The following is a 288,358-nucleotide window of genomic DNA, read 5'->3' on the forward strand; positions in this document are numbered from 1 at the left end:
ATAATAAAGACTCCTTCCACTGTCCAAGATGTCAAAATGAAAGAAGGCCAAGAGGAGGAAGGTGGCTCCGGACCCTGCTGTTGGGAAGAAGCAGGAGGCCGAGAAAGGTGTGAATCCCGTTTGAGAAAAGGCCTAAGAATTTTGGCATTGGACAGGACATCCAGCCTAAAAGGGACCTCACCCCCTTTGTCAAATGGCCAGGCTGTATCAGTTTGCAGTGGCAAAGAGCTATCCTCTATAACCTGCTAAAAATGCCTCCTGTGATTAACCAGTTTACCCAGGCCTTGGAGCACCAAACAACTATACAACTGCTTAAACTGGCCGAGTACAGACCAGAGGCAAAGCAAGAGAAGAAGCAGAGGCTGCTGGCCCAGGCTAAGAAGAAAGCTGCTGGCAAAGGGGACATCCCCACTAAGAGACCACCTTTTAGCAGGAGTTAACACTATCACTACGCTGGTGGAGAACAAGAAGACTCAGCTGGTCGTGACTGCAAATGACTTGGATCCCATGGAGCTGGTTGTCTTCCTGCCTACTCTGTGTCACAAAATGGGGGTCTCTGACTGCATTATCAAGGGGAAGGCAAGACTGGGACACTTAGTCCACAGGAAGACCTGCACCACTGTTGCCTTCACACACGTTAACTCGGAAGACAAAGGAGCTTTGGCTCAGCTGGTGGAAGCTATCAGGACCAATTACAATGAGAAATATAATGAGAGTCACCATCACGGGGAAGGCAATGTGCTGGGTCCCACATCTGTGGTTTACATTGCCATGCTGGAAAAGGCAAAGGCTAAAGAACTTGCCACCAAACTGGATTAAATGTATGCTGCTGAGTTTTCTGTATGTGAAAATAATTAAAAATAATACAAACTCTCACAAAATAATAATGAAAAAGCTTTGAAATATTGGGAGAATTACCAAAACCTGACAGAGACATGAAGTGAGCACAGGCTGTTGGAAAAATGGTGCCAATAGACTTGCTTGACACAGGGTTGCCAGAAACCCTCAATTTGTAAAAAATGCAGTATCTGTGAAGCACAATAAAGTGAAGTACAAAAAATGATGTATGCCTCTACAATACAAAGAATTAACACTAATGTAAACTACAGACTTCAGTTAAAAATAATGTATTAACATCGTTTTATCAGTTGTAACAAACGTACCACTAATGAAAGATATTAATAATAGGAGGAACTAGAACGTTGAGCGGATATATGGGAACTTGGTTCTTTCCACTCAATTTTCTGTAAACCTAAAACTGCTCAAAAAATAAAGTCAATTAGTTTTTTTTTAAAGGCAACTTTGAATTTAATTTGCTCTGAAGTTCTGCTTGCTGCTTTACTTCTAGATAGAAAATACTTCAATTTAATAGTAGAAAGCATCCATGTTGCTTTTTCTGTGAAAATCTAATTTTTTTTTTTAATCAGAGAGGTTATCATTCTTTTTTTGAAAGTGTGATGAATTTTATAACAGATTATGCACTGGTATGTAGATATAAATTGATAGCAGAAACAGTACTACTTACTTTTCCTATATTCATCATCAAAATTCCTATTCTTTTAAAATTTTGACTGCTTGTGTGGTTACCACACTCTCAGATTAATTTGTCCCAGCATGTAAAGACTCCCATGCTAAAAGTAAGTATTTTGGAAAATATCATTTCTACTTTTTCTCTTCTAAGGCCTGTGTGAAACATATTTCTTCTAGAAAATGTTCTCTGATACTATACTTTACTAAATTACTGCCTAATGTTCTGAATTGTGCTCACTCTTCTCTCTGACTTCTCTTTGCAGCCAATAATAGCAGAAGCTCTTAACTTTATGCTAGACACTGTATGTGCTAAGCATTTTATTTACACTAATTTGATTTTGAGGATAATCCTTCCTGGTAGGTAGTGTGATTTCTAGTTTATGAAACTAAAGAAGCCAGGATTATGAATTAGGTCTTATTGAACACAAAAGGCTTCTGCTTTCAAGGACTTTGCTATATGTGTTTTGTTTGCACTGAACCCTCACAGCATCTCTACTATTTTGTAAGTGTTAAGCTCTTGCCTGTGTGCATGTTGTATAACCACAAGGAAATGGTAAACTCGGAAGGGAAAGCACCATAAGTCCTATTTCTTTATCATCTGCTACTCCCAGTGCCTGCTGAATTCTTAGTCTAGTACTTTGTCCTGAAAATGCTGATGACCAACTCCAAAACTGATTTTTTCATTTTTTTAAATTACGGGCTCATCAAATTCAGAAAGACTGACTGGGCGCAGTGGCTTATGCCTGTAATCCCAGTACTTTGGGAGGCCAAGGCAGGCGGATCACTTGAGGTCAGGAGTTCAAGACCAGCCTGGCCAACATGGTGAAACCCCATTTCTACTAAAAATGCAACAAAACATAACAAAACAAAACAAATTAGCCAGGCATGGCAGCGCGTGCCGGTAGTCCTAGCTACTCTGGAGGCTAAGGCAGGAGAATCACTTGAACTAGGGAGGCAGAGGCTGCAGTGAGCCAAGATCGCACCACTGCACTCCAGCCTCCGTAACAGAGCAAGACTTTGTCTCAAAAAAAAAAAAAAAAAAAAAAAGAAATTCAGAAGACTACTGCTTTCCACTGAAATATTTTTATTCAGTAAATTCAAAAACTCAAGCACCAGTGCTTTCTTAAAATACAAAAATTCAGTAAGATAAGAGAATGTCTTAAAGTGTTTTTGATTTGCAAAGTTTTTCTAATATCTATAATCTCTTTTAATTTTCACAATGCAACCATATAGAATTTTCATTTTAAAATGAAAATTATTATGCAAATATCCAAGTAACAAACCTGTACTTGTACTTGCTAAATCTATAAAAATAAAAATAAATACAATAAAAATTCTGAAACTCAGAGAAGTGAAGTGACTTGTTTGCACTTGGTAGTAATTAGGTGAATTCATACTCCAGCCTAAGTCCTCTGATTCCAGAGAGCAGATTACTCAATTATTCACAGTTTGTATGTCTGAGTGTGTATTTATTTAAAAGTTTTTATTACAGCCAAATTATCATCCAGAAAGGTTGCTACCAGTTGATAGACAATGTAATGAAATGGTTAGAACATTGACTCTAGAGCCACTTATTAGCTGTGAGACCTCAGTATAAGTTACTAAACCATATTGTGCCTCAGTTCAACTGTAAAATGTGGATGACAATATAGCACCTAATCATAGGGTTACTGTGAGGATTAAATGAATTAATATATGGAAAACACTGAGAAGAGCGTTTGGCACAGAAGTGCCAAACATTGCCAACATTTGTGATTCTATCAGAAAGCCATTATTAGTAACAATCTAAAGGGTCAAAAATGCCACTGACTTTTTGCCTTATTTTGCATTTTCCTAATTACTACTAAGGTGAGCACCATTTTGTGTTGTTGTTGTTTGGTATGATCTCTTTTGTGAATGGTCAGCCCATATCTTTTGCTCATTCTGTAAACTTTTTTTGGTCTCTTCATTTTGATTTGTAGGAGCTTTATCTATTCTTGGGCTGGGTGCAGCAGTTCACATCTGTAATCCCAGTACTCTGGGAAGCCAAGGTGAGAGGATCACTTGAGCCCAGGAATTTGAGACAAGCCTGAGCAATATAGGAAGACTCCTTCTCTACAGAGGCTGGATGTGGTGTTGCACACCTGTGGTCCTAGCTACTCAGGAGGCTGAGGTTGGAGGATACCTTGAGCTGGTAAGGTGGAGACTGCAGTGAACCATGATTGCACCACTGCACTCCAGATTGGACTATAGAGTGAGAGTTTGTCTCAAAAACAAAACAAAACATATTTTGGATATGAACCCTTTGTAATACATATATAGCAATCTTTTGCTTTGTCACTTATTTTTAACTTTGTTCAAGTTGTCTTTTTTTGTAGCAGTTTAAAACTTTTATGAACTCAACTTGTCAAGCTTTTCTTTTAAAAACTTTTGATTTGTAACATATATTTTATATTTACTTCTAATACTTACATAGTTTTGGTTTTTATATGTGGGTATTTTATACCCTAAAAATTAATTTTTGTGTATGGAGGGAGGGATCTCCCTCTTTCCCTCCCAAATGAGTAGGCATCATCACATGAGTAATTTGGAGTTTGATAATCTGTTCAAGCTTTATCACTTGTAATACTCACCCCTCAAATCTTCTCTCTGGTTTCCCCTCTTACCTCTTTCTAAAAGATAGGGATATTTTAATATCCTGATGATATTTTCTATCATCAGAGACTGAGAGTGACAGAGAGAGAGAGAGCTGGTCTGCCTTCCTTTTTTTTTTTTTTATAAGGGCACTAATCTCATTATGAGGGCCACATACACATGATCTCATTATGAGGGCCACATCCACATGACTTCATCTAATGCTAATTATCTCCCAAGGGCCCCATCTTGAAATATTATCATATTGGAGGTTAGGGCATTAACATATGAATTTGGGGGTGGGGGACACAAATATTCAGTCCCTAAATTCCATCCTTTGTCCCCCAAAATATATGTCTGTCTTCCACAAAATACATTTATTCCATCCCAATAGCATCAAAAGACTTAACTAATTCCAGCATCAACTCTAAAGTCTAAAGTTCAAAGTCTCATCTAAATATCATCTAAATAAAATATGGATGAAACTGGAGGTATGATATATACTGAGGCATAATTCATCTCCAGCTGTGAACCTGTAAAATAAAAAAAGTTATATGCTTTCAAAAAATAACACGGTAGAACAGGCATAAGATAAACATTTCCATTGAAAAATGGTTATTTCAGAAGAAAGAAAGGAATGACAAGTCCCAAGCAAATCCAAGACCTGGCAAGGCAAATTTCATTAGATCTTAAGGCATGAGGATAATCCTCTTTTGCTTGATGCTCTGCTCTCTGGATGCACTGTGGTGGCTGCATTGCTCCTTGGTTCCAGGTCAGGGTCCCACCCCAACAGCTTTAGGCAGAGGCCGTTTGGCTGGTTGAAACTAAGGTAGTGGCCTTGATCACCTTCTTAATCACCTTCAGGTTCATTGTTGCCTCTTCTTGATGAATAGTGCATGTTTGCAGACAAACGGCACTATCATCCCATCCTATCAAATCCAAGAGGTCTAAAAGCCTTCCTTTATTTCATCCCATCTCCATCCCCTTCAGCTCAAACTTGCAGTGTTTCTCTTTGTATAATTCCATAAACTCTTTAACAAGTGATAGCCAAAGCATACCTCTGGTATGCTTTTCACAGTATGCTTTCTTATTTTTGCAATATGGTCAGCTGAGAACTTCCTAAATCTTCAAGTTTTGGGTTTTCTTGTGTGTAACAATTCCTTCTTTAATTCCTCTCTCTCCATTCATGTTTCACTATAAACAATCAGGAAGAACTAAGCCACTCGTTCAACACTTTGCTTATAAATATCCTTAGCTAAATATCTACTTTCATTGCAAGCAAGTTCTACCTTCCACAAAACACTAGTATACAATTTAGTCAAGTTTTTGTCACTTTATAACAAGGGTTGCCTTTCCTCTAGTACTGATAACAGGTTATTCACTTCCATCTGAGACCTCACAAGAATCACTAATGCCCATATTTCTAACATGTGCCTCAAAACTCTTCCAGCCTCTACCCAGTACACAGTTCCAAAGCCACTTGCACAAATATGTTTAGATATTTGTTACAGTAGTACCCCACTTTTTGGTACCTAAATCTGTTTTAGTCTGCTTGGGCTGCCATAGCAAATACCTTAGATTGGGTGGTTTAACAGTGGAAATTTGTTTCTCATAATTCTGGAGGCTGGAAAATGCAAGATCAAAGTGCTGGCCTATTCATTTCCTAGTGAGGGCTTGCTTTCTGCCTTGCAAATGGCCACCTTCTCACTGTGTCCTTACATACCTTTTTGTGCATGTGTAGGGAGACAGAGACAGAGAGAGGGAGAACAAGCTCTCTAGTGTCCGTTTTTACAAAGGCACTAATGCCATCATGAGGGCCTCATCCTCATGGCCTCATCTAACCCTAATTATCTCCCAAGAACCGTGTCCCTTCATACTATCACACTGGGTGTTAGGACTTCAACATATTAATTGGGGGGTGTGGGGACACAAACATTTAGTCCATAACAGTTACTATTACAGGGCATCAGGTCACATGTTGCTCATGGCTTTCCAACTCAGACAGCCTTAGGACTGGTCTGAGTTTCCAAGGAGAGAACAAAGGTCTTCTTGACCCTTCAAAGCAACATTGTGCAGTCTGGAGAATTTGTCATCATCTGCCACCTTGAAATTAAGCCTATGAGAAAGCAAAAGCTTTCTCATAGAGCATCTGTTGTACGCAGTAGCACTTTGTGGATTTGGGAATACCAGTAACTTGGCTCTACTTTCCAGCAAGAATGGCATACAGTGTAGTACCCATTGTGGCTGGGAGAGTAAGGAGCATTGTAGCCATTCTTCTTCATGGTTACCAAGTGGATATCCCTCTCAAAGTCCATCTCCTTCAGTGTCTGATGCGTGCCACATTCTGGAGATAGCACCAGAGACCTCACCTACAGGGCCCGGGCACTGCCATCCTGGCCTTGGCCTCTATCTCAGGCTTAGGCCCCAGCCTGTCAAGACATGACATTTTTAAAGCACTCCACCCACCCACCAGTAAAAACAAAACAAAATAATGTGGTGTTTAGATTAATTAGGAAATTAAAAGAATTAGAGAATATTATTATTGATGCATGGTGTTGCCAAATAAAAACATCAAATATGCATTAATGAGGACTACAAGAAGCTGTGACAGCAATCAAAAATAATAATCCATCGTGGTTCACATGTTTGCATACTATTCTATGTAAACTCATAGAATTTTATTTATATTTAAATTTATAATTTTATTTATATTATATTTATTTATATTTGGACTTTTTCCGAGTCTAATATCTCACTCCAGAATATGATAGATATTTAGTGTGGTGAAACTTTCCTTTTGTGTGTGTGTGTGTGTGTGTGTGTGTGTTACTCTGAATTGCTTCACAGATTTAAAATAAGCAGGATCAAAATAAAACCTATGGGCACATCTACATACCCTGGATGTGCAGTAAAACCTGCTGCCGCTTAATTGATAAAACTGTGTTCCAAGAGTATCTAGTGTTTCCTTAACTAATATTCATGTTAGTTAACGTTTGGGCTTGAAGAAGTTGCCATTTATTCATCCTTTTGTTCAGTAAACAGTTATAGAACACCCTCTTTGGGCTACTGCTTTATAGCAAGCACTGGACACCAAGTAGGGAACAGGATGCAGAATCTGTACTTTGCTAGAGATTAGAGTCAAGTGAGTGGAGTTTACTGCCAAGTAGGACAGAAAAAATAATACATTGAGAAGACATGAATTTAATAAAGAACAAGAATTATGAAAGTGATCCAAGTGGAGGTAAGTTTAAACAGGAGGGTCAAACTGTTACAAGGGTAGGGAAATTGTGAAAATAGCATGGAAATTTCAGGTATGGGGATGGCAAATACAGTGCTTAGAAACAAACTATATATATATATATATATATATTTAGAGATGGGGTTTCACCATGTTAGTCAGGCTGGTCTCAAACTTCTGACCTTGTGATCCACCTGCCTCAGCCTCCCAAAGTGCTGGGATTACAGGCATGAGTCACTGCACCCAGCCTTGCAAACTATACTTTCATTTCAATTTTGAAACTACACTAGTCTATGGATTCCTTATCAAGTTAGTAAGAGTAGAAAGGAATTGATATTTGTGGAAGTGTTTTAGAGAAATGCAAGTGTATATGGCACATGACACCATTATAGTAGGTAATCAAGCAGACATGAGCAAGGCAGGAGAAGGCACCACCTGCCCCACCAGGAATGTCAGGCGACCATCAGGTGATGGTCAGGTGGTGGTTAAACTGACTCTAAAATAATAATTGGTTGCAGCCAGCAACAGGGAAAGGCAGAGTCCCAACAGACAGAAACAACTGAAACTGATAATCCACAGCTTCCCGATAAGATCTCAGGAGTCGGGTGAGTGACCTCATGCATACGCACTAAGAGGCAAAATGACAGAGTTTAACTGGTTATGACCTTATAGGAACACTCAACTGGTAAGAGAAAAATGCCTCAATGAGCACATGCACAATGTCAGGAAGCACACTGCACGTGGCCCCTCCCAAGTGCTGGCAACCCACTGCACATGTGGACAGCCACTCCAAAAAAAGAATTGGGGAGAAGAGATAACAGAAGACACCGGAAGAATATCAATGTATAAAACCCCAAGTCAATGGTCAAACTATTCTCATGAATCTCTCAAGTCGCTGGTTTGGCCCTCTTCCAAGTGTACTTTACTTTTGTTCCTGCACTGAAACTTTTTTTGTGTGTGTGTATTTTTTTTTGTATTTTAGTAGAAACAGGGTTTCACCGTGTTGCCCAGGCTGATCTTGAACTCCTGAGCTCAGGCAGTCCACCCACCTTGGCCTCCCAAAGTGCTAGGATTACAAGCGTGAGCCAACGCGCCTGGTACTGCTCTGAAACTTTTTAATAAACTTTCACTCCCGCTCTAAAACTTGCCTTAGTTTCTCACTCTGCCTTATGCCCCTCGGTTGAATTCTTTCTTCCAAGGAGACAAGAATTGAGGTCGCTGCAGACCCATGAGGATTTTTCACTATTAACAACACTACTAGTATTTTGATTTTATACAGTCACTAGTTTTTCTTTTTTTTAAACCAAATACTCAGATAAATATTTCCAAAATCTTGATGATAGAAAATGAATTCACAGGTAACTTGATAGTTGTTCTGGTATACAGATGCTAATGTGTGGGATGAATTAAGGAGAGGACAGGTTGGAGACAGGCACCTCCTGGGAAGATAACGCATTAGTTCTGGCAACAGCTTGAGGTTTGAGTTAATAGTTCTTTTTATGTCCTACAAAAATAAAATTTATATCTTTATATTTTAATACTGAATAACCAAAATATGTAAGTACTATTAAAAACCATAGTTTTATGTTCTTTCTAAAATTCTAACTTATATTTTATCATAGTACAATACTTTTCATACATAGTTTTCTAAGTTTAAAATATTACTAACAACTATACTTTGGACATTTATAAGGTTAAAAAGTTACAATAAGCTAACATTAATTTATTGAAGAAAAATTTTTATTAATTTACGGTAGCCTAAGAATACAATGTTTATAAAGTCTGCAGTATTGTGCAGTAATGTCCTAGGCCTTCACATTCACTCACCGCCCACTGACTCACCCAGAGCAACTCACTTATAGTTCTGCAAGCTCCATTCATGGTAAGTGCCCTACACAAGTGTACCATTTTTTATCTTTTATACCATATTTTTGCTGTACATTTTCTATGGTTAGATGTGTTTAGATATACAAATGCTTACCATTTTGTTACAATTACCTGCAGCATTCAGTATAGTGACATGCTATATACACCACACAACCTAGATGTGTAGTAGGCTGCATGGTCTATGTTGGTGTAAGTACATGCTGTAATGTTTGTACAATGACAAAATCACCTGAAGATGCATTTTTTAGAATGTATCCCCATCATTAAGTGACACATGACTGTGTATACACATACACATACACACACAAGTATAGGTGTGTACATTAATTTATTTTTTCTTTGTTTTAAAGACAGGGTCTCACTCTGTCACCCAGGGTGGAATGTGGAATGCAGTGGCACAGTTACAGCTCACAGCAACCTCAAATACTTGGGCTCAAGCAATTTTCCCTCCTCAGTCTCCTATGTAGCTGGGACTACATGTGCACCCCACCCTGCCCAGTTAATTTTTTATAAAATTTTTGTAGTGGTGCAGTGGCTCATGCCTGTAGTCCCAGTACTTTGGGAGGTTAAGGCAGGTGGATTGCTTAAGCTCAGGAGTTCGAGACCAGCCTGGGCAACATGGCAAAATCCTGTCTCTCCAAACAAACAAACAAACAAACAACAAAATGGATGCCTGTGGTGATATATGACTGTAGTCCCAGGTACTCTGGAGGCTGAGGTGAGAAGATGGCTTGATCCTGGGAGATAAAAGCTGCAATGAACAGAGATTGGGCCACTGCACTGCAGCTTGGGTGACAGAGCAAGATGAAGGAAGAGAGGACAGGAGGAAAGGTGGGAGGGAGGAAGGGACGGGGAGAATAGGAGTGCTGGTCTCCCTATGATGCCCAGGCTGGTCTCAAACTCCTGGTCTTAAACAATCCTCTCACCTCATCCTCACTAAGTGCTGGGATTACAGGCATGAGTGACTGCACCCAGCCTTAACTTATTAAAAAAAATGACTTACAAAAAGTTGTAAAATAGAACACACAGTTCCCATATGCCCAGGGGCCCTTATATAACAATTTATGTAAGTATGCCATAATTATCAAACCAGAATATTAGCATTTGTTTACAAAATGTCCTTGTTCTGTTCCAGGGAACCCAATCTAGGATCTCCCTTTGCATTTAGCTGTCATGTCCTCTTAGTTTTCTATCTGTGACTGTTTCTTTGTCTTTCAAGACCTTGGCACTTTTAAGAGTACCAATCATTTATCTTGTGGAATGTCTGTTAGTTTGAGTTTTTCTGATGTTTTCTCAAGATTTGTTTGAGGTTATGGATTTTTTGCAAGAATATCAGAGAAGTGATGTTGTACCCTTCAAAGTGCATCCTATTAAGAGGCACAGGATGCTCATATGTCTTATCACCAATGATATTAACTTTGATTTCATACCTGAGATGTTGTCTGCCAGGTTTCTCCACTAGAAAATTATTTTTTTGGTCTGGGCTCATTGAAATATCTTAGGGAAAATATGTTGACAGTATGATAATCTTTTTTCTCATAATACTTTCATCCACTAATTTTAACATTTGTCAATTATTTCTTGTCTATAACAATTATTACTGGGATGTTCACCTAATAGTGATTTTCTATTTCCATCATACCTTCTATATTTATTAATTGGTATACTCTTATTCAAAGAAATAGCTACCCTTTCTCCCTCATTTATTTATTTCTTCCATGATTTATTTATATCAGTATGGGCTCATGGATATTAATTTGTTTTATTGGTTATAAGGCATTAGAAAATAATAAGAAAGCAAAGAAGGAGGGAAAGGGAGAGTGAAGAAAGACAATGCTAGTCTTTCCTCAGACAAGCCGATGAAAGTAGTTTTAAATATGGGATCATTTATACACTAAAACACTTAAATTGATTTAGTAATTTACAAATGGAAATGGAATTTAGACTGATCCCTTTTGTACATTCATTAGTGAGTTTTCTGAAGTTGTGAACTGTCTCCTTGCCTTCCTACTACCAATTCTTAGTTCCTTGGATACCTGGCTTTTCCTTTCTTTTTTTTTTTTTTTTTGGAGGCAAGAGTCTCACTCTGTCGCCTAGGCTGGAGTTCAGTAGTGCAATCTTGGCTCACTGCAACCTCTGCCTCCTGGGTTCAAGCTATTCTCCTGCCTCAGCCTCCCGAGTAGCTGGAACTACTACGCCCAGCTAATATATATATATATATATATATATATATACACATTTTTTGTATTTTTAGTAGAGACGGGGTTTCACCGTGTTGGCCAGGCTGGTCTCGGTCTCCTGACCTCGTGATCTGCCTGCCTTGGCCTCCCAAAGAGTTGGATTTCAGGCATGAGCCACCACACCCAGCCAGATACCTGGCTTTTCTTTCCCCTGTCCTATTCAAACTCTTCTCTCACAGTTACAATTAGCTTTGCTGATGTGATAGATCCACTGATTCCTTCCCTGTCTTCATTCCTTTGGGTTCGTCTAGTACCTTGATGCTCTTGTTCTGCCTTTATTTTTGTCATGTTACTTCCAACCCAAGTGTTCTTTCTACCATATGCTTTCTGTTTCCTATCAGACGAGTTTTCCTTTCTTCCCACTCAACTTGCCTGTTTCTGCTAATATCCTAGTATCTAATATCCTGTTTCTGCTAATATCCTAATATCTCAATTGCCTAGATTTAGGAATTTTTTTAAAACCACTCATAAATTCGTAATCCGATTGGAAGGACTTCAAGAGGCCCTTTAGTTCACATTTCCCCCTCATCCTTCCTAGTTGATGCTTTCATCTTTTTGATGATATCTTCAGGGAGTGTTTTTCTAGCCTATGACTGAGCATTTTCAATGGCAGGAAATTTAATACCTTAACCTCCTATCATTCTTCTCCTGTGTTGCGAATTCCTATTCATTTTTCCTTTTAGAATGTCTTTCATTTATAAGTTCTACTTCTCCATTTTTACCATATTCACTATTAAGATGCCTAGTTCAGGTCGAGCATGGTGGCTCATTTCTGTAATCCCAGCACTTTAGGAGATGGAGGGCAGATCCCTTGAGGTCAGGAGTTTGAGACCACCCTGGCCAACATGGAGAACCCCATCTCTACTAAAAATACTAAAATTATCTGGGTATGGTGGCATGCACCTGTAATCCCAGCTACCCGAGAGGCTGAGGCAGGAGAATTGCTTGATCCTGGGAGGTGGAGGTTGCAGTGAGCTGAGATTGTGCTACTGCACTTCAGTCTGGGAGACAGAGTGAGACTCCGTCTCAAAAAAAAAAAAAAAGAAAGAAAAGGGGCCAGGCGCGGTGGCTCAAGCCTGTAATCCCAGCACTTTGGGAGGCCGAGACGGGCGGATCACGAGGTCAGGAGATCGAGACCATCCTGGCTAACCCGGTGAAACCCCGTCTCTACTAAAAAATACAAAAAAACTAGCCAGGTGAGGTGGCGGGCGCCTGTAGTCCCAGCTACTGGGGAGGCTGAGGCAGGAGAATGGCGTTAACCTGGGAGGCGGAGGTTGCAATGAGCTGAGATCCAGCCACTGCACTCCAGCCTGGGCTACAGAGCGAGACTCCATCTCAAAAAAAAAAAAAAAAAAAGAAAAGTGTCCCCAATCCATATCATAGACTTGGACTAGATTCATAATCCTTTTTAAAATCTTATTTTACTTTACACATTTAAAAACTCCTGCCTTTATCTTATCACTCTTCCACTCACAAAGTTTAAAGCATTTCCTGTATTTTCTATTAGTCTAAACTCCTGTACTATGAACACTGTACCTACCCCCTGACTTCTCATTGACATCAAAAAAACACCTTTTGTTGTGGTGGTGGTGGTGGTGGTGGTGGTACGTGCATAAGCAAGTGTGTTTAGGTGCTGCCATGATCTTGTTGTTAATTTATTGTCCATCAACATCTTACTGTGTCCATATCTTTTTTTAATCCCTATTGTTAACATCGCATTTAGAAACAAGTCCTTTAAAGAGTCATTTGGGCCAAAAAGGGAGTTTAACAACAATTTTTCTATCAGAAATGGTTTTTCACTTTGCACGACTGCAAAAATTAGAGGAGTAGCTTAGCATTATAAAATCAATACAAATGTCATCAGTTTCTCCTGGTTGGGAAGGCTTCCTTGGTAGAGCCTACTGTGAAATAACTGGTCTCAGAATCAATCAAGGAGATGAAAGCAGAGTTTTACTTTGAGTTAGATAAAGCATCTTAGACAGGTAACATGCATATTTTTGCTTAAAAAGCATCAATTCTACCAAATGGGTATCTGCATAGGGAATATTGAGGTATCTAGATGTTAGGACTTTGTTACTCTACTGTAGCTTAAAAAAAAATTTTTTTGAGGGGAGGTAAATCTAAGCACATGTTCAGTGAAGAAGTTAGGGAAATATATATTATCCCCAACTTAAAAGACAACTTTATATTTTTAATTGATAGAGGTTTTTGGAAATAGAATACAGATGAAAAATTTAGGGCTTTATTAATCTTTTGACTCAGGGTATCCAGAACCATGAGAATTTGAAAAGTATCCATGTGGCGGTAACAAGAAAAGAAAATGGTTAGGACAAAAAAAAAAAAAACAAAAAAAACAAAAAAGGCAGGAACTCCAATCAACAGATAGGGGGAAAGAATGGTGGTATTGATTAATAAATAAAAGATGAAGGGGTGGTAAATGGTGAAATGTTCTCTCTTAAAAATGGCTCATAAAATTATCTTTCAGTGATTCAGTTCTATAATATTCTTAAAAAAATTAAAAAAAAAACAACAACACACACACACAGAATGAAGTTCTAATGAATGACTACCCCAAACTGCCTATCAGGTTTGGTCCTTCACAGTTAAGAACAAAACATACTCCTCTTACAAATTTGGCTTGAGATTTTGGCTCAGAACCAGCATGACTTAATAGTTGTAATTTGCATTTGAATGCAATTAACTGGGCCAGTACTTTGAGGGTAATCAAGCTGCCTGCAATACACATATGCTGCAAACTCAATAAATGTCCAAAGCACTGGAGGGGAGGCTTTATTCTTTGAATTTCCCTTATACAAGGAACTCAGGTCCACGTCCTTAAATTCAGTTAGATTTCAAACTCTGATCTTAAATGTGAATGATGAAATCTAAATTTTATCTAATTGTTTATTCTTAATGAATAAAAGTTGAGCTTCTTGTCTTTTTTTTCTTAGAATTTCACTGCTTTTCAGAAGTGATTTATATTATTTAAAAAATTTCAACTAGTATAAGAAGATGCAAAGAAGGAAAATAAATTTCCTCAAACCCTTATATCCAACCCAGAAATAACTCCCACCCTATTCAAAATAAATAAAAATAAAAAGAGAAAATATGTATATAGTTAAAAGTTTGATTTTTTAGTAATGTTATGAGTCATTAAAATGAGTTTATAAAATGTTAAACCGCTTTTATTATAAGATAAATTACTACTATTAGAATTTAAGATCATCTCATTATTTCAGCACATATTCTTCACAGGCAAACACTTGTTGTACCACAGGCTGAGATTTTTTTCTAAGTCCCAAAAATAAAATGATAGTGAAACTAACAGTGAAGGACAAATAACTCAGAAAAGGGAGTCAAGATACCTGAATTTTAATTTATCTCTACCATTAACTTACAGTGGTGGTGGTGGTGGTGGTGTGTGTTGGGAAGTAGGTGGAACTGGTGTGGTAGTGAATTCTCCTCTCCACAAAATTAATAAACTTAATTTCATTAAGTTTATTAATAAAGTTTATTAAGTTTATTAATTTTATTAAGTTTATTAATAAAGGCTGAGGCGGGAGGATCACTGAACCTGGGATATTGAGGCTTCAGTGAGCCGTCATCATGCCACTGGATTCTAGCCTGGGCGATAAAGCCAGAACCTGTCATAAATAAACAAACAAACAAACAAATAAATGTACCCACCTTCTAGGTTGTTGAGAGAATTAAGTGAAATAACACTTGTTGGGCACTTAGCTCCATGCACTGGCATGATGAAAGAGCCCTATGCATGTAAATGCTTTTCATTGTTAGTGGGGAAAATGTACACACACACACACACACACACACACACACACACACACACACACAGACTCATAAATAATCACTGAAGGAAAACTGATATTTCTGATTGTGGCATTAAGGGTTAGCTTTCTAAAGATTTTTCCAAAAATATTTCTGAAGGGATGGTTGTCTAGGCATGCTTTTCCAAAGCCAGCTGTTTGCATATAAAATTATAATCAGATCTTTTTCTTTTCATCTTTCTGCTAGCAGCCAAAAGGAAGAGTCAAATAACTTTTAATGACTGATTAGAATGTGGAAACTAGAAAACACAGGGTAGATGGCCTAGAGGGAGAAAACCAGTGAGATAGTTACACTAATGCATGCTGTAGCTTCTTTTCAACTGCCTCTTTTTGGCTGCCTTACAGTAGGTGCTGTAATGAATCTTTCTTCCAAATGTACATAAGACAGGTGCAGCTGCAGCATCAGTACCTGCTTTAAAAAACAATGTATTTATACAAATATTTAATTTTTTATTTATTTTGAGATGGAATTTTGCTCTTGTTGCCCAGGTTGGAGTGCAATGGCGTGATCTCGGCTCACTGCAATCCCTGCCTCCCAGGTTCAAGCAGTTCTCCTGCCTCAGTCTCCCAAGTAGCTGGGATTACAGGCATGTGCCACCACGCCTGGCTATTTTTTGTATTTTTAGTAGACATGGGGTTTCTCCGTGTTGGTCAGGCTGGTCTCAAACTCCCGACCTCAGGTGATCCACCTGCCTCGGCCTCCCAAACTGCTGGGATTATAGGCTTAAGCCAGCATGCTGGGCAAAAATATTTATTATAAAACTAGTTTTGATGTGCCCTTACTGGGAGCTGGTGCTGTGATTTACATATGATAAACAAAGCTCTTTAAACCCCTAAACAATTCAATAAGCTTGGAAGTACATTACTTATAAAAAACTGAGACTAGAAAGGGCTCATATTTGTCCAAAGACATATAGTCATTCAGCTAATATTTAATGACCCCTAATATGTGTCAGACATTAAATTACATGTCAGACTGTTGAGGGAACTACAGAAATATCTGTGAATAAAGCAGAAATGATCCCTGCTATCTTGGATCCCATATTCAAATGCAGGGAGGCAGACAATAAACAAAAAATAAGACAATATCAGCTAGTGATAAGGGCTACGAAGAAATAAGAGACTGATATGATAGTAAGTAACTGGGTGTACAGGGTCAGAGATCAGCGCAGTTACACAGAACCTTCTGTTCAGAAGGGCCACACTCTTGGTTTAATAATGTTCTGCTGTCATTGTCTTGAAATTCGTAATTTTATCTTTGGACTTGTGTTTTATAAGTGTGGTTTGATAAGGCACTGTGACATATGAATAAGCAGAAGACATATGTGCAACATGCATGTCCTCTGTTCCTTGCCATGCCATTCTTATGTAGCATTTGTGATCCCTCATGAGCATGGAATTCTGGTTGAATCACTACCCTGGGGAGTTCAGTGAGATTCAAAGCCAGTGTGCAATAAATGTTCTATGTCTTCCATGGAGGAAGCAGGGATACCTATATGTTTAGAAGCCATGATTCTCTCAAACCAGAACTTGCTTCTGATGAAAGAAAAGCTTCAGTCGAATTAAATTTAAAGGAGTTTAATTGGCAATGAACAATTTGCGAATCTATCAGCCCCCAGAATCACAGCAGATTAACAGAGACTGCGGGGGTGCCTCGTGTTCAGAACAAATTTATAGACAAAAAAGGTAAAGTGATGTACAGGAATCGGAAGTGAGGTACAGAAACAGTGAGATTGGTTATTACTCGGTGTTTGCCTTATTTGAATGCAGTTTGCACATTCTGCAGTCTATGAGTGGTTGAAGTATGGCTGCTGGGATTGGCCAACACTCAGCTATTGTTACAGGTGCATACTACCAAGTTAGGTTTTAAATTTTGTCTATTAAGCTAGGTTACAGTTCATCAACAAGGACTCAAACATAGAAGTACAGAGTCCTTCTCAGGCCATAGTTTACTTTAACACTTCCAATGCAAAAAGAAGGCAATGACATTCTGAAAGATGACCAAAGAACTCAGTCTTATTCTTTTCTTCTTTCATAACTTCCTGTAGCAGCCAGCCATTAACTCCAAAAGTGATGATGTAATGGATTAATCCTTTCTCATGCTGCTATGAAGAAATACCCAAGACTGGGTAGTTTACAAAGGAAAGAGGTTTGACTCACAGGTTTGCATGGTTGGTGAGGCCTCAGGAAACTTACAATCATGGCAGAAGGCACCTCATCACAGGGTAGCAAGAGAGAGTGAGTGCCTTACAAAACCATCAGATCTCATGAGAACTCACTATCAGAAAGCATGGTGGAAACTGCCCCTGCAATTCAACTATCTCCACCTGGTCCTGTTCTTGATGCATGGGGATTATTACAAACAAGGTAAGATTTGAGTGGGCACACAGAGCCAAACCATGTCAGTAAAAGGAAAGGAAAGATGGGACAGAGTAGTTTCCTTTCTTTTCAGTTCTTCCTTACATAATCTGTAAGCCAAAGGTAGGAAATGTTAGTAGCATATGTGTGTATGAAATAAAAACAGTTGAGTTAGTTTTGTGCAATGTTTCAACTGTTAAGAATAAATACAAAAGGATGTATGAACTATGAAATAAGTTGTATAATTTTTATAATCCCATGTAAGAGTTAAATACTCTTCTATTGATACTTAAAACCAGCATTGTACACTATAAAGACGAACGGAAAAAGTCATGGAAATAATCTAAAACTTTAACTTTTCTTTATGGAGAATGACATTAAATAGCAAAAAAAAAAAAAAAAAAAAAAAAAAAAAAAAAAAAAAAGCACCACGACATGAAGGAGCTTAAAGGAAGGGGAAAAGCTTTCTATTTTTGTACCTTTCATACCATTTTTATCCTCCTTTTCTTACAAGATCCCTCACAACTTCATTTTGCCCCACGTGGTGCAAATCAGGTAGCTGGTCTTTGTGGGGGTGCTATTTTAGATTGGGTGATCAGGAGAGCCCTCTGAGAAAATAGCATTTAAACTGATAACCTAGAAATTAAAAAAAGAAAAAAAAAAAGCCAACCATGGGAAGGTCTGGGGAAAGAACATTCCAGGGAGAGGGTATAGCTAGTGCAAAGACCCTAAGGCAGGAAAGAACTTCATGAGTTCCAGAAATAGAAAGAAGACCAGTCTTACCAAAAAGTAGTTGTTAAGGTATAGAGCGGCAAAATGCGAGGTCAGAGTTGGGGGCAGGGACAGGGTGTGAAGGTCTTAAAAAGTCTAGAATAGTTTATTCCATTTGGGTTAGTAGCCATTGGAAGGTTTCAGGCAGAGAAATGACATAAATGACTTACGTTTTAAAGGACATTATTCTGGCCATGCATGGTGGGTCACACCTGTAATCACAGTACTTTGAGACACCAAGGCAGGCAGATCACCTGAGGTCAGGAGTTCGAGATCAGCCTGGCCAACATGGCAAAACCCCGTCTCTAGTAAAAATACAAAAATTAGCCAGGCATGGTGATACGTGCCTATTATCCCAGCTATTTGAGAGGCTGAGGCAGGAGAATCACTTGAACCCAGGAGGCAGAGGTTGCAGTGAGCCAAGATCACCCCACTGTACTTCAGCCTGGGTAACAGTGAGACTCTGTCTCAAAAAAAAAAAAAAAAAAAAAAAGACATTATTCCTGCAATGTGAAGGCAAGAGTGGACTCAGGGAGACCATCCCGAGCAGTTTATATCTGAAGAATTCCTTACCCTTCCAGGTAAAATTCATCATATTTCTCTTGTAATTTCTGTTATTCCACTTACGTATTTTCAAATATATCTTCCTGTGCTAGACAGTAAACTCCTTGTAAGTACTGACATTGTCTTATTCTTCTCTAAATCACTGTTGTCCCTCACTTTGTTTGCATATAATCACTTAAAATATTTATTGAGTCAATGATTGGAATAGGACTTAAACCACTCTTGCAGTAAAAGCTCTGCCCTTGGAACTTTTTTGAAATTAAGATTATTTAGAGGCGTCAAAAGGAAAGGTGCCATAGTAGCTATACATGAATTTGAACTAAATACAAAATAGTATGTTAATTTTACAACTTTAGAGATTTGGGGAAAAATTACTGACTAGGTCATTAATGAGAATTTGAAATTCTACACTGACTCTTCCTGAAACCGTATGCAATATGAACCCAAAGCCACAGCTATTATTGGTGCTAATATTTTGTCCAGAAATTCCAGCCTGGTGTCTTGGGACTATAGTTGGCCTGAGACATATTTTGACTGATTTGCTGCATATGTAAATATTGTGCTGAATTAGTTGTTGGTGTTTAAAACTAAGGAGTTTTTGCATAAAGATCTGTTTTTCTCTTTTTCTTGAGAAGCAACAGACATACAATAAACAAAAATCTTGGCTGCATTGGATTTGCATTTCATCAAGGCAATATTCAGCCAGAGTTGAGGATGGCCACTGCCTTTGGAAGGGGCCTGTGATAGTTCTCACCTTTATTATAGTAGTCACCTTGCTCCACTCTTCTGAGCTACCTGCCTGGCTCCTGTAAGCATTTGTGTTTGTGACTCCCCTTACTGAGACATATATGTACACACTATTGTTATTTTAAATGAGAACTTTTTTTTGGCCAGGTGAGGCAGCTCATGTCTGTAATCTCAGCACTTTTGGAAGCTGAGGTGGGAGGATCACTTGAGGTCAGGAGTTTGAGACCAGCCTGGTAAACATGGTGAAATCACATCTCTACTAAAAATACAAAAATTACCTGGATGTGTTGGCACACGCCTGAAATCCCAGCTACTCTGGAGGCTGAGGCACAAGAATCACTTGAACCCCGGAGGAAGATGTCGCAGTGAGCTGAGATCACACCATTGCATTCCAGCCTGGGTGACAGAGCGAGACTCTGTCTCAAAAAATAAAATAGGTTGGGCACGGTGGCTTATGCCTGTAATCCCAGCACTTTGGGAGACCGAGGCGTGTGGATCACAAGGTCAGGAGTTCGAGACCAGCCTGGCCAATATGGTGAAACCCTGTCTCTACTAAAAATACAAAAATTAGTTGGGCATGGTGGTGCATGCCTGTAGTCCCATCTACTCAGGAGGCTGAGGCAGAAGAATTGCTTGAACCCGGGAGGCAGAGGTTGCAGTGAGCTGAGATCACACCACTGCACTCCAGCCTGGCGACAGAGCAAGACTTTGTCTCAAAATAAAATAAAATAAAAATAACTTTTTTTTTTTTTTTAAGAGGGTCTTGAATTATACAAATTTCTCTTTAGTTTTCTTGCTAAATGTGCTGGGCCATTCTTGCTTTCCTTGCAGCTTTCATCAACAAAAGCAGCAAGGTGGCCAGTCCAGATCCACCCAGATATGGGCTTGCCAGGGCAGGGTGAAATGCAGCTCCGATTTTTTGATGGATAAATTTTGAGGCTAGGGAAGGCCCTCCAAAGAGTAGCCAGAGGAGAGCTTTCCCACCAATTTGATCTATAGAAGGATACTCAGCATCTCTGCCCTCTTTACCTCCCAGTTACATGTCTGTTAAGATTTAGGGTAGTGAGATTAAGGGACAGAATAAATGTAAAACTATCTATAATTATATACCCCATCTGCCTTCCTATGTGTTTAAATCATCAAACACTTCTTGTTTTTCCCAAAGTGTTGCAGCCTTCTCTGAGCCACGCTGCTGTATCACTGCTGAACAAGGTGATTAGGTGTGTGATTGTAGATTGTAGGCATTTGAGGTAGTGCCTTTATTTGGATAGCGCCATTTAATCTATGATACTATTTTGTATGAAGCCACATGTTTGTTTATAGAGATGTATGGAGCAGTCCACAAAAGATACTCTGTGGCAAAGCTAATAAAGGCTGTTTCCACAGAGCTATCTGAAGGCATGTGGAAGCACAATAGTGACAAACAGAAACCACAATGGGTCAATGTTGAGAGAATCCTGGGATTGGGAGGTGCTTTTTAAAGGCCAGAAGGGAAAGAAAATCAGTTTGGAAGGATTTACTACACAGCAGGTCTTGGTGGATATATTCAGTTCTGGGAACACTTGGCAGTACCAGGGTGCAGTTCATTTACCAGTGTACAAATGATTGAACAGAAACGCATTCAGGAGTCTCGAGTAAATCATTTCCGTATCTCACCCGAGCTGGTAAACTGGCGATGGACTGTACAACAGCCCAGCTGTCCAGAGACAGTGGACAAACCCGGGAGTCCGTTTAGCATGAATGATCGACTCCGGGGAGGGAGGAGGGAGAGCGTTCAGCTGGGGGCTAGGGAAGGGGTCAAAGTCCAGGCTGCAGACAGGACAATAAGGCTATGCGTGGGACACAAAGCCGAACCAGAGCAGCAGCTGGCTGGCTCCCGGCGCGCCGCAGAATCAAGCTTCGATTTGAGAAGGGACCTGGCAGCAGAGCGTGCACAGGCTGCTTCCTTCTCCCAGAAAAGCCTGGAAGGGCGCACAGGCTGGTCGCCCTCGGGCGAGGGCAGCCGGCCGCAGGCATCCTTCCCCTTCTCCTCCCTGCCCAGCAGCGCCAGGCAGTGTCCCGCCGAGGGCAGGGCGGGGCGCAGGCTGGGGGAGGGCGAGGTGGGGCCCAGCCGCGCGGCCGCGGCTGACGCAGTGCGGGGCGAGGAGCCGGGAGAGCCCCGGCGGGCGTGGAGTCCCCAGGCCGGCCGCTGGGAGGCCGCGTCCCCACCGGAGGGGGCAGGGCGCACTCACCCGGCCTCCCCGAGGCCGCCGGCGGCCTGTTGGCTTCTCCACCGGCGCGGTCACCGTTCAAGCGCGCTCCGTCCCCGCCCCAGATCCTGGGGGGTGAGCGGGGGAGAAGGGGCGGGCGCCTGCGAGCCGTGAATCACCTCCTCCTCTTGCTGCCTCAGCACCGCCGCCACCTTTCCATTCAGTCGCCCAACATGGCTGGAGCGCGGCGGAGGTGAGCCGGCCGCCCGCAGACGCCCCAGCCTACTACGCCCGTGTCCCGCGGCCCCGGCGGCGCCTCAGCTCTGCTGTGCGGAGGCCCAACGGCCCTGTAGCCGCCCGCCGCCAGCATGTTGGGCGCCCCGGATGAGAGCTCCGTGCGGGTGGCTGTCAGGTGAGGACGGGCTGCCGGCGGCGGGCGGCGGGTTGAGGGCGCGGCAAGGACCTGGCTGTGGCCCGGGGCACCGGCTGCCGGGGTGGAGCGACCTGAGGGGCGTCCCGGCCGGGGTCTGCGGCTGAGGAAACTGAGGCAGTGGGTCCCCGCCGGCCTGGCACGCGCGGCCGGGTGCTGGCAGGGAGACTGCGCCGCCCTCACGCCGTCTGTGTTTGCAGGTGGCTGGCGGCTGCTCGGCGCCCGGTCCCTGGGGGGCGTCTTGACTTCTCCGGGGGAAAAGCCCTCGTCACTCTCCTCCGTCCCCTCGCCGGATCAGTCGCCTCAGGTCTGGCCGCCTTGGGCTATCGCCTGTCCGGGAGGAGCTGCCTCTGCGCGGGGCTGTGGTGTTCTTTTTTATTAGTTCTAGAATGTCTGTCATACGTGTCCATGCAGCTCCGGCCTTCCCAGGCAGGAGACAAAGCATCTGACTGTCAGCGCCGGCGACCACAGGGCCCGCCGCGCGCCCACTCGGGTTCTGATGTCTGTGCAAATGGGACACCTTTTTCAGCATCACGGGAATCTAGATATGCCCTGGCGTGTGGGTAGAAGAGACAGATCTGGCCTCTTGGGTGTTTGAATGGAAGTGGAATTTAAGGTAAAATCCACCGGGAAGAGGTCTACAGAAAGAAGAAAACTCTTTAGCCAGAGAAGGGTGAAAGGGGTGACTGTGTGAAACATACTGACGTTAGGCAGGGTGGATGCAATGTAATCGTAACGTTACACAGGCCAGGGTGTGAGTGGAAATACTAGGTACATCAAAATTATATTTCTGCCAATGACAGGCACGAGTATTCGATGTAATTTAGGCTGGTTTGATACTTATCAAGAAGGAAAGCTCTGATAGTTGCTCATGGAAAATTGCAACATCATCACACTGTGTGAAAAATTAATGAAGCATTCATTCTAGAGTAAGTGCGTGACTTTCACAGCTCTGAGAGTCTACTGTTAATTCTCTTCCTTTATTTATGCTTTAAGGATTATAAAAATAATGTACACTCCAAGAAATTAGAAATTATTAACAATCTCCCAGTCTTGTAGTCTTTCCAGAAAATTATTTTAAAAATTCTCCCCTCTAAGCATTTCTATAGTTACTATTTTAGTGACACATCTTGGGTTGGGCATAGTAATGGCTGTTTTGTATACTTTGTATCTTTAATTAACTTGAATAAAATGAGTTTTTAATTTTTTTTTTTTTTTTTCCACCCAGGGAGGTGACAGTTTTATGACTGGTTAGAATCACCTGTTAGAAGGCTTTTGAAGTTTTAATTAGGCCTTGGTTATTCTAGGGCTACTTATCCAATTGTTAGATTAGTCTGTTTCTCCTATTCACTGCTACTACCTCTCTTTTAGCCCTTTAATACCAGTTAATGACTTCACCGGGGTGGAGAAAGGGGAAGGAAAAAGACAAAAAACCCAATAAGGGGCAATTTTGTTAGGAGAGCTGATCAAGGTGAAGAAGGTGCATACAGTATTAGTGAAAACAATTTGTCTGTTTTTAGAAATTTGAGATTTTTATGTGTGAATTCTCTGGACTATCACAAGGCAGTTTGTTGACCATTCTGTTAAATCCGATGCTTCTTTGCCTGTAGAGACATGGATGACCCTAAACTGATGTTGACTGATAAATAACTTGTATTTTGTTTTGATGTGCATGTTAGGACTTTTTAGGTGAATGACTGTGGGTTTGATTTTTGGAGAAAGTCTTTATAAAAACTTAAATATAACTTAGTAAGCCACATTGCAAAGATTCAATTTGTTGAATTCAGGATTCCTTCTTCCTTTCCTTTCCCCTTTCCTTTCCCCTTTCCTTTCCCCTTTCCTTTCCTTTCCCTCTCCTCTTTCTTTTTTTGAGACAGGGTTTTGCTGTATCACACAGGCTAGAGTGTCATGGCGCCATCATAACTCACTGCAACCTCAACCTCTTGGGCTCAAGCAATCCTCTCATCTCAGCCTACTGAGTAGCTGGGATTACAGGCATGTGCCACCTTGCTTGGCTAATTTTTATACATTTTTATAGATATGGGGCTTCCCTATGTTGCCCAGGATGGTCTTGAACTCCTGGGCTCAAGCCGTCCCTCCCAAATTGCTGGGATTACAGGCATTAGCCACTGCACCTGGCTAAATCGGGGATTTCTTTCATTAAATATATTGTTCTCTGAACAGAGCTACCCTGTAAACTTACTTTATATAGGATAAAAATAGCTTATGCTCATATAGCACTTTAGTATTTATAAAGTGTTTGGACTTATATTGTTCCTTTATAACCATTATTTATTGAAGATATATCCTCATCTCTGTTATCCTGATTTCTGGGCTAAAAGTAGTGATAATAGTTTGACTTAAACTGTGTGCCAGGATTAGTGCTGTGTTAAGATGTTTTATCTCATGTAAAGTCTTGTTTATTCCTCATAACAATCTGTGACTTAGGTCCTGTTATTATTATGGCCATTTACAGATGACGCACAGAAAGATTAAGTAAACCATCCAAAGTTAAATCGGTAGCAAATGAGAGAGCCAGAGTTCCGACCCAGATAGCTTGACTCAATAGACCAAGTTCTTAACCATTAACCCTGCAGAGGTGAGAGGCAAGAACATCACTTTGCAAAGTTTCGCTTAGGTTTGGGTCAGTTGCCTGTTCTTGATTTTGTGTTAGTTCGGTTACAAATGAATGACTTTCACAGGTTATTCATATTTTGATATTGCCAGGAAAGATACAGCTAAGACAGGACCTGAACTTAACTAAAATATTTCCTCAAATTATTTAATCTTTCCAGCATCCTGTTACCCTGCCCTTCAGTTTGTGACAGCTTTCCTCAGCAGAATAAATAAATCAATACAAAATTGTATGTCTATACACAAAATCAACAAAAACATTTGACCTGCTTTTTTCCTTTAAGGAATAATATAATTGTGGAAATGCATCCTAGAGGTGCTTATGTTTTGTTAGAGGCTTATCAGTATGTTAAAGCTGATGACTCTATTGTAGGTTTCTCAAGATAAGTGAATGGGTTATATAAAGCTTTGGGAGAAAGATGTTAAACAGAAAGTTTCTCATTTAGGGAGAACAATTTTTACTCAGTTTCCAAAAATACCTTTTGGCAGTATATTTGAGATGTTCTGTGGTGTTTCTTTCATTGAGATAGATATGGATTTGGATAATAGCCCTTGCTATCCAACCCCATGTGGCTATTAAGTGCTTGAATTATGATTAATGCTACTGAGAAACTAAATTTTAAATTTTATTTAATTTAAATGAGTTAAAATTTAAATTTAAAAATTGGTCCTTCATCTAGTTATTAGAAACTTTTGAGTATGTTTCGAACAACTTGGATCTACTTTTTCAACAGTAAAGTTTTGAAATCGAAATAGTGGTACAAGTATTTCTGATGAAAATTTAGTGTACATATTGACTAGAACTGTAAGTGTAATATATATACATTGGCTTTCAAAGACTCACTCCGAAGAAACGAATGTAAATATTTCAATTTTTATATTGACTATATGTTGAAATGATAACACTTTGCTTACATTGAGTTAAGTAAAATATAATTAAAATTAGTTTTCACATTATATGTGTCTATTGGATACTACTGTACTATAACTTAAAAATGTGAGGAATACATTTAGAATAAAACTTTTCACAGACATCCCATCATGGACTAATCACATCCTTAGATTAAGAAAATACCAAAATATTGGGTGTCTGGTTTTAGAGTGGATATGCATGTACGCACAGAAGTATATGTGTATATATATGTGAGATGTAAGATGTGATTCAACAGCAACACTTCTTTTCCTCAGAGTGCATGGGTGTAGGAAGTTATGGATTTTAGACTCAATAATCAGGTAGCTGATTTCCTAGGAAATGTGGTAAGTTGAATGGATGGCTTAGATAGATGTCGCCAACAAAAATGAACAATAAAGTACAAGGTAGAATCTATTCTTATTATCTAAGTATATTGAATTGAATCGAATAGTTAACTCAAAATGATAAAGTTAAACATTTCACATTCCAGATCTAATACATTGTGAGATGATGTGTCTCTTTCTCTTCCATATCTCTGCTGACACAATAACTTTGAAATGTTTTTCCTTTTCAATAACTTTAGCTTGCAATATATGTCAAGAGTTTAGTGAAAATGGGAGATACAGAAAGCACCTTTGTGTTTTTGTGTTATTCACTGTATGTAGAAACTAAAATTTCCTTTCCTGGCTTTATCAGAGAACTGTACCTATCCTTGGCAGTGAGTTTGTATTAGTGTGTAATGTGGTCTAATTTGTGTTTCAGTTTGCTGGGTTTTCAACTTACCAAAGCACTCTAAGGAGTGGCGTTGCTCAGCAGGCTTAGGGGCTATTTGGACATTCAGAAGCTCAGTTTTAGGTCTGTCACTAGCACTTATTTGCAATGTGACCTCACTATACTTTTCTTTTCCCCAATGCTTGTTTGTCAACCTAAAGATATTAAGAGTTGTAAGAACTTTTCATGTGCAGTCTGTTAAATATGATTTTAGTTGTTGTTAGTCAAACTGCAGGCACTAACAATGCCTCTATATTAACAGGAAGGAACTATTTTAATATTTCAAGCTTGACTTTCCTAATAATATAATTTCTTTAGATATCCTTATTACAGAAGAAGAAACATGTAGGCTGTAATGGTCTCTTTGTCCCATTCTGGTTATAATACAAATGAACAATATTTTATTTGCTCTACATTAAAATCCTATGAGAGAGCCTGGGCAGCTATTATTATCTCTGTTTTATAGAGGAGAAAAATGTGTCTCAAGGTTTATTCGCCACTAAGTAACAGAATTGGAACTCAGACTCAGGTTTCTGATATCTATTGCTGTGCTCTGAAACACATTTCCAAATGTTTTTAAAACATTTTACTTATTATTTTTAATGTAATAAGGATCTTTTAAGTTGAAACTCAAATATACATGTGAGGTAAATTATTCGAAACAGTTTAATGTTAAAAAAATATGGGAGCAAATGAGTAAGACCTCTGAGAAACATTTATTTTATGGAAATAGATGGTTATTTGGTGTTTGGTTATTTATTCCTTTCATCCTTAATGCAACAAATCTTTAAGTGCCTATTACATGCCAGACACTTTCCCACCACAACAAACATGACATATGTTGTCCTTGCTTTCATGGAGCTTAGATCTAGCAGTACAATGCTTTTTAAACACATGAAATATGTGGGAATGAACACACAACAGAATCAATAGCACATACCAGAAATGAAAGATAATTGTTAGATTTGAGTTTTTGTTTCTCTCTTTATTTTTCTCAATGACATTTTTTAGTTCATACATTTCTCACAGACAATGATTTAAAAAAAAATTGTGCCCCACTTCCAAACATATTTCATACAAAATTCCCATGCATTAGGAGGATATTACTTATATCATGCCCTACTTATATGTCTTTGCGTTTGGATGAGGAAATAATGGAAATGAAAGAGTAGACTGAAAAGCCAGCATATAATGCAAGTAGAAAGTCAATGAAATAATTTCATTTACAAAATGTGAGTTGATAGTCGTTTTTCAGATATGGTTTATTAAGTGGTGGACCTGTTTGTTATTTGGGACTCAATGGAACTTCAGGTTTCATGTCTAATTATTACTACCCCTTGAGCTCTTGCCATCTTACCTGCTAATTGGTTAATATTTTGATGCATAATTATGGGGTAGTGAGTGATGCACTAGAAATTCCAGTTTGGTGAAACCATGAAAGCAGAAATTATCTTAGCAGTTAATACTGTAATATGCCCAATCTTCCGATTCTCATCTCTTTCTCCTTAAATAAATTGACTTGGAATATGCATTATTGTAAGTGTTTTTCCCCAAGACATGCTCAAAGATGAGTCTTGGACTTATAAATAATTGCTTTCTGTCAAAGTCACGTGTGGTCTGACATAATCTGAGTTTCAGATTAGGAAGAAAAACATATCAATAAAAATGTATGGCAGATAATAGTATTTGTTTACTGTATATCATTAGGACAATTTTATTCAAAATAAAACAAAGTTGTTTGTTGTTATTTTCACTGCTTCTCTTTGGAAAGGGGATTTGTGGATTCAAATTGGTTTCCCAATGGATTAACTATTTAATCTTCTCAGAGTGTTAAAATAGTTTTCCTGTAGCCCAGGCATTATGTGAAGCAAATGACAGCCAAGCCAAAGGGACAGTTTTCATGATACCATACAATTATTATAAGATCTTTATGAAGGTTTCAGAATAATTTTTGAGATTATCTTGTTCTATTTTTTTTTTTGAAATTATTAAAAATTTTTAAACCTGGCATTGTGGTGTGTACCTGTAGCCCCTGCCACTTGGGAGGCTGAGGTGGTAAGATTGCTTGGGGCTAGAAATTCAAGGCTGCAGTGTGCTATGATCACTCCTGTCAATAACCACGGCACTCCAGCCTGGGTAACAGTGAAACCCTGTCTGAAAAAAAAAAAAAAAAGAAAAATATTATATAGTAAACTCTTATAATTATTGACAAAATAGGTCTTAAAGTTAAAAGAGATCTTGAAGGGACTAATTGGTTGAGGCCCCTTTTTCGAGATAGTTGAGATGTTAGAGGCCCAGAAATGTTAAAAGGAATTGATTGAGGTCACATGACTAGTAGCTCAAGTCTTCTTGATTAGTGCTGTGGATTTTCTAGGACTTCATATTTTGCTAACATACATCCAAGAAAGAATTTTTATTTTAAAATAACCTACAATTTTAATCCCTTAAGCATTCCTTTAATTTTAGTTTGACATTTAGATAAGGTCGCTCACTGTCAACCCCTTATTTTGACTTTAGAAGCACCTCAGTAGTAGGAACTTGATCAGTGATTCTAACAAAGATCTCTCAGAAGTAAAGGGAGAGGAACCCCAGGGGTAGAAACCCAGGTCTAAATTTTGAGGTTTCTGGTATATTAAAATATAAATAAATGCCAGAACTGAGTTATAAAAAAAATAGACTTTTTAACATTTGCATGTAGCATATTAATGCTTTCACAACAACCACAGAAATACAATTCGTATGTGGTCTAACTTGAAAATAATTTTAGCCATGTAAATAGAAGTTCCTTTGTGAATTCTAGGCCTGGGACGTGTGGCTTCCCTCCCACTTTGGTTCTTAATACTTTACTCCAACAGACTAAAGGATTATGGCACATTGCAGTAATAACAACCTCACTAAAGGGAAGGTGGCTGGAGTGTGGGATGGGGGTGGGGTGGAGTGAGGCATATTTTTTGGGATCTGGAATGGAAGATGGAGGCAGAAATCTGAGCAGTTTAAAAAGACCTCCTTTTGAGTGTTACTTCACTAATTAGGTGGTTCTTAACTAGACCCATTTCAGAAGGAAATACGGAATACATTTTGATTGTAATGGAGGTCTGTCACCCCAAAAGCATCCTAAATCCCACATCTACACAAAGCTTTTCTAGACTGGTGTCATGCAGAAAAATTTCTGCCATTTGGGGTCTTAGACCTGCCATATATGATTCTTCTCTCTCTCTCTCTGAAATTCCAATAGGAAATGGCTTGAAGTGTTCAAAACCTCAAAGAATATTTAAGCACTATTACAATAGAACATTTGAAGGACATTGGATTATTGACTTGAGACAAGTAGATATCTGAGTGCTCAGATTGTAATAAAGGTCATTCAGGATTTAACCCCCTGGTCAGTCTACTTGGGCACATCCATCTGCTTCTTCAGTAAGAGGAAAGAACCAAGAAAAATGTTCAAACTTAGTTGTGGAATGGTGGGGATCATGGACCCACCCAGAGGCTAAAAAAATCAAGGACAGCTCAAGGTTTATTCCCCATATTTTGGGTATCTTAGTGTGTAGTAAGATGTTAGCTTTTGAGATTAGATTTGAATTATTCTCAACTTTGAAGAGTTGTGTCTGTCACATAGGCCTGATAAGATCATAGATCTCTCAATATGATGAAGGAATTACATTTTTTTCAGAATAGATATCCTCATTATTTGATACAACTACTAAGTCAGCTAGGAGTTGTTCTAAATAAGTCTTTATCTTTCAGCAAATGGGAACAAGAGACCTTGGAGAGTCAAGCTGTAGTTTATTATGATGTGGCATATTGATCACATGGTACTAATGAGGCACAGGGCATATCTAGCCTCAATTGTATTCCTTCTTATTTACTTTTTTGGATCAAAATTCATTCATATAATACATAATTAATGAGTGTTCATTGTGTTCTGGAATCACGTAAGCTGGAAGCATTAAAGTAATTGAATGCAATGTGCTATAATAGAATGAGCATTGCATGGTTAGAAAACTGTTTTGGTTTAGACTCTTACCCCTGATAAAGTTGGTTTTCCCTTGGTAATTCTCCCCTACCCCAGTGGATTTGGGAAAGGATCAAGAGACAACCGTGTGAAAGCACTTGAAAAAATGGCTTTTATACAAACATAGGTAGTAATATTATTAGATAAAGTTGGTAAAACCAACTGTTATGGTTTGAATGTGTCCCTCCAAAAAATCATGTGTCGGAAACTTAATCCCCTATGCAACAATGTTGGGAAGTGAAGCCTAAGAAGAAGTGATTAGTTCATGAGGGCTCTGCCCTCATTAATGGATTAATGTCATTATTGAGGGAGTAGTTTCATTTTCTTGAGAGTTGCTTTGTTATGAAAGAGTTTAGTCCCCTGTTGCTCTCTCCTGCATGCTCTCTTTCCTTCTGCCTTCTGCCTTAGGATGAGGCAGCAAGAAAGACCTTGCCAGATGCAGGCCTCTTGACCTTGGAGTTCCCAGCCTCCAGAACTGTAAGAAATACATCTCTGTTCATTTTAAATAACCCAGTCTATGGTATTTTGTTATAGTACCACAAAATGGACTAGGACACCAATGATGGGTATGTTCGTTATATTCCAAACTCTAGCAATTGGATTATTCTCTGATGTATAACCTGTAACTTGAATTTGCGACGTGCTTCTAAGGTATCTGTATCTGGTATCTGTTCTTTTGCTTTTTGAGTATCTCTTACTTATACCACTATAAGTGATATAACAGTATATATATAAATACTTCCAAGATCCTTATTCTATCTAGTCTCCCCATTTTCTTTTTGCTTTCAATATGTAAATCACATGCCATACTGCTCTACTCTATCAAATTCATCCTTTTATATTTTATTAGAATTCACTCTTTTTATTCTTTCTTTTTCCACAAAGCCTTTTTTTTTTTTTTTTTTTTTTTTGAGACGGAGTCTCGCTCTGTCTCCCAGGCTGGAGTGCAGTGGCCGGATCTCAGCTCACTGCAAGCTCCGCCTCCCGGGTTCACGCCATTCTCCCGCCTCAGCCTCCGGAGTAGCTGGGACTACAGGCGCCCGCCACCTCGCCCGGCTAGTTTTTTGTATTTTTAGTAGAGACGGGGTTTCACCATGTTAGCCAGGATGGTCTCGATCTTCTGACCTCGTGATCCGCCCGTCTCGGCCTCCCAAAGTGCTGGGATTACAGGCTTGAGCCACCGCGCCCGGCCACACAAAGCCTTTTAATTAGTATAGTTCTTAGTGTTTGTAAAGTTACTAGCATATACTTTGTGAGATTAACAGTAGTTTTGAGTTATACTTGTTACTAGTTGCTTAACCTAATGTAAGAGAATGGTAACTCAAGTGGATAGTAAAAATATGAATTTTCCTTCTGAATTAGGTTGCACCAGATTTTTGGAAATATTGCTAATGCTTTCCTTTTACGTCCTTTCATCAACCTTGGCAAGACGTTATTACATTAGGCTGTGGATTAAAGAGCGCTGTAACGGATAAACTGAGTACAAGTAGCAGAAATAATAATATAAAAATTTTAATTATACATTGACTTTTTTGATAAATTTTTTTTTTCTGGGACCTGGAGCTAATGGGGCAATGTGCCTGCAATACTCATTAATAGAACTTGTATAAAGACTTGCCTGAAGGCATTTTAGAAGAACACTGATATTTAGAACCAGAAAGTATATCTTGTAAGCCTGTCTAATGATCTCAAAATCAGTTTATAATTCCATAAGAAAGTTATTTTTATTCAATTTTTTCCCATTATTGAAATAGATTAATCACATTAGAAAAATTATCAGGAAAGATGAGAACAATCAATCATAATTCCCTAATATAATTACTACTAGCATTTTGCTATATTTCTTTTTAGTCTGTTTTTATATATGTACCTACAGTTTTTTGAAATCGTTGTAATCAGTGTGTTGATACTCTTTAGTAGCTTGATATTTACCCCTCTAGCACATAGCATAAGAATTTGTCCATCTTGGTCCTAGTGTGGTGGCTCACACCTATAATCCCGGCACTTTGGGAGGCCGAGGTGGGCAGATCACCTGAGGTCAGGAGTTCAAGACCAGCCTGGCCAACATGGTGAAACCCTATCTCTACTGAAAATACAAAAATTAGCTGAGCATAGCAGCAGGCACCTGTAATCCCAGCTACTTCGGAGGCTGGGGGAAGAGAATCACTTGAACCTGGGAGGCTGAGGTTGCAGTGAGCTGAGATCATACCACTGTACTCCAGCCTGCATGACAGAGTGAGACTCTGTTTAAAAAAAAAAAATAGAATTTGTCTATCTTTATATTAAGGAATGGCATTTTGAGTAACATGCTAAATATTATACACTATCTGCTTTATTTCAGTAACTCAGTACAATATGCATTAAATTCAGTATATCAAACAGTGATTTAATTGACATGACTTTATTGTTTAATAAGGGCATTAATTTCATTTTTTTTTTTTTTTTTTTTTTTTTTTTTGAGACGGAGTCTCGCCCTGTAGCCCAGGCTGGAGTGCAGTGGCCAGATCTCAGCTCACTGCAAGCTCCGCCTCCCGGGTTTAGGCCATTCTCCCGCCTCAGCCTCCGGAGTAGCTGGGACTACAGGCGCCCGCCACCTCGCCCGGCTAGTTTTTTGTATTTTTAGTAGAGACGGGGTTTCACCGTGTTAGCCAGGATGGTCTCGATCTCCTGACCTCGTGATCCGCCCGTCTCGGCCTCCCAAAGTGCTGGGATTACAGGCTTGAGCCACCGCGCCCGGCCCTAATTTCATTTTTATAAGAACTATGCTGTCTCCTTAGATTCTTTATAAAGTTTCATTTCTACTGATGAACACTGACTTTACCAAAGACTGTTTATTGGAATTGATGAGGGTGAATAGTGCTGCTCACCCACAATATATGGGTAAGCATTATGGTACTGAGGATGCTTTCCAGAAAAAGATATATTGATATTTAATTTTAATTTTTCACCTATATTTATGTAAAGACACAATATATTAGGATGGAGTAGATATTTTCCCAGCACATTATTCCAAGCCACTGATGGTAAATCAAACAAACACAAGACCATAACTATTTCATGTTTCTTGAAAATAAGTGAGTTTCTAAGGTGTTTATTTTGCTTGCTTTCACCTCAGTTCAACACAAAACACTTCTCTTTGAGTAGCCTGTTGATCTGTTAGTCTTCACCTGTCCTGTCCTAAAGTGGAGGTTGTCAACTGCTAATTCAACATGACATTGCAGATTTCATTCCTGGTTATTTGACCTGCCATTTAAAGTTCCTTAATTCCAGTGTGACATCTGTGACATTTTCAAGTGTCAATTTAGGCAACACAATATGAGGCTTTTGAATTTTAGTTTGCTAACTTGCCCTTAGATTGACAACAGATTCCATCTGTCCTTGATAATATTCTTATATATTTTGTTACATGAGAGGAATTGGATCTTCTGTTGCCTCTGTAGCAGATTTGGTTTTTGTTTTTGAGTGTTTCTTTAGTTAGCTTTGGCTCTAAATTTTTTATTAACTTCATGTAACCTAATCATAATTTTTCACAAGTGTGTGTTCTATGACATCAGGCTTCCTTTGAATTCCTGTCTTGCTTAACTGTTTTCAGATGAAGTTCTTCATGCCCCAAGTGGACAAACTCAGCCTCTCTTGAGTTTCTGGGTCAGTCCTCAATAAAGCCACAAGTAAATCACAGTAGTAGTTTTGTTCCACCAACCCATTAGTGTGAAATTTTTTGGCTGCTGCTCCAGATTTATTATTAATTATTCCTGTGCTTTTAGGATCATAGCCTTCCCTTTAACCTCCTTTTTCACTTGTCCAAACTTGGCTTCTTCTTGGTTTCCTGATTTAGCTCTCTTTCCCTGTATCTTGAATCCAAACCCACTTGACTAAGTGAAATTATTGAAAGCCCCCTCTCTGTGGAGAGGGAAACTTGTCCCCTTTTGTCCCAACTGGAGTCTCCTTCAACTCATGTGGGCTGCACAGAACTAGGAGCTGCCGCCAGAGTTATTCTCCTTGTGTACATAAGCTGGCACTGATCTGTTCTAGGTCATCTCTGGACATTACTTCACTTCCATGCCATCCAGTCTAGTTGTCCAGCTTTCCACTTTACCCCATTCAACCTGGAGGCCCTAGAATGTTTTGAGACTAAAATCACATAGGATCTAGAAGCTGCAATTTCCATGTATGTCTTAGTCCATTTTCTGTTGCTATAACAGAACACCAACAGGGATGATTTATGCAGAAAATAAATGTATTTAGCTCCTGATTCTGGGTGCTGACATCTGATGAGGGCTTTCTTGCAGCATAGTACCATGGTGAAGGACATCACATGGCAAGAGGGAGGGTGTGTGTCTGCTCAAGTCGTCTTTTTCTTACAAAGCCACTAGTTTCATCATGGGGGCCCTCCTCTACGACCTTATCTAATCTTTATTACCTCCCAAAGGCCCTACCCTCAAACAACATAATGAATTTGGGGATTAAGTTTCTAACACATGAAATTTGGGGACACATTCAAATCATAGCAGTATGGGATTGACATGAAACACACACACACCAACACATAAAATCCACTAAGGAGTTGAATGAATCTGCCCCATGGGGGTATAAAATATATTAATGTTCATAAAAAAATTGATATGTTTCTTTTTTTTTTTTTTGAGACGAAGTCTTGTTCTTATCCCCCAGGCTGGAGTGCAGTGGCTCACTGTAACCTCCAACTCCCGGGTTCAAGAGATTCTCCTGCCTCAGCCTCCCAAGTAGCTGGGATTACATGTGCCTGCCGCCAAGCCTGGATGCTTTTTATATTTTTAGTAGAGACAGGGTTTCACTGTGTTGGCCAGGCTGGTCTTGAACTCTTGACCTCAGGTGATCCACCCACCTCCGCCTTCCAAAGTGTTGGCATTACAGGTGTGAGCCACCACGCCTGGCCCTTAATTTTATTTTCTTTTGCAGCATGACTTATGAAAAAACGCATGGACTTTATTTATTTACATTTTTATTTTTTAAAGTTTTTTTTTTTTTTTTTTAAACAGGGTCTTAGGGTTTTTCTATGTTGACCAGGCTGATCTGAAACTCCTGAGCTCAAGAGATCCTTCTCCCTCAGTTTCCCAAAGTGCCTTGATTATAAGCATAAGCCACTGTGCCCAGCCAAGCACAGACTTTAGAATCACAAATATTTGAGTTCAGAATTTCGGATGGCCACTTAAGTTTTATGCGCCTTAATTTTCTCATGTATAAAATAGGGTCAATCCCTTAATCCCTATCTCAAAGGGTTGTTAAGATTGTTAGAATGTTCTTTAGAAATGTTTGTGAGATGTTAGATTCTTTTTTTTTAGTTTTATCCCTCGTCTTCTTTTTTCTCCTCTTTCTATCTCCTGTTTTCCACTTCCTCTCTCCATCTACCTGAAACTCTATTTTTCCTCTTCTAGGTAGTATCTAATAACTAACCATAATTTCTTTTAAAATCACCTTAAGGTGAGGTTAATTTCTTTGGTGAGTTCCTTTTTATAAAACCCCACTTTCATCTTGGTTGGTTTCTTTATGTGTAAAGTAGAGGTAGTAAGAGTACTAACATAAGAGAATCGTTATGAGAAATAATTGACATAAAGCACTCAGAATAATGTCTGGCACGTAGTAATTCTGAAATGTTAGTTGGATTAACTTCCAGAAATCTATTTCTTTAACAGAGATTCTTTCTGCCTTCACTTGGGCCCCGTTTTTACAATTTATTAAGTCTTTCTTTAATGATGAAGAAAAGACATGATAATAGTGCAGTGATATTTGATAATATGTTACCTTGATATTACCAGTCAAAGCTATCAGCATTGTATTTATATGATAGAATGGATATCTTGATTTATCTTTAATGAATATGTTGAGTTGTGAAAGTCAAGACCGAGATGATTATACCCTTTAGAGCAGTTTGAATAAAATGTTTTTTTAAATCTTTCTTCTCTGTTGGTATGTATATTAATGGAAATTCATTTCTTTTCTGTTTGTCTTTGACATGGGGGATACTTATTTATTTCCAGTTGGTTGGCAGACAAGGTGAGCTCACTGGCATATTAATCCTTAAACCTCTTAAATATATTGCTTAGTATATCATTAACCTGAGCACACCTCTACTTACACCAACAAGGTTTTTACTAAGACCCCATAATTGGTCGCACACACACATACTTTATATTTAAACTATAAGTGACCATCTCGTTTCCATGTGTCATGTTTAATTTGGAGTTATTTTTTTTTTGAGATGGAGTCTCTCTCTGTTGCCAGGCTGGAGTGCAGTGGCACGATCCCGGCTCACTGCAACCTCTGACTCCCCGGTTCAAGTGATTCTCCTGCCTCAGCCTCCCAAGTAGCTACGATTACAGGCACATACCACCACGTCCAGCTGATTTTTGTATTTTTAGTAAAGCCGTGGTTTCACCATGTTGGCCAGGATGGTTTCGATCTCCTGACCTCGTGATCCGCCCACCTTGGCCTCCCAAAGTGCTGGTATTACAGGTGTGAGCCACAGTAATTTGAAGTCATTTTTAAAGATTGACTGAAGTGACAGTTCCTTTGCTAACTTAGCAAAACATTTAATTAATTTTACTTTTCCTTTTTGTAGTTACGAGACAAGTCATATTGCATATTATAAAAATTTTAATTACCATGGTAAAATGAGAAAAAAATCAATTAACAATTATTTGTGACTCTTTTTCTAAGGATCTTACTCAATAATTGGGTCTTGATTGTTGACACAATAATAGCCACTGAAACCTTTGATTAGATAACGAGTTTTGTTTGGGTTGAAAAAGAAGTTTCTAGAGATAAGGTATCAACAAATGAGGTCTGAAACTTAAATGATCCTGAAAACAACCTTCACTTTTTAAGACAAACCTGTTTAGAAAACAAACTTGATTGAATTGTTAAAACACATACCTTTTGAGTCCTTCACAAAAGTTGGTTTACTGTGAAATGAAATACTCTGATGACAGATGGACCTAGAATATTTGTGGTAGACAGTTAAGTGGACTATTGAGGATGACTAAGAAAGCCCTATTTGCTGTCTTTGACAAGGTAGAATCATCCACATACAAGCTATTAGGATAATGAACACAATAGTAGAAATAGACTAAGAATGAATATTCTTCAAAATCATCCCTACCCATACTGCATAACAGATGCTTATATATTTGAATTGTTTTCTGTACCTTGTGATGAGAACCATGTTCTCTGTTTACCTTTAGAAAGAAAAAGATATGGCTGGGCACGGGTGGCTCATGCCTGTAATCCCAGCACTTTGGGAGGCTAAGTCAGCTGGATCATCTGAGGTCAGGAGTTTGAGACCAGCCTGGCCAACATGGTGAAACCCCGTCTCTATTAACAATACAAAAATTAGCCGAGTGTGTTGGTGGGCACCTGTAATCTCAGCTACTCAGGAGGCTGAGACAGGACAATTGCTTGAACCTAGCAAGTGGAGGTTGCAGTGAGCCCAGGTTGTGCTACTGCACTCCAGACTGGGCAACAGAGAGAGACTGTCTCAAACAAACAAAAAAGATGCAATAGCAGTCATCTTTGTGGTTTGTGGTTTTCTTTTCTTTTGGACTATCAGATATGTTTATTTGCACATTGAATAATTTTCTTTTTACTACTGAATATTTCAAAATGAACTTCAATGATGAAAAGTAATGCTGTTGGACTTTGAGTTCAAATCCCTTCTGTTTCACTGACTCCCTTTGAGGTAGTAGCGGTGGAAAAGTAACCCTGTGAAAAATAACGTTACCCCTCTCTATGAGTCAGGTCCTTTTGTGTGTAAAGTAGATAATACTTCTGTTGAGTATATTACAGGCTTTTTGGAAAGTGCAGCTAGTAAAAATGTAAAAAGAAAGCTGTTGCTCCAAGTTCATTGTAGGCACAGCAGAAGTTACTAAAGTATTCCGATATCTAAAGAAACAAAATTTTTAAGGATAATAAGTCCATCCCTGACCATTCCAATTTATTTCAGCTCAGATCCATTCTGAGTTTTACTTTAGTTCAATTCAGTTTATTAGTCACTGAGCCCCACTAGATCAAGTGAACTCAACATAGTTTGATGGGGAAATGCAAGATGATTCAGATAGGGGTTTTGCCCTCAGTCCAGTTGGGAGAGCCTTGCATGTCTACACAAGTCCTGATGGCTCTCCCATGAAACATGCCAAACATGAAGTAGGAACACATTATGTGCAAGCTATTAGTTTGCCCCTCCAGCCACTGTAATCACATTAGCTACTTTCTCAGACAGTAAAATGATTTAATTTTCTTTCTTTCTTTTTTTTTTTTTGTAAACTTAGTCTCACTCTGTCACCCAGGCTGGAATGCAGTGGTGTGATCTCAGCTCACTGTAACCTGTGCCTCCCAGGTTCAGGCGATCCTTGTGCCCCAGCCTCCCAAGTAGCTGGGATTACCAGCACCCACCACCACGCCCAGCTAATTGGTTTTTTTTTTTTTTTTTTTTTTTTTTTTTTTTTGTATTTTTAGTAGAGATGGGATTTTACCATGTCGGCCAGGCTGGTCTCAAACTCCTGGCTTCAATTGATCTGCCCACCTCGGCCTCACAAAGTGCTGGGATTACAGGCGCGAGCCACTATGCCTGGCCTTAATTTCCAAAATAGTAATGTAAATGCTTCTTAATAATCATATAAGTCCCATGACATCTGATCTTTGCGATCTCCTAATCTTTGACATAGCCTCTTTGGTTTATTTGCTTTCTCTTCTCTAATGCTTTTCTAATTTCCATGCTCATTCCATTTTTTAAAATACCTCTCCATGAATTTATTCCTATTGTAATCACATATGTTAAATGCAGATATTTATTGATGACTGTTCACACATACAAGGACATGTGTACACACATACATGCATGTACATGTGTGTATACTCACACATTCACAACATCCTTTTCTCACGCAGTTAGTAAATAACATCCATTTAGAGTGGACAGCTTGGATTTTAATGAAGTAGAAAGCTTCTATGGAAATTTCTTAAAATATTCCAATTCTAAAAATATTTTGAATACAATTTAAAACTCCTTTGTTAACTGCTTATTTTTTTTATATGCTTCCATTTCATCAGTCTTAGTGTCTTGTGGGTACCAGCTTGTTTTGTCTTGGTGGACTGATTACCTGTTTTATCATTCAAAGACCCAAAGACCCAAGGTATGGTAAACATTTATTATTGGTGGAGTTTTGCTGTTGAATCTTGCATAGACTTCTAAATGCCCTTGACAGCTCCTTTTTTTTTTTTTTTTTTTTTTTTTAGTTTCTAATCTTACTTCTGTTAGATGTATCTTTCAGAGTAGTCAGCTCTTGTTATAAGGAAGTGGCAGAAACATGATTTCCTGAGGAAAATGGGCTCTGACATTAGGAGACTTGCTTGAACCTGACTCCTTTCCTAGTTTTTAACCTTGGGTGGATTATTTAATCTGCCTAAGCCTCTGTTGCCTCATCTGTAAAAGGTTATTGATAATATATGCCTCACAAAATTATTCTGTTTTAAGGACGCCTTTCCTAATTCTATCATATTCTCAACACTTATAGCCCTTCAATATATATGAGTATAATTTATGTTATATGACAGTAAGTTTATTCATAGATGGCTTTGTAAACAGTTATCTTTAGTATCTGGGGCTTATGTTGTTTTTTTCTTCCTCCTCCAATTAATTGTGAATTATTCAAAAGCAAGGATAGGCTCTTTTATTTCTTGTTTGTCTTCTGTCTGGATGCTCAATACATCAGCAGGCACATCAGCTCTGGTCTTTAATACCAGAGGTAAAAAATATAATTTACTTCTGGTTATTCTTATGGAGACTTTATTCAGTCTGTCAAAAACCATTTGACTGCCATTGGTGTGCCTGGAAGGGAGTTCTGGGTATTGAGGGTACAGATGTGAGCAAGACAAGAGCTTTAATTCTCAAGGAGAATTTAATCCTTTAATCCTCACCATTGGGTGAGGATAGAGACAATAGATTTTTTTTTTTTTTTAATCCAGGTATTGATATATACTATGGAGAGGATAAAACAATATGCTTGATAGTAGTTGTCCTTGGTTGGGAGGAGTCATTTGAGTTGAGATCTGAATATTGGAAAATGAGCCATGAGAAGACCTAAGAGAACAGCATTCCCAGCAAAAGCAAGTGGAAAAGGGCTGAGAAATAAACTGCCCTGTTAGTGGACTGGTGAGAAGGACAGTATAGCTAGATATAGAAAACAACTGAGGGTGAAGATTGGTAAGATCGGAGAGGTAGGTAGAGAGGTAAGATCATTAAGGGCCTTATAGTTCAGGGTGGAAATTTTAGACTTCACTTTTAGTGAGAAATCTTTAGAGAGCTTCAAGTTGAGATGTGACATGATCTAATGTGCATTTCAGAAACATAACTCTTGTTGCTCAGTACAAGGTGGACTGTATTATAAGAGGTGAAAATGTAGAAGATGAGTGAGAAAGCAGTCATTATGTTCCAGGAGTGACATAAAGGTGGCTTGGGCTAAAAAATAATGGTACAAATGGTGAAAAGTAGATTTGGGGAGATGGAGCTGTTACGACTTGCTGGCAAAGGGTGTGATGAAAAGAGAAGGATCAAGTAGATTCTTAGGCTTGGGGCTTTGAGGTGGAATTTGATTTTTTTGGGAGTGAGATTAATAGTTCTATGTTGTCTGGGTTGAAATTGTTATGCATATTGGACATTCTAATAAAGATGTCAAGTCAGTTATTTAATGTATGAGTTTGGATCACAGGGAAGATGTCTGGTCTGAAGATAAACTTTTGAGAGTCAACAGCATTTAGATGGTTGAAGCCATGGCACTGGATGCATTCATCCATGAAGAGGGAAAATTTAGAGAAGACTTAGGGGAAAGAGATCTGGAACACTCTAACATTTAGAAGCCAAGAAGAGAAGATCTAGTCAAGGATACTGGAGAAGAGCGGTTAGTAGTAGAGAGGTGGGAGAAAGCGGTGAGAGTATGTAGTCCTGAAAGTTGGTTTTAAATGTTGCTGAGAAGTCGAGTAAGATGTGAGCAAAAGTTGGCCATTGCCTTTGGTTGGAGTTAAGTTATTGATGACTCAAATATGAGCTATTGTAGTGGAGTGCTTGATAACAGTAGATTAATGAGAGAATGCTAGGCAAGGAAGCAGAAACAGTGGAATCAAATAATGCATGTAAGTTGTTGGACATGACAGTAGGAAGATGAAGTAGTTCTCTTCTGACTTTTTTTTTTTTTTTTTTTTTTTTTGAGACAGAGTCTTGCTCTGTCCCCCAGGCTGAAGTGCAGTGGCACAATCTCGGTTCACTGCAACCTCCACCTCCCAGGTTCAAGTGATTCTCCTGCCTCAGCCTCCTGAGTAGCTGGGACTACAGACATGCACCACCACGCCCAGCTAATTTTTGTATTTTTTTAGTAGAGACGAGGTTTCACCGTGTTGGCCAGGATGGTCTCGATCTTTTGACCTTGTGATCCACCTGCCTTGGCTTCCCAAAGTGCTGAGATTACACACGTGAGCCACCACTCCCAGCCTAATTTTGTATTTTTAGTAGAGACAGGGTTTCTCCATGTTGGTCAGGCTGTTCTCAAACCCCCAACCTCAGGTGACCCACTCGCGTTGGCCTCCCAAAGTGCTGAGATTACAGGCGTAAGCCACTGCGCCCAGCCCGCATTTTTTTTTTTTTTTAACAAAAATTAGGATGATTTTAAGGAGGGTAAGAAGCTGTGGAATTGTGTTGTTGAATGTAACACCTATGGGGATTTGAAGTTGCCAAGAATGCTGGTAGGACTACTAGTGGCAAGGAGAAGACTGTGGATCTTGAGATCAGTGGATGAGGCAGTGTGTCCAGGTACAGCAATAAAGGGTTTTGAAGGGTAGTAAGATCTACCCTTACATATGCTTCAAAGAATATGGGATCTTTGGGGGAAAAAAGAGAAGAGAGATATTGGAAACTACATTAGGGAGCAAGAAAAAAACTCATCTCCAGGCACTGACTTATATGTGGTGTAGAAGAAAAAATAGCCTTACTTGAGAGCACTTCAGTAGAAGCCATGTCCTCAGGGGATGAGGAAGTTTTAGGTTGACGGTATAGATGACTGTTCTAATAAATAAAAATAGTTTATTTTAATACATTTGTCAAGCACTTACTATGTGCCAAAAGCAAAACTGTTCCCAGCTCTAAACACATATTAACTCATGTGATCCTCATAATAATCCTTTAATATTGGTACTATTATTAGTCTCACTTTATGAATGAGGAAATTGAGAAGTTAAGCAACTTGCCCTTGGTCACAGAGTTGGAAGTGGCAGTGCTAGATTTGATTCACTCCAGTGTTCCAGGCAATAATCACCCTGTACTGCTGATGGCAGATGATGATTTTCAACACACAGTGGAAGTTCTTTAGGAAGGAAATGAAAGATAGACGATGGGGCCAAATTAGAGGATATTTAGAGCAGTGTTGAATGAACGTTTTTATATTGAAGGATGATCTTGGAAGCTTGCACTTCTGATGGAGACTTTGGTGAACAGTAGTTTGATGAACTTTTGGCATATTTCAGATCAAAGAACAACTTGAAAGCCTCAGATGGCTAGTTTTACTAGGGGTGGAGATGTTTTGGTAACTGGGAAAAAGAGGGTAATTAAAGTTTTGAGGTGTCCCATGACACCACTGAGAGGAGGTGGAAGGGTAATTGATGATGTATATTTTCATAGCAGTAGCCTACCATTTGTCTTGTCTTATTGACAGTCTTGGGTGAATATTATATTGACTAGTTGTTTTTCTGGCCCTGAAATTCAAGGATTGTAGTCTTATCATCTGATATTATTTAATACAGCTGCTTTTGGCAGCAAAATTTAGAACAATACTAGTCACACTGAAAGGGGGTTAAAAGACCTTGTGGGAAAAATTTTTTATATTTTTTTCACAAGTCTACTTGCAAAGGTTAACAATTTTTCTCTGATCGTAGAAGTACTGTTTGAAGCTGGGCATGGTGGATCATACCTATAATCATAGCACTTTGAGAGGCCAAGGCAGGTGGATCACTTGAGCTCAGAAGTTTGAGACCAGCCTGGGTAATATAGTGAAATCCTGTCTCTCTAAAAAAACAAAAATACAAAAATTAGCCAAACATGGTGATGCGTACCTGTAATCCCAGCTACTTGGGAGGCTGAGGTTGGAGAATCGCTTGAACTAGGGGAGGTCGAGGCTGCAGTGAGCTGTGATGGTGCCATTGCACTCAAGCCTGGGTGATAAAGTGAGAGTTTGCCTCCCACCACCCCCCAAAAAAGGTACTATTTGTTTATTTTGGAAAATTTATAACAATTTCACCACTCAGGTAAATTTTAAAAATGTTATTTTATTTCTGCCATTTAGATATATTTTTATTTATATATAATATATATTTTATATATTATATATTTATATACATTATATATAAATATATATTATATAATAATTATATATAAATTATATATAATTATAACTATATGTAAATTATATATAATTATATAATATATAATATATAAATTATATCTATTTTATTTATATATTTGTATAAATATATAATTTATAGATATAATTTGTATATTATATTATATAATTAGATATAATTTTTATGTATAAATAAATAAATATATTTTTATTTATTTTGAGATGGAGCCCTGCCCTGTCACCTAGGTTGGAGTGTAGTGGTGCAACCTTGGCTTACTGCAGCCTCCGCCTCCTGGGTTCAAGCAATTCTCCTGCCTCAGCTCCCTGGGTAGCTGGGACTTCAGGCATGCACTATCACACCCGGCTAATTTGTGTATTTTTAGTAGAGACACGGTTTTACCATGTTGGCCAGGCTGGTCTCAAACTCCTGACCCCAGGTTATCCGCCCGCCTTGACCAACCAAAATGCTGGGATTACAGGCTTGAGCCACTGCCCTGGGCCATCTGCCTATCACATTTTTAATACAATCTTATATTACAGTCGTGTTTTGCTTAAACAGGATATGTTCTTAATGACACAGAGAAATGTGTCGTTAGGCGATTTTTTGGTTATGAGAACATAATAGAATATACTTATACAAACCTTGATGGTGTAGCCTATTATACAACTATGGTATATGATAGAGCATATTGCTCCTATGCTACAAACCTCTGTAGCATGTTACTGTACTGAACATTGTACAGTAGGCAGTTGTAACACAATGGTAAGCATTTGTGTGTCTAAACAGATCTGAACATAGAAAATGTATGGTAAAAACGCAGTATTATAATCTTAAGGGACTACTGTTGTATATGTAGTCAGTCATTGACTAAAATATCACTATGTGACAGGTGTCTTTAACCCCAAATCGAATCCTATTGTATGTACAGTTTTCCTTCAGTTTTCACTTCCCTTTTTTTTTAAGGTTTTTTTTTTTTTTTTTTTTTTTTAATAAGAACATTTCCCTAGATCATTAAATTGTTCTTTCAAACCTGATTCCTGAAGACTGTATAACTGTTTTTTTGAGTGGGTTGAATTTGGTGGGTTACAGCTAGGAAATTTGGGTTTATGCTTCAATCAGGATTTGTCTGATTTTTTTTTTTTTTTCTTTTCAGCCTCATGGGTAGATCTCATTACTTTCAGTTTACTTTTAGCTGTAAGAATGGTGTCATTTTCAGAAATTAGAGTACTGCCTAATCTAAACCAAAAACATCCAATTTGCTGTTCTTTTCTTTCCATCTAGCTCCATCCTGACTGAAGATTTAATGTCCTACAGTGGGAAAGGGGGACTCGCCTTACTGCCTCAACTTGCTCTTTCATTCCTCCTTCCATACTCACTTTTCTGTTTCTGGGTCTTCAAAACAGGAAGTGGAGACACATTTGAGGAAGAAGAGCAGATTTTTTTTTTTTTTAATTTGGTGTTCTTCGTAGTTCTTTGCTTGATGTTCTTTATAGTTCTCTCTTGCTTTCATTAGCTGGCCATTACATCCTTGGGTTCTTTGTAAAGCCTCCTGAGGGCAGCTTCCTTGCTGCATCTGTGATGAGATGCATCTGTGATGAGAGTTCTACTCTCTGTCTGATCTCTTGGGAATCCCCTGGCTCCTGTTACCTCTTTACTCTCCTCATATACCCATAGCCTCTTACAGCAAATGTACCTTTGCCCCTGTAGTCAACTTTCCTTAGCAAAATTCCAGTGAAATGGCATATTCTCAGGCCATTCTCATTTTGTCCACTTGGCCAATGAGAAGTATCACAGATCTGTGACTTGTAAACAGCAAAAGTGCAGCTTGCTTGTTGAGTTACTGCCCTCTCATTTTTTTTTTTTTTTTTTTTTTTTTTTACTTTCTATCTTCAGACTTTTCCAGGTGAGAAGCAGATGCCATTTCTCTGTGTTTATATATGCATCTGGACTCCAGAGGACACATCAGATTTTCCCAGAACTCACTCACCTGGCCTCTCCAGGTGGACACTGTGAGATGGGCCTGTCTTCTATGAGATAGACATACTGAGATGGGATGTGCTTGAGTTCTGCAGAATGGAGATGCCAGAATTCTCTTCTTTTAGGTCTTCAATTTCTGAAAGTAAAATCTTAGGCCACCCTCTCATTTTTCTTGACACAGGAGAGATGTTCTACTTCCTTATACTTTGGAGAGGAAGAGAGAAAACAACGTTCTCTATAACTTGGAATTTCTTCAAAATATCCCCACCATGAATCTTTAGCCTTATCTTATATAGGCTGAAGATGAATGATAAGGGGCTTATGGTTGGAGGGCTAGTTTGGCTACCTTTTGGTAAATCATGTGAGACTGTGTCTAGCGACTTTCCTTGAGACTTTTCATTGAAATTATGAGGCAGTAAGAAAAATCCTTTCCCTATCTTGATGTAAATGCGAGTATTGTGTATATACTAATAGTTCAAGTGATTTCGTAGTAAACATTACTGGTCAATGTGGTTCCTTTACATAGGAGCTTCAGTCAACCCTCAATGGAGTAGCAAAAAGGAACTGTTTACACTACAGAAATGGAAATTATAGGACCCAGGGCTGAGCCTTGCATCTTACAGTAACTAGATAAGTTAACTTTAGGCAAATCACATGCTTTCTCTTGGCATCATTTTTAAAATGAGAGAGTTAGACCAAAGGATCTCCTCCAAGATTCCTTGTGTCTCTAAAGTTTATGAATCTGTTTCCAAGGCATTTCTACTGTTAGAACTACACCCTCTAGGAACTTGTCAACAGAGTACTCCTGTAAGTGGAGCTTTCAGAATACAGCCAATACTAAACCATACCCTTCCTTGTCATGCCATTTCATGCCATTCATTCATTTCTTCAACATTTCTTCATTCACTTAACAAATACTATTTTTGCTTGTATGAATCCAGCCATTGGCCCAAATTCACATGCAAGTTAGATACTGTGCCTTTTCCGCTTAAGAGGAAACCAAACCAAACAAACAAAACCACTGTTTGAAAAACTGTAATTGAGCAAATAGCAAATATTAATAAAATAACAAATGTAGATTCTAAGACAGTTCCTGGCACATAGTAGATACTTAGCAAATGTTAATTCCTCCCTGAAACAAAGGACAATTAAACCAGTGGAACATATTCTGGGGGCTGCACTAATTGTATCACATAAATGCTACATTTTTTGGTAATTTGTGGGTATTATTATAACACAATCATATAACATCATCATTTGTCATAGTCATTTAGCAACTTTCTCTTATTGCAAAACCAGACCTTCCTTTAACTTATTAATGGTGAATTCTCGCTGATGCTACTATAGAAGCTTGAGTGGTCACCACTTATAGAGGAACATTCTGAATTAAATGGCTTCCGCTCTTGGTTTCTGTTGAGTCTGTAGTTTTCTAGTACTTCCCAAACACTCTGATGTTTATGTGCTTAGGTAAAGTATCATAATCAGATATTAGGAACAACAGATAATGAACTCACAGAAAATTCTAGGAAGTCCTATATTGTTTTCATATATCAGTTACCCAAGTAACAGGAAAGGTGTTTGCATTTTTGGAGAGGACTCAACAATGTTTGCTATGTTTTCATCACTTAACATATTACTTCATGTATGTGGGTCATTCCTACTGAATTACTAACTGGGCAGGTCTCAAAACTGTTACTAATCATTTCTGTCCAGATATAGATTAGACCTTGCAAAACCAATGTTTTCTGTATGTTTTTCTGTCTATAGCTACTCTTTGCTTTTTTTTTTTTTTTTTTTTTTTTTTTTGAGTCAGGGTCTTATTTTGTCACCCAGGCTAGAATGCAGTGGTGCAATCTCAGCTCACTGCAACTTCTGCCTCTTAGGCTCAAGGGATCCTCCTGCCTTAGCACCATGAATAGCTGAGACTAGAGGCATACACCACCATGCTTGGCTAATGTTTGTATTTTTTGTAGAGATGGAGTTTTGCCATGTTGCCTGGGCTGATCTCCAACTCCTGAGCTCAAGAGGTCCACCTGCCTCAGCCTCCCAAAGTGCTGAGATTTCAGGCATGAGCCACTGCACCCAGCCAATTCTTTGCTTATTTAAATGACAGAATTAGACATTGCCCAGAAATTGGACCAAATTGGATTCCCACTAGTAAAATTTAAGTGGTAGAGCTGCTTGTCATACTGTCATACTTATCATACTGTCTTTTATATTAATAATATATATATTTTCCATTCCCTTTGTTGCTGCCCTAGGTCAGGTTTTAAATTATTCAATGCCTGACCAAGTGTAATAGTGTCATAATGATGTAGACTAGTAAGGTATGAGCATTCCGTGGAACAAATCTTTCCAGGGTGATCTGTCCACAAATTAAGTGTTATTGGCATTGCTTTGTTGGTTGTATAGCCTGTCTAGAACTCAATAGGTAATAAGATGAAGGAAGCCATATCTTTTCCTTATATGCTACATTTGCTAAGTGATACGAAGAAGCCTCACATAACTATTCCTTTACTGGTTAAAAAGTAGCCAGCTAAATACATTTTCATTCCTTGTTATTTCATAACATAATATAAATATAGGAAAATTTGGTAAAATCTAAAAGCTATAATTGTCAGTATGATTGATATTGGAAAATATAATCATGACTGAACAAAATTGTATCCACTTGAGAATTTTCTGTTCTCTTCACGTGATTCTGGCATTATTGTTGTATTCATACTTAATATGTTTCAAGGTTCTTCGCCCCCCCCAATTTAGTACTGCCATATTTTTCTATCATTCTCTCTCATAACACTGTGTCTTCTGATACATTTTAAAAATTTCTTTTTTTTTTTTTTTAATGTACCCCTTGTTGTAGCCAAATCCTGTTGCTTCTTTCTCATTAATGTCTTATATACTGCACTTTTCTTCTGGTCCCACTCCTAGCCATTCACACACATGGTTTTCATGCTAGTTCTGGTGTTTACTATTTAATGGTTGAGTTAATGCTATAGTCTGTTAATGAATGGTAGTAATAGCTAACATTTATACGGCTCCTTGTAGATTAGAGAGTGAATTCTCAAGGTTTTTTTTTTTTTAAGATGGATCTCACTCTGTCACCCAGGCTGGAGTACAGTGGTGCCATCTTGGCTCACTGCAACCCCTGCCTCCCGGGTTCAAGTGATTCTCCTGCCTCAGCCTCCCAAATAACTGGGATTACAGGCACCCACCACCACACCTGGCTAATTTTTGTATTTTTAGTAGAGAAGGGGTTTCACCATATTGGCCAGGCTGGTCTTGAACTCCTGACCTCAGGTGATCTGCCCTTCTTGGCCTCCCAAAGTGTTGGGGTTACAGGCGTGAACCACCATGCCCAGCTGTCAAGTTTTTTTATTTGAGCATTGTAATCAGCTTATTGTTGTTCCCAGTTTAAAGATGACAAACCAGAGACTTTGAGAGTATCAGAATATTAATTAAAAGAGCAATGACTGGAACCAGGTCTTTTGACTTCCCATCACATACTCTTTCTATTATGTCCTTCTGCCATTTCTTACATCTATTCTAATTCTCTATTTCATTGCTATCATATCATTCTTTCCTAAAGTATCCCTTTCAACGCATCTCTACTGGTCTTCTTGTCTTCTTGCCCCTGCATATTGCTACTCTTTGAAGTTAGATTTATCATTACCCCAGAGTTTAGGACGGTGCCTGTTCTTAAACACTGGGCTATCCTGAGCTCCAGTAGCTTAGAAGGTCAACATTGTCTTGCCTTTAGGCATAAACTTTTTTTTCCTTTCTGAATGAATTAAAACTTTATTATTGGCTCTTCAATAGCTTGATTCCAGGAACTGAATTTTGCCCATGCCTTATATCACTATTCCAATAATTTGTCCTCTGGCTTGTTGCTCCCTGTACCTTAGTTACCAGCTTTGTTTACTGGTTAGTTCATCATTAAGCTTTCCCTTGAACTAATATCAACAACCAAATAACACTTGTACCTGAAAGAAGTGGCCCAAGGATGTGATGCCTATATTTAGCGGAAGAGCTTTCTAAGCAGAGGGAATTCAAATACAATAGCCCTGGAGTGGGAAATTCCCCAACATGTTTCAGAAATAGAAGGCAGGCCAACATTGTTGGAATAGAGAGTAGGTGGGGAGAGAGAAAGGTGGGAGGAGTTAAAGTCAAGTCAAAGAGGTAACACAACAAAATGTGAAGCTGAGATGTGAAGCTTGAAGTATCTCCTGCAAATTGGGAGGGACACTAATAAAGTGTCTTTTCTAATGACCTGCCAGGTTACAGAAGCAGAAGATGAGGTCATGGAAAGCTTCTCAGACATGAGGGAACTAAAATCGTTTATGTTTTAAAGAAACATTCTCTACCAGACTTTTAAAAAATTTCCATCCTGATTTTGAATTTAACTATAGGAACAAAACAAAACAAAAAACTGACTTTAAGGAAAGGCTAGGAACTCAGTTCTGTTGAATAGCCTTCCTAAGACAGATTTGCAAGCAATGTTTCTCAGGTACGTTTAGACTAACTTCATTAGGCTTGTCCACAGTGACCTCTAACAGTTACTTGCACTGTTTTGATGGTGTTTTCCCAGTTCTAGTCTGATTTTGCTTGGCTTTTTTTTTTCCTCTAATAAACCCATTCCATTAAAAAAACACCAAAAACAAAACACTTGTAATCACAGAATGTTTAGCACAGACCCTTGTATATAGTAAGTAATCTTCATCATTTTATTAATATCTAGATCCCCAGTATTCAGAACAGTGACTAATTCATGAGTCCTTCAATAAACATTTGTTGATTGACGCTCTAAATTTTTATTATAAATCAAAGTAAATCTTTGTGATTGGTTCTCTGATACCGGCTGACATTATTTTCCTGAGGCCGACTGTATATCTGCTTAGACTTCACTGCCTGTTGCTTAACCTCGTATTCCTAATGTTCTCTGCCTAATGTTCTCTGCTAGACCTACTTGTTTTTACTAGCCTGAATGCATGGATTTCTTTCCATAGTTATGGTGCTTCTGGGACTCTCTAATCGTCAACATATCTATTTGATCTTTAGGTCTTACGTTTAACTGGACGAGATGTTTACCAAGACTGTGTAGAATTCTTTAAGAGTCATTTAAAACTTTAAATTCTTTCTTGAAGATGATTTTCAGACTATGTTTGTAGTACATGGTTGTCAGTCAAATATCAGCTAGATCTTTTGGTAATAAAGTATTATAGACAGTAATGTAATAACCGTTAATGGTTTCATAGTGAGCATTTTTGGTCTGCTTTCTGCAAGCTGCCCTTTTGTCATTGAATAAATTGTGGGGGAGGAGACAGTAAAAAGGACAATTGGGTAAAACATAATCTTTATATGACCATTCCTGATAACAGCAAGACTAATTATGCCTAATTCATTGAATGAAACATCCTAAGTATATAGAATGATTTTGAGTATTTCTGCTAATATATAAAGGAAAAGAAAGAATCAAGTCAGATTTCCAAGCTTTTAAACTAGAGTACATCTGAACCGTTTGTGAAACTGAAACACATGTTTATGCCCATTTTGTGGGTGTAGGTGCAAAACTTTCATTAGCTTCAACAAGTAAATTTTTTAAAATGGTATTTTGTTGATCTTATCTGTCAGGATTGTAGGCCTCAGATATTACATTTTTTATGGGAAAACAACTTTATGAGATAACTATTTACACTTTAATATAGCTTTAATTCCATATGTTACATACGATGGTCTTCTTCTTATGGCAAAAACGAGGAGGTTACCTGAATACATTTTTATTTTATTTTTATTTTTAGAGATAAGTTCTTGTTCTGTCACCTTGGCTGGAGTACAGTGGCACAATCAGTGCACTGCAGCCTCCAACTGCTGGGTTCAAGCAATCTTCCTCTGCTGGGTTATAAGGATCAGTCACTGTGCCTGGCCCTGAGTACGTTTTTGTATTCTATGATATGTGTATCATTTTTTAGTTCTTATTTCACAGTTTTGAAGTAATTTGAATTAGTGAATCCTTGTAGAACTTCAAAATTATTATCTGTCAGAATTAATTTTGTTCTTTTAGAATAAAGAAGTGAGGTATGACAGTAGGCATCTATCTGACACACTTTCTTGTTGTCCCCGAGGAACCTCTTTTAAGTATTTCACCTGGTCAAGGAACTCAAAGGATTAGGTGTTGATGTTTTGTTTAAGTGGAATAGCATTCAATAGGTAGGGGCAGGAGGGAAGAATTGACCAATTGTTTCCAAAATGGGTGTAAGAACCTAGGCATGCAATATTAGCTACTAATTTATCTGTTTAAACTGGAAACAAAGATTTTTAGATACTACAGAGTCAAGATAACAAAATTTTAGTTATTCTTAATGGCACCTTCTCAAGTGCTGTATTCTTTTTTTAATAAAGAAGAAGTTCAGTTAGGTAATTAAAATTAAGTGGATGTTTGACCTGAAAAAATAGACGAGGCATTTCTAAAAGATTTGCTATATTAATGGTTTCAAAACAAAAAAGAAATACACTAAAACAGGTGCTTTCAAATTCAAATTTCAAAATCACTGGGATAGGTCCTCCAGAATGATTGAAGGCTGAATTCATATTTGTTTGTTTTAAATGAGATTTTTAAAAATTTCATAAATGCATGAGAGTTTTTTGGTTCTTTGGTAAACTGTATAACATTTATTAAAATCTAGAAGTAGTTTTAGTGCAGCATTTTAAAGCAAAATTAAGTATCATAATCATCTTTGAGGGCTTGACGTGGGACTTAGGTAGTTCAGAAGTAGGTATTTGTAAAGAGTTACTGCTCTAATTATGGAGATGCATTAGTTATAATAGATATATTGTTAATTAATTTTTTTTCTATTTTTTTGAGACAAGGTCTGGCTCTGTCACCCAGACTGGAGTGCAGTGGCACAACCTCAACTCACTGAAACCTCCATTTTCTAGGTTCAAGCAATCCTCCCACCTCAGCCTTCTGAGTAGCTGGGACTATAGACACATGCCACCATACACGGCTAGTTTTTGTATTTTTGTAGAGACAGGGTTTCACCATGTTGCCCAGGCTGATCTTGAACTCCTGAGCTCAAGAGATCTGCCCACCTTAGCCTTCCAAAGTGCTGAGATGAAAGGCATGAGCCACCACACCTGGGCGCTAATTACTTTTCAACAAATCCTTTCATCCACTTGATGGTAGAGTAGGCATAAACAACCGTTCCGTTTGTTATTCATCATGGGTCATTCTTAGTGACTAGTCAAACGTTTAAATATCTTTTACATCAGTATGTCTAGAAAACAGGCAGGAGAAGCATAAACCTTGATTTTTATGGTCATGTTGCTATGTGGTTGGATTTTACAAGTGTCTATTAAAATACCATTAATCATTGTACTTATTGAGAATATACATTTTTTTTAATCTTAAATTTATTATGTGCTCTTTGGATATTAAAAATGTAGCCCCAGGCAGGGCACTGGGGCTCACGCCCTGGTGTAATCTCAGCACTTTGGGAGGCCAAGGCGGTGGATCACCTGAGGTCAGGAGTTCAAGACCAGCATGGCCAATATGGTAAAAACCCCATCTCTACGAACAAAAATTAGTTGGGTGCAGTGGTGTGCACCTATAGTCCCAGCTATTCAGGAGGCTGAGGCAGGAGAATCACTTAAACCCAGGAGGGGAGGTTGCAGTGAGCTGAGATCATGGCACTGCACTCCAGCCTGGGTGACAGAAGGAGAGTCTTTCAAAAAAAAAAATTAGCAGCAGGCCAGGTACAGTGGCTCATACCTGTAATCCCAGCACTTTGGGAAACTGAAGACGGAGGATCACTTGAGGCCAGGAGTTCAAGATCAGCCTGGGCAACATAGCAAAACCTCATCTCTAAAAATAAAAATAAAATACATGGAAAGTAGCTGGTTGTGGTGGTGCATGCCTGTAGTCCCAGGTTCTTGGGAGACTGAGGCAGGAAGGCCACTTGAGCCTAGGAGATTGATGCTGCAGTGAGCCATGATCACATCACTGCACTCTAGCTGGAGTGACAAAGGAAGACCCTGTCTCTAAAAGAATAAAAAATAAATGTATACTTTTTTTTTTTTTTTGAGACGGTGTCTCACTCTGTCACCCAGGCTGGAGTGCAGTGCCGCAATCTCGGCTCACTGCAAGCTCCACTTACTGGGTTCATGCCATTCTCCTGCCTCAGCCTCCCTAGTAGCTGGGATTACAGGCGCCCACCACCATGCCCGGCTAATTTTTTTGTATTTTTTTAGTAGAGACGGGGTTTCACAGTGTTAGCCAGGATGGTCTCGATCCCCTGACCTCATGATCCACCCACCTCAGCCTCCCAAAGTGCTGGGATTACAGGCGTGAGCCACTGTGCCCGGCCATGTGTTATATTTTTAAATCAATTTGAATGGTATTTATTAAATTGCTTACAATATGCAATATATTGTGGTGGATTAAAGAGAATCACTATAAGGCATAACATTTCAAACTTAAGTATGTATTCCAGTCACCTGTGGATCTTGTTAAAATGCAGATTTTAATTTATTAGGTCTGGGGTGGGGTCTGAGACCCACCATTTCTAACAAACTCCTTGGCTGATGCTCCTGTTTCTGGTCTATGTGTATCAAGGCTATAGATTATACCATTAAACAGTTGGCATTCTTACTAAAGAATTAGTGTTTACCCACATAAAATATTTAAATAAGACTTCAGGATAAGAGGTGGTTGAGAGCTAAAAGAGGCGTGGACAATATCTAGTTTAAAAGTTGAGGGGAAGCTGAGATCATTATGGACAAAAAGCAATTAGGGACTGCTTTATGGCAAAGGCAAGGTTTAAGTTAGGCCTTGAAGAGAGGCAGGAATTGGTGGAAAGGCAAAAGAAAAAACTTTACAGAGAAGGCGAGCAGTGGTAAAGACCAAGATGAATCTGAATGAGGGTGGTGACATTTTAGGACAGGGAGAATCATTCTCTCTCTTTCCCTCCCTCCGTCCATTCCTCCAGGGTATGAGAACTTTGCAGGGGAGAATTTTGCAGGGGACGAGGAAGAGAGAGAGCTTTCTTATTTTCCAGTATATAGAGGTTTTTTTTGTTGTTTTTTTTTTAATTTATTATTATTATTTAGATGTTTCTATTGTTTATTTATAGTTTAATTCCTCTTTAATTTGGTCAGCAAAAAAAAACTTGGTATGATTTCAGTTCTCTAAATTTGTAAGACTTGCTTTATGGCTCAGCATATGGTCTGTTTCAGTAAATGTTACTTGTGTGCTTGAAGAGAATGTGTGTTCTACAGTGGTTGTGTGTAGTGTCTTATAAAAGTCAAATAGGTCAAGATAGTTAATAGTATTGCTTAAATCTTTCATATTGCTTCTAAGTTTTTTTGGTCTGCTTTATTAGTTACTAAGAGTAGTGAGTTAACATTATGCAACTATGATAATGGACTTACCAGTTTCTTATTCTGTTCTGTCAAATTTTGCTTTTTAGATTTGATATTATTAGGTGGAGGTAAATTCAGTTTCGTTATATTTTCTTTTTTTGTGGATCCTTGTATTAGTTTCCTACTGTTGTTATAACAAGTTACCACAAACTTAGTGACTTAACACAAATTTATCTTATAGTTCTGGAGGTCAGAAGTTCAAAATTGGTTTTACTGGGCTAAAACTAAGGTTCTCCAAGGGCTCTAGGGGAGAATGCCTTTCCTTTCCGTTTCTAACTTCTAGTGCTGCAATTCTTGCATTCCTTAGTTCATGGCCCTTCTTGCATCTTGAAAGTCAGCAGAGGGTGAGCGGAGTGCGGTGGCTCACGCCTGTAATCCCAGCACTTTGGGAGGATGAGGTGGGCAGATCACCTGAGGTCAGGAGTTCGAGACCAGACTGGCCAACATGGTGAAACCCTGTCTCTATAAAAATATAAAAATTAGCCAGGCATGATGGTGGGTGCCTGTAATCCCAGCTGCTTGGGAGGTTGAGGTGGGAGAGTCACTTGAACCTGGGAGGCGGAGGTTGCAGGGAGCCAAGATCACGCCATTGTACTCCAGCCTGGGAGACAGAGCGAGACTCTGTCTAAAAAAAAAAAGCCAAAAAAGCCTTCTTCAATTTTTCTCTATTTCCAGCTTCACATCGCCTTTTCTTTTATAAGGACTCTTGTGATTAGATCGGGCCTACAGAGATAATGCAGGATAAGCTCTCCATCTCAAGATCCCTAATGTAGTCATATCTGCAAAGTCACCTTTGTCATATAAATTAACATATTCACAGGCTCCAGGTATCAGGGCATGGCTATTTTGGGGCTGGGATGAGATGATAGACATTATTCTATCACAATTCTGTTATTAAGAAATATTCCTCTCTATCTTTGGCAATATTTAATACTTCTTATTTTATTTATTTATTTATTTATTTATTTATTTATTTATTTATTTATTTATTTATTTATTTTTGAGGCAGAGTCTTGCTCTGTTGCCCAGGCTGGAGTGCAGTGGTGTGATCTTGGCTCACTGAAATCTCTGCCTCCCAGGTTCAAGTGATTCTCCTGCTTCAGCCTTCTGAGTAGCTGGGAATACAGGCACACACCACCACACCCGGCTAATTTTTCTTTTTTGTATTTAGAAGAGACAGGGTTTCACCATGTTAGTCAGGCTGGTCTCAAACTCCTGACTTCATGATCTGCCCGCTTCAGCCTCCCAAACTGCTGGGATTACAGGCATGAGGCACTGCGCCTGGCTAATATTTAATACTTCTTACCATAAACTCTTCTTTTTCTTTCTTTTGTTCTTTTATTCTTTCTTTCATTTTTTTTTTCTTTTTTCGGAGACATGGTCTCGCTTCATCACTCAGGCTGGAGTTTAGTGGTGCAGTCACGGCTCACTGCAGCCTCAGCCTTGCAGGCTCAAGCAATGCTCTCACCTCAGCCTCCTGAGTAGCTATTTTTTTCTGTTTTTTTTTTTTTTTTTTTTTTTTTTCTTTTTTTAGAGACAAGGTCTCACTATATTGCCTAGGCTGGTATTGAACTCCTGGGCTCAAGTGATCCACCTGACTCAGCCTCCCAAGGTGCTGGGATTACAGATGTGAGCCACCACACCTGGCTCTTTCTTATTTGCTTAGGGTTCATTGTGGCTCTTTCTTACTTGCTTAGGGTTCATGGGGATTCTTACATCTCTAAGCTTTTCTTTTGTTAGTTTTGGAAAATTATTGGCCATTATACTTTCAAATACTGCTTTTGGACTAGGTGTGGTGATTCATGCCTGTAATCCCAGCACTTTCAGAGGCCAAGGCAGGAGGATTGCTTGAGACCAGGAGTTAGAGACCAGCCTGGGCAACATAGGGAGACCCTTAAGACGACGACGACGACAACAACAACAACAACAACAACAACAACAACAAAAGATTAGCTGGGCATGGTGGCATGCACCTGTGGTCCCAGCTACTCAATAGGCTGAGGCGGGAGGATCACTTGAGCCCAGAAGGTTGAGGCCTCAGTGAGCCATGATCATGCTACTGTACTCCAGCCTGAGTGACAGAATGGGACCCTGTCTCAAAACAAAAACAAAAACCCAAAAACAAACAAAAGCCCCCACAACTATTGCTTCTGCCACATTCTCTTGTTCTGGGACTCTAATTATACATGTGTTGTATGTTGAGAGCATCCCACTTCTCCTTTATGCTCTGTTCTCTTCTTCTTCTTTCTCTCTGTGCTTCGGATTGGATATTTTCTATTGATCTGTTTTTGAGCTAACCAAACACATCTTTTTTGTCCAGGCTGCTATTAAACCTATTCAATGAGTTCCTGATTTCAGATACTTTATTTTTTTAGTTTGAGAATATGCATTTAACTATAGGTTCAAATTTTCTCTTGAAATTCTGTATCTTTTTATCTGAGGTTCCTCAATCCTGGAACCAGGTTCACAGCAGGAAGTGAGCAACGGTTGAGCCATCATTGCCCACTGAGTTCTGCCTCCTGTCAGATCAGTGGTGGCATTAAATTATCATAGGAGTATGAACCTTATTGCAAACTGCACATGTGAGGGATCTAGGTTGCGTGCTCCTTGAGAATCTAATGCCTGATTATCTGAGGTGTAACAGTTTTATCCCAAAACCATAATCCCTGTCCACTCCAACCCCCCACCAACCATCCCTGGAAAAATTGTCTTTCACGAAACCAGTCCTTGGTGCCAGAAGGTCGGGGACTGCTGTTTTAATAAATTTTTTATATTTTTTTCTCCATTCTTTAATGTAATTGTATGTTTTTTTAAAATCCTCATTAGCTAACTACAGCATGTTGATCATCCGAATATTTTTTTCCATTATCTGTTTTTTTCTCTTGATTGTTTGTCATGCTTTCCTTTCTCTATTCATATGCCTTGATGCTACTGGTTTTATACTAATAATATGCAAAAGGCCAATTGAGAGAGATTTTTGTTTTTTTTGTTTTTTTTTTTGTTTTTTTGTTTTGGAATGGGCATGGGTTAAGAGAGTTTGAGAGTCATTGTGAATAGGAACATGAAGATAGCACCTTGTTGCTTGTGAAGACATTGAGTAGGGGAATATTAAAATGATAATGGGGTTTTCTCTAGGACTTTCTGAGAGATTGAGTAAGCTGTATGATCTTGAGCAAGTTACTTAACCTCTAGAAGCCTTGGTTTTATCTTCTGTAAAATGAAATAACTATAGTATTTCTCTCACAGAGTTACTGGAAGGAATAAATTAATATTTCTGGCAGCATAGTAAGGGTTTGATATATTACTTATTGATGATTGAGAATAGACTATTGGATTTGGTTATATGATTAGTCGTTAATGTCTTTGACAGTGGGTTTTCAGGGATGGGTAGAGACAAAGGCCTGAGTAAAGGAGGTACAAGAGAGAATGAGGAATTCAAAACAGCAAGAATAGGCCATTGTTTTGAGATTGTCAAAAAGAGTATTAGAGAAATCTGGTAGCCAGAGGGAGACATGAAGTTCAAGGATAAGTTTGAAACATTGTAATAATTTTAATTACAATAAACTTCACAGTAATTCTGTATAGTAGTACTATTTTGACCCCCACTGTAAAAATGAGAAATCTCTGGCATAAAGAGAGGAATACAATTCTAAAATGTTTGTGTTCTGAGAATGATCTACTGGGAAGGGAAGAATTGACAATATAGGAACTGGAAAGAATAATTCTAGGAGCAAAATTTCAAATAAGTGGGAAATTATGGAATGCAGTCCACAAGTAGAAAGAGGGACCTTTAACAGGAGCAGGGAGTGTGCATTCATTTAACAATATTGAAAGCAGAGTATATGAGTAGATTTGGAAGAGGGAAGATGAAGTTTTATTCTGATAGTTTGTATTTGCTCACTGAAGTAAGAAACAAGGGAATGAGCTGAGCATGAGTTTGTAGGTATTGTAGAAGCAGCAGTGAATTAGTTATTTTGGAGAGTGGGTTGATTTGAGATTATGAATGAGTCTTTTGATAGTGCTGAGGGCCCATTTGAGTTTGTGGTCACACACGTCAAGTGGAGATTGTGGAGGTAGGAGAGAAAAGGGAGGCAGGAAGCTTGACATCCTTGAGAAAGAACGAAAGATGAATTAATCTGGTGAAGCCAAGAAAGGAAGAAAACAGTTCTTTCCCTTGAAAAGCTTAAAGTATACCTGCCAAGTTAAATGATACACAGGGAAAAGGATACATAAGTATGCAAATGATAAATGCCAAATGACCTAGAACACAGGCTTTGTCCCTTCAGAGGAGGGATTGAACGTTTTGGGTGACATGGAGGGCTTTAGTGGGAGGTAAGCATTGATTGGACATTAAAGTATGTGCAGATACCAAAAGAATAATCATTTAGCAACTCCCTGGTTCCAATACTGTGCTTTCTTTTATTTAGAGCGTTTGAATTGCCTATCCGTTGATTCTGCTTCCTGTGGCATTGGGTGGATAGAGACACCGATGTGTCCCTTTCTGTCTGAAGATAATACAATGTTACAGTTATCCACAAAGGAGGTATAATCACACTGTAATGACCTTGAGATGTTTTCACTTGTACATAATATATCAAATATATTGCTTGAAAATTTGTTAAAACTTAAAAGTATTATTTTGTGTGTGTTTGGCTTTTTTGGAGGAAGTGGTCTGCTGTTAGATAATAGAGTAATACTTTTTTTGTTTGTTTTTTTTCAGGCTCTGTTCTGTTACTTCAAATTTTGGTTGAAATTTACAGATGTGTTTTGAATGTTCTAACCTTTATTTGTCTTGAACATGAAGGGTGGCAAGGAAGGAAATCTGCAAAGACATGCTTTACATATGAGCTAAAAGGGAAATTTGCTTCTACACAAAATAAAATGTTAGTCACACATATAATGATGGGTTTGTAACTGTCCTGTTACTATTTTGTCCACTACTGAGTGACTTTATTATTTTTCTTATTGCATATTTTTTTTTTCTTACAGCCTAGTTAAGAATGACCAACTTCGTGTTTTTAGTCATTTTAGTGAACAGGCAGTCTTCTGTTTCAAACAGAGAAATGTCTGTTAGTAAGAAATTTGCAACAATAATGTAGGGCTTTTTTTAGCGGTTTGTTTTGGAACTTTACATACACTTTTTAAAAGCAGCTGCAAGGAAAAGTGTGCGTAGGTTTTTGTTTCTTAAATGTTAATGTAAGGGATATTTAAAGAACTATGTGAAGCTTTTTAACAGTGCTTTGACTTTTACTAGTTAAATATTTTCTGAACTGTAGTTTTACTGTAAGATGGCAACAATTTTACATAAGACCCTAAATTTGCTTTACATAAACAAAATTTTTCTTACAAATACTTTTTTTTTTTTTTTAATTTTTTTTTTTATTATACTTTAAGTTCTAGGGTACATGTGCATAACGTGCAGGTTTGTTACATATGTATACTTATGCCATGTTGGTGTGCTGCACCCATCAACTCGTCAGCACCCATCAATTCATCATTTATATCATGTATAACTCCCCAATGCAATCCCTCCCTCCTCCCCCCTCCCCCCTCCCCATGATAGGCCCCAGTGCGTGATGTTCCCCTTCCCGAGTCCAAGTGATCTCATTGTTCAGTTCCCACCTATGAGTGAGAACATGCGGTGTTTGGTTTTCTGTTCTTGTGATAGTTTGCTAACAATGATGGTTTCCAGCTGCATCCATGTCCCTACAAAGGATGCAAACTCATCCTTTTTTATGGCTGCATAGTATTCCATGGTGTATATGTGCCACATTTTCTTAATCCAGTCTGTCACAGATGGACATTTGGGTTGATTCCAAGTCTTTGCTATTGTGAATAGTGCCGCAATAAACATACGTGTACATGTGTCTTTGTAGTAGAATAATTTATAATCCTTTGGGTATATACCCAGTAGTGGGATGGCTGGGTCATATGGTACATCTAGTTCTAGATCCTTGAGGAATTGCCATACTGTTTTCCATAATGGTTGAACTAGTTTACAATCCCACCAACAGTGTAAAAGTGTTCCTATTTCTCCACATCCTCTCCAACACCTGTTGTTTCCTGACTTCTTAATGATTGCCATTCTAACTGGTGTGAGATGGTATCTCATTGTGGTTTTGATTTGCATTTCTCTGATGGCCAGTGATGATGAGCATTTTTTCATGTGTCTGTTGGCTGTATGAATATCTTCTTTTGAGAAATGTCTGTTCATATCCTTTGCCCACTTTTTGATGGGGTTGTTTGTTTTTTTCTTGTATATTTGTTTGAGTTCTTTGTAGATTCTGGATATTAGCCCTTTGTCAGATGAGTAGGTTGCAAAAATTTTCTCCCATTCTGTAGGTTGCCTGTTCACTCTGATGGTAGTTTCTTTTGCTGTGCAGAAGCTCTTTAGTTTAATTAGATCCCATTTGTCAATTTTTGCTTTTGCTGCCATTGCTTTTGGTGTTTTAGACATGAAGTCCTTGCCCATGCCTATGTCCTGAATGGTACTACCTAGGTTATCTTCTAGGGTTTTTATGGTATTAGGTCTAACATTTAAGTCTCTAATCCATCTTGAATTAATCTTCGTATAAGGGGTAAGGAAAGGATCCAGTTTCAGCTTTCTACTTATGGCTAGCCAATTTTCCCAGCACCATTTATTAAATAGGGAATCCTTTCCCCATTTCTTGTTTCTCTCAGGTTTGTCAAAGATCAGATGGCTGTAGATGTGCGGTATTATTTCTGAGGACTCTGTTCTGTTCCATTGGTCTATATCTCTGTTTTGGTACCAGTACCATGCTGTTTTGGTTACTGTAGCCTTGTAGTATAGTTTGAAGTCAGGTAGCGTGACGCCTCCAGCTTTGTCCTTTTGACTTAGTATTGTCTTGGCAATGCGGGCTCTTTTTTGGTTCCATATGAACTTTAAAGCAGTTTTTTCCAATTCTGTGAAGAAACTCATTGGTAGCTTGATGGGGATGGCATTGAATCTATAAATAACCTTGGGCAGTATGGCCATTTTCACGATATTGATTCTTCCTATCCATGAGCATGGTATGTTCTTCCATTTGTTTGTGTCCTCTTTGATTTCACTGAGCAGTGGTTTGTAGTTCTCCTTGAAGAGGTCCTTTACATCCCTTGTAAGCTGGATTCCTAGGTATTTTATTCTCTTTGAAGCAATTGTGAATGGAAGTTCATTCCTGATTTGGCTCTCTGCTTGTCTGTTACTGGTGTATAAGAATGCTTGTGATTTTTGCACATTAATTTTGTATCCTGAGACTTTGCTGAAGTTGCTTATCAGCTTAAGGAGATTTTGGGCTGAGACGATGGGGTTTTCTAAATATACAATCATGTCATCTGCAAACAGGGACAATTTGACTTCTTCTTTTCCTAACTGGATACCCTTGATTTCTTTCTCTTGCCTGATTGCCCTAGCCAGAACTTCCAACACTATGTTGAATAGGAGTGGTGAGAGAGGGCATCCCTGTCTTGTGCCAGTTTTCAAAGGGAATTTTTCCAGTTTTTGCCCATTCAGTATGATATTAGCTGTGGGTTTGTCATAAATAGCTCTTATTATTTTGAGGTACGTTCCATCAATACCGAATTTCTTGAGCGTTTTTAGCATGAAGGGCTGTTGAATTTTGTCAAAAGCCTTTTCTGCATCTATTGAGACAATCATGTGGTTCTTGTCTTTGGTTCTGTTTATATGCTGGATTACGTTTATTGATTTGCGAATGTTGAACCAGCCTTGCATCCCAGGGATGAAGCCCACTTGATCATGGTGGATAAGTTTTTTGATGTGCTGCTGAATCCGGTTTGCCAGTATTTTATTGAGAATTTTTGCATCAATGTTCATCAGGGATATTGGTCTAAAATTCTCTTTTTTTGTTGTGTCTCTGCCAGGCTTTGGTATCAGGATGATGTTGGCCTCATAAAATGAGTTAGGGAGGATTCCCTCTTTTTCTATTGATTGGAATAGTTTCAGAAGGAATGGTACCAGCTCCTCCTTGTACCTCTGGTAGAATTCAGCTGTGAATCCATCTGGTCCTGGACTTTTTTTGGTGGGTAGGCTATTAATTGTTGCCTCAATTTCAGAGCCTGCTATTGGTCTATTCAGGGATTCAACTTCTTCCTGGTTTAGCCTTGGGAGAGTGTAAGTGTCCAGGAAATTATCCATTTCTTCTAGATTTTCTAGTTGATTTGCGTAGAGGCGTTTATAGTATTCTCTGATGGTAGTTTGTATTTCTGTGGGGTCAGTGGTGATATCCCCTTTATCATTTTTTATTGCATCTATTTGATTCCTCTCTCTTTTCTTCTTTATTAGCCTTGCTAGCGGTCTGTCAATTTTGTTGATCTTTTCAAAAAACCAACTCCTGGATTCATTGATTTTTTGGAGGGTTTTTTGTGTCTCTATCTCCTTCAGTTTGGCTCTGATCTTAGTTATTTCTTGCCTTCTGCTAGCTTTTGAATGTGTTTGCTCTTGCCTCTCTAGTTCTTTTAATTGTGATGTTCGAGTGTCAATTTTAGATCTTTCCTGCTTTCTCTTGTGGGCATTTAGTGCTATCAATTTCCCTCTACACACTGCTTTAAATGTGTCCCAGAGATTCTGGTATGTTGTATCTTTGTTCTCATTGGTTTCAAAGAACATCTTTATTTCTGCTTTCATTTCGTTATGTACCCAGTAGTCATTCAGGAGCAGGTTGTTGAGTTTCCATGTAGTTGAGCGGTTTTGATTGAGTTTCTTAGTCCTGAGTTCTAGTTTGATTGCACTGTGGTCTGAGAGACAGTTTGTTATAATTTCTGTTCTTTTACACTTGCTGAGGAGTGCTTTACTTCCAATTATGTGGTCAATTTTGGAATAAGTGCGATGTGGTGCTGAGAGGAATGTATATTCTGTTGATTTGGGGTGGAGAGTTCTATAGATGTCTATTAGGTCCGCTTGGTGCAGAGATGAGTTCAATTCCTGGATATCCTTGTTAACTTTCTGTCTCGTTGATCTGTCTAATGTTGACAGCGGAGTGTTGAAGTCTCCCATTATTATTGTATGGGAGTCTAAGTCTCTTTGTAAGTCTCTAAGGACTTGCTTTATGAATCTGGGTGCTCCTGTATTGGGTGCATATATATTTAGGAGAGTTAGCTCTTCCTGTTGAATTGATCCCTTTACCATTATGTAATGGCCTTCTTTGTCTCTTTTGATCTTTGATGGTTTAAAGTCTCTTTTATCAGAGACAAGGATTGCAACCCCTGCTTTTTTTTGTTCTCCATTTGCTTGGTAGATCTTCCTCCATCCCTTTATTTTGAGCCTATGTATGTCTCTGCATGTGAGATGGGTCTCCTGAATACAGCAGACTGATGGGTCTTGACTCTTTATCCAGTTTGCCAGTCTGTGTCTTTTAATTGGAGCATTTAGTCCATTAACATTTAAGGTTAATATTGTTATGTGTGAACTTGATCCTGCCATTATGATATTAACTGGTTATTTTGCTCGTTAGTCGATGCAGTTTCTTCCTAGCCTCGATGGTCTTTACATTTTGGCATGTTTTTGCGATGGCTGGTACCGGTCATTCCTTTCCATGTTTAAGGCTTCCTTCAGGGTCTCTTGTAAGGCAGGCCTGGTGGTGACAAAATCTCTAAGCATTTGCTTATCTGTAAAGGATTTTATTTCTCCTTCACTTATGAAACTTAGTTTGGCTGGATATGAAATTCTGGGTTGAAAATTCTTTTCTTTAAGAACGTTGAATATTGGCCCCCACTCTCTTCTGGCTTGTAGAGTTTCTGCCGAGAGATCTCCTGTTAGTCTGATGGGCTTCCCTTTGTGGGTAACCCGACCTTTCTCTCTGGCTGCCCTTAAGATTTTTTCCTTCATTTCAACTTTGGTGAATCTGGCAATTATGTGTCTTGGAGTTGCTCTTCAGGAGGAGTATCTTTGTGGCGTTCTCTGTATTTCCTGAATTTGAATGTTGGCCTGCCCTACTAGGTTGGGGAAGTTCTCCTGGATGATATCCTGAAGAGTGTTTTCCAACTTGGTTCCATTTTCCCCCTCACTTTCAGGCACCCCAATCAGACGTAGATTTGGTCTTTTTACGCAATCCCATACTTCTTGCAGGCTTTGCTCATTTCTTTTTCTTCTTTTTTCTTTTGGTTTCTCTTCTCGCTTCATTTCATTCATTTGATCTTCAATCGCTGATACTCTTTCTTCCAGTTGATCGAGTCAGTTACTGAAGCTTGTGCATTTGTCACGTATTTCTCGTGTCATGGTTTTCATCTCTGTCATTTCGTTTATGATCTTCTCTGCATTAATTAGTCTAGCTGTCAATTCTTCCACTCTTTTTTCAAGATTTTTAGTTTCTTTGCGCTGGGTACGTAATTCCTCCTTTAGCTCTGATAAGTTTGATGGACTGAAGCCTTCTTCTCTCCTCTCGTCCAAGTCATTCTCTGACCAGCTTTGATCCGTTGCTGGCGATGGGCTGCGCTCCTTTGCAGGGGGAGATGCACTCTTATTTTTTGAATTTCCAGCTTTTCTGTCCTGCTTCTTCCCCATCTTTGTGGTTTTATCTGTCTCTGGTCTTTGATGGTGGTGACGTACTGATGGGGTTTTGGTATAGGCGTCCTTCCTGTTTGATAGTTTTCCTTCTGACAGTCAGAAGGACTGTCTGTTGGTCTGTTGGAGATTGCTTGAGGTCCACTCCAGACCCTGTTTGCCTGGGTATCAGCAGCAGCGGTTGCCGAAGATAGAATATTGCTGAACAGCGAGTGTACCTGTCTGATTCTTCCTTTGGAAGTTTCCTCTCAGGGGTTTACTCCACCCTGTGAGGTGTGGGGTGTCAGACTGCCCCTAGTGGGGGATTTCTCCCAGCTAGGCTACTCAGGGGTCAGGGACACACTGAGCAGGCAGTCTGTCCGTTCTCAGATCTCAACCTCCGCGTTGGGAGATCCACGGCTCTCCCCAAAGCTGTCAGACAGAGTCGTTCGCGTCTGCACCGGCTCCCGCTACTTCCCCTGTTGGTCTTCAGCTGTGCGCTGTCCCCAGAGGTGGAGACTACAGAGACAGGCAGGCTTCCTTGAGCTGCTGTGAGCTCCACCCAGTTCGAGCTTCCCAGCGGCTTTGTTTACCTAGTTAAGCCTCAGCAATGGCGGGCGCCCCTCCCCCAGCCTCGCTGCTGCCTTGCGGATAGATCGCGGCAGACTGCTGTATTAGCAGTGAGGGAGGCTTCGTGGGCGTGGGACCCTCCCGGCCAGGATTGGGATATGTTCTCCTGGTGTGCCTGTATGCTTACAGCGCAGTATTGGGGTGGGAGTTACCCGATTTTCGAGGTGTTGTGTGTCTCAGTTCCCCTGGCTAGGAAAACGGATCCCCTTCCCCCTTGCGCTTCCAGGTGAGGCGGTGCCTCGCCCTGCTTCAGCTCTCGCTGGTCAGGCTGCAGCAACTGACCAGCACCGATTGTCCGGCACTCCCTAGTGAGATGACCCCAGTACCTCAGTTGAAAATGCAGAAATCACCGGTCTTCTGTGTCGCTCGTGCTGGGAGTTGGAGACTGGAGCTGTTCCTATTCGGCCATCTTGCTCCGCCCCACAAATACTTTTTTTAATGTTGCAATTATTTTGGGAAATATACGTTTTTGAGAAATAAGTTGCATTTATTTTTCTAGTTAATCTCTTACTTTAAAAATAGCATTTAATATTAAATTTAAAAAATAAATTATCTCTTTTCTTTTTTTTAATGAGTTTTGCTCTTGTCGCCCAGGCTGGAATGTAATGGCACGATCTTGGCTGACTGCTACCTCTGCCTCCCAGGTCCAAGCGATTCTCCTGCCTCAGCCTCCCAAGTAGCTGGGATTACAGGCGCCTGCCACCACGCCCAGCTAATTTTTGTATTTTTAGTAGAGACCGGGTTTCACCATGTTGGCCAGGCTGTTCTCAATCTCCTGACCTCAGGTGATCCATCTGCCTCAGCCTCCTGAAGTGCTAGGATTACAGGCATGAGCCACAGTGCCTGGCCTTCAAATATATTTTTACCATATGAATAGCTTTAAATTCTCCGTTATACCCTTTAATGGCTATCTACTATATATTTTTTAGTTTAAAAAAAAAAGCCTTAGGAAAATTTACTTTCCATAGACAGAATTTGTTTAACATTGTGCATTTGAAATTTTGTATTAATTCAGCAAGGAATATATACTATTTAGAATAATATTGATACTGGTGAAATAGTATGAAGGTATCACTAATTTTATATTTAATTTGCCAGGACAAAGAACTCTTAAAATTCCACTATTTTCTTGATATAGTATGTATATAAAATTCTGTTTTGGAACATGTTAGGAGTCTCATTTACTATTAACTTGTAGAAAGCATATTTGCATTGATTATGATTATGTGTTTTTACATTGCTACCTATATAATGAAACAGGATGGTAGTACTGCATTGCAAGTAGATGGCATTTATGCTAAATAGTGTTATCTCAAGGGAAAGGAGGATTTTTATATTTAATGGCCCCAAATTCTTACTTTGTATTTCTCAACTGCTTGTGGATGTGTTTTTTAGTTATGAAAAAGAGTAACAACTCAGATTATCTTAAGCACTATTTACAGTAGTGAAATGAATACCCTAAATACGTTACCCTTTCTTATTAAAAAATATTTTTAGAGGAGCTAGAAAATGCAGTAATTATTCCACATTATTTTTATTTCTAATAAAGTTACCATTATTTTCTCGTCTTATTTGTTAATAAGGTCAGTTGGAAAAGGTAGTCTTTCACCATATGTCAGTGGCTCCTACATTTTAGTGTGTCTGAGAATCTCCTGGACCTAGGCATGGCGACGCACGCCTCTTACCTCAGCTACTTGGGAGGCTGAGTCAGGACCATCGCTAGCGTCCGGGAGGCAGTAGTGCACTTGGAAGTAGTAGAGTAGCATGATTGTGTCTGTGGATAGCCCCTGCACTCTAGCCTGGGCAACATAGTGGGACCCTGTCTATAAAATGAATGACTAAAAATAAAAAAGAATCTCCTGGGTACTTGACAAATATGTGGATTCCTAAACCCACTAGAAATTCAGAATTACCAGTCTATGTGATTAACAAGCTCCCAGGTGATTAAGATGCATTTGGTCCTCTAATAAACTTTTGACAGGTAGCAGTTCATTAACATTAATTCAGTTCTCATTCATGTTAACTCAACATTAATTTCAACATTAACTTAATTTTCATTAAGTCTTCAAGGAGTAAGTCTTTGCTACTGAGCTGGGATTGTTTCACTTAAAAACTTACATGAGAGTACTCTAGCTATTTTAATAGCTTTGAAAGTTAAAATAATGAGTTCTCGTGTTTTAGATTATAATAACATATTTGTGTAGAGTTCTATAGTGTAATAGTCACTATTACATCTATTGCCATTTAATCTTCATAAAAAGCCTGTAAGGTAGGTAAAACAGGTATTATTACTTTCATTTCATGCACTGAGAAACAGGCTAATGAAAGTTAAGTAACCTGCCCTAGGTCATGTAGCTAATAAACAGCTGAGATTCACTAGAACATAAGTCTTGACTCCTAGACCCGTGCTCTTTCCATATCAACCCATATTAAGTTATCTAAAATTGAAGCACTGAAAAAGCATGTGCATACATTTAAATATGTATATGTATATGTATCACACTCACATGTATATACACATGTATCATCAGAAATGATTAAACTTTTTCTAATTAAAAACTTAGTATGCTGATTAGATGTTGGCAGTTTTAGGCAGTAAACATGCTTTGTCTTACAAACTGTAGACTGTGAGTTCCATAAGGGCATGTACCGTGTATTGTATATCTTGGTATTCTCATTGCCTAGCCTAGTGTTTTGCATAGAGCCCCCAGGTATTCAAGGGTTTGATGAATGAACAAATGGTTAAATGAATGACCTTTAGGTTTTTTTGTCAAGGGGTGTTTAAAGGTTTTTGATGTGTATTTTTGTCTCAAAGTGGGAAAGGTTCATTATTGAGCTCTTGACTTTTAAGTGGGGATGACACACATTCTTGAATCATGAGTACATGTAGTACCAGTTCTCACAAGCAGATGCCAAATACTGCTTCATGAACCAGCACAACAATCGTATGATGATAGTAATTTCTTCTCTTTCAATGTGTTATGACATATTTTACAGTTTTTAGGTATTTACAGGTAATTTTTTTTTTCAGTCAATGTAATGCAAGGGTGTCTAGCCTTTGGCTTCCCTGGGTCACATTGGAAGAAGAAGAATTGTCTTGTGCCACACATAAAATACACTAACAGTAATGATAGTTGATGAGCTAAAAAAAAAAAAATGCCAAAAAAATTAATAATATTTTAAGAAAGTTTATGAATTTGTGTTGGGCCACATGCAAAGGCGTCCTGGGCCGCACGTGGCCTACAGGCTGCAGGTTGGACAAGTTTGATATAATGTATGTTACTGGGTAAAATTAAATTCTAAGTAGAGGAGAAAGGGGCTCCTCGTATTTTATTATTTAAAAATTATTTATTTATTTGTATAGGTATGTATAATACAAGTGTCTTGCTGTGTTGCCTAGACTGGTCTCATACTCCTGTCCTCAAGCAATCCTCCCACCTCGACCTCCTGAGTAGCTGGAATTACAGGCATGACCCACCAAGCCTAGTGTACTATTTATTGTAGAAATACTTTAGAACCCTTTAGAGGATATCTAAAAAAATGTTTCTAAACCTAACAAACTTTTGAACTACTGTTATGGCTTTCTCCTTGCCTTTCTTTCTAGAAGTACATTGATCCAACTCCTGTTCTATCCAAGTTGTGGTGGTGGTTCAGAAAGATTTTCACTATTCTGTTATCTGTTTAGAAGATATCCTTTTATGTAATATAATTTTTTTGGTGTCTCTTCCTAATTGTATAAAATCTCCTAAGAGGCACAATCACCCTTTTTATCTTAGAGCCAGATTATCCCTTTGCCAATTACCCAGAATGTCCAAATATGCAGTTTTGATAGGCCACTAGTTTTGTTTGATTTTGTTTTTATCAGTATATTTAATTTTTCTGTCTGGTAGGAGTAGGAAGAATGCATGAATGCAGTGTAAGTTAGTCTATGTCTCTGCATACTTGCAACTTGTAACTACTTTGGTAAGGAATTATATTGAATCAGTGGTTCAAAAGAAGTTTTGGATAAGCTGTGGTTTTCATGTATTTCTACAGTTCTCCTTTTTAAAAAATATTGCATATAGTTGTTAAGTGCATTCATTACCAATCCTGAAATCCCGTTTCTAAAAGGCAAATGTCTAGCAAAATACTTTTTCTTGAGAAGATTGGAGAAGAATTTAAGAGGAGGCAACACTAAACACTTCTCATGAAGACATGCCTTCAGTAGATGTTCTGGGCACTGGTTTTGATTCAGTTTTTGGTGCTTACCCAAGCATTCCTCCCATGCACTTTCAAGTTCTTTCTGGCCACACTGTGATTTTGCCTCAGTGAATATCTGTAGAATCATGGGACTTTGGCCTTTACTGTTGTTGATAATATTTTATTGTGAACACCCTTTAATCTTTGGCATACTAAAATTTCATCTAAAGCATCTTTCAGCCTAGAAATGCTTTTTTGTTTTTTCCCCAAATATTGTCTTTTTAAAAGACAAGACAATTGAGTAAAGAATTTACTTTGAGAATTTTGTTTCCTTACTGCTCCGTTTTCCCATTCATTATTTTTGTTGCTTTTGACCTGGAAACAATTTCTTTTTCCTGTATCCTTCTCTAATCTTTTAGCTCTTTTGAAAACTGAAGCTTTCTACTGTTACTATTCCTTGTGAATGTCTGTTTTTCCTTGCTTACTATATACTCTCTGGCCTTTACCTCATTTCCTTTTGGTTCCTAGAGCACTTACGATTCTCTTTTGAGGTACTTATTTTATCTTGCATTTTTAAAGGAACATGTCTGTATTCTCTGAAATGCAGACTCTGTGAGGGTAAACTCTTAGCTTATTTACATTTGTGTCTTATAAGTGTCAAGCATGGGGTTTTTCAATGAGTGGATCTCAATCAATATTCTCTTGGATTAAATTAATCTTCTAGTTTGGCTTCCATGAGTATAATTATATAAAAATCACTTGTCTCCAGGAACCTTTGTAAAACCTGAGCAGAAGACGGTTTTTTCCTTTGGTATAATTGGTCATTTTCTGCTTTAGGTTTTTTTGTCCTGATTTCTGATGCATTATGAGAACGACACATCTTGGCAGTACATGTCTCTCTTTTGTTTTGGTTAGAAATAAGATAGTCACATTCTAGAACTGTAGCCTAAATCAGCGTTTCTCTATTTCTGGACCTAGTGATAGTTCTTAACTCTATCAGCACATTGCTGGAATTAGCAAGAAAGTAGCAGCAGTTAAAGACCCTTCCCTTTCTTTTAATGGCTGCATAGTATTCTATGGTGTATGTGTACCACATTTTCTTTATCATTAAGCTGGAAGCCATTATCCTCAGCAAAGTAATGCAGGAACAGAAAACTAAACACCGTATGTTCTCACTTGTAAGTGAGAGTTGAATGACAAGAACAGATGGATACATGGAGGGGAACAACACACACTGGTCCCTGTCGGGGGTTGGGGTGAGGGGAGGGAGAGCATCAGGAAGAATAGCTAATGAATGCTGGGCTAAATACTTAGGTGATGGGTTGATCTGTGCAGCAAACCACCATGGCACATGTTTACCTTGTAATAATCCAGCACATCCTGCACATGTACCCTGGAACGTAAAAGTTGAAGGAAAAAAAGAAACTCTCCCTTTCTGGTATTTAAAAGATCTTGGACTCTCAGCTTTCCTTCCCATCACCTAAAGTAGAAGCTGAGCGTTAATAACTTTCAGCCATAAGTAAAGAAAATTGTAAACAGTGGAAAATAACTTTAAAGTCTTGGGACTAGGATTTTCACTAAAACCAGGAAGAACTTTTTGTGTAGCATTCTCTCGGCTTTATTTCTGTATTAGTGTTTTCACTTATTAGCAAAGAGCTTTGTGTCAATGTTATATACATGAGGTACAGTGGTAAATGGAATAAATATATAAATGATAAATGATGACAATTTATCCCCCTTCTTTCCCTTTAATTTCAGCAAGATGTAAAATAAAGTAATTGGGGTGGAGTCACATAAATATATATTTTAATTCCTTCAACTTCTAGTAAATAAATGCTTTCTGCCTCTGGTTGTCAGAAGTGTGAAATCCATCTTTTCAGCAGGGCCAGTTATCAGCAGAGAGGATCAGAATTGAAGTGAGTGAGAGGCCCAATCAGGTGGAAGATGCCTAGGGGCCTATCAGAGAGACACAGGGGCAAGTATGCCTGGCCTCAGCTGTAGCTTGCCAATTAACCTGCTGAGCAGCTTTGGGTTTTATTTGTTACTTGGGGAGAGAAGATGTGAATAACCAAATTAAGACCCCTCATGCATACAGAGTGCCTCATATGTCTCATGTTTATGTAATGTATTATGAATGTTAAATGCATCAGATGCCTTATTATATTTACAACTTCATGAATATTAGGTGCTTTTTGCATATGTAGTGCCTCATCAATGTAGATTTCTCTTGGTCCTTCCATTCTGTCTCTCTGTAGGGATAGATACTAGACTAATTAACTACAAATGTCCCAAGGTATCCCTGGGGAATTGGTTCCAGCCCCACCTCCTTGCCCCCTGTGGGTACCTAAATCTGTGGATGCTCAAGTCCCTTACATAAAATGGCATAATATTTGCATATATACTCACACATCCTCACATATACTTTAAATCATCTCTAGGTTACTTATAATAGAAACTACAATATAAATGCTATGTAAATAATTGTTATACTATATTTTCTTTTGATGGAATCCTGCTATAATCTTGGCTAAGTATAGCCTCGATATCCTTGATTCAAGTGATGCTCCAGCCTTAGCCTCCATAGTAACTGGGACTACAGGTGCATGCCACCATGTCCACTTTGTATTTTTTTGTAGAGATGGGGTTTCTATATGTCACCTAGGCTGGTCTTTAACTGTTGTGCTCAAGTGATTCTCCTGCCTCAGCCTTCCAAATAATGGGGAGTACAGGCATGAGTTACCACTCTCAGACATTATACTGTATTTTTAAAATTTGTATTTTCATTGTTTTTGTTATTGTGTTATTATTAATTTTTTTATTTTTGATCCTTGGTTGGTTGAATCCACAGATGTGGAACCTGGGGATATAGAGGGCTGCCTGAATTTCCCTTTATACTCAATGCATCTTATGAATTCTGCCTGTCTCACAAGCTACTTATTTACTGATTACTTTTCTATGCTAACACATCTTAAAAGCGTTACCTAGGTCTTGTAAACTGTATGCTTATTTGTCTTCTATAGCAGAATTACATATTTTCAAAACCAAATTCACATTATAGGGCCTTTGAAGTTGTGGTTCCCTCTCTTTCTGTAACCCTCTTACTCCAGGGATTATTTCTGTCATCTTCTCACTTGGGCTCTTCAAGTACCTTCTATTAATCTCCTTTTTGATCTCCCAGCCTAAAACAATTCTCCTGCCTCAGCCTCCTGAGTAGCTGGGACTACAGGCACATGCCACTATGCCTGTTTAATTTTTAAAATTTTTAGTAGAGAAGAGATCTTGCTGTGTTGCCCAGGCTGGTCTCAAACTCCTGAGCTCAAGTGATCCTCTTGCCTCAGCCTCCCAAAGTGCTGGGATTACAGACATGAACCACCATGCCCAGCCTGTTTTTTGTGTGTTTATATCTTTGTGCATGAGTTCATGTAAAAGAACTTCCTCATGAACTATCATTCAGTACTAAATATGGCCACTTGAAACCAAGATTCAATGACCTTTTTCCCTATGATGGTTTTTAAAATGTAGAGTGTAAATTTCCTAGAACACTCAAGTGCATATTTACCGTAGTGTATACAACATTGTTGTACCATAGATAATAAGAATGTGTCAATTGCTTTGAGTTTGCAGACAGAATTACAGTTAGAACAATCATTTTTAGATGTCAGTTTTACTTGTGGTTATAGAAGAGCCCCTGGGGATACAATTTAAAAGTCTGGCTAAGAATATTGTGTCATATTTGTGTGGGTGGCTGTGGTTGAGGCAGAACTTTGTGAGTCATACTCAAAATCTGAGGAATTTGTTTCTTACTTATCTACCATTGTGTTAAGTCTGTAAGTTCTGCATTCAGCTATTTACATGTTTTTGGATAGTGCCTGTCATTAGACTATTTTTGCCACCACTCAAGTTGCTATGGCCACGTGTGAAGACTCTTTGTAGGCCAGTGGATCCAAATGTTAGTGTTATTATTTGGGGGAATTGGTGAAGATGTCGATCCCAGGGCCCTACTACTCCAACAGTCTGTTTGGCTTCCTTCAGTGAGGCTCAGAAACATGAATTTCACTCATTCAGCAAATGCTTGAGTACCTACAGTATATGCCAGGAACTGTTCTGGGTCATAGGAATATATCAGTACTACTGTCTTGTAGCCTTGGGAGTCACTGCTGGGAAAAGGGCAATCACATATTAAATAAGTTAATTACATAATATGTTAGAAGGTGATAAGTACTGTGGAAAAAAATAGAGTTGATTAAGGTGAATCAGCAGTATGGGGGTTGGTTTCAATGGGGGCTAAGAATGAAGGTGGAAGTGGGAGTGTAGTTTTACCTAGCTCTCAGTATTATTCTGATATGTGTTTCACTATATTTTGAAAAACACTGCTGTAGACATTATAATTTAAAATGATAATTTAGTATGATTTCCCATCAATTGTGGTTCTTGAAGTAAAAAAAAAGTATTGAACACAAACATTATGCTATGCGTTATAAAGAACCACAACAAGTATTTTAGCAGTTTTGTTGGAGTATAATTTATAGACCATAAAATTCACCCAATGCAAGTATATAGTTCAGTAATTTAGTACATTGATGCAGTTGTGTGACCATTATCACAATCCAGTTTTAAAACACTTCTCAAGAAGTTCTGTTGTATTTACTAATGAGTCAGTCTCAGGCAACTACGGATCCTGTTTTCTATCTATGTAATTTTGTCTTTTCTAGAAATTTTTTAAATAAATAAAATCATACACTATTTAGTCTTTTGAGTGTGGTGTGTTTCACTTAGCATCATGTTTTTGAGGTTTATTCACACTGTTGCATATGTCAGTAGTTCATTTCTTTTTATTGCAGAGCAGTATTGGATTGTATGGTTATACTGCACTTTATTCATTCACCAATTGATAAATATTTGCATTATGCCTAGTTTTTGGTTATTTTTGAATAATGCTGCAAATATTTACGTATTTCTCTGTCTATGCAAAGACATTACATATGTCTTCCCCAGTTTTGGGAACTTGGGCAAATTACTTCGTCTCTCCTGGCTTGACTTTTCTTCTCTATAAAATGAGGGAGTTATAGTAAGTATTCTTTCAGGCCCCCTCAATTTCTATTATATAATAATTTAGTGCACAAGTATATATGTGTGTACCCATATAATTACTCTATTTCTTAACCATTTTAATTCATTATTTGAGGAAAACAGTATGCTTCCTGCTTAGGGATGTAAAAATATAACGTTTCATTTAGTAAGAGCAATTGTTGAATTGTTCATTCATTTACTTCCACATTTATTAAGTTTTGACTGTTGCTTTGTGCTGAAGATAAAAGATGGAAATCCTTGGGGACCTTAGGGATCTCATGGTGTAACCTAACCCAGATTTGATTGCTCACTGCTTAAAAACCAAACACAAGAGGTGAGGGTTGAGAAAAAAAGCAGGTTTTAATCAGAGAGCCAGCAAACCAAAAAACATTTAAGTACAATTTTACATTTTAAAATTTACCATAGGGTTTTTAAAGGGCAACTTGGTATGGGATATATGTGGGTGTGGTACAGAGTGGGAGGGTCTCTGTGCCTTGTTCTGATGGCTATCTTAAGTAATCACTGGTCCGGAGGTCAGGTTGACTTTGTCCCGATGGTGGTGGACTAATTGTTTGTGACCCCGCTAAGCGGGAGGATTCCACAGGGGTCCTGTGCCTGGTTTGTTTCAAGATTAGCCGCGGGAATTTTTTAAGAGCCTAATTAGATAAGCATGTATTGCTTGAGTAGGGTGTTTAGAGAGGGAAGGAATGAAGAGGTGAGGCGGAGGGAAGGAAGAAGAAGAAAGTGGGTGATTTTTCTTCCTTTTTTTATTTTTTGAGATGGAGCCTCGCCCTTGTCACCCAGGCTGGAGTTCAGTGGTGCCATCTTGGCTCACTGCAACCTCCACCTCCTGGGTTCAAGCGATTCTCCTGCCTCAGCCTCCCGAGTAGCTGGGTCTACAGGCGCCCGCAACCATGTCTAGCTAATTTTTTATATTTTTAGTAGAGATGGGGTTTCCCCATGTTGGGCAGGCTGGTCTCCAACTCCTGACCTCAGGTGACTCGCCTGCCTTAGCCTCCCAAAGTGCTGGGATTACAGGCGTCAGCCACTGCGCCCGGCTGAAAGTGGGGGATTTTTATAACTGAGGACATAGGTTATGGTTGCATAACAGAAAAGACATAGCTAGACAGATTAATGAAAATGCTATGGAAACATGGCGGTATGGATACGTGGTAGAAGAAGCCTTAACCTTAGGAGATCAGGATTGGCCTCCTAACAGAAGTAATGCTGTGAAGAAGCGGGTGGGTGAGATGAGCGGGATAGGATGGGCATTTCAGGCAGAGGATAGAACAGTTCTAGAGCAATGGAAAGAGAAAGAGCCTGAAGTGTTTGAGGGCAGAAATGAGCCAACCTAGCTTTAAAAATAATGGGGAGCTACTAAGAGATTTAAATAGAAAATTAGAATTTTTACTAAATTTGATGTTTTTGAAAGGTTGCTCTAGCAGGTTTATGGAAAACAGTTTAAAATATATGTATGGTAGTGGACAGGGAAATGGGCTGAGTGGAGGTAGCGAGAACAGTGAGAAGACTGTTGCTATTGTCCAGGTGAGATATGGCTTTGGACTGAGCTAATAGTTGGGATGGTTTGAGAGATTTTACACAGATACAATGAGATCTTCATAATGGATTAGATGTGAGATAGGTAAGAGAGAAGGCTAGGAAGACTGGCATTTCTCATTAATGGAGCTAGGGATTGGTGTGGGAAGAGCAGAGATGCGTAAAGACAGTTTAGTTGTCCTTCGATATATATGGGAGTTTCAGGAACTCTCCCACATCCCTTCTTTAGAAAAGAGATTGGGATGGAAATGAAGATTTCAGAACTGTAACTGTATATAAGGTCACTGTGAGAATCAAAGGCAATGACATCTGAAATTGTCGTGCTAATATTACATAATCACCTGACAAAAAGTGGTAGATCTGGGTTTTCTGACTCCAGTGCGGAAGCTCTTCTACTCAGTGAAATATATTCTTGTGACATTATCATGGAGGGGATATAAGCAGTCCCTGGGGTTGTATTCCAATATCTTTAAGATCTTTTCAAGTCTTGAGATTGGAACTAATGTAAACTATGTAAATCAGTGGCTGGTACATAGCATGTGCTATATCAGTGTTTGTGATTATTCTGTAAATCTACAGCAAAATTGACAAAAATGCAAGCCAATGTTTTATTTATGTCTAATTAGTTATAAATAAGTTTGCCGAAAGCAGTAAGAAAGATTGCTTGGATAGAGCCACATGCAGTTTCTTTAAAGATTTGGTTAATGAAAATGAAGTTTAAATTAGGTGAAATTCAACAGGTTTTCTGCTTCAAAAGGGTAAATAGACAAAAGACTGCAGCATTTGATGTGATGGTGACCTATGTATTGCATACTCTGCAAAACTTGCAGAAGAATTGGCTTAGAAAAAGTGCTGCCTGGCTGCTGCAGAGCTTTGATTAGCATCTGAATAGAGGAATGAAAAAGAGATGAAACCAAGCATTCAAAATGAGGAGGACTAATGGATTTCCTGCAGATTGGTTTAGTAGTATAGATACTTGAGTTCTGGAATATGCCTGACCTGGTCTGGCTGACTACAACACTTAATCTAAGCTGCAATGCTTGTATTGCTATGTTGAGCTCAGTGTTATAAAAGTTAAAAACCTACCTACTTCTATTTATATTTCCTTGTTCTTCATCAACAAAATTGGATGGTTTCTTGTGAGGGTTAAATGACAGTACATGAAATTACATGAAAACCCAATTGTGGCTGTGGGGAAGGGAGACAGATTTGTAAACCCCGGAGCGAGGTTCTGCCTACTTGAGGCTGCTGCTGCTGCTGTGCGGAGACGCCCAATGTGAAGCCACCATCATCATGTCTGACCAGGAGGCAAAACCTTCAACTGAGGGCTTGGGGGATAAGAAGGAAGGTGAATATATTAAACTCAAAGTCATTGGACAGGATAGCAGTGAGATTCACTTCAAAGTGAAAATGACAACACATCTCAAGAAACTCAAAGAATCATACTGTCAAAGACAGGGTGTTCCAGTGAATTCACTCAGGTTTCTCTTTGAGGGTCAGAGAATTGCTGATAATCATACTCCAAAAGAACTGGGAATGGAGGAAGAAGATGTGATTGAAGTATATCAGGAACAAACGGGGGTCATTCAACAGTTTACATATTCCTTTTATTTTTTTTTTCTTTTCCCTCAATCCTTTTTTATTTTTAAAAATATTTCTTTTGTAATGTGGTGTTCAAAACGGAATTGAAAACTGGCACCCCATCTCTTTGAAACATCTGGTAATTTGAATTCTAGTGCTCATTGTTCATTATTGTTTGTTTTCATTGTGCTGATTTTTGGTGATCAAGCCTCAGTCCCCTTCATATTACCCTCTCCTTTTCAAAAATTATGTGTGCACAAAGAGGCCACCTTTTTCAGGACATTGCATTTTCAGGCTTGTGGTGATAAATAAGATCAACCAATGCAAGTGTTCATAATGACTTTCCAATTGGCCCTGATGTTCTAGCATGTGATTGCTTCACTCCTGTTGTAGCATGTTCTAGCATGTGATTGCTTCACTCCTGTCACTCCTTCACTCCTGTCACTACTGTGACTTTCAGTGGGAGATGGAAGTTTTTCAGAGAACTGAACTGTGGAAAAAAGACCTTTCCTTAACTTGAAGCTACTTTTAAAATTTGAGGGTCTGGACCAAAAGAAGAGGAATATCAGGTTGAAGTCAAGATGACAGATAAGGTGAGAGTAATGACTAACTGCAAAGATGGCTTCACTGAAGAAAAGTCATTTTAAGATTTTTAAAAAATCTTGTCAGAAGATCCCAGAAAAGTTCTAATTTTCATTAGCAATTAATAAAGCTATACATGCAGAAATGAATACAACAGAACACTGCTCTTTTTGATTTTATTTGTACTTTTTGGCCTGGGATATGGGTTTTAAATGGACATTGTCTGTACCAACTTCATTAAAATGAACGATATTTGTAAAAGTCATACTAATACTTATTTTATTTTAATTGTATAGAAATGAAAATACCTAAAGTAAGGTTTTCTTGCATAAATACTGGAAATTGCACATGGTACAAATTTTTTCTTCATTACTATACAGTGATGATGTTAATGACTTTAAAGCACTGAAAGTTACTGAAGGGCTTTCTGAATCAAGGATTTAATTAAGGCCACAATACCTTTTTAATACTTAGTGTTCTGTTTTTTTAAAACTTGATATTCCTGTATGGTGCATATATATGATACAGTTACCTAATCATGTTGAATAAATGGGCATGCAAAAAAAAAAAAAAAAAAGAAAACCCAATTGTGATTTTCATGTTATTTCGTGTAATGTTATTACCCTCAGTGCCAGGCACATTGTAAATGTCCAACCTGTGTTAGCTCCCTTTCTCCTCACTCCACTGCAAGCAAAGAAATAGTTAAAAATTTATTCTTGCCGGGCGCGGTGGCTCAAGCCTGTAATCCCAGCACTTTGGGAGGACGAGACGGGCGGATCACGAGGTCAGGAGATCGAGACCATCCTGGCTAACACTGTGAAACCCCGTCTCTACTAAAAAAATACAAAAAAACTAGCCAGGCGAGGTGGCGGGCACCTGTAGTCCCAGCTACTGGGGAGGCTGAGGCAGGAGAATGGCGTGAACCTAGGGAGGCGGAGCTTGCAGTGAGCTGAGATCTGGCCACTGCACTCCAGCCTGGGCGACAGAGCGAGACTCCGTCTCAAAAAAAAAAAAATTATTCTTTTTCTCTTAATACTTTTGGGAAAGCATTAGAAAATTGCCTCAGTTAGTTTATTATTGCCTATCTTAGGCTGGGTTTCCTAGACAGCAGTGCCTAGAAGCTTATGCTCTATCAAGTGGGGAAATAACAGTGTAACAGAAGTGAGGGAAAAATGAAGCAAGGCAGAGAAGACGGAATGACAAATAGAAGGTGACACATAATGGAGCTGCGAACACAGCCAAGTCACCAGGGGTGTCTCTGGACAACCCATATGGAAACATTCATTTGGGATTAGTCCATTGGAGGGAGGAAAGGGAAATAATTTATCTGTGCCTTCTTCCTATCTCTTGTCTTCCGTGGTTAGCATTTGCCTCCTGCCTTGCTGGGTTCTGCTACTCATTCCATAAGCTACTGGGAAGCCAGATCCTGCAACCCCATGGAGCAGCCCTTCATTTGTGTCTAGAATGGTGGGAAGTGCAAGGGTTTTTGTGAGTCTAGTCAGACCAGGTCTGATGCCATACTACTGCAGGTCTTGTGCAGTGCCAGGAGCTCAGCCCTCTCTCCAGGCGAGGCTGAGATAGCTGACAAGGTTAGGAGGTGATGCAGGTGGGGCTGAAGGATCTACAGAAGACCAAAAACTGGGTTCCCTACACAGCAATTTCCTTAGAATGCTATTTATTTCAGAAACGTTTTCTTTTAAAATGTTGGTCCTTGTTTTATGTAAACATCTAGTATGGCTCATTTATAGTATACATTTTCCCACAATCTGAATTTTATTTTATTGTCTTTTTATTTTATTTTATGTATTTATTTTCTTTTCTATTTTATTGTCTTTTTCTTTCAAAGAGACAATAAATTTTTTTAATTGTCTTTTTCTTTTAAAATTTCTTTTAAAATGTTGATCCTTGTTTTATGCAAACATCTAGTATGGCTCATTTATCGTACATATTTTCCCACAATCTGAATTTTATTTTATTGTCTTACCAGTGACAGCCAGTGTAACACATGGTGCTGAATTATCTCAGCCTTTGAACATATGAGTGCACAGTGCTGCAAATACTCTCAGCCTACAAGAACACCAACTACCTCCTTGTCCTGAACTGAAGAAGTTTATCTAACTTGCTTGCACTTCACTTTGGCCTTTCCATTTATTTCACTGCCATTTATTTCACTTTCTGGCAAACATAAGTGGTTGACAAAAGGTATGCAAGGGCTGGGTTTGCCACAAAGAAACAAAGGAATGACCACTGGATTATAAATGAAAATGTTCTTGTGAAACCTCCTTCTAGGAAATGCTGAGCAAACAGAGTAATCTCCCTTATGTGCAGCAAAAAGCACCACACACATCATTGCAGCCTGCGAGGACTGGCTGGTAGTTATACAAACAAGGGTTGGGAGAATGATGGTTGAGGCATGCTGTGGCTGCAGGCAGCATGAAGAGCCAGACATATATTTATATCACAATCTTCTTGTCACTCTTTCTTTCATTCTTCATGTCACACTCTTTTTGTCACTCATTCATGAAAAGCCAGGCAGCACTTTTTCTAAGCTCTGTTAATTAGCTCTAACTAATGATGCTCCCTCTTCACTGGAAATATCCTTTTAATCCCCAGGTCCTGCTGATTTTTCCTTCCACATTTACTGTGTCTTATCCCCTGACTTGTGCTTTTGTGATTATTTCCATCTTTATCAATCTCTTCTTTTAAAAAATTGCAGTTTAAGGCTGGGCGCAGTGGCTCACGCCTGTAATCCCAGCACTTTGGGAGGCTAAGGTGGGTGGATCACGAGGTCAGAAGTTCGAGACCAGCCTGGCCAAACTAAAATTGCAAAAAATTAGCCGGGCGTAATGGCAGGTACCTGTAATCCCAACTACTCAGGAGGCTGGGGCGGAAAATTGCTTGAACCCGGGAGGCAGAGGTGCAGTGAGCTGAGATTTTGTCACTGCACCCCAGCTTGGGTGACAGAGCATGACTCCATCTCAAAGAAAAGAAAAACTGCAGTTTTTAGCATTTGATTTGGCTTTTACTTCATACACTATTGTAGATTTAATATATGTGATTACATATACATGAGTGTGATAGACTTGTTTCTCCAAGTAGATTATAACTCTTTGGAACCAAATTCTTGTTTTTTATTTTTATTTTTTATATTTGAGGCAGGGTCTCCGTATGTTGCCCAGGTTGGTATCAAACTCCTGGACTGAGGCGATTCTTCCATCTCGGCCTCCCAAAGTGCTGGGATTATAGCCGTGAGCCACCACACCCAGCTATGAACCAAATGTCTTAAGCCTCCTCTGTATACACGACTAAATTTAGTGCAGGATGCATAGGAAACACACTATAAAACCCATTTAGATAGATAGTATCGTTTGTCAACTGAACTTTAGCTATCTGAACTCAGGAAGTGAATTTTTTTTTTTTTTTATTGAATCCTTCAGTATCCAAACTTGCTATTTGCTACCTAAAAATTAAGAACCAAATAGATTTGGAATTTCTTGCATTTTGAGCTTGTTATTGAAACTCTGTCTAAGCCCAAGAACCAAATAGATTTGCACAGCATAGGATACTCTCCTTCCATATTTATGTTGTGTTTCAGTGATGGAATCAGCATGTGTTACGCTGAGACTCTCGCTATGGCTCCTTCTATCCTGACTTCAGTATAATAATTACACTCAATTATTTTTATCATAATTACTCAAGTAAAATAATCATACTGTTACCACTATTGTGAGGGCTGTGGCTAGGCAGGAAGTGTGACCTAGAGAATACTCACAGGGTTTGGAATAAGACATGCATTGGCTTGAATTCTGGCTCTCTCTGGCACTTAATTGTCCATATTTTACTTTTGTCACATGTAAACTTACAAAATTAATACCTACTTCTTTGGATTATTGTACAGAGTAAAAATAATGCATGTAAAATGACTGCCATATATGGCAGATGGCAGTGCCATATATGGTAGGCACTTGTTGAATGACATATATTGTTGTTTTTTTCCAACAGTGCTATTAATCATCTTTCAGTTCTGACAAATATATATATGTATTTCCTTCTTTTAGGCAATCAGTCAAGTAGTTTTTGTTTAATATCTTTTGTAGGTTATACATTACAGTGTATATATGACTTTATATATAATACTTTTTTAATATAGTTCGATATAACATAAATGAAGTTTATCCCACAATGTTGTGGTGGAGCAAAGTTTAGATCTTAGGTTTTCATTGTTTTTAATTGTTTTTTCTTTTTGAATAAACTTTAGTCTCCTAAATAAAGACTACCTTCAAGGAAACAAAATCTAACATCCAGTAATTCTGTTTGTCTCTACTTTTCCTCATAAACTTGAATCATTCACCTCTTATTAGCATAAATTGAGTGCTATTGTCTTTTTAAACCAGAATTTTCTCCTTCCATTAACAATTCTTATTTAAATCATTCACTTCCATGAAAATATAATGGGAATGATCTGAATACTCATACTTTGTAAAGGTTTTACAGTGTGTGGATTGCACAAGTGAGAAAAAACCTAGGTGTTTTGTTGTTGTTGTTGTTGTTGCCATTTTGAATAGTTTCCGTAGTCTTACTTCTCTCATTTTCCTAAGAACCTGCCATATGGGAAGCATAGTGCTATATATAGGAGGTTAGGTATATGGGAGAAGAGATACAAAGATCAATCAAAGATGCAAGTAGTGTCCCTAAAACACAATTTGGTTGAAAGTGTGTGTGGGAGACAGACAAATGTACAGAATGATTGGAAGGTGTATAGTGTGTGGGGTAGTACGGGGAGAAGAGGAAGATGTGAACATCTCACATCCCACATTGCCTGACATCCCAGCAGATCTGGAGTAGAGGGATAGGCTGTTGGGTTGACACCATATAAAAATCTTCAAAATATGTAGTCATTAATGGAACCTGAATTAAATTATTGAAATTACTGCAAATTAACATTTTAAAAGATATCCATCTTCATAATAATAGACACTTCAGAAAGAAAATGCCCTGCACTCCAAAAGAGTAATGGATAGGAATCTATTGTACTGCTCCCAGGAGAAGGTGGTCATTTTCTCAGTGGGTCCCCAAATCTTGGCATGCCTTGGAGCTTAATGGAAGAGATATCTGATTATGGTAAATGTGTCTTATCTTTGAAAGTTCTTTTGTGGTTTAAATTGCTCACAAATGTGATTTGGTTTTGGGGTATTACGGACTGGTGGTAGTGGTAAGCAGACTCCATTGAAAATAGATGCATAGGAGCCTATATTTTAATTGCCATCTAGCAATTAAACTTTTAATTTGCCATCTAGGGCATCTAGCAAGTTAATTTGCCATCAATTTAATTTTAATTGCCATCTAGGGCATCTAGCAAGTTCATCATGGTGCACATTATTTATCAGTTTATACCACATGTTGCTCCTTTGAATAAATTTGTGTTATGGATGATTCCATATTGCCCTTTATTGATTTCAAACTCTTAAATGGACAAAGCAAATGTTTGTATATTAGAGATACATAAAAAGCATATGTGAATTGTGAAACATCAAGGACATATACAATATTATTTTATTAACTATTTTTCTTTGTTCTTAGGCTTTCAGGAGACATCAGCATATATATATATATGTGTGTGTATATATATATATATTTATATATATGTATATATATATATATATATTTTTTTTTTTTTTACTGAATAAATATTAAGTAACCAAATACCTGTATTGAATAAATGTTACTCTATATGACAGGTATTTAAATTTAAAGGTTTTTTTTTTTAATAGTGGAAAATTAACTGATGAAAAGTCTCAGTTCTAACAAACTCTAAAACATATGTACTAATACAAAATTTACATATTAAGAAGTGCTACATTAAAATTGGTTAAACAATTCCCAGGTTTTAGAATTCAAGGCATTTTTACCTGTGTTTACAAATTTCTGTTAAATAATACATTTCATTTCAGTGAGATTTCAGTATGTTTAGAGGTTTCCTATTTTTAAAAATAAGTGGTAATTTAGCACTGTATCTGGCAGTAAATGGTTTTGCAAAACACTGATTTTTGCGTAGTGAGTCACAATCTAAATTAACCACAAGTTTAGTTGGAATAGGATTTTTTTTTTTTTTTTTTTTTTTGAGATGGAGTCTCGCTCTGTCGCCCAGGCTGGAGTGCAGTGGCCAAATCTCAGCTCACTGCAAGCTCCGCCTCCCGGGTTTACGCCATTCTCCTGCCTCAGCCTCCAGAGTAGCTGGGACTACAGGCGCCTGCCATCTTGCCTGGCTAGTTTTTTGTATTTTTTAGTAGAGACAGGGTTTCACCATGTTAGCCAGGATGGTCTTGATCTCCTGACCTCGTGATCCGCCCGTCTCGGCCTCCCAAAGTGCTGGGATTATGGGCTTGAGCCACCGCGCCCAGCCTGGAATAGAATTTTAAAGCCATTCTAGAGATATATTTTTACAACAAATTAAAAAGTTTCTTGTCATAGTTTTATAAGCATATGTAAGTTAGAATATAGGCTTAGCTGCCCTGAGATCCAAAACAACAGATGTGTAAATAAGATAGAAATTATTATTGTAGTCCAGGGCTAGTAAGGAATCTGCAGTGTTGGGGACTAAGGCTCCTTCTATCTTGTGGCTTTGCTCTCCCTAGGATATTGATATAATATGTGTGGATGGAGACTGCCATGTTCACAGCCTAGCAGGAAGAGGAACAGGGAGAATGTCTTAGTCCATTCCTGTTGCTATAAAAAAATACCTGAAGATGAGTAATGTATGAAGAAAATAGATTTTTTTGGTTATGGTTCTGCACGCTATAAGAAGGATTTGCTTCTGGTGAGGGCTTCAGACTGCTTCCACTTATGATGGAAGGTGAAGGCGAGCAGCGTTATGCAGAGATTACATGGTGAGAGAGGAAGCAAGAAGGGAGGAGATTCCAGGCTCTTTTTAACAATCAGCTCTTACAGGAACAAATGGAGAACTCACTCACACTGCCTCCGGTCTCCACCATGGAAGGTATTAATCTATTCATGAGGGATCCACCTCCATGACACAAACACCTCCTATTAAACCTCACGTCCAACATTGGGGATCAAACTTCAACCAGAAGTTTGTGGGGGACAAACATGCAAATTCTAGTAGAGGACATGCTCTTTTCTTCAAAAGAACTGACCTGGAAGTAGCACACATCACTTTTCTTGCAGCGTTTTAGTCAGAACTCACTCATATCACACATGTTACCACCTATAGCAAAAGAGGGTACCATGTACCTAGCTAAGACTCCTATTACTGTGGAGGAAAAAGAACATGCATCTAGCAGTTACTGCCATGTGCACTCTCTTTTCCATCCATGGAGCATCTCTACTCCCTCACACATTTCATCCATCTCATAATTTATTGTACTTGGGAGGTGGGAAGTCAGCTCTCTCCCCAAGTTCTGATGTGGATTCTTGTGGTTGGAACATCCAATCTGAGAGCAAATTTGTTTGCCATCTACTAATGGCCCACGTAAGGATCCAATGTACAACGGATACTGTGTCCATTGTATAAGTAGGGGTGAAGTAACACATCCAAAAAATAGCAGTAGAGGAGAAGCAAGATAAGACTTTTCATTTGGAAAAGGGGAAGATAGGAAACCTAGCAGTTACTTAGCAACTGTCAAATCCTGTATGTGGGAATCATGATGATTTTTATCCTGGCAGTAGAAAAAGGTCTTTGTTAGCCTCCTGGCAAGCTTGCCCCACTGTCTTTGTGGAGGAGAAAATCACTTGTTCTCCATGGTTCTGGTTATGCCCTTTGGGAGGTTCTTTATTGTCTGTTGTTCTCCATGGCCAAATTTAAAATGGACATTGGAAAGTGTACTGTTTTCTTGGGGTTAGATAGCTTTCAAAGCTGACTTCCTGCTGGTACCTGTAAGGGGGCCTGAGAGGTTGTCTTTGAGTTGAACAGTCATAGGCTTTTATAGTCTAAGCTTGTGTGTGTGTGTGCACGTGTGTGTGTGTGTAACTACTGCACGCTTTCAAAAACTCATTGAGTTGTCTGCCTATTTGTGCAGATTAACTCCAAATGCAAGTAACCACAGCCAAACTCCAAATGCAAGTAACCACAGCCAAACATAGTTTTTTTTTTTTTTTTTTTCCAACTAAAAATTCTGGATTTAAACTTTTGGACTTTGTGTTCTGCAAATTCCCCAATGTCTTAATCAATGACAGTTACCTCCATGCTTAGGTGAGAAGGTAATAAATACCTTTACCATTTTGATTTCTGGGCAGGCTGCCATTGTCTGGCTAGTAACTGTTAGGGTCCCAGGATTATATCAGTTTAGTCTGTGTCTTCTGAACCTCCTGTTTTAACTGTGTTAGTAAGGAATATAGAAACACCTGACTTTTAAACCCTATAAAGCCCCACGGTAAAGTCAACTTAGGTTTCAAGCTGTATGTGGTGTGGACTTTCCTCAGTAGAGCTGAATTCACTTCCACATCTGCCTGAGACTGCTTTATTTAGGCTGAGTTTATTTCTCTTGAAGGGCTTTGTTGAGAGCAGCAAGAAGAAGCCAATCCATACTAAATGTTTTGGTGTGGCTTAGAAAGAGTCAGTAGCTTTTCATCTTACTGTTTGTTTTGTCAGCAGCTGCCATTCAACTTCCTAGTCAGTGTCACATATTACAGGTTCCATTAGGGTGGCAGCTACTTCTGGTTGTCAAATTCTGTTAGGACATGGGTTGAGCTATTCTAACAAAGATCCAACATTACAAGGGCTTAATAGAAAAGTTTACATTTCTTCCACATTACAACCAGACTATAAGCAGCCCAGAACTGATAAGTACCATTGTGTTGGTATCCTGTGATCTTTCTGTCTTATTGATTCACCATCCCTCAGGTATTACTCCCATTCACATGATCCAGAATAGTGCAGCCCGACTGTTCTACATTCCAGCCAGTGAGAAAAGAAGAAAAAAAGAGGAGGCCCATCCTTTCCATTTAAGGACTCTACTGTTGCCATTGACCAGAAGTTGCCCACATGACCACATCTAGCTGCAAGGAAGCTTAGAATGTGCAGGGTGTCCAGGCAAAGATTTTCTTAATAAGGAAAAAAGAGAGAATGGATTTTGGAGTACCATTAGCAATTTATGCCACAAAACATAGTATACACATTGGAGCTTATAGGACAAGAACAAAAACAAAACCCAGAACAAATAAACAGAAAACCTTTATCACCACCCTGAAAATTAATTATTGGGTTGGATAATTGTACAGTAACCTAGGCATCAATACCTGACTGCATATATATGTATATATGTATTTAAACTGCCTTTATAATAATTTAGTCTGCAATTTGCCTTTCAGAGACCACAATAAAATGCTTAGGTGCATTACATTTGATACAATGTGTTTAAAAATTTATGTCTGCACCTGTGAGTTTTTTTCCCTCATTAATACTTAATGAGGTATAAAGTACAGAGTAGGCTCAAAATAGCATAGTCTCAAGCCTTTCCAGCACAGCTCCCCTAACTACAGTGAGAGAAATGTGTAATGTACTCTCAAACTGGAAATTTCTTTGAGTCTTCAAGTCTTATCTAAAAGATTAGTATAAATTTTGTATTTATATTTATTTTTTAAAATAATAATATATTTAATAATATATTTATTAATAAAATAAAAACATTTGTTTTTAAAATAAGAATATTTAAATTACTTATTAATTTTGCCAAATATAAACTTGGTGCTCCAGGAAGATATACAGTATTTTTTCTGTGTCTTTCACACTGATGCATACCTCTTTGGGTACGGATGAAATGGTTGAGAAATTTGGGTAGTTGGGCTTATAAAACTTATGTGATGTATTTTGTTCATATCCAATAGCATCCAGTGATGAATTAAAAGATGTCTGATATGGGTACTGGTGGCAGGCATTTTAAGGGATACCTCCTTCCTTATTTTCTCTGCCCTTCTGTTCTCAGTGGTTGCTTCCTCAGCCCACTGCCTTCACATAACTGATTCTTCATTCTACCAGTCTCCAATCAAATGTCACAGTTTCTGAGAAAGAACTGTCTTGATTATGGCAGACTGATCCCAAGGTGACTGACACCCCATGATCCCTGTCTCCTGGTTACTTACTTTGCTTGAGTTAAATAGTACCTGTGAATTACTTTGAATTCATAGAAAACAGCAAAGGTGATGGGATATCACTCCTATGATTACATGATATGAGACCAGATTTTAGCAGACTGGAGCAAGAGATTCTCCTGGTAGTTTTCAAGTAGTGAGCTGACACACTATGAGAGGGTCACATGGCTAGGCCATGAGAGCGGCATTTAGGAGCTGAGAGCTAGCCCTTTGCCAGCAAGAAAAAAGGGCCTCAGTCCAGAACTGCAAGGAACTGAATTCTTCCAACAACTTGAATGAGCTTGGGTGAGGATGCTGAATTCCAACTGAGAATGCCACCCAGCTCTTGCATTGATTTTAGTCTGGTAAGACTTTGAGTGGAAGTCCTTGCTGTGCCATGCCTGGACTTCTGACTTACAGACACTGTGAGATAGTAAAATGTGTATTATCTAAGGTTCCAAGTTTATAGTAAGTTGTTTCATGGCAATAGAAAAAATGTAGAGGTTAAGAGTTCTTTGCTGCTTAAGGGGGAAAAAAAGCCCTATGTTCCTATATTCTGCATCCTGCCTCCCTTCTTCGTGGATGTGGCTGCCAACATTTGGAGCAGCCTTGTCTAAGGATGGGGGAGTGGGAGACATGATCCAGAATCAGGGATATAATCCAGAATTGGGTCTACAAGTCTCAGCTTCTGTTGAGCTTTCTTGTCTGAGCTCATGCTGTGAAACACTGATTTAAAAATTGTAGTTGTGTGAAGATATTTGATTTTGCAAACGCTAGAAACCATCTAAGTTATTAGGAATGGCATGTTAATAAAATTCTATCTGTACAGATAATGTTAGGATAGCTCTTTTAAAACAGTAGACTTAATAATCATTATTATGATTTACCTTAATTGAAAAAACTCCATGAGTTAAGAAAAAAAAAAAGCAAAGCATATTTCTTTTGTTGATTTATTGATTTATTTTATATTTGATTTCCTTTTCCTCAAAAATCCCACCTATTCAAGAGTCCTCTGAAATAACATGTTATCTCTTCTTGTCACGACTATACTTTTCTTCCCTCTTCTTACTTGGGCTGATGTCTTCCATCTGTTTTACCTTAAGACTTTGAAACTCAGAATTCAACATCAGCATCGTCACCTAAAATGTATTAGAAATGTAGAATCTCAGCTCCTAGACCACTCAGATCCTTAATATCAAAATCTCTGTTTTTAAAACTATTTACAGTAATTCATGTATACATTAAAGTTTGAAAAGTACTGCTCTAAGCCTCTTCATGGCGTTTTAATAGTATACATTTTTAATTGCAGTTATTTATTTTTTATTTTTTTGAGATGTCTCACTCTGTCACTCAGGCTGGAGTGCAGTGGCACCATTCTAGCTCACTGCAGCCTTGAACTCCTGAGCTCAAGCGATCCTCTCACTTCAGTCTCCACAGTAGCTGGGACTATAGGTGTGACCCACCAAGCCTGGCTCATACAGTTATTTTTGTATTTGCCTCATTTTTTATTATTATATTATAAATTCCCAGTTGTCAGGAGCTTAAGGTTTATTCTTTATTTCTCCTGCAGTGGCTAACATGGTTACCTTACATATAGGGGCATGATAAATTATTTGTTAAATTGAATTGACACAAGGAGGATTTCTTCCTATTTTCTGGAAACAATTTTTATAGTTAGTCTCAAATATCTGTCATTTAGGACATCATTTTTTTGATATAGCAGGAACCTTTATAATGTGCTTACAGACATTAGGCCTTTGCCGGAAGGGGAAAGCTAGTGGCTTAGACAACTCATTATGGTTCAAAAATCTCTAATGATATTTTTATTCAATTCCTAATACTCAAATTGTTCTCTCAGAATGTACAAATGTAGTTTCTAACTCTATTAGTATTCATGCTAATGGATCACATTTATCTATTTCCGTTGACCTTCAATTCAAGAAGAGGATTAAGTGCATTTTGCATGTTTGTCAAAGATACTTTATCCTCTAATGTTTCTCTAGTACATTCATGCATTAAAATGTCTAGAAAAGTGAGCCATCTTTCCTAGATACCTGCTCTTGCCCACTTGCTATGAATTTTTTCACTTCCCTCTGATTTCGTCCTGAAAGTAGTAGACCAAATTAAACTGGCCAGAATTATATGAGAAATGCTGTTTGTATTCTCCATTTTTGATACTTCATGCAGTAATGTAATGCTCCATGGATGACATTCAGCTAGCTTTCTAAAAGGCATACAATCTGTAAAAAAAAAAAAAAAAAAAAAAATGAAGCAAATGTATGCAAGTTTATTAGAAAGGTAATTGCATTGACAGGTAAGTTCACTCCACATGCTGTTTGTGTGTATGTGTGTGTGCATTTAGAAAAATATGGCTTGTTAATTGATTATTTGGGAGGGGGATTTGTTGATTGTTCATTTGGATTTTAAATAAAAAAAATCTGTTTGTATCCTGAGTCTTGTGGAGACTCTTCAGTTTGCCTTAGTAAGCACAACAGTAAGATATCAGAGTTGTTTCATATAGCAAATTCAAGTGCACTATAAAATAGTTTTAAAAATGTGAGTCTGCTGAATCTATTGAAAATGCCCCATTGGAGTGGATTATTTTTTTCTAATTAAATTCATGTGGACCTGATAAATTTAAGACACATACGCAACATTACCCTTTCAAACATGGCTCATGTTTTTATTTTATTGGCAACCAGATTACCTGTAATTGTTCTTAGAATCATCACAATATAAAATTTTCATAATTTTAGAGTTGATGTTTAAGAGAACCTTAGGATCATCTTATTTCATCTTACCATATGCAGGAATTTTCTCTATGGCAATGGTTTTCAGGCATCTTTTTTGAACACCAAATTATCTTTTCTTAATATAAAATCTTACAAATATATAAGAGCTGAATCTTCTGTGCTTTAAGAGAATGATGAAATACAGATTGATTCTCTGTCTCCCCCCTCCTGACCCCACAACTTGGGGTAACTTTTGAAAGAAAGGTAATTTTTCACAAAGTTGGTTGACAAGGCCAGACATCTATTAATTGAAACAATCTCCAAATACATAATTTTAAAAGATGGTTGCTGCTCTGGGTGGAATTCAGTTCCTTGTGCTTATATGACTGAGGTCCCCATTTTCTTGCTTGCTATTGTCTGGGGATTGTACTCAGCTCTTAAACGTAGTCTTCTCTGTAAGTAGTTCACAACATAACTATTTGCTTTCTTCTTGCGGTCCAGCAGAAATGTGTCTAATGCTTCACCTTCTTTAAAAGACTCACTTGCCTAATTAGATCAGGCCCACCCAGGATGATTTCCCTTTAATTAACTCTAACTGTTTAGTAACTAAATTGGAAGTGGTATGTCTTCATAATTGCAGGTTCTACCACACTTCTGGGGCAGGAATTGTATGTGGGTGTGGATCATTGGGGATCACCTTCAAATTCTGCCTACCACATTTTCCTTACAAAAATAAAGTGTTCCTTATAGTCTAATGTCTTGGCTTTGAGCTGTCACTTGTGGTTATTGGGAGATGACAGAATTATGGCTTATTTTAATGTTTGTGGTAGGAGTTTTTTTTTCCTTGATGGTAAAAATTGGTGTCAATAACTTATGTTTGTTACTTTAGGACCAGATTCTTAATCTGCACAATATCATCCATATTTTTAAAATGTTATTTTTATTTCTAGGAAGCAAGATGAAATAAGAAGTCTTTTTTTTTCCTTCCAAGAGTGATTGTAAACACAAATAATATACATCTGGGATCAAGGGTGTATTACTATCATTATAGAGTCATAATGCTAGCTTTCCCCATAATGAAATAGTTTTAATAAAACATATACTATTATGAAGAGTAGAATGAGATCCTTCCCTTTCCCCAAAGAACATATGTAGTTTCATTTAGAAAGAAATTTACGGGAGAGTTTTGAATATCCTTTATATAATTGGTATAGGAATGTAATAAGAAAAAAATAGAAGGTACTAGAAACTTACTAATCTGAGAATGAGAGTTGAAATACCATCTAGTTATTACTTTTATTCTGATAATACATTTTCCCTTTTGCTCCTCCTTTCTTGAATTTTCTCCTGCCCTTCAAGTTTATTTATTTTTTTCTTTTCTTTTTTTTTTTTTTTTTAATACAAGACGGAATCTCAATATGTTGCCCAAGCTAGCTTCAAACTTCTGGACTCAAGTGGTCCTCTCCTCTCAGCCTCCTGAGTAACTGGCACTACAGGCTTGAGCCACCACACTCGGTTTCCTTAAGTTTTAAAAATGAAACTGAAGTGTTAATTAAATCTTTTTTATTATAAGAATTTATAAAAGTAATTCAGTTGACCAACAAAGATGATATTTTATAAACTTCGTGTTATCGTTTATTACATATTTAACAATAAAATCTATTGAAAACTCTAGCTGTATCCAGGAAAGAGACTGGGTCAATGACTTGTTTGTGAAAGGCTGGAGAATTGTAGGGACCTATATTCCAGGTCAATACTGACTTCAGGAATGGGAGTGGAAGGAATGATGACACAGTCCTAGTGCTTTAAAAAAGCATTGGTAGGCCAGGGGTGGTGGCTCACACCTGTAATCTGAGTATTTTGGGAGGCCAAGGCGGGCGGATTGCCTGAGCACAGGAGTTCGAGACCAGCCTGGGCAACACAGTGAAACCCTGTCTCTACTAAAATACAAAAAATTAGCCGGGCATGGTGGTGTGTGCCTGTAGTCCCAGCTACCCGGGAGGCTGAGGCAGGAGAATTGCCTGAACCTGGGAGACAAGGTTACCGTGAGCAGAGACAGCACCACTGCACTCCAGCCTGGGCAACAGAGCGAGACTCCGTCTCTTAAAAAAAAAAAAAAAAAAAGTGTTGTTACCATTTCCTGAGACTAACCCTGATCTGGTCAGGATCTCGACAGGAAACAGATGATATATCGAAACAAGATAATTTAGGAGAGTTTGGAGGAGAACAGGCAGCCTCAGGGGAGGCGACAAGAGATGAGGCAGTGCTCTGGTGTTAGTAACAGAAGGTGGACTGCTATACCACTGGCTATGGTATAAGAAGTGGCTGCCTAATAGGAGCTGTGGCCTTTGGGAGAGGGACAGAGCCCACTGGTGGGACCTGGCAGGGAAGGAATCAGGACAGTAAATATTCTGACCTCCTTCCTCTCCTCCCCTTAATGTCCTACTGATACCTCCCATTGCTGTGCTTCATTGGAAGCCTGAGGGCAACGGAGCTCCTGGTTGACGCCCATGAATGTCGGTCTCCCAGGGTACAGGCTAAGTTGAAGATGGGTGAAGGATCAATCAGAAGGAAGAAACTAAGGAACGTCTGGCAGAGATCTGTAATATGCCTTTTGTGAGCCTTTTGGTAGCATCTTTCATCATGCAGAGACCAAAGTGAGTGTTCATTTTAGAGGATAATGTGTTAGCTGGTATGCCTAATTAGATGGTCTCATAATATTCACAAAACTTCCCTAAATTCTAAAAAGGGTTTTTTTTTTTAATTTTTTAATTTTTTTTTGAGACAGTCTCGCTCTGTTGCTCAGGCTGGAGTGCAGTGGCACGGTCTCGGCTCACGGCAACCTCTGCCTCCTGGGTTCAAGCAATTCTCAAGCGATTGTCCCGAGTAGCTGGGACTACAGGTGCCCGCCACTATGCCCGGCTAATTTTTGTATTTTTAGTAGAGATGGGGTTTCACCATATTGGCCAGACTGGTCACGAACTCCTGACCTTGTGATCCAACTGCCTTGGCCTCCCAAAGTGCTGGGATTACAGGTATGAGTCACCACACCTGGCCAATTTTAACAACTTTTATGCTAGTGCTTCTGCCCCTAAGGACTGTGTCATAACCAGGGAACAAATGCACTTCAAGAAGTTTTGACTTGTTTTCCCCGAACTGACTTTTTCTCCCTTCTCAGTCTTGAAAATTTTAATCACCCTCCAAAACCCAGGTCAAATATAGTTTCCTATATGCAGTTTTTCCTGTTCCTCCCCCATTACCCTCTGGCTGATCTTTATTCCATCTATCCTTTGTATACAATATTTCATTGACCATATGTTTAATTTTCTTATAGTTCCCCTAACCCTGACCATGGTTGCACTCCTCAAGTTTTTGTTTTTATTTAAAACATTTTTTTCCTTACACACTGTTTGACATTTAGTAGGTGCTCCACAGGGCACTGTTGACAAAATGAAATTTTCTGTGGGCCTTGGGTTATCAATAGGCCACCACATACAGCCACCAGCATCAACAGAAATTTCATGAGCACTTTGGAAAGTAGGCACGTGGTTCCTTTTGTCATTTAAAGTACTTCCTTCCCTCACTCCTCAGTTTTGTGGGGGTAGAGGCTTTCTATTTCCCGGAGAAGGGCTAAAGAAAACTCTGGAGTTTCCAGAGGAATTAATTACAGTTATGCATAGGATTGGACTTTTATAAAAATCCAGAATTTGACTTTTTTTTCTTTATTTTGTCAGCCTATGTGCATTATTTCAATGTAGTTCTTTGAACATCTGCTATTCAATGGAGAGAGTGGCACAGTGTTACAACCCTGTGCATGATACTGGTTTCCTCAATTGAGAGAAGTTTTATCAGTGCTCTGTGTCCTTAAATGAACCATGAGATAAAAGGTAGGAGACACTAGAGTGGAAGTCAGAGGAAGATGGCACAATAGCTCATCATCCTATTTTTCCTGCTTGCTTTTTCTGGTTTGCCACTACAGAACTGTCCTTGAGAGAAATAAATCTTTATTTTTCCAAGGGGTGTTGTAAACCAGAGACTGAGTAGTGTAGTCTAGAATTGCAGCCAGAAGCATTAGCTATGTATGCTGTATATTAGGGATTTTAATTGATACTGTATATATTTATGAATATCCGTTTATTAAGAATAAACTTCATAAAGTTTATGAGTCCAGTGGACCACACAGAGATGACACAGTAGAATACAGAGCTAATTATATAGATTAGGATAAGATTTCTGGATTGCTTTCAACAGCTGTTCATCATTAAATGGATTAAAAACAGGTTCTTTTCTTCATCTTTTTCATTCATAACACTGTCTACTCCCTAGTCCCTGGAACACATTACTGTGCTTTATTGCCTTTAGGCTTTTCACTCAATTAATAATCTCTCTAATGGAGTTACTGAGGTGTGTTTCTTCCTTGAATGTCTTGAAGAAATACCTTTCTTCTCATCACCCATCATTGTAATTAAAGATCCATTTGAGGGAGAGGAATTTCTTTTTATGGACTTGAGTTATTTATTATTTATGCAGTGCCTGATCTCTTAGGAAATAGTTCAGCAAGTCCACAAATGGCCTAACAAGTTCTTATGGTGTGTCAGAAACTCATTTCTAGAACAGAAGGTGGAGAGTTAAAGTAGGGCAGATGCTTCCTTATTGTGGTATCTACTAACTGGAATGAACTAGAGGAGGATTTAAAAAGGGACCAGAAACCCCAGGGGCTCAGTTGTGATGACAAAATGATAGCTGTCCTGATTCTAGGGAAATGGAAGGAAGGAATTTAGTAAGATATAATTAACATCAAGAAATGAAATTGAACACCAGTAAGTAGCATCCAACATAATGATCATCCAAAACACCAACAAATGAGATAAAGAAAGGCAAAAGACCTGTACAGAGGACAGATTTATTGGTGTTCTGTAGGAAGGACAAAGGTGTTACCAAGGTGCCAAGTGGGCTAGTTACGGATAAGTGTAGTAAAAGATAGGTGTAAGTAAAAGAACTACACAAAGTGGGAATCAGGTCAGATTATTGAATAAATTGGAGAACTACCACAATCTTGTGGGGATGAGATCAGAATAACTCAAGCCAAAGAGGAGAGACAGTTTACAAAGACATTTAGGTAATGGAAAAATTTGTCACATGTATGAAACCCTTGATTAAGGACAATAGTACTTTCTAATAGGACAACAAATCAGCAATGGCTAGTGGCAAAAAGGAAGACATGTTTTTTGTTATTCCTCTTCTTTTTGTAGGGAGAAATAACTTGACCAATAAATGAGCAAAAGAAAAGCTTATCCCTTGTGATGTTTTTAGTAAAATGGGGAACAGAGGAATAGAAGGGGTGGGAATGTAAGAGAGAGTCTGAAAAGTACTACAAAAACCACATGCATTTAAAAATTTAAGCTTGATGATTTGCATCATTGGACTCAGATTATTCAGTGATGTTGGTGCTAGTCTTATAATTTTGGAAAAAAAAGTATGAGTTCCGGCACACATAAGTTATAAACTATAAGATAGACTTAATTATTTTCCTTAGGTCAGCATTCCTTCAGTAGCTCATCTGTCAACGTTCTGGTCACTAGCATTTAATTCAATTTAATTCAGTATAAGGACAAATTGTACCATAACAATTTAATCCCCAGCTTTAAACAGACTTGTTACTCAGGACCTTAGTTATATTCCTTTCTTGAATGAAATTTCCTTACTGGTTATATATGTCTATAGAAAAAATGATAATAATATTAAATAATAAAAATTCTTATTTTGGCTCCTGTTGTACCCTATACTGATAAAAGTAGAAGGATGATTGGGACTTGACTATTTATTACTATGAAAAGGCTGATTTTGGGATTATGACTTTTTATGAGTGGAGGTGTAAAGATACCCAGATTTATTATCTTTGCGTAACAATATATGTATATATATGCATACATGTATGCAGGAAAGTTCATTGTTGCATTACACTTCTATTGATGATGTAGGAGTTCTATATTTAATTTTCTTTGGGACTGAAGGTATCCAAAGGGTAATTTTAAAAATAGAGCAATAGTTTGGGGAGCCAGAGTAAATCATGCATTTTTTAATACGTTGGAAGGCCCAAGCTGAGATGTTAGGGTGCCTCATGAGGGAAATAACTTAGAGAATTTGCAGGTGGTATTGTAACAACACTTTACAGCTACGTAGGCTGTCATTGTCACATATTAGCTCATTTGTTCAAGATTCTATCTTGTGGATATGGCAATAATATTATATTTAATAGATATTTAATAGACAAGGAAATCAAGGCTGAGAGAGTGACCTGCCAAAGGTCACAGCTAGTATGTATTAAGACCTGTGAAGGAACTGAGTTTTCACTCTGTTTACAAGCTAGCAAGCTAACCCATTACTGTATCATAAATAGTGGCAGAAGACACAAAACTCCCGATTGGAGACTAAGGACTTTTATTACTTGTGGTATAATAAGTAATGTGAGCTTCATGTTGATTTGACCTGATTCTCCATTCCCTCTCAATCCATTGGGGGCAGTGCTGATACACCTATTATATGGGTGCTGTGCAAGCAGGTGGGCATTGAGAAACATTGAGCTTATGGATTAATCACTTTTATAGTAAGCAGAAGCAAGCCAGGTCTGTCGTGAAGACATTACCATATCCTTAAAGTTTGCTTGTTTCCAACACAACCTTGAGAAATGATCCATAAAGAGAGCAGTCTGGGTCTTGCATTCTTGGCATACCCAGCAAGAATGTGCAGGAACTCTAAGGTTGTGGTGAATTGCCTCTTAATAGCAGTATGAGACAGAACTAATGTATAAACTCAGTTTTGCTAAGTTTCATGACTGAAACTCAAGTTGAAAAGGTTAAGCCTTTCTCCCAAAATACTTTATTTAAAAATTTTTGTTTTATTTAGGACATCTCAAAACATGTCCTCTTGGCTTATTTAAATATATTCAGTCACTAAAACCAGTTTTGGTTATTACAAAGGCAAAGAAGAGAAGGCAGGGCCCACTTTTAAGACATTTCCTCTATTTCGTCTCAGAATCTCCCCTAATTTTCACTAGTTCCTTCCACAGCAATGAGCCCATGATAATGTTTTCATAAATGAAGTAGTCCCTTGCCCTGTGTCCACAGCAACATTTGTTATACAATAGGAATCATGAAGAAATAAGGAACAAACAGTAAGAAGTACAGGTGGATAGTGTATGGCAGGGGAAAAAAGTAGTTTATTTCAACCTTTTAAAACCCAGCATAGAGAAACTTTGATTTGATTTTCTTGAAGGATTAATTAAAATAGAATTTAAACTTGGAATTAGTAAAGCCAGGCTCCTTGTTGATTAGAAAATCGACATATAGCATGGTTAAATGCTTGTTCAAGAACAAGTTTCTAGTGACAGAATAAAGTGATATTATATTATTGTAATTATCATATATCTTGCATTAAAATACTCTTTTCTTACCTAATGTAGTTTATAGGGGTAAGTCAGTAAATATTTGTGGATTACTTTGCTTTAGGAATGAATAAGATATATTCTCTGTCTTCAAGGAATCATTTGCTAATGGAGAAATAAGAATTCAATTTTTATCCATAATTGTTTTTCTTTAAGAAGCAGTTTTAAATACATCTAGTTGTAGAACAATATATTTTTAAAAATCTACTTGGCTTTATTATTTCTTAATGTTAGTCAGTTTGATTAACATTAGTTAATCCAAACATTAATGCTGATTATTTCCTAGTGTGGGATTAGATGTATGTGTTTAATGATCTTATTTTTTACATAAAAATACTGAGAAAGAAGATATTTCAAAATATCCAAAGTTGTAAATGTTATATTTCCAATTTTCTCTTTTACAGAAGGATAGGTATATTTTGTCTATATAGAACTTGAAGTAATTGTTTTGAAATTGAGGTTTGTAGCTAGGTTTCAAACTCATCAATTACAAAGCAGGTGAATTGACTTGGGTTGGGTGTTCCTGTGAGAATTACTGACTTGAGTACTAATTTAGGGATTTGGAGATTTTAAAATATTAATTTTTGAAGAGGAATTAAAAAGGTGAACCTGTCCTTAGTCTTTGAAGTATAGTTAGCTTCCAATTAATCTGCATGTGTGGGACACCATCCCCTCCTAGGTACGTCTTTCTCAGACCTGTTGGAAAATTGCCATTGCTTGGATCCAGTGGAAAAGTTTCCACCCATCTTGTTGGCTTTTAAAGCCACTCTCTCTCCTCTACCCATGCAAATGGATGAAATTGGGCATCATCCGTGTTTCAAACAGTATCCTCCTTGCCATTAGCGAGAATAATAACTAGATGAGTAGAGATTAAGAGAATAAGTTAAAGACATTCTGAGTGACATTAGATTCTAAAATTGGCTATCATATCTGCAATTAAAATGGCACCTTGTTTTTCTCTTTGTTATGTTGAAATGAAATTTAAAGTATCTTAATAGCCAAATAAGTTAGCTTGTGGTTATAATCATTTACCTAAAATTAATGGCACACTGATATTAAGTAGTAGCCCAGTACTCGTTTTCATTAGAGAGCTGGGTTTATTATTTTTGTCTTTTTTATTACGTGGGATTTGTTAAGTTTCACAGAGTACTATAGCAACCGTAAAGCTGGTAGAAAAAGCAGAGACCTGGAGTTAATGAGGTAGCTTTCAGGAGAGAGAACAGCCTGAGCGCAGACAGGACTTTATGTTGAAATGCAGAGTTTGTGTGAGCTCCCAAAACGAGATATCAAAAGAAAAATGTTCAGGCAGGTAAAGGAGTTGGGAATTGAAAGAGTGGAAAGAGTGTCTAGGAAAAGGGAATAATGTAGTTGGAGGCATAGAAATAAGAGAGAGCATAACTGGTAGTGAAGCTGCTTAAAATAAACCATCACCATGGCTACCGGTGAAAATCCTTTAATGCAAAGATGTAGCATGGCAAAGCAGAGGGATTTAGAGATGTACTGAAGGGTTTTATGCAGGGTAGTGAGCTGACCAACTTCCTGTTTTACAAATTACTCGTATTACAGTGTGTGGAACAGGTTAGTGAGGGCAAGAGTTGACACAGGAAGACTGGTTAGAAGACTTTTGCAATATTCTAAGTAAGAGATAATGATGGCCTTCATTAGGGTGGTGTTGATGGGGGAGGAAATAACTTGGTGGGCTGATGTATTTCAGAGAGAATAGCTCTTAGATTAGATAGGTGGAATAGGGAAGAGGGAGGAATTGACATGGCATTGAGGTTGTTTCTGACTCTCCTATTTCTGGCGTGGCAACAATCAAGATGGTGATTTTTCCTAAAGAGGCTTGGGGTTTTTGCTGTGTTTTCCTCCACATGACTAAATATAGTGTGGTAGGAGAAGAGGAGTTTGGAAACAAAAAATTATTAATTTAGAGAGCACCACTCATCTAGGTTATGTGGAACCAGAAAGCCAAAGCTGCTACTACCATGGGCTGTTTTTATAGTCTATGTGCATAGCTACAAGAAATTACAAGAAATTCTTTGTTTTATTTGCTATAATAATATTTAATATGTATTACAGTACACAAATATTATTTCCATCTTTCCCTTTTCTAAAATACAGTATCTACAGTTAAGTATTATTGAATCTAAAAGGAATCTTGGAAATTATGGTTTTCCTCCACAGTAGAGGAAACTGGTGCCTTGAGAGAAGACCACATGATATCTATGGAGTGACAAGTAGTAAAACTCGGATCTGCTACTGGCCACTCCATTGCTCTTGCCTCATTACCTGGACAGCTGCACATTGATTAGTACATTCCATTACAGCTAACAAACAAAGCTGAAGAGTTTATTAAAGAAAAATACCAGTATCATAGAGGAGAAAAAATAGTTGCATATTCTTTACTTAACATATTATTTACATAAGATATTTTTGAGGCATACAAAATTCTATTTTAGAAAACCAGGTTTGCAGAAATTCAATCCTTTCTGTCTATTGTCATTCCTGTTCTTCCTATTTTCCTTTTTAGTTTGATGAACTGTAAAGAGTTAGACTTAGGGGATCTGAACTTGGGTTTGGCTTTATCTCTAATAAATAGATGAACTTGTTTTACCTGTATTTTACCTCTATTGACCTGAGGTTTTTTTTTTTTTTTTAAATTTCAGAAAATAAGGTTATGAGACCAGATTCCTTTAAAATCTGTTCCTTGATCATTTTATTTTTTTCTTTTTCATTTTTTTTTTTTTTTTTGGAAATGGATTCTCACTCTGTCGTCCAGGCTGGAGTGCAGTGGTGCTATCTTGGTGGCTCACTGCAACCTTTGCCTCCTGGGTTCAAGCGATTCTTCTGCCTCAGCCTCTCGAGTAGCTGGGATTACCAGCTGCATCACCATGTTGGGCTAATTTTTGTATTTTTAGCAGAGACCGGGTTTCACCGTGTCGGCCAGGCTGGTCTGAAACTCCTGCATCTCAAGCAATCGGCCTCCCAAAGTCCTGGGATTATAGGCGTGTCACCGTACCTGGCCTCATTTTATATTTTTAATCTGTGTTTGTCTTGCCTTTCTTCCTTAAACTGCTTCTCTTTCACCATGGCAAGTAGGGAATCTCTTTAAAAACTTAGGTACAGTAAGCGAGTGGTATATATTCCAGAATATTCTGTCCTGTTTATAGAGCCTACAGAATAGGACTAGATTTTGGTTTGTTCTGTTATGAACATATCTTCATATTTACTTTTCTTCTTTGAAAATAGGTTTTGAAATTTGAGAGAGAAGACAGACAGGAAGGTATTGTATTCAAGTGGATGCGCGAGGATGTGGTGTGGGTGTAGTGCAGTGATCCTCCAAGTGGAGGAAAGGCAACTCATAATAATTCACTGTTTTGGAGAGAAGATATTAGAACTTTCATTTATATTTATTTCTAATTTATTTCTTTTTAAAATTCTGCTTTTATATATACAATCAACTCTCCATATTCAGGGGTTCCACAACTACAGATTCAACTGACTGTGGATTGAAAATATTCAGAAAAAATAATGGATTGTTACATGTGTACTGGACATGTGCAGACTTTCTTTTCTTGTTATTCTCTAAATAATGCAGTATAACAACTATTTATATAGCTTAACATTGTATTAGTATTATAAGTGATCTGGAGATGATTTAAAGTATACAGAAGAATAAGTGTGTAAGTTATATGCAAATACTGCATCATTTTATGTCAGGGACTTGAACATCTGTGGATTTTGTTATCCATGGGGAGTTGTGAAACCAATCTTTCATGGAAACTGAGAGATGACAGTATTTCAGTATATGACAAATCAATATGGTAGAACATGAATATTATTTATAAATGAATATATATATGTTGTGGGAATATGCTTAAACATGTTACTGTGACAGAACATAATCGTCAAATAGGTTCAGAAACCACTGGTGAAGAGTTAGCAAAAAAGACGAGTCAAGAGCATCAAGACGTTAAGATAAATAAATGTCCTTGCTTTTTTATTTTTCCATACTATTACCACTGGAAATAAAGAGAAAAAAAATCTAAAACAATAATAATAGCAAATAGCACTTTGGTAGCAGAATTTATTGGATTGAGTATCTACCTCTTACAGAGTAGAGGAAAAGTATCCACTTGAATAAGTATCTAATTTTAAGATCGATTTTACTCTTGTTCATGATTTTGGGGGATTGTTAAGTAACTCATTGAAATTAAGAAAGTCATCTCATATACTGAAATTGATTCATTATAATTCAATTTATTTAAACTTTTCAACTGAATAAGCATTAGGTAATTACATTAGAGTTTTAAAAAAGATTTGGCCAAGAATTTTTAAGTCCTATTTTTTGAGAGGTTTTTTTTTTTGCATGTATTTTATTTTTTTCTTTTCTGATTATTTCTCACAGAATAAGACCACAGCTTGCCAAAGAGAAGATTGAAGGATGCCATATTTGTACATCTGTCACACCGGGAGAGCCTCAGGTCTTCCTAGGGAAAGATAAGGCTTTTACTTTTGACTATGTATTTGACATTGACTCCCAGCAAGAGCAGATCTACATTCAATGTATAGAAAAACTAATTGAAGGTTGCTTCGAAGGATACAATGCTACAGTTTTTGCTTATGGACAAGTAAGTGCCATATTATTTTCATAGGAGTTGAAACTTGTCAGAAATGTTAATTCAGTTGCGCTTTCATTTTTGTTTCTGAAGGTTATGTTAAGGTTGAACACTAATCTTTCTCTGTTCTTTTGTTTAGACTGGAGCTGGTAAAACATACACAATGGGAACAGGCTTTGATGTTAACATTGTTGAGGAAGAACAGGGTATTATTTCTCGAGCTGTTAAACATCTTTTTAAGAGTATTGAAGAAAAAAAACACATAGCAATTAAAAATGGGCTTCCTCCTCCAGATTTTAAAGTGAATGCCCAATTCTTAGAGGTAATAATCCAATTTTGGCATTAATTTCTTTTAAAGTTTGTTTTTATAGATCGTAAGTGTTCATGATTTTATACTGTTGGCTTCTAGTACAGTGCTTTGAAGATAGTACTCAATAAATGTTGTTTGAGTAAATTAACATTAGATAATAGAAATAAGTTTTCCTTACTTGTAGGAAGTGATGTTTGAGTTTAAGATTATAAACACTTGACCAGTGTCCATAGAATAAAATAACAATTAATATTGCTTATTTAAGAACCACCCCCCCCCCCTTTTTTTTTGGAGATAGAGTCTCATTCTGTCACCCAGGCTGGAGTGTAATGGCACTATTTCGGCTTACTGCAGCCTCTGCCCCTGGGTTCAAGCGATTCTTGTGCCTCAGCCTCCTGAGTAGCTGGGACTACAGGCGTGCGCCACCACACTCGGCCAAAGTTTTGTAATTTTAGTAGAGATGGGGTTTCGCCATGTTGCCCAGGCTGGTCTTGAACTCCTGGCCTCAAGCAATTCACCTGCCTCTGCCTCCCAAAGTGCTGGGATTACAGGTGTGAGTACTTATTTTTATCAATAGATAAATGTTAATTACTGTTGTAATTTAGACAGGCTTACAAAGTGGTAGGAACTTAATGACTAAGGCCAAAAGTAGGGGAAGTATGTGAGAAATCATAGGTCTCAGATTGTAGCACTTATCTGGCTGAAGAAATTATTATCCTTGCGTAGGTAGACAGATATTTTGATATAATGTCCAAAGGTGGTGGTAGCTTTGGATTAATTCAGGCTGTCTAGTGTGATAGAAGGTAAGTAACACTAAGAGGACATCTAGGATTTGAGCCAGTATTGCACTTTGGTGGACAGTGGCATAATTCTGGGTTCTTTGTGCAAAGAGAATTTAGTCTAAATTACCTGATCCGCGAGCTAATCATTTTCATCATTGATGAAACATTTTACTCAGCATTGTGTAGCACAAAATAGAAAAATTAATATCCGTTTTTTTTTTTTTTTTTTCTGCTGGTTTTAATGGACATTCTTTTTTTTTTTTTTTTTTTTTTTTTTTTTTTTTTTTTTTTTTTGAGGCGGAGTCTCGCTCTGTCGCCCGGACTGGAGTGCAGTGGCCAGATCTCAGCTCACTGCAAGCTCCGCCTCCCGAGTTTACGCCATTCTCCTGCCTCAGCCTCCCGAGTAGCTGGGACTACAGGCGCCCGCCACTTCGCCCGGCTAGTTTTTGTATTTTTAGTAGAGACGGGGTTTCACCGTGTTAGCCAGGATGGTCTCGATCTCCTGACCTCGTGATCCGCCCGTCTCGGCCTCCCAAAGTGCTGGGATTACAGGCTTGAGCCACCGCGCCCGGCCGACATTCTTATTTAGTAAAAACCAAAGAGAATATAACTGTGTGTTCCCAAGGAAAGTAAATGATGATAAAAGAAGAAAAGAAACAGTGTTATTCCATCTTCCCTTTCACCCTCTAAAATGATGTTAGGCATTGTAACTTTAAAACATATTGATAGAAAAACAGGTGTGTGTATCCTCTTTTAAGGAGGTATCTGGGTTTCTTCAGCCTCTATTGGTACAGGAACACTAATACTGTTGCTGACCTTGCAAACATGCTAAGTGTTAATTTTTCAACTCGTTAACAAAGGTTTCAGGTCAATAGGAAATATGTTTTTAGCTGAAGTAGTAAAAATTCTTTAAATATTCTGAAGCTTAAGATTTGTCTACATTTGGCACATGTTTCTAAGGTTTGCTTGTATTTGTAAATATTTAATTATCTCTTGCAAAGGATTATTAGATCATTTTAGCTAGTTCTCAACCCATTAGTCATGATTAAGTCACTTACTGTTTTTACTCTTGTAAATAAATCTGGCATTTGCTTATAATTGTTGTAATAATAGCCTCATTCATTTTTATGTGTTATTTTGAAAAAATATGTGTCAGTTTGAAGTACTTTAAAAATCTGTATGAAGGAAAACATTATGTAATATGTTGTTATGACAACTACCCAGACAATTTCTGCTAAAATTAGATTTCTAATATTTTTTTGATAGCTCTATAATGAAGAGGTCCTTGACTTATTTGATACCACTCGTGATATTGATGCAAAAAATAAAAAATCAAGTATAAGAATTCATGAAGATTCAACTGGAGGAATTTATACTGTGGGCGTTACAACACGTACTGTGAATACAGAATCAGAGGTAATATTTGTATTGTAGTTAAAACAGAGCATAGCTGGCTTTGTTTAAATAGTGAGCTTTGCTGGTAGTCTGCTTAAGATCAAGATATGAAATTTATATCCTGAAGCATGACATGGAATTAAAATCTTGTCTTCTTTCCTCACATTTTAAAAATCAGAATATTAGTATAAAAATATCAGGGTTATGATAAAGTCAGCATATTTGTCATAGCATCAAAAGAATCTAAGAAAATTTATGAATAGCTTTCATTCACAGCTAGAGAAAGAGGGTTAGACAATTGATGGTGAAGAATGAGACCACAATACTTTTGTACTTTTTGCTTTAACCTATGTAGAACTGTATCATGGCTCCTAGAGGGAGATTGTTGAGAAAGATTACAGAAAATAGTTTTAACAGAAGATAGAGAAGAGCCTGAATAATTCAAGTTATTGCTCAGTTTGTACCAGAGTGTTCTACTGTAACAGTTTTGGAATGGAAGCTGCAAATGTCAGCAAATGGCAAACAATGGAATCTCAGTGTTTTCTTCTATTTAAAAAATAATACACTATTATACTGAGAAGTTCATCTCAAAAAGTGCCTGTAACTAAACTAGTAATGTGAAATTCCACATCTTTTATATCCCTTAACATGGTGGGTTTTAGCCATTACCTCAGACTTTAGATTGTATAGTATCTTGTTTATTGTTCAAGTAAAGTCCTTTGTTTCTTCCCCTTTTTCAGATGATGCAGTGTTTGAAGTTGGGTGCTTTATCCCGGACAACTGCCAGTACCCAGATGAATGTTCAGAGCTCTCGTTCACATGCCATTTTTACCATTCATGTGTGTCAAACCAGAGTGTGTCCCCAAATTGATGCTGTGAGTTATCAATTCTAATTTCTTAAACTTTCAATTTTTATCTCCCTAAAACCACATGAATTCTGTGAGAATATATTTGAGCCAAATTCAGTTAATTTAGTCATTCCTTTTTCTGATTTCCTCTTCTGATCCTAGTTAAGTTGAAGCTGGTCAGCCATGTAAGATTTTGAAATAAAAAATTATATATATGTCTGAAAAAACAAAAAGGATGCTGTGGCCATGTGTTGGATGTCATCACCTGAGACCCTTTGCTTTTGAGGATTATATGCTGTAGTTTTCCCTTCATTAGCATAAGCAAAGCCTCAGTTGATAATAGTTGAGTTCTGAACATCCAGGCTTTTTCTGCCTTTAAATTTCTAATTGCCAGCAGACATTTTTTGAATATATTATTTATTTGGCTTTCTGCCTATTTATTTGGTTGTGCCTATATGTGTATGTGGGATGAGCTCAAGGTAGAGTAGGAGGATATTTAATGTTACATTAATAAAATATATTCAATTATTTTTCTTAATTTCAGGACAGTGCAACTGATAATAAAATTATTTCTGAATCAGCACAGATGAATGAATTTGAAACCCTGACTGCAAAGTTCCATTTTGTTGATCTCGCAGGGTCAGAAAGATTGAAGCGTACTGGAGCTACAGGCGAGAGGGCAAAAGAAGGCATTTCTATCAACTGTGGACTTGTAAGATTAAGGCTTTGTGCTGAGAATATATCAGAGCTTTTCTATTTTCCTTTTGTCTTTTGTAATTTATAATATCCATATGGAAATCCTTCAGACACTGAACTGAGAAATGAAAATTATAGAACAGTTATTAGTAATGCACTGAATCTCTGATCTCCTCACGCTTTTTTCTCTTTTTTATATTACAGATTTTCTTCATGTGTATAAATTTAGTTGTACTAAAATTTGTATGTGCATAAAATTATAGATATACAAATTATTTGAAAAATTCTTTCCACATTTAACAATATATTGTCAAAATCAATTTATTTATTTATTTTTATCTTTTATTTTTTTTTAAATAGGGTCTTACGGTGTCACCTACTCTGGAGTACAGTGGTACGGTCACGGCTCACTGTAGCCTTGACCTCACGGGCTCAATTGATCTTCCCACTTCAGTTTCCCTAGTAGCTGGGACCACAGGCCAGCACCACCACACCCAGATAATTTTTGTATTTTTTGTAGAGATGGGGTTTTGCCACATTGCCCAGGCTGGTCTCAAACTTCTGGGCTCATGCGGTTCACTCACCTCAGCCTCGCAAAGGGCTGGGATTACAGGCATGAGCCACTGCGCTTGGCCCAAGATTTAATATTAAGCTATTTCATGGGTGAAGACCTTCAAAGTAGCCTTTTGATAATATTTTATGACAGTCATTTTACTGACTTTGGAAATTATAATTGTTTTTGGTAATGATTTTTTAAAAGTGATACTTTTACTAGGTTATATTGAAAATTAACTTTAATACCATGCCACTTAATGGCATTTTGATTGGAAAAGTTGTGATTTAGTTAGCATAAAGCTTCATTATATGGAAGGAAATATTTTAGAGCAAAGTTTTGTGCATTAAAATGTTCTTATTATCTTCATTACAAAACTGGAAATTTGTGCCTGCACAAATGTAATGACATCCCTAAATTTCTGTGACGCCAGTAGCATCAGAGTTGTAACTACCCAATGGATTCTTTTTGCCCGCTGCCCAGATAGAGCTGATTTATCAAGGTGGGGGAATTGTGATAGAGGAAAAGTTTAACGCACACAGAGCCAGCTAAATGGAAGACTGGAGTTTTATTACTCAAATTAGTCTCTCCAAAAATTCAGAGACTGCGGTTTTTAAAGTATAATTTGGTGAATGAGGGGACTAAGAGAGTGGGGAGTGGAGGTGAAATCATAGGGTGTCTCAGTGGGTTCTTCTTGCTGTCTTCTGTTCCTAGGTGGGATTACAGAACTGGTTGAGCTAGATTACCAGTCTGCATGGTGCCAGCTGGTGCATCAGAATGCAGGGTCTGAAAAAATATCCAAACACCAATCTTAGGTTTTACAATACTGATCTTATCCATAGGAGCAATTGGGGAGGTTAGGAATCTCGTGGCCTCTGGCTGCATGACTCTTAAATCATAATTTCTAATAATCTTGTGGCCAATTTGTTAGTTTTACAAAGGCTTGCTGGTCCCCAGGGAACAAGAAGGGTTGTTTCAGGAAAAGGCTGTTATCATCTTTTCAAAATTCTTTAAACTATAAACTAAATTCCTCCTTTAGTTAGCTCAGCATAGGAAGGAACAAGGGCAGTTTAGAGATTAAAGGCAAGATGGAGTGGATTAGGTCGGATCTTCCTCACTGTCATGCTTTTCTCACTGATACGAATTTTGCAAAGGCAGTTTCAGAGTGTGTGGTGTCTGCTTTCCTCCCATTAATCACCCCCCAATATTTGCTTCTATATGATTATGACCCTTCTGTGGGGAAATGATCAACCAAGGCTGATTAGAAAGAGCCAGACCTTCCAACTCCAATACTCATCTTGATGGTCCAACCATGTGGATGAATGTTGTGTAAAACGGCATGCCTGGATTCTGGACTTTGTGTATTGTTTTGCGTTTCTTAGGAGATACAGTCATGGTGGTATTTACATTTATGTTGTCAGGAAAAGACAAAAACCATTGCTTTGTTTTCCTCTTTAGGCTCTTGAAGCATGTTGAGACCTATCTAGTAGAGTTTCAGTATTACCATTGCTTATGACAGTAGCCGCTCTGGAAAGGGGGAATGATGACAAAGTGTGATCCTGTTGCCACTCCCTGCATGGTCTGTTTTTCCTAATAAAGTCATGGTTACATATATATTAGTACTACATATAATACCTTATGTGTATATTAGTACTATAGTACTAAGTACTAATTCTTTGAAATAGAAATAAGATTGACAACTTTAGTTATCCCTAGAATTATCAAAGCATCAGGTTATGTCCCCAGAAAATTGTCCATTCATGTTACAAATTCTTCTCTTCAACTCAATGAAAAATAAAATGTTTAGTTAGTTTAACAGTTTGATGTGAATTTTCATTTTGCAATACAGTTCCCATGGAAAAAGAAAACCTTCTTTAATCACAGCAAAAAAATCAGTATTATTTCTCTGAACAAGGTATTCCTATGCAAGTATATCTATCCTTAGAAATACAATAAGATGGGCTGGGTGCGGTGGCTCACTCCTATTATCCCAGCACTTTGGGAGGCCAAGGTGGGTGGATCACCTGAGGTCAGGAGTTTGAGACCAGCCTGACCAACATGGGAAAACCCCATCTCTACTGAAAATACAAAAATCAGCTAGGCGTGGTGGTGTGTGCCTGTAGTCCCAGCTACTTGGGAGGTTGAGGCAGGAGAATAGCTTGAACCTGGGAGGTGGATGTTGCAGTGAGCTGGGATCACAACACTGCACTCCAGCCTGGGCAACAGAGTGAGACCCCGCCTCAATAAATAAATAAATAAATAAATAAATAAATAAATAAATACAATAATATATGTGTTAACATCCAATTATTTAAAAACTAGTCAAATTACAGAACTCTGTAGTCACTCCTCCTGCGACCCTGCTGTTTTTCCTACTGTCACTGAATTATCACCTACAAGATAAACATTATCCAAAATGTTGCTCACACTAGCCATCAGTAATGCAAACATCTATAACCATGATTACAAATGTAAAACAAAACCAAACACAAATATTCTTAATTATATTATGTCTCTATATTATTCTCTGTAAGCTTTCTTTATTTAAAAATGTTATAATTAATAAATTTGTATCATTTTGCTGTCTTTCGTTCTCTTTCTTTTAGTTGGCGCTTGGCAATGTAATTAGTGCCTTGGGAGACAAGAGCAAGAGGGCCACACATGTCCCCTACAGAGATTCCAAGCTAACAAGACTACTACAGGATTCCCTTGGGGGTAATAGGTATGCGTAGATGATTATCCTTTACTCAGCGTTTTGATTATTCATTATTAAGTAAGCTTGTAAGGTGATTTATAAGAACTACTTTTATTATAAAGCAAACTAATAGGATGAGGAACTAATCCTTATACTGTTAAGAATCTGAAATGTGTGAATAATTTTGTATATTATTTCACATAATCCTTCTAGCATCCCTTGAGGTGTAGGTATTATTATTCTATTTTCTAGATAAGGAAAATGAAATCTAGAGAGGTTAAGTAATTTATTCAAGGTCACTTAGCTTATATATGAAGTCAATAGTATGTAGACTTTCTCTCTTATCATAGCTTCTGCTTTAAGTACTTAGCACAGAGTAGATACCTAATACAATTTTGTTGAAAAAGTAAATACTGTTTTCTAAGTAATTACAAGGTAATTTAAATATTATTGGTACTTCTTTTTTTTTTTTACAAAATCTTCTAAAAATTCAAATTTTTTCTATATGTAGAAAAATCTTCTTAATGTCCACTGAATGAAATACAGAGTGTTGTCTGGTTTTTAACTTTGCCAGTATCACTGACATTCTTCTTTCTCATACCTTGCATCATTCTGATATGTTTTTTCAACTCTTTTTTTTGTGGGGGGAGTGGGTAATATTTTCCCTTCTGTAAACATGTTGGCTTTACAAATGGAAACATTTTTGGCATTTAAATTCAATCATAGCACAATTCAACAAGTTACCAACAACCACAGTGAATCTATTTTACAGTGTTTGCAATAATGTAACATCATATTTACTGAAAAGATTATTAGATGCTATACAAGAAATCTAGTATTTAAACTTACAAGGTTTCTTTTTGAACAACTGTGTTAGTTCGTTCTTGCACTGCCATAAAGACCTGAGACTGGGTAATTTATACAGAAAAGAGGTTTAATTGGCTCACAGTTCTATAGGCTCTACAGAAAGCATGATTCTGGCATCTGCTTGGCTTCTAGGGAGGCCACAGGAAACTTACAGTCATGGTAGAAGGCAAAGGGAGAGTGATCACTTCACAGGACTGGAGCAGGAGGAAGAAGAGGGAGGTGCCACACACTTTTAAACAACCAGATCCTCTGAGAACTCTATCATGAGAATAGTTCCAAGAGGGAAATTTGCCCCAACCTCTAATCACCTCCTGCAAGGCCTCACCTCCAACATTGGGGATTATAATTTGACATGAGATTTGTGCAAGGGCACAGATCCACACTGTATCAACAACTATTATCCAAATAATTTTGGATAGTATTAAATCCTTTTAAGTTTATAATCCATTTGGTTTAGGAATAAAGTTCTGTTTTGGCTTGCCGTGGTGGCTCACACCTGTAATCCCAGCACTTTGGGAGGCCGAGGCTGATAGATCACGAGGTCAGGATATCGAGACCATCCTACCCAACACGGTGAAACCCTGTCTCTACTAAAAATACAAAAAATTAGCCGGGCATAGTGGTGGGCGCCTGTAGTCCCAGCTACTAGGGAGACTGAGTCAGGAGAATGGCATGAATCCAGGAGGCGGAGCTTGCAGAGAGCCGAGATGGCACCACTGCACTCCAGCCTGGGCGACAGAGCAAGACTCCGTCTCAAAGAAAAAAGAAATAAAGTTCTGTTTTGTAGAATACAACATTGTCATTTTAATGTTTCTTCTTTTTATGTAATATTGGCATTTGTCTTAACTCATGTCTCTTCCAGCACATCCTATGTATGAATGCAGTTTTCTTTCCACTATAATGTATTTCTTGCTTGTGTTCTACATTTTCAGTTTAATTTTCAGTATCAAGAGGGGTCTTATTATAACAGAATAAAAATTTTCATTTTTTCAGCCAAGTGTTAATTTTTTCAGGTTTTCTAAATTGTCGCTTTTTCCTATATTTATTTCTTAACTATAAAACAAAGCAGAGATGATAAATGTCCTCCCCTTACAAGTTTAACTCTTGGAAACTTCAATACTTTTGAAAGTTTGCTTGCCTTGCAAGTGGTCTAAAGTCTTTTCACTGTGAGTCTTGAATTTCTGTTGAGTTTTAGGTACAGCTAAATAGTCTCATGTTCCTCACCCATTTCCTTAATGGGTAGTAATCTCTCAAAGGAGATGACCCCTTCTAATTCCTTTCTTCGTGTGCCTCAATTTTTGCTTAAATTTTAGGATTGCGTTCCTAGTGCAAAAGCACTGTACTTTGTGTAAGCCTTGGAGAGCAAAATATCTTCATTTTTTGAAGTTTATACAAATTAATCTTAAAAGAAAAATTAGATATTTTTGAAAATAAGCCCCATATGTTTATGTGCATAATTTAGTGTCTTTTAAAAAAGTTGAGCTGGCTTTTTTACGTTTACAGTGTTTAATAAACATCATAACCAGTTTATGGCAAAAATTCTGGAAAATACAGGGAAGTATAAAGCATGAATAAAAATCAGTTATATTTCTGGCTGGGCACAGTGGCTCACAGCTGTAATCCCAGTACTTTGAGGCCTAGGTGGGTGGATCACCTGAGGTCAGGAGTTCAAGACCAGCCTGGCCGACATGGCAAAACCCCATCTCTACTAACAAAAACACAAAAATTAGCTGGGCATGGTGGTGGGCACCTGTAGTCCCAGCTACTTGGGAGGCTGAGGCAGGAGAATCACTTGAACCCAGAAGATGGAGGTTGCAGTGAGCTGAGATTGTGCCACTACACTCCAGTCTGGGTGACAGAGTGAGACTCCATCTCAAAAAAAAAAAAAAAAAAAAAAAAAAAAATCAGTTATATTTCTAATACCTGGAAGTAACTACTGCTAACATTGTGATGTATTTTCTTCCAGATGTATAGTATAACTTAATTTGTTGGAAATATAAAATGTAATAAAATATTTAAGTGATATAGTTAACTTTAAAACAGAATTGTGGTTTTTGTGTGAACTTTTAAAATAAATAGCTTTAATATTTTCTTTGAGTTTTTCATAAACAGAATCATTGGTGAAATTTATGTATTTTGGATTTTGTTTAATATATGACATTTTCCCTATACAGTTGATCTTTGCCAGTTCCTCTCATTCCTTTAAGCCCTTGATCCCAGCACTTCTCAAAATATTTGTTAAAGGCGAGTCCTTCTCTTCTTTCCAATTTGTGGTAGGTTAATATTGTGCATGACCATACAGAGCTTGCCCCATTTGTGACTCACCATGGGAGTTTGAAAACACTTGAACTGATCTACATTCAATGAGAGGAGGTCATTGATTACAGGAAGTTCCAGTGTTGTGGAAGTTTCTAAAGTGCTTACTTGCAATTTCTGCACTACTTTACACATTTTTTGTAAAGAAATGAGAAATAGGTGTATGTACCTGTGCTTACTCAAGGTGTTATGGATCAAAGAAGGCTAATATAAATTTATTTTCCCCAATTTTACGTAAGTAAAAATAATCTGCAGACCGGTGCTAGACTGGGGCCCACACTTCAAATTTCCCTATTCTCTAATCAGCATCCATAATCCTCACGCTTACTGAATTATGTTATTCTCTTTGTCAAAAGAGAAAACTAAAATGGCATGAATTATTTTAACTTTCTGACCCCCAGTAAATATTATGTACACATGACACACACCACAAACAATTGTTAATGACCTAATATTGGTTCAAATGTTGTGTTATATGTTTAGAAGTACACTGATAAATAAAACTTGATAATCCCTGTCCTTTAGGAATTTAAAGTCTAAGAGTTTTGGGGTCTAGAAAATTTCAATATAATAATAATATAATGAATGCAAAAGAGATATGCAAAAAGTGTGAGGAGGCAGAAAGGGTACAAACTGAGGATTTGGTTCTTGGATTAGGTGATACCTTAGTTGATTGTTGAATAATAGTAACAGTAAGAGTAAGCAAGAGTTGTAGGGAAAAGGTGTGGAATGGGACAAGGGGTACCTACGAGTACTGTGTTGAGATTATTGTGGAAAGAAAAGATTGGAAGCAGGAGACTAGGAGGCTAAGATTATGATTGATAGGCATTGATTTTTCTACCAGGATAAGTAGACTGCTCCTTAATTGCAGTTCCTGCACATTTTTTAGTTAGTTTGTGAGTGTCTATTAGAATCTCCATGTCTGCTTTATTGACAAACATACTAATTGGGGCATACTTAGCATTTCACTATCCTAATCTTTGGTGGCTAAATCAATTTAGCATGACCATATAGTAATGTTTCCCACTTTTCCTGTGTAATCTGGCCAGAAACTGGAACTCTGATCATTCAATCACAAATGACAGTTTATATAATGAAACACAAGAATATACTAAGTACTCGTCTTGTTCCAATGTGATTCGATTTTGTGTACAATTCTTTGCTGACATCAAAAGTCAGCATACAGGTGATTACGAATAAGTTTTTAAAATACTGAAAGAATAAATGAATAATGAAAGAAGTGGTTTTTATTTTCAATATAATATATTGTGGTCAGTTTACTTTTAGAGTTACTGCGTGCACTGCTTTAAATCTTTTTAGCAAAGAGGTAAGAAATAAATGTATGTGTTTATACTTTCTCAAGGTCAAAGGTGAATAATATCAATGTATTTCCCCAAAGTAAACAAAATCTTTTTTTTTAAGATAGTCTTAAAGTACAGGGGCTTTTAAATTTGCTCAATATTTTGGTATCTTGAAGAGAAGATACTATTCAAATGTCAGGCGTTTAAAAATGATCATTTTAGCATTTTAGGTGCTTTTATCTGTAAGCCTAACTATTATTTGTAACTTTCAGCCAAACAATCATGATAGCATGTGTCAGCCCTTCAGACAGAGACTTTATGGAAACGTTAAACACCCTGAAATATGCCAATCGAGCTAGAAATATCAAGAATAAGGTGATGATCAATCAGGACAGAGCTAGTCAGCAAATCAATGCACTTCGTAGTGAAATCACACGACTTCAGGTGGAGCTCATGGAGTACAAAACAGTAAGCTAATGCGTTTGACTGCATTTTGTGATACATCTAAGGCTGGCACTTTCTGAACACAATAATGCCTTACACATACGTGTGTCTGGAATCTCTTTGTTGTCATAATAGTGTCCTCCTTCCTTTTGGAGGTAGGAGTCTCTAGTTTTCCTTGTGGGCAGGGCAGTCTTTAACTATGTTCAGTCTAACCTAACAACTGTTTGTTCAAAAGCTTTCCTACCCATTTTTTTTTTTTTTTTTTTGAGATGGAGTCTCCCTCTATCACCCAGGCTGGAGTGCAGTGGTGTGATCTCAGCTCACTGCAATTCCTCCTCCCAGGTTCAAATGATTCTCCTGCCTCAGCCTCTTGAGTAGCTGGGATTATAAGCACCCGCCACCACACCTGGCTGAGTTTTGTATTTTTAATAGAGATGGAGTTTCACCATGTTGGCCAGGCTGGTCTTGAACTCCTGACCTCAGGGGATCTGTCCACTTTGGTCTCCCAAAGTGCTGGGATTACAAGTATGAGCCACTGCACCTGGCTAATCAATTTCTTTAGTAACAAATACACTGTGGAGTGTTCTGCTAGAGGCGAAAGGATTTCTTTTGCCTTGGGGTTGGTAAGATAAAAGCGCTCTTGGTTGGAGAACGTATAGTTATAGAGTATCCTTAAGCAAAACTCTTGTGTTTTTGACTCCTCAAGCAACAAGGACATTGTTTTCCTTTACTAGGGTAAAAGAATAATTGACGAAGAGGGTGTGGAAAGCATCAATGACATGTTCCATGAGAATGCTATGCTACAGACTGAAAATAATAACCTGCGTGTAAGAATTAAAGCCATGCAAGAGACAGTTGATGCATTGAGGTCCAGAATTACACAGCTTGTTAGTGATCAGGCCAACCATGTTCTTGCCAGAGCAGGTATGCGGGTAGGGTGGGATAAGTGAGGGATTAACTTCTGGAGGGTAGGGAACATTCTTTGTGTTCACTAATTACCTAGCATAGTTGAAATAGAAATGCCAGTCTCTGTGTATACAGTCTGTGGTTTTAAGCTAAATACCTAATTTCAAAAAATAATAAATTCTTATATAAACAAAATATTCCCTTTATAATAATACTATCTTTTGGTCTGCCCATCTAATAAAGGGTAGAAAATTTGCTGCAAGCGTTGTGTTTTAAAAAATTACTGTTTTGTTTCCCGACTTTTTTTTTCTCCTGTTTTGTTGAAGTCTTAATTTAAAGGAAAATTTTTATTTCATATTTTGTCTTTCAGGTGAAGGAAATGAGGAGATTAGTAATATGATTCATAGTTATATAAAAGAAATCGAAGATCTCAGGTATAGTTCATGTTCTGTAACATATAATGCATATGGTTTTTTGGATTTTGCAATGTTATAATATTTCTGTTTGTTGAGCTTATTGTTTGGCAGTTGTCCATGGTGATATTTCAGCCCTTTGGTTAGGTTAACTTTAGGAGACTTGTTACTTACCTTTCCCTTGATGTCATATTCCAAGCTCCTTTTCTCCCCTCTCTTCCCGTATTATTCTCCTACTCTTACTGCTATATCCCAATATTGGGTGCTTACCTAACTTGACATATGAAACAGGCAAAATTTATGTTGCTGAAGTTATCTTTGATGCCTTTCCTTCATATGCCTCTTTCCTCATCACTTGGGAATAGATCAATATCTACACGTCATCTCCAATTTTTTGAATCTCCTGTTCTCTTTTATATCTTTAGCTATTCCTACATGTAAATCATGGCATACCTACTAATTTGCCTGCCTCTCTGTGGTACATCTATTCACATTTCATACAACATGCCACACATACTTGCATATGTCAATACCATGACTGGGGCTGGGGGCAAGCATGACATAAAGAGTTCACACTCTAGGTTGGGCAGCATACATAAATCATCACATGTAGTAAACAGAATGACAGAATTTAGTTAAAGGATGCCCATGCCTGGTGTAGGAATGTGGAGGGGAGTAGACGGGGAATAGGGTTGGGAAAGAAGGTTACGTCAATAATATTTTCAGGTTCCATGGTTTGCTGTGATGACTGAGCTATTTTTTTCTTGAAGGAAAACTCTAGTCAGCTCCATGGCAGAGCATCTAAGTAGTTCAAATCTCACTTCTGCTAACTATTTGTAGAACATAAGCAAATGGGACAGTTACCCTGTCTTGTATTTGTGTTCTCTTTCTCTTCCTCTGGCTATTCTAGAGGTTCTCAAACTGTGGCAAGTACTATCGCCACTGTTTCTGGCTACACAAGGCACACTGGATCTCTTAAATGTTTCAAAAAGCAAAAACAAATGAAAACACATCCTGATGTGGCAATATAGTTATTCAAGTATAATTTTATTCTGTGTGTGTGTGTGTGTGTACATATGTATTATATATGTTTGCATAGTACATATATATATAATTTTTCATGCTTCACGTTTTTGACAGAGACCTTTGGGCACTGCATCCTAGTTCTGCTCAGCAGCCAACCTGGACTTGCAGTTTCTACCACTTGTTGGCAGTACTGTTCCTCGCCTACTGCTAAAACTTTGTTCTCTGACCAGTCTTTCCTGATTTTGTTGACCCCATCTTTACCACTCCTTGAGACACAACTGATAGCTCTGTTTTTTAATTCTTGAAGATCCTCTTCCTGCTCCTAGGCTGCTTCTCTTATCGCTTTTATTTCTTTGGCACTTGCCAATTGTTAAAGCCGATTGCCTATTCCAGTTCTTAGTCTCTCTTTCCTTTCCTCCACTCTGTATTCTAAGGTTGTACCTCGGCTTTTTGTCACTGTTAGGCAAATTGCTTGACTAATGTCCTTATTTCCTAGAAAACTGCCAGAACCACTTCCCCTCCTTCTAGTGGCTAAAAGTAGCATCTGATATCTTCCTTCTTCTAAGTCCTGAGTTAAGACTATTCGTTCCTTAAGCCATTTAGAGAACAGAGATGACTCATGAGCCCTGAGTTCAATCGCTGATCACATCTTTCCTGGTATAGGTTAATACCTTGTTCCAGATCCTCAACTTGTCTCCCTGTAGGCCATACAAAAAGTAGATTCTGTTAATGTACCCTGGAGTTTGTGGAGGTAATCCCTAAAAGGCCTTTATTAGCACTAGGATCAAAGAGTCATTGGATATGCCCCTACCAAATGCAGACTTTTAGCATTAGGTGAAAAACGTAAATTTTAAAATAAAATACCCACATTATTTATTACATAATAATAAAGGAGCCCATTAAAATATAGATCATTATTGTTAGCTGATTTATTATATTTTCATTCATTCTTAGCATTCCTTATTAGGTACCCAGGCTTTGTGCTACAAATTAAAAATATAGAAAAGTGTAATATATTGTTTGTACTTTTCTACTGTTTGATAATCATGAATTTTAACTTTGAGTTTTTATGTGAATTTTCTCTAAAACAATTTTGAAGTCATTTAATTAACCTAGAAGTTTGTACACAGCTATTTAACCATCTAAAAATACTGTAATTATTCTGCTCACATATGGTATCACATTTATACTAAAACAATTTCATTAAAGAATGTGTAGGACCAGGTAGGGTGGACCATGCCTGTAATCCCAACACTTTGGGAGGCTGAGGTGGGAGGATCACTTGAGGCTGGGAGCTTGAGACCAGCCTGGGCAACATAGTGAGACCCCGTCTGTCTCAACTATTTCAAGAGTAGAATGAACAATTTTGGTAGGCAATGAAAAAGCACTGAGCTGACTGTGCCTTCTAGAGCTTAGTGTTGCAAATAATCTAGCATCTTTCTCTGAAATATTTGAACATATGGCAAAGGTGCTTAGTAATAGAGTGTTGAGAGAGATAGGTTGTATTTTCTTCTTATTTTTCCATCTCAATCACTATTGTGCCAAACTAACCTTGAAAATCTATTATATGTAAGTAGATAGTTGTATTTTTGATGGTTTAAATAAAATAGAAATAAGGGAATTGGCCTAGAGGACTCTCTGAATCCTTTTAGTCTCAATAATCTAGGTTCTTTTAGGATTTCATGATTTGATGTCTTCACGTGTTAGGATCAGTGTGTACATTATTCTCCTGTCATTATTAGGACTGCTTGAGCAAACAAAAGAATTTTTTTAATTATCAAACTCAAGTTTCCTTAGAGATACTGTCTTTTCCCATGCTATATTCAGGAGCCAGATGTCTGTCAGCCAGTCTGGGGCAAATTTGACAATTTATTCCTTGCACAGTTTTGGAAATGCTACTATTGTGTGATGAATGAGGAACTGAAACTAAGGGGAGCATGCTGCTTGTGTATTTTTTAAGTTTAAATAATAGGTTTACAAGCAAGGACAACTGATGTCCACTGGCCAGAATTCAAGTAATCTAATTACCACTGACATCTGAATATGTAGAATTCTTTTGAGTATTAAGATTATGGTTGCAAATGTATAATTATTCAATCAGGAAATTTGAAAAAAATTTTAAACATTAGTGTTTGTGAGCATTCTTTTGTGATTATTTTTATTATTTTTTGAGAATTTTATTTAGTTTAAAAATCCTTATCCTGTAGTCATGTTGAAGTGCATTTTGGAAAACTTTTTAACATGCAGACTAACTCATTTAAAATGTTCCTGCCTTATTGCTAGAGCAGTCATATTCATAGAGACAGAAAGTAGAATGATGGGTGCCAGAGCTGAGATAAAAGGGCTGAGGGGGAAGTTAATATTTAATGGGTATAGAGTCTCAGTAAGGGAAGATGAAAAATTTCTGGAGATGGGTGGTGGTGACGGTTGCAGAGCAGTGTAGATTTGCTTAGTGCTACAGAGCTGTACACTTAAGAAGTGGTAGTGTGGTATACTTTATGTTATGTATTTTTATCCACAGAGAAAAATGCTCCCTATTTAAATATATTTTTATTTGCTAGGGCAAAATTATTAGAAAGTGAAGCAGTGAATGAGAACCTTCGAAAAAACTTGACAAGAGCCACAGCAAGAGCGCCATATTTCAGTGGATCATCAACTTTTTCTCCTACTATACTATCCTCAGACAAAGAAACCATTGAAATTATAGACCTAGCAAAGAAAGATTTAGAGAAGTTGAAAAGAAAAGAAAAGAGGAAGAAAAAAAGGTGGGATTATAAAATCACTGCTAAATGAATCTCTATTTCCTTTTCAGGGTATTTTAATTTGCAATTATAAAGAGCATACATAGTTTAATGAGTACCTTAGTATAGGAAATAAATCACTATGTTAGCTGAAACTACAACTGTATTTTTCATGGTTTATCTCTACTTATGTGTAAGAAAAATAGATTTAATTGTAATAATATGGTAATGAATTTTATTTAGACCATGACAATATAAAATTACTATTATAAATCATTTTATTATTTCTTCAAATAGCTGCTTTTGCATTCCATTCATTTTGCTTTTCAGCAAAGCTTGCTGTACCATTACAACTCAGTGTTTTCATTTTTTTCCCCATTTCCTAATGGGGAAAAATTAGTTTAAAGGCTAAACTAATCCATCAGAATGTCATGTAATGTCATTTGGTCTCTTAAATATTTTCTGCAGGGCTTCTAATTTGATTATGTGAAAATTATTTATGCTATTTCAGGCTTTTTGAATCTTCCAACAAGGAGTTACTCAGCTTTTCACCACTGTTCTAGGCTTTCTCTTTCTTGCATCCTGATACTTTGTCCCTCTGAAATCAACTGGGTGCAAAGGAGAGGAAGAAAATGAAAATTTAATCACTTGTAATGTGTAAGTGGTTAAATATTCATAAGTTCTTTACATGTTTGCACACTGATTCTATTGTGCAGTCAGATTACTTACAGAGACTATATTTTGAGCATGCCAGTCAAATTAAATTTAAACATTTTTGGCTAGATATTCAAAAGGAAGCAAAATCATCTGATTTGCCACTTGGTTTGTTACAGGAGGAATGCTTTGTAGAACTGATGTAGACATTTAGACTACCTGCTGCTTTGCTCAGTTTATTTAGAAATGTATTTAGGCAGCCAGGCATTTCTTCCTGGAGCAGCCAGTTGATCAAAGTCATTGGAAGTTTAAATTCTTCAAATTAACTCTGCTTTGTGTTCTTGAGTTTAGAGAGAATAATTAAAACAAGGAATTATACATTATGATTAGTAGGCATTGCATTTGAAATTGCCTTCTTGAGATATTAATGTCCTAGATGTTTTCATGGATCATTGATTATGGCAGCATTAAGAAATGTATAATGATTAGCTCTCCCCTTATGGAGGGCAATTAAAACTGAAATAATGATCACAGGATTATCGAAACTAGTGTTACCCAACTTACTGCTTGAATTAACTTGAGACTTTTGCACATGACTTATCACTGACTTGTAAAATCCTCTTCTGTAGTTGGTCAAAATGTCGAATGGTATGACTTGTTTTTAAAGATCTAGGTCATTTGTATTAATAAATAATAAGTAAGTATAAGCAAAGCTTTTTTTAAGGTCACAACTGATACTGCTTTTTCCTTTTGAGGTAAATTTAGAGATATTTCCTTAATCACTTGTTGAATATGACTAATGAAAAACAAATAAGGATCCCAATAGAAATATAGGCTGTTTTTAACATTTTAATAGTGGTTGTGACTAATTCAGTGATTATGTAGTTGTGATAATTATTACAATAAAAATAATAGATGTTAATACTAATAAGAACTCACCAAACAACTGGATTTAAACATTAAAGCCTAAGTGAAGAAAATAATTCATTTCCTAACAAAAAAACACGTAATTAGAGATAAAATATTTGTGAATGAGCCAGATAAGAAATGAAAGATAGCTTAGAATGAGAAAAACAAATTAATACTTTCTAAAAGTTAATATACCTATAGAGTGCTATATGCAAACATTTTTAAGAGCATTTTCACACATGCTGTAGTGTACCTTTGTACACTGACACCTATATAATTTTATAAAACTGACACCTATATAATTTGTGAATCTAAAAATTTTCTTGTGTACTATACCATATAGCTATAAACATTTTTAGAGCCAATTTATAAATTTTTGTTGCTACATATAAGAATTAATAACATTTAATAGAATATGTCTTACCATACTATAATCAAATTTTTTTTTGAATTAGAAAATGAAAACCAATCCTGTTTTACTTAGTTTGATAAAGCATTTTGTTCATCACACTTGAATCCCAATAACTTTTAACTGTATGTCAATTTCTATTTTTAAAATGTAGCTAAGCCCTCATTTAGCCAAAGGATTCCCTACAAGTTGAAAAAAACCAGCATACAATGTACCTAGAGTTCCAGAAATGTTTAGAAGGACAACAGATTTACTAAAGTGCTCAGTCTTCCACAGGAGCTCCTTGGAAGTGATAGCTCCTGTTTAGATGCATTGATTCTGATTGAGTTGCATTCCATGCTTCATGTTTATCTATTTTATCTGTCAGAGAGAGCATTGCAAAATGTGGGTCTGCCTCAACCTTACACATACAGGAGGTTCAGTTAAAAATTAATTGAAACTTTGGCCTGATTTTTCTCTAGCAAGCATTGTAAATACCTGGTGTCCAAATTTCCCAGCTCACTCACATAAAATGATTTCTGCCCGTTTTATAATATGATAAGAATAATTCAGAAGGGGGCAAGAAAAGGCAAGACGGGGGAAAGAACCTTCTTTCCCTCTCATAGGTGTAGGCCAGTCTTTGGGGGAACAATGGGAATTTCTGCTTTAGCCATTCGTTCTTACTAACCTTCCTGTGTCCCCATGCTACCTTGATCCATTCCTCTCTTATGCGGTCCAGTTCTCATGTAATTCTGCCCTACCCCGAAGTGCTCCCAATTTCAAAATTATCTACTTTCTTCTCTGATCTCCTTAAATTCAAACTCTGGAACAAAGCCGTTTGACTAAAGGAATTCATACCAGTGGAAATGACTGATAACCAACAAGCTTCCTTTGTAGAGGTGTTTGTAATTTTTAAAGAGGATACATTAATCCATACAACAAAACATGTTAGACAGCATAATCTAATGAAAAAAGATAGAGTAGGAAAGAATTTTTTTTTTTTTTTTTTTTTTTACCTTCTTGTGGCTATGAGTTTCTAAAACCTGACTGGGGCTTGCTTAACCTTTGGATTCAGCTATTCTAAGCTGTCCTGGCTTCTACAGCTGCCTCCTTTCCTTGTCACTGAATTCACAAACTCTTTGGAAGCTCTGTGTCTTTTAATTTATTGTTTTGTGTTGTAGATTCTTGGTTGCCGTGGCTACGAGGCCTCTGACAATGTAAGAGTTGATAGGAAGAGTGGTAACTGGATCATTTTAATGCCAGAAGCTGCATTTGTGTTTAAGAAGGATGCCACAAATGCTGTCTTCTGCATCAGTCTTTATCAGAACTATAACTAACTGTATCAGAACTAATATGTAAGGTTTTAAGATTTGCTCTTCTACCTTCTTGTGCTTATTTTCTGTTGAGCTGTAGGTGTGCTTATTTTCCGTTGAGCTGTATCCAGAGGTGTAGATAGTAAGAAAATAACAATTAAACTATGTTGAGTATCTTTCAGTTACACAAATGTTAGAATAGTTGGCAAGAATTGTCATTCTCTTTCTTTAACTGTAGAAGAAACATTGTAGGGGAACTAAGTGAAGTAAAAACTGAACTCCTTTAAGTTACAGAGAGGTGTTAGATTATTAGTTTATTTCTCTGTCCCTCCATTGTCTTTTTGAACCATTGATTGTAATGGTTTTTAAAAAGGCAATTTAGGAGGTGTCTAAAATTTATGTACTTGCTAGCTCATGTCAGCTTTATATTTTAATATAGCTTTCTTGTATAAGCTAACAAAAGTCTCTATATTGAAAATAGAAAATCTGGGTTCTTCATGAGGAAACCACATTCTCTGAGCCATTGTAGCTCATTATCACTAGTATAGGCCTAGAGTAGACATAAAAGTTTTTTGAATTTTTTGTGTATGTGGACGAAGAAAATTTACCATTCACACATTAAATCCCATATTTTTGGATATCTAGCTTTAAATGACTTGCAACATAAAAAACTTCACTCATCGATCAGACTGCACTGATTTGCATTTAGTGGTGTTGGGTTGAAACTCGAGAAACAGATTTCTTAGGCAGTGGCTTTACTTTGCTTTTTCTAATCACTATACTGGACCGTTTGATTACTGTATATTACTTTGTAGACTTTTTCTCAGAAAGATTGCTAGTCTCGTCTGATAATGGCGGCATGTAAGTTAATGCGAAAACAATCACAGACCAGTAAATAAGAATCACATGGGAGCACGTATATTATGAAATTAAAATGAAAAGAACTGGCTTGATAAAATAACTCATACCTCTGATTCAGTCTCTTCATTTTAAAATATTAATGATTCTGAAAAATATTTTCTGAAAAATATTCTGGGCCGAAATGTTCTATATCAAAATTGCCATATACTTAATCAGAGCCTAGCACATCTGTCTTTTTTTCTACATGACAAATATTGGTATACAGTACATTCCACTGAGTAAAGATCTCTAAGTTTTAATATTGAATATTCTTTGTCTTTAAAACCCTGTACACATGGTATTTCTTATATGTTTCTGGTTAAAAAACAATCTTACTAATGGAAAGTACTACAGTTCTCCCCATCTCTCTTTTTTTATTTTTGCCTCTATTGCTTTATAGACATGCCCTTTCAGTAGTTTATAATAATTAGTAAACTCTTTAATCCCAATGTGAAATTTTATTTTCAAGTAATAAAATTACAGTTTTTCCCAGATATCATAACAACCATATTCATTTGCCTGCAATACCATTTCATGTATAACTTTGAAATCAGTTTTTTTTTTTAGATTTAGTGATTTTCATATGTAGTATATTACAACAGAAAGTATGTTTTTAAAAGTAGTATCCTAGAATTTAGTATTAGTGGTATTTTCATATTATGGTATAAAGGCATTACTTGGTGAATTCTTTTAATGATGCCATTAAAAATTCTTCTGTAAACGCTTGAAAGAAAGAATATATTATTGAAAGTGGTCTTTTTTGGGGGAAGCTGAGTAAATTGACCCACTTCAGATTAAAAAAAGGCATCCAAGCATGCCTAATCCTTATCAACTTTTATAAATTGAGACTATACATTTTGCTGCTACATAATTTCAACTGATAGTCTATATACTCTTCTTAGATATATTGCTGCTTGATTTTCTACTTACTTTTTATTCATACAAATGTATTGCCTTTTTACTGTGTATTGTCCTTTGATGATATCTTTTAAAATTTATTTTAAAGTCTTCAAGCTCATGTATCATTTTTACCTTCTTATCACTTTCGCTTTTTACTGTCTGGTTTGTCCTTCATTGGCTTGGCCTTCCAATACTGTGCCTCGTGATTTTGAAGGCTACAGAAACTTGAGGAAAGCAATCGAGAAGAAAGAAGGTTGGAATATTTCCCAGGTTTTTTATTAAAATGTTTAAATACTGAGTTGCCATTCACAAGGAAATGTGTTATAGTATTATAGATTGTTTCAGACTAGATAAGCTGGGGTGCTCCTAAAAGTAATGCTGACTTTATAAAACTAAAAAGAACACTATAATACATTTTTAAGAAAGTACTTTTTAAGAATAAAATCTTCACTAGATACTTGAATTAAAATTCAGGCAGTTTCATGTGATTACAGAATAAACTATGATAATTATGATGATGACTTACCTTTTGTAGGGTAAAAATAGCCCTAAAACCCCTGCCATTTGATTTATTTAAAAAAGAAAAAACAACAGTAATTATTTGTCTTACGGAAACTTGTGAGCAGAATGGAAATTGACATTTTGTTGTAGCACATGCTGAGTCATGGGTGGGCTTCTGTCTCTCTCTTCTTTATTTAATATAATCTTTACTGGAAAAAAAAAAAAACATTAAAATGACAACAAACAAAAGGAAACTGTGGCCTGATTACAAATAAGATTTATAAGACATTCTTAAGGTTGAAATAGAAAAACAATTTTTGCTTTTAAAATGTATTTGAAGTGAACATCAAAAACAGAATAGTTGCTTTTTTCATTGGAAACAAGCAAAATTTAGAATCATATTCTTGATTTGCATTTTACTGATTCAGAATTAGGATTATTTAACCAAGAATCAAGTGGTATTTTCCTTATCAGAACTTTTCTTCATAGATTTTCCTAAACAAGTCTCTAGATTACAGTCAAAATGATTAAGAAAACATACTAGTTTCAAGGTAATATTTAACTGTTTTGGAAGCCCTACTTTAGAAATTCATCTTTTACTTAAGAACTTGAGAACTTATACTATGCAGTTAGTTAAATGAATATATTACTTTAAATATCTTAAAGTTTAAAGTGTTTTTCTTTAAATTATAATGTATATTTTATAATTATATTTAGTATGTTATATAGTATTCTAAAGTTTTTATACTTATATGACATAAGTCCATAGGTTCTTTAAAGTATTCTGTACTTAGGCTATAATTTTAATTTTTTTATCGGTCATACCCTAACTCACCTAAGCAATACATATTTAGGACAACATGTTTATTACTGGAGTTAAATTAAGGTATTAAAATTGTGAAATTTCTTCTATTCTGAAAGGTCAAAATAAAATGCATCATTAAAGTTGTGTGTAGAAGCATTTAATCACCATAAAATATTCAAGTCCTTTAAATGTACTCAGTGAAAGGAGTTTACTTCCATCTTTACATGATCCCTGAAGGATAGCAAAAGCAGAGTGGTTTGGTGGTTACAGAACAATGTCTCAAACATAGTCGTGTGTACAGATCTCCTAGGGATTTTGATAAAATGCAGATTCTGATTCAGTAGGGCCGAGGTGGAGCCTGAGCTTCTGCATAAGTAATAAGCTCCCAGGTGATGGAGATGCTTCCAGTCTGTGAACTGAACTTTGAAATGGTCTGGGAGTCAGGATAACTGGTTTTAGTCCTCTTGAGGGGATTAACTTCTCCAGGCCACAGTTCCCTTTTTGTTTGTCAAATGAAGGGGTTAATTGCTAATTCCAGCTCCCAAGCTTCTAATTCTATATAAAGTACTAATTTAAGTATCTTCCATTGCTACTTAGATACTTATTTTAGGTATCAATTTGCCTCGGTTTACTGAGGAAGACTTGAATATTTGAGGTATAAAAATTATAACTATCAACTTGTATTTTAAAAGCTTAAGCCTTTAAATTAATAATGTAAAGTTATGACTGCTGATTTTTCTGCATCAGAAGTGGCATGAATGACTTACAATATATGAGTTAATGTAGACGTAAAGATAGCATTTGTTTAACTGGGTATCAGTGACTTGGAGTGGGGAGTAGAAGGATATGTTGAGTCAAATGTTTGGAATAAGGTGGTTTTATGGCTGTAAACTTAAGTATAATGCGATTTGATTGGAACTTGAAGTAATACAAGAACAGAGAATAATGAAAACTGTATTCTGTAACAGTCACAGGTGAAAAAGGGAGACTGCCCAGGAGAGGGAACTGGGAAACCTGCTGGAAGATGTCTCCCTAATAAATTGTCCTTTCATAGCCCTACACCTTAGACCTAGACCTCAAGTATAGCACTGTTTGAGTACATGCTGCTGGCCTTTTAATTGATGATGGATGAAAGGGGAATTTCTTTCTAGATTTTCAGCTTAAACTGCATGATGGTGGAAAATCAGCAGTCCTAGTATACTATAAGCAACCTAAGAGAGGCATTTAGTATATCACACAAAATTATTTCTTGTTTATCATAAAAGTTCTTTCTAGGTGGTTCCTAGTTTTCTTCAAGCTCATTTTTTCTCCATGCAAATGATTTAACAGCATTCATGGATCCCTGTTAAAATTTACTTCATTCATTTCCAGTTGAGACTGTTATATTGGTACTCCTACTTGTAATTTCTTCTCTCGCCATATATATGCTGTCTCTCATGCATCTTTATGCATTTTTCAAACTGTACCATTGTACTCCAACCGAGCTAGTACATGAGACACATAGGCATGTTCAAACAGAGGTGCTTATGTGTAGTCACAGGGATTGATTTATTTAACAAACCACTTACTTCACATTCGTTATGTGCCAGGCCTTGGGTACTAGGGATGTAATGTGGAGGCCAACAGACATGATCCCTTCCCTTAGGAAGCTGACTGCCTAGTGAGAAATACAGACACTAAATAAATAATAACATAAACATAAATGACAAACTCTGAAAAGTACTTACAAGGGAAAAGTATTTATATTCATAGTGCTCAGTACAAAAATATCTCTGGGAATAGAAACCTAGAGTTAATCATTAAAGTTATAGTTATAATAGGGCCTAAATGAGATTAAGTTTTTAGCCTAAAAGCTAAAAATCAATCCATATATTAGGGAAATTATTTAATATAGAAGAATATATGAAAAAAAATAGCTGTTATTAAGCTATTCTGATAAAGTTTTTTTTCTAGAGGAATTTTATGCGGAGAATATTGTATTATTTGAGTATTTTATTTATTTGTTTATTTTTAAAATTTATTTTAATTAACTAATTTGTTTATTTTTGAGACAGAGTCTCGCTCTGTCGCCCGGGCTAGAGTGCAGTGGCATGATCTCGCCTCACTGCAACCTCCACCTCCCGGGTTCAAGCGATTCTTCTGCCCCAGCCTCCTTAGAAGCTGGGGTTACAGGTATGCACCACTATACCCGGCTGATTGGTATTTTTAGGAGAGACGGGGTTTCACCATGTTGGCCAGGCTAGACTCAAACGCCTGACCTCGTGATCCACCCGCCTCGGCCTCTCAAAGTGCTTTTTAATGATTTTAAAATGCTACTATAGCACAAAAGGAAATAGTTCATATACAGATTCATTTAAAGTTTACTTTCTTAATGTTATTTAGCTTAATTAAATATGTGAGTCTAGTGATCAGTAGTGTACTTTCTGTGCATAGTTGATTGCTAAACCCACAAAGGATTAGAGTTATTTGGGTATACAAAACTTCTCTCTTTTCCTCAGGACCACCAGGGCTGAATTAATTTAGCTATAATCATTCCCTGATATGTGTGTAGTTATGGTTGTAGGTACTAGGTAACTGAAGAGGAGAGCTTCCACTTATAAGGTGAATCTTGTGGCAGACCCTGAAATGTTCTATTCAATCAAAGGGCAGCCTGAACATTAGACAGTTTTTTGGTATGCAAAGACCCATTGTGTGAGACCATAATGAGAACTGGCCTTGTGCTGTATGGGCTGCCTAAGAAAAAAGAGCCTGTGCCACTACCTGAAGGAGACCTGAACACACTGATGGATGTAGCTAGTGTAGACAAGCTTACTGTGGGCAGATTTAATCTGGAACTTTAAATTTACTCTTAAATGTATTAGGACATCAATAAAAATGTAGTTTTTTATATCTTTATATTAATATGAGATGTTTTTTGTATTCAAATGAGAAAACAAAAATGTTTAATTTCTTTTTAATTTAAGTTGCCTTACATTCCAGTTAATTGACTGCTACTGTGACTAGTTCTTAGGGGTGTCGAGGTCTCGTGCTTTCAGGCATAATCTATTCCTCAGTGTTTTCTGAAAATAAGCTTTTTTCCAGTGATATAAATCATTACACTATTGACTGATTGGCAATTTCCATTTTTCTCTGAAGCATCAGGTAGAATAGCTTTGCTCATTTAAGTGACCAACATTTAAAGTTTGTTTTCACAAATCATTGATGGCTTTTAAAGATCTGAGAGAAAAAAAGTGAATACTTTTCCTTTCTGTTCTAACACCATACCCTTATATTCCTTTTTTTAGTGTGGCTGGTAAAGAGGATAATACAGACACTGATCAAGAGAAGAAAGAAGAAAAGGGTGCTTCAGAAAGAGAAAACAATGAATTAGAAGTGGTAAGTATGAAAGAATGAACTTGTCAGTTTTAGTCACCAGGTCTGGTTGTTCTTGGTTGCTGATAACTTACTAACTTAATTGTAGAAAAGTGAACTGCTTATGATGCATTCTGTTCAATCTGTTTCTTTGAAGATGTTTCTTCAGAAATATGAGCTGTAAAATATTGACAACTCTCAATCTTATGTATTGTGAAAGCATTGTGTTGGGGAGGCAAGGGTAGAATACTATGAGAGATGAAATACTTTTTGGTTTAAGACAAAATTATTATGTAATAACCTTAACATCTTGGAAGGATTTTTATACTGATGAAAAGTGAATTTTTTTATGTTTCTGTATTTTGTACTCCAGCAGCCTCTCTCAATGAGGGAATCAGTTTGTTTTGCCAATATTTTGCTATTAATTTTCACAAATCACATTTTAGGAAGAAAGTCAAGAAGTGAGTGATCATGAGGATGAAGAAGAGGAGGAGGAGGAGGAGGAAGATGACATTGAAGGTGGTGAAAGTTCTGATGAATCAGATTCTGAATCAGATGAAAAAGGTACTTGCCATTTGGTATAAGGGCAAAAATTCATTTTGGGAAGTTGTTTAAACCATGACAGAAAACTCTTAACATTCTCCATTTCATACTTGATGAAAGCAACTTTTGTGACTACTGACCTACATTTGCCTTCCAAGGCTTATGTGCTAAACAAATGAGTTACTTCTCTTGCTGGATGTAGTCATTGTGTGATTTCCATTCTTGCTGAGTATAAATAGCATTGTCCTTGATCAAAGTGAACACTCTTTATCTCATTTACCTTTTGGTTTTTGGTTTATCCAGGAAACTTTTCTAATGACTACTCAGTGAATAAAAATACCTAGTTGATGGTTTTTATGCTCTTGCTTGAAAGCTAGAATTCTGATATTTTGACCTAGTACCAGGATTTTTATTTTCTTCTTTTATAAATAGCCAATTATCAAGCAGACTTGGCAAACATTACTTGTGAAATTGCAATTAAGCAAAAGCTGATTGATGAACTAGAAAACAGCCAGAAAAGACTGCAGACTCTGAAAAAGCAGTATGAAGAGAAGCTAATGATGCTGCAACATAAAATTCGGGACACTCAGCTTGAAAGAGACCAGGTGCTTCAAAACTTAGGTAAGAATTATATTTAATTCAAATGAAAGTTCAAGCTGAATCTTCAAAATGGGTTTTTTATCTTTTCCTGTAGAAGAAAAAAAGATAGAAGCCATATTAAACCTAAAAAAGGTTGTTTGTTTTGTTTTTGCAAGTCTCAGTTTGTGTCTTTTATTTAAAAGTTATATGTAGCTTGTAAATACTTTCTGACCAGATTATATGTTAATTTGTCTCATAATGTTAAATATTGTTATTTATTTTATTTTTTCATACCGATATCTGCCTAGGCTGTTTACTCACTTTATACAAATTTATGGTTGTTTTAATGTTTTGATTTATGTTGGGTACATTTTAACATAACATATTAATGAATAAGCTTCAACAATCATTAAACAGGTTAAGAGTAGATAATAAAGAGAGAATGATTGAAAGACACCCTAGTCTTCTGAGATGTGAGTGTTTGGAAAGTAGCTCTTATCTTTGGATATGGACTGTAAATCTGTGAAATAAAAATCTGTGTCTCACAAAAAACATATAACAATATCCTGTGGTCATTTAGGCTCAGTAGAATCTTACTCAGAAGAAAAAGCAAAAAAAGTTAGGTCTGAATATGAAAAGAAACTCCAAGCCATGAATAAAGAACTGCAGAGGCTTCAAGCAGCTCAAAAAGAACATGCAAGGTTGCTTAAAAATCAGTCTCAGTATGAAAAGCAATTGAAGAAATTGCAGCAGGATGTGATGGAAATGAAAAAAACAAAGGTATTGATTGTTTTTTCCATTAATGTTTGATGTTCAGTATGATTTTGCAATTGGGACAAGAAATAAACAACTATTGTGGTTCTTTCCATATTCGATAAAGGTAACCCAATCTTACAAATGATGTACTTTCCTTTGGCAATTAGAATTTGTTTCTGATAGTCATTCCTCATCAAAGCCTTTCTTCAAGAGTAGCTGAAAATCATGTGCTCATCAGGGCTTCTTAGACATTGATGGATATTTCTTCTCTTACAACTCTTACGCAAGCTTAACAAAAACATAAAATATTTCAAATATGCAAGAAAGCATAGATAATAACGTAACAAACACTGTATCCACAATCTAGTTTAAAATATTAAGCATTACAGATACACAGTACGCCTTCTGTTTATCTCTTCCTGATCATATTCCCCATTCTCCAATAGCTAATAACTGTCTTACATTTAGTGTTTATCATTCCTATACATAGAAAAGCACTAATTTTCTTCCCCTGTCCAAAGAGAGTATGCAAATCCTGATCTGTTATCTGTTTTTGTTGAGGAATCAATTATTCTTTACGTCTATCATGAAAGTCATTGTAGTTTTCTTAAAATAGCAATAAAATAGCAAATATGGAAGTGATTTAGATAGTATAACCATGCATCACTTAATGATGGTACGTTCTGAGAAATGCATTTTTAGGTGATTGTCAAACATGGAGTGTACTTACACAAACCTCGATGGTATAGCCTACTACACACCTAGGCTACATGGTAGAGCCTGTTGCTCCTGGGCTACAAACCTGTACAGCATGTTACTATACTGAATACTCTAGGCAATTTTAACACAATGCTAAATATTTGTGTATCCAAACATATCTAAACATAGAAAAGGTATTGTAAAAAAATACAATATAAAAGATAAAAAAGGTACACTTTTTTTTTTTTTTGAGAGGGAGTCTCACTCTATCGCCTCCCAGGTTCAAGCAGTTCTCCTTTCTCAGCCTCCCAAATAGTTGGGACTACAGGTGCACACCACCATGCCCAGCTAATTTTTGCCTTTTTAGTAGAGACAGGATGTCACCATATTGGTCAGGCTGATCTCAAACTCCTGACCTCAGCTGATCCACCTACCTCAACCTACCAAAGTGCTGGGATTAAAGACATGAGCCACTGTGCCCAGCCAAAAATTGTACACTTTTATAGGCATACCTGATTTTACTGTGATTTGCTTTATTGACCTTTGCCGATATTGCATTTTTTACAAATTGAATGTTTGTGGCAACCCTGCCTTAAGGATGTCTGCTGCTGCTATTTTTCCTACAGCATTTGCTCACTTCGTGTCTCTGTCAGTATTTTCTTTTTAACAATTAAGTTTTTTGATTAAGGCATGCAAACTATTTTTTTACACACGATGCTATTGCACATCCGATAGACTACTATATAGTATAAACCTAACTTTATATACACCGGGAAAGCAAATAAATTTGTGTGACTTGCTTTAATGTGAATTCACCTTTTTGCGGTGCTCTGGAACCAAACTTTCAAGGTCTCCAAGGTGTGCCTGTAAGGTGTGCACTTACCATGAAGGGAGTTCGCAGGACTATAAGTTGCTCTGGGTGAGTCAGTGAGTGAATGGTGAATGAACGTGAAGTCCTAGGACATAGTTATACACTGCTGTGGACTTTATCAATACTGTATACACTTAAGCTACACTAAATTTATTTTAAAAACTCTCTTCAGTGATAAACTAACCTTGGCTTACTGTAATTTTTTTGTATTTATAAATATTTTAAGTTAAAAAAAACTTTTTGACTCTTTTGAAATATCACATAGTTTAAAACACAAAATGCATTTTATAGCCGTACAAAAATATTTTTTCTTTATATCATCATTCTGTAAGCTTTTATCCATTTAAAATTTTTATATTTTTTACTTTTTAAACTTTTTTGTTAAAACTAAAACACAAACACGCACAATAGCCTAGTCCTATGCAGAGTGAGGATTATCAGTATCACCGTCTTCAGCTCCCCATCTTGTCTCACTGGAAGGCCTTCAGGAGCATTAACACATGTAGAGCTGTCATCTCCTATGATAAAAATGCCTTCTTCTTAAATATCTTCTCAAGGGCTTGCCTGAGGCTGCTTTATAGTTACCTTTTTTTCATAAGTCTAAAACAACTATAAAAAGTATAGTATAGTAAATACATAAACCAATAGCATAGTCATTTATTATCTTTATCAGGTATTATGGACTATACATAATTGTGTGGACTATACTTAATATGACTTGCAGCACGGTAGGGTTGTTTATACCAGTACTACTGCAAATGGGCGTAGTGCTTTGTACTGTGACATTATGACATTATTACATCAATAGGCAATAGGAATTTTTTAGCTCCACTATAATCTTATGAAACCACTGTCTTAAATGTGGTTCATTGTTGAGTTAAATGTTGTTATGAGGCACATAACTATCATTAGATTATTATGTTGTGTAGTTGCTAATAACAACAGTAGCTAAAAATTAATAAGTGCTTTATTAAGTTGTTGAGAATTCAAGTGCCAGGTACTATTAATACACTGTGTGGGTGTTAACTGGTTGAGTTCTCACAAAAATCCAATGCTATGGAAATACTATTTCCATTTTATAGATGAGCAAACCAAAGCCTAGAGAGGTAAAGTAATTCGATCAAGGTCACACAGCTACTGATAGTAAGGTAAGTATCAAGATTTCAAGTTGCAGAACAACTGAATATTGAATACAAAAAGTATGGAATACTAAGCAAATAAAAATGTATTAGAAACCGAAATATATGAATCTCACAGAAATAAGAATTGCCCATTTTAAATGTGCAGTAAAACTGCATGTTTCCGTGTTAAGTATTCGGAATTCTAAGAATTTCCATATATGTGCTTGATTTAATGAATGCTGTGACAGAGTAATTTCAATAGATGTATATACCTAATTGATTAGGTTCGCCTAATGAAGCAAATGAAAGAAGAACAAGAGAAAGCCAGACTGACTGAATCTAGAAGAAACAGAGAGATTGCTCAGTTGAAAAAGGATCAACGTAAAAGAGATGTAAGTGGATTTTAACTCTCAGTTATGTAAGAAAATTGTACATTGAAAAAGATGGTTTGATAAATGGAGGAAAAATTTCTGGTAACCCTAACTACTAATTGCAGGTTAAGGACAATAGATAAGCATACATATTATAAAATGTCATTTATTACAATATGTGGATTATGGTAATTCAGTATAAGAGTTCATAAAAAACACTGTAATATTATATATTTTATTTGAGGCTTATTTTCCAGATGATGACATAGAAGTAAATGGCAAGAATGACTGGTTATCTCTAGGATGACCAAGGAACTAGTTGCAGTATTTTGTAAGATAGCAAGTTTAGGATGGTTCTGGAGAATGTTTTATCACTAGAAGTACTTATAAATAATCCTAGAGTAACAACCAGCCCTTATTAGAAGAGGTTTTTCTAAGGACTATCAAAATTTTTGTATCCTTTGACTCAAGATTCTACTTCCATGGATTTAAACGAAGAAAATAATCTAAAATAAGTAAAAATACTATGCATCGAAATCTTCACTTTAGAATTCTTTGTAATTGTGAAAAAAAGTAAAAACCACCAAATCCCTGACAATGGGAGGAATGGTTAAAGGAATTATGGTACATTCCATTTATATTTTGAAACTGTATGCCTATCTGAAAAATGACCACACTTTAAGTGTAAAGCGTGGTCATCTTACAAATAAATGTATGCTTGATTTCAATGAGAGAAAATTCAAAGGATGCATCTCAACATGTTAATTGTAGTTGTGTTAGAGTTATAAGTTATGGTTGACTTTTTTTCTTCTTCTTTTCAAAATTTTGGCAATATGATTATTTCTTTTAGGTGAAAAATTATAGTTATGATTTTTTTTCTTAAAAGAAGAAGCGGGGTGCAGTGGCTCATGCCTATAAGCCCAGCCAGCACTTTGAGAGACTAAAGCGGGAGGATTGCTTGAACCCAGGAGTTCTAGACTAGCCTGAACAATGACACAGCAAGTCTCCCTCTTTGAAAAAGAAGAGGCCTTCACGTTTTCCCTTATTATTGGTTAGGTTTCAGCCGTTATTCCTTTTTACTTGCTCAACTTTTCCTAAATCCTCCCTGGAAAAATATGAGCATAAAGCATATTTTAGAAAATGGAAATCTATTTTGGGATGTAATGAAGAAAGGGGACAGAGAAAAGGGAGAAATGAGGTAGAAAAGTGGATAGTGGATATTTTGGCCAGATGACTCCCCTATTTAGGTTATATTTATTTCTTTTTTTCTCCTACTATGTCAGTGTATTTTAATAATCAGTGTATTTGTCATAGTTAATTCTTGGGCATTTAAAATTGTGTTTTTATCAATTTGTTCCTACTGAAATCAAGTAGAAGCACATTCTAACATATCACCTATTCTTTTTTATTCTGTTATTGTTTTAAAAGTTGAGATATAATTCACATATCCTAAAAATTACCTTTTAAAGTATACAATTCATGTTTTTAGTGTATTCACAAAAGTGTGAATGATCACCACTCTCTAATTACAGAAAATTTTCATTACACCAGGAAGATACACTATACCCACTGGTAGTCACTCAAAATTGCCCCTGGCCCCTGGCAGCCACTAATCTACATTTTGTCTCTGTGGACATTGCATATAAATGGAATCATACCAGATGTGGCCTTTTGTGTCTTGCCTTTTTTTTTTTTTTTTTTCTGAGACAGAGTCTTACTTTGTCACCCAGGCTGGAGTGCAATGCATGATCTTGTCTCACTCCAACCTCTGCCTCCCAGGTTCAAGCCATTCTCCTGCCTCAGCCTCCTGAGCAGCTGGGACTACAGGCATGCACCACCACACCTGACTACTTTTTGTATTTTTAGTAGAGATGGATTTTCATCATGTTGGCCAGACTGGTGTCGAACTCCTGACCTCAAGTGATCCACCCGCCTCGGCCTCCTAAAGGGCTGGGATTACAGGTGTGAGCCACTACGCGCAACTGTGTCTGGTTTCTTTTATTTAACACGATGTTTTCAAGGGTCAGCCATGTTATAACATGTATCAGCACGTCATTCCTTTTTATGGTTGTATAGATAGAATACATTTTCTTTGTCCATACATCAGTTGATAGACGTTTGGGTTCTTTCCATTTTTTGTCTGTTTATTTTATATTTAATGAAAACCTTTGGACAATGGGAATAATTTATTTACAGTGTATGCTACCTATTTCTTTATTACTAGTTCATATAAGATATAGGGAGATCAATATTGAACTCCTAGGATGAACTTTTTGAATCTTTTCCATAACATATGATGCCTATATTCTATTATAAAGACACAATGCTGGCTAATCCCATATAAAGCTAACAGTCATACTCCCTCTCCCTTTTATTTGTTACCTTGTGTACATATTGGCCTCCTTTTAAAATTGTTCCTTGTCATATTCATCTTTGAACCCTTAGAAAGTTCAGGGTGACATTTACATACCATATAAAAATATGAATGAGCTTGAGATTTGATTTTTAATAGGAAGAAATTGAATGTAGTAAGAAGTTTCAAACTATATGATAATTTTAGTTTTTGATAATTCATTAATTTAAAAAACACATTAATTTTGCTTTTATATCAATCATTGTGGTAGGCAATTAAGATGTAGTTGTGATAAGGTGAAGTCATTTTCTCAAGGAATTCCCATCTGATGAGGCAGAAATATACATAAACCTAAAATGAATGATCTGTTTGAATTTGAATGCAAAACACGAGGGATTATTTGTTAAATAACAGGATTTAAGTACTAGAAAGGAAGTTTGTAGTGAACTGTCATTCTTAAACTTTGTCCAAGATCACAGAATTGAATAAATGATAGAACTGGAATTAAGATATAAGTTCTTTCTTTTTTCCTTTTTTTTCTTTCCTTTCTTTTTTTTTTTTTTTTTTTTTTTTATGAGATGGAGTCTTGCTCTGTCCTCCAGGCTGCAGTGCAGTGGTGCAGTCTTGGCTCACCGCAGCCTCCGCCTCCTGGGTTCAAGCGATTCTCCCACCTCAGCCTCCCGAGTAGCTGAGATTACAGGCACGTGCCACCATGCCTGGCTAATTTTGTATTTTTAGTAGAGACAGGGTTTTGCCATGTTGACCGGACTGGTCTCGAACTCCTGACCTCAAGTGATTCTCCCACCTCGACCTCCCAAAATGTTGGGATTACAGGCATGAGCCACCGCTCCCGGCCTCTGAGTTCTTTTTAAGTCCAAATTTTTTTCTTAAATTATATGCCTGTAGAATGGCTTGAAGTAATCCTAATTAGTTATCTTTATTTTGAGAGTACCTGGAAACAAATTAATAGTCAATTATGCATGCAGACATGTTTTATTGTCCATTTACTTTATCCACCATAAGATCCATAGTTATTACAAGGTACTAATCAATATATATTCTTCCTATGTCTACAACAGTTTATAATTATTGTATATATTATAAGATGACTCTATTGAAAATATTCTAAACTTTGTTTCTTCCTATTTGTGCCTCAAACAGCAACTAAAACAAAATATCTAACAAAATTAAATAAGATAACATTTGTAAAGAATTTATAAAAGTACTTGCATGTGGTAAGCACCAAATGTATCAAATTTAAGTATGCAACACAGAGATAACCTTTCATTTTTTTCAAAAAGGGATTAGGTATATCTGTATTTATTTGTGTTTGTTGGAATAAACAGCTGTACCTGTAATAATGTATACAAGGTTGTTGACTCAGATCCTGCTAAGAACTCATAGTTCCCAGGGGTATGGGGATAGGAATAGGAAATATTGTGTCTTTCACTTTAGTATTTCCACTTATTTAATATTATTTTACAGCATCAACTTAGACTTTTGGAAGCCCAAAAAAGAAACCAAGAAGTGGTTCTACGTCGCAAAACGGAAGAGGTACAGTAAGCAAGCTGACCATTTGGAAGAAACATTCTGACTTTGAGATATATGATGTCTTTCTATAGACTAAGAGAATGAGTCAACCTCTGCTGCAATTTCAGGTTACAGCTCTTCGTCGGCAAGTAAGACCCATGTCAGATAAAGTGGCTGGGAAAGTTACTCGGAAGCTGAGTTCATCTGATGCCCCTGCTCAGGACACAAGTTCCAGTGCAGCTGCTGTCGAAACAGATGCATCAAGGACAGGAGTCCAGCAGAAAATGAGAATTCCTGTGGCGAGAGTCCAGGCCTTACCAGCGCCCGCAACAAATGGAACCAGGTCTACATAATTCTGTTCCTGCTGACGTAATCTTCTTGGCCATTAATACGGAATGTTGTACTTAAATGAAAAAATGGCTCATTATTTGGCAGTACACAATCAAATAAGTGCATAAGTAATTATGCTTGTCTGTTTTATATGATTATAGGAAAAAATATCAGAGGAAAGGATTGACTGGCCGAGTGTTTATTTCCAAGACAGCCCGCATGAAGTGGCAGCTCCTTGAGCGCAGAGTCACAGACATCATCATGCAGAAGATGACCATTTCCAACATGGAGGCAGATATGAATAGACTCCTCAAGGTGTGGGAAATAGAAAGTAGATATTCTCCCCCTTAGCTGACTGTTAATTTTACTCTTCCAATTTTGTTTCCTGGGTAAATTTAACACTTACCAAGTTTTTGGGGGGTTTTGATTCTACTGTATATAAATATGTATATAAATAGATGAACATAATTTCTTAAAATCCAACCTGCTTTCTCAATAGCAACGGGAGGAACTGACAAAAAGACGAGAGAAACTTTCAAAAAGAAGGGAGAAGATAGTTAAGGAGAATGGAGAGGGAGATAAAAATGTGGCTAATATCAATGAAGAGATGGAGTCACTGATTGCTAATATAGATTACATCAACGACAGTATTTCTGATTGTCAAGCCAACATAATGCAGATGGAAGAAGCAAAGGTTTGTAATTTTTTGAAAAGTGTAATGGCTTAATGAAAAGTACTTTTGTATTGTTTATTATTCAAAGCACTTTGAGTTTTTACATGAAGGTGTTTTCTATTTATTGGTCTAATCTAATGCTTGGATTTTACATGTATGCCACTTCCTGCTTGCTTTTCAGATTTCTCTGCTGATTGTGTGATAACATTTATTGTTTATGTAACACATGGGTCATTTTTACATCCCACTTTGAATTCTTAGCTGCTTAAAGGTATCTTATCTTTTCAACTAAACCCTATGTTTCTTGGGGTAATGATCATATATTGCACTTATCTGAGCATCTCGTTAGCTAACCCAATACTAGGAAATAAATATATGAAACAATAGGCTCTTACCTTCTGTTTTCAGCTCAAAGTAATGGTCATCGTATTGTGCTGATTTTATATAGGAAGAAGGTGAGACATTGGATGTTACTGCAGTCATTAATGCCTGCACCCTTACAGAAGCTCGATACCTGCTAGATCACTTCCTGTCAATGGGCATTAATAAGGTAAGATATAACCACACTATTACTGAAAACCTAAGTTTTGACTAATTCACTGTAGTTTTATTTATCTTTCTGTAGTAACCCTTCGCTTTGTAATAAGGAAGAAGATTATTCATAATTGGAAAGTATTTCTTTTACCCTTCTTTAGAGTCAGGAAGAGTGAGAAATATTTAGATCAATTTCATTAGCATGTCATCTATTATGTTTGTTTATTAGAGCAGATAAACAGCTTAAGAAATAATTCCCCTTTTGCTTTAACAAAGGAAAAATCAGAAAAATATTTCTCAGTATGCAAACAAATTTGATATCATAACTAATTTAACATTGATTCTTTACAGATCAAAAGTGAATCAGAAAAGAAAAAATAATTTAATCATTCTCTTATTTTGAATGTAAAGTCTCTAATTTGTCACCTGTAAGAAAACCCTGCCCAAATGTTGAAGACGATAATGGTTTCTGACTCACTTTTTTTTTCCATGTTGGGACTGTTAGACTCTTTCTGTTCTTACGCCATCTCACTTAATTTTCACAATGTGCCAAGAGGTAATTATTATTGATCTCATTTTGCATATGAGGAAACTGAGAATCCAGAAGATAACATCTTGGACAGGTGAACTTGTCCATGATCACTAAGCCAGTTAGTGGAGGAGCTGGGATGACTCAAGGTCTGTCTGATGTCAAGCCCATATATCATATTCATTTGCTGTTTGATACAGATCTTTGTGTAGTAGATCCTGTTTAATATGACCTAAGATAATTTTTTGTTGTGTTTCAGGGTCTTCAGGCCGCCCAGAAAGAGGCTCAAATTAAAGTACTGGAAGGTCGACTCAAACAAACAGAAATAACCAGTGCTACCCAAAACCAGCTCTTATTCCATATGTTGAAAGAGAAGGCAGAATTAAATCCTGAGCTAGATGCTTTACTAGGCCATGCTTTACAAGGTAATTTGTATTCGATTTTAGTTAAATGAATTTGCATGGTAGCTTTGCTTTTTCAACATGGTATAGTATATCCCTTTCCCCTATGGCTTGACTGAATAGATGCTATATTTACTCATGCTTTTAATAATTATTCTTTCTTTAATTTGCATGTGTACATTTTGGCAAGGTAATTGTTGTCATTCCAAGAAATGATTACCAACTTAAAATGGCTTACTTAACCTTATTAAGCAATTAGTTTTTATGGGCAAAGAAGACCAATCAAGTTTTCGTATTGGTTATCTAAATTACTTAAAATATTAACCAAGTTTCATTACTTTACTCTGTGTATCTCACTGCCTTAAAAATAAATTTATAAGTGTTTGCTATGGCATCTATTCTACATGTAAATGGTACATAATCTTGTTTTATGTGGGAGTTTTTAACATTGAATCTGTTTTGATTGGAGTATTGCTTTTTGTTTCCTTTTTGCTGTTATTTACACAGATCTAGATAGCGTACCATTAGGTAAGTATGTTTAGCTTTCTGTGTATCCTACAGCTGCATGAATTACTAATTGTTCATGTACACTAATTGTGGTACATCTTATTTTAAAGATTTTTATTGGCGGTCAAGTGGTTTTTGCATGATCTTTTTTGAAATGTATCCATGGCCACAAACACACTAAGTCTTTTATCTTTATTAAACATTCTTGATTTTAAAATTCCTAGATGTTTAAAGAAGTATGCTTTTGTTAGTTGTCTCTTTTATTATTTAAGTTCCAGTTGTGGCTCCAGTTTCATAAACCCCCTGTCTTCTTTCTCTTTCTTATAGAAAAACATAATATATATGTTCTGTTAAAATTTTTAAATATATCTATTAACGTGCATCTATTGTTTTAACCTCATAAATAACTTTCTTCTGTATATATCTTTGTGTGTGTGTGTGTGTGTGTATATATATATATATATGTATATTCTTATCTGTTTTATTTTTGTAAATTTAGGCACACACTTTTAAATATTGTAAACTGAACAAAACTATCCAAAGGATTTTATCAGAACAAGTTGAAACAATATTGGTCAGGCTGTTCAAGTACCTGGCATTATAACTAGCCTTTTTCCATTCCATATGTTATCAAGCATGTTTCTTTGCCTCCTCCTTCCTCTGTCCCTCTCACTCTTCCTCTCCCTCTCTCTCTTCCTTCTCCTCCCCAGTCCGTCCTCCTCTTCTTTTTTCCCTCCTCCTCTTCTTTCTCTTCCTCCTTCTTCTTCCTCTCCTCCTCCTCTTCTTCTTTATCTTTCTCCTCCTTCTTCATCTTTCTCCTCCTTCTTTTTCTCCTTCTCCTTCTCTTTGTTCTTCTTAGTGGCTCAATTCATAGTAATATATGCTCTCTTTTAACTCGAAAGATAAATTATTTGATGTTTTTATGTGCAGAAGAATATTAAATTGGTAATTTGATGAGCAGTGTTACTGTTTTCCAACTTTCAAACAAATTTCAATTTTCTGGAGCTTAAAGAAGGGTCAGAAGCAGAGAGTAGGAACTCATTCAGCTAATGTAACCTATGACTCATGGTAGAAATTTGCCCTAGGAACCGGGGCTCTTCTAGACGAAAGGAGCTAAATAAAAAGCATGAGATGAGAAAACAATGAAATTTAAATCCACAGAAGCTAGAAAGTCATAGGTACATTGCTTTAAAAATCATTTAGTTGTTCTCCAGTTTTATCACAATCATTGGGCTGTATGCTGGGATTCAAAGATGAGTGAGATGCTGATCTTGTCCCTTATGGACTTGATGCCCTGCTGAGGAGGAGAGACTATGAATGGATTATGATATATTGCAGTGAAGGCAATGATTGAGATCTGTAGATTTATGGGAGCACAGAGTAGGACCACCTGACAAGAATGGAGGAGTTAATGAAGGCTTTCTGGACGAGGTGACATTTAAGCTAAAATATAAGTGAAGAAAAAGAGTTAGCCAGGAAAAGACAAGGTTGAATTGGGGCCAGAGAGTCGCTCCAGGCACAGGGGCAGCAAAAGCTAAGGCATCGGAATTTAGCCACACTTTTGTGTACCTGAGGCCTACAAACAGGTTGATGCTCCAGAGCAGCAAGTTCATGACATGGAATGATGAAACTTAGGGCTAGAGGATGAACCAGGGCCAGCGCCCCATGCTCACAGGGTTGTACTTTTGTAGCTTTTAAAGAACATCCTGATTTTTCTGTATCTGTGTTGGGATCCCAAAGGTCACCACTATCATCAGAGATTTGCTAGAAGACTCACAGGGCTTAGCATATGGTTGTATTCATGACTTAAGATTTATGATATCAATGTTCATAAGGGGAAAAGACACAGATGGCCTCTGGAGGAATCCATGTCCGGGCATTTGTATCTCTCTCCCTCTCACGAGAGATCACACAGAGTACTTTCTTTCCCCAGAACAAAAAACGCAGCAATATTGGTGCAATGTTTATATCCAGGAAAGTCCAGGAGATGCTCAGTGCCCAAGGGTTTTACTGGGGATGGTGAGTGACATATGTACCTTCTGTTGGTCTAGACTTCCAGAAGGAAAGCAAGTGTTCAGCATAAGCCATGTTATTTGCAGTTTCTAATGTACAGTGAGCCACTTTTATTGGTTAATAGTTGAGACCCTCTGAGAGCTGTTTTCATATGTCAGCCAAAGTCCAGTTTTCCAAACAGACCTTTCTAAGTACAGCAGTCTCAGGGGCTGCAATGTTAAATTTTTAAATATATAATTAGTATATGGAAACTACACACACACACACACACACACACACACACACACACACACATATGTTTTTAAAAGAATAACTTTAAAGGAAGACTTTTAAAAATCCAGCTATTTGGTTAACTTCCAGTGAAGTGAGACAGTGAAACTTTATAATGATATAGATTAACTTTAGGGTATTTGGGAGTTTTGTTTTGTCTTTGGCTTTAAAGCTACTGTGATAAGAAAAGAAGCTAATTTTGGGCTAGAGTTGTGTTCTCAGAGTTGAGAGTACAACAGTGAGTTGTTGGTGTGTCCTGCTGCCCAGATAACTATAATACTTCAGACCAAACTTGGTACTGAAGAGGGTCTGAGTTGGTGACCCTCTGGGTGGGATCCTCTGGGCTCTGGCCAGACTGGTTCTGTGAAGACACCATTATCTGTAACTAAGGCGTACAGGCATAAGCAGGAGTTAAGAGCTTTTTACGAAGCACTTGCATGATGTTTAACATTTAATTCTGTCACACTCTGCAAGATAAATACTAGCAAATCTTAGCCTGCTGTTAAAACACATGGGAAAACAGAGGCTAGGCTTGTCATTTCTTCATAACATAATTTTCTATATTCTTTACTAATTCAGTACCTTAGAACTCAATTATCCTTTCTGTGAAGCAAGTCCTTGAGCCTTCCTCTAATGAGATACATATTGTCTTCAAAATCACCATTTTTTTCACTTCAGAAAATAAACCCCTTTGAGTGAGTCCTAGATATGATTCTATTTTAGATAATAGTACCAAGTCTTACTGAACAATGAGAAAGGAAGGGAACATTTGTGGAGAGAAATGAATCAATTGACTAATGGTGCCGTAGTCTACCTGTATTATATAAAATTTAAAATTAAAAGGGGATGAACTGTATATATTGTTCTTTAATGTATATGTCGCCCATAATTTTGTCTTTAGATTTATGGAATGATTTTTATAATAAAATACATACATTAAAACAGCCTACACCGATGTTAGGGGCTCGCTGGCATTTTAAGTCGTTTACTTTCTGTGACTGTTTTATTTACTGACTTCCTAACAGTTTTATATGTTTAATTCTTCTCCCTTTTCACTAGTTGGCTGCAGTTGTTCTGAAATAGCAGTGGTTTCTTTGTATTAGTTTACAGAGCTGTTGCATGCAAACCTATTGGTTTTGTCTTCTGTGTTCATGTGAATGAGCTGCATGCTGATATGTGTGTTCTGAACACCCTCATACACATCTTCTCTCTTTCTATATGAAGGCAAAAATACAGAAATTAAAAAAGGAAAAATATCTAAGTACATTGGCATAACTGATAAAGTATAACAACTATATTTATACTTCATGTAGTATTCTTGGTTGGCTTAGTACATTAGAGGAGGCCCATGTAGTGTTTACTTTATATTTTTAAACAGTAGATTCTTGTATGTTTGGATGGTACAGGATACATACATGATTCTGCAATAGTCATATGTACCCATTTCATTCAGAAGGCTGTTATTCTTCTATACTATACCATTCAAAGTCATGGTTTTCCTATTTGAACATGTTTTACTCATTCTAGAACACACAATCAAAGGAGAGTTTTTAGAAATACTTTTCTACAATTCTGTCTATTTAGATTCAGTTACTAAAACCATCGTGCCCATATTGAGATTTTGAGCTGTTGTTTATTACAGCATATGGATTCCAGTCACCAAACTGTGACATAGGGACAATGCTTACATTTTAAACATTTTTTTGTAGAAAACGTAGAGGATAGTACTGATGAGGATGCACCTTTAAACAGCCCAGGATCAGAAGGAAGGTAAGAAGGCCTTTAGAAACAATAGAGTTGACTTATTTACATAATATTTTAAATACTTTTATCTCGTTGTATCAAATAATTACTATAAAACAAATAATTTTCAATCTAATGGCCTAGTGAATAGCACTTAGAAACAGTAAATAGAAACCAAGGTAAGTTATGCTTAACCATCATACATTTTAAAATGAAAATATTGAAATATTTAAGAAACATAAATGAATTATTTTTATTTTTATTTTTTTAATTATTTTTAAATTAATTCATTTTGACTTTAAATATTTTCTTTCTGTATTCCCCATAGGCATATAAATTTTTTGTAGTCATTGATATAGAGGAGCTATAGCTTTCTGTAATAATTTTCTATTTAATCTTGTGCTTAATTATTTGCATATAGCACACTGTCTTCAGATCTCATGAAGCTTTGTGGTGAAGTGAAACCTAAGAGCAAGGTAAGAAGAACTGAAAGTATCAGGTAAACGTTTTACACCATTATTTGTTATTGCTATTAAACACATAGGTTCAGATTTGACTCTTAATAGATAAGCAAGAGGGCCTGGTTTTACTGAAGCTCTTCTTTATTTAGTTTTTTTTTTTTTTTATCATATTTCCCTTTAAGTGGTAACTGAAAAAATTTATATTAAAAAATTTCTCTGGCCAGGTACGGTGGCTGACACCTGTAATTCTAGCATTTTGGGAGGCTGAGGCAGGTGGATCACGAGGTCAGCAGATCGAGACCATCCTGGCTAACACGGTGAAAACCCATCTCTACTAAAAATACAAAAAAAAAAAAAAAAAAAAAAAAAAAGGCCGTGTGTGGTGGTGGGTGCCTGTAGTCCCAACTATTCAGGAGGCTGAAGCAGGAGAATCTCTTGAACCCGGGAGGTGAAGCTTGCAGTGAACTGAGATTGCACAACTGCCCTCCAGTCTGGGCAACAGAGCAAGACTCTGTCTCAAAAAAAAAAAAAAATTCTCCTTGGTGGAAATTGGGCTTTACTGTATTCTTATATTTTTCCCACTGGATAACACAGTTATGGATGGTGATTCTTAAGCTGCTGATTAACTAAATTGTAGACTGTGTAGTGCCATACAATTTCATTAGATTGGCAGGAGATTTCTTAAATTTTAGCATTCTAGTGTGTTCTTAAGTATTTCTTATTTAACTGTGCCTTGATGTGGTTTTAATAATAATCCAGTCCGTAATTATTATGTGTTAAAAACTTATGAAGCTATAATGCATATTTATATGGTTTTTAAAAAATGATATAAATTATACATGCAGTTAAATGTGTGAGCTACCTAATGGTACATATCAGGTTGAATGCGGTAGCATTTGATAGTGGGTGATTTGACTAACAATCCTACAATGTTTGAAAACAAAGAATTCTTGCGGTGCTTATTGAATATTGTTGAGTGAATGGATTGAATCAGGACCTGAAATAATAATACTGTGCAATGGATAGTGTATATTTAAGGCCCACAGTGGTTAATCAGGTAATGCAAATGACTAATTTAGCTGGATATACAATAACAAATGGGTCATCATTATGACTACCTGGAGAGTACATGTCCCATCTAAAAGGAAATAGCCACCATCAAGTTTTGCTCATTTTTACCATGTGGGAATATGAGCCTAAGTCTACCAGATCCTTTGTTTTTTCAAGAGAATTCTTAAATACGAATTTTTACATAAATTTCTCGGATTATTAAAACACTGGTCAAGCCAATCAAAAAACATCTCCAGGCTCTTACACATGGTCTTTGAGCTATTGGCTTGGCAGCATGTAGTTTGTGTTTTATTGTTCTAAGTGTCTAAACAGAAGTTAACGAAACTCAAAGAAAACATTCTGCTATGGTTTGGATCTAATCCTAAGCAAAGGAGAGAATCTCTTAAGATAAATTTTATCTTTTGGGCCCTGAGAAAGCCTATTTAATTATGCCACTGTGGGACATTAGAGAGAGATGTGAAGTGGTGGCCTAAAGGTCATCTCCTAAAAGAACCACCTGGGTTAAGAATTCCCAAGAAAAATTTCATCTCTGCTCTAGGCTCTTGGCTGTGGAGAGAATTAAGAGTGTAAAAAATGGCTATAGGGCTTTCTCTTTTTAAACATTTTCTGAAGTGCTACCTGGTACTCCGTTTGAACTGCTAAGATGCCTGAAAAGCATCTCATATCATTTCTTTTTCATTTATTGAAAAATGAAGTTGATTATATATTTTAAATTTGTGCGTACCAGCACTGTGTTAAGAGCTGGGGCTATACAGCTGAAAAAACAGGTTTGCTGCTTTCTAGAGGCTTATAATCTGGTAAACCACTTGATTATCTATCTGCTCAGTGACATCAACAACTAACTGAGCAATAACCGGATAGTCACTTGGTTTTCAAGAGTAAGGAAAGGAATGCTTATAGTGAGTTTAGATTCTAGGAAAATAACCTTTACTTGCCTCAGCAGGCGGCCCAAAGCTGATACTGGCTGGTGTTGTCCAGTGGGCAGATTAAACATCTGTTTAAGGTATCATGGGAAGAGGCTTACAATAACTGAAAAAACTTGTATTAGAAAAAGAAATTAAGCATGGGAAAAAACAGGATTTAGTTGAGCTTCCCTGCAATTATCTTTTGGTTTAATGTCTTTCTTCCTTTATTTTTTTTGTTAAATTATATTTTGAGGGAGCTGGCCGCAAGTGGCAGGAGAGCACAGTAATGTTGGAGGCAGACAGCCTGGCTTTGCATCTGGCTTTGTCACTTACTAGCTGTATGACCTTGGGCAAATTACTTAGCTTTTTTGCGCCTCAGTTTCCTCGATTGGGAATTGAGATAATGATATTACTCCTGCTAATATAATAATGTGTGTGGAACAGTGCCTGGCATGTAAGTACAATACAAATGTTGGCTATCATTTTGGCCTCTAAAGGTTTTGTCCAGCTATAGCTCTGGCTTGTCACTATCTCACATGCTATGTTTGGCACACCTTCTAGGAAAAGACACGCTAAATGTTTTTACCTATTTCAAACTCATATAAATCTCTGTTCCCTAATCATCTTCTATGCAAGAGTTTTCTCCTGATTGCTTTTCCTTCCATTCTTTGACTAGGCCCGAAGGAGAACCACCACTCAGATGGAATTGCTGTATGCAGATAGCAGTGAACTAGCTTCAGATACTAGTACAGGAGATGCCTCCTTGCCTGGCCCTCTTACACCTGTTGCAGAAGGGCAAGAGATTGGAATGAATACAGAGACAAGTTGTACTTCTGCTAGGGAAAAAGAGCTCTCTCCCCCACCTGGCTTACCTTCTAAGATAGGCAGCATGTAAGTTTGGCCCAGCTACACTAACTTCTTTTCTTTTGGCTTTTTTTTTTTAAAAAAGTATGCATGTTGCTAATTTCTTATTTCTATTATTTAAAATTTATGTAAATTTGATCTCTGGTTTTTGAAATAATTTGTTAGGTGTTGTCTCCCCTAATTTATTGGAGAGTTGAAATAATTTGAAAGGTCCTTTGTTGAATTGCTTTGTCTTGTTGCCAAGTTTTAGGATCATTCTTAAGAGTTATAATTTTTATAACATCTGAGTTATGAATTACAGACAATGCTTATATAGAAACACCTAAATTAAAGTTATACCTATAAAACTGTTATGTAACTATTATGTATCAACAGAAAGTTTAGACTCTTAAATTTTCTCTAAATTACCTATATCCTAGTTTTGAGAGACCTGTCAGGATAGTAAATCTTTGCTGACTCTTTTTAAAGAAAAAAGAAAATACCAATTACAAATTTAATACATTTTGAACTTTCCTAATTTTTTACCTTGAAGCATATTGTTTATCTGGGATGAGTGACGCCCCAAAAAATATTTGTATTGATATTATTAAAGATTTGAAGGAGGAAATATTCTCTTTCTTATGATAATCTGAACAAAAAACCTTCTATTCAAAATAAATCTTGCATAGACTATTTTTAATTATTATCTTGAGGACAAAGAAAGATTTTCCCACATGGTCCTGTGTGTGTGCCTATGTGTGTGTGTGCATATGTGTACCATGTGTGCATGCGTGTGTTTTGATAGTTATATTAATATTAGATTAGTCATTCACTGGTAAAGATTGTTAACGTCATTTTTCAAACTAATCCTCACATGTGATCTAGCAGATGATTTATGGAATGAATACATCTCTGCACTGAAGAATATCCCCCCCCACAAAAGTGGCACACACTATATGATCAGTGAATAATACGAAATAACAAACTTTCCACACTTGAATAGCCGTTTCTCATAATATTCTTCATTTTATGAGGATATTTCCATTGTTTTCCATTCAGTAATCCCATCTGCTACCTTTTGTTCCAGAATTAATTTTAATGATGACAGAACTTTCTTGCATGTGCTTGAGGTAGCCTATGTAATTAACTGTTGGATCTGCTGTTAGAGATTGCTAACCAGTATAGTTTATGGCTTCATTGCTTTTGTGATAAGAGTAGAAGAAATGCTTTTGGTTAAGGTAGTGATATGGAACTCAGGTCAGATTTTAGGAACTAGCATGTGTTAGGTGTTTAACCTGTCAGATGAGTGAGACTTTGGAACTTCAAGACTAAATCTAAGGCCTGGAATCCAGATTCAGGTAATCTCTTCTATTTGTCTTTTTACATTTTAAAAATGTATCATTTATGACAGGTTGTAAAAAGTATCTTTTGGCCTCTGCCTCTAGATAACTTAGTTTGTAGTTTTCGTAAATTCACATGCTTATACTCATATATTTGTAATTCTTTATACATTGTGAGAGTTTGGTCACTCACTTAGTGCAGTAACTCTTCTAAGCCATTACTGCATAACTTTTACTCAAGTGATCCTTGTAATTTAAATGATGCAGGATTGCTAAAATGTGATTTCCTGATTAGAAAAATCAAGCACACAAAATTTAATTATGTTTAGTTTTTGCTTTTAAATAGGAATCATGTAAACCCATTCTGGAAGTCTTGCTGTCTAATTCCTCAGTGGTTTTTTTTCCCCCAGACTTTTTCTTTTTTTTAGGTGGAGTCTTGCTCTGTCGCCCAGGCTGGAGTGCAGTGGTGTGATCTTGGCTCACTGCAGTCTCGCCTCCTGGCTTCAAGCGATTCTCCTGCCTCAGCCTCCCAAGTAGCTGGGATTACAGGCGCCCACCACCACACTCAGCTAATTTTTGTATTTTTAGTAGAGACAGAGTTTCACCATGTTGTCCAGCTGGTCTTGAACTCATGACCTCAAGTGACCCATCCACCTCAGCCTCCCAAAGTGTTGGGATTACAGGTGTGAGCCACCATTCCTGGCCCAGATATTTTTTTTTTTTTTTTTTTTTCAGTTAAAATTCATTACCACCATATACAAAAATTATTTTCTTGAATTTTTAATTACAAGCAGACATTTGGCATTTAAAATATTTAAGGCAAGAATACTTTATTACTAAAATATACATAGATACAAATTAAATACTAGCTAAGTAAAATAATTATGTATTTTTGTGTGTGTATGATTACCTATAGAACTATTTTGTGATTGTGTCTCAATATTAATTCATTAAATCTCATTGTTTCTTAAATTCTGATATGCTAATATTTTTGTTCTTACAAAACTATAAAGATAATTTTTCTTCATCTGAAATAATTACCAGTGAAATTAAAACACATCCAAAATATTTGTTGTAGCTATTTGGCAGCATATCATTGATATTTATATTCAAAGATGATAAGTTGTTATATATTTAATAAGATCACCAGTTTAAAAATTATGGTTGTTGAGCTTCCATCAACTAAAAATAACTCATGTAATATTTTCCTATGTTAGTTTTATTTTTTGTTCTCAAGTAATTATCTTTCTCAGGTTCCAATTATTAACCTATTACAAATTTTAGATTGACTGTCTACCAAAGTTGTATGTGCAAATTTAGAATTAGGTAATTAAAGAATCTTATTTTACTTTAGTTCCAGGCAGTCATCTCTACCAGAAAAAAAAATTCCAGAGCCTTCTCCTGTAACAAGGAGAAAGGCATATGAGAAAGCAGAAAAATCAAAGGCCAAGGAACAAAAGCAGTAAGTGACTAATGTTTTTTACCTGCTGGACTGTATTAAATGCCTGCTGCACTTACTGCTAAAGACAATCATGAAATTATTTTCCAGATTTAGGCTGGCACTGTGGTTATGACTATTTGACTAATCAAGACAGTCAAGTCAGCTTTTGGCTTGACTCGGTGGTCTAATATTCTTGGTCATATACATACTTGTAAAAATATTTGAGCACTTGTCCCTGAACATGTCCAGTTACTTATTTTCCAGTTATTTGTGTATATCATTTTAAGAGTTAATATATACTTGAGGTAAGGCTTATTAAGTCTATATTTCAAATAGTCTTCTATTAATAGAAAAATTTATAATTAATTTTGACCATCATTGCAATGTCAGCTAAAACTGACCTTGACCCTACCTCTTTACAGTGGCTGACAGAAAAACTAATAAATCATAGGGTGTGTTGTTGTGCCATTTTCTTGCTGCTCTCTCATGTTTACATTGTTGGTATTATCCTCAGTGTTTTTTTGTGTGTTTTGTGAGGGTTAGTTTACTTAGCAGTACATAATGTAATCTGATGATCCACTTAACTGGGCATTTAAAAATTGCAGCATGACAGCATGCAGAAGTTGATTGGATTAGAATCAGTGTTACCCTGCCACCCCTCCCTCAGTTTGCCTGTTCTGCATGTGACAGGTAGATCTCAGACATGTCCTTGAGGGAAAGCATTTATGTGAATTTACATTTAAATATTAGCAAAGTAAATTACTTTAATTTCTTATAAAAAAATAAATGCGAATATATTTAAAGGGAAGTGTTCATTTATTTTCCATGCCTAAATGGACAATTCTATACCACCCACTACCCTGTGCCAAGATGCACACTCTCTTTTTTGACCACGAGTTTAACTGACTTGAATGTCATAGAAATTATCCTTCTTATCACCCCTGCTTCCTGTACTTAAAGACGTAGTTTGCCTGTTTGTACTGAATTGAATCTCTCAAGAATAATTGGGAAATGGGGATGGAGCGCATAAGTGATTTAAAAATAGATGAATGAATCAACTGAATAAGCAAACTTCTCATAAGCTCTCTGGGTCTCTTTCCTCGTCTGTAAAGTGAGAAACTTGCTCTTGATTCTAAAATTGTATGATTTTAAATGTGGCTTGCTTTATTTTATACTGACTTCTGATTTCAGCAGACATAATCTTCTCTTTAGTGCCATCTTGTGGCCAATGTGACAAAATCCAGTGAAAAGAAATTTTAAAAATTGTTCAGAATGCATTTTACCTTACCAAAAAGGAAGAAAGGAAAGAAGGAGTTCTCTAATAAAAAGAGTTTTTTAAAGAGCATGTTTCTTATAACTTTTCTAACAAATCATAACAATTAAAGCCACCTACTTTATGTTCTTTTTTTCTTGTAGCTCAGATTCTGGAACTTCAGAGGCTAGTCTTTCACCTCCTTCTTCCCCACCAAGCCGGCCCCGTAATGAACTGAATGTTTTTAATCGTCTTACTGTTTCTCAGGGAAACACATCAGTTCAGCAGGATAAGTAAGTCATTATGGAAAAGAGCCCCAATTATTTATATAATATTCTGAACCTGTCAATACAGTCTGTAGCAAACATGTAGTCATCTCTGTGTAGGCGATGGAGCCTGACTTGTGAACTCTTGCCGTATTTTATGCATCTTTCCAATGGGAAAGGAGCCATGCAGCCAAAATTAGAGAAAATTATTTTCCTGCTGAACATTATTCCCTGTTGTAGATTTGTATTGCTATTCCTTCAGCACTTGTCTTGCCTTTTCTTTTACAAGTAAATTAGAACTGAAAAATCTTTGAGACCACTTGATGTTTAAATTTTTGGAGATTCTTTAGCTTCTATGAGCCCACAAAAGCCTCTAATTTAGATAGCCTGAGTTGGAAAGAGGCAAATTACTTTACTTCTGGGGGATATAACAGTTTACAAAGACCATTGTTACATGTGCAACATGTTATTGTCATCTGATTGTTCTAGACAAGTTCACCACAAAATTTCAGTAATTGTGTTCTTGGAATAAAAAAATCACCTTTACGGATGGAGAGAGTAGGACTGGGAGCAGGGTGGAGAAGTTGAAGGGATGTGGAAAATGTAATTGTCATCAAATTTGAAATGACAAAGTATCCACACATTGAGCCAGAATCTCTCTTGCAAGAATGCTGTACTAACAATACTGCCATAAGGTATTTATTAACTCTGACTTGTCTGCTTGGACTTGGAATGATAATGATTGTTTTTCTGCTATTACCACCCTGTATGTATCAATAATCTCTAAAATTTATAGGATGCCATTTAAGATCTGTCTGGCATGTTTAGATCATTTTAAATGGCTCTATAAACTTAGAGAATCATGCCATAATTTTTAGAGAATTATAAATATGCTTAATTTATGGATAATTCTTTTATTTATAGATCCTTCATTAGATTTTAATATGGTTTAATTAGTGGAAGATATGTTCTTTAAATTGATATAGGTAGGTAAATATTTTCCTGTGTTATTAAACAAAATACTCTTTAACATTGTAAGTTATTTCTGTCATTAATTGAGAAAAGTTGAACATTAGGAATAGTTTTGGGAAGTCAAGTTTCACTAGGTATATTAAGAGTTGCTAAATTTGTGTCTACCTTGCCTTCACAGTCAAAACATTTTCTGTCAATCTTTTGATAATCCTGACAACCTAATCACAGTTCCATATTTTTTACTGAAATACTTTATGAGCTACCAATAATTTGACTCTGTTGTCATCTCTATAAACTAAAATGTAGAATAACTGACTACTCTACACTTTCAAAAACTTGCCTACCTCCTTACATTACTTTCTCTGGGGCTGCTTTTTGAGACTACCATATCCCACTAGCAAGATGCAGATCCCGCACGTTGTTTCTAGTTACATTCTATGCCAACACTCACCATATCCTCATTCTCCTCAAGCCTGTTGTACAGTCTAAATAGATTTTCATAATAACCAGACTCACTGCAGTCTTGGAGGCCTCAAGGTAGGGCTAACAAGAGTGACTTGTCTATTTTAAAAGCCCACTAAAGTACCCCAGCTATTATTAAGATGCTCCCTAGTCATAGGAACTCAGTGTTTTTGAAATAAGCTAAAACCAAAGGTTGTTAAATTTTGAGTGACTTGCTTTCTATGCAAAAACACAATCTATTTGTGTAACTTCAACATTAGCGTCTGTATCTAAAGTAATCATTATCAAGATGAATGAAATTGATGAACTGTTATTGAAACGGGAAAATTTTTCCGGGACTAGCCAAATTAATGGAGCAAACCTTCAAGTGCTATATCTCATGTACTTGATATTTTTCTTCTCCAAGGCCTAAATTTTAGAAGTGAGGATAGATTTTGTATATCAGTATTAGAAAATTTTAGTCCCCAAAGTCTTGCTAGAAGACATAAATATCAAACTCTTTACGTGACTTAGCTATACCTTAAATATGCTAATATCCAGTGCAAATAGAAAAGCAGGGCACTATGAAGGAAATGTTTGCTATATATCTGTTATTCATGCTGTTGATTTTGTGTCCAAAGTCAGTGTCCTTACCTGTTGACATCTGTATTCTTTCTCTCATAATTCTAACTCTTTCACTATAGGTCTGATGAAAGTGACTCCTCTCTGTCGGAGGTCCACAGGTACTTTCTTTCCTGCCTTTCCTACATTCTGGAATTTCATTGATGTTCTAAAATGCCTTCCTAGAAATTCTAAGCAAGTCTCTTTTTTGTTGCATGCATCACTTGTAAATCATATAAATGCACTAATATTTCTAAACATGATAATTTTAATACATTTTGTGATCATACCTTTTAGATAAAGTAGTGGTTTTTTTTTTTGTATAATAGTTTAAAAATTGTGATACCTGTTTTCTGTCTGTAATCTAAATCTTTTCTTTAAAAGAAATCAAGTTTTGTGAATATTGATGTCAAGAAGGTTTCTTATTCTCAATGATTAAGCACTTCTAATGCCTCAAAGTGTGTGAGGTAGATAAGGTATTTTTTCTTGTGGGTTTAGCAATTTTAAGTAAAAAGATTATATGATTAAAAATAAAAGTATGCTAGAGAAAAAAAGGATACTGTTGTACCAAAAATTAAAAAGAATAAGAAATAAACACTAAGGAAGCATTTTTAAAAATGAATATTTTTAAGAATAGGTGCAGCTTTAAAAATAACTGGTATTTTTTTTCTCATGTTATGGATTTTTCTGGGGGTCCTTAACTTCTCTTTCCCTTTCTCTCTGTCTCATTCCCTTTCACCATTATCATTTTATGTCCTCCCTCTTTGCACTTGTTTTCCTTGTTTTACGGCCATTTTGCTGATCATCAGCAGATCGTCCAGAAGGTAGGCAGGGGAAGGGAGAGGAAATTAATTTCATTTCCAGTATCAAAAGACCTTACAGGTTTGCATGGGACAAAAATAAGTGTTTGTTTATTTTTTTCTCCTTCAGATCAAGTCTGTTGTACAAATTTGCCATATTTAACCTTAAACTCTTTTAAAGTTGATTTTATATTTCAAAATGTGAATAGATTAATTTGAATAGAGAAATAAATACCATGGCTGTATGTTTCTAATATCTATAAGTTTCTGTTATCTTTGGTAGTTTATATAAAATATTAATCCTAATATTCTGAATATTTAAGAACATTTTAAAGTATCTAATTAATAAAACACTATGTTTAATATTGAGATTCTTTTTTCTCAAAAGACTGAATAGCCAATGACATAAAAATACATAAGAATCAAAAAAAGACATCCTGATCTCCAGGAAATAACTGTGCAATACATAAGTCACTGGGGCAAATATTTACTGAGTATTTTATGATAGTATAACCTTTGATATGACAGAATTGTGTTGGATGTTACATTTAATATTAATGTAACATAAGGGAAACATTTAATAGATTATTAGGATAAAGCTTGTAATCTGAAGGAAATAAACCTTTGGAGACACAGTATTACATATCTGAGGGTACAGTTTAGTTTTTTCTTAAGATTTGTCATTAAATGCACATTGAAAATAGCTCTTAGGCTGTTAACATGAATTGTTTTCTTACAACCAGCTTTTTGACCTATACATACATATATATTTTCTGTTTGAGAATTAACAGTAGCAACCTACTATTCTTTAAAATCATACCTTTTCAATATTTGAAGCCATATTTTTAAATTTGATGGCTTCAGTTCGTATCTGTGAACCTTAAGGCATCAAAATTTCAAAATGGCAGATTCAGACTTTTGAATGGGTCTTGCTCCAGTTTCAGTTTTAGTCTGGTTAAATTGTTAGATTATAAATTACTGAGCATCAGTTTCAGTAATCTCAAATTGACACATGTATGCAAATCATGGCATCAGATTTCATAATTATATATCCAAAGATAATAATTCCTTGTGTCGTTTATAGGGATAAGACACTCCTATCACTTTTGTGATCATTATAACCAGACCCTAAAAACAAATGTTTTTTCTCCCCAACTCTAAATTTACCTCCTTTAAATTTCCATTCGTTAGTCTTCATCAGCCCTTTTTTCCCTTACCAGAATTAATTTTACGTATCTTTTTGTTTATATATGACAGCTCTTAAAATATTCAGCGCTTTTAAATTATGCTATTGTATCCTCTCTCCAGTAAATGTCATTTTATCAGCTCAATAGTTTCATCATCTGTTCCTTATGTAATATAGTCTACAGATCCTTCATTCTGCTTCTACTGTTTTATAAAGGCTCCACTTTTTCAATGTTCTTCTTAAAATGGGACATCTAAAACTACACCTCATTCCATATATGGCCTACATAGAATGCAGTAAGTCTATCACTATCTTTCTCCTGAAATATTTATTTCTATTAAACAAATCATTGATAGTGAGTAGGCATATAAAATAAATGAATTTTGTTTTAGTGATTTTGTTCAGGCAATATAATGTCCAGCTCCTTAATATATCCCTTTAATAAGCATGCCACTTCTCCCTAGGGCTAGGGAAAGATTGACTAGATACTAAAGATCTTCCAGATCAGCTGTGACCTTGACTCATTAGGTGTGACTCTTCAACTACCTGTGGAAATACTTTACTCTGACAGTTCCATACTTATTCACACTGTCCATAAGTCAACATATATTGTGAATAGACATTCCCTTAAATTGGTATCTATTAACCGTACAAAAAACTTTCCCCATGAGATTGATGAGCCCATGTTATCTTTTGTTGGTGAGCATTTATTTTTAAGTGGATAGTGATTTGCTTAATGTATTCCTCTGTGAGACTCAACAAGAAGTTGAGTTTCTGAATTCCACATTTTTCCTGCTTTTTGGAAGATCAGGTCTACATGTTTTGTCCCTTTTTTTGATCTTTGTGATTTCTTAGAGTACTGACAAGGATTTTGCCTACACAATGGCGTATACTTTCAAAATCCTGTGATATAATGATTTAAAAACAGAAATACCTGAATTTATTGAATAAATCTCCATTGTCAGCTCTAACTTATCTTGGGTTCACGTTTCTTAATCATTTCTGCCCTCTTGCATCTCGAAGATTCTTCTCTTTCATTAAGAAGATGGAAACAAAACAGTTTTCCTTTATCCCTGTATTTGTCCTAATATTATGCCATTTGTCTTACATAATGGACATAATTCAGCATAATTTGAAACATATAATGCTTTGAGCGAAGGTACGTTTGACTGTTTGTCATGTCTTAATTCATTATCATCTTTAGCCTCCCCAACACCATTATTTTAATTCAGACCCTATCTTAAACTCCTTTGGGAGAGGGACAATGTTTTGATAATCTTTATATTTCCATAGTACATAGCCCAGTGCCATAAAGCAGAAACTACAGAAATATCAAATTTATGAGAAAGCTCCCTAAAGAGGGTCATTGTTTTTAATTTTTTATTTTTAATTTTTGCAGGTACATAGTAGATATATATTTATGGGGTACATGAGACATTTGGGTACAGGCATACAATGCACAATAATCATATCGTGAAGAATGGGGTAGCCATTCCCTCAAGCAATTATCCTTTGTGTTACAAACAATCCAATTACACTCTTTCAGTAGTTTTAAAATGTACAATTATTATCAACTATCGTCACCCTGTGGGCTATCAAATAGTAAGTCTTACTTATTCTTTCTATTATTTTTGTACCCATTAAACATCCCCACCTCTTCCAACCCCCACTACCCTACCCAGCTTCTGGTAACCATCCTTCTACTCTCTATATCCATGAGTTCAATTGTTTGATTTTTAGATCCTATAAATAAGTGAGAATATCCAATGATATCCTCTTTCTGTGCCTGGCTTATTTTACTTAACATAATGGTCTCCAGTTCTATCTATGTTGTTGCAAATGATATGATCTCATTCTTTTTTTATGGTTGAATAGTACTCCATTGTGTGTATGTACCACATTTTCTTTATCCATTCACTGTTAAGTTCTCATTCTTTTAAAATTTTCTTTGAGATTGTCAGTTTTTTCTTTAAGTTTTTGATATTTTTGACCCATTGTCCCTTTAGAATTTCTGTTCATTCAATTATTCCTATCTTCAATTTTTGTCTGAAATCTGCTTTCTCAGTATTTTAGGTGGCATGTAATTTACACTTTCTTTAGCATGTTCCTTTACACCCCAGCTTGACATAGAATTATGTTTTCCTGTTATTTGACATTTCTGCTTCTTCCTTATTTGTCAGAATTCAGTACACTCAAATAATTCCCAAATGTGGTTTCATTAAACCTTGGAGAGATGAAATTGTTAATAAGAAAATCTAGATGTACTATAGTCTTTGCTCTTTGCAGAATGTAGCTGTTAGCAGATGCCTGATTAGTTGATATACTCCATCACTATTACTATTTCACACTTTGTCCTTTTGCTTAAAAGACAGCAGTCTGGATTTTATTACTACTTACTTATAAAGACTTCTTAAAGTTAGGGGAAAAAAAACAAAACTAGTCTCATGATATAGTCTCATGATATTTAAGTGAGTCTTGGTTTGTTTGTTTTTTCCCCACCTTAGGGGCATAATCAACCCATTTCCAGCTTCAAAAGGAATCAGAGCTTTTCCACTTCAGTGTATTCACATAGCTGAAGGACATACAAAAGCTGTGCTCTGTGTGGATTCTACTGATGATCTCCTCTTCACTGGATCGAAAGGTGCCAGTAGTTATCTAATGTAGATATTTAATAGCTTTAAAAAAAAATTACATTTTTAACATGCTCTAGAAAGCTGTCTATTTAAGACCAGAAAGAATCAGATAATCTGGTTCAACTCCTGAATGTAAAACATATAAAATTATTGCATAGTTGAGCAGCAAGTAAAACCTCTGTTGAAGTTTTGTAAATACACTGGTGACAGAATACATCTCTCTGCGGTATTTGGGCATTTACTGCATGTAGGGTCCTGAATTTTGAAATGCAGATTATATAAAAATCTATAAAAGGCTATTTAAATGTACAATATGGGAAAGAGAATAAGATGCGTAGCAACCACTATTTCTGCAACACTTACTACATATCAGGGGCTATGCTAGGCAGTATGCTAATACTAATATATCTCACTTAATTCTCACAATAATCTCAATGAGATACATATTGCATCCTCATTTTGTAGACAAAGAAACTCAGGCTTCAAGTGAATAAATACTTTTCTCAGGTAAATTTATCTAGTAAGTGGAAGAAGTAGGATTAGAAACCTAGGTATACCCTTCTCCAATCCTGCGCTCTTAACCCCTTTGGTACAATTGCAAGTAACTGGAAACCAGCTATAAATGCTTTGAAGAATTCTAGACTAAGAGTTTTGGGGTTCTGGAAAGGGAAGGAATTATGCACAGCTGTGAGAAACAAGGAAGGCTCTGACAAGGAGTCATTTAGGATGTACCTTATAGGATGGTTTGGATATTGACAGGAATGAATAATCAAGATTACAGAATAACATAAGCAGAGACATGAAGATCAAAGTGGAGCATGTTTGGAAACTAATTCTACTTGGGTTGAAAAATGGAATATGTAAAAGAGAAGTACTGGTCATTGAGGCTAGAAAGGTGAAAAGCAAGCATATACAGGAATTCAGGGAGCTCATAAAAGTTTTTAGCACTTAGGGATAGTCCAAGATTCACTTTAATCAGCGAATATTTATTTCTCATTGTCTATGAGGGAAGTATAAGATCCCAGCTAGAACTTATGAATTTAAGGTAAAAGAAATTCCCTAATTAAAAGAAAAATGTTCTTTGAAAATACTGTATTTTTCTAATGATTCAAATTAAATGTATCTCTCCAGTATAACTAGATGTTCAACACTTCAGAAAAAGAACAAGAATAGTTTTGTGATTATGTTTTTGGGTCAAAAATAAAATTTATATAGTCATTGACCCTTGGGGGGGAAAATGTGTGTATATTTACTAGTGTAGAGAGTATGTTGTGAGGAGGTGGGAATATGATCAGAGAAGAATGTTTTGAAGAGGCTGACCTGAGACTGCCACTCTAAATTCAGGGGCAATTTGAAGCAAGACTCTTTTGTTATGACCGTTTCAAAATTTTTCATAAATATTTTTTCAATACCACATGATACATACAACAGACATCCCAGACTTTTATCTGATCCTTTATACATACCTTGTCTTTGAGCTTGTTGCAGAGGGTCAAGGATGACGTTAGGATCCTTGTTGTATGTTAATTACTATTTTCGTTTCCTTCCCATAGAAGAGAAATTGTTTAAATAATTTTTATTATTAATAGAACCTAAAGTAGTTCATATTAACAGTGTTTTTTATTATTATTATTATTTGTTTGTTTTAGATCGTACTTGTAAAGTATGGAATCTGGTGACTGGGCAGGAAATAATGTCACTAGGGGGTCATCCCAACAATGTCGTGTCTGTAAAATATTGTAATTATACCAGTTTGGTCTTCACTGTATCAACATCTTATATTAAGGTGTGGGATATCAGAGATTCAGCAAAGTGCATTCGGACACTGACGTAAGTAACTTGAAGACAAATAGCATAAAGGAGGAATATCTTTTCTTTTTTTCTTACAAAATATAAGAAAAGAGAGGACTATAAATGCATTTTAACTTTTGTATACCTGTTCACTTCCTAGAGGATATTAAAAGTGTTCACAATGAAAAGCACAGATAAAATAAGAGGGGGAAGAATTTGACAAATGAAGTATAAGAGCCTGGTATTAAACAGAAAGGGATAAGCCATATTTGATCAGTGACTAAGTATACATTTCATGTTTTCTCCCTCCCAAGTATAAGGTATTACATTTTAATGCTATTTCTTATTTGATAGAGTTCAATGTTTTATATTACTTGCTTCAAATAACTACCATTCCTTGGGAAATGGCTGAAATCACCATGGTAGGCAGTGAAGAAGTACTTATAACCTTTAATTAACAGAGATTGAAAAGCTGAGAGTGTTTTTTAAGGACTGAGACTGCTTTGGTGTGAGTGCAAATTTCATAACTCTAGGTGATGTTGGATAATTGGAGGATGAATTTGTTTTTTTCTGTGCTCATTATCATATTTGTCTTTAGAAGTGTAGAACAAGTGATTCTTTTTGCTGTAATATTGATGAATTATTTTAATAATCAAAATTGATGTAAACTCGGTAATCATTTAAATGAGAGAAGAGAGCATAAGAAAGGTTAATTTTTATTTATTTGTAGAGATAGTAGAGACTATTTTTAAGTGCTGTTTTGTAATTTGAGAACATTATTCTTTGTACTGAATACAAGTCTTGAAAATCTTGTAGAAAAACATTACTATTATATCATATATTAAGATATAACATGTCTTATGGTAGAAATTTACCAATTCAGTTGAATCACTAAAGTCAAATTTGAAAAGATTGATGATGGCTTAATATTTTAGAAGTTAGCTAAAGAAATGTTTCAAAATTTAAAAAAAATTTCACCTAGAATTTATCTGAAGAAACAGGCATATGCTATATTTAAGGCTTTAGATACTCCATCTATGATTCGGTTAAAGTAAATGAAAACTGCAAATAATTCAAAAGGTCTCCATTATCTTTAATCCAGAAAGGCAATTCTTATACACAAAAGAGTATTGGTAAGCCTGGCCCTCGGGTGGAGGGGGTGGTGCTGCTGGAAGCTGTAGGAAAATAAATTAGTTTTGTGGCAACGTATTATTTGTTGATTTTTTTTTTTTTTTTTTTTTTTTTTTTTTTTTTTTTTGGGGATGGAGTCTTGCTCTGTCATCCAAGGTGGAGTGCAGTGGTGCATTCTTGGCTCACTGCCACCCCCACCTCCCAGGTTCAGCCTCCCGAGTAGCTGGGACTACATGCATGCACCACCATCCCCAGCTAATTTTTTATATTTTTATTATAGATGGGGTTTCACCATGTTGGCCAGGCTGGTCTCAAACTCCTGACCTCGGGTGATCCACCTGCGTTGGCCTCCAAGTGCTTGAATTACAGGCGTGAGCCACTACACCCAGCCATTTGTTGATTTTTTTTATGTTTAACATAAAAAAAAAAAATCTCATCTTTTCTGAAAGATGTTTTAGTCCTTCCTCACTCAGGGCCTGGAATTACTAGTATACCAAGTAAGAATTTTAAACCATGTAATCTTATTTTATTCATTCATCTCTTCACTTACCAAATATTTATTTATATGTGCCAACTCTGTGTTAGGTGCTGTGCTAGGTACTATGCGTACAGTGACAAAAGGACACTGTTCTTGTTGTTGTCTACAGCCAGTTTCCCAGGAATTCAAGGAATTCTAAGCCAAACCCAAGTCCAGGAATGTGACTTTTTTGCTTTGTTTGTATCTCTTAAGGTCTTCAGGTCAAGTTACTCTTGGAGATGCTTGTTCTGCAAGTACCAGTCGAACAGTAGCTATTCCTTCTGGAGAGAACCAGATCAATCAAATTGCCCTAAACCCAACTGGCACCTTCCTGTATGCTGCTTCCGGAAATGCTGTCAGGATGTGGGATCTTAAAAGGTAGATATTTTTAAGAAAACATACCTCTTGCCTATGGCAAATACAACTTCAGATATTAATAACATTAGTGCATGTGAAGTCCAATTTTTATGACCCCAGAAGTTAATGTAAAATCATAGGCTTTTTTATTCAGCATATACCTCTAAATGTCTCTTGTGTCCTTATTAACAAACTGACAGTTTTCTCTTTTTTTAATCTCCATTGCTTGGAAAATAAGTATATAGGGGAAAAATAAAATTAAAACATTACAATTTCTTAATATTTGCCTACAAGTCATGTTGTATACTAGAAGGAAGCCAAGATTCTCATCCTAGTTTTACCAGTACTCTTGATAGAGTTATTTTTGCAACATCACTTAAATATCTTATATCTTAAATGTTTTCATTGATAAAATTAAATTAACAACTTGAGCATAAAGTCCTCACAGAATTTTTGTGAATATAAAATAAAATATATGTAAACTATGAAGTATTAAGAAGATAAAATAGTTAAAAAGAAAAAAATGATAAATTAAAATTTAAGGCATTACATCTTTCATTCGATTTTTATTTCCTATGAAGTGTGAGTTTTTTTCCTTTAGTTGAGTGTTTATGTTAGCTTGTTTTCTAGTTCTTAAAATTTTGGCAGCAAAATTTTACATTGACTTATTAGTTAACATTGACTTATTAGTTAACAAATATTTATTCAACCCAAATATGTCAGGCATTGCACCAACAGTGTGGTGATTACTGACAGTAAAGATAGAGCAAGACAAATATGGCTGGTTGTGAACTCCTGGGCTCAAATGTTTCTGACACCTAAGCCTCCCAAGGTGCTGGGATTACAGGCAGGAGCCACTGTGCCCAGCCTTGATCTACCTTCTTAGAGCTCATCTTATAATGGAGGATAAAGGCCATTAAACAGGCTATTACAGGATTCTTAGTAACATTTTCGATTCAGGTAACATGGGGTGCCTCTCATCCAGAAGGGATTTGCCAATGGTAAATCAAATGGATTTTTTTTGAAAAACTTTGAGAAAAACTAGTGTTATAATTTATAACATTTAAGGCATGTTACAGTATGACTGACAAAGTATAATAAACATAATTTGTAGATAAATAGATAAGAGAAAAACCATGGTCCTAAATACTATATTATAAATAAAATGTAGAAAATTGAAAACAGTACTTTTTTAAGAAAATGAGAAATGAGGTGAGGACTTGGCTTATTCTTGAAGATACTGAATTTGACTGATAGTAAGAGCACCATAGAAGAAATAGTCAAAATCATGACACAAGGCAGAAAAGATACCAGCTTTTCAAAATCTTTGCACTGTTTAATTTGCTGGTTGATTTCAGTAAGATATTACTAATTAAATGTAGATCTTAACAAAGGAACTAAAAGAATATTTTTTAAGAAACTGTAATATCTTAAAAGCTAGATATATGTCTTTATTCCAGCAGCTTGATTTGAGGTAGGACTATGAAACAAAGGTTCATTCTTACCCTCTGACAACTGACGTTACCCAGTTTTCTACCAGCCACATAGCTGGTCATTTTCATATCTTTATAATAATTGATGAAATTATTTTGACCACTTATTTTCTGATGTACACATCCACACATATATGTGTGTACATAGATATACGTATGTATATATGTGCATATATGATGTACTTGCACTTACGTGTATTTGTGAAAATGTGTGTGTAATAAAATAATTTTACTTTCTCAGTATTGTTACTGATTTTGTAATTACATCAGTGATATCATCATTTTATTTGAAATTCAAATTGGACCTAATCGGTCCTATTCAGACATTTAGCAAATTAATGTTTAGGTGGATTTAGGTTGGAGTTAAAACTAATCATTTTTTAGACTTCTGCTGCCTTTTTGCTTGCCTAAATGATGTTAGTCAGCTTTAGAATAACTGATTTATGACTCTCTCATTTGCATCATAGATTATATTAGTTTTGACTAATTTGAACAGAGTTTCGTAGATGTGGAGCTAAAATGAAAAAAGCTGGTGATGCTGTATGTCTATTGCGGCACCATTCACAATAGCAAAGACTTGGAATCAACCCAAATGTCCATCAGTGACAGACTGGATTAAGAAAATGTGGCACATATACACTATGGAATACCATGCAACCATAAAAAAGGATGGATTCATGTCCTTTGTAAGGACATGGATGAAGCTGGAAACCATCATTCTCAACAAACTATTGCAAGGACAGAAAACCAAACACCACATGTTCTCACTCATAAGTGAGAATTGAACAATGAGAACACTTGGACACAGGAAGGGGAACATCACACACCAGGGCCTGTTGTGGGGTAGGGGGTGGGGGGAGGGATAGCATTAGGAGATACACCTAATGTAAATGTCAAGTTAATGGATGTAGCACACCAACATGACACATGTATACATATGTAACAAACGTGCAGGTTGTGCACGTGTACCCTAGAACTGAAAGTACAACAAACAAAAAAAAGAAAGAAAGAAAGAAAAAAAAAAAGCTGGTGATGCACACCTGTAAGTCCCAGCTACTGGGGAAGCTGAGGTGGGAGGAGGATTGCTTGAGGCGAGGAGATTGAGACTGCAGTGCACCATGATCATGCCTGTGAATAGCCACTGCACTTCAGCCTGGCAACATAACAGAACCCCATCTCTTTTTTTTTTTTTTTTCTTGAGATGGATTCTCGCTCTGTCGCCCAGGCTGGAGTGCAGTGGCGCGATCTTGGGTCACTGCAACCTCCCCCTCCCAGGTTCAAGCGATTCTCCTGCCTCAGTCTTCTGAGTAGTTGGGATTACAGGCACCCGCCACCACATCAGCTAATTTTTGTATTTTTAGTAGAGACAGGGTTTCACCATGTTGGCCAGGCTGGTCTCAAACTCCTGGCCTCAGGTGGTCTGCCCGCCTTGGCCTCCCAAAGTGCTGGGATTACAGGCATAAGCCACCGCACCCGGCCCAATACCCCATCTCTAAACATATAAAAAGAAAAAAGAAGTGAACTTTTTATGAAAGAACGTAGGTTGCCTATGTTGAGGCTTAGTCCCATAAGAAATATTTTTAAATAAAACCATTATTCTTTATTTTTAAAGGTTTCAGTCTACAGGAAAGTTAACAGGACACCTAGGCCCTGTTATGTGCCTTACTGTGGATCAGATTTCCAATGGACAAGATCTAATCATCACTGGCTCCAAGGATCATTACATCAAAGTATGTATAAGAGACTTTCTGAATTATATTTGTCTATTAAGTGATAATTTTGAAGTATTCAGATTCATCTAGGACCTCTTTCTCTTAATTTTCTTTCTTCCTTTCTAGTCTTTGCTTTTTCTTTTTAATCTTTTCCTCATTCATAGTTAGTGGTTTTATCTTCTTATTATTCAATCATGCATTCTCATTTTTCATAGAAGAAAGGTTGGAAACAATTTTAAAGCTCTTTTAGCTCAGTCTTCCAACTCATACATGAGTCTTATTGTCAAGATCTTTTATCCTGAAAATATTATGATCTTCAGAATTTTTTGAAATTAGCAGGTAAGGTAAGGAAAGATGCACAGTTTGATTCTAAAAATGTTAAATTTAAATGTTAAATGAAATACTAATAAAGGAAATTCACATGGCTAGAAGGCCATTAGAAATTCAAGTCTAGAGTTTAAGTTGTGACTAGAGATGTAGGTTTGGGAGCCATTCAAAGAGAACCAGATGTTCCAGGAGTTAAGAGTTGATGATGTGGCCAAGGTGGAGAGAAGTTGACTGGGAACTCAGCCTTGGGGAATATCTGTGAGAACCAATAGGAAGAAGGTAAGAAAGAGAGGTAGGAAGAATGTAAGTACTCATTCTAGAAACTTTGATTAAGATATGAGAAATGGGTTAATGACTTGAAAATAGAATGGTTAAGAAAGGAGCATTTTATATCCTAGAGACATGAACATATTTATGTACTTAGGAATTGGGCTTAGTGGAGAGGGAATGAGTGAGGAGAAAACTGAAGTGGTGGCAATTGATGAAGGTGGTAGGGGGAGTTAGATCATAGATGTGAACATTGAAGATAAGTAAGTATACTTTAGCTTCTGATAAAGAAGGGAAGGGTAAGAAGAAGTTTGAAGATAAAAAGAAACCTTTAGAATGGAAGAGAGTGTCTAAAAAGTTTATTTTTTATTACACTAGCCTTTTCAGGAAAGCACAAGGTTATGGGCCAAGAGAGATGAGGGCAACTGAGGAAGGTGAAAAGGTTTTGAACAGCAGCTTTGGGGAATTGGAGATGACCTCTGGGACTGCAAAGTTACCTAATAGTCATTAAATAATAACCATATTTTTTATTGAATTTCAACTGGATTTATGTGTAATATTTTTATTATTAAACATATCATTTGTACAGTTATACATAAAAAAATATGGTTTCCTTTATTTTTTTTTCATACAGAACATTCTTTATTTATTGAGCATTTACTATGTGCCAAGTACTTTTCATGCATCTCATCACTTAAGCCTATCAGCATCTCCAGCAACTATTGGGTAGGTAGGATCCATGAGCCCATTTTGTAAAAAGAAAACTGAAGTCCAAAGCATTTAAGCAACTTGCCCAGGACTTGAACTCAGATCTATTTGAAATTCCATTCAGATGTTTAACAATACTAAACTGCCTCCCTCCATTGTACCCTGAAGCGAGTCATATTCTTAGCTATGTGTCCCAAGCAGGCATATGTGGAGTATTTTATAGCTGTGTGTACCATTTATAACAACTTCTTCATGGTGGTGTGAGGCATTTCAGAGCATTATATAAGAAAGTCTGTTCATGTTTGTGCTGTTTTTAAATTAGACTTGGTGCAAGCCAGGAAGAAGCCAAGGGCATTTTTTTATTATTATTATACTTTATGTTCTAGGGTACATGTGCACAACACGCAGGTTTGTTACATATGTATACATGTGCCATGTTGGTGTGCTGCACCCGTTAACTCGTCATTTACATTAGGTATATCTCCTAATGCTATCCCTCCCCCCTACCCGCTCCCCACAATAGGACCCGATGTGTGATGATCCCCTTCCTGTGTCCAGGTGATCTCATTGTTCACTTCCCACCTATGAGTGAGAACATGCTGTATTTGGTTTTCTGTTCTTGCGATAGTTTGCTGAGAATGATAGTTTCGAGCTGCATCTATGTCCCTACAAAGGACATGAACTCATCCTTTTTTATGGCTGCATAGTATTCCATGGTGTATATGTGCCACATTTTCTTAATCCAGTCTGTCACCGATGGACATTTGGGTTGATTCCAAGTCTTTGCTATTGTGAAGAGTGCCACAATAAATATACGTGTGCATGTGTCTTTATAGCAGCCTGACTTATAATCCTTTGGGTATATCCCCAGTAATGGGATGGCTGGGTCAAATGGTATTTCTAGTTCTAGATCCTTGAGGAATTGCCACAATGGTTGAACTAGTTTACAGTCCCACCAACAGTGTAAAAGTGTTCCTATTTCTCCACATCCTCACCAACACCTGTTGTTTCCTGACTTTTTAATGATTGCCATCCTAACTGGTGTGAGATGGTATCTCATTGTGGTTTTGATTTGCATTTCTCTGATGGCGAGTGATGATGAGCATTTTTTCATGTGTCTGTTGGCTGTATGAATGTCTTCTTTTGAGAAGTGTCTGTTCATATCCTTTGCCCAGTTTTTGATGGGGTGTTTTTTTTCTTGTAAATTTGATTGAGTTCTTTGTAGGTTCTGGATATTAGCCCTTTGTCAGATGAGTAGATTGCAAAAATTTTCTCCCATTCTACAGGTTGCCTGTTCACTCTGATGGTAGTTTCTTTTGCTGTGCAGAAGCTCTTTAGTTTAATTAGATCCCATTTGTCAATTTTGGCTTTTGTTGCCATTGCTTTTGGTGTTTTAGACATGAAGTCCTTGCCCATGCCTATGTCCTGAATGGTATTACCTAGGTTTTCTTCTAGGGTTTTTATGGTATTAGGTCTAACATTTAAGTCTCTAATCCATCTTGAATTAATTTTCATATAAGGAGTAAGGAAAGGATCCAGTTTCAGCTTTCTACTTACAGTTAGCCAATTTTCCCAGCACCATTTATTAAATAGGGAATCCTTTCCCAATTTCTTGTTTTTGTCCGGTTTGTCAAAGATCAGATGACTGTAGATGTGTGGTATTATTTCTGAGGGCTCTGTTCTGTTCCATTGGTCTGTATCTCTGTTTTGGTACCAGTACCATGCTGTTTTGGTTACTGTAGCCTTGTAGTATAGTTTGAAGTCAGGTAGCATGATGCCTCCAGCTTTGTTCTTTTGGCTTAATATTGCCTTGGCAATGCAGTCTCTTTTTTGGTTCCATATGAACTTTAAAGCATTTTTTTTCCAATTCTGTGAAGAAAGTCATTGGTAGCTTAATGGGGATGGCATTGAATCTATAAATTACCTTGGGCAGTATGGCCATTTTCACAATATTGATTCTTCCTATCCATGAGCATGGTATGTTCCTCCATTTGTTTGTGTCCTCTTTTATTTCACTGAGCAGTGGTTTGTAGTTCTCCTTGAAGAGGTTCCTTACATCCCTTATAACTTGGATTCCTAGGTATTTTATTCTCTTTAAAGCTATTGTGAATGGGAATAATTCATGATTTGGCTCTCTGTTTGTCTGTTACTGGTGTATAAGAATGATTGTGATTTTTGCACATTAATTATGTATCCTGAGACTTTGCTGAAGTTGCTTATCAGCTTAAGGAGATTTTGGGCTGAGACAATGGGGTTTTCTAAATATACAATCATGTCATCTGCAAACAGGGACAATTTGACTTCTTCTTTTCCTAACTGAATACCCTTTATTTCTTTCTCTTGCCTGATTGCCCTAGCCAGAACTTCCAACACTGTGTTGAATAGGAGTGGTGAGAGAGGGCATCCCTGTCTTGTGCCAGTTTTCAAAGGGAATGCTTCCAATTTTTGCCCATTCAGTATGACATTGGCTGTGGGTTTGTCATAAATATATCTTATTATTTTGAGATACGTTCCATCAATACTGAATTTATTGAGAGTTTTTAGCATGAAGGGCTGTTGAATTTTGTCAGAGGCCTTTTCTGCATCTCTTGAGATACTCCTGTGGTTTTTGTCTTTGGTTCTGTTTATATGCTGGATTACATTTATTGATTTGCGTATGTTGAACCAACCTTGCATCCCAGGATGAAGCCCACTTGATCATGGTGGATAAGCTTTTTGACGTGCTGCTGGATTCGGTTTGCCACTATTTTAATGAGGATTTTTGCATCGATGTTCATCAGGGATATTGGTCTAAAATTCTCTTTTTTTGTTGTATCTCTGTCAGGCTTTGGTATCAGGATGATGTTGGCCTCGTAAAATGAGTTAGGGAGCATTCCCTCTTTTTTTATTGATTGGAATAGTTTCAGAAGGAATGGTACCAACTTCTCCTTGTACCTCTGGTAGAATTCGGTTGTGAATCTTTCTGGTCCTGGACTTTTTGTGGTGGGTAGGCTATTAATTATTGCCTCAATTTCAGAGCCTGCTATTGGTCTATTCAGGGATTCAACTTCTTCCTAATTTAGTCTTGGGAGAGTGTAAGTGTCCAGGAAATTATCCATTTCTTCTAGGTTTTCTAGTTTATTTGCATAGAGGTGTTTATAGTATTCTCTGATCGCAGTTTGTATTTCTGTGGGGTCGGTGGTGATATCCCCTTTATCATTTTTTATTGTGTCTATTTGATTCTTCTCTCTTTTCTTCATTAGTGTTGCTAGTGGTCTACCAATTTTGTTGATCTTTTCAAAAAACCAACTCCTGGATTCATTGATTTTTTTGGAGGGTTTTTTGTGTCTCTATCCCCTTCAGTTCTGCTCTGATCTTAGTTATTTCTTGCCTTCTGCTAGCTTTTGAATGTGTTTGCTCTTGCTTCTCTAGTTCTTTTAATTGTGATGTTAGGGTGTCCATTTTAGATCTTTCCTGCTTTCTCTTGTGGGCATTTAGTGCTATAAATTTCCCTCTACTCACTGCCTTAAATGTGTCCCAGAGATTCTAGTATGTTTTATCTTTGTTCTCATTGGTTGCAAAGAACATCTTTATTTCTGCCTTCATTTTGTTATGTACCCAGTAGTCATTCAGGAGCAGGTTGTTCAGTTTCCACGTAGTTGAGCGGTTTTGATTGAGTTTCTTAGTCCTGAGTTCTAGTTTGATTGCACTGTGGTCTGAGAGACAGTTTGTTATAATTTCTGTTCTTGTACATTTGCTGAGGAGTGCTTTACTTCCAACTATGTGGTCAATTTTGGAATAAGTGCAATGTGATGCTGAGAAGAATGTATGTTCTGTTGCTTTGGATTGGAGAGTTCTGTAGATGTCTATTAGGTCCACTTGGTGCAGAGTTGAGTTCAATTCCTGGATATCCTTGTTAACTTTCTGTCTCATTGATCTGTCTAATGTTGACAGTGGGGAGTTAAAGTCTCCCATTATTATTGTATGGGAGTCTAAGTCTCTTTGTAAGTCTCTAAGGACTTGCTTTATGAATCTGGGTGCTCCTGTATTGGGTGCATATATATTTAGGATAGTTAGCTCTTCCTGTTGAATTGATCCCTTTACCATTATGTAATGGCCTTCTTTGTCTCTTTTGATCTTTGATGGTTTAAAGTCTGTTTTATCAGAGACTAGGATTGCAACCCCTGCTTTTTTTTGTTTTCCATTTGCTTGGTAGATCTTCCTCCAACCATTTATTTTGAGTCTATGTGTGTCTCTGCATGTGAGATGGGTCTCCTGAATACAGCAAACTGATGAGTCTTGACTCTTTATCCAGTTTGCCAGTCTGTGTCTTTTAATTGGATCATTTAGTCCATTTACATTTAAGGTTAATATTGTTATATGTGAACTTGATCCTGTCATTATGATGTTAGCTGGTTATTTTGCTCACTAGTTGATGCAGTTTCTTCCTAGCATCAGTGGACTTTACATTTTGACATGTTTTTGCAATGGCTGGTACCAGTTGTTCCTTTCCGTGTTTAGTGCTTCCTTCAGGATCTCTTGTAGGGCAGGCCTCGTGTTGACAACATCTGTAAGCATTTGCTTGTCTGTAAAGGATTTTCTTTCTCCTTCACTGATGAAACTTAGTTTGGCTGGATATGAAATTCTGAGTTGAAAATTCTTTTCTTTAAGAATGTTAAATATTGGCCCCCGCTCTCTTCTGGCTTGTAGAGTTTCTGCAGAGAGATCTGCTGTTAGTCTGATAGGTTTCCCTTTGTATGTAACCCGACCTTTCTCTCTGGCTGCCCTTAACATTTTTTCCTTCATTTCAACTTTGGTGAATCTGACAATTGTGTATCTTGGAGTTGTTCTTCTCGAGGAGTATCTTTTGGTGTTCTCTGTATTTCCTGAATTTGAATGTTGGCCTGCCTTACTAGGTTGGGGAAGTTCTCCTGGATGATACCCTGCAGAGTGTTTTCCAACTTGGTTTCATTTTCCCCGTCACTTTCAGGCACACTAATCAGATGTAGATTTGGTCTTTTCACATAATCCCATGCTTCTTGGAGGCTTTGTTCATTTCTTTTTCCTCTTTTTTCTTTAGACTTCTCTTCTCACTTCATTTCATTCATTTGATCTTCAGTCACTGATACTCTTTCTTCCAGTTGATTGAGTCGGTTATTGAAGCTTGTCCATTTTTCACATAGTTCTCATGTTATGGTTTTCATCTCTATCAGTTCTTTTAAGGTCTTCTCTGCATTGATTATTCTAGTTATTCATTTATCCATTCTTTTTTCTAAAAACTAAGGTTTTTAGTTTCTTTGCACTGGTTACGTAGTTCCTCCTTTAGTTCTGAGAAGTTTGATCAACTGAAGCCTTCTTCTCTCAACTCGTTAAAGTCATTCACTCTCCCGCTTTGTTCCGCTGCTGGCAATGAGCTGCGTTCCTTTGGAGGGGGAGATACGCTCTGAGTTTTTGAATTTCCATCTTTTCTGCACTGCTTTTTCCCCATCTTTATGGTTTTATCTGCCTTTGGTTTTTGATGATGGTGACGTACTGACGGGGTTTTGGTGTGGATGTCCTTTCTGTTTCTTAGTTTTCCTTCTAACAGTCAGGACCCTCAGCTGTAGGTCTGTTGGAGTTTGCTTGAGGTCCACTCCAGACCCTGTTTGCCTGGGTATCAGCAGCGGAGGCTGCAGAAGATAGACTATTGCTGAATAGTGAGTGTTGTTGTCTGATTCTGTCTCTGGAAGCTTCGTCTCAGGGGTGTACCCCGCCGTGTGATATGTGAGGTGTTGTTCTGCACCTAGTGGGTGATGTCTCCCAGTTAGGCTACTCAGGGGTCAGGGACCCACTTGAGCAGACAGTCTGTCTGTTCTCAGATCTCAACCTCTGTGCTGGGAGATCCACTGCTCTCTTCAAAGCTGTCAGACAGGGGCGTTTACCTCTGCCAAGGTTTCTGCCGCTTTTTGTTTAGCTATGCCCTGTCCCCAGAGGAGGAGTCTACAGAGGCAGGCTGGCCTCCTTGAGCTGTGGTGGGCTCCACCCAATTCGAGCTTTCAGGTGCCTTTGTTTACCTACTTAAGCCTCAGCAATGGCCCCTCACCCAGTCTGGCTGCCACCTTGCAGTTAGATCTCAGAATGCTGTGCTAGCAATGAGGGAGGCTCTGTGGGCGTGGGACCCTCTGGGCCAGGTGTGGGCTATAATCTCCTGGTCTGCCATTTGCTAAGACCCTTGGTAAAGCGCAGTATTAGGGTGGGAGTTACCCGATTTTCCAGGTGTTGTGTGTCCCAATTTCGTTTGGCTAGGAAAAGGAATTCCTTCCCCCTTGTGCTTCCCAGGTGAGGCGATGCCTCGCCCTGCTTCAGCTCTCGCTGGTCGGGCTGCACCCACGGACCAGCGCCAACTCTCCGACGTGCCCCAGTGAGATGAACCTGGTACCTCAGTTGAAAATGCAGAAATCACCCATCTTCTGTGTCACTCACACTGGGAGCTGGAGGCTGGAGCTGTTCCTATTTGGCCGTCTTGGGCGTGCTCCCTGGTTTCCTTTCTTAAAAACCTATAGACACAAAGCATGTAACATGCAAGCAAAAGTAGTGTTAAAAAAAGGGTACTGGTTTATCCTCAGTTGTCATTCATGTCAGGTTAACTTAATAAAACTTCCATAACAACAAATAACAAAACAAAACAATAATTAAGATCTAGGGCCATGATGCACGCCTGTAATCCCAGCTACTTGGGAGATTGAGGTAAGCGGATCGCTTGAGCCTGAAGTTAAAGCAGCTGTGCAGTGTGATTGCACCTGTGAATAAGCACTGCACTCCAGCCTGGGAAACATAGTGAGACCTCATCTCAAAATAATAATTAAAACAAGTAAAAAGAAAAAATTTAACAAACCAGAAACAGTAGGTAACAAAACAAGTCATGTCTGATTATCATACATGTGTATGTGTTTCTAGGACCGTACAAATATTTGTGTTTGTTTGCAAGTTAAATAGGATAACTGCTTTGTTTCTACCTTTCTAGATGTTTGATGTTACAGAAGGAGCTCTTGGTACTGTGAGTCCCACCCACAATTTTGAACCCCCTCATTATGATGGCATAGAAGCACTAACCATTCAAGGGGATAACCTATTTAGCGGGTCTAGAGATAATGGAATCAAGAAATGGGACTTAACTCAAAAAGACCTTCTTCAGGTAATGCAGAACCTTTTCATGGTTTAGAGTGGGCATTTCAACACGATCCTGTAGCCTGTAGAAGTTGAAGAGCTTCTATGTAGATTTTTATCATTTATGGATAATATCAATCAGGCCTTTTTCTTGAAGAATGTTTCATCCTACCCAGAGTTCTTCATTGGGAGAAGGGAAACATTCAACATTGAATAATACCTGCTAGATAAGAGAAGAGATGCTGATAAGAGTTGAAAGATCTAGGGTTGCTCCATGCATGTGTTTATTAAATAAAATCAGCCTGGGAGTAGTGCAGTTGCAGTTTCTCATTTTGTTTTGCTTTTGTTTTATGTACACATATTCCAAAGAGTTCTAAGTTTAGCTAAAGTCAAGAGTAATATAAATAATTCCTTATCTATAAGAGCATTTTCATGCATCTAAGAGTGGTGGTTCTCTCATTTCCTACAAAATGATAGTTGGGTTGAATAAATTCAAATATTGGTGTCTTTTCCTAATTCCCTGGAAAAGAAATTAGTTAACAGATTAAATTCTTTTCAATTTCAAGTTTTTCCTTATATATACATATGTGTGGGTATGTATATGTAGTAGTTGCTTCCACTTTCCTGCTTGTAATCAGCAGATGAAAACCAAACAAATAAGAAACATAAATATTAATAGGAAAAACTTGGCAATAGATACATATACAGTGTTACATTAAAAAGCTTTTTAAAAATAAACATACATTCATGATTATAATTTTATATTTTGCATATAAATACATTTATGCATGAAGTATAGTCATATAGTCTAATCTTGTAATTATTGTTTACTCATCATAAAATATATAGATTACCTCTGGTCTTCTACAGAAATCGTCAGGCCTCTATATTCTCTATTGAAAGTTTAAACTAGTGATATTATGAGCCAGTCCTTATAATCCACATACCAGGTTGCAGTTTTCAAACTTGCTTTATTTAATACATTTTGGAGAAAGGTAAGATATTTACTGCCCATGAAGAGGATATGATGCTCGAAAATTCTATATACTTTCAGGATCTTTTACATTCTGTAGATTATAGCCCTTAAATGCTGACAACAATGATGAAAATTAGTGAGGCAAGTTGGGAAGCAAATTACCCATTTATTTCTTTAAATCACTAAGAGTGATTGCATAGAAAGTAAACTTTATACAGGCAATTCTGAATATTAAGTTTTGCAACAAAATGTTTTTCAGTTTATTTTCGTGTGAAAATGTCAGTTTGGAAGCTCTCCTTAAGCTGCTAATTTCACTTTTTTTCTTTTAGCAAGTTCCAAATGCACATAAGGATTGGGTCTGTGCCCTAGGAGTAGTGCCAGACCACCCAGTTTTGCTCAGTGGCTGCAGAGGGGGCATTTTGAAAGTCTGGAACATGGATACTTTTATGCCAGTTGGAGAGATGAAAGGTCATGATAGTCCTATCAATGCCATATGTGTTAATTCCACCCACATTTTTACTGCAGCTGAGTAAGTTTTCTTATATGATTTTTCTCTATATTGGTTGCTTTTGTTCAGATTTAATACATATGTTGTAAATATCTAGAAACATTGAATATACAAAATCCTTATAATCGTTCTAATGTCTGTTTTAAGATGTCTTACTTATATTTTCTGATATACACTGTGGGCACTGAATTTAGGCACCCAAGTTACATGACAATACTGTTACTCCTGTATAGCACTCTGCTTATTTTAGGAAGTGTGCTGTCACATGTTTCCTTGATGGTTTTGACTTTTAGAAAATAATGACTAATTTCTAAAGATTTTTATTTTCAGAAAGGCAACAAATTTGCCATTCTTCATATTTGGAACAAACTATTTAAAAACTCTCTCTGCTTCCTCCTCCCTTTAAAGTATAAGTACATAGTAATAACATCTGCTTCCACCTGCTTGTGGATGACTGGATTGATTGACTCATTTGTTCATTCACAGTGAATCTCCTAAGTGCTGGGAATTGTTCCAGACTCCTGGAAACAGAGCAGTGAGCAAAACAGATTCCAAACCCAGTCTATATTCTTATGAGAAGAAATGGAAAATACATTAAGTAGAGTGTGTTAGATGGTGACAAGTGCAATGGTGAAAAATAAAAGAGAGAAAGGGGATGGGATTTTCCTAGGGCAGGGTTACAAAACAGGGTGGTCAGTGAAGGCCTCATGGAAAAAGTGACATTTAAGATACTTGAAGGAGGTAGAAAGATGTTGTGACCGTAAAATGACAGTTTATATATATAAATGACATTATATATAGTACACATATATGTACTTTGAAAAGGAAAGTGTATGTATTATATAATGTGAAGTATAGGTCTCATTCAAATAAAATGTAATTTCCTGTGAATATCTATCTAAAACACCTCCCAATTTTGTTTGTGTACAATTTATATCTATTTAATTTGAGCACTGACTTTATTCAGGGTGTCCCAAATGCATGAACACGCTGATTTTATTTTGAAGCCTTTATTCCTGTGTCATTTCTTTGCATTTGTGTAGTTTCCATTGAATTTCTCTTTTCATTTAGATTTACTTTCGTCTTGAAGGTGCATCAGAGCCGATTTATTTTGTTTTTCTAAGGTGCTTACCTTTGATGCTTCATTGATGCTATTTCTAAGATGCATTACTTTCTGAACAGTCACCACTTTTGCTTACTTCCTTGGAAACTTGTTGTGTCCTTGAAAATTTACCGGCTATATCTCACATTGACTGTGGGACACCCAATACAAAACTTACTATTGTATATCAGTGAGGCCTGGGGATCGACATGTAATGTAATTGTACTTACTTATCTTCCAGGATATGGTCTCAGTTTTGAAGAGCTAAACTTTTTTTTTTTTTTAACTTTTATTTTAGGTTCAGGGGTACATGTGCAGGTTTTTTATGTGGGTAAACTTGTGTCACCAGTGTTTGTGGTTCAGATTATTTCATCACCCATGTGCTAAGCCCCGTACCCAATAGTTACTTTTTCTGCTCCTCTCCCTCCTGCCACCCTCCACCCTCAAGTAGGCCCCAGTGTCTGTTGTTGCCTTTTTTGTGTCTATGAGTTCTCATCATTTAGCTTCCATTTATAAAAGAGAACATGTGATATTTGGTTCTCTGTTTCTGCATTTGTTTGCTAAGGATAATGGTCTCCAGCTCCATCCATGTACCCACAAAATATGTGATCTCATTTATTTTTATGGCTGCATAGTATTCCATGGTATATATGTACCACATTTTCTTTATCCAATCTGTCATTGATGGGCATTTAGGTTGATTCCATGTCTTTGCTATTGTGAATAGCGCTGTTATGAACATTTGTGTACATGTGTCTTTATGGTAGAATGATTTATATTTCTCTGGTATACACCCAGTAATGAGATTGCTGAGCCAAATGGTAGTTCTGTTTTTAGCTCTCTCAGGAATTGCCACACTGCTTTCCACAATGGTTGAACTGATTTATACTCCCACTAACCAGTGTATAAGTGTTCCCTTTTTCCTCAACCTTGTTGACATCTGTTATTTTTGACTTTTTAATAGTAGCCCTTTTGACTGGTGTGAGATGGTATATCATTGTGGTTTTGATTTGCATTTCTCTAATAATGTTGAGCTTTTTTTCATATTCTAGTTAGCAGCATGTATGTCTTCCTTAGAAAAGGGGCTGTTCATGTCCTTTTCCCACTTTTAAATGGGTTGATTGTTTTTTTCCTTGTAAATTTGTTTAAGTTCTTAAGATGCTGGATATTAGATCTTTGTCAGATTCATAGTTTGCAAATATTGTCTCCCATTCTGTAGGTTCTCTGTTTACTCTATTGATAGTTTATTTTGCTGTGCAGATGAAGAGCTAAACTTTTTCTCAGCTTTCTCAGTGTATATCACATGCAAATATGTCTACTACATGTTTTCAAAATCACAGGAAAATAACCAAGAAAATCAGAAGGACTTTTAAAAAATTAGTTCTACTTATTTGTTATTTAACAAATATTTATATAGTGCTTACTATGTGCGAGGCATTGTTCTAAGTGCTTTGCAGACATTAACTCATTTAGTCCTTAGAATAACTCTAGAAGTTAAGTATTGTTATTATAATCTCTATTTTACAAGTAGGGAAACTGAGGCACTTTATAACTTACATAGATAATTTCATCATACCTGTCATTTATGGATCTGATATCATTGATTTTTCTCATAATTACTGGTGTCATTATCTTCTGCTGCTTTTCATGTCAAGTAATATTTTATTAAATGTTAGACATTGTAATATTTTGAGTGTCTCAATTTTGTTGTACTTTGTATTCCTTTAAGGAGTATCAGGCTTTGTTTATCAGGCAATTGGATTACTTGTGGTTCAGTTCTAAGTTTTTAACACTTGTTTTTAACCTTTGTTAGGTAGGTCTAGAGTAGCCATTACTCTGGGGTTAGTTGGCTGTCCTATGAAAGTTTAACTCTTCCTGCAATTCTACTGAATGTCCCAGGTGTTCAGTGGTATCTCTCTACTATACCTGGTCAGAAATTGAACATCTCATAGCCCTCTATGAACTCTGAGAGGTTTTCAATATATAGCTTCCTGGTAGCTGTTTGTTGTCTGACCTTATAGTTGCACTCTACTCACGTACAACTTAACATTCAGTCAAAGACTTTAGGAGACCCCATGTAGATTTGTAGAGTTCTTTCCCTGCATAGATCTCTCCTCTTCTCTACTTTCTGGATTTTGTTTTCTGTTTCTTCAACTAAGTGCTCCTGTGATTCTCTGCTTGGGTTCCCTCTCACTTTGCTGTGGTATGCAAAATGCTTCCAGGCAGACAGCCGGGGCTATCACACAGCATCTTCTTTGTTTCCCTTTTCTCCAGGATCACAGCCTCGCATTGCCTGTTGCCCAATGTCTGAAAACAGCTGCTCCATAAATTTTGTCAGGTTTTCTCTTTGTTTACAATAGGGGGGTTAACCTGGTGTGAGTTACTTATGGCTAGTAGTGGAAATTTAATCATCTCAAACTTAACATATCCAAAATTGAACTCCTAATCTTTTCAAGAAACCTACTCATTCTACAACCTTCTCCATCACAGTTGATGGCTTCCCTGACATTTCTGTGCTCAGGACAGAACCTTTCATTTCTCCCCTTATTTTGTACTTCATATCTAATCCATCATCAAGTCCTGTTAGTTCTACCTTTAAATTATGTCTAGAATCTAACCACTTCTTACCACACCCTCTACTTCTTCACCAGACTTAATCACCATCAGCTCTTGGATTACTATAATAGCCTTCTAAACAAAGTCCTTTGCTCATATGTAGTCTACACTCAACACAAAATCTAGAATGATCCTTTAAAAGCATAAGTTAGATCATACTCCTTCTCTATTCAAAACCCTACAGTCGTCCTCCATTTCACTTAGAGTTGAGTCCATACTTGATCTTGCCATCTGAACATCTGTTTTCACCCTTGCCATATCATCTGGTACCCTCTGGCTTGTCCTTTTCTTGCAACCCCAATAACCTCTTTGCTGGTCCTTGAACATTCCAAAGCCACTCCTGCCCGAGGGTATTTGCCCTAGCTGCTCTTTTGGCCTGGAATGTTTTTCTCTCAAATGTCCTGACCTTGCAAGTCTTTCTTCCTCAGTAAAAATATCCTGGCCATTTTATTTAAAATTGTAATCTCGCCTATCACCTAGCACTCCTGGTCCCCTTGGCTGTGCTCTCCTTTTTTTTTCACTCCTGTGGCACTAATCACCTTCTAATATACTCTATAGTTTAATCATTTATTATGGTTTATTGTCTGTCTCCTTTTGCTAGAATACATGATCTACAAAGGCAAAAGGTTTGAACTTTTAAATTTTATTTTTGTTTTTTTAAAGCAGCATATCCTGGCAAGGTGCAGTGGTTCACGCCTGTAATCCCAGCACTTTGGGAGGGCGAGGTGGGCGGATCACGAGGTCAGGGGATTGAGACCATCCTGGCTAACATGTCTCTGCTGAAAATACAAAAAAAAATTAGCTGGGCGTGGTGGCGGGCACCTGTAGTCCCAGTTACTCGGGAGGCTGAGGCCGGAGAATGGTGTGAACCCGGGAGGCGGAGCTTGCGGTGAGCAGAGATTGAGTCACTGCACTCCAGCCTGGGCGACAGAACGAGACTCTGTTTAAAAAAAAAAAAAAAAAAAAAAAAAAAAAGGCATATCCCAAGCACTTAGAATGCTTAAAAAAAAAAAAAAAAAAGCATATCCCAGGGTGGGTGCAGTTCCTCATGCCTGTAATCCCAGCACTTTTGGGAGGCTGAGGCAGGTGGATCATGAGGTCAAGAGATCAAGACTGGCCAACATGGTGAAACCTCGTCTGTACTGAAAATGCAAAAAAATTAGCTAGGCATAGTGGCATGCGCCTGTAGTCCCAGCTGCTCAGGAGGCTGAGGCAGGAGAATCGCTTGAACCCAGGAGGCGGAGGTTGCGCAGAGGAGCTGAGATCGCGCCACTGCATTCCAGCCTGGCAACAGAGCGAGATTTTGTCAGAAAGAAAGAAAGAAAGAGAGAGAGAGAGAGAGAGAGAGAGAGAAAGAGAAAGAGAGAGAAAGAAAGAGAGGGAGAGAGAGAGAGAGGGAGAGAGAGAGAGAGAGAAAGAAAGAATATCGAGAGGGAGAGAGAGAGAGAGAGAGAAAGAAAGAATATCGAGAGAGAGAGAGAGAGAGAAAGAGAGAGAGAGAGAGAAAGAAAGAAAGAATATCCCAAGCATACTTGGCATGTAGCAGGTTCTCAGTAAACATTTGTTGAGTAAATGGTTGAGTAAATAAATACAATGCTTGAATGGGTGGATAAATGAAAATATTCCCTTGCTGTTATCAATGTATGTATGCTGTGTGGGATGGTGAGAAGATAACTGATTAAAATCTAGAAAGCCTGGGTTCTAGAAAACCTTTGCTGTGTTACATTGGCACTCCACTAAACCTTTTTCCCTTGGGATGGAATACATAATCTCTAAAGTGCATTTTAACTATTAAATTCCATGGAAATTCTTATTATTTTTTTTACTTTGGGTTAATCAGGAAATTGGAAAAAGAAACATTTCTGTAAGCCATGAGAGATATGTTAAGAAATGTGATTGTCTAATGACAGTATTCACCTGCGAGGGCAACAGAAACATGTTTTCTCAGAAATACTTTTTATAAAAAATTTAAATTTCAATTAACAATAACTGTATATATTTACAGGGCATCAGAATTCCTTTTAATCTTCTACATTCTGTGCCAGGTGGAGTATTAGTTCACTTCTCAATAGCCTGTTGCTTTTTCTGTAGGCTTGTTTGCTGAGTTTACCCAAAGATATTTCTTCATGACTTTGCTATATTCACTAACTCCCTAGAAATCCTGCCCCAGCTTTCTCCCTGCCTAGAAGCCTCACTGTGACCTGCAGGCTGTTTTGCCTGAAGACTTCTGACACTATGTCAAATCACATGCTGTTTTTTGAAATAATGAGTGCAGATCCAGTGTTAAAGAAATATGGCTCTGGAGCCAGACTGCCTGGATTCACATCTCAGCTGTGTCACTCACTTGTGATCTGGGCCTCAATTAGCTCTTCAATAAAAAGGGGATTATAGCAGTAGCTATTGCTAATGGTAGTTAAACGGAATTAAATGTGTTTTAACATATGTAAAGGGCACCTGGTAACAATGCCTGGTTCATAGTAAGTCCTTGATAATATAAGCTCTTATCATTATTAAGGTATGTGTTTGCTATATAAATGAGACAATGCATATTTGTACTTGCATTTCTTGAAAACCTATGTAGAAAATATTTCCATGATAAGTAATTATAAGAGCTATTTCTTTATCTTTCTGCCTTTGTTCATATATCCATGTTTTATTTATTTTTTGTAGTGATCGAACTGTGAGAATTTGGAAGGCTCGCAATTTGCAAGATGGTCAGATCTCTGACACAGGAGAGCTGGGGGAAGATACTGCCAGTAATTAAACATGAGTGAAGATAAGTTGTAAACTGAATGCTGTGATAATACTCTGTATTCTTTATGGAAAATTTCCTGCACTTATTAGGCAAAACGTATGAATGGGATTAACTGGAAAATATATCTGAATTCAACTGCTGACTATAACTTATATTCTAATAAAATTGTGTACTATCCTGTGTGCTTAGTTTTAAGATCAACCAATAGATATATATCCTACAATTGATATATTGCTTTATTCGCACTTTTATTGTGGCTGAATTTTTGTGCCTATCTATAAAACACACCTTCAAATTATTTGAATTACAAGACGTCTGCTTTTGTGACAGTCAGAAAACACACCTGGAATACAATGCAACCCACTGTTAACTCATTCATATAGTTTATTCAAATGATTTATGTATTTAAACATATTGAAAATGTTAGTCAAATTGTGGTTTGCTTGTCAGGTATTTTTATCAGTCTGTAGAGGGTTCCCAAATTTCAAAGCTCTTTTAATGTAATGGACAAAAATAAGATATGAGAATATTATTGATGAATTTTCATAAGGTGTAATTGATCTTAATCTACTAACAGAGAAGGGTAAACAGTTTGTGTTAAATGTTGGCATTTACTTGTATTGACCAAAGTTTTGCAGCTCTACTATATTCTGTGCTCAGGACTAAAATGCTGTTAAATTGTTTTTTTTTTTTTTTTTTTTTTTTTTTTTTTTTTTTTTTTTTTCCAGTGCTGTGCATATTTCCTGTGATGGGAAACATTGTTGATGTCCTAACAGAAATATATTTTGATCTATTTTCCTATGGAGTTGTTTCTATTATCACCATTTAATTTTGTTTTTATTTAATAGTAGTATTTCCTTCCCTTTTATCTAATTTTTTTATATGCTGCTAAATATATTTTAAATACACTATGTTTGCAAACCTTGGTAGCTATGGTGAGAACTATTATCATCTGTGGTGGGAAAAGCTATGTAAATAGGTAGATTGTATAGAGAGACTGTCTTGTGTTGTGCCTGTATGAATTTTTAAAAGCTGTTGATTGGATTTTGCAAAAGGATGTATAATATTTCTGTCTGTCTAGAATATTAATTTGTAAATTCTGCAAGTTTAATTTTTAGTGGATGGTATAACATTTGAAAATATTGTCTTATGTGATTTTTTTCCCCTGAACATATTTGCTTGTAAATGAAAACTTAGCTAGGGCTTAAATAAACATGTTGCTATGAAATTATTTTTACTGTATTGTTCTTTTTCCAAATTTCAAGAGAATGACCAGTCTTTGTAAAACTTTGTTTTATCTTTGTGTGATAGAAGAAAAGGCATGTTTTTGGTTATCTGGCAATCTGTATGCATTCCTTTCTTTGCTTACTAGATGTGAAATATTCTTGAGAATTTTAAACAGTAACCTAATCTTGATGAACCGTGGAAACTCACTATTTAAAGCAATTAAGTTCAACTGTGTAATTTAGGAATTTGAACATGGGTGATAAAACAAAGCAAAAAAAAAAAAAAAATCCTGTAAACATTAAGATAGTGGTGACCTGTTTTCTAGAGAAGAGAAGGGGTGGCTGGTGACTGGCAGGTGTCACAGCAAGTGAGTTGGGAGGGTAGGCAGGGTGCTTCTGGGGTCCTAGCAATGTTGTAATTTTTGACCTGGGTCCTAAACTTAAGCACTCACCTTCTATATACATGTTAAACTGTAAGTATATTTCTCTGTCGTATTTTATGTATGTGTATATGTTCTAAGTTTCATAGCAAAATAATTTTTGAAAAAAGTTTTAAGGAAGATATTTTCCTGTAAGGACAAAACTCCACTCCTTTGTAATTTTGCCTCCTTCCCTGAAAGAAGGTACCATGCCAAGATCTGAAAGAGACTTCAAGACTATTTTAATTTCAAGTCTCTTGCAGTGTTTCTTTTTTGCAGGACTATTGCTCAATAATACATTAGTTTGATCATTGACTTATTCAGTGGATGTTTAGTGAGCATACACATTGCCAAGTATCGGGGGTGAAAAAATAACAAAACTGAGAGACACTTGCCCTCTGAGTAGAGTGAGATAATAAAACCAGTATTTATATAATAGCTTGGTAAGTGCTCGGATAAAGTCCAGGGTGCTTTAGCACCTATTAGAGGTATCCAAACTTAACTGCAAATCCAATGAGAGGTCCTGAGCACTGTGTTTGGTTGTGCAAAATACAAAGTTCAGTGTCTAATTCTACCTTTTAAAATGCTGGAGGCTCAGCTGGTGTGGATCTGATTTAAGAAATTCAAAAGCATATGTAAAAGAGGCAGCCTTCTTTAAAAAATTTACATTTTGAAACATGTTAACCCCTAAAGATCCCATTCAGAAATGTTAAAATAAGTATTAAAGCAGTGAGATAGTGCCTGTAAGATTTAAAATGGATTACTCCACACTATGTATTAAATATATGTTTGTTCCCCCCCCACACACAGAATAGCCTCTTCTTTTTTTTTTTTTTTTTTTTTTTTTTAGAAGATATGTTTCTGGTTTTAAATTCAAATCTCTAAAAGTTAGCTAAGAAATAATTGCAAGATTTTGCATATTAATTCAGCTCTACCTTACATGCCCACATTTATTATTTAACTCTCAGGTGATGTGGAGTCTTTCATAAAAATTTAAATTAAATAATCAACAAGCCAACAACTTGTTTCATGCTGCTATTTGCTACTTTTCCCAAGTGTTTCCCATACCTTAACTCAAAATGATTTCAAATTCTGTTTTCAACCTCATAATAGGTTATTTTTCTGCTTTGCTATTGGGGATTTTATTTGCCAACTACTGTGCAGATGCTAATGGCTGGGATTTTGTATTTATATTATGTATAAATATAAAATGTACAGATTGCTGTGTATGAGTGTCAGTATACAAAAATAAGAGTTGTCTATCCTTTCAGTTTTTAACTATAGCAAGATGCTTAACCACTTTTAAAATATGCTGCCATTAATCTCTCCTTTTATTTTTTAGTATTTTGATGAGGATAGTAATTATAATAGCCAACATTTATTGAGCATTTACTTTCTGCTTTTGTTTGACTGGACATCCCCTAAAGTAGGGGAATCTAAAATGCCTTCTCCCAAGTTCGGAGATGTTTAATTGTGAATAAATAGTATGCATCCTATAATTGATGAAATATAGTACTACATATTGCGGGGGTTTCTGCCAAACAGATAAAAATAGTGACAAATGTTGTCTATATCATATATGGTAGATAACATGATTCCAAACTACTTCTAATATGCTTTAGTGTATGTTAGATTTAGGAAAAGCAAAGACCACATTTCCCAGACTTGCTTCCAACTGTGTCCCACATTTAACCTGCCTTACACCAAATATATAAATCCAGGCAAGAGGTAGAGTGAGGAGAAACCAGTGTTTTTGCAGCGCAATTTTAGAAGCTTTTTTTTTCCAGTGGCAACAGTGACAGTGTCCCAGCTGGCTACTAGCTGTGGGTGCTGCGAGACCAGGCATAAGTACGTCTTTTGGTTGGCACCCAGCTGAGCTGCTGGTCTTGGAGTCAACAGGGTAGAGGGGCAGTGGCTCCCTAGTTCCCCATCATCCTGACTGTGGTGGAAGCACTTATCTGATAGACTAATTCTGGGAGATAACCTAGCACTTGCTTCTCTAATTCTAAACATTTTGTAAGCACCCATTTTCCTATGATAAATTCCTTCCTGCTTAAACCAACTGCAGTGTTTTCTGTATTTGCAATTGAATTGTAAAAGTTCTACTATCCCTTTTTATTTGTAACCTGTGTTTTAAGATATGTCTTCTATTTATTTTTTCCAGACTCTAAGTTAGTTCTCAAAAATGACCATCCTCTTTTCTCATTAATCTATGTAGTTGTTTTCACTTGGAAATCAATACTTTTCAGTTGTCTGGAGTCTTCCTATGTTAGAATAGAATCTCGTTAAGTACTATGATTCTTTATGGAAGTCATTGTCTTCGCTCTTCTCTGGCAGGTCTATGTTCCAGAGCCCCCAGGAATTATTCTGCTTTGTCCTTCATCCTCCAGTTGCTCAGTTCTTCTTAGGTATGCTGTGTGGGTTTTGTTTGTTTGTTTGTTTGTTTTGTTTTGTTTTTCCCCTACTTAATAGTTCTGTTTACCCTGAGTGGTTGGGGCTGGCTGGTGCTAGGAGCATATAGTACTCTACTCTGATAGGTCTGCAATTTACAGCAAATTGTCAGTTCTCTATTGAAACCCTGGGAAATCCCTTCTGCTCTTTCTTGTCTCCCAATCTGTAGGTGTCAGCCTTCTCCAGTACGTGCAGCTGCCTCAGAGTTCTGCTGGGCCTGCAAGACTTCGCACACCCTCTCAGGACAGCAGGCATTCAGAGATGCCGCTGTTTCTTAAAGGCATCCACAGTGCTGCTGTCTCTGACCACCCTATTAGACAGGCTTCTCGGGTTTTCGGCCCTGTCCAGTGTTTTATTCAGGAGAGTTGGAGTGCAGAGATCATAGATAACATTTTCATGCTTCATCACTCATGGCAACCATTTAACGCCATCACTGGAAAATATGCAACAAATAAAAGCTGAGTGATAAGAAACCTAATTTCGGTTAGGACTGCATTCACCTGCATGTACCAGGAACCTGATTAGGGTGTGTGTTATCCTCTGACTGGATTTTAGGCAGTTTTTATAATTAGGAGTCTCTACCAGAGGTAGGCAACTAGGGGTGTCTTCTACAAGCCTCAGGAAAGACAGGAAGTGGCTGAGAAAGTAATGCAATTTTCATCTGCTTTGGCCGTTAACTGAAGGATCCTAAAACAGGGTTGGTGCAAAAGTAATTGCAGTTTTTGGACAATGAATTTTAAATCATGATAACTCAAACGCATTTATTAATTACAAAAAATAGAAACCATTACAATAAATACATTTTTTGCCAATGAGAAATAAGTTCATTTATTCCTATAGCATAAAAATCTGTGCTTCAGTATTCTTCAAACTCTTGGAAAGAATTTTCTACATTCTGCTGGTTGTGGAAGGGTTTTCCCTGCAAAAACTTACCGAGATGCTTGAAGAGCAGTAGTTGGTTGGTGAGAGGTCAGGTGAATACGGCAGATGAGGCAAAACTTCACAGCCCAGTTTGTTCAACTTTTGAAGCATTGGTTATGTGATATGTGGTTGGGCATTGCTGTGGAGAAGAGTTGGGCCCTTTCTATTGACCAATGCCGGCTGCAGGCACTACAGTTTTCGGTGTGTCTCATTGATTTGCTGAATGGCTTCACCAGGATTCAGAAAGCTGTAGAGGATCAGACTGGCAGCAGACCACCAAACAGTGACCATGAACTTTTTTTGGTGCCAGTTTGGCTTTGGAAAGTGCTTTGGAGCTTCTTCTCAGTTCAATACTGGGCTGGTCATCGCCAGTTGTCATATAAAATCCACTTTTTGACACACATCACAATCTGATTGAGAAATTGTTCATTGTTCTTGCGTAGACTAAGAAGACTGCATTTCAAAACAATGATTTTTTAATTTTTGCTAAGCTCATGAGGCACCCACTTATTGAGCTTTTTCACCTTTCCAGCATACTTCAAATGCCGAATAACTGTAGAACGGTCGATGTTGAGTTCTTCGGCAACTTCTCCTGTAGTTATTAAGAGGATGGGCTTCCATGATTGCTCTCAGTTGGTCGTTGTCAACTTCTGATAGCTGGCCACTACATTCCTCATCTTCAAAGCTCTCGTCTCCTTTGCAAAACTTCTTGAACCACCACTGCACTGTATGTTTGTTAGCAGTTCCTGGGCCAAAAGCATGGTTGATGTGAGTTGTCTCTGCTGTTTTACAATCCATTTTGAAATCAAATAAGATTGATTTAATCGAGTTTACTTTTTGTCTGATATCACATCCATAGTTTAAAATAAGCATAAGGTAAATAGCAAGTAATAAGTCATTAGCAAAAAAAAAAAAAAAAACATAAAGTGAGAAATGCACATTAAAATGATGTATAACATAACCACATTTATTTAAGAATGTATTCCAATATCAAATGGCACATTCCAACAATACAAAAAAAATCACAATTGCTTTTGCACTCACCTAATACTTCACTTCTTATCTGAGGAGAGCCATATCCCAGTCTATTCCTACCTCCTTTTCCCTAGACTTTCCTTTCCTATCTTTTTTTTCTTTCTTTCTTTTACTTTTGGAAAGATTTGTGTTGATTGTTGTCAGGGAATCCCCCACAGACAAAAAAAAACTCCATGAGAATTATCCTGCCACATGGGTGGAGGAGATTTTAATTGAGACAGCTCAGCACCAAACAAGGAATCAGGAGGACTCTGTAGTATATGTGGCAAAGATGTCTAATTTCTCCCTCTACCAATCCTCCTTTTCCTTTTAGTAATAGAAGCCTGTGGATTCTAGCTGAACACTTGCTGCCTAGCCAGAGATGACATTTTCCCCCCCATCTTGTAGTTGACCACGACTGTGTGCTATTGTTCTGGCCATGAGATTGATATGGAAGTAATGTATGCAATCTCTGGTCCTACTTTAAAAAAAAAAAAAAAAAAAAAGGGAGAAGTGCTTGGCCTTTACTTTCTCTTTCCCCTTTGCACTGACTGGGATATGGAAGTGGTGATGATGAACCAGCCATCACAATGCCGATGAGGACAACATCTGGCTGATGTTAGAACAACATAATAGAAGGAACCGAGACCCTGTGTGGCCTGGTGAAACAGAAATTCCTCCCTGTCCTGGAGGAATCAAACTTGAAGGTCAGCAAAGTTTTTTTATGTAAAGGGCCAAATAATAAATAATTCAGGCTTCGTAGGTCACATATTGTCCCCATCATACATCCTTGTTTTTACAACCATTTCAATATGTAAAAATGATTCTCACCCTGAGGACTATACAGAAAGTCTGGCACCAAATTTGGCTCACAGGTTACAATTTTGTCGACTCCTTCTGTGGATAATGTTACATGGGAGAGAGATAACATCTATCTTTTCTGAGCCAATGAATTGTAAGATCCTTTGTTTCAGTACTCTTAACAAATATGGTGTATAGCCATGCAATTAATGATTTATAACAAAATATATTCTAGGAAAGATTTTCCATAGAGAGGGAGTGGATCTCTCCTGCACGGCAAAACCCAGACATATAAAACATCCCTTGTCTTCAGAGCTGTCATGTACTGCACAACTTAATAAGGTACCACTCACCTTTTAGACATTGTACATTTATACATCTGTTACAAGTTTAAGGCAGATGGCAGTAAATCATCTTGTACTAAAAGATATAAAAAACACAATGACAGATTTTTCAGCCTATGGAAGTAAACTGTATTCAGAAAGGCGGTTTTTCTGAACAGTAGTCTCTGATAGTGAACTCTTTTTTTTTTTTTTTTCAATTTTTTTTTCAATTTTTTTTTCAATTTTTTTTTTTTTTTTTTATTATACTTTAAGTTCTAGGGTACATGTGCATAACGTGCAGGTTTGTTACATATGTATACTTATGCCATGTTGGTGTGCTGCACCCATCAACTCGTCAGCACCCATCAATTCATCATTTATATCATGTATAACTCCCCAATGCAATCCCTCCCTCCTCCCCCCTCCCCCCTCCCCATGATAGACCCCAGTGTGTGATGTTCCCCTTCCCGAGTCCAAGTGATCTCATTGTTCAGTTCCCACCTATGAGTGAGAACATGCGGTGTTTGGTTTTCTCTTCTTGTGATAGTTTGCTAAGAATGATGGTTTCCAGCTGCATCCATGTCCCTACAAAGGACGCAAACTCATCCTTTTTTATGGCTGCATAGTATTCCATGGTGTATATGTGCCACATTTTCTTAATCCAGTCTGTCACAGATGGACATTTGGGTTGATTCCAAGTCTTTGCTATTGTGAATAGTGCCGCAATAAACATACGTGTACATGTGTCTTTGTAGTAGACTAATTTATAATCCTTTGGGTATATACCCAGTAGTGGGATGGCTGGGTCATATGGTACATCTAGTTCTAGATCCTTGAGGAATTGCCATACTGTTTTCCATAATGGTTGAACTAGTTTACAATCCCACCAACAGTGTAAAAGTGTTCCTATTTCTCCACATCCTCTCCAACACCTGTTGTTTCCTGACTTCTTAATGATTGCCATTCTAACTGGTGTGAGATGGTATCTCATTGTGGTTTTGATTTGCATTTCTCTGATGGCCAGTGATGATGAGCATTTTTTCATGTGTCTGTTGGCTGTATGAATATCTTCTTTTGAGAAATGTCTGTTCATATCCTTTCCCCACTTTTTGATGGGGTTGTTTGTTTTTTTCTCGTATATTTGTTTGAGTTCTTTGTAGATTCTGGATATTAGCCCTTTGTCAGATGAGTAGGTTGCAAAAATTTTCTCCCATTCTGTAGGTTGCCTGTTCACTCTGATGGTAGTTTCTTTTGCTGTGCAAAAGCTCTTTAGTTTAATTAGATCCCATTTGTCAATTTTGGCTTTTGCTGCCGTTGCTTTTGGTGTTTTAGACATGAAGTCCTTGCCCATGCCTATGTCCTGAATGGTACTACCTAGATTTTCTTCTAGGGTTTTTATGGTATTAGGTCTAACATTTAAGTCTCTAATCCATCTTGAATTAATCTTCGTATAAGGGGTAAGGAAAGGATCCAGTTTCAGCTTTCTACTTATGGCTAGCCAATTTTCCCAGCACCATTTATTAAATAGGGAATCATTTCCCCATTTCTTGTTTCTCTCAGGTTTGTCAAAGATCAGATGGCTGTAGATGTGCGGTATTATTTCTGAGGACTCTGTTCTGTTCCATTGGTCTATATCTCTGTTTTGGTACCAGTACCATGCTGTTTTGGTTATGTAGCCTTGTAGTATAGTTTGAAGTCAGGTAGCGTGACGCCTCCAGCTTTGTCCTTTTGACTTAGGATTGTCTTGGCAATGCGGGCTCTTTTTTGGTTCCATATGAACTTTAAAGCAGTTTTTTCCAATTCTGTGAAGAAAGTCATTGGTAGCTTGATGGGGATGGCATTGAATCTATAAATAACCTTGGGGAGTATGGCCATTTTCACGATATTGATTCTTCCTATCCATGAGCATGGTATGTTCTTCCATTTGTTTGTGTCCTCTTTGATTTCACTGAGCAGTGGTTTGTAGTTCTCCTTGAAGAGGTCCTTTACATCCCTTGTAAGCTGGATTCCTAGGTATTTTATTCTCTTTGAAGCAATTGTGAATGGAAGTTCATTCCTGATTTGGCTCTCTGCTTGTCTGTTACTGGTGTATAAGAATGCTTGTGATTTTTGCACATTAATTTTGTATCCTGAGACTTTGCTGAAGTTGCTTATCAGCTTAAGGAGATTTTGGGCTGAGACGATGGGGTTTTCTAAATATACAATCATGTCATCTGCAAACAGGGACAATTTGACTTCTTCTTTTCCTAACTGGATACCCTTGATTTCTTTCTCTTGCCTGATTGCCCTAGCCAGAACTTCCAACACTATGTTGAATAGGAGTGGTGAGAGAGGGCATCCCTGTCTTGTGCCAGTTTTCAAAGGGAATTTTTCCAGTTTTTGCCCATTCAGTATGATATTAGCTGTGGGTTTGTCATAAATAGCTCTTATTATTTTGAGGTATGTTCCATCAATACCGAATTTATTGAGTGTTTTTAGCATGAAGGGCTGTTGAATTTTGTCAAAAGCCTTTTCTGCATCTATTGAGACAATCATGTAGTTCTTGTCTTTGGTTCTGTTTATATGCTGGATTACGTTTATTGATTTGCGAATGTTGAACCAGCCTTGCATCCCAGGGATGAAGCCCACTTGATCATGGTGGATAAGCTTTTTTATGTGCTGCTGAATCCGGTTTGCCAGTATTTTATTGAGGATTTTTGCATCAATGTTCATCAGGGATATTGGTCTAAAATTCTCTTTTTTTGTTGTGTCTCTGCCAGGCTTTGGTATCAGGATGATGTTGGCCTCATAAAATGAGTTAGGGAGGATTCCCTCTTTTTCTATTGATTGGAATAGTTTCAGAAGGAATGGTACCAGCTCCTCCTTGTACCTCTGGTAGAATTCAGCTGTAAATCCATCTGGTCCTGGACTTTTTTTGGTGGGTAGGCTATTAATTGTTGCCTCAATTTCAGAGCCTGCTATTGGTCTATTCAGGGATTCAACTTCTTCCTGGTTTAGCCTTGGGAGAGTGTAAGTGTCCAGGAAATTATCCATTTCTTCTAGATTTTCTAGTTGATTTGCGTAGAGGCGTTTATAGTATTCTCTGATGGTAGTTTGTATTTCTGTGGGGTCAGTGGTGATATCCCCTTTATCATTTTTTATTGCATCTATTTGATTCCTCTCTCTTTTTTTCTTTATTAGCCTTGCTAGCGGTCTGTCAATTTTGTTGATCTTTTCAAAAAACCAACTCCTGGATTCATTGATTTTTTGGAGGGTTTTTTGTGTCTCTATCTCCTTCAGTTCTGCTCTGATCTTAGTTATTTCTTGCCTTCTGCTAGCTTTTGAATGTGATTGCTCTTGCCTCTCTAGTTCTTTTAATTGTGATGTTAGAGTGTCAATTTTAGATCTTTCCTGCTTTCTCTTGTGGGCATTTAGTGCTATAAATTTCCCTCTACACACTGCTTTAAATGTGTCCCAGAGATTCTGGTATGTTGTATCTTTGTTCTCATTGGTTTCAAAGAACATCTTTATTTCCGCTTTCATTTCGTTATGTACCCAGTAGTCATTCAGGAGCAGGTTGTTCAGTTTCCATGTAGTTGAGCGGTTTTGATTGAGTTTCTTAGTCCTGAGTTCTAGTTTGATTGCACTGTGGTCTGAGAGACAGTTTGTTATAATTTCTGTTCTTTTACATTTGCTGAGGAGTACTTTACTTCCAATTATGTGGTCAATTTTGGAATAAGTGCGATGTGGTGCTGAGAAGAATGTATATTCTGTTGATTTGGGGTGGAGAGTTCTATAGATGTCTATTAGGTCCGCTTGGTGCAGAGATGAGTTCAATTCCTGGATATCCTTGTTAACTTTCTGTCTCGTTGATCTGTCTAATGTTGACAGCGGAGTGTTGAAGTCTCCCATTATTATTGTATGGGAGTCTAAGTCTCTTTGTAAGTCTCTAAGGACTTGCTTTATGAATCTGGGTGCTCCTGTATTGGGTGCATATATATTTAGGATAGTTAGCTCTTCCTGTTGAATTGATCCCTTTACCATTATGTAATGGCCTTCTTTGTCTCTTTTGATCTTTGATGGTTTAAAGTCTGTTTTATCAGAGACTAGGATTGCAACCCCTGCTTTTTTTTGTTCTCCATTTGCTTGGTAGATCTTCCTCCATCCCTTTATTTTGAGCCTATGTATGTCTCTGCATGTGAGATGGGTCTCCTGAATACAGCAGACTGATGGGTCTTGACTCTTTATCCAGTTTGCCAGTCTGTGTCTTTTAATTGGAGCATTTAGTCCATTAACATTTAAGGTTAATATTGTTATGTGTGAACTTGATCCTGCCATTATGATATTAACTGGTTATTTTGCTCGTTAGTTGATGCAGTTTCTTCCTAGCCTCGATGGTCTTTACATTTTGCCAAGTTTTTGCGATGGCTGGTACCGGTTGTTCCTTTCCATGTTTAGGGCTTCCTTCAGGGTCTCTTGTAAGGCAGGCCTGGTGGTGACAAAATCTCTAAGCATTTGCTTATCTGTAAAGGATTTTATTTCTCCTTCACTTATGAAACTTAGTTTGGCTGGATATGAAATTCTGGGTTTAAAATTCTTTTCTTTAAGAACGTTGAATATTGGCCCCCACTCTCTTCTGGCTTGTAGAGTTTCTGCCGAGAGATCTGCTGTTAGTCTGATGGGCTTCCCTTTGTGGGTGACCCGACCTTTCTCTCTGGCTGCCCTTAAGATTTTTTCCTTCATTTCAACTTTGGTGAATCTGGCAATTATGTGTCTTGGAGTTGCTCTTCTGGAGGAGTATCTTTGTGGCGTTCTCTGTATTTCCTGAATTTGAATGTTGGCCTGCCCTACTAGGTTGGGGAAGTTCTCCTGGATGATATCCTGAAGAGTGTTTTCCAACTTGGTTCCATTTTCCCCCTCACTTTCAGGCACCCCAATCAGACGTAGATTTGGTCTTTTTACGTAATCCCATACTTCTTGCAGGCTTTGCTCATTTCTTTTTCTTCTTTTTTCTTTTGGTTTCTCTTCTCGCTTCATTTCATTCATTTGATCTTCAATCGCTGATACTCTTTCTTCCAGTTGATCGAGTCGGTTCCTGAAGCTTGTGCATTTGTCACGTATTTCTCGTGTCATGGTTTTCATCTCTGTCATTTCGTTTATGATCTTCTCTGCATTAATGAGTCTAGCTGTCAATTCTTCCACTCTTTTTTCAAGATTTTTAGTTTCTTTGCGCTGGGTACGTAATTCCTCCTTTAGCTCTGATAAGTTTGATGGACTGAAGCCTTCTTCTCTCCTCTCGTCCAAGTCATTCTCTGACCAGCTTTGATCCGTTGCTGGTGATGGGCTGCGCTCCTTTGCAGGGGGAGATGCGCTCTTATTTTTTGAATTTCCAGCTTTTCTGCCCTGCTTCTTCCCCATCTTTGTGGTTTTATCTGTCTCTGGTCTTTGATGGTGGTGACGAACTGATGGGGTTTTGGTATAGGTGTCCTTCCTGTTTGATAGTTTTCCTTCTGACAGTCAGAAGGACTCTCTGTTGGTCTGTTGGAGATTGCTTGAGGTCCACTCCAGACCCTGTTTGCCTGGGTGTCAGCAGCAGAGGTTGCCGAAGATAGAATATTGCTGAACAGCGAGTGTACCTGTCTGATTCTTCCTTTGGAAGTGTCCTCTCAGGGGTGTACTCCACCCTGTGAGGTGTGGGGTGTCAGACTGCCCCTAGTGGGGGATTTCTCCCAGCTAGGCTACTCAGGGGTCAGGGACACACCTGAGCAGGCAGTCTGTCCGTTCTCAGATCTCAACCTCCGCGTTGGGAGATCCGCGGCTCTCCCCAAAGCTGTCAGACAGAGTCGTTCGCGTCTGCACCGGCTCCCGCTACTTCCCCTGTTGGTCTTCAGCTGTGCGCTGTCCCCAGAGGTGGAGACTACAGAGACAGGCAGGCTTCCTTGAGCTGCTGTGAGCTCCACCCAGTTCGAGCTTCCCAGAGGCTTTGTTTACCTACTTAAGCCTCAGCAATGGCGGGCGCCCCTCCCCCAGCCTCGCTGCTGCCTTGCGGATAGATCGCGGCAGACTGCTGTGTTAGCAGTGAGGGAGGCTTCGTGGGCGTGGGACCCTCCCGGCCAGGTGTGGGATATATTCTCCTGGAATGCCTGTATGCTTACAGCGCAGTATTGGGGTGGGAGTTACCCGATTTTCCAGGTGTTGTGTGTCTCAGTTCCCCTGGCTAGGAAAACGGATCCCCTTCCCCCTTGCGCTTCCAGGTGAGGCGATGCCTCGCCCTGCTTCAGCTCTCGCTGGTCAGGCTGCAGCAGCTGACCAGCACCGATTGTCCGGCACTCCCTAGTGAGATGACCCCAGTACCTCAGTTGAAAATGCAGAAATCACCGGTCTTCTGTGTCGCTCGCGCTGGGAGTTGGAGACTGGAGTTGTTCCTATTCGGCCATCTTGCTCCGCCCCGATAGTGAACTCTTTGATCTCCATTGCCTAAGGTTAAAACAGTCTCCATTAAGTAAGGTTAGTTAAAAAATAATGAATTTCTTCCCTTAAAAATATAAGTTGCTTAGGAAACTCCAGCTTCATGTAATTTTTTAATTAGAAATTCCAAATTTTAAATACCACAATATTTTGTATCACAGATGCCTCTCTAAAAATAAATTTACATGATGAGACCCTGTCTCTAAAAAATAAAAATAAATTAAAATAAAAATAAGCTATTTTAAAAACTAGTTATTTAAATTGAACAATGTGGACAAGATATACTAACAGTTTCTCTAGGACTGATCACCCATTATTCCATGAATAATAGAAATTTCTGATAAGAATGTTGCTTAATAGAGATTTTCCTATGTTATCTCTGCGGTTCTAGTGGGTGGCAAAGGCAGCCATCCAGGTAGGGCACTGTAATGGCGTGGCCTTAGTCATTTACACTAGGACAATAAGAGACCCTCTACAAGTGTGTACCTGGATAATGTGTAATGGCTGCTCTTGATGCCTTCTCCACTCACACTTCATTGCAAAAAATTGAATGAAATCCAAGTATAAAGGCATAAAGGACACAAATCTGGATCTAGTAGCTATTTGCTAACTTTTTGGATTTCTTAGCACCTTTGAACAACTTTCTGTGTTAGGGGTACGTTCACCTTATGAATTCCGCATCTCACTCCAGATGTCCATTGCTCATTTCCCCACCTTCCCTTGTGGCCAGGATGGCAGGTGACTCAGCCCATTAAAACTACAGGCAACAGATTTTGAATTGGAAGCTAGTGACACAAATATTGGCACCTCACTGAATCCCTTTGATGGGGGTGGTAAGAGCTAAGGCCCATTTCTTCATGGAAGCAGTGGCAGTTTGAGTGTCAGGATCCATGCTGCAAACCAGGGAGTCTGTGCCTAGTGGAGGAAGAAGCAACCAGTTATGTGGTATGATTTTGGACATTGTTCCTGGTTGTCTACCCCCTCCAAAGCTTTCTCTGGCCATTCAGGAATTGTACACATTAACTAACAACCTCCAGTAAATTCCTTTTGTGATTGAACCAGTGGAGTTGGTTACTGTTATTTGTAGCTATGTCAAAGGATGAGGATCTGCTGGAAACTGAGTTACCACTTCCTGGAAGTGGCACAGATATCAGCAATGTAAACAAATGACTCTAATAGATCATTCTCCTATTTCTGACACTTTCACTTTAAACATCTCCCTAGATTAAAGCAGATTTCTCTATTTCACGCTTCTATTAAAGGACCACAGAAGAATCTCTAGAAGGGGTCTGAGATTCCAGGTCCTTACATAATATTCTTTTATCTCATGGATTATTAATATGACTATTTTCCTTACGCAACACATTTCAATGTTATTGTGCTCCTCTTTGATGACCAGCTGCTTGAACTGAAAATAATTGCATCTGCAATCCTTTGCTTAAACTGCCTTTACTTAGTATTGTTGCTTTTTTCCTCTATTTGATATTCAGTTTTCTATAAATAGGTCAGGAAAAATGTGTCCTTTTGTATTCCAAATAAGGCAAAGGTTGTAATTGGATTTCTCTGAGCCCATCTTTTCTGCCTTAAGGAAAATATTATATAGGATGGGAGCACTCCCTCTGTTTACTGGAGTATGATCTGTTAGTCTCTGCAGGGGCTGGCTGCAGCGTGGGAATGAGAAATGGCCAACCACCCCCATCACCAAGTGAGCATTAATGTTTTGAATAATTAAAGATTCCCACCTTCAGGTAGAAGGCTGAAAAAAGAGTGGGTAATATCTAGTAACTGTTATGCATTGCATTTGATATGGAATAACCAACATGTAAGAACTGGTCTCTATCTCTTGGTATCCTGAAAAGTTTCTTATTACAATAAAAAATTAAAGTACAATTTAACCTGAAGAGAAGGAGTAGTCTCAAATTGGGAAGACCCTCAGACACAAAGACACATTCTATTTTTCTCAAACTCCAGTTTAGGAGTTCATTCTACCCTACATAGTCCATGTGATTCAAAGAAACCCCATAACTAGTCCTGATTAGTCTAAGCCAGTAGTTCTCATTTTAGAATGCACCAATCAGAGTTACCTAGTGGGGTTCTTACATCACAGATCACCTGGTCCTAACTTCAGAGTTTCTGGTTCACAAGAATTTGCATTTCAAACAAGTTCCCAGATGACACTGGTGCAGCTGGGGCAACATTTGAGAACACTTTGAGAACTACTGGTCGAAGTTGATTCTATTCCCTTTTGTAATGGTTCAGGAACCTGGTTAAGGAACAGAAGTTTTGACCAGTTGAAATCCAGCATCTCCCTGGCAATGGTTGTTTGTCTAGGTTTGGAATCCTGACCTAGCTCTTAGCCTGTATGAGAGGAAGTGTTACTATACTATGACTAGGAGAAGCCCACTGCACACTCCCACTGGACCGATTTAGCAAGCCTATAGTTCCAGCTGCTACTGGAAGTCATCTTTGACTACAAAGGAATCCATCTTTGGAATGATTACAATGGTAGGGATGTCAGAGCAGGCTAACCCCAAGTCTGTCCAAACTTGGGATGCCTCATTATGTGAGATGATAAATACTCTTCTTGGTAAGCATGTCTAGGCTGGGATTTCTTTCCCAGCCCTCAAAAGCCCTCTAATGGACTCAGTTACCCAGGAGAGATGTGCCTATATGTGCAGTTCAATAAGAGACAGTTTGAAGAAATGTGACGAGTGGGTCAAATAGTAGTTTTCTTGCAAGTACTTTGGTTGAAAATCCTAGACTTACTTTCATCTACCTTTATCTTAGAAAAACAGAAAACTAAAAGTTGTTCTCTTTCTTTCTGTCTGGGGGGGGGGGGGGTGATGCTTAGATTTCAGTTTAGAGAGGTAGTAGTAAGGAATAAAAATATGAAGGACAGAGAGAGAAAGAGAATTCCAGACAGAGGAATGAGCAATCAGTCAGGGGACAGATAATAATAAACCTGTCTGTTGAGTTAAGGAATTTGAACTTTGTTTCTCCATGGTGAAGTCAAGAAAGACTTCTAAGGATGGCTGTGACAAGTTACTCTGGTGGTAATGGAGTGAAAGAGACGGATATTGTACACAGGAATGCTTATAGGACGCTGCAAGAATAGTCTCAACCCCAAAAATGAAGAGGAAACTCGTGGATGTGAGACAGAAAAGACTCTTTAAAGGACTGTTGAGATATGGGAGTGAAGAAGAAGAATCTCGTGGATTTGTGCCTGGTTAATTGGATGCATGTAGTGCCAGGATAGGAAGGAAGAAGAAGAAAAAGTCTAGAGTATCTCACTTTTCTCTAGCTTCCTTCATCTCTACTGCTACTACATACCATCATCTCTGACCTGGGCTTCTGTCATAATCCACCCTTTGATTTTCTCTTATCTCCTCTCTCTCTCTTCCAAACTGTTCCCCCGTGACATTTTCCAAGTAAAATTGTATTCCAATCACCTGCTTAGAACACTCCGGAGGATTTTCATGGTTCTCCCATCAAAGACAAATGGCTTTAGGGGATCTCTATGCCCAAGTCCCTCATGCACTTTTGTTCAGATTCACAGAAGCTTTGCATATGGTGTGTCTTCCATTTGGTCAGTTAACTGTAACCTGTTAGATCTTATTTCAAGTATGACTCTTAGGAAACCATGATCCTCCAATAAAAAGTAAATTCCTTTACAACAAAGAGCTGGGTCCCTTTCCTTCACACAACTTATATCAGTTTGTACTTCATTATCAAGTTTATTTTATCTGTGTGCCTTCCTCATTTGACTTCCAACTTCTTGAGCAAAAAGTCTGTCTGATTTTGTTCACGCTGTTTCCCTTGCATCTAACACAGAGCCTGCCATGTAACAGGAGCTCAATAAATATTTGTAGGATGAACTTATCTTAGGGGCAAGATTATGAAGGGTTTTTTTTTTTTTTGTATGTCAGGGACCGAGACACTTGCAGGGAACCCATAGAAGTATCTAGTAGCCAGTTTTATAAGAAGGTAGCTTCAAAATGTCAAAAATGAAGAAAGAGGTTGAAATAGTTGAATATTTGAAATAGGATTTCATAACTTTACTTGAAAATAAGCAGTTACTAATACTAGCTTAATCTGCCAACAAGAGTTTTTTAAAACTGAAACAAAGAAAATGTCAAGATTAATTGAACACTTTACAAGGAAGCATACTAATAAGCTGGCAGAGATTTTATACTTCTGAAATTTAATGGGAAAGTTTAAACACGGTAATCCTGTCACTGAAATGTTTAAAAAATATGATCTGAAGGGAGATGCTGTGTTTCAAAAAAAGTGCACAAATGATTGCAAAATCTGATAAGCTGAACACTAAGGAAGAAAAAATTTAACCTAATCCTCTATACTGGAAGTTATTAGTGAATAATGTTAAGAATTTCAAATGAATTAATTTATTCCATTAAGTTATGATATGGTTTGAGAAGAGTAAATCAGATAACAAGAATGTCAAAAATCAAGAGACTGCTTACCGCAAGAGTATAAAAGCATCAAGAAAAGGACACTTTCCTGTTAACTCATTTAAGTTGTATTTTTTTTAGAAAAGTCCCCCAAACAAGGGAATGATAACAATATAGCAAGAAAGTAGTGTTGATTCAGACATATACTTTATAGTCCATTTCCCACAATTAATTAGAAATGGGAACAATATAGAAGGACCTAAGGGAAAAGCTGCAAACTCCACAGCAGTTGGTATAATCCTTTCCTTAAATACTTGGTAGAATTCACCAGTGAATCTATTTTGACCCCTGTTTTGGAAGGTTGTTAATTATCGATTCAATTTATTTCATCTATATAGGCCTATTCAGATGGTCAGTTTCTTCTCATGTGAGTTTTGGAATATTGTGTCTTTCAAGGAATTGGTCTTTTTTTTCTAGGTTATAAAATCTGTGGGCATATGACTGTTCATGGTATTCTTTTATTATCCTTTTAATGTCCATGAAATCTGCAGTGATATCCCTCTTTCGTTTCTTATATTAGTAGTTTTGTCTTTTCTATTTTTCCCTTAGCCTGGCTAGAGGCCTATTGTTTCAATAATCTGTTCAAAGAACCAGCTTTTAGTTTTGTGATTTTTTTTTCCTATTGATTTCCTGTTTTCAATATCATTGATTTCTGCTAATATTTTATTATTTTCTTCTGCTTATTCTGGATTTAATTGCTCTTGTTTTTCTAGTTTTTAATGTTGGTGCTTATATTATTGACTTTGGATCTTTCTTCTTTTCTAATATGTGCATTCAATGCTACAAATTTCCTTCTAACCAGTGCTTTTGCTGCATCTTACAAATTTTGATAAGTTGTATTTTTATTTTCATTTAATTAAAAATATTTCAGAACTTCCTTGGAGATTTCTTCTTTGCTCCATATGTTATTTAGAAGTGGGTTGTTTAACCTCTAAGTGTTTTGTGATTTTCCAGCTGTCTTTCTGTTGTTGATTTCTAGTTTAATTCCACTGTGGTTGGAGAGAAGATACTGTATGTTTTTGATTCTCTGAAGTTTGTTAAGTTGTATTTTATGCCCCATGATGTGGTCCATCATGGTAAATATTCCATGTAAGCTTGAGAAGAATGTGCAACCTGCCCCTGTTTAATAGAGTAGTTTATACATGTAAATTATATCTATTTGATCAATTGTGTTGTTGAGTTCAACAACGCCCTTACTGATTATCTGCTGCTGAATCTGTCCATTTCTGATAGAAAGGTGTTTAAGTCTCCAGCAATAATAATGTATTAATCTGTTTCTTTCTGAAGATCTATCAGTTTTGCCTTACATATTTTGACACTTTGCTGCTAGGTGCAGGTACATTAAGGATTGCAATGTCTTTTTGGAGTATTGACCTCTTTATCATTAAAAATGTAATGCCTATCTTTTTCCTTGATAATTTTCCTTGCTCTGAAGACTTCACTGAAATTAGTATAATTACTTACACTTTCTTTTGATGAGTAATAACAAGGAATGTCTTTGTCCATTCTTTTACTTTTATTATATGTTTTACATTTAAAGAAGGTTTTTATAGCAACATGTAAGTAGGTATTTTGATCTAATTTTAACCATTGATGTTTAATGTGATTATTGATATAGTTGGATTAGTATCTACCATATTTGTTACCATTTTCTATTCATTGCCCTTGCTATTTGTTCTTATTATTTCTCTGTTGCTCTTTTTCTGTCGTTTTTGGTTTTAATTGAGCATTTTATATGATTTCATTTTTTCTCCTTTATTAGCATATCTATTATTATTATTTTTTTACTTTTTTTCAGTGGTTTCCTTAGAGTTTGTAAATATACATTTACAGAGAAGCCAAGTTTGGTTTCAAATGAAACAACAAGGTATTCCTAGTTTCTCCCTCCTGTCTTTGTATCATTTCAGTCATTCATTTTACTACACAGAATTTATCAATACTTTTTAAAATTTTTTATTTATTTATTTATTTATTTTGAGATGGAGTCTCGCTCTGTCACCCAAGCTGAAGTGCAGTGGTGCGATCTTGGCTCACTGCAAGCTCTGCCTCCCAGGTTCATGCCATTCTCCTGCCTCAGCCTCCTGAGCAGCTGGGACTACAGGCACCCACCACCAGGCCTGGCTAATTTTTTTGTATTTTTAGCAGAGACAGGTGATGTATTTTAACATCACCGTGTTAGCCAGGATGATCTCGATCTCCTGACCTCATGAGTCCCGCGTCTCAGTCTCCCAAAGTGCTGAGATTACAGGCGTAAGCCACGGCACCCAGCCACTTTTTCTTTTCTTTTCTTTTCTTTTTTTTTTTTTTTTGAGGCAAGTTCTTGCTCTGTTGCCCAGGCTGGAGTGCAGTGGCATGATCTTGACTGACTGCAACCTTACAGGCTCAAGTGATTCTTATGCCTCAGCCTCCTGAGTAACTGGGATTACAGGTGTGAACCACTGTGCCAGGTTAATTTTTTATATTTTTTGTAGAGATTGAATTTCGCCATTTTGGCCAGGATGGTCTTGAACTCCTGGCCTCAATTGATCCATCCACCTTTGCCTCTCAAAGTGCTAGGATTATAGGTATGAGCCACCATGCCCAGCCTCATTAATATGTCTTTGTTACTATTATTTTGAACAACCTATCATCTGTTAGATGAATTAACCATATTAAAAAAGAGGTTTTTTTTTCTTTTCTTTTCTTTTCTTTTTTTTTTTTTTTTTTTTTTTTTTTTTGAGACGGAGTCTCACTCTGTCATCCAGGCTGGAGTTCAGTGGCATGATCTTGGCTCACTGCAAGCTCCACCTCCCAGGTTCAAGTGATTTTCCTGCCTCAGCTTCCTGAGTAGCTGGGACTACGGGTGCAAACCACCATGCCCAGCTAATTTTTGTATTTTTAGTAGAGATGGGGTTTCACCATGTTGGCCAGGATGGTCTTGATATCTTGACCTTGTGATCTGCCTACCTTGGCCTCCCAAAGTTCTGGGATTACAGGCGTGAGCCACCATGCTCAGACAAAAATAAGAGTTTTTATTTTACCTTCACTTATTCCTTCTCTAATGATCTTCCTTTATGTAGATCCAAGTTTCTAACCTAACTTATTTTCCTTTTTTTCTGAAGAATTTTTAACATTGCTCTCAAGGCAAGTGTACTGGCAAAAAAAAAATCCTTCAATTTTTGTTGGAGAAAGTATTTCTCTTTCACTTTTGAAGGACCCTCACGGAGGATATAGAATATAAATTTGGTCGTTTTTCTTTTCTTTTCTTTTTTTTTTTTGAGACGGAGTCTCGCTCTGTTGCCCAGGCTGGAGTGCAGTGGCCGGATCTCAGCTCACTGCAAGCTCCGCCTCCCGGGTTTAGGCCATTCTCCTGCCTCAGCCTCTGGAGTAGCTGGGACTACAGGCACCCGCCACGTCACCCGGGTAGTTTTTTGTATTTTTTTTAGTAGAGACGGGATTTCACCCTGTTAGCCAGGATGGTCTCGATCTCCTGACCTCGTGATCCGCCCGCCTTGGCCTCCCAAAGTGCTGGGATTACAGGCTTGAGCCACCGCGCCCAGCCAATTTGGTCTTTTTTCTATCAATACTTAAAATATTTCTCTTCACTGTTATTACTCTCATGGTTTCTGAGAAGTTAAGTATAATTCTAATCTTTGTCTTTCTATAAGTAAGCTCTTCTTTTCCTTTGGATTCTTCAATTTTTTTTTTCATCTAAGATTTTCTTCAGTTTGAGTATGATATGTCTAGGTATAGGGTTGTTTTGGGATTTATCCGGCTTGGTGTACTCTGAACTTTATGGATCCGTGGTTGGGTGTCTGACATTAATTTAGAGAAGATTCTCAGATATTATTGTTTCAAATATTTCTCTCTCTTCTCCTTCTGATATTCCCATTACATGGATGTTACACCGTTTATAGTTATTCCATTGTACTTGGATATTTTGTGGGGTTATTTTCAGTCTTTTTTCTCTTTGCATTTCCATTTTAGAAGTTTCTATTGACATGTCCTCAAACTTAAAGATTCTTTGTCTAATGAGCCTATTAAAAATGTTCTTCATTTCTATGATCATGTTTTTGATCTCTGGTATTTCTTTTTCATTCCTTCTTAGAATTTACACACCTCTGTTCACATTACCTGTCTGTTCTTGTATGTAAACTACTTTTTCCATTAGAGCTCTTAGCGTATTAATCATAGTTGTTTTAAATTCCCTGTCTGATAATTCCAGCATGCCTGCCATGTCTCACTGTCTTTCTGAGGCTTACTTAGTTTCTTCAAGCGGTGCTTTTTGCCTTTTAGTATGCCCTGCAGTTTTAGGACATTTTGTATTGGGTAAAAGGATCTGCAATAAATACGGCTTTGCTAATGTGGTAGTAAGATGTTTGGGGAAGGGAAGTGTTCTACAGTCCTATGATTCAGTCTCAGTCTTTAGGGAGCCTGCTGCCAGCTTAGGCATGACAGGATGACTAGAGGAAGCTGGAATTGGGTATTTTTCTTCCTCCACATGAAAGGTGCCAGTGGGTTTGAGTTGGGTATCTCCCTTTCCTAAGGTCGGTTGAGTCTGATAAAACCTCAATAGGTTAGACTCTGGTATCTCTTGAGGGCAACCCTTGTTAAGAACAATAGAATGCTCTGGAGCATTTCAAAATGGCTGCTTTTCTTCTCCCACTGTTGGAAGCCTGAGAACTTTCTCTGATCTCACTGTGAGAATCTGTTAGAGCTCTTGAAGGTAAAACTCACAAAAGTATGAGGCCTCGAGACTGGGCCCCCTTGGAGTTTTTAGCTCTCTGACTCGTCCATACCTAGCCTCCAGATATTCACTAATATATGGCTTTGGTTTTTCTACCTTACCACTGGTTCGCAAGGAGGTTTCTGCCTATGAGTTTCTGCTTTAGTAAGTTGTAATTCTCTGTATTCTCCTTTTGTTTCTACAGTTTTGGAGACAACAGTTTGTCCTGCGACCTCATTTCTCTGACAGATCTAAGAAGAGCTGTTCATTTTCTCCTGACATGCTGTATTGAAAGCCAGAAGCCCCTGTTTCTATATATATAGTAGAAAATTTGATATTATATAATAGTATAGAAAATATCCAACAGCATCTTTCTGAGTAAGAGTAATTTTTTGAGGCAGGGGTGAGGCATGTGTTTTATATATGTGTGTCTGTGTCTGGGTAAAATTGATATGTTAAATATGTATCTTACAGTGGGTCATGGTCACAACATTTACCCTAAGAGAGGATACTGTGATTTGAGCCAAGGACAGGTGATCAGACCAACTGGGGAAAGAAACCTCAACAGAGAAATTGCTGACGATGTATCTGGGGAAAAGAGGAACCACAGCTCTCTGGCTTAGGGCCTTAGAAAGCCAAGCGCAAGTCATCTCTATACCTATGGGGTGCTGAACTACTACTACCTTTTCTTCCTGGATTTCCTACTGTAAGTAATACCAACAAGGATATGAGCACAAAATGATGCAATATCTCTACCATTCTGCATAAATGAGAATACTCTCACTAATAGACCATTTAAAAATGGGTTTTTACTTTACAATCTCATCTTACACAACATGAACATATTTGGAATCTAAAGCAATAAAACCTTGATTTATGAAATCATCAAAATGCCAACATGCCAGGAATTATCAGTTATGTAATTTGATTAATATTGCGTAAAGAATGTACTTGACATTCATTTGTAAAATTCAGTACTTTTGAGAGTTGGCCAGCACTAAAAGGAAACATATATTCCTATCAATTTTTTCTTCTCATCGAAACCAAATAGACCCATAGGGACATCTACCAATTATGCTTATTTTGGTAGTATTTTTGTTTTTGAAGGAAATAAAGAATGCCAGCATTTTGCTGTTTAACAAAGATTATGACATAAGATTACTGGAGTGATAAAATGGCACCTCTGTATGTAAGCTAAACTCTTATTAATTTGGGGTTTTATAGTCTCATGTATATATAGGGTTTTTCACATAAAATCTTTCAGAAAAGACCTTATTTATATTAATATCTGAGAATACCTGTTTTGTCCTGCTGCTAAAACTGGTTTAGCCATTGTATAATTGTATCTGTGGGGAAATATAGCAAGAGATACCTTTAAGTTTTGAATTTTGAAAACCTATTTTTTTTTTTCCTTTATCAGAGCTGGCTGTTTTAATTTAGACATCTTACTTCTTTTCCTCTTGTAGCTCTAATACTTAGATAATTACCTTAACTGTATATGTAAATATACCTCAAGAAAATCTGACCCTAATGAGGAAACTGAGGCATGAGAAAGCTAAACAGGCTAATTATAGAAGTCAGATAGATCCCTGAATGGCCAGCTCTTTTAAGCTGTTACTTGCTAGGTGGGGTCAGGTAGGGAGGGAGGTGAAGAGAGAGAGAGATCTGGTTCAACTCATTCACCTTATAGAGATTCCTTCTAAGCCAATACTGTCCAATAGTAATATGATATGAGCCACATAAAAAATTAAAAATTTTTGAGTAGCTACATTGAAAAAGATAAAATGAAATAGGTAAAATCAATTTTAATACATTTTACTTAACACAATGTTTCCAAAATATTATTTCAGCATGTAATCAACAACAAAAAAATTTTCCATGAGATTTTTTGCATTCTTTTTTGTACGAAGTCTTCTAAATCTAGCATGTATTTATACTGACAGCACATCTCATCTCAATTCAAATGTTAGCTTTTCATTAGATTTATTTTTATCTGAATTCAGAGTTCATAAAATTTACAGTGGAAAAATTCATATGCACAAGTTGATCCAAACATACTTAAAAGTTTTCCGTTGATGAAGCTTAGCATCAGTTTTACAGCTGAAATTTAGTTTACTTCAAATTAAAAAAAAATCTGAAACTAAATTCCTCAGTTGTGCTAACCACATTTTAAGTGCTCAACAGCCACACGTGGTTAGAGGCTACTGTCTTGGACAGCACAGTCGTAAGCAGTGGTAATCTTAAATTATTTCCTCCAAGAGTTGACTCCTCAATTATAAAGTCAGAATTGAGAATATTTTTATGGAATACTCTCTCAGAAACTAACCGAAAAAGATGAGACATAAAACTTTTTTGAAATGAGGAAAGTACTGGATTTAGGGGAAATTAGGTCTGACCTGAGCCCTTAGGGCAATTAGTCAATGGATCTGTGGAAGCCTAGAGTCTCATCTCCGTAGCTGTATGAATGTCCCTACCTCGCTGGGTAGTTATGCAGATTGACAGAAGATGTGGTCAAGATGGAATAGCTTTATTTTTTAATTTTTTTATTTTAAAGGTATTGCACTTAATTCAAAGTCAGGCAATTGGGCATCTTTCTCTTCTTCCTTCCCTATTTTCACTTTTCTTTCTTTGTAAACTGAAATTTAGGTCTAGTTTTACCAAAGAAGGAAGAAATTATTTGACTTACTGCATAGGTTATTTTAGGAAGAGAGGGACCAGAGAACTATTCCAAATGTGGATGAAGGACAGTATCTGCATTTTCTGCCTGCCAATCCATTTAGTTTTCATTTTCCTCCCTCATATTTCTTAATGCAGAGAGAGGACTATGAAACTTTGATTGATACACTTTTCATTTATTGTCATATACTACACTGCTAAAGACTGTCTAAAGGATGAAAACTGAATCTACTTATTTAATAATGATTATACATGTATGCAGTTGCACATTAATATAGATGCATTATGTTTCCATGGGTTTAAAAACCTGGAAGGGCAATGTTTATTTATTATTGGTTTATATTACATTGAGTACTCAAAAACATTTATTTTGTTTTGATTCTTAACTAATTTGTATTAGAGAAGTATAGGCTTACATATCAAGTTGATGTACTCATGCAAGTAAAATTTGATTCAAGTAAATGCTGATGATTTATTAACTAATATAATTAAATATACATTATAATATGGGCGCATCAAGCTCTTACAGAATCCATGGGAAAGGGACAGTGGCTACTCTAGGACCTAGCTCCTTCAATGTGAGCTGATTTCTCCCAGCTGTGCGTGGGGCTATTGTGACCTGTCAGATGAAGCTACTCATTTCACCTTCTGCCTGAGGAAGGACTCTTGGATGTTGAGTTTTTAATCACATCTACTCAATCATATGACTTTACACTGTTTTTCTTTTCCATCAGTTTGGCAATGGAGAAATGTAAACTGAATCTAATATCTTGTGTATGTATTGGACATTTCTTTTCTTTTTCTTTTTTTTTTTTTTTTTTTTTTTGAGACGGAGTCTCCCTCTTTCACCCAGGCTGGAGTGCAGTGGCGCGATCTCGGCTCACCGCAAGCTCCTGGGTCCAGGCCATTCTCCTGCCTCAGTCTCCCGAGTAGCTGGGACTACAGGCGCCCGCCACCAGGCCAGGCTAATTTTTTTTTTGTATTTTTAGTAGAGACGGGGTTTCACCGTGTTAGCCAGGATGGTCTCGATTGCCTGACTTCGTGATCCACCCGCCTCGGCCTCCCAAAGTGCTGGGATTACAGGCGTGAGTCACCGCGCCCGGCCAACGTTTCTGTTTTTTATTTTTTATTTTTTATTTTTTTGAGAGGGAGTCTCGCAGGTCGCCCAGGCTGGAGTGCAGTGGCGCCATCTCGGCTCCCTGCAAGCTCCGCCTCCCGGGTTGATGCCATTGTCCTGCCTCAGCTTCCAGAGTAGCTGGAACTACAGGCTCCCGCCACCAGGCCCAGCTAATTTTTTGTATTTTTAGAAGAGACGGGGTTTCACCGTGTTAGCCAGGATGGTCTCGATCTCCTGACCTAGTGATCAGCCCGTCTCGGCCTCCCAAAGTGGGCATTTCTATTCATTCCTTCACTCTTTCATTCAACGGTAATTTGTTCTAGATACAAAAATCATTCAGGCATAATTCTCTCACCCTCATGGCCGTGCTAATTATCAGAGGGAGGTGGACCAGCAAATACAGTCAAGTGTTATAAGTGCTATGGTCAGTTCTACATGGGAAGAAGAAAGAGGTTAGGAAAGTGCTTTATAAAAGAGGGAACTTGCGAATCTGGAAACAAATGTTTTTCCTGCAAAAATGGGTAGAAAAGGGTTGAGATGGGGAAATGGCAGTCTAAGCAGGGCTTTAAGCAAAGGTTAAGAGGCTTGAAATGGTATGGTATATTTGGGGGAACTATAAGTTTTTGGTCATGGTCGAAGCATAGACTTAAAAAACGTTTTTTTGATTGATATATTAGTTGTAGGTATTGAAACATAGCTTTTGTAAGTTATGCTAAGGAATATGAATTTTATCATATGTTTAATGAAGAGCCATTGAAAGGGTTTATTTAGGGAAATAATAGGATCGATTTGGTGTCTAAAAATATGACCCTGAAAGTGGTTTTGAGAATGGGTGGGAAGGCAATCTCCTATGTGCCATAATATATTATGCCCATTGCAATAATTCATGGATGATGCTGATGTATGAATTAAAGTGGTGGCAGTTGGGAAAGAGAAAATAATTATTTGTATAAAGTCAGTTATGAAAGAAATATTGTTCTAAGAAGATTAGGGTTTACTTAGAGACTTCATTCATTCATGAAAACAATTTGATTCCCCATTCTCTGAAATAACAATTCAGTAATTAAGAATCTGTATCAAACAATAATATAACACAATAGCAGTAAGAACAAAATGACAAACTTTTCAGATGATTTTGATGAGCATCCAGGATTAGCATCCATGGTTTTAGAAAATAAACTCTTGGAGTTCCAAAGAGTAAACAGGAGTCATTGGGGAAAGCTTTTTTATGATAGCAGCTTCTACCCTGTTTTCTCTGCCTTACACTGGCAGAGGAAAAAAAAAGACCCTGAGGCTCACTCACCTCATTCATTCAACTTTTTCAACAGAAAAAAAACTTAGGGTTTTTTCCCTAAATTTTGGGAAATCCTCCCCCACCCACAAAAGAGAAAAATTGGGGAAGAATTAAGAGGTGATTTGCAAAATTGCCAAGTATGTACAGAAGCCAGATTTTTCAGTAGCTGCATGAACAAGAGCTCTCCTAAATTTGAACAATGTAATCATTTTAGCTTATGAAGACAACCTTTTGATTTGACTTGAAGTGGTCACTGGTGTTTTGGTAATGTACATCCACTGAGGAGATTTCGTATTCCAGTGTCACTGACAGACCAGCTGATGAAACATTGTAGATGCCTGAAGCAGGTTGAGCTAAGAACTGAGAAATTAAGGAGGGGAAAAGAGAGTAGGATAATAACGTGGTCACTGGGACGTCATGACCTTTCAGTGTCCAGATTACTAACAAGTTAATTTTTTCTGTATAAACTGAGGAACATTCTGAAGATTTTGATTTCTGGGAACATTCCCAGAACAGTTTTTAGTATTTCCACCAGGGGGCAGTGATGTCTTCTACAACGTTGGTGACTGCAGATAGACAAATTTATCTTTTTTTTTTTTTTCTTTTGGACTTGAAGTGGATTTGAGTGGGAAGCATTGATTAATTCTAACTGCCTATGGATATTAGGGTGGATTTGGAGTCAAATTCAAGCGGAAGACAGAATCGTTAAACAGCATCTGAAGAAGTGCAGAGCCTTAAACCAGTGACTATTTAATTAAATCAGTTGCTACAGTTGGTTAAATTGAATAGCTATCTTCAGACTCGGAAAACTCATAATTCTTGAAGCTCCTGTCCAGCAGCCTTAGGAGGTTCAAGGAATTTGATTTGCCAAGAATTATGTGCCCCATGAAACCATAGGAGCAAATTCTGCAGAACAGATGACAAGGGATAGAGTGTTGCTTCTGAAGAGCTCAGACCCTTAATGAGTTCAGGCTCTGTCTTCTTGTCGCTAATTCCACCTTAGCTTGTCAGAAGAGATTTGGCTGCTGGAAGAATACCCATTGTTTCCACTGGGTAAGTTTAATATGCATGGCTCTTAGCAGGACTGGAGGAGTAGGGCTTTTGGTAGAAAAAGGAATGGACTCAGGGTTAGGAGAAGGTATTTGAATCCTGGTGCCGATATTTTAATGACAGTAGAACCATGGCTTACTGTAATGGGTGTTGATTAGGACCCTCCAATCTGGGTTTTTATCCTGGCTCTGCCACTAACTTTGAGGAATCTTGACTAAATCACTTGGCCCCTCTGGTCTTCAAAGTTAATATCTGTGAAATGAATCGGTTGATCCAGGTGAGCTTTTGGATCCATCACAACTATGATATTCTAAATTTTATAAAAATACAGATCCATTACCACTTAGCTGCCATCTAGACAGTGCCAAGTAACCGTGGACAAAAAAAGTTTTTCAGCATGACCAATTTTACCTGGCAGCACAGAATTTGAATGTATTTATAAAAGAAGGAGTTTTATGAGTGTATACAGTGGGCAAAAAATTGGGAGAAAGGGATCATATAAGGTTTCATCTAGAAATGCATTAACATATCATTTCTACCCCATTATTTTACAAGTGAGAAAGAGGCAATAGGCCAAGATTCTTCAAGATTCATTCATCCAGACGTTTTTCTGGGTGAATGTGCAGAAGCAAACAAAGCAAAGTTTCTGCTCTCTTAAGCTAATATTGCAGCCAAAAGAGAACTAACGGTGTAGCATTATAGATGATAAAATATTAAAGAGGGAAGGTAGGATAAGGGGAAAAGGGAGTGCCAGAGTTCCATTTCATCTGTGTACTTCAGAGAAGGCCTCTCAATAAGAGAACATTTGAGCAGAGACCTAGAGAAGAGACAGAACTAGGCTGATATCTGGGGAAGATTGTTTTAGGTGGAGAGAACTGCAATTTCAAGGGCTTGAAGGCAACCCAGGAATAATGGGCAGGGTCAGGATTTGCTTATTAATTTATTCATTCATTCAACAGATACTTATTCAATGCCAACACTGTGTGACATGCTATTATGGCTACAGGATTGAAATATTGTTTAATTCCAAAACCTTTGTTTTCAACCATGCTTCCCTGGTACACTGACCTTTTCTCACATACTCACTTGTTGCTAAGTGCTATGGTAAGCACCTTATGGGCATCTTACTGAAATTAGTTTTCAAAACTATTCCATAAAATTGTTATATAAAAACAATAAAAAAAAGATTCTAAGGAAGGCAGAAAAATAAAACTTAATGTTATTTATTTCAGATCTTATTGATTTAGATGGGAAGATGTACTGTTTTGTCTCATGAATAACTACCATAAAAAAGCTACCAGAATGACCCCATTGATATTATTCAGTTAATTCATATGAATATTTATTGAGCTTTTACTCTGTACCTGGTGTGGTGTTAGAAAGATGAATAAAATATAAACTCGCAGGAAGAATTACAATAGAGTTGATAAATCCTTTATGTGTTAAGGCTAACTCTAAGAGAATGAGGAAGGTGCTGAAGTTGGGGGAGGAACAAAGATCTGAGTCTTGCTGGGGAAGTCAGGAAAGACTCTATAAACCAAGGAAGGTTTAGACAGGAAACTGAAGGCATGGCATACACTCTAGCACTGCATGGAGCAGATGTTTTAAAGGGTATATTGGGGGAAGAGTTACAAACAGAACATTAATAGAGCGATGCAATCCCCTACTTTCTCATTGTTCTACAGTTTAAGCCAATTTTAGGCTGGATACACAATTGTCAATGTTTCAGTTGAAAGCGGCTCCAACCCTGTAACTCTCTACATATTTATAGGATCAGAGAAATGAAGGATATACCTGTGACTGTATAACAATGAGTGGGGAAATGACATTGTTAGAAAGGGGGAACCTCCAAAGCCTAGTATCATCCCATTTGTTCCATTTGTTTTGAGCTAACTCTGACTTGCTATAGAGAATTCTTATAATTTTATGTTGTCTTAGCATCCATTTTGAATATTAATTTAACTTTATCATATCAGAGGCAGGAGTCTGTCACCCTTGACACCATTTCCAGTTTACACCAAACCTACATGGCTCCAGAAGGGTGATCAGATATAAGAAATTCAAGGTATCTCTCCTGTCTAGCAGATGGGGCTCCCAAATTTCCTGCCATTTAAATGCCACTTTTAGGTATCTGCCCATTAACTCACAGTGACTCACACTCTATTCCTTTATATTTCTTTTATATATGCTGCTGGTTGCCTCTCTCTCTCTCTCTCTCTCACTCTCTTTGCCTGACTTCATTGCTGCCTCACATTAACTGGAGAAAGAGAACTGCCCTTCAGACTCACTATGTTCTCTTCACCCAGGATCTGTAAGCGAAATCATTGAACTTGTCTCCTGCTGGAGTGGCGTATTAAATTTGCACCTTCCATCTGAAGAATGAGGGACTGCCCAAGCTAGCTTTTCTCTGGGATTAGCGATGGGGTGTGGGTGGGGGAAACACAGGGTTGGGCTTGCAGTGCAAGAGCCTGAACCATGGTCAGGCAGGGGTCAGATAAGACCCAAAAGGGTGTCTGCTATTATAATCAAATTTCCCAAGGAAAGGAACTCCTGGTCATGGGTTGGACAAGGAGGCATTAGGCCATCCATCAGGTAAAAGAAGTATCCCTGTGGAAGGCACACTGTAAACACCCATATCTAGCTCCCCATCATCTCCTGTTAGGGCAGGATTGCCAGATGCTCTGCTACTGGAACCCCCGTTTTGTTGAGGGTTGTCAGGACACCTGCTGAGCCAGCTCTCTGCTAGTCTTCCCAAAAGGGAGGAAGTGAGCCTGTAGGCCCATCAAGATCTGTCTTTCCTTGGATGCATGAGGGAGAGTTTAAGGGGTCTCAAGGGCATTCCTGATAGAGGGAATAGCATGTGTAACTGGAGGAAAACTGGAGATTGTGGTGTGATTGGGAAAGTGCGAATATTTTGACCTGACTAAAGTATACTGTGTTAGGCCAGAGGGGAATGGGCATTGGAAAGTGAGGGGCTGTGTAGAAGGGCAGGATTCCAAAAAGGCTGCCTGGCAGAAGCATGTGCAGAAGGCTTGATAGGCCATGTTTTGGTGTTTGCAGCTTTCCTTCCACGCAAGTGGATCCAGTCATATAGCCCAAATGAAATGCGAGCTGGGTGGCGTGTCGTACAATGCAGCTTCAGGCATTCCTGGTTCACGGGGACTAGGTGGTGGAAGTAGGTGGTATTCAGCTCCATCTTGTTGCTCTGTGGAAATTTGTGTCCAGTGTCACCAGAACTTTGGATTTTTTAGGTAGAGCTAGAAATATGGGTTTATGCACAAAATATTCCAAATTTTAATGTTGGAAATAAATTCAAATTTACTTAACAAATGTATGGGCCAAGGTAAATATAGACTGCATTGGTTTCCAATCCCCATGGGAGATGAAAGGGACCATATGAGATCTTAAAATTGTGACTGATGGGATCAGTTTTACTTTTTAGAAGGATTATTTTGGGAACAATTTCCAGAATAGATTGGAGGAGATAGGATAGAGTCAAGAAGAGTAACTTGAAGCTTTTGAAATAAAAATTGAGAAGCCGAATTAAAGTAAAGGCAACAAAGATAAAGCTGAGGGGCATTTAGGAGAAGAATCGACAAGATTTGGTACCACTGGGATATAGATACTGAAGACAAAGGGGTTTCGAGTGACATTTATTTTTCTGACTTGGAAGACTAGGTGAATGATCTTTTGAGTCACTCAAATAGTAAATGAGGAGGCAGTGCTGGCTTCTCAACCAATATTGGGAGTTCTTCCATTCATGAGTTTGAGTATCTGTGGAAAATTCAATTTAAAACCTCAGAGCCAGTTTGATTAATTTGATAGCTCAGAGAAGAAGTCACATTAGGATTATGTACTGGGGAGTCATCTGCAAATGGTTCCTATTCATTTTTTTCAACAAACACAAATATTTTTCTTTCATATGCCAGGCTCTGTTCTTGTTCCTGGGAATACAAATGGCTCATGACGCAGCTGGTCTCCAAGCTCATGAAACTTGCAATATACCGAAGCAGGCAGATAGTACACAAGAAGGCACACAAATAAAATAAATATAAATTGTGGTAACTGCTAGACAGGCATAACTTGGAGATATCACAGGGTTGGTTCCAGACCATTGCAATAAAGCGAATATCACAATAAAGTGAGTCACATAAAGTTTTTGAGTTTTCCCCGTGCATACGAAACTTATGTTTACACTCGCCTATTAATAGTATAGTGTAATAGACTAGTTAACACTAGTTTATTAGGTGTGCAATAGCATGCACACTTACAACATGAGTCTATTAAGTTGCAATAGCATTATGAACTTATTAGCATTACTATTAATAGTATAGTGTAATAGACTACAGTAGTCTATTAAGCGTGCAATAGCATTATATCTAAAAAAAAGTAAACTGTTAATTAAAAATACTTCATTGCTAAAAATGCTAGCAATCATCTGAGCCTTCAGTGAATTGTAATCTTTTTGGTTGTGGAAGGTCTTGCCTCAATGTTGATGGCTGTTGACTGATCAGGGTGGTGATTGCTGAAGGTGGGGGACTGTGGCAACTTCTTAAAATAAGACAATAATGAAGTTTACCTTAACAACTGACTCTTCCTTTAACAAAAGATTTCTCTGTAGCATGTGATGCTGTTTCATAACATTTTGCCTACAGTAGAACTTCTTTCAGAATGGGAGTCAGTCCTCTCAAAGCCTGCCACTGCTTTATCAACTAAGTTTATGTAATCTAAATCTTTTGTTGTGATTTCAGGGATGTTCACAATGTCTTCACAAGGAGTACATTCCATAAGAAGCAACCACTTTCTTTGCTCATTCGTAAGAAGCAATTCCTAATCTGTTACAGTTTGATCATGGAATTTCAGCAGTTCAGTCACATCTCCAGGCTCCACTTCTAATTCTAGTTCTTTTGCTATTTCATCACATCTGCAGTTCCTTTCTTTACTGAAGTCTTGAAGCCCTCAAAATCATCCATAGAGGTTGGAATTAACATTTTCTAAGCTCGTGTTCATGTTGCTATTTTGATCTTTTCCCAGGAATCAAGAATGTACTTAATGGTATCTAAAATGGTGAATCTTTTCCAGAAAGTTTTCAATTTATTTTGCCCAGATCTATCAGAGGAATCACTACTGATGGCAGCTGTAGCCTAAAGAAATGTGTTTCTAAAATAATAAGACTTGAAAGTAAAAATGATTCCTTGGTCCAGGGGGCCAGTGAAAGAGCAACTGTTTGAAGGAAAACTCAGTTTCAAGGACATAATGTCTAAAAATCTCAAATCAACAAAAATGTCAAGAAAGAGAAGGGCTGAAATATGGTTGTTGGGTTTGGCCAGTGAGAGGCAGCATAGAAGAGAGAGGGTGGAGGTTGTTAGAGTACAATGATGAACTGAATCTTGAAGAGAGGTGAAGGAGTAGAGATGAAACGTGCGGGTCTTTTTTGTGAATCAAACTTGGGATTTAGGGAAATAGCTAGAGTTGCTGAGTAGAATAAGAGAACACTACAGACTTGAAAAGGCCTTAGTATTTCCCACATGTTACTAAGATGTGATCTTTCCACTTTAATTGTGTGGAATTTTATAATTGCTCACGTTCTCCAACTTTGTGCCCGTAGCAAGGGGCAGTGCTTTCAGAGCCCATGTTGGTTCATCTGTTGTCATATATTCCAGAAATATGTTTGCACATCCCAGGAATTTTGAGATTTGATTGTGTTTGATTTAGTATTTTAGTCTTTGATTGCCCTTCAGTTTTACCAGCATGTAAGTAACATCTTCTCAATTATGTGTTGGTCCCTTAAACTCTTTCTGATGCTTGTTAGATGTTTTCCTTAGTCAAGACTTTAGCCCTGTCGCCAGGGCTAGAGTGCAATAGGGCAATCTTGGCCCAACTGCAACCTCTGCTTTCTGGGTTCAAGCGATTCTCCTGTCTCAGTCTCCCAAGTAGCTGGGATTACAGGTGCCTGCCATCACACCCTGCTAATTTTTGCATTTTTAGTAGAGACGGGGGTTTCACCATGTTGGCCAGACTGGTCTCGAACTACTGACCTCAGGTGATCCACCCACCTCGGCATCCCAAAGTGCTGGGATTACAGGTGTGAGCCACTGCGCCCGGCCTGGTCAAGACTTTTAAGTGAATTTCTTCTTTGTTGAATTGAAGGACTACACTTGGGTTGACTAAAAACCTAATTTTAAAAAATCCATTCCTTACTAACAACTGCTGTTTTCAATCTCTTGTGCCAGAGTATAATTTTCTTTGGGCCAATGTTGGTCATTAAAAGTCATTTTCTACACCCTGAAATATCACAGTGCGTAACAAAACAAGACCAGACTGGTTTTGCGATCTATGAAATTTTCATCGTGGAATTTAATTGACTTTTATCTTTTTTGTTTGTTCTTTTACTTTTTTGATATATCTAAATCCCCATCTGTGTGTGCTGTGCTGTACTGCTTGATAATATGGCTCTAGATAATAGAAATCCATTACATCCCTCAAAGAAAATAAAAAACCTGCTCTTCAAGGAGTAGAGGGGAACACAAGTAGAAATTGAGTCTCTGACTAAGAATCAGCATGTGTTTTTTTTTTTTCCCAAAGAAAGAAAGAAGAAAATAAATAAAAGGTAGAAAACTAGACCTCAGAATTGTAGTTTCACGCTGCTGCATAAAATGAAGCCCATATGGTAGAAGAAAGGCTATCAATAATCCTACAGAGCAGAAGGATTTTGTTCTTTCAGGTAAAAAAAGAACCTGCATCTTTGTTCCTAAAATATCTTGAAACTGAAGCAAGCGAAGTTTATTTTCACTGCCATCTTTTCCTATTTTGGACTGATATTTCTAACAATCACTAGAAATCAGCAGGAAACCCAACTCTTAAAGAAATTGTCATTAAAATATACAAAATCTCTGTGTCATCCACCCCATAGGAAACAATGATTTTTTTAAGTGCATTTACTGTTGGTTTGCTCCTTCATTTCTTCAATTCATTTTCATTTTCTTTTCTCCTCTTGACTGATTTTTAAATTTTCAAAAATGTTGATTTCTTATTTAGTTCTTCATGTAATGAAAGGCAATAAACTCTTGTCTATTTCTACCTATTCTCCAAACATACACCTTAGAGGAAAACTCTTCTTGTAATGTCTACTTTCATCTTGTGACATTTACCTCAGTGAACCAGAAAATATGATGGTCTCTCTATTTTTATGTTCATCAGTAGATAATTATCAACTTAGGTAAAAGTGCAAAATAGATCATATCTATTGGATTTCCATTAAGAAAGATGAGGTTTTGGCTTCACTAATCTCATATTTACTTGCCTCTGTTCTCCCACCCATGTCTGATAGTCATACTAATTTTAGTTCCTCAATTCCTTAACTTTGCAATTTGCAAAAGTAACCTTAATTCCTTTATTTTTTTTCTATTTACTTGCAACAGTGTGACTGGACTGCCCACTAGGTAAAATAAAAATATCAATATTCCTCTTCATTTGTCTCTCCAACGAAGAGAGGAGAACACAAGTCAAAATTCAATCTCTGAGTAAGAATCAGCATGTCTTTTTTCCAAAGAAAGAAGAAAATAAATAAAAGGTAGAAAACCAGACTTCAGAATTGTAGTTTTGTGCAATTATTACAAAATTTGTAGATCTCCTCTCTTTATGATCTACTTATTTCAATTAGAGTTTTGGTTTTATGTTATCGAGGTTATTAAAACTTGCAGTCAATATACATATGTAACAAACCTGCACGTTATGCACATGTACCCTAGAACTTAAAGTATAATAAAAATAAATAAAATTAAAAAAAAAAAAAACTTGCAGTCTGTTCAAAAACCACACCCAGTTCTTCCATACTTTGTCCATGCATTAGTTCTAATGCTGGAACATGATATATAAAATAATATTATCACAATTTCAATAAAATTTGATTGTAAATAGGGGATGTTAAGATTTCATTTCTTTTCTATTGCGAAGATATTGCATTAGCCAGGTTCTCCAGAGTAACAGAACCAACAAGATATGTGTATATATGTGTGTGTATATATATGTATGTGTACGTGTATATATATTTGTATGTATATGTATATACATACATATCTATGTAATCTATCTCTCTCTGTGTGGATAGGTATGTATATACATACATACACATTTGTGTATATATACATATATACACAATATACATATAAATGTGCATATATGTACACATGTATATAATATACATATAAATGTGTGTGCATATGTTATATATGTCTATATATGTGTATTAAGTATAAGGAATTGGCTCATATGATTATGAGAGCTGACAAGTTCCAAGATCTGTGGTCAACAAACTGAAGACCCAAGAGAACTGATAGTTTAAGTTCTAGTCTTAAGATCTGGCAAGCTTCAAAATTGACAAATGGGATCTAATTAAACTAAAGAGCTTTTGCACAGCAAAAGAAACTACCATCAGAGTGAACAGGCAACCTACAGAATGGGAGAAAATTTTTGCAATCTACTCATCTGACAAAGGGGTAATATCCAGAATCTACAAAGAACTCAAACAAATATACAAGAAAAAAACAAACAACCCCATCAAAAAGTGGGCAAAGGATATGAACAGACATTTCTCAAAAGAAGACATTCATACAGCCAACAGACACATGAAAAAATGCTCATCCCATTTGTCAATTTTTGCTTTTGCTGCCGTTGCTTTTGGTGTTTTAGACATGAAGTCCTTGCCCATGCCTATGTCCTGAATGGTACTACCTAGATTTTCTTCTAGGGTTTTTATGGTATTAGGTCTAACATTTAAGTCTCTAATCCATCTTGAATTAATCTTCGTATAAGGGGTAAGGAAAGGATCCAGTTTCAGCTTTCTACTTATGGCTAGCCAATTTTCCCAGCACCATTTATTAAATAGGGAATCCTTTCCCCATTTCTTGTTTCTCTCAGGTTTGTCAAAGATCAGATGGCTGTAGATGTGTGGTATTATTTCTGAGGACAAGAACTCAAACAAATATACGAGAAAAAAACAAACAACCCCATCAAAAAGTGGGGAAAGGATATGAACAGACATTTCTCAAAAGAAGATATTCATACAGCCAACAGACACATGAAAAAATGCTCATCATCACTCGCCATCAGAGAAATGCAAATCAAAACCACAATGAGATACCATCTCACACCAGTTAGAATGGCAATCATTAAGAAGTCAGGAAACAACAGGTGTTGGAGAGGATGTGGAGAAATAGGAACACTTTTACACTGTTGGTGGGATTGTAAACTAGTTCAACCATTATGGACAACAGTATGGCAATTCCTCAAGGATCTAGAACTAGATGTACCATATGACCCAGCCATCCCACTACTGGGTATATACCCAAAGGATTATAAATTATTCTACTACAAAGACACATGTACACGTATGTTTATTGCAGCACTATTCACAATAGCAAAGACTTGGAATCAACCCAAATGTCCATCTGTGACAGACTGGATTAAGAAAATGTGGCACATATACACCATGGAATACTATGCAGCCATAAAAAAGGATGAGTTTGCGTCCTTTGTAGGGACATGGATGCAGCTGGAAACCATCATTCTTAGCAAAGTATCACAAGAACAGAAAACCAAACACCGCATGTTCTCACTCATAGGTGGGAACTGAACAATGAGATCACTTGGACTCGGGAAGGGGAACATCACGCACTGGGGCCTATCATGGGGAGGGGGGAGGGGGGAGGAGGGAGGGCTTGCATTGGGGAGTTATACAAGATATAAATGATGAATTGATGGGTGCTGACGAGTTGATGGGTGCAGCACACCAACATGGCATAAGTATACATATGTAACAAACCTGCACGTTATGCACATGTACCCTAGAACTTAAAGTATAATAAAAAAAAAAAAAATGCTCATCATCACTCGCCATCAGAGAAATGCAAATCAAAACCACAATGAGATACCATCTCACACCAGTTAGAATGGCAATCATTAAGAAGTCAGGAAACAACAGGTGTTGGAGAGGATGTGGAGAAATAGGAACACTTTTACACTGTTGGTGGGATTGTAAACTAGTTCAACCATTATGGAAAACAGTATGGCAATTCCTCAAGGATCTAGAACTAGATGTACCATATGACCCAGCCATCCCACTACTGGGTATATACCCAAAGGATTATAAATTATTCTACTACAAAGACACATGCACACATATGTTTATTGCGGCACTATTCACAATAGCAAAGACTTGGAATCAACCCAAATGTCCCTCTGTGACAGACTGGATTAAGAAAATGTGGCACATATACACCATGGAATACTATGCAGCCATAAAAAAGAATGAGTTTGCGTCCTTTGTAGGGACATGGATGCAGCTGGAAACCATCATTCTTAGCAAACTATCACAAGAAGAGAAAACCAAACACCGCATGTTCTCACTCATAGGTGGAAACTGAACAATGAGATCACTTGGACTCGGGAATGGGAACATCACACACTGGGGCCTATCATGGGGAGGGGGGAGGAGGGAGGGATTGCATTGGGGAGTTATACATGATATAAATGATGAATTGATGGGTGCTGACGAGTTGATGGGTGCAGCACACCAACATGGCATAAGTATACATATGTAACAAACCTGCACGTTATGCACATGTACCCTAGAACTTAAAGTATAATAAAAAAAAATTGATCAAAAAAAGTAGGAATATATGCTAAAATAATAATTAAATGTGTAGTATAGTAAATCATAAAAAAAAAAAAATCTGGCAAGCTTGAGACACAAGAAGAGCCAATGTCTCAATTCATGTCTCAGGGCTGGTAAAGACCAATGTCCAAGTTCAGATAGCCCGGTGAGAGGAGTTTCCTCTTATTAATGGGAGGGCCAGACTTCTTGTTCTAATTCAGGCCTTCAACTGATTGAACGCCCACTCTTATGAGGAAGAGAAAACTGCTATACTCAGTCTTCCTGTTCAAATGTTAATCTAATCCATAAACACCCTCACAGATATATCCACAACGTTTGATCAAATATCTGGGCATCCGATGGCCCAATCAAGTTGACACATAAAATTAACCATCACAGATATGATCCTAATTATTTAAAATAGTGCTGCACTTTAATTTTGTTTCACATTTGGACTGTGACTTTTTAGTAGTATCTTGTAAATATTATTTTATTTTTATTTTCTCCTGGTGTTTCTAATTGATATGGTTTAGCTCTGTGTCCTCACCCAAATCTCATCTTGTAGCTTCCATAATTCCCATGTGTTGTGGGAGGGATCTGGTGGGAGATGATTGAATTATAGGAGTGGGTCTTTCCCATGCTGTTGTCATGATAGTGAATAAATCTCATGAGATTTGATGGTATTACAAGGGGGAGTATTCCTGCACAAGGTCTTTTTGCCTGCCACCATCCTTGTAGATGTGACTTGCTCCTCCTTGCCTTCTGCCATGATTGTGACGCCTTCTCAGTCACGTGGAACTGTGAATCCAATTAAACCTCTTTCTTTTGTAAATTGCCCAGTCTCAGGTATGTCTTTATCAGTAGTGCGCAGAGTAATACACTAATGTTTATTTTTTTCTTGCATATTTACCTTTGTTATATGTTTAATTTTTTCCAGGCTCTCAGTCATATTTTGTAGCATCGTCTTTTCTTTTTTTTTTTCTTTTTCCTGGTGTCCTCTTTCTCAGAGTCTTCTCGCTTCCTCTTCAGAATAGATTGATAGCTCTCTAGGTCTCCTGTCATCTTGGTCTTTCCTTCCTTAGCCTTCCCATTTAATTCCAGTTTCCTTGCATAATATATCTTTTCATTTTCTGCTGTATTTTCTTGTTTGGCTACAGTAAATTCTCAAGTACCTTTTACCAAAAGGTGGATAGTAAATAAGCTTTCTGAGTCAATTTTAAACATGGCAATCAAGTGCCATGCCACTTGATTACTGAATTGACTTACTATAGAATTTAGTTGGACATTTTTTTTCTCAGAATTTAAAAAATATTCCCTTACTTTCTTTTTAGCATATTTTATTCCTGACAAGAAATATAATTCCTACCTAGTTCTTGACACTTTGGAAAAAATTGTTTTCTCTTTTTGAAGTATTCACTTTATCCTTGATGCTCTAAAGTATCTTTAAAATGTATCTATAGTCTTCCATTTCTATTCAGAGTCTATTTTAATGTGAAGAAGGTGGTATTCTTTAGCTCTGGAATATTTCTGTCTACTCTTTCTCTGAAAAAAATCCCCCTCTTTGCTTTGTTGTTCTCCCTTTTTAAAATTGTAATAAATAAGGGCTTACCAGTGCCACCTGGTGACCTGGCCTACAAGCATGGGAAGGGAGGCTAGGCCCAAATCCCAGATGACAGATCAGGACGGCTGGGGCCCTCCCGACCCCTTTGGGTTGAAGCCTTGGAAAACAGAGGAGAGAAGTCTCAATTTTGAGTAGCTGACCTGTTTTCCACTTAGGAGAAAAGCAGGACTGTGTGGAGCCACACCCATTTATGCTTGCCCCTTCTGAGCTCTGCCCTCAGGGTCCCTGAGACTTGCTGCAGGTACCATGGTCTCTGCTGGGCAGGTCTTTCTTCTGGGGCCTACCTTAGTCAGTGTTTGGATCTTCTTGCCAAATCCTATATCTGTTTCTTCGCATTACCTGTCACTTTCTCATTTTGCTACTTCTTAGAAAATGTTTTACACTTAATTTTCCAGTCTTTCTTTTGAATATTCTATTTTGGCAATATGGCAATGGTATTTTTCACTGCTAAGAGCTCTTTCTTGTTCTCTCATTGTCTATTCTTTATAGAAGCATTTTCTTTTATTATTATTATTATTATTATTATTATTATACTTTAAGTTCTAGGGTACATGTGCATAACGTGCAGGTTTGTTACATATGTATACTTGTGCCATGTTGGTGTGCTGCACCCATCAACTCGTCAGCACCCATCAATTCATCATTTATATCATGTATAACTCCCAATGCAATCCCTTCCCACTACCCGCTCCCCACAATAGGACCCGGTGTGTGATGTTCCCCTTCCCGAGTCCCAGTGATCACATTGTTCAGTTCCCACCTATGAGTGAGAACATGTGGTGCTGGTTTTCTGTTCTTGTGATAGTTTGCTAAGAATGATGGTTTCCAGCTGCATCCATATCCCTACAAAGGACGCAAACTCATCCTTTTTTATGGCTGCATAGTATTCCATGGTGTATATGTGCCACATTTTCTTAATCCAGTCTGTCACAGATGGACATTTGGGTTGATTCCAAGTCTTTGCTATTGTGAATAGTGCCGCAATAAACATACGTGTGCATGTGTCTTTGTAGTAGAATAATTTAAAATCCTTTGGGTATATACCCAGTAGTGGGATGGCTGGGTCATATGGTACATCTAGTTCTAGATCCTTGAGGAATTGCCATACTGTTTTCCATAATGGTTGAACTAGTTTACTATCCCACCAACAGTGTAAAAGTGTTCCTATTTCTCCACATCCTCTCCAACATCTGTTGTTTCCTGACTTTTTAATGATTGCCGTTCTAACTGGTGTGAGATGGTATCTCATTGTGGTTTTGATTTGCATTTCTCTGATGGCGAGTGTTGATGAGCATCTTTTCATGTGTCTGTTGGCTGTATGAATGTCTTCTTTTGAGAAATGTCTGTTCATATCCTTTGCCCACTTTTTGATGGGGTTGTTTGTTTTTTTTTCTTGTATATTTGTTTGAGTTCTTTGTAGATTCTGGATATTAGCCCTTTGTCGGATGAGTAGGTTGCAAAAATTTTCTCCCATTCTGTAGGTTGCCTGTTCACTCTGATGGTAGTTTCTTTTGCTGTGCAGAAGCTCTTTAGTTTAATTAGATCCCATTTGTCAATTTTGACTTTTGCTGCCATTGCTTTTGGTGTTTTAGACATGAAGTCTTTGCCCATGCCTATTTCCTGAATGGTACTACCTAGATTTTCTTCTAGGGTTTTTAAGGTATTAGGTCTAACATTTAAGTCTCTAATGTACCTTGAATTAATCTTCGTATAAGGAGTAAGGAAAGGATCCAGTTTCAGCTTTCTACTTATGGCTAACCAATTTTCCCAGCACCATTTATTAAATAGGGAATCCTTTCCCCATTTCTTGTTTCTCTCAGGTTTGTCAAAGGTCAGATGTCTGTAGATGTGTGGCATTATTTCTGAGGACTCTGTTCTGTTCCATTGCTCTATAGCTCTGTTTTGGTACCAGTACCATGCTGTTTTGGTTACTGTAGCCTTGTAGTATAGTTTGAAGTCAGGTAGCGTGACGCCTCCAGCTTTGTCCTTTTGACTTAGGATTGTCTTGGCAATGTGGGCTCTTTTTTGGTTCCATATGAACTTTAAAGCAGTTTTTTCCAATTCTGTGAAGAAAGTCATTGGTAGCTTGATGGGGATGGCATTGAATCTATAAATAACCTTGGGCAGTATGGCCATTTTCACGATATTGATTCTTCCTATCCATGAGCATGGTATGTTCTTCCATTTGTTTGTGTCCTCTTTGATTTCACTGAGCAGTCGTTTGTAGTTCTCCTTGAAGAGGTCCTTGACATCCCTTGTAAGTTGGATTCCTAGGTATTTTATTCTCTTTGAAGCAATTGTGAATGGAAGTTCATTCCTGATTTGGCTCTCTGCTTGTCTGTTACTGGTGTATAAGAATGCTTGTGATTTTTGCACATTAATTTTGAATCCTGAGACTTTGCTGTAGTTGCTTATCAGCTTAAGGAGATTTGGGCTGAGACAACGGGGTTTTCTAAATATACAATCATGTCATCTGCAAACAGGGACAATTTGACTTCTTTTCCTAACTGAATACCCTTGATTTCTCTCTCTTGCCTGATTGCCCTAGCCAGAACTTCCAACACTATGTTGAATAGGAGTGGTGAGAGAGGGCATCCCTGTGTTGTGCCAGTTTTCAAAGGGAATTTTTCCAGTTTTTGCCCATTCAGTATGATATTAGCTGTGGGTTTGTCATAAATAGCTCTTATTATTTTGAGGTACGTTCCATCAATACCGAATTTATTGAGCGTTTTTAGCATGAAGGGCTGTTGAATTTTGTCAAAAGCCTTTTCTGCATCTATTGAGACAATCATGTGGTTCTTGCCTTTGGTTCTGTTTATATGCTGGATTACGTTTATTGATTTGCGAATGTTGAACCAGCCTTGCATCCCAGGGATGAAGCCCACTTGATCATGGTGAATAAGCTTTTTGATGTGCTGCTGAATCCGGTTTGCCAGTATTTTATTGAGGATTTTTGCATCGATGTTCATCAGGGATATTGGCCTAAAATTCTTTTTTTTGTTGTGTCTCTGCCAGGCTTTGGTATCAGGATGATGCTGGCCTCATAAAATGAGTTAGGGAGGATTCCCTCTTTTTCTATTGATTGGAATAGTTTCAGAAGGAATGGTACCAGCTCCTCCTTGTACCTCTGGTAGAATTCAGCTGTGAATCCATCTGGTCCTGGACTTTTTTTGGTGGGTAGGCTATTAATTGTTGCCTCAATTTCAGAGCCTGCTATTGGTCTATTCAGGCATTCAACTTCTTCCTGGTTTAGTCTTGGGAGAGTGTAAGTGACCAGGAAATTATCCATTTCTTCTAGATTTTCTAGTTGATTTGCGTAGAGGCGTTTATAGTATTCTCTGATGGTTGTTTGTATTACTGTGGGGTTGGTGGTGATATCCCCTTTATCATTTTTTATTGCGTCTATTTGATTCCTCTCTCTTTTCTTCTTTATTAGTCTTGCTAGCGGTCTGTCAATGTTGTTGATCTTTTCAAAAAACCAACTCCTGGATTCATTGATTTTTTGGAGGGTTTTTTGTGTCTCTATCTCCTTCAGTTCTGCTCTGATCTTAGTGATTTCTTGCCTTCTGCTAGCTTTTGAATGTGTTTGCTCTTGCCTCTCTAGTTCTTTTAATTGTGATGTTCGAGTGTCAATTTTGATCTTTCCTGCTTTCTCTTGTGGGCATTTAGTGCTATAAATTTCCCTCTACACACTGCTTTAAATGTGTCCCAGAGATTCTGGTATGTTGTATCTTTGTTCTCATTGGTTTCAAAGAACATCTTTATTTCTGCTTTCATTTCATTATGTACCCAGTAGTCATTCAGGAGCAGGTTGTTCAGTTTCCATGTAGTTGAGCGGTTTTGATGGAGTTTCTTAGTCCTGAGTTCTAGTTTGATTGCACTGTGGTCTGAGAGACAGTTTGTTATAATTTCTGTTCTTGTACATTTGCTGAGGAGTGCTTTACTTCCAATTATGTGGTCAATTTTGGAATAAGTGCCATGTGGTGCTGAGAAGAATGTATATTCTGTTGATTTGGGGTGGAGAGTTCTATAGATGTCTATTAGGTCCACTTGGTGCGGAGATGAGTTCAATTCCTGGATATCCTTGTTAACTTTCTGTCTCATTGATCTGTCTAATGTTGACAGTGGAGTGTTGAAGTCTCCCATTCTTATTGTAGGGGAGTCTAAGTCTCTTTGTAAGTCTCTACGGACTTGCATTATGAATCTGGGTGCTCCTGTATTGGGTGCATATATATTTAGGATAGTTAGCTCTTCCTGTTGAATTGATCCCTTTACCATTATGTAATGGCCTTCTTTGTCTCTTTTGATCTTTGATGGTTTAAAGTCTGTTTTATCAGAGACTAGGATTGCAACCCCTGCTTTTTTTTGTTCTCCATTTGCTGGTAGATCTTCCTCCATCCCTTTATTTTGAGCCTATGCATGTCTCTGCATGTGAGATGGGTCTCCTGAATACAGCAGACTGATGGGTCTTGACTCTTTCTCCAGTTTGCCAGTCTGTGTCTTTTAATTGGAGCGTTTAGTCCATTAACATTTAAGGTTAATATTGTTGTGTGTGAACTGGATCCTGCCATTATGATATTAACTGGTTATTTTGCTCGTTAGTTGATGCAGTTTCTTCCTGGCCTCGATGGTCTTTACATTTTGGCATGTTTTTGCAATGGCTGGTATTGGTTGTTCCTTTCCATGTTTAGGGCTTCCTTCAGGGTCTCTTGTAAGGCAGGCCTGGTGGTGACAAAATCTCTAAGCATGTGCTTAACTGTAAAGGATTTTATTTCTCCTCCACTTATGAAACTTAGTTTGGCTGGATATGAAATTCTGGGTTGAAAATTCTTTTCTTTAAGAACGTTGAATATTGGCCCCCACTCTCTTCTGGCTTGTAGAGTTTCTGCTGAGAGATCTGCTGTTAGTCTGTGGGCTTCCCTTTGTGGGTAACCCGACCTTTCTCTCTGGCTGCCCTTAAGATTTTTTCCTTCATTTCAACTTTGGTGAATCTGTCAATTATGTGTCTTGGAGTTGCTCTTCTGGAGGAGTATCTTTGTGGTGTTCTCTGTATTTCCTGAATTTGAATGTTGGCCTGCCCTACTAGTTGGGGAAGTTCTCCTGGATGATATCCTGAAGAGTGTTTTCCAACTTGGTTCCATTTTCCCCCTCACTTTCAGGCACCCCAATCAGACGTAGATTTGGTCTTTTGACATAATCCCATACTTCTTGTAGGCTTTGTTCATTTCTTTTTCTTCTTTTTTCTTTTGGTTTCTCTTCTTGCTTCATTTCATTCATTTGATCCTCAATCGCTGATACTCTTTCTTCCAGTTGATCGAGTCGGTTACTGAAGCTTGTGCATTTGTAACGTATTTCTCGTGTCATGGTTTTCATCTCTGTCATTTCGTTTATGACCTTCTCTGCATTAATTAGTCTAGCTGTCAATTCTTCCACTCTTTTTTCAAGATTTTTAGTTTCTTTGCGCTGGGTACGTATTTCCTCCTTTATCTCTGAGAAGTTTGATGTACTGAAGCCTTCTTCTCTCATCTCGTCAAAGTCATTCTCTGACCAGCTTTAATCCGTTGCTGGTGATGGGCTGCACCTCTTTGCAGGGGGAGATGTGCTCTTATTTTTTGAATTTCCAGCTTTTCTGCCCTGCTTTTTCCCCATTTTTGTGGTTTTATCTGTCTCTGGTCTTTGATGATGGTGACGTACTGATGGGGTTTTGGTATAGGTGTCCTTCCTGTTTGATAGTTTTCCTTCTGACAGTCTGGACCCTCAGCTGTAGGTCTGTTGGAGATTGCTTGAGGTCCACTCCCGACGCTGTTTGCCTGGGTATCAGCAGCAGAGGTTGCAGAAGATAGAATATTGCTGAACAGCGAGTGTACCTGTCTGATTCTTCCTTTGGAAGCTTCCTCTCAGGGGTGTACTCCACCCTGTGAGGTGTGGGGTGTCAGACTGCCCCTGGTGGGGGATGTCTCCCAGTTAGGCTACTCAGGTGTCAGGGACCCACTTGAGCAGTCTGTCCTTTCTCAGATCTCTACCTCCGTGTTGGGAGATCCACTGCTCTCTTCAAAGCTGTCAGACAGAGTCGTTTGCATCTGCAGAGGTTCTGCTGCCTTTTTGTTGTTGTTGTTGTTGTTTTAGCTGTGTCCTGTCCCCAGAGGTGGAGTCTACAGAGACAGGCAGGCTTCCTTGAGCTGCTGTGAGCTCCACCCAGTTCGAGCTTCCCAGCAGCTTTGTTTACCTACTTAAGCCTCAGCAATGGTGGGCTCCCCTCCCCAAGCCTCGCTGCTGCCTTGCGGTTAGATCGCAGACTGCTGTTTTAGCAATGAGGGAGGCTCCATGGGCGTGGGACCCTCCCGGCCATGTGTGGCATATATTCTCCTGGTGTGCCCATTTGCTGAAAGCGCAATATTGGGGTGAGAGTCACCTGATTTTCCAGGTGATGTGTGTCTCAGTTCACCTGGCTAGGAAAAGGGATTCCCTTTCACCTTGCACTTCCCAGGTGAGGCGATGCCTCGCCCTGCTGCAGCTCTCACTGGTTGGGCTGCAGCAGCTGACCAGCACCGATTGTCTGGCACTCCCCAGTGAGATGACCCCAGTACCTCAGTCGAAAATGCAGAAATCACTGGTCTTCTGTGTCGCTCGTGCTGGGAGTTGGAGACTGGAGCTGTTCCTATTCCGGCTTTGTGATTTCTGAATTCACCTCACAGAGTTACAGGATTCTTTTTATGGTGCAGTTTGGTATCCCTTTTTTTGCTGAATCTGAGAAGGGATATTTTGGATTGCAGTGAAGCCTATAGTGTCAAAGGAAATATCCTCAGATTAAAACTAGAAAGAAGGTTTCAGAGAAACTTCTTTGTGATATGTGAATTCATCTCACAGAATTACAACTTCCTTTTCATGGAGCAGTTTGCTAACACTATTATCGCGGAATCTGCAAAGGGATATTTGGGAGAGCATTGAGGTCTATAGTGAAAAAGGAAATATCCTCATAAAATCTATAAATAAGCTTTCTGAGAAACTGCTTTGTGATGTGTGAAATCAAGTCACAGAATTACAATGTTCTTTTCATTGAGCATTTTGCTGACACAGTTCTCTTGGAATCTGGAATGGCATACAATTTTTATGGAATATGCAAAGGGATATTCGAGATTTCCTTGAGGCCTGTGGAGAAAAATGAAATTACTTCAGATAATAACTGGAAAGAAGCTTTTACAGAAACAGTTTTGTGATGTGTGTATTCGTCTCATAGATTTTAACCTTTTTGTTGATTGAGCAGTCTGTCATCACTGGTTTTGTGATATCTGAGAAGAGTTATTGGGGAGTATATTGAAGCCTATGTTGACAACGGAAATATAATCAGACAAAAAACAAAAAGAACTTTCTGAGAAACTGCTTTGTGATATGTGAATTCATCTCACACATTTACCCCTTTATTTTCATGGAGCCGTTTGCTAACACTATTTTTGTGGAATCTGCAAAGTTATATTCAAAAGCGAATTGAGGCAAATGGTGAAAAAGGACATATCCTCAGAAAAAAAAAACTAGAAAGAAGTTTTCTGAGAAACTCCTTTGTGGTTTGTGAATCCATCTCACAGCATTACATGATGCTTCCAATGGATCAGTTTGATAGCACTGTCTTAGGGGAATCTGAGAAGAAATATTTCGGAATGCATTGAAGCCTATGGTAGCAAAGGAAATATCCTCAGCTAAAATCTAGAAAGAAACTTTCTGAGAAACTACTTTGTGATGTGTGAATTCATCTCATGGGGTTACAGCATTTTTTTCATTGAGAAGTGTGCTCATATTTTTTTGTGGAATCTGTGATGGGTTATTCCAGAGTGCATTGAGGCCTATGGTGTAAAAGGAAATATCCTCAGATAAAAACTAGAAAGAAGATTTCTCAGAAACTGCTTTTGGATGTGTGAATTCATCTCAAAGACATACACTATTGTTTTCATTGAGCATTTTGATAATACTGTCTTCATGGAATTTGCCATATGATACTTGGGAACACATAGAAGAACATGGTGACAAAGGAAATATCCCCAGACATAAACCAAAAAGAAACTTTCTGAGAAACTGTTCAGTAATGTGTGAATTCATCTCACAGAGTTACAGCTTTCTTTTCAAGGAGCAGTTTGCTAACACTGTTTTCACGGAACATGAAAAGGGATATTTGGGAATGAGGTGAGGCCGATGGTAACAAAGAAAATATAATGAGACAAAAACCAAAAGAACATTTCTGAGAAACTGATTAATGATATGTGAATTCATCACACAGATTGACACCTTTCTTTACATGGAGTAGTTTGCTATAAGTATTTTTATGGAGTCTTCAAAGGGATAATTTGCGAACGCATTGAGGGCTATGGTGAAAAAGGAAATACCCTCAGACAACAACTAGAAAGAAGCCTTCTGAGAAACTGCTTTGTGATGTGTGAATTCACCTCACAGAATTACACTATTCTTTTCATTGAGCAGTTTGCTAACACTGTTTTCTTAGAATCTGTAATCTGATATTGTGGAGCTCATTGAAGCTTAGGGTGAAAAAGGAAAATCCTGAAATAAGACTACATAGAAGTTTTCTGAGAAACCACTTTGTGATGTGCTAAATCATCTCACAGAGTTACACAATTCTTTTCATGGATCAGTTTGGTAGCACTATTTTGGGGGAACCTGAGAAGGAATATTTTGGATCACATTGAAGCCAATGGTGAAAAAGGAAATATCCTCAGAAAAAACTGGAAAGAAGCTTTCTGAGAAACTGCTTTGTGATTTAGAGTTAAACGATTCTTTTCTTGGAGCACTTTGCTAACAATGTTGTCAGGGAATCTGCAAGGGGATAATTGGGAGTGCTTTGAAACCTATGTAGACAAAGGAAATATCCTCAGATAAAAACCAAAAAAAAAAACTTTCTGAGAAACTGCTTTGTGATGTGTGAATTAATCTCACAAATTTACACGTTTGTTTTCATGGAACAGTTTGCTAACACTATTTTCATGGAATCTGCCAGGGGATATTTGGGAGCACATTGAGGCCTACAGTGAAAATGGAAATATCCTCATACAAAAACTAGAAAGAAGCTTTCTGAGAAACTGCTTTGTGATTTGTGAATTCATCTCTCAGAGTTACACGATTCTTTTCATGGAGCAGTTTGGTTACACTGTTTTTGGGGAATCTGGCAAGGGATATATTAGATTGCATTGAAGCCTATAGTGATGAAGGAAATACACATTTCTTTTCATGGAGCAGCTTGCTAACACTGTTTTATTGGAATCTGCACAGGGGTATTTGGGAGTACCTTGAGGTCTATGGTGAAAAAGGAAATATTCCCAGATAAAAACTATAAAGAAACTTTCTGAGAAAGTTCTGTTTGATGTGTGAATTCATCTCACAGACGTACACCTCTCCTTACATTGAGAAGATTGCTAACACTTTTTTCGTGGAATCTGCCATGGGATATTTGGGAGCACATTGAGGAATATGGTTAAAAAGGAAATATCCTCAGTCTTAAACCAGAAAGATGATTTCTGAGAAACAGCTTTGTGATGTGTGAATTCATCTCACAGAGTTACACCATTCTATTTATGGATCTGTTTGGTAGCACTGTTTTGGGGGAATCTGAGAAGGGATATTGTGGACTGCATTGAGGCTTATGGTGAAAAAGCAAATATCCTCAGATAAAAACTAGAAAGAAGCTTTCTGAGAAACTGCCTTGTGATGTGTAAATTCATCTCACAGAGTTACACCGTTCTTTTCATTGAGCAGTTTGCTAACACTGTTTTCTTTTAATCTGCAATATGATATTTTGGAGTGCTTTGAAGATTATGATGACAAAGGAAATATTCTCATCCAAAAACCAGAGAGATGCTATCTGAGAAACAGCTTTGTGATGTGTTAATTCATCTCACAGTGTTACACCATGCTTTTCATGGAGCAGTTTGGTAGCACTGTTTTTGATTAATCTGATAGGGGATATTTTGGATTGCATTAAAGCCTATGGTGACAAAGTAAATATCCTCAGATAAAAACTAGAAAGATTTCTGAGAAAGTTCTTTGTGATGTTTGAATTCATCTCACCGAGTTACACCTTTCCTTTTCATGGAGCAGTTTGCTGACACTGTTGTTATGGAATCTACAGAGGGATATTTGGGAGTGCATTGAGGCCTGTGGTGAAAAAGTAAATATCTTCAGATAAAAACTAGAAAGAAACTTTTTGAGAAACTTCTTTGTGATGTGTGAATTCATCTCACAGAGTTACACTGTTCTTTTTATTGAGCAGTTCGCTAACACTGTTTTCTTGGAATCTGCAATGGGACATTTCAGAGCACATTGAAGTTTATGGTTACAAAGGATAAATCCTCAGACAAAGCTAGAAAGAAGCTTTCTGAGAAACTACTTGGTGATTTGTGAATTCATCTCATTGATTTACACAAAACATATCATGGAGCAGTTTGGTAGCACTGTTTTGGGGAATTTGAGAAGGGATATTTTGGATTGCATTGAAGCCTACAGTGACAAAGGGAATATCATCAGATTAAATCTAGAAACAGGCCTTCCTAGAAAGTTTTTGGGATGTGTGAATTCATCTCACATAGCTACACCTTTGTTTTCATGGAGCAGCTTGCTGGCACTTTTTTTGTGGAATCTGCAAAGGGATATTTTGGAGCCCATTGAGGCCTATAGTGTAAAAGTAAATATCCTGAGATAAACACTAGAAGGAGGCTTTATGAGAGACTTCCTTGTGGTGTGTGAATTCATGTCACAGAGATACACTATTCTATTCATTGAGTAGTTTGCTAACACTGTTTTCTTTTAATCTGCAGTATGATATTTTGGAGAACTTTGAAGCTTATGGTTACAAAGGAAATATCCTCATATAAAAATACAAAGATGCTATCTGAGAAACAGCTTTGTGAAGTGTTAATTCATCTCACAGAGTTACACCATTGTTTTCGTGGAGCAGTTTGGTAGCAGTTTTTAGGAAATCTGAGAAGGGATATTTTGTATCTCATTGAAGCCTGTGGTGACTAAGGAAATATCCTCAGATAAAAACTAGATAGAAGCTTTCTGAGAAAGTTCTTGATGATTTGTGAATTCATCTCACAGAGTTACACCTTTATTTTCATAGAGAAGTTTGCTAACACACTTTTCGTGGAATCTGCAAGTGGATATTTGGGAGGGACCTGAGACATATGGTGAAAAAAATATATACGCAGATAAATACTAGAAAGAAGCATTCGGAGAAACTGCTTTGTGATGGGTGAATTCAGCTCACAAAGTTACACTGTTGTTTTCATGGAGCAATTTGGTAGCACTGTTTTTGGGGAATCTGAGAAGGCATATTTTGGATCACATTGAAGACTATGGTGACAAAGGAAATATCCTCAGATAAAACCTAGAAGGATGCTTTCTGAGAAAGTTCTTTGTGATGTGTGAATGTGTGAATTCATCTCACAGAGTTGCACCTTTCTGTTCATGGAGCAGCTTGCTAACACTGTTTTCATGTAATCTGCAAGGGGATATTTGGGAGCACGTTGAAGTCTGTAGTGAAATACCAAATATCCTCAGACAAAAAGTAGAAAGAAGATTTCTGAGAACTAGTTTGTGATGTGTGAATTCATCTCACAGAGTTACACTGTTCTTTTCACTGAGCAGTTTGCTAACACTGTTTTCTTGGAATGTGCAATGGCATATTTTGGAGCACGTTGAAGCTTATGGTGACAAAGGAAACATTCTCATGTAAAACCTAGAAAGAAAATTTCTGAGAAGCCGCTTTGTGATGGTTTAATTCATCTCACAGAGTTACGTGATTCTTTTCATGGAACAGTTTGGTAGCACTATTTTCGCTTAATCTGAGAGGGGATAGATATTTTCAATTGCATTAAAGCCTATAGTGACAAACTGAATATCCTCAGATAGAAACTAGAAAGAAGATTTCTGAGAAAGTTCTTTGCGATGATTGAATTCCTCTCACAGGGTTACACCTTACTTTTCATGGAGGAGTTTGCTAACAGTGTTTTCATGTAATCTGCAAATGGATATTTGGGAGTGCATTGAGGCCTCCAGTGAAAAAATAAATATCCTCAAATACAAACTAGAAAGAAACATTTTGAGAAACTTCTTTATGATGTGTGAATTCATTTCACAGAGCTACACTGTTCTTTTCATTGAGCAGTGTGCTAGCACTGTTTTCTTGGAATTTGCAATGGGATATTTCAGAGTGCATTGAAGTTTATTTTGACAAAGGATATATCCTTAGACAAAAACTAGAAGGAAGTTTTCTGAGAAAATACTTTGTGATTCGTGAATTCATCTCACTGATTTACACAAAACTTTTCATGGAGCAGTTTAGTAGCACTGTTTTTGGGGAATTTGAAAAGGGATATTTTGGATCACATTGAAGCCTACAGTGACAAAGGGAATATCATTGGATGAAGACTAGAAAGAATCTTTCTTAGAAAGTTTTTGTGATGTGTGAATTCATATCAAGGAGCTACACCTTTCTTTTCATGGAGCAGTTTTCTGACACTGTTTCGTGGAATCTGCAAAGAGATATTTCGGAGCCTGTTGAGGCCTATAGTGAAAAAGTAAATATCCTGTGATAAAACCTAGACGGAGGCTTTGTGAGAAACTGCTTTGTGATGTGTGAATTCATCTCACAGAGTTACACTGTTGTTTTCATTGAGCAGTTTGATAACACTGTTTTCATGGAATCTGCAGTAGGTTATTTAGGAATGCATTGAAGCCTATGGTGACAAAGAGAATATCCTCAGATAAATAACAAAACGAAGCTTTCTGAGGGACTGCTATGTAAGGTGTGAATTCATCTGACAGAGTTACACTGTTCTTTTCATTGAGCATTTTGCTAAGACTGTTTCCTTGGAATATGCATTGGGATCTTGTGGAGCACATTGAAGATTATGGTGAAAAAGGAAATATACTCATATTAATACTACAAAGAACCTTTCTGAGAAACCGCTTTGTGTTGTGTTAATTCATCTCAGAGATACATGGTTCATTTCATGGATCAATTTGGTAGCACTGCTATTGTGATGTCTGAAATGGGATATTTGGGACTGCATGGAAGCTGATGGTGGAAAAGGAAATATCCTGAGATAAAAACTAGAAAGAAGATTTCTGCGAAATTTCTTTGTGATGGGTGAATTCATCACACAGTGTTACACATTTTTGTTTTTGAACTGTTTGGTAGCACTGTTTTTATGGAATATGCAAAGGGATATTCTGGAGCTCCTAGGGGCCTATAGTGAAAAAGGAAATAACTTCAGATAAAAACTGTAAAGAAGCTTCTTGAGAAAAGGTTTTGTGATATGTGTATTCATCTCATAGTGTTTAACCTTTTTGCTGATTGAGAAGTCCATCATCACTGTTTTTGTGGTACCTGAGAAGAGTTATTTAGGAGCACATTGAAGCCTATGGTGCCAAAGAAATATAATCAGACAAAAAACAAACAGAAGCTTTCTGAGAAACTTCTTTGTGATGTGTGAATTCATCTCACGGATTTACACCTTTATTTTCATGGAGCTGTTTGCTAATACTATTTTTGTGAAATCTGCAAAGGGATTTTCACAAGCACATTGAGGCAAATGGTGAAAAAGGATATATCCTCAGACAAAAAGTAGATATACGCTTTCTGAAAAACTGCTTTGTGATTTGTGAATTCATCTCACAGAGTTACACGATTCTTTTCATGGAGCAGTCACGTTGCACTGTTTTTGGGGAATCTGAGAAGGAATATTTTGGATCGCATTGGAGCCTGTGGTGACAAAGGAAATATTTTCAGATAAAATCTAGAAAGAAACTTTCTGAGAAACTTCTTTGTGATGTGTGAATTAACCTCACAAAGTTACACCATTCTTTTCATTGAGAAGTGTGCTACCACTTTTTTCATGAAATCTGTGATGGGACATTCCGGATTGCACTGAGGCCTATGGTCAAGAAGTAAATATCCTCAGATAAAATCTAGAAAGAGGCTTTCTGAGAAGCAATTTTGGATGTGTGAATTCATCTCACAGAGATACACTGTTGTTTTCATTGAGAAGTATGATAACACTGTTTTTGTGGAATTTGCAATAGGATATTTGGGAGTGAATTGAAGCCTACGGTGACAAAGGAAATATCCGAAGAAGAAAACCAAAAAGAAGCTTTCTGAGAAACTTCTTCATGATGTGTGAATTCAACTCACAGACTTACACCTTTCTTTTGCTGGAGTAGCTTGCAAACACTATTGTCGTGGGAGCTGCAAAGGAATATTTGCGAGTGCATTGAGGGAAACAGTGAAAAAGGAAATATCCTCAGACAAAAACTAGAAAGAAGATTTATGAGAATCAACTGTGTGATGTTTGAATTCATCTCACAGGGTTATACTGTACGTTTCATGGAGAAGATTGGTAGTACTGTTTTGGGAGAATCTGAGAAGGGTTATTTGGACTGCGTTGATGCCTATGGTGAAAAAGGAGATATCCTCAGATAAAAACTAGAAAGAAGCTTTCTGAAAAAGTTATCTGTGATGTGTGAATTCATCTCACAGAGTTACACCTTTCTTTTCATGGAGCAGTTTGCAAACCCTGTTTATGTGGAAACTCTAAAGTGATATATGGGATTGCTTTGAGGCCTATGGTGAAAAAGGAAATGTCCTCAGAAAAAAATTAGAAAGAAGATTTCTGAGAAACTACTTTTGGATGTGTGAATTCAACTCACAGAGATACACAGTTGTTTAAATTGAGGAGTTTGATAACACTGTTTTTGTGGAATCTGCAATAGCATATTTGGGAGCTCATTGAAGAATATGGTGACAAAGGAAATATCCCCAGACAAAAACCAGAAAGAAGCTTTCTGAGAAACTGTTTTGTGACGTGTGAATTCACCTCACAGAGATACACCTTTCTTTTCATGGAGCACTTTGCTAACACTGTTTTCGTGGAATCTGCAAAGCGACATTGGTGAGTGAATCGAGGCCTATGGTGAAAAAAGGAACTATCCTCAGACAATAACTAGAAAGAAGCTTTCTGAAATACTGCTTTGTTATTTGTGAATTCATGTCACAGTGTTACACGATTCTTTTCATGGGGCAGTTTGGTAGCACTGTTTTGGGGGAATCTAAGAAGGGATATTTTGGATCACTTTGAGGTTTATGGTGACAAAGAAAATATCCTCAGATAAAAACAAGAAAAAACTTTTGGAGAAACAACTTTGTGAAGAGTTAATTCATCTCACAATGTTACACAATTATTTTCATGGGTCAGTTTGGTAGCACTTTTTTTGGGCAATCTGAGAAGGGATAATTTGGATCTCATTGAATCCTATGGCGAAAAAGGAAATATCCTGAGATTAAAAACTAGAAAGAAACTTTATGCGAAAGTTGTTTGTGACATGTGAATTCATCTCACAGAGTTAAAATTCTCTTTTCATGGAGCACTTTGCTAACACAGTTTTCGTGGAATCTGCAAAGGGATATTTGGGAGTGAGTTGTGGCTGATCGCAAAAAAGGAAATATCCTCAGACAAAAACCAAAAAGAAGCTTACTGAGAAACCTCTTTGTGATGTGTGAATTCATCTCACAGAATTACACTGTTCTTTTCATTGACCAGCTTGCTACCCCTGTTTTCTTGGTATCTGCAATCTGATATTTTGGAGCACATTGAAGCTTAGGGTGACAAAGGAAATATCCTCATATGTAAACTAGAAAGAAGCTTTCTGAGAAACCATTTTGTTATGTGTTAATTCATCTCACAGAGTTTCAGGATTATTTTCATGGATCAGTTTGGTAGCACTGTTTCGGGGTATCTGAGAAGGGATATTTTGGATTGCTTTGATGAATATGGTGACAAACGAAATAGTCTCAGATAAGAACTAGAAAGAGGCGGGGGGGGCGGAGCAAGATGGCCGGGGGGGCGGAGCAAGATGGCCGAATAGGAACAACTCCAGTCTCCAACTCCCAGCGCGAGCGACACAGAAGACCGGTGATTTCTGCATTTTCAACTGAGGTACTGGGGTCATCTCACTAGGGAGTGCCGGACAATCGGTGCTGGTCAGCTGCTGCAGCCTGACCAGCGAGAGCTGAAGCAGGGCGAGGCATCGCCTCACCTGGAAGCGCAAGGGGGAAGGGGATCCGTTTTCCTAGCCAGGGGAACTGAGACACACAACACCTGGAAAATCGGGTAACTCCCACCCCAATACTGCGCTGTAAGCATACAGGCATTCCAGGAGAATATATCCCACACCTGGCCGGGAGGGTCCCACGCCCACGAAGCCTCCCTCACTGCTAACACAGCAGTCTGCCGCGATCTATCCGCAAGGCAGCAGCGAGGCTGGGGGAGGGGCGCCCGCCATTGCTGAGGCTTAAGTAGGTAAACAAAGCCGCTGGGAAGCTCGAACTGGGTGGAGCTCACAGCAGCTCAAGGAAGCCTGCCTGTCTCTGTAGTCTCCACCTCTGGGGACAGCGCACAGCTGAAGACCAACAGGGGAAGTAGCCGGAGCCGGTGCAGACGCGAACGACTCTGTCTGACAGCTTTGGGGAGAGCCGCGGATCTCCCAACGCGGAGGTTGAGATCTGAGAACGGACAGACTGCCTGCTCAGGTGTGTCCCTGACCCTGAGTAGCCTAGCTGGGAGAAATCCCCCACTAGGGGCAGTCTGACACCCCACACCTCACAGGGTGGAGTACACCCCTGAGAGGACACTTCCAAAGGAAGAATCAGACAGGTACACTCGCTGTTCAGCAATATTCTATCTTCGGCAACCTCTGCTGCTGATACCCAGGCAAACAGGGTCTGGAGTGGACCTCAAGCAATCTCCAACAGACCAACAGAGAGTCCTTCTGACTGTCAGAAGGAAAACTATCAAACAGGAAGGACACCTATAGCAAAACCCCATCAGTTCATCACCACCATCAAAGACCAGAGACAGATAAAACCACAAAGATGGGGAAGAAGCAGGGCAGAAAAGCTGGAAATTCAAAAAATAAGAGCGCATCTCCCCCTGCAAAGGAGCGCAGCCCATCACCAGCAACGGATCAAAGCTGGTCAGAGAATGACTTGGACGAGAGGAGAGAAGAAGGCTTCAGTCCATCAAACTTATCAGAGCTAAAGGAGGAATTACGTACCCAGCGCAAAGAAACTAAAAATCTTGAAAAAAGAGTGGAAGAATTGACAGCTAGACTCATTAATGCAGAGAAGATCATAAACGAAATGACAGAGATGAAAACCATGACACGAGAAATACGTGACAAATGCACAAGCTTCAGGAACCGACTCGATCAACTGGAAGAAAGAGTATCAGCGATTGAAGATCAAATGAATGAAATGAAGCGAGAAGAGAAACCAAAAGAAAAAAGAAGAAAAAGAAATGAGCAAAGCCTGCAAGAAGTATGGGATTACGTAAAAAGACCAAATCTACGTCTGATTGGGGTGCCTGAAAGTGAGGGGGAAAATGGAACCAAGTTGGAAAACACTCTTCAGGATATCATCCAGGAGAACTTCCCCAACCTAGTAGGGCAGGCCAACATTCAAATTCAGGAAATACAGAGAACGCCACAAAGATACTCCTCCAGAAGAGCAACTCCAAGACACATAATTGCCAGATTCACCAAAGTTGAAATGAAGGAAAAAATCTTAAGGGCAGCCAGAGAGAAAGGTCGGGTCACCCACAAAGGGAAGCCCATCAGACTAACAGCAGATCTCTCGGCAGAAACTCTACAAGCCAGAAGAGAGTGGGGGCCAATATTCAACGTTCTTAAAGAAAAGAATTTTCAACCCAGAATTTCATATCCAGCCAAACTAAGTTTCATAAGTGAAGGAGAAATAAAATCCTTTACAGATAAGCAAATGCTTAGAGATTTTGTCACCACCAGGCCTGCCTTACAAGAGACCCTGAAGGAAGCCCTAAACATGGAAAGGAACAACCGGTACCAGCCATCGCAAAAACTTGGCAAAATGTAAAGACCATCGAGGCTAGGAAGAAACTGCATCAACTAACGAGCAAAATAACCAGTTAATATCATAATGGCAGGATCAAGTTCACACATAACAATATTAACCTTAAATGTTAATGGACTAAATGCGCCAATTAAAAGACACAGACTGGCAAACTGGATAAAGAGTCAAGACCCATCAGTCTGCTCTATTCAGGAGACCCATCTCACATGCAGAGACATACATAGGCTCAAAATAAAGGGATGGAGGAAGATCTACCAAGCAAATGGAGAACAAAAAAAAGCAGGGGTTGCAATCCTAGTCTCTGATAAAACAGACTTTAAACCATCAAAGATCAAAAGAGACAAAGAAGGCCATTACATAATGGTAAAGGGATCAATTCAACAGGAAGAGCTAACTCTCCTAAATATATATGCACCCAATACAGGAGCACCCAGATTCATAAAGCAAGTCCTTAGAGACTTACAAAGAGACTTAGACTCCCATACAATAATAATGGGAGACTTCAACACTCCGCTGTCAACATTAGACAGATCAACGAGACAGAAAGTTAACAAGGATATCCAGGAATTGAACTCATCTCTGCACCAAGCGGACCTAATAGACATCTATAGAACTCTCCACCCCAAATCAACAGAATATACATTCTTCTCAGCACCACATCGCACTTATTCCAAAATTGACCACATTATTGGAAGTAAAGCACTCCTCAGCAAATGTAAAAGAACAGAAATTATAACAAACTGTCTCTCAGACCACAGTGCAATCAAACTAGAACTCAGGACTAAGAAACTCAATCAAAACCGCTCAACTACATGGAAACTGAACAACCTGCTCCTGAATGACTACTGGGTACATAACGAAATGAAAGCGGAAATAAAGATGTTCTTTGAAACCAATGAGAACAAAGATACAACATACCAGAATCTCTGGGACACATTTAAAGCAGTGTGTAGAGGGAAATTTATAGCACTAAATGCCCACAAGAGAAAGCAGGAAAGATCTAAAATTGACACTCTAACATCACAATTAAAAGAACTAGAGAGGCAAGAGCAATCACATTCAAAAGCTAGCAGAAGGCAAGAAATAACTAAGATCAGAGCAGAACTGAAGGAGATAGAGACACAAAAAACCCTCCAAAAAATCAATGAATCCAGGAGTTGGTTTTTTGAAAAGATCAACAAAATTGACAGACCGCTAGCAAGGCTAATAAAGAAAAAAAGAGAGAGGAATCAAATAGATGCAATAAAAAATGATAAAGGGGATATCACCACTGACCCCACAGAAATACAAACTACCATCAGAGAATACTATAAATGCCTCTACGCAAATCAACTAGAAAATCTAGAAGAAATGGATAATTTCCTGGACACTTACACTCTCCCAAGGCTAAACCAGGAAGAAGTTGAATCCCTGAATAGACCAATAGCAGGCTCTGAAATTGAGGCAACAATTAATAGCCTACCCACCAAAAAAAGTCCAGGACCAGATGGATTCACAGCTGAATTCTACCAGAGGTACAAGGAGGAGCTGGTACCATTCCTTCTGAAACTATTCCAATCAATAGAAAAAGAGGGAATCCTCCCTAACTCATTTTATGAGGCCAACATCATCCTGATACCAAAGCCTGGCAGAGACACAACAAAAAAAGAGAATTTTAGACCAATATCCCTGATGAACATTGATGCAAAAATCCTCAATAAAATACTGGCAAACCGGATTCAGCAGCACATCAAAAAGCTTATCCACCATGATCAAGTGGGCTTCATCCCTGGGATGCAAGGCTGGTTCAACATTCGCAAATCAATAAACGTAATCCAGCATATAAACAGAACCAAAGACAAGAACCACATGATTGTCTCAATAGATGCAGAAAAGGCTTTTGACAAAATTCAACAGCCCTTCATGCTAAAAACGCTCAATAAATTCGGTATTGATGGAACGTACCTCAAAATAATAAGAGCTATTTATGACAAACCCACAGCTAATATCATACTGAATGGGCAAAAACTGGAAAAATTCCCTTTGAAAACTGGCACAAGACAGGGATGCCCTCTCTCACCACTCCTATTCAACATAGTGTTGGAAGTTCTGGCTAGGGCAATCAGGCAAGAGAAAGAAATCAAGGGTATCCAGTTAGGAAAAGAAGAAGTCAAATTGTCCCTGTTTGCAGATGACATGATTGTATATTTAGAAAACCCCATCGTCTCAGCCCAAAATCTCCTTAAGCTGATAAGCAACTTCAGCAAAGTCTCAGGATACAAAATTAATGTGCAAAAATCACAAGCATTCTTATACACCAGCAAAAGACAAGCAGAGAGCCAAATCAGGAATGAACTTCCATTCACAATTGCTTCAAAGAGAATAAAATACCTAGGAATCCAGCTTACAAGGGATGTAAAGGACCTCTTCAAGGAGAACTACAAACCACTGCTCAGTGAAATCAAAGAGGACACAAACAAATGGAAGAACATACCATGCTCATGGATAGGAAGAATCAATATCGTGAAAATGGCCATACTCCCCAAGGTTATTTATAGATTCAATGCCATCCCCATCAAGCTACCAATGACTTTCTTCACAGAATTGGAAAAAACTGCTTTAAAGTTCATATGGAACCAAAAAAGAGCCCGCATTGCCAAGACAATCCTAAGTCAAAAGGACAAAGCTGGAGGCGTCACGCTACCTGACTTCAAACTATACTACAAGGCTACAGTAACCAAAACAGCATGGTACTGGTACCAAAACAGAGATATAGACCAATGGAACAGAACAGAGTCCTCAGAAATAATACCGCACATCTACAGCCATCTGATCTTTGACAAACCTGAGAGAAACAAGAAATGGGGAAAGGATTCCCTATTTAATAAATGGTGCTGGGAAAATTGGCTAGCCATAAGTATAAAGCTGAAACTGGATCCTTTCCTTACCCCTTATACGAAGATTAATTCAAGATGGATTAGAGACTTAAATGTTAGACCTAATACCATAAAAACCCTAGAAGAAAATCTAGGTAGTACCATTCAGGACATAGGCATTGGCAAGGACTTCATGTCTAAAACACCAAAAGCAACGGCAGCAAAAGCCATAATTGACAAATGGGATCTAATTAAACTAAAGAGCTTTTGCACAGCAAAAGAAACTACCATCAGAGTGAACAGGCAACCTACAGAATGGGAGAAAATTTTTGCAACCTACTCATCTGACAAAGGGCTAATATCCAGAATCTACAAAGAACTCAAACAAATATACGAGAAAAAAACAAACAACCCCATCAAAAAGTGGGGAAAGGATATGAACAGACATTTCTCAAAAGAAGATATTCATACAGCCAACAGACACATGAAAAAATGCTCATCATCACTGGCCATCAGAGAAATGCAAATCAAAACCACAATGAGATACCATCTCACACCAGTTAGAATGGCAATCATTAAGAAGTCAGGAAACAACAGGTGTTGGAGAGGATGTGGAGAAATAGGAACACTTTTACACTGTTGGTGGGATTGTAAACTAGTTCAACCATTATGGAAAAGAGTATGGCAATTCCTCAAGGATCTAGAACTAGATGTACCATATGACCCAGCCATCCCACTACTGGGTATATACCCAAAGGATTATAAATTAGTCTACTACAAAGACACATGTACACGTATGTTTATTGCGGCACTATTCACAATAGCAAAGACTTGGAATCAACCCAAATGTCCATCTGTGACAGACTGGATTAAGAAAATGTGGCACATATACACCATGGAATACTATGCAGCCATAAAAAAGGATGAGTTTGCGTCCTTTGTAGGGACATGGATGCAGCTGGAAACCATCATTCTTAGCAAACTATCACAAGAAGAGAAAACCAAACACCGCATGTTCTCACTCATAGGTGGGAACTGAACAATGAGATCACTTGGACTCGGGAAGGGGAACATCACACACTGGGGTCTATCATGGGGAGGGGGGAGGGGGGAGGAGGGAGGGATTGCATTGGGGAGTTATACATGATATAAATGATGAATTGATGGGTGCTGACGAGTTGATGGGTGCAGCACACCAACATGGCATAAGTATACATATGTAACAAACCTGCACGTTATGCACATGTACCCTAGAACTTAAAGTATAATAAAAAAAAAAAAAAAAAAAAAAAAAAAAAAAAAAAAAAAAAAAAGAAAGAGGCGGGCGGAGCAAGATGGCCAAATAGGAACAGGTCCAGTCTCCAACTCCCAGCGCGAGCGACACAGAAGACCGGTGATTTCTGCATTTTCAACTGAGGTACTGGGGTCATCTCACTAGGGAGTGCCGGACAATTGGTGCTGGTCAGCTGCTGCAGCCTGACCAGCGAGAGCTGAAGCAGGGTGAGGCATCACCTCACCTGGAAGTGCAAGGGGGAAGGGAATCCCTTTTCCTAGCCAGGGGAACTGAGACACACAACACCTGAAAATCAGGTAACTCCCACCCCAATACTGCGCTTTAAGCAAACAGGCACACCAGGAGAATATATCCCACACCTGGCCGGGAGGGTCCCACGCCCATGGAGCATCCCTCATTGCTAACACAGCAGTCTGCAGCCATCTATCCGCAAGGCAGCAGCGAGGCTGCGGGAGGGGCGCCCGCCATTGCTGAGGCTTAAGTAGGTAAACAAAGCCGCTGGGAAGCTCGAACTGGGTGGAACTCACAGCAGCTCAAGGAAGCCTGCCTGTCTCTGTAGACTCCACCTCTGGGGACAGCGCACAGATGAAGACCAACAGGGGAAGCAGCGGGGGCCTGTGCAGACGCAAACGACTCTGTCTGACAGCTTTGGGGAGAGCCGTGGATCTCCCAACGTGGAGGTTGAGATATGAGAACGGACAGACTGCCTGCTCAGGTGGGTCCCTGACCCCTGAGTAGCCTAGCTGGGAGACATCCCCCACTAGGGGCAGTCTGACACCCCACACCTCACAGGGTGGAGTACACCCCTGAGAGGAAGCTTCCAAAGTAAGAATCAGACAGGTACACTCGCTGTTCAGCAATATTCTATCTTCTGCAAACTCTGCTGCTGATACCCAGGCAAACAGGGTCTGGAGTGGACCTCAAGCAATCTCCAACAGACCTATAGCTGAGGGTCCTGACTGTCAGAAGGAAAACTATCAAACAGGAAAGACACATATACCAAAACCCCATCAGTACGTCATCATCATCAAAGACCAGAGACAGATAAAACCACAAAGATGGGGAAAAAGCAGGGCAGAAAAGCTGGAAATTCAAAAAATAAGAGCGCATTTCCCCCTGCAAAGGAGTGCAGCCCATCACCAGCAACGGATCAAAGCTGGTCAGAGAATGACTTTGACGAGATGAGAGAAGAAGGCTTCAGTTCATCAAACTTCTCAGAGCTAAAGGAGGAATTATGTACCCAGCGCAATGAAACTAAAAATCTTGAAAAAAGAGTGGAAGAATTGACAGCTAGAATAATTAATGCAGAGAAGGTCATAAACGAAATGACAGAGATGAAAACCATGACACGAGAAATACTTGACAAATGCACAAGCTTCAGTAACCGACTCGATCATCTGGAAGAAAGAGTATCCACGATTGAGGATCAAATGAATGAAATGAAGCGAGAAGAGAAACCAAAAGAAAAAAGAAGAAAAAGAAATGAACAAAGCCTACAAGAAGTATGGGATTATGTCAAAAGACCAAATCTACGTCTGATTGGGATGCCTGAAAGTGAGGGGAAAAATGGAACCAAGTTGGAAAACACTCTTCAGGATATCATCCAGGAGAACTTCCCCAACCTAGTAGGGCAGGCCAACATTCAAATTCAGGAAATACAGAGAACGCCACAAAGATACTCCTCCAGAAGAGCAACTCCAAGACACATAATTACCAGATTCACCAACGTTGAAATGAAGGAAAAAATCTTAAGGGCAGCCAGAGAGAAAGGTCGGGTTACCCACAAAGGGAAGCCCATCAGACTAACAGCAGATCTCTCAGCAGAAACTCTACAAGCCAGAAGAGAGTGGGGGCCAATATTCAACGTTCTTAAAGAAAAGAATTTTCAACCCAGAATTTCATATCCAGCCAAACTAAGTTTCATAAGTGGAGGAGAAATAAAATCCTTTACAGATAAGCACATGCTTAGAGATTTTGTCACCACCAGGCCTGCCTTACAAGAGACCCTGAAGGAAGCCCTAAACATGGAAAGGAACAACCAATACCAGCCATTGCAAAAACATGCCAAAATGTAAAGACCATCGAGGCTAGGAAGAAACTGCATCAACTAACGAGCAAAATAACCAGTTAATATCATAATGGCAGGATCCAGTTCACAAACAACAATATTAACCTTAAATGTTAATGGACTAAACGCTCCAATTAAAAGACACAGACTGGCAAACTGGAGAAAGAGTCAAGACCCATCAGTCTGCTGTATTCAGGAGACCCATCTCACATGCAGAGACATGCATAGGCTCAAAATAAAGGGATGGAGGAAGATCTACCAGCAAATGGAGAACAAAAAAAAGCAGGGGTTGCAATCCTAGTCTCTGATAAAACAGACTTTAAACCATCAAAGATCAAAAGAGACAAAGAAGGCCATTACATAATGGTAAAGGGATCAATTCAACAGGAAGAGCTAACTATCCTAAATATATATGCACCCAATACAGGAGCACCCAGATTCATAATGCAAGTCCGTAGTGACTTACAAAGAGACTTAGACTCCCCTACAATAAGAATGGGAGACTTCAACACTCCACTGTCAACATTAGACAGATCAATGAGACAGAAAGTTAACAAGGATATCCAGGAATTGAACTCATCTCTGCACCAAGCGGACCTCATAGACATCTATAGAACTCTCCACCCCAAATCAACAGAATATACATTCTTCTCAGCAGCACATCGCACTTATTCCAAAATTGACCACATAATTGGAAGTAAAGCACTCCTCAGCAAATGTACAAGAACAGAAATTATAACAAACTGTCTCTCAGACCACAGTGCAATCAAACTAGAACTCAGGACTAAGAAACTCAATCAAAACCGCTCAACTACATGGAAACTGAACAACCTGCTCCTGAATGACTACTGGGTACATAACGAAATGAAAGTGGAAATAAAGATGTTCTTTGCAACCAATGAGAACAAAGATACAACATACCAGAATCTCTGGGACACATTTAAAGCAGTGTGTAGAGGGAAATTTATAGCACTAAATGCCCACAAGAGAAAGCAGGAAAGATCTAAAATTGACACTCGAACATCACAATTAAAAGAACTAGAGAGGCAAGAGCAAACACATTCAAAAGCTAGCAGAAGGCAAGAAATCACTAAGATCAGAGCAGAACTGAAGGAGATAGAGACACAAAAAACCCTCCAAAAAATCAATGAATCCAGGAGTTGGTTTTTTGAAAAGATCAACAACATTGACAGACCGCTAGCAAGACTAATAAAGAAGAAAAGAGAGAGGAATCAAATAGACGCAATAAAAAATGATAAAGGGGATATCACCACCGACCCCACAGAAATACAAACAACCATCAGAGAATACTGTGAACGCCTCTACGCAAATCAACTAGAAAATCTAGAAGAAATGGATAATTTCCTGGACACTTACACTCTCCCAAGACTAAACCAGGAAGAAGTTGAATTCCTGAATAGACCAATAGCAGGCTCTGAAATTGAGGCAACAATTAATAGCCTACCCACCAAAAAAAAGTCCAGGACCAGATGGATTCACAGCTGAATTCTACCAGAGGTACAAGGAGGAGCTGGTACCATTCCTTCTGAAACTATTCCAATCAATAGAAAAAGAGGGAATCCTCCCTAACTCATTTTATGAGGCCAGCATCATCCTGATACCAAAGCCTGGCAGAGACACAACAAAAAAAAGAGAATTTTAGACCAATATCCCTGATGAACATCCATGCAAATATCCTTAATAAAATACTGGCAAACGGGATTCAGTAGCACATCAAAAAGCTTATTCACCATGATCAAGTGGGCTTCATCCCTGGGATGCAAGGCTGGTTCAACATTCGCAAATCAATAAACGTAATCCAGCATATAAACAGAACCAAAGACAAGAACCACATGATCATCTCAATAGATGCAGAAAAGGCTTTTGACAGAATTCAGCAGCCCTTCATGCTAAAAACACTCAATAAATTCGGTATTGATGGAACGTACCTCAAAATAATAAGAGCTATTTATGACAAACCCACAGCTAATATCATACTGAATGGGCAAAAACTGGAGAAATTCCCTTTGAAAACTGGCACAACACAGGAATGCCCTCTCTCACCACTCCTATTCAACATAGTGTTGGAAGTTCTGGCTGGGGCAATCAGGCAAGAGAAAGAAATAAGGGGTATTCAGTTAGGAAAAGAAGAAGTCAAATTGTCCCTGTTTGCAGATGACATGATTGTATATTTAGAAAACCCCATCGTCTCAGCCCAAAATCTCCTTAAGCTGATAAGCAACGTCAGCGAAGTCTCAGGATACAAAATTAATGTGCAGAAATCACAAGCATTCTTATACACCAGTAACAGACAAGCAGAGAGCCAAATCAGGAATGAACTTCCATTCACAATTGCTTCAAAGAGAATAAAATACCTAGGAATCCAACTTGCAAGGGATGTCAAGGACCTCTTCAAGGAGAACTACAAACGACTGCTCAGTGAAATCAAAGAGGACACAAACAAATGGAAGAACATACCATGCTCATGGATAGGAAGAATCAATATCGTGAAAATGGCCATACTGCCCAAGGTTATTTATAGATTCAATGCCATCCCCATCAAGCTACCAATGACTTTCTTCACAGAATTGGAAAAAACTGCTTTAAAGTTCATATGGAACCAAAAAAGAGCCCGCATTACCAAGACAATCCTAAGTCAAAAGGACAAAGCTGGAGGCGTCCAGAAAACCAAACACCGCATGTTCTCACTCATAGGTGGGAACTGAACAATGAGATCACTTGGACTCGGGAAGGGGAACATCACACACTGGGGCCTATCATGGGGAGGGGGGAGGAGGGAGGGATTGCATTGGGGAGTTATACATGACATAAATGATGAATTGATGGGTGCTGACGAGTTGATGGGTTCAGCACACCAACATGACATAAGTATACATATGTAACAAACCTGCACGTTATGCACATGTACCCTAGAACTTAAAGTATAATTAAAAAAAAAAAAGAACTAGAAAGAAACTTGATGACAAAGTTCAATGTGATGTGTGAATTCATCCAATAGAGTTACACCTTTCTTTTCATGGATCAGTTAGTTAACACTGTTTTTTGGAATCTGTAAAGGGATATTTGGCAGCACATTGAGGCCTACAGTGGAAAAAATTGTATACTCACATAAAAACTAGAAAGAAGGTTTCTGAGAAACTGCTGTATGATGTGTGAATTCATCTCACAGAGATACAGCTTACTATTTATGGAGTTGCAAACCCTGTTTTTGTGGAATCTGCTAAGTGATATATGGGAGCACATTGAAGAATAAGGTGACAAAGGAAATAGCCCCAGACAAAAACCAGAAAGAAGCTTATGAGAAACTGTTTTCTGAAGTGTGAATTCACCTCACAGAGTTACACCTTTCTTTTCATGGAGCAGTTTGCTAACACTGTTTTCGTGGAATCTGAAAAGGGATATTCGCAAGCACATTGAGGCCTATGGTGAAAAAGGAACTATCCTCAGACAAAAACAAGAAAGAAGCTTTCTGAGAAACTCCTTTGTGATTTGTGAATTCATCTCACAGTGTTACATGATTCTTTTCATGGAGCAGTTTGGTAGCGATGTTTTTGGGCAATCTGAGAAGGGATATTTGGGATCGTATTGAAGCCTATGGTGACAAGGGAAATATCCTCAGATAAAAACTAGAAAAAAGCTTTCTGATAAACCACTTTGTGAAGAGTTAATTCATCTTACAGGGTGATACGATTCTTTTCATGGATCAGTTTGGTTGCACTGTTTTGGGGGAATCTGAGAAGGGATATTTTGGATCACATTGAAGCCTATGGTGACAAAGGAAATATCCTCAGATAAAAACTAGAAAGAAGCTTTCTGAGAAAGTTCTTTGTGATGTGTCAATTCATATCACAGAGTGACACTTTTCTTTTCATGGACCAGTGTGTCAACACTGTTTTCGTGCAATCTGCAAAGGGATATTTGGGAGCGATTTGAGGCCTATGGTGATAAAGGAAATATTCTCAGATAAAAACTGAAAGGAAGCTTTCTGGGTAACTGATTTGTCATTTGTGAATTCATCTCACAGAGTTACACTGTTCTTTTCATTGAGTAGTTTGTGAAAACTGTCTTCTTGCCATCTGTAGTGGAATATTTTGGAGCGCATTGAAGCTTACGGTGACAAAGGAAATATCCTCATTTAAAAACTGGAAAGAAGCTTTCTGAGAAACCGCTTTGTGATGTGTTAATTCATTTCACAGAGTTACATGATTCTTTTCATGAATCATTATGGTAGCAGTGTTTTGGGGAATATGAGAAGGGATATTTTGGATCACATTGAAGACTATGGTGACAAAGGAAATATACTCATGTAAAAACTGCAAACAAGCTTCTGAGAAACTTCTTCATGATGTGTTAATTCATCTCACTGAGTTAAAACTTTCTTTTCATGGAGAAGTTTGGTAACAATGTTTTCGTGGAATTTACACAGGGATATTTGATAGCTCAATGTTACCTATAGTGAAAAAGGAAATATCCTCAGAAAAAAGCTAGAAAGAAGTTCTCTGTGAACCTGCTCTGTGATGTGCAAATTCACCTCACAGTGGTACAATGTTCTTTTCTTTTCCCAGTTTGGTGACACTGTTTTCATGGAATCTGCAGTAGGATATAAGGGAGCGCATTAAAGTCTTTGGTGACACGAGAAATATCCTTACAGAAAAAGCACAAAGAAATTTTCTGAGAAACTGCTTTGTGATGTGTGAATTCATCTCAGAGTTACACGATTCTTTTCATGGAACAGTTTGGTGTCACTGTTTTTGGGCAATCTGTGATGGTATATTTTGAATGGCATTGAAGCCTATGGTGACAAAGGAAATATCTTCAGATAAAAACGGGAAAGAATCTTTCTGAGAATGTTCTTTGTGATGTGTGAATTCATCTCACAGTGTTACACTGTACTTTTCACTGAGTAGTTTGCTAATACTGTTTTCGTAGACCCTGCACAGGGATATTTGGGAGTCCATTGAGGCCTATGGTGGAAAAGGAAATATCCTCAGACAAAAATTAGAAAAAAGCTTTCTAAGAAACTGCATTGTGATGACTGAATTCACCTCATAGAGTTACACTGTTCTTTTCATTGAGCAGTTTGCTAACGTTCTTTTCTTGGAATCTGCAATGGGATATTTCTAATTCTATTGAAGCTTATGGTGATAAAGGAAATGTCATATAAAAACTAGAAAGAAGCTTTCTGAGAAACTGTTTTCTGATGTGTTAATTCATCTCACAGAGTTATATGATTCTTTTCACGGATTAGTTTTGTAGCACAATTTTTGGGGACCCTGAGAAAGAATATTTTGGATCTCATTGAAGCCTAAGCTGACAAATGAAATATTCTCAGATAAGAAGTAGAAACAGGTTTCTGAGAAAGTTCTTTCTGATGTGTGAATTTATCTCACAGAGTTACACCTTTCTTTTCATGAAGCAGTTTGCTAACACCGTTTTCGTGGAATCTGCAAAGGGATATTTGGGAGCACACTGAGGACAATAGTGAAAAAAAAATCCTCAGATTAAAAACTGAAAAGACACTTTCTGAGAAACTACTTTGTGATGTGTGAGTTCATTTCACAGAGCTATGCCATTCCTTTCATTGTGCAGTTTGCTAATACTTTTTTCATGGAATCTGCAGTAGGATATTTGGGAGCTCATTGAAGCCTATCATGACAAAGGAAATATCCTCAGATAAAAATGAAAAAGACGCTTCTTAGAAACTACTTTGTGATGTGTGATCTCATCTAACAGAGTTGCACTGTTCTTTTCTTTGAGCAGCTTGCCAACACTGTTTTCTTGGAATCTGCAGTGGGATAATTTGGAGCACATTGTAGCTTATGGTGGCAAAGGAAATATACTCAGACAAAAAGGAGAAGGAAGCTTTGTGAGAATCTGCTTTGAGTTTTGTGAATTCATTTCACAGAGTTACACGGTTATTTTAATGGAGAAGTTTGGTAGCATTGTTTATTTGGAATCTGAGGAGGTATATTTTGGATCGCATAGAAGCCTATGGTGACAGAGGAAATACCCTCAGAAAAAAAACTAGAAAGAAGCTTTCTGAGAAAGTTCTTTGTGATGTGTGAATTCATCTCACAGAGTTACATCTTTCTTTTCATGGAGAAGTGTGCTAACAGTGTTTTCTTGGAATCTGAAAAGGGATTTTTGGGAGTGTTTTGAGACCTATAGTGATAAAGGTAATATCGTCAGATAAAAAGTAGAAAGAGGCTTTCTGATAAACTGCTTTGTGATTTGTGAATTCATCTCACAGAGTGACACTGTTCTTTTCATTGAGCAGCTTGCTAACACTGTTTTCTTGGAATCTGCAATGGTATATTTCGGAGTGCATTGAAGCTTACAGTGAAAAAGGAAATATCCTCATATAAAAACAAGAAGTAAGCTTTCTTAGAAACACTTTTGTGATGTCTTAATTCATCTCACAGAGCTACACGATTATTTTCGTGGATTAGTCTGTTAGCAATGTTTTCGGGGAATCTGAGAAAGAATATTTTGGATCGCATTGAAGCCTATGCTGGCAAAGTAATTATAATCATATAAAAACTGGAAAGAAGAATTACGAGAAACTGCTTTGTGATGTGTTAATTCATCTCGCTGAGTTACAGCTATCTTTTCATGGAGTAGATTGTTAACTGTTATTGTGGAATCTGCACAGGGATATTGGGGAGTGCATTGAGGCGTATAGTGAAAAAGAAAATATCCTGAGATAAAAACTAGAAAGAAGCATTCAGAGAAACTGTCTGTGATGTGACTTCATCTCACAGAGATACAATGTTCTTTTCATTGAGCAGTTGGATAACACTGTTTTTGTGGAATCTGAAATAGGGTATTTGGGAGAGCATTGAAGCCTATGGTGACAAACAAAATATCCACAGATAAAAACCGTAAAGACACTTTCTGAGAAACTTTTTTATGTTTAGTGAATTCATTTCACAGATATACACTGTTCTTTACATGGAGCAGATGGTAGCACTGTTTTGGGGGAATCTTAGTAGGGATATTAGGATCACATTGAAGCATATGGTGACAAAGGAAATATCCTGAGATTAAAGAAACTTTCTGAGAAAGCTCTTTGTGATGTATGAATTTATCTCACAGTGTTACACCTTTCTTTTCTTGAAGAGGTTTGCTAACACTGCTTTCATGAAATCTGCAAAGGGATATTTGCGAGCACACTGAGTCCTCTGGTGAAAACGGAAATATCCCAGATAAAAACAAGAAAGAAGCTTTTGGACAACGTTCTTTGTGATGTCTGAATTCATCTCACAGAGTTATACTGTACTTTTCATGGAACAGTTTGCTAACACTGTTCTCATGGAACAGAAAGCTTCTTTCTAGTTTTTGTCTCAAGATATTTCCTTTGTCACCGTAAACTTCAATGCACTCCAAAATATTCCATTGCAGATTCCAAGCAAACAGTGCTAGCAAACTGATCAATGAACAGAACAGTGTAACGCTGTGAGATGACTTCACACACCAAAAAGTAGTTTCTCAGAAAGCTTCTTTCTAGTTTTCTTATGAGGATATTTAATTGCAACCATAGGCTTCAATGCACTCCCAAATATCCTACTGCAGATTCCACAAAAACAGTGTTACCAAACGGCTCAAAGAAAAGCATGATGTAGCTCTGTGAGATGAATTCACACATCACAAAGCAGTTTCTCAGAAAGTTTCTTTCTACTTTTTATCTGATGATATTTCCTTTTTCACCATAGTCCTCAATGCACTCCAAAATATCCTTTTACATATTCCATGAAAACAGTGTTAGCGAACTGCTCCTTGAAAAGAAAGGTTAACTCTGTGAGATGAATTCACATATCACAAAGAATTTTCTCAGAAAGCTCCTTTCTGGTTCTTATCTGAGGATATTTCCTTAGTCACCACAGGCTTCAATGAGATCCAAAATGTCCCTTCTTAAGTTCCTCAAAAACAGTGCTACCAAACTGATCCATGAAAATTATTGTGTAACTCTGTGAGATAAATTATCAGCTCACCAAACAGTTTCTCAGAAAGTTTCTTTTTGTTTTTACTATGAGGATATTTCCTTTGTCACCATATTCTTCATTGCACTCCCAAATATCCTATGGCAGACTTCACGAAAACAGTGTTATCAAAATGCTCAAAGAAAAGCATGGTATATCTCTGTGAGATGAATTCATCCATCACAAAGCAGTTTCTCTGAAAACTTCTCTCTAGTTTTTATCTGAGGATATTTCCTTAGTCACCATAGGGCTCAATGTGCTCCCAAATATCCCTTTGCAGATTCCACGAAAACAGTGTGTGCAAGCTGCTCCATGAAAGGAAAGGTGTATCTCTGTGAGATGAATTCACACATTCCAAAGAACTTCCTCAGAAAGCTTCTTTCTAATTTTTATCTGTGGATATTCCCTTAGTCACATAGGCTTCATGGCGATCCAAAATATCCCTTCTCAGATTCCCCAAAAACAGTGCTACCAAACTGATCCATGAAAGAAATTGTGTAACTCTGTGAGATGAATTAATACATCATAAAGCAGTTTCTCAGAGGGCTTCTTTCTAGTTTTTATATGAGGATATTTCCTTGGTTACCATATGTTTCAATATCCTCTGAAATATGCCATTGTAGATTCAAGAAAAGAGTGTTAGCAAACTTCTCCATGAAAAGGACAGTGTAACTCTGTGCCTTGAGTTCAATAATCACAAAGCATATTCTCAGAAAGCCTCTTTCTACTTTTTCTATGAGGATATTTCCTTTTGCACTATAGGCTTGAATGTGCTCCAAAATATCCCTTTTCAGATTTCATGAAAATAATAGACTGCTCCATGAAAAGAAACGTGTAAATCTGGGAGGTGAACTCACACATCACAAAGCAGTTTCTCATAAAGCTTCTTTCTGATTTTTATCTGAGGATATTTCCTTTGTCACCATAGGCTTCAACGCAATCCAAAACATCCCTTCTCAGATTCTGCATAAAAAGTCCTACCAAACTGCTCTATAAATACTATCATGTGACACTGTGAGATGAATTCATAAACCGCAAAGCAGTTTCTCAGAAAGCTTCTTTCTAGTCTTTATCTGAGGATATTTCCTTTTCCACTGTATGTCTCAATGCGCTCCCAAAAATCCCTTTGTAGATTCCACGAAAGCAATGTTAGCAAACTGTTTCATAAAAAGAAAGGTGTGACTCTTTGAGATGAATTCACACATCACAAAGATCTTTCTCAGAAACCTTCTTTCTAGTTTTTGTCTGAGGATATTTCCTTTTTCACCATAGGCCTCAATGCGCTCCCAAATATCCCTTGTAAGTTTCCCCAAAAACAGTGCTACCAAATTGATCCATGAAGAGAATCGTGAAAACCTGGGAGATGAATTAACACATCACAAAGCAGTTTCTCATAAAACCTCTTTCTAGTTTTTATATGATGATATTTCATTTGTCACCCTAAGCTTCAATGCATTCTGAAATATCCCATTGCAGATTCCAAGAAACAGTGTTAGCAAACTGCTCAATGAAAAGAAAGGTATATCTCTGTGATGTGAATTCGCACATCACAAAGAACTTTCTCAGAAAGCTTCTTTCTAGTTTTAATTTGAGGATATTTCCTTTTTCACCATAGGCTTCAATGCAATCCAAAACATCCCTTCTCAGATTCCCCAAAAAGAGTGTGATCAAACTGATCCAAGAAAAGGATCGTGTAACTCTGTGAGATGAATTCACAAATCACAAAGCAGTTTCTCAGAAAGTATCTATCTAGTTTTTGTGTGAGGATAATTCCAATTCCACAGTAAGTTTCAATGCAGTCTGAAATATCCCATTGTAGTTTCCTAGAAAATAGTGTTAACAAACTGCTCAATGAAAAGAATAGTGTAACTCTGTGAATTGAATTCACACATCACAAAGCGGTCTTTTCAATGAGCAGAAATGTCTCTCTCAGTGAGATAAATTCACACATCACAAATAACTTTCTCAGAAAGCTTTCATTTTTTATCCGAAGATATTTCCTTAGACACCATAGGCTTCAATGTGACCCAAAGTATCCCTTCTCAGATTCCCCAAAAACAGTGATACCAAACTGTTCCTTGAAAAGAATCCAGTAACTCTGTGAGATGAATTCACAAACGGTTTCTCAGAAAGCTTCTTTTTACTTTTTGTCTGAGGATATTTCCTTTACACAATAAGCTTCAATGCACTCTGAAATAAGCCGTTGCAGATGCCAAGAAACCAGTGTTAGCAAACTGTTCAGTGAAAAGATCAGTGTAACCCCATGAGATTATTTGACAAAACAAAAATCAGTTTCTAGGAAGCTTCTTTTTCATATTTATCTGAGGATATTTCCTTTGTCACCATAGGCTTCAATGCACTTCCAAATATCCTATAGCAGATTGCACACAAAAAGTGTTATCAAATGGCTCAATGAAAAGAACACTGTAGCTCTGTGAGATGAATTCACACATCACAAAGCAGTTTCTCAGAAAGCTTCTTTCTAGTATTTATTCTGAGGATATTTCCGTTTTCACTATAGGCCACAATGCGTTCAAAAATGTCCCTTTGCAGATTCCACGAAAACAGTGTTTGCAAACTGCTCCATGAAAAGAAAGGTGTAACTCTGAGAGATGGATTCACACATCACAAAGAACTTTACCTGAAGTCTTCTTTCTAGTTTTTATCTGAGGATATTTCCTTAGTCACCTTAGGCTTCAATGTGATCCAAAATATCCCTTCTCAGTTTCCCCCAAAAGAGTGCTACCAAATTGATAAAAGAAAAGAATCTTGTAACTGTGTGATATGAATTAACACATCTCAAAGCAGGTCTCAGAAAGCTTCTTTCTAGTTTTTATATGAGGATATTTCCTTTCTTACCATAAGCTTCAATGAGATCCAAAATAACCCTTCTCAGTTTCCCCAAAACAGTGTTATCAAACTGATCCATGAAAAGAATCATGTAACTCTGTGAGATGAATTCACAAATCACAAAACAGTTTCTCTGAAAGTTTCTTAGAAGGAAAGTAGAAGTTTTTGTCTGAGGATATTTCCCTTTTCACAATATGCTTCAATGAACTCCAAAATATCGCATTGCTGATTCCAAGAAAACAGTGTTAGCAAACTGCTCAATGAGAACAACAGTGTAATCCTGTGAGTTGAATTCACACCTCAAAGAGCCATTTCTCAGAAGGCATCTTTTTGTTTTTTCTAATGAGAATATTTCTTTTGTCACCATGGGGTTCAAGGCACTCCCAAATATCCTATTGCAGACTCCACGAAAACAGTGTTATCAAACTGCACCATGGAAAGAAGGGTGTAACTCTGTGTGACAAATTCACATATCACAAAGCATTTTCTCAGAAATCCTCTTTCTAGTTTTCATCGGAGGATATTTTCTCTTTCATTATAGGTCTCAATGCGCTCCCAAATATCCCTTTGCAGATTCCATGAAAACTCTGTTGGCTAATTGCTCCATGAAAACAATGGTGTAACTCTGTGAGATGAATTCACACATCCCAAGGAACTTTCTCAGAAAGCTTCTTTCTAGTTTTTATCTGAGGATATTTCCTTAGTCATCATAGGCTTCAATGTCTTCCAAAACATGCCTTCTGATATTTCCCAAAAACAGTGCTACCAAACTGATCCATGAAAAGAATCGTGTAACTCTGTGAGATGAATTAAGCAATCACAAAGCAGTTTCTCAGGAAGGTTCTTTCTAGTTATTTTCTGAGGGTATTTCCTTTTTCACCTTAGACCTGCATATTATAACTCTGTGAGATGAATCCACAAATCACAAAGCAGTTTCTCAGAAAGTTTCTTTCTAATTTTTGTCTGAGGATATTTCGTTTCTCACAATAAGCTTCAATGCACTCCTAAATATCCCTTTGCAGATTCCAAGAAAACAGTGTTAACAAACTGCTCAATGAAAACAACAGTGCAGCACTCTCACATGAATTTACACATCATAAAGCCGTTTCTCAGAAAGCTTCTTTCTAGTTTTTGTCTGAGGATATTTCCTTTTTCACAATACACTTCAATGTGCTCCAAAATATGCCATTGCTGATTCCACGAAAACAGTTTTCGCAAACTGTTCAACGAAAAAAACAGTGTAAATATGTGAGTTGAATTCATACATCACAAAGCAGTTTCTCAGACAGCTTCTTTCTAGCTTTCTAGTTTTCATCTGAGAAAATTTCCTTTTTCACCACAGGCCTCAATATACTCCCAAATATCCCTTTGCAGATTCCATGAAAACTCGGTTAGCAACCTGCTCCATGAAAATAATGATATAATTCTGTGAGATGAATTCCCACATCACAAGGAAGTTCCTCAAAAATCTTCCTTACAGTTTTTATCTCAGGATATTTCCTTTGTCACCATAGGCTTTCAAGCGATCCAAAATATCTCTTCTCAGTTTCCCCAAAAACAGTGCTACCAAACTGATACATGGAAAGAATTGTGTAACCCTGTGAGCTGAACTAACGTATCATAAAGCGGTTTCTCTGAAATCTTCTTTCTAGTTTTTGTCAGATGATATTTCCATTTTCACCATAGGCTTCAATGCACTCTGAAATATCCTATTGCAAATTGCACGTAAAAAGTGTAATCTAATTGCTCAATGAAATGAATGGTATAGCTCTGTGAGATGAACTCACACATCACAAAGCAGTTTCTCAGAAAACTTCTTTCTAGTTTTTATCTGAGGATATTTCCTTTTTCACTGTAGGCCACAATGTGCTCCCAAATATCCCTTTGCAGATTCCATGAAAACAGTGGTAGCAAAGTTCTCCATGAAAAGATAGGTGTAACACTGTGAGATGAATTCCCACCTCACAAAGAAGTTACTCAGAAAGCTTCTTTATAGCTTTAATCTGAGGATATTTCCTTTGTCACCATAGGCTTCAATGGGATCCAAATTATTCCTTTTTAGATTACCCAAACAGAGAGCTACCAAACCGCACTATGAAAAGAATTGTGTAACAGTGTGACATGAACTAACACATCTCAATGTGGTTTCTCAGAAAGCTTATTTTTAGTTTTTAAGTGAGGATATTTTCTTTGTCACCTTGGGATTCAATGCCACCCAACATATCCCATCTCAGATTCCCGAAAAACAGTGCTATCAAACTGCTCCATGACAAGAATCGTGTAACTCTGTGAGATGAATTCACAAATCACAAATCTCTTTCTCAGAAAGCTTCTTTATAGTTTTTGTCTGAGGATATTTCCTTTGTCACCATAAGCTTCTATGTGCTCTGAAATATTCCTTTGCTGATTCCAAGAAAACAGTGTTAGCAATCTGTGCAATAAAAAGAATGGTGTAATTTTATGAGACGAATTCAAAAATCACAAAGCAGTTTCTCAGAAAGTTTCTTTCTAGTTTTTTCTGAGGATATTTCCTTTTTCACCGTAGGCCTCAATGTGCTCCCAAATATTCCTTTGCAGATTCTAAGAAAACAGTGTAGACAAACTGCTGAATAAAAAGAGCAGTGTAACTATGTGAGATGAATTCACGCATCACAAAGCAGTTTCTCAGAAAGCTCCTTTCTAGTTTTTTTCTGAGGATATTCCTTTTTCACCATATGCCTCAATGTGCACCCAAATATCCCTTTGCAGATTCCATGAAAACAGTGTTAGCAAATTGCTCCATGAAACAACAGTTGTAACTCTGTGATGAATTCACACATCACAAAGAACTTTCTTAGAAAGGTTCTTTCTACTTTTTATTGGAGGATATTTCCTTTGTCACCATAGACTTCAATGCAATCCAAAATATCCCTTCTCAGGTTCCCCAAAAGAGTGCTACCCAAATGCTCCATGAAAAGTATCATGTAACCCTGAGAGATGAATTCACAAACTGTAAAGCAGATTCTCAGAAAGCTTTTTTCTAGTTTTCTCTGAGGATAAGTTTTTGTTAAAATAAGCTTCAAAGTGCTCTGAAATATCCCATTGTAGATTCCAAGAAAACAGTGCTGGCATACTGCTGAATGAAAAGAACAGTGTAACTGTGTGAGTTGAACCCACACATCACAAAGCAGTTTCTCAGAAAGTTTCTTTCTAGTTTTTCTCTGAGGATATATGTTTTTTCACTATAGGCCTCAAAGCACTCCCACATATCCCTTTGCAGATTCCATGAAAACAGTGTTAGCAAAGTGCTCTGAGAAAAGAGAGGTGTAACTCCCTGAGATAAACTCACACATCACAAAGAAGTTTCTCAGAAGCCTTCTTTACAGTTCTTATCTGAAGATATTTCCTTTTACACCATAGGCCTCAATTCACTCCCAAATATCCCTCTGCAGATTCCAGGAAAACAGTGTTAGCAAACTGCTCCATGAGAAGAAAGGTGTAACTCTGTGAGATGAATTAAAACATCACAAAGTGGTTTCTCGGAAAGATTCTATCTAGTTTTTATATGAGAATATTTCCTTTGTCACCATAGGCTTCAATGTGATTCAAAGTGTCCCTTCTCAGATTCCCCAAAAACAATGCTACCAAATTGATCCATGAAAAGAATCGTGTAAATCTATGATATGAATTAAAACATCACAAACCAGTTTCTCTGAAAACTTCTTTCTAGTTTTTATATGAGGATATTTCCTTTGTCACCATAAGCTTCAACCCACTCTGACATATCCCTTTGCAGATTTCAAGAAAACAGTGTTATCAAACTGCTCAATGAAAGAAACCTTGCAACTCTGTGAGTTGAATTCAAAAATCACGTAGAAGTTTCTTAGAAAGCATCTTTCTAGCTTTTATCTGTGGATATTTCCTTTTTCACTATAGGCCTCAATTCGATCCCAAATATCCCTTTGCAGATTCCATGAAAACTCTGTTAGCAAACTGCCATATGAAAAGAAAGGTGTAACTCTGTGAGAATATTTCACACATCACAAAGAACTGTCTCAGAAAGCTTCCTGTTACTTTTTATCTGAGGATATTTCCTTAGTAGCCATAGGCTTCAATGTCATCCAACATATCCCTTCTCAGATTCCCCATAAGCGGTGATAGCAAACCAATCCATGAAAAGAATCATGTAACTCTGTGAGATGATTTAACACATCCAAAAGCAGTTTCTCAGAAAGCTTCTTTCTAGTTTTTATATGATGATATTTCCTTTGTGACCACAAGCTGAAATGCACTTGGAAATATCCCATTGCAGATGCCAAGAAGACAGTGTTAGCAAACTGCTTAATGAAAGGATAAGTGTCACTCTGTGAGATGAATTCACACATCACAAAGCAGTTTCTCAGAAAGCTTCTTTCGAGTTTTTATCAGAGGATATTTCAGAGTGCTCAATGAGACCTATAGTGAAAAAAGAATTTATTGAGGCCTATAGTGAAAAAAGAATTATTCTCAGATAAAAACTAAAAAGAAACTTTTTGAGAAACTGCTTTGTGATGTGTGAATTCGTCTCACAGAGATACAGTGTTCATTTCATGAAGCAGTTTGGTTGCAGTGTTTTTGGGGGATCTGAGAACACATTGATGCCTATGGTGACAAAGGAAATATCCTCTGATAAAAAGTAGAAAGAAGCTTTCTGAGAAAGTTCCTTGTGTTGTGTGAATTCATGTGACCGATTTAAACCATTTTTATCATGGAGAAGTTTGCTAACACTGTTTTAGTGCCATCTGCAAAGGGATATTTGTAAATATCCTCAGATAAAAACCAAGAATAAGCTTTCTGAGAAACTGCTTTGTGATGTGTGAAATCATCTCACAGAATTACAGTGTTCTTTTAATGTTAATTCATCTCCCAGTGTTACACGATCCATTTCATGGATCTTTTTGGTAGCACTGTTTTTGGGGAACTGAGAAGTGATATTTCAGATCACAATGAAGCCTATGGTGACAAGAGAAACATCCTCAGATAATAACTAGAAAGAAGCTATCTGATAAAATTCTTTGTGATGTGTGAATTCATCTCACAGAGTTACACCTTTCCTTTCATGGAGCAGCTCGCTAACACTGTTTTCATGGAATCTGCAAAGGGATATTTGGGATGCATTGAGGCCTATATTGAAAAAGGAATTATCCTCAGATCAAAATTAGAAAGATGTTTTCTGAGAAACTGACTTTTGATGTGTAAATTCATCTCACAGAGTTACACCATTCTTTTCATTGAGCAGTTTGATAACACTGTGTTCATGGATTCTGCAAAAGGATATTTGGGAGTGCTTTGAAGCCTATGGTGACAAAGGAAATATCCTCAGATAAAGACCAAAAATAAGCTTTCTGAGAAATGGCTTTATGATGTGGAAATTCATCTCACAGAGTTACACTATTCTTTTCATTGAGTAATTTGCTAACACTGTTTTCTTGGACTCTGCAATGAGATATTTTGGAGTGAATTGAAATTTATTGTGAATAATAAAATATCCTAAGACAAAAATTAGAAAGATACTTTCTGAGAAACTGCTTTATGGTGTGTTAATTCTTCTCACAGAGTTACACAATTCTTTTCATGGATCGGTTTGTTAGCACTGTTTTTGGGGAATCTGAGAATGGTTGTTTTGGATCACATTGAAACCTATGGTGAAAAAGGGAATATGGTCAGATTATAACTAGAAAGAAAATTTCTGAGAAAGTTCTTAGAGATGTGTGTATTAATCTCACAGATTTACACCTTTATTTTCATGGAGCAATTTGCTAACACTGTTTTTGTGGAATTTGCAGTGGGATACTTTGGAGTGCATTGAAGCTTACATTGACAAAGGAAATACATTCATATAAATATTAGAAAGAAGCATTCTGAGAAATCGCTCTGAGATGTGTTAATTAATCTCACAGACTTACACTATTCTTTTCATGGATCAATTTCTTAGCATTGTTTTTCAGGTATCTGAGTAGGGATATTTTGGATAGCATTGATGCCTAGGGTGACAAAGAAATTATCCTCAGATAACAACTCAAAAAAAGCTTCCTGAGAAAGGCTTTTGGGATGTGTGAATTCGTCTCACAGAGATACACCTTTGTTTTCATGGAGCAGTGTGCTAACACTGTTTTCGTGGAATATGCAAAGGGGTATCTGGGAGTGCACTGAGGCCTGTGGTAAAAAAGGAAATATCCTCAGCTAAAAATTACAAAAATACAAAGAAGCTTTCTGAGATACTGGTTTGTTATGGGTGAATTCTTCTCACAGTGTTACACCATTGTTTTCTTTGAAATGTATGATAACACTGTTTTCCTGGAGCCTGCAATAGGATATTTGGGATTGCATTGAAGCCTCAGAGTTACACTGTTCTAGTCATTGAGCAGTTTGCTAACACTGTTTTCTTGAAATCAACAATGGGATATTTCAGAGCACATTGAAGCTTATTGTGAATTAGCAAATATCCTCAGACAAAAACTAGATAGAAACATTCTAAGAAACTGTTTTGTGATTTGTGAATTAATCGGACAGTGTTACATGATTCTCCTCATGGATCAGTTTGATGGCACTGTTTTTGGGGAATCTGAGAAGGGATATTTTGTATCACATTGAAGCCTATGGTGACAAAGGAAATATCCTCAGATAAAAACTATAAAGAAGCTTTCTGAGAAAGTTCTTTGTGATGTGTGAATTCATCTCACATAGCTGCACCTTTCTTTTCATGGAGAAGTTTGGTAACACTGTTTTCATGGAGTCTGCAAATGGATATTTGGGAGTGCATTGAGGCCAATAGTGAAAAAGGAAATACCCTCATAGAAAAACTAGAAAAAATCTTTCTGAGAATCAGCTTTGTGGTGTTTGAGTTCAATGCATACAGTTTCACTGTTGTTTTCATAGAGAAGTTTGCTAGCACTGTTTTCTTGGAATCTGCACTGGCATATTTCTGAGTGCATTGAAACGTAGTGTGAAAAAGGATATATCCTCAGACAAAAACTAGAAAGAAACTTTCAGAGAAACTGCATTGTGATTTGTGAATTAATGTCAGAGAATTACCCTGTTCTTTTCATTGAACAGCTTGCTAACACTGTTTTCTTGGAATCTGCAATGGGATATTTCGAAGCACATTGACGCTTATTTTGACAAAGGAAATATCCTCATATAAAAACTAGAAAGAACCTTTCTGAGAAATCGCTTTGGGATGTGTTAATTCATTTGACAGAGTTACAAGATTGTTTCCATGGATCCGTTTGGTAGCACTGTTATTGGGGAATCTAAGAAGGGGTATTTTGGATCGCTTTGAAGCCTATGGTGACTAAGGACATATCCTCATATAAAAACTAGAAAGAGTCTGTCTGAGAAAGCTCTTTGTGATGTATGAATCCATCTCACAGAGTTACACGTTTTGTTTCATGGGGGAGCTTGCTAACAGAGTTCTCGTGGAATCAGCAAAGGGATATTTGGGAACACATTGAGGCCCATAGTGAAAAAGGAAATATCCTCATAGGAAAACCAAAAGGAAGCTTTCTGGAAACTGCTTTCTGCTATGTGAATTCAATTCACAGAGTTACACTCTTCTTTTCATTGAGCAGTTTGTTAACACTGATTTCTCGGAATCTGCAATGAGATATTTCAGAGCGCATTGAAACTTTTTGTGAAAAATGAAATATAATCAGACAAAAACTAGAAAGACATTTTCTGAGAAACTGCTTTGTGATTTTTGAATTCATCTCACTGAGTTACACGATTGTTTTCATGGATTAATTTGAAAGCCCTGTTATTGGGGAATCTGAGGAGGGATACTTTGGATATGATTGTAGTCTATCGTGACTAAGGAAATATCCTCAGAAAAAAACTATAATGGAGCTTTCTGAGAAAGTTCTTTGTGATGTGTGAATTCATCTCACAGAGATACACTTTTGTTTTCATGGAGCAGTTTGCTAATACCGTTTTTGTGTAATCTTCAATAAGATATTTGGGAATGCATTGAAGCCTATGGTTACAAAGGAATTATCCTCAGACAAACACCAAAAAGAAGTTATCTGAGAAGCTACTTTGTGATGTGTGAATTCAACTCACAGAGTTACACTGTACTTTGCATTGAGCAGTTTGCTTACACTGCTTTCTTGGAATCTGCACTCTGATATTTCTTAGCACATTGAAGTTTATGGTAACAACGGAAATATACTCATAGATAAACCAAAAAGAAGCTTTCTGAGAAACTGCTTGGTAATGTGTGAATTCACCTCACAGAGTTACCCCAACCTTTTCATTTAGTAGTTTGATAAAACTGTTATCGTGGAATATGCTATAGGATATTTGGGAGTGCATTGAAGTCTATGGTGATGAAGCACATATCCTCATAGATAAAGGAAAAGGAAGCTATCTGAGAAACTGCTTTGTGTTGTGTGAATTCCTCTCACAGTGTTACACTGTTGTTTTCATTGAGTATTTTGCTAACTCTGTTTTCTTGGAATCTTAAAAGGGAAATTTTGAAGCACATTGAAAATTATGGTGATATAGGAAACGTCCTCATAGAAAAGGTAGAAAGAAGCTTTCTGAGAAACTGCTTTATGATGTGTTAATTCATCTCACAGTGTTACGTGATTCTTTTCATGGATCAATTTGGCAGCACTGTTTTTGGGGATCCTGAAAAAGGATATTTTGCATCACATTGAAGCCTGTGGTGACAGAGGAAATATCCTCAATAAAAATTAGAAAGAATCTTTATGAGAAACCGTTTTGTGATGTCTGAATTCATCTCATGGAATTACACATTTCCTTCTTTGTACGGAGCCATTGGTAACACTGTTCTCATGGAATCTGCAAAGGGATATCTGGGAGCACATTGAGGTGTATGGTGAAAAACGAAATATCTTCAGGTGAAAACGAGAAAGCAGCTTCCTGAGAAACTACCTTGTAATGTGTGAATTCATCTCACAGAGATATGCAATTATTTTCATGAATCATTATGGTAGCACTGTTTTTGGGGAATCGGAGGAGGGATATTTTGGATCTCATTGAAGCCTGTGGTGACAAAATAAATATCCTCAATTAAAAACTAGAAATAAGCTTTCTGAGAATCTGCTTTGTGATGTGTGAATTCACCTCACAGAGTTACACTGTTTTTCTGGGAGCAGTTTGCTAACACTTTTTTTTTTTTTTTTTTTTATTATACTTTAAGTTCTAGGGTACATGTGCATAACGTGCAGGTTTGTTACATATGTATACTTATGCCATGTTGGTGTGCTGCACCCATCAACTCGTCAGCACCCATCAATTCATCATTTATATCTTGTATAACTCCCCAATGCAAGCCCTCCCTCCTCCCCCCTCCCCCCTCCCCATGATAGGCCCCAGTGCGTGATGTTCCCCTTCCCGAGTCCAAGTGATCTCATTGTTCAGTTCCCACCTATGAGTGAGAACATGCGGTGTTTGGTTTTCTGTTCTTGTGATAGTTTGCTAAGAATGATGGTTTCCAGCTGCATCCATGTCCCTACAAAGGACGCAAACTCATCCTTTTTTATGGCTGCATAGTATTCCATGGTGTATATGTGCCACATTTTCTTAATCCAGTCTGTCACAGATGGACATTTGGGTTGATTCCAAGTCTTTGCTATTGTGAATAGTGCTGCAATAAACATACGTGTACATGTGTCTTTGTAGTAGAATAATTTATAATCCTTTGGGTATATACCCAGTAGTGGGATGGCTGGGTCATATGGTACATCTAGTTCTAGATCCTTGAGGAATTGCCATACTGTTTTCCATAATGGTTGAACTAGTTTACAATCCCACCAACAGTGTAAAAGTGTTCCTGTTTCTCCACATCCTCTCCAACACCTGTTGTTTCCTGACTTCTTAATGATTGCCATTCTAACTGGTGTGAGATGCTATCTCATTGTGGTTTTGATTTGCATTTCTCTGATGGCGAGTGATGATGAGCATTTTTTCATGTGTCTGTTGGCTGTATGAATATCTTCTTTTGAGAAATGTCTGTTCATATCCTTTCCCCACTTTTTGATGGGGTTGTTTGTTTTTTTCTCGTATATTTGTTTGAGTTCTTTGTAGATTCTGGATATTAGCCCTTTGTCAGATGAGTAGGTTGCAAAAATTTTCTCCCATTCTGTAGGTTGCCTGTTCACTCTGATGGTAGTTTCTTTTGCTGTGCAAAAGCTCTTTAGTTTAATTAGATCCCATTTGTCAATTTTTGCTTTTGCTGCCATTGCTTTTGGTGTTTTAGACATGAAGTCCTTGCCCATGCCTATGTCCTGAATGGTACTACCTAGATTTTCTTCTAGGGTTTTTATGGTATTAGGTCTAACATTTAAGTCTCTAATCCATCTTGAATTAATCTTCGTATAAGGGGTAAGGAAAGGATCCAGTTTCAGCTTTCTACTTATGGCTAGCCAATTTTCCCAGCACCATTTATTAAATAGGGAATCCTTTCCCCATTTCTTGTTTCTCTCAGGTTTGTCAAAGATCAGATGGCTGTAGATGTGTGGTATTATTTCTGAGGACTCTGTTCTGTTCCATTGATCTATATCTCTGTTTTGGTACCAGTACCATGCTGTTTTGGTTACTGTAGCCTTGTAGTATAGTTTGAAGTCAGGTAGCGTGACGCCTCCAGCTTTGTCCTTTTGACTTAGGATTGTCTTGGCAATGCGGGCCCTTTTTTGGTTCCATATGAACTTTAAAGCAGTTTTTTCCAGTTCTGTGAAGAAACTCATTGGTAGCTTGATGGGGATGGCATTGAATCTATAAATAACCTTGGGGAGTATGGCCATTTTCACCATATTGATTCTTCCTGTCCATGAGCATGGTATGTTCTTCCATTTGTTTGTGTCCTCTTTGATTTCGCTGAGCAGTGGTTTGTAGTTCTCCTTGAAGAGGTCCTTTACATCCCTTGTAAGCTGGATTCCTAGGTATTTTATTCTCTTTGAAGCAATTGTGAATGGAAGTTCATTCCTGATTTGGATCTCTGCTTGTCTGTTACTGGTGTATAAGAATGCTTGTGATTTTTGCACATTAATTTTGTATCCTGAGACTTTGCTGAAGTTGCTTATCAGCTTAAGGAGATTTTGGGCTGAGACGATGGGGTTTTCTAAATATACAATCATGTCATCTGCAAACAGGGACAATTTGACTTCTTCTTTTCCTAACTGGATACCCTTGATTTCTTTCTCTTGCCTGATTGCCCTAGCCAGAACTTCCAAGACTATGTTGAATAGGAGTGGTGAGAGAGGGCATCCCTGTCTTGTGCCAGTTTTCAAAGGGAATTTTTCCAGTTTTTGCCCATTCAGTATGATATTAGCTGTGGGTTTGTCATAAATAGCTCTTATTATTTTGAGGTACGTTCCATCAATACCAAATTTATTGAGCGTTTTTAGCATGAAGGGCTGTTGAATTTTGTCAAAAGCCTTTTCTGCATCTATTGAGACAATCATGTGGTTCTTGTCTTTGGTTCTGTTTATATGCTGGATTACGTTTATTGATTTGCGAATGTTGAACCAGCCTTGCATCCCAGGGATGAAGCCCACTTGATCATGGTGGATAAGCTTTTTGATGTGCTGCTGAATCCGGTTTGCCAGTATTTTATTGAGAATTTTTGCATCAATGTTCATCAGGGATATTGGTCTAAAATTCTCTTTTTTTGATGTGTCTCTGCCAGGCTTTGGTATCAGGATGATGTTGGCCTCATAAAATGAGTTAGGGAGGATTCCCTCTTTTTCTATTGATTGGAATAGTTTCAGAAGGAATGGTACCAGCTCCTCCTTGTACCTCTGGTAGAATTCAGCTGTGAATCCATCTGGTCCTGGACTTTTTTTGGTGGGTAGGCTATTAATTGTTGCCTCAATTTCAGAGCCTACTATTGGTCTATTCAGGGATTCAACTTCTTCCTGGTTTAGCCTTGGGAGAGTGTAAGTGTCCAGGAATTTATCCATTTCTTCTAGATTTTCTAGTTGATTTGCGTAGAGGCGTTTATAGTATTCTCTGATGGTAGTTTGTATTTCTGTGGGGTCAGTGGTGATATCCCCTTTATCATTTTTTATTGCATCTATTTGATTCCTCTCTCTTTTCTTCTTTATTAGCCTTGCTAGCGGTCTGTCAATTTTGTTGATCTTTTCAAAAAACCAACTCCTGGATTCATTGATTTTTTGGAGGGTTTTTTCTGTCTCTATCTCCTTCAGTTCGGCTCTGATCTTAGTTATTTCTTGCCTTCTGCTAGCTTTTGAATGTGTTTGCTCTTGCCTCTCTAGTTCTTTTAATTGTGATGTTAGAGTGTCAATTTTAGATCTTTCCTGCTTTCTCTTGTGGGCATTTAGTGCTATAAATTTCCCTCTACACACTGCTTTAAATGTGTCCCAGAGATTCTGGTATGTTGTATCTTTGTTCTCATTGGTTTCAAAGAACATCTTTATTTCCGCTTTCATTTCGTTATGTACCCAGTAGTCATTCAGGAGCAGGTTGTTCAGTTTCCATGTAGTTGAGCGGTTTTGATTGAGTTTCTTAGTCCTGAGTTCTAGTTTGATTGCACTGTGGTCTGAGAGACAGTTTGTTATAATTTCTGTTCTTTTACATTTGCTGAGGAGTGCTTTACTTCCAATTATGTGGTCAATTTTGGAATAAGTGTGATGTGGTGCTGAGAAGAATGTATATTCTGTTGATTTGGGGTGGAGAGTTCTATAGATGTCTATTAGGTCCGCTTGGTGCAGAGATGAGTTCAATTCCTGGATATCCTTGTTAACTTTCTGTCTCGTTGATCTGTCTAATGTTGACAGCGGAGTGTTGAAGTCTCCCATTATTATTGTATGGGAGTCTAAGTCTCTTTGTAAGTCTCTAAGGACTTGCTTTATGAATCTGGGTGCTCCTGTATTGGGTGCATATATATTTAGGAGAGTTAGCACTTCCTGTTGAATTGATCCCTTTACCATTATGTAATGGCCTTCTTTGTCTCTTTTGATCTTTGATGGTTTAAAGTCTGTTTTATCAGAGACAAGGATTGCAACCCCTGCTTTTTTGTGTTCTCCATTTGCTTGGTAGATCTTCCTCCATCCCTTTATTTTGACCCTATGTATGTCTCTGCGTGTGAGATGGGTCTCCTGAATACAGCAGACTGATGGGTCTTGACTCTTTATCCAGTTTGCCAGTCTGTGTCTTTTAATTGGAGTATTTAGTCCATTAACATTTAAGGTTAATATTGTTATGTGTGAACTTGATCCTGCCATTATGATATTAACTGGTTATTTTGCTCGTTAGTCGATGCAGTTTCTTCCTAGCCTCGATGGTCTTTACATTTTGGCATGTTTTTGTGATGGCTGGTACCGGTTGTTCCTTTCCATGTTTAGGGCTTCCTTCAGGGTCTCTTGTAAGGCAGGCCTGGTGGTGACAAAATCTCTAAGCATTTGCTTATCTGTAAAGGATTTTATTTCTCCTTCACTTATGAAACTTAGTTTGGCTGGATATGAAATTCTGGGTTGAAAATTCTTTTCTTTAAGAACGTTGAATATTGGCCCCCACTCTCTTCTGGCTTGTAGAGTTTCTGCTGAGAGATCTGCTGTTAGTCTGATGGGCTTCCCTTTGTGGGTAACCCGACCTTTCTCTCTGGCTGCCCTTAAGATTTTTTCCTTCATTTCAACTTTGGTGAATCTGGCAATGATGTGTCTTGGAGTTGCTCTTCTGGAGGAGTATCTTTGTGGCGTTCTCTGTATTTCCTGAATTTGAATGTTGGCCTGCCCTACTAGGTTGGGGAAGTTCTCCTGGATGATATCCTGAAGAGTGTTTTCCAACTTGGTTCCATTTTCCCCCTCACTTTCAGGCACCCCAATCAGACGTAGATTTGGTCTTTTTACGTAATCCCATACTTCTTGCAGGCTTTGCTCATTTCTTTTTCTTCTTTTTTCTTTTGGTTTCTCTTCTCGCTTCATTTCATTCATTTGATCTTCAATCGCTGATACTCTTTCTTCCAGTTGATCGAGTCGGTTCCTGAAGCTTGTGCATTTGTCACGTATTTCTCGTGTCATGGTTTTCATCTCTGTCATTTCGTTTATGATCTTCTCTGCATTAATTAGTCTAGCTGTCAATTCTTCCACTCTTTTTTCAAGATTTTTAGTTTCTTTGCGCTGGGTACATAATTCCTCCTTTAGCTCTGATAAGTTTGATGGACTGAAGCCTTCTTCTCTCCTCTCGTCCAAGTCATTCTCTGACCAGCTTTGATCCGTTGCTGGCGATGGGCTGCGCTCCTTCGCAGGGGGAGATGCGCTCTTATTTTTTGAATTTCCAGCTTTTCTGCCCTGCTTCTTCCCCATCTTTGTGGTTTTATCTGTCTCTGGTCTTTGATGGTGGTGACGTACTGATGGGGTTTTGGTATAGGTGTCCTTCCTGTTTGATAGTTTTCCTTCTGACAGTCAGAAGGACTGTCTGTTGGTCTGTTGGAGATTGCTTGAGGTCCACTTCAGACCCTGTTTGCCTGGGTATCAGCAGCAGAGGTTGCCGAAGATAGAATATTGCTGAACAGCGAGTGTACCTGTCTGATTCTTCCTTTGGAAGTTTCCTCTCAGGGGTGTACTCCACCCTGTGAGGTGTGGGGTGTCAGACTGCCCCTAGTGGGGGATTTCTCCCAGCTAGGCTACTCAGGGGTCAGAGACACACCTGAGCAGGCAGTCTGTCCGTTCTCAGATCTCAACCTCCGCGTTGGGAGATCCACGGCTCTCCCCAAAGCTGTCAGACAGAGTCGTTCGCGTCTGCACCGGCTCCCGCTACTTCCCCTGTTGGTCTTCAGCTGTGCGCTGTCCCCAGAGGTGGAGACTACAGAGACAGGCAGGCTTCCTTGAGCTGCTGTGAGCTCCACCCATTTCGAGCTTCCCAGCGGCTTTGTTTACCTAGTTAAGCCTCAGCAATGGCGGGCGCCCCTCCCCCAGCCTCGCTGCTGCCTTGCGGATAGATCACAGCAGACTGCTGTGTTAGCAGTGAGGGAGGCTTCGTGGGCGTGGGACCCTCCCGGCCAGGATTGGGATATATTCTCCTGGTGTGCCTGTATGCTTACAGCGCAGTATTGGGGTGGGAGTTACCCGATTTTCCAGGTGTTGTGTGTCTCAGTTCCCCTGGCTAGGAAAACGGATCCCCTTCCCCCTTGCGCTTCCAGGTGAGGCGATGCCTCGCCCTGCTTCAGCTCTCGCTGGTCAGGCTGCAGCAGCTGACCAGCACCGATTGTCCGGCACTCCCTAGTGAGATGACCCCAGTACCTCAGTTGAAAATGCAGAAATCACCGGTCTTCTGTGTCGCTTGCGCTGGGAGTTGGAGACTGGATCTGTTCCTATTCGGCCATCTTGCTCCGCCCCCCGCTAACACTTTTTTCATGGAATCTGCAAAGGGATATTTGGGTGCGCATGGAGGCCTATGGTGAAAAAGGAAATATCTTTGGATAAAAAGTAGAAAGAAACTTTCTGAGAAACTTCTCTGTGATGTGTGAATTCATCTCTCAGAGTGACACTGTTCTTTTCATTGAGTAGTTTGCTAACACTGTTTACATGGAATCTGCAAAGTTATATTTCAGAGTTCATTGAAGCTTAAGGTGACAAAGGGATTACCCTCATACAAAAACTAAAAAGAACTTTCTGAGAAACCACTTTGTGATATGTTAATTATTCCCACTGAGTTAAACAATTCTTCTCTGAATCAGTTTGGTAGCACTGTTTTGGGTAATCTGAGAAGGGATATTTTGGATCGCATTGAAGCCTATGGTGACAAAGGATATATCCTCAGATAAAAAATAAAAATAAGCTTTCTGAGAAAGTTCTCTGTAATGTGTGAATTATTCTCACAGAGTTACACCTTTCTTTTCATGGAGCAGTTTGCTAACACTGTTTTCTTGAAATCTGCAAAGGGATATTTTTTAGCTCATTGAAGCCTATGGTGACGAATGATATATCCTTATATAAAAACTAGAAAGAAGCTTTCTGAGAAACTGCTTTGTGATATGTGAATTCATCTCACAGAGTTACATGATTCTTTTCATGGAACAGTTTGGTAGCACTGTATTTGGGGAATCTGAGAAAGGATCTTTTGGATTGCTTTGACGCCTATGGTGACTAAGAAAATATTTTAAGATAAAAACTAGAAAGAAACTTTATGAGAAACTGCTTCATGATGTGTGAAGTAACCTCAAAAATACACCATTCTTTTCATTGAGCACTTTGCTAACACTGTTTTTGCGCAATCTGCAAAGAGATATTTGGGAGCGCATTGAGGCCTATGTCAGAAAAGGAAATATCCTCAGATAAAAACCAGAAAAAAGTTTTCTGAGAAATTGCTTTGTGATGTGCGAATTCATTTCACAGGGTTACACCATTCTTTTCATTGAGCAGTTTGCTAACACTGTTTTCATGGAATTGGCAAAGGGATAATTTGGAGCGCATTGAAGATTATGATGACAAAGGGAATATTCTCAGACAAAAACTAGAAAGAAGTTTTCTGGGAAATGGCTTTGCGATTTGTGAACTCATCTCACAGAGTTACACGATTATTTTCATGAAGCTTTTTGGTTGCACTGACTTTGAGGAATTGCAGAAGGGACATTTTGGATCACATTGAAGCGTATGGTGACAAAAGAAACATCCTAAGATAAAAAATTGAAAGACGCTTTCTGAGAAAGTTCTTTGTGCTGTGGGATTTCACCTCACAGAGTTACACCTTTATTTTCATGGAGAAGTTTGCTAACACTGTCTTCACGGAATCTGCAATAGAATATTTGGGAGCACATTGAAGCCTGTGGTGACTGAGGAAACATCCTCAGAGAAAAACCAAAAAGAATCTTTCTGAAAAACTGCTTTGTGATGTGTGAATTCATCTGACAGATTTACACATTTTCTTTCTTGGAGCAGTTTGCTAATACTATTTTCATGGAATCTGAAAAGGGATATTCGTGAGTGCATTGAGGTATATGTTGAAAAAGTATACATACTCATACAAATACTAGTAAGAAGCTATCTGTGAAACTGCTTTGTGATGTGTCTATTCATATCACAGAGTTACACCGTTCTCTTCATTAAGAAGTTTACTATCACTTTTTTCGTGGAATCTGCAATGAGATATTCTGGAGCACTTTGATGAATATGGAGAAAAAGGAAATGTCCTCAGATAAATACTGGAAAGAAGCCATCTGAGACATAGCTTTGTGATGTGTGAATTCATCTCACATAGTTACACCATTCTTTTCATGGAGCAGTTTCGCTGCACTGTTTTTGGTGAATCTGAGAAGGGATATTTTGGATCACATTGAAGCTTAGGGTGACAAAGGAAATATCTTCAGATAAAAACTAGAATCTTTCTCAGAAACTTCTTTGTGATGTGTGTATTCACTTCTCAGAGTATCACCTTTCTGTTCATGGAGCAGAATTCTAACACAATTTTTGTGGAATCTGCAAAGGGATGTTTGGGAGCGCATTGAGGCCTATGGTAAAAAAGGAAATATCCTCAGAGAAAAAGTAGAAAGAAGCTTTCTGAGAAACTGCTTTGTGATGCGTGAATTCATCTTACAGATTTACACTGTTCATTTCATTGAGCTGCTTGCTAACTGTTTTCCTGGAGTCTACAATGAGATATTTTGGAATGCATTTAAGCTTATTGTGACAAAGAAAATATCCTCATAGATAAACAAAAGAGATGCTTTCTGAGAAACTGCTTTGTGATGTGTGAATTCATCTCACATAGTTACATCATTCTTTTCATTGAGTAGTTTTATAACGCTGTTTTTGTGGAATCTGCAGTAGGATATTTGGGAGTGCATTGAAGCCTATGGTGACACAGTAAATAATCTCATTGTTAAACCAAAAGGAAACTTTCAAAGAAACTGCTTTGTGATGTGTGAATTCATCTCACAGTGTTACACTGTTCTTTTCATTGAGCAGTTTGCTAACACTGTTTTCTTGGAATCTTAAATGCAGTATTTCGGAGCACCTTGAAGCCTATAGTGATACAGGAAATATTCTCGTAGAAAAAGTAGAAAGACGCTTTCTGAGAAACCGATTTGTGATGTGTTAATTCATCTCACAAAGTTACATGATTCTTTTCATGGATCAGTTTGGCATCACCGTTTTTGGGAAATCTGAGAAAGGATATATTGGTTCCCATTTAAGCCTATGGTGACAAAGGAAATATCCTCAGATGAAAACTATACATTTCTTTTCTGGGAAAGTTCTTTGTGATGTGTGAATTCATCTCACAGAGTTACACCTTTCTTTTCATGGAGTCGTTTGCTAACACTGTTGTCGTGGAATCTGTAAATGGATATTTCATAGGGCATTGACGCCTATGGTGAAAAACTAAATATCCTCAGGTAAAAACGTGAAAGAAAGAAGATTTCTGAGACACTGCTTTGTGGTTTGTAAATTCATCTCATGGAGTTACACGATTCTTTTCATGGATCAGTTTGGTAGCACTGTTTTTGGGGAATATGAGAAGGGATACTTTGGATCGCATTGAAGCCTATGGTGACAAAGGAAATACTCTCATATAAAAACTAGAAAGAAGCTTTCTGAGAAACCACTTTATGATATATTAATTCATCTGACAGAGTTAAATGATTACTTTCATAGATCAGTTTGGTATCTCATTTGGGGAATCTGAGAAGGGATATTTTGGTTCACTTTGAAGCCTATGGTGATAAAGAAAATATCCTCAGATAAAAACTAGAAAGAAGCTTTCTGAGAAAGTTCTTTGTGATGTGTGAATTCATCTCACAGAGTTACACCTTTCTTTTCAAGGAACAGTTTCCTATCACTGTTGTCATGGAATTGGCAAAGGGATATTTGGGAGCACATTGAGGGCTATAGTGAAAAATTAAATATCCTCAGATAAAAATGAGAAAGAATCTTTCTGAGAAACTGCTTTGTGATGCGTTAATTCATCTCACAGAGTTACACAATTCCTTTCATATATCAGTTTTGTAGCACTGTTTTAGGGGAATCTGAGAAGGGATATTTTGGATCACATGGAAGCTTATGATGACATAGGAAATACTCTCAGATTAAAACTAGAAAGGAGCATTCTGAGAAATTTCTTTGTGAAGTGTGAATTCATCTCACAGAGTTACACTGTTCTTTTCATTGAGCAGTTTGCTAACACTGTTTTCTTGGAATCTACAATGGGATATTTTGGAGCGCTTTGAAGCTTATAGTGACAAACGAAATCTCCTCAGAAAAATATAGAATGAAGCTTTCTGAGAAACTTTTGTAATTTGTGAATTCATCTCACGGAGTTACACTTTTCTTTCCATGGAGCAGATTACTAACACTGTTTACGTGGAATCTGCAAAGCGATATTTGGGAGCACCTTGAGGCCTAAGGTGAAATAGGAAATATCTTCATATAAAAACTAGAAAGTCACTTCCTGAGAAACTGCTTGGTGATGTGTCAATTCGTGTCACAGCATTACACTGTTCTTTTCATTGAGCAGTTTGCTAACACTGTTTTCGTGGTATCTGCAAAGGGATATATGCGAGCACTTTGAGGTGTATGGTGATAAATTAAATATCCTCAGATGAAAACTAGAAGGAAGCTTTCTGAGAAACCACTGTGTGTTGTGTTAATTCATCTGACAGAGTTACATGATTCTTCTCATGAAGCAGTTTGGTTCCACTGTTTTTGGGGAATCTGAGAAGGGATATTTTGGATCGCATTGAAGACCATGGTGACAAAGGAAATATCCTCAGAAAAAAAGTAGAAAGAAGCTTTCTGAGAAAGGACGTTGTGATGTATGAATTCATTTCACAGCGTTACACCTTTGTTTTCATGGAATAGTTTGCTAATATTGTTTTTCTTGACTCTGCAATGGGATATTTGGGAGTGCATTGAGGTCTATAGTGAAAAAGGAAATACACTAAGATAAAAACTAGAAAGAAGCTTTCTGAGAAACTGCTTTGTGATGTGTGAATTCATCTCAGAGAATTGCATGGTTCTTTTCACTGAGTAGTTTGATAACACTGTTTTCGTTTACTCTGCAATAGGATATTTTGTAGTGCATTGAGGCCTATGGTGAAAAAGGAAATATGCTGAGTTAAAAACTAGAAACTATCTTTCTGAGAAACTCCTTTTTGATGCATGATTTCATCTCACAGACTTACTCTATTCTTTTCATTGAGCAGTTTGCTAACATTATTTTCTTAGAATCTGCAATTTGATATTTCGGAGTACATTGAAGCTTATGGTGAGAAAGGAAATATCCTCATATGAAAACTAGAAGAAGCTTTCTGAGAAAACTACTTTGTGATGTGTTAATTCATCTCACAGAGTTACGTGATTCTTTTCTTGGATCAGTTTGGTAGCACTGTTTTTAGTGAATCTGAGAAGGGATATTTTGGATTGTAGTGAAGCCTATCGTGACAAAGGGAGTATCCTCAGATAAAAATTAGAAAGAAGCTTTCTGAGAAAGATCTTTGTGATGTGTGAATTCATCTCACAGAGTAATGCCTCTATTTTCATGGGGCAATTTGCTAATACTGTTTTCATGGAATCTTCAATAGGATATTTGGGAGTACATTGAAGCCTATGGTGACAAAGGTATTATCCTCAGACAAACACCAAAAAGAAGCTGACTGAGAAACTACTTTGTGATTTGTGAATTCACCTCACAGAGCTACACCTCTATTTTCATGGAGCAGTTTGCCAACACTGTTTTTGTGGAATCTTCAAAGGGATATTTGAGAGTACATTCAGGCCTACAGTGAGAAATGAAATATCCTCAGATAAAAACTAGAAGGAAGCTTTCTGAGAAACTGCTTTGTGACGTGTGAATTCAGCTCACAGAGTTACACTGTACTTTGCATTGAGCAGTTTGCTTGCACTGTTTTCTTGGAATCTGCACTCTGATATTTCTTAGCACATTGAAGTTTATGGTAACAACGGAAATATACTCATAGATAAACCAAAAAGAAGCTTTCTGAGAAACTGCTTGGTAATGTGTGAATTCACCTCACAGAGTTACCCCAACCTTTTCATTTAGTAGTTTGATAAAACTGTTATCGTGGAATATGCTATAGGATATTTGGCAGTGTATTGAAGCCTAAGTTGACAAAGCATATATCCTCATAGACAAAGGAAAAGGAAGCTATGTGAGAAACTGCTTTGTGTTGTGTGAATTCCTCTCACAGTATTACACTATTGTTTTCATCGAGCAGTTTGCTAACTCTGTTTTCTTGGAATCTTAAAAGGGATATTTTGGGGTGCATTGAAAATTATGATGACATAGGATACGTCCTCATAGAAAACGTAGGAAGAATCTTTCTGAGAAACCAATTTTGATGTTTTAATTTATCTCACATAGTTACATGATTCTTTTCATGGATCACTTTGGCAGCACTGTTTTTGGGGAATCTGCAAAGGGATATTTGGGAGCGCATTGAGGCCTATGCTGAAAAACGAAATATCCTCAGATAAAAAAGAGAAAGTAGCTTCCTGAGAAATTACTTTGTAACGTGTGAATTCATCTCACAGAGATACAAAGTTCTTTTCATGAATCATTATGGTAGCACTGTTTTTGGGGTATTGGAGGAGGGATATTTTGGATCTCATTGAAACCTATGGTGACAAAATAAATATCCTCAGATAAAAACTAGAAAGAAGCTTTCTGAAAAATCTGCATTGTGCTGTGTGAGTTCATCTCACAGAGTTACACAGTTCTTTCCAGAGAGCAATTGGCTAACACTGTTTTCATGGAATCTGCAAAGGGATATTTGGGAGTGCATGGAGGCCTACGGTGAAAAAGGAACTCTCCTCGGATAAAAGCTAGAAAGAAACTTTCTGAGAAAAACAGCTTTACGATGGGTGAATTCATCTCACTGAGTGACACTGTTCTTTTCATTGAGTAGTTTGCTAACACTGTTTTCATGGAATCTGCAAAGGTATATTTGAGAGCGCATTGAAGCTTAAGGTGACAAAGGAAATACCCTCATACAAAACCAAATGAAGTTTTGTGAGAAACCGTTTTATGATATGTTAATTCTTCCCACTGAGTAAATGATTCTTTTCTGGATCAGTTTGGTAGCACTGTTTTGGGGAATCTGAGAAGGGATATTTTGGATTGCATTGAAACCTATGATGACAAAGGAAATATCCTCAGATAAAAAATAGAAATAAGCTTTCTGAGAAAGTTCTTTTTAATGTGTGAGTTTATCTCACAGAATTACACCTTTCTTTTCATGGGGCAGTTTGCTAACACTCTTTTCTTGGAATCTGCAAAGGGATATTTGTGAGCTCATTGATGCTTATGGTGACAAAGGATACACCCTCATATAAAAACTAGAAAGAAACTTTCTGAGAATCTGTTTTGTGATGTGTGAATTCATCTCACAGAATTACACTGCCCTTTGCATTGAGTAGTTTGCTAACACTGTTTGCTTGGAATCTGCAATGGGATATTTAGGAGCAGTTTGAAGCTTATGGTGACCAGGAAATATCCTCAGACCAAAACTAAAAAGAAGTTTTCTGAGAAACTGCTTTGTGATTTGTGAATTCAACTCACAGAGTTACACCATTCTTTCCATTGAGTAGCTTGCAAAAACTGTTTTTGTGAAATCTGCAAGGCATACTTCGGAGGGCATTGAAGCTTTAGGTGACAAAGGAAATATCCTCCAAATAAAAACTAGAAAGAAGCTTTCTGAGAAACTGCTTTGTGATATGTGAATTCATCTCCCAGAGTTACATGATTCTTTTTATTGAACAGTTTGGTAGCACTGTTTTTGGGGAATCTGAAAAGGCATATTATGGATCACTTTGAAGCCATGGTGACTAAGGAAATATCCTAAGATAAAAACTAGGAAGAAACTTTATGAGAAACTGCTTTGTGATGTGTGAATTAATCTCAGAGTTCACTGTTCTTTTCATTGAGCAGTTTGCTAACACTGTTTTCATGCAATCTGCAAAAGGATATTTGAGAGTGCATTAAGCCCTATGTTGAAAAAGGAAATATCCTTAGATAAAAACTAGAAAAAAGCTTTCTGAGAAACTGCTTTGGGATGTGTGAATTCATTTCACAGAGTTACATCATTCTTTTCATTGAGCAGTTTGCTAACACTGTTTTCATGGAATCAGCAAATGAATAATTTGGAGTAGATTGAAGGTTATGGTGACAAAGGAAATATCCTCAAACAAAAACCAGAAAGAAGCTTTCTGGGAAACGGTTTTGTATTTGTGAACTCATCTCACAGAGTTACATGATTATTTTCGTTAAGCTGTTTTGTAGCACTGTTTTTGGGGAATCTCAGAAGGGACATTTTGGATCACATTGAAGTGTATGGTGACAAAAGAAACATCCTAAGATAAAAAATTGAAAGAAGCTTTCTGAGAAAGTACTTTGTGATGTGTGATTTCACCTCACAGAGTTACACCTTCTTTTCATTGGTATCACTGTTTTCACGAAATCTGCATAGAATATTTGGTAGCACATTGAAGCCTATAGTGACTAAGGAAGTATCCTCAGAAAACAGGAGAAAGAATCTTTCTGAGAAACTGCTTTGTGATGTGTGAATTCATCTCACCGATTTATACCTTTTCTTTCATGGAGCAGTTTGCAAATACTATTTTCATGGAATCTGAAAAGCGATATTCCTGAGTGCATTGAGGAATATGTTGAAAAAGGAAATATACAAATACTAGAAAGAAGCTTTCTGTCAAACTGTTTTGTGATATGTCAATTCATATCAGAGAGTACGTCGTTCTCTTTAGTGAGAAGTTTGCTATCACTTTTTTCGTGGAATCTGCAATGCGATATTCTGGAGCACATTGAGCAATATGGAGAAAAAGGAAATATCCTCAGATAAATACTAGAAAGAAGCTGTCTCAGTAACAACTTTGTGATGTGTGAATTCCTCTCACACAGTTACACCATTCTTTTCATGGAGCAGTTTGGCAGCACTGTTTTTGGGGAACATAAGAAGGGATGTTTTGGATCACATTGAAGCCTTGGGTGACAAAGGAAATATCTTCAGATAAAAACTAGAAAGAAGATTTCTCAGAAACCTCTTTGTGATATGTGTATTCACCTCACAGAGTATCATCTTTCTGTTCATGGAGCAGATTGCTAACACGGGTTTTGTGGAATCTGTGAAGGGATGTTTGGGAGCGCATTGAGGCCTATCTATGGTGAAAAAGGAAATATCCTCATAGAAAAAGTAGAAAGAAGGTTTCTGAGAAATGGCTTTGTGATGTGTGAATTCATCTTACAGATTTACACTGTTCATTTCAATGAGCCGTTTGCTAACACTGTTGTCCTGGAGTCTACATTGGGATATTTTGGAGTGCAGTAAAGCTTATGGTGACAAAGGAAATATCCTCATATGAAAACTAGAAAGGAACTTTCTGAGAAACTGCTGTGTGATGTGTTAATTCATCTCACAGAGTTACACGATTCTATTCATGGATCAGTTTTTGGGGAATCTGAGAAGGGATATTTTGGATCACATTGAAGCCTATGGTGACAAAGGAGATATCCTCAGATAAAAGCTAGAAAGAATGATTCTGAGAAAGTTCTTTGTAATAATTGAAATCATGACACATATTTAAAACTTTCTATTCATGAAGCCGTTTGCTAACACTGTTTTCTTTGAATCTGCGAAGGGATATTTGGGAGCACATTGAGGCCTATGGTGAGAAAGGAAATATACTCAGATCAAAATTAGAAAGAAGATTTCTGAGAAACTGCTTTGTGATGAGTGAATTCATCTTACAGAGATACAGCATCATTTTCATTGGGCAGTTTGATAACACTGTTTTTGTGGAGTCTGCAAAAGGATATTTGAGAGTGCATTGAAGCCTATGGTGACAAGGGAAATATCCTAAGTTAAAAACTAAAAAGAAGCTTTCTAAGAAACTGCTTTGTGTTGTGTCAATTCATCTCACAGAGTTACATCTTTCTTTCCATGGAGCAGTTTGCTAACACTGTTTTCATGGAATCTGCACTAGGATATTTGGGAGTGCATTGAAGCCTATGGTGACCGCAGAAATATCCTCAGAGAAAAACCAATAAGAATCTTTCTGAGAAACTGCTTTGTGATGTGTGAATTCATATCACAGATTTACACTTTTTCTTTCATAGAGGAGTTTGCTAACACTATTTTTGTGGAATCAGAAAAAGGATATTCACGAGTGCATTGAGGAATATCTTGAAAAAGGAAATATACTCATACAAATACTAGAAAGAGGCTTTCTGTGAAACTGATTTGTGAGGTGTCAATTAATATCACAGAGTTACAGTGGTCTCTTCATTGAGAATTTTGCCATCACATTTTTCATGTAATCTGCAATACGATATTCTGGAGTGCATTGAGGAATATGGAGAAAAAGGAAATATCCTCAGATACATACTAGAAATAAGCTGTCAGAGAAACAGCTTTGTGATGTGTGATTCATCTCACATAGTTACACCGTTCATTTCATGGTGCAGTTTGGGATCACTGTTTTTGGGGAATCTGAGAAATGACATTTTGGATCACATTGAAGCCTTGGGTGACAAAGGAAATATCTTCAGATAAAAACTAGAAAGAAGCTTTCTCAGAAACACCTTTCTGTTCATGAAGCAGACTGCTAACACAGTTTTCATGGAATCTGCAAAGTGATGTTTGGGATCGCAGTGAGGCCTAAGGTTTATAAGGAAATATCCTCAGAGAAAAAGTGGAAAGAAGCTTTCTGGGAAACTGCTTTGTGATGTGTGAATTCATCTTACAGATTTACACCATTCATTTCATTGAGCCGTTTGCTAACACTGTTTTCCTGGAGTCTACAATGGGATGTTTTGGAGCGCATTGAATCTTTTAGTGACAATGGAAATATCCTCATATACAAACTAGAAAGAAACTTTCTGAGAAACAGCTTTGTGATGAGTTAATTCATCTCACAGAGTTACACCTTTCTTTTCATGGAGCAGTTTGCTAACACTGTTATTGTGGAATCTGCAAAGGGATGTTTGGGAGCGATTTGATTCCTATGGTGAAAAAGCAGATATCCTCAGATAAAAACTAAACAGAAGCTTTCTGAGAAACTGTTTGGTGATGCGTGAATTAATCTCACATAGTTACACTTTTCTTTTCACTGAGTAGTTTGCTAACACTGTTTTCTTGGAATCTGCACTAGGGTATTTCAGAGTGCATTGAAACTTTTGGTGACGAAGGAACTATCCTCACATAAAAACTGGAAAGAATCTTTCTGAGAAAGGGCTGGTGATGTGTTAATTCATTTCATGGAATTACTCGATTCTTTTCTTGGATCAGTTTGGGAGCAATCTTTTTTGGAAACCTGAGAAGGGATATTTGGGATCACATTGAAGCCTGTGGTGACAAAGGATAGATCCTCAGATATCCTAGAAAGGATCTCTCTGAGAAAGTACTTTGTGTTGTGTGAATTCATCTCACAGTGTTACACCTTTCTTTTCATGGAGTCATTTGCTAACACTGTTCTCATGGAATATGCAAAGGGATATTTGGGAGTGCATGGAGGATTATGGTGATAAATGAAATATCCTCTGATAAAAACCAAAAAGAAAATTTCTATGAAACTGCTTTGTGATGGGTGAATTCATCTCACAGACTTACACTGTTCTTTTCATTGAAAAGTTTGCTAACACTTTTTGCGTGGAATCTGCAATGGGATATTCACGAGCACATTGAGGTCTATGGTGAAAAACAAAATATCCTCAGACAAAAAATAGAAAGAAGCTTCTATAGATAGTGCTTTGTGATTTGTGAATTCATGTCACAGAATTACACGATCCTTTTCATGAAGCAGTTTGTTAGCACTGTTTTCGTGGAATCTGCAAATGGATATTTGGGAGTGCATTGATGCCTCTGGTGATAAAGGAAATATCCTCAGACAAAAACTAGAAAGAGGCTATCTGAGAAACTTCTTTGCGATGTGTGAATTCATCTCACAGAGTTACACCGTTCTTTTCATTGAGCAGTTTGGTAACACTGTTTTCGTGGAATCTGCAATAGGATAATTGGGAGCACATTGAAGCCTATGGTGACAAAGGAAATATTTTCAGATGAAAACCAAAAAGAAAATTTCTGTGAAATGCTTTGGGATGTGTGAATTCATCTCACAGAGTTACGCTATTCTTTTAATTGAGAAGTTTGCTAACACTTTTTCGTGGAAACTGTAATGGCATATTCAGGAGCACATTGAAG

The 288,358-nt window shown here is 37.5% G+C and overlaps 2 protein-coding genes and 1 pseudogene across 8 annotated transcripts; all 3 read left to right on the forward strand.

The window, feature by feature from the left end:
* Window positions 1-251: 251 nt before the first annotated feature.
* On the forward strand, window positions 252-819 carry LOC104680680 (annotated as a pseudogene).
* A 21,262-nt stretch (window positions 820-22,081) lies between these two features.
* KIF21A (kinesin family member 21A) lies at window positions 22,082-185,672 on the forward strand. Of its 6 annotated transcripts, XM_030939744.1 has the most exons (36): window positions 22,082-22,394; window positions 104,326-104,548; window positions 104,676-104,858; window positions 106,895-107,044; window positions 107,764-107,898; window positions 108,416-108,583; window positions 111,727-111,842; window positions 116,572-116,767; window positions 117,478-117,667; window positions 118,020-118,083; window positions 121,650-121,853; window positions 131,484-131,574; window positions 131,997-132,114; window positions 132,526-132,714; window positions 133,253-133,452; window positions 136,404-136,511; window positions 140,329-140,397; window positions 140,502-140,716; window positions 140,865-141,018; window positions 141,203-141,397; window positions 141,825-141,926; window positions 142,699-142,864; window positions 147,340-147,400; window positions 147,795-147,849; window positions 150,487-150,701; window positions 153,348-153,455; window positions 154,851-154,979; window positions 157,070-157,108; window positions 157,799-157,810; window positions 161,477-161,613; window positions 163,255-163,435; window positions 165,258-165,422; window positions 168,507-168,624; window positions 176,891-177,061; window positions 178,339-178,538; window positions 184,906-185,672. In XM_030939744.1, exons 1-36 carry the CDS (start codon window positions 22,351-22,353, stop codon window positions 184,997-184,999), a joined length of 4,965 nt encoding a protein of 1,654 aa, XP_030795604.1. In that variant the 5' UTR covers window positions 22,082-22,350; the 3' UTR covers window positions 185,000-185,672. The 6 variants fall into 6 exon arrangements, with proteins under 6 accessions (XP_030795604.1, XP_030795606.1, XP_030795608.1 ...); XM_030939746.1 differs by lacking the exon at window positions 157,799-157,810; XM_030939748.1 differs by lacking the exon at window positions 154,851-154,979.
* On the forward strand, window positions 78,786-79,269 carry LOC115900065 (small ubiquitin-related modifier 1-like). 2 transcript variants are annotated; one of them, XM_030939752.1, is made up of 2 exons: window positions 78,786-78,951; window positions 79,021-79,269. In XM_030939752.1, exons 1-2 carry the CDS (start codon window positions 78,786-78,788, stop codon window positions 79,179-79,181), a joined length of 327 nt encoding a protein of 108 aa, XP_030795612.1. In that variant the 3' UTR covers window positions 79,182-79,269. The 2 variants fall into 2 exon arrangements, with proteins under 2 accessions (XP_030795612.1, XP_030795611.1); XM_030939751.1 differs by having other exon boundaries at window positions 78,786-79,269.
* Window positions 185,673-288,358: the final 102,686 nt, after the last annotated feature.

The sequence above is a fragment of the Rhinopithecus roxellana genome, chromosome 10 (assembly GCF_007565055.1).
Source record: "Rhinopithecus roxellana isolate Shanxi Qingling chromosome 10, ASM756505v1, whole genome shotgun sequence".
NCBI classification, from domain to species: Eukaryota; Metazoa; Chordata; class Mammalia; order Primates; family Cercopithecidae; genus Rhinopithecus; species Rhinopithecus roxellana.

What these genes read in the sequence shown, in the direction of transcription:
- KIF21A (XM_030939744.1), top strand. Translation starts at nt 22,351, where the DNA reads ATGTTGGGCGCCCCGGATGAGAGCTCCGTGCGGGTGGCTGTCAG. An exon ending in CCATGTTCTTGCCAGAGCAG is followed by an intron (nt 117,668 to 118,019) that starts GTATGCGGGTAG and finishes TTTGTCTTTCAG; the next exon opens with GTGAAGGAAATGAGGAGATT. An exon ending in AAAACAATGAATTAGAAGTG is followed by an intron (nt 131,575 to 131,996) that starts GTAAGTATGAAA and finishes ATCACATTTTAG; the next exon opens with GAAGAAAGTCAAGAAGTGAG.
- LOC115900065 (XM_030939751.1), top strand. Translation starts at nt 78,786, where the DNA reads ATGTCTGACCAGGAGGCAAAACCTTCAACTGAGGGCTTGGGGGATAAG.